At 42.5% G+C, this 288,358-nt stretch overlaps 1 long non-coding RNA gene across 2 annotated transcripts; it reads left to right on the top strand.

Annotated features, from left to right (window-relative positions):
- The first annotated feature begins 34,100 nt into the window (after positions 1-34,100).
- On the top strand, positions 34,101-220,407 carry LOC141985968 (uncharacterized). Of its 2 annotated transcripts, none has more exons than XR_012639079.1 (3): positions 34,101-34,717; positions 41,643-41,790; positions 220,345-220,407. It is a non-coding gene; the product is annotated as an uncharacterized LOC141985968 (long non-coding RNA). The 2 variants fall into 2 exon arrangements; XR_012639080.1 differs by lacking the exon at positions 220,345-220,407 and adding an exon at positions 47,069-47,118.
- Positions 220,408-288,358: the final 67,951 nt, after the last annotated feature.

The raw sequence follows: 288,358 nt of genomic DNA on the forward strand, positions 1-288,358 counted from the left end.
AGGAATGAAGAATGTCTATGTGGTGACTGTAATCTGTTTGGAGGCAAATTGGGTTGTCAAACTGCAGTCTGGAGGAATCCTGCCTTTGGAAATAATATCACTTTCTGAAACTCTGTTTGGGACTAAGCAGCTATTCCTCCATCAGGAAGCCAAGAGCTCTTCTCATCTGAGATTTCATTTTAATTTTCCAACTTCTATTCCGCAGTTTTGCTAATTACTGTTTATCTGCGTGGAATGCTGGTTATATACAGAAGGAGGGATTTAAAAAAATCACTTAGCGTGTAAGCTCTTTGGGGCAGGGTCCCCCTTTTTTGTTCTGTTTGTACAACAGCAGCACAGTGGGGTCCTGGTCTCTGTTTGGGGTCTCTGCGTATTAGCACAATACAAATAATAAATGATATAAAAGTGCCCAGTGTTGGCCTAAGTCTGATCTCATTGAAGTCAATGGTAAAAACAGGTCCCAGTAACTTCAATTGGATTTCAGGGGACTTAATGCCTTGTAGAAGGCACTCAGGGTCAAATTTTTAACTCCCCTTGAGATCAAGAGGAGTCAGATGCCTAAATACCTTCAAAAATATGGCCCTCAGCCCCTTGCAGGTTGAGACCATGATGTTTTTCTCATCTCAGTTTCTTTTGGGTGTTGATTAAAGCTCTGTCTACACGACAGAGCCTAGGCAGGGATAATTCCATCGTGTAGGTGCAGCATGCACCAACAGAAGTTTTTCTGCCAGTGTAGGAACACCACCTCCCTGAATGACGTTACCTATGCCAGTAAAGCTGATGTGTCTACGCTGGGGTTTTTGTTGGCATAGCTATATCACTCAGGCTTATGGCTTTTTCGCACACCTGATTGACATAACTGCACAATTATAAGTTGTTAAATGTAGACCAAGCCTTGGAATATCAGCTTTTCCCCAGATTGTTCTTACTTTCATCACTGCACTTAGTTTCCAAACACTTTACTTAGAAAAAGGAAAACACACCTTTACAGTTAAAGTGGAAAACAATATACTGTACCTGCATTTTTAAATAAAAATATTTGAAGAAAGTTAACAAACCTATTTGCTTTTGCATATTTCCTGAGGAATTATTTACCACATCCCTAAAACAACTTATGCTAATAATATTGTAATAAGCAGCACACTTCAGTCTATGAGTCATTTTTCACACAAGAGGCAATTATGATCCACCCTATTTTATGTTGGGGTATCCTATGTCTTCAGAGACGACAAACGGGGACACACAGGAACACACGGAGACTGGAGTCTTCGGTTATGGCTCGGATTATTGTAGAAGAAGCTCAATGAAACCCTGCGGAAGCATAGCTGTACCACCCGTTCACCTCCCCAACATCTCAAGGAGTGAGCACCGAGATCCTTTTGTGTTTCCCCTTTATTGTAATCATCAGCCCTTCCCCTCCCCAGGTGGGCAATTCTGGTCTCGGCCCAATAATTGCCCTCTAATTTTCCTGCTAAATTCCTCGCCCCTGTTTATGTTTACCCTCGCTCATGACCATTGTTGCCATGTAAGGGGTTATTATTGAGCACTTGGCTGTCTCTGTCAATGAACACCTGCAAGCTTGTGGTTTGGGGGTTTTCCATATGCATCTCTGCCGGCACTTACCACGCAGACTCAATGTAACTCCCCACATTTTAGTTCTCCAGAATATAAATGATGTAATTAGTTTGGAGCCATAAAATATGTTGAGTTCAGAGGTGTAATCCTCTAGCGGCTGGCCACTCTGAAGGGGAGTGTATGAAGAAATAAACACTGATTCGTCATCATTCTTCTTATTATTCAGTTACATTATGGTAGCACCTAGAGGCCAGGTTAGAGCTGAGCTCAGGGCTACACATAGTAAGATAGTTCCTGCCATGAAGAGTTTACAATATAAATACAGAGTCGGGGGGGGAAAGATGAGAGAAGGGAAGGGAAGTATTATCCCCATTTTACAGATGAGCTGAGCCGCAGAGAGGTTAAGGAGCTTAAGGTGACTTGCTGCACCCACAACAGAGCTCAGCATGGGTGTAATAGTCTGCCTGGGTGCAATCATTTGCAGGATCAGGACCTAAGGGTACGTCTTCATAGCCTGCAGCAATGAGCTTCCCAGCCTGGCTTGACAGACTGAGGATTGTGCTACTGCACCAAAAATAGCTGTAGGCTTCAGAAGCCAAGATCCAGCCCAAGCTGCAACTTCAATGTGCTGTCTACACACTTATTTTTGGAATGGTAGTGCAAGCCCAAGTCTGTTGAGCCAGACTGAGAGGCTCGCTGCTATGAACTGTGTAGATATAGCCTATGTGACTTGGTCCTTCAGGGAGTCTATGGCAGAGCCAGGAACCCAGCTCCCCCAGGTTGTATCTCAGTGCCTCGAGCACAGGGCCAGCTGTCTTTTGATCTAAAGTGCAGTGGGGAACTAAATGTTCAGTGCTATTCCTTTGGATGCAGAAACATATAAGAACAAATACCATTTAGGTCCTGATCCCACATGCTTAGCTGCAATCCTTTGGGGTCAACAGGATGATGCATGTGCTTGGGCACATGTGTAAATCATTGTAGGATTGGGGGCTTGGACATCAAAATTAAAAATCTTTCAAATATCTGCCAGTTTTCCCTCTCAATGAACATAGTCTTCTGGAACAAAAAACTGCAGACAAAGAGCATGAATCTGAAATTGCTGGGGATATTACTGTAAAAAGAAAATCAGCAATACAATTGGCAATTTAAGGAACAGAAAGTATCATTGTACATGAGGCTGCTGTTATTGCCAAAAATAGACCTGCAGAATATGGACGTGATTAAGCTGTTTCATTTGAGAGCCTTTTCAGAGTGTTGGGCTCTTCTGATCTTAGACGTGTATGGTGAATCACACTGTGTTTCTTCCACAGTCAGGGGTGTGCACAAAGGAGGGTCTATGAAAGTGGATGCGAATCGATGAAGCTAATCACATCTCAGACCGTTATCTACTCAGCAGGAGACTTATGCAAAACGTCCATTACAAAACTTCAACCCACACAAAACTATCAGGGTTTTGTGACAAACATGAAACTCCTCTCATGTTTGAGAGGTTCAATAATGCTCATATAATGTCTTGAGTGTATGTGTATTTATAATTCTCTGTTGGAGCGAAACAAAACTTGTTCTTCTGCATGGTATAGGGTGTCATAAGGTGGTGTTTGGTGGTTTCAGGCTTTCAGCTAAATTTCACCTTCAGAGTTGCAGTGACTTGGGGGAGCTCCTCAGATGGTGCAGGGCTGTGTTCAAATGGCTATTAATTATTTTGGGGTTTTTTACTCTTCCGTTGTGGGGCCCTAGCCTTCATTTAGTGCCCCAAATGGTGTGTTTGGGGTCCCATTTAGTGCTTTGTAGATGTCATTGATATCCATACCAGAACAGTTGAGGGTTTTTCCAGGGATAGGGGTGCAGTGAGATTCACTGAGATTGGGGGGTCTCTAAGTTTTGGGGGGGTCTCAGTGGGGATACAGGACAGGTGGGGCTGTGAAATTCAGTGGGGTGTGCAGTATCTCTGGAGTTGGGGTTGCAGTGATAGTGGAAATTGGGGGGTCTCTGAGTCTCTGGGACTGTGCTCCGGTTGTGCTCCGGTTGCTGCCTCTGCTTTTCCATCCTCACTGCTCCCACCCCATCTCATCCCTCTCTGCTGGCCCTGCTCAGAGCCTACAAGGTGCTGGGCAACCAGTGTGGGTGGGTCTGTGCCCCCTGTAGCTTCTCCCAGCCCCTAACCTGCTTCTAGGCTGCGCTTCCCCCCTACCTACTCCCCACCTCAAGAACTGATACCTCTACCGCTCCTCGGATTGTTGTAGCTCCTAGCCCTAGGCTCTGCTCTGTTCCCCCTTGGACACAGGCACCAACCACTACCTGTGTACTGAAGGACAGGCCAATGAGTGGATGGTGCAGGGTGGGAGCCCAGGGTGCTGACTGAGGCAGCAGCCTGGGGAGCTATATGGGGCAGCAGCTCTGGAAGAAGTTTTTGATGGCCATAGTGACTCCTCTCAAGCTTCAAAAAAATACTTGAAGGTTTGATGTGGGGGGGAAGGTTGCAGCCTCCTCCACTTTAAGCACTGGATATAGTGCTGAGTTGCAGAGACAATGACCTTATATCTGATTTCTTTCAGAGTTTCGCAGACATATTATTTATCTTTCATCTGCTACCGCAGTCATTCCAAACCTAGCAATTCACTTATGAAGAGCCTCGTGGGTGAACTTTGATGTTCAGCCATGATTTCCAACATGAGTACTTACAAGCACAAGAGCGGCGCTCAACAGTGCAAGCTGCTTCAGGTCTGTAAAAAGGATCAAAAAAGTGCAAGTGGTCCACAGAGCTTCCTGAGGTGTGAAGTCTGACCATGTTCCTCATGAACAATCTGCAGACAGTTCTTCTATTCACACTTCTGTGCCTTCCTTAGCTAGTGAGGATGTTGATTTGGATTTGTCAGGCTTGTTGGGTGCCAGAATCAGAGACAAAGGTTAGTGTTGACTTGTTGGGTCCTAGAGTCTCTGATTCTAGGACAGAAAGTTGGCCATTGGTTGCTAGTGTGATTGTAATGGACATGAATACTGAAAACGGTTCTATTATTGAAAGCATGGGGCAGAATTTTGACTTTGACAAGGCAGATCTGAGTACTTGGCCACAGTTGACGGGTTCTGTTTGTTGTTTTTGATAGAATGCTGTCCCATTGTTAATTTAGACCAAGACTTTTTGCCTAGAAAATGCAAAGAAAACAGTGGTTCTTTGTCAGCTCCTAATGGGGAGTTATGCTAGTGATCTTGGTTGATGTACAATTTGACTCTTGCTTCCTTGTTCTCTTTTGCTTTGTTTGCTTTTTTCCAGCCAAATTCCTCCTCATCTACTGCAAACTGTAAAACTGGGTTCGTGAACTTTTTCCACTTTAGCATGCAAGTATGCCAGTATGAACATTCAAAAGAACATGCAGAGGGATTCACTCACTGGATGGAAATTGCAGAACAATTAGAAAAGGGTCGCACAATTGACAAACGTGCGCATACCTTCTATCAGCCGCGGAAGGACATGAGGCACAATATTGTGCCTTTTCTCTTGGATATGTTGCTGTACTTAGGTGACAGCTTTGAGAGGTTCAGATGAGCAATTAGTCCTCAAAATGGCAGTTTTGGGGTTTACCTGAATTACTTGCAAGGTGCAAGATCATATAGAAATTTTGGTGCTGCAAAGGTGATGTAACTATCCAAAAGAAGTCATTGGTAGGATTGCAAGCAAAGTCTGGCAGGCTATTTTTGACAAGGTTAGAAAAGCTAAATTCTTCGTTCGATTGCACTCCAAACCTCTCCTGAATTGAAGAAGTGTTCTGTTCTTATGGAATTGTTCGAAGATTCATTTCGTGCTTCTGCTAGTTGTTGGGATGTGTTGAAAAAGCATATTAGCATTACCTTAAAATGCTAAAGCATGGCAAGATGGTCACCCAGAGTAGAGGCAATCCATCTACTATGAGATCATGCGGAGGGTATTTTTGACTTTGTATGAAGCCTTGATCTCGTTTAATCTTGTGCCAGAACTTAAGTCAGAAGCTGTTAACTTGCAAACGAACATTTCAGAGTGTTTGTTTCTTGTTTTGGCTGAGATAGTATATCATATCTTATATTTTTTAATTAACATTTTGATTAAAAAACTGCAGAGTCTGGATCTTGACATTCAAATAGCTCATTTACTTGGTGGCCTTTGAGATGCTTTATCAGAACTATGGTCTTCTGTGTTCAGTGAATGTAAGAAAGCTGGTGCTTCACAGGTTGAAACTTTAGGAATATCCATGCAGTTCAAATAGAAATGATCTCAAAGGAGGAAAGTAATGCCAGGGGAACTTAAAAAGGACACAAAGTCATCAGATCCCAAAAACGTTTTTGAATGTGAAGTTTTCAACTGTCTTAGACACAATATTGACACAATTGGATGGTAGGCTGCATAAATATATGATGGAGTCAGAGAAAAGTTTGCTTTTCTTGATGGGTAAGAAACTGGAAAATCTCAGCAGCAAAGGTGTAAAGAGGTACGCTTGAAACTTAGCAAGCAATTACCCTGAGGACTTAAACTCTGTTTTGAGAATGAGATTAAACTCTTCACCAATTCTTATAAACAAATCTTTAAGGATGACTTGGAAACAAAGGTGCCCATTAATCTCCTTAGCTACATTCACAAAGGGTCTTTAGATGCAGGTTTCCCTAAAACAAGCAGCACTTCCTTTTTATTTTTGCTGTCTTCCTGTAATGGTGGCTGCTGATTTAATTTTAGCTTCCTGAAACACCTTTCATTATCACCTTTCATTATGATCAGCTGAGACCACAGTGGAGTCAATGAATGTCAATGAGACTGAAGCCCACACTGAATACCGTTGACTTTTTCTGTAAACTGCAGCTTGGGAGATGAATAAATCAGAGCGCCCTCACAAACAGATTATCGGCCCTTCTCTGACTCAAGTGTGAATGGAAGATAGACACACACTATTTTAAAATAGTGATCCTTGGACCTATACACAACATATGGCATAGGAAAAGGGCATATTAGGGCTATATCATATATTATCCTTCTCCAGAGGTGCAAGGAGCATCCTCCTTTGCACTTCCATGCTGGGGCTGAGCAAAATCACAGCCCATGAAAAACCTAAGAACATCAAAGGGTCAGGAAAGTTAAACAATCTGGCAATTATTTCTATAGTGAACTCAGAAGCAAGGTGGATAGACTGGGATGAGCTAATTAAGGAGATTACTTCAGAGAAGGCTAGGAAGGTCCCTTTCCAAGAGTACTTAGTGGTAAGTGCAGGGGTTTGGTTTTTTTTTGGCTAGGGTGGTGAGGGGGCAGATTTTCAAGCTAGACTCTTTGGCATTGTTTTCAAGCATTGTTTTCAAGCTAGGCACTTGGGCATTGCACTGGCTGGTGTAAATTTTACACCAGCTGAGGATTTGGTCTTTTTATTGGTTTCAGATTAGTGGTAAATGAAGTAAAAAGTTATTGAAAAAACCAAAACCCTACAGATAAATTTGTGAAAGAAATAATACATCTTATGTACAACATATTGCATAAGAACAAGTGTTTCAAAGTAGATGCTGGATTATGCATATGGGGGAGATTTTCATAAAATCCTAAGAGATTTGGGACAGGCAGACAACACGACAGTGTGCTGCTTTCCCGGAGCCAAGGCACGAGAGGTCACTCTGAGATTGGATCGGCTTCTGAAGTCAATGGGCAAGGAGCCATTGGTAATGATTCATATAGGCACTAATGATACTGCATTGCAGGGTATCTCACAGATAATAAATGACTTCAGGGAACTTGGAAGCCTGGGCAGTACGTGACTCCTGCATTTGGGAAGGCTGGGCATGAGCGCCGGAAGCTCCCTAGAGTTGGGGAGGCACCGGCACCCGGACAGTGGCCCCGCCCTCTGCTCCACCCCATGTCCCGCCCTCACTTGGCCCCCTCGCCTGAGGACTCCCGCTGCCTGCTGCTTGCTCCTCTCTGCCCCCTCTCCACCTGTCACGTTAAGCGGTGGGAGCCTGGGGAAAAGGGCAGAGAGGAGTGAGTGGCAGGCAGTAGAAGCCTCATGGGAAGAGGCAGAGTGAGGATATGAAGAGGCGGAGTGAGGGCAAGGCCTTGGGGGGAAGAGGTGGAGTGAGGTGGGAAGAGGAGCCGCATGGGTGGGGCCATGGGGGAAGAGGATGAGCAGGAGTGGGACCTTGGGGTGGAGCATGGGCAGGACCACAGCCTGGGAGCCCTTTAGGTGGCAGCGCTCCAAAAGGAGGTGTGCCGCATCCTGTTTGGGGAGGCTGAGCCTCCCCTAAACTCTTATACCTGCCACCCATGCTCGGAAGCATGCTGAAGAGGAAGAACATCCCAGCGATCTTCGAGATCCTTCATGTCCCAAGAGCACAGAAAGACAGAAGGTTCTAGAAATGAACCACTGGCTAGGTTAGTGGTGTAGGGTGGAGGATATTGTTCTTATGAAACACTGATCCTCCTTTTATAGGGAGAGGGGGCTGCATAGTTTGGATGGCCTCCACCTCAATAGAAAGGGAACCAATATAGTTAGGAGGGCATTAAACTAATAACAAAAGGGGGCATGGGGTAAAAGAGTGAAGCTATGAGAACTCATTTAGTGCAAAGTCGAAATATTGAGAACAAAATTAACCAAAGAACATGAAGAGAAGAAATGTTTGAATTGCCTATACACCTGGGCTAGGAGGCCAGGTAACAAACAAGAGGAAGTGTAATTGCTCATTAATGAGCATCAGTTTGACCTATTTGCTATTTCTGAAATCAGGTGGGATGATTCCTATGACCAGAATGTTAAAACCAATGGTTATAATCTTGTTAGGAAGGATCGAGTGGGCAAACGAGGAGGAGAAGTGGCACTCTGTCAAAAGTGGCATTACGTGATTCTGAGTCATTGATAACGGAAGAAAAAGATCTTGAATTGCTTATGGATCAATATTCTAACAGATAAAGCACAAGATGGGGTATTAGTTGGTGTCTGCTACAGACTATCAAATCACACTAGTGAACGGGATAACTGTCTAATTACACACCTATTTATAATGTGTAGGGGGAAAAGTTATGTGACCATAAAAACTTCAATATGTGTGACACGCTGGCAGTCTCATGCTGCCAGTTCTAAAACATCCTTGGAATTTCTAAATATTAAAGATGAGAATTTTCTAACTCAACATGGGGGAATTCTGTATTAGACCTCATCTTGACAGAGAAAGAGGAATTTATCGCAGAAATAAAAATAAATGATGGCTTAGATATAAGTGATCGTGATTTGATCAGATTTATAATATGCAAACAAAATAAAGTCCAAACCCAAACCAGTAATCTATAAATACACTTGGTGATTTAAAAGGCCAATTTCAAAAAACTGAAAACACTTCTGAATCAAATCATCTGAAGGAAGAATTTAATCAGAAAAATGTGGGTGATAATTGGGAATTGTTTAAGAACACTTTAATAGAAGGCCAAAAAGCCACAATTAAGGAAGAAGGCTATATTGGTTTTAAAAATTGCCTGGTTTAGAGGGGAATGAAGGGAGCTATATATTATATAAAACAAATGGAAGAAAGGGGAAGTTGATAATAATGAATATAAACCAGAAGCTAGGAATTGTAGAAAATTGATACAGCAAGGAAAGGGACACAAGGATAAATCTATGGCCAGCAGAGTTAAGAACAATAAGAAGGAGTTTAAGTATATTAGGAACAAAAAGCATCCTACCAATGGCATTGTTCCATTACTAGATGTAAATGATAGAATTATCAGTAATATTGCAGAAAACATGGACGTGTTGAATGAATATTTCTGTTCTGTGTTTGGGGGAGAAAACAGATGACATAGTCATATCATTACCACTTTTTCCCCTTCCATTAGTAACTCAGGAGGACATTAAACAGCAGATACTAAAGTCAGACATTTTTAAATCTGCAGCTCTCGATAACTTGGATCCAATAGTTTTTAAAAAGAGCTCCAAGGAAGTTCCAGAAGACTGGAAGAAAGCTAATGTTTTGCCAATAGTTAAAAAATCTTAAATGGGATGACCCAGATAACAAAAGGCCTGTCAGTCTGATATCAATCTTGGGCAAGATAATGGATGGACTGATACAGGATTTGATTAAGAAACAATTAAAGGAGGGTAATATAATTAATGCCAGTCAACGTGGGTTTATGAAAAACAGATCTTGTCAAAGTCACTTGATATCTTGATAAAGATAATAGTGTTGCTATAATATACTTCAACTTCTTTAAGGCATTTGACTTGGTACTGTAAGGAATTTTTATTTTAAAAACAGGAATTACATAAAACTAACATGGCACATTAAATGAATTAGAAGCTGGATAACTGATAGGTCTTATAATATAATTGTAAAGGGGGATTGGTTGTTGGCCCAACATTCTTTAACATTTTTTTAATGACCTGAAAGAGACAGGATGGGGGACTCTACCTCGGGAAGCAATGACTCTGAAAAAGATTTGAGGGTCATGCTGGATAATCAGCTGAACATGAGCTCCCAGTGCAATGCTGTGGGTAATGCAATCCTTGTATTAAACAGGGGAATCTTGAGTAGAAGTAGAGATGTTATTTTACCTCTGTGTTTGACACTGGTGTGACCACTGCTAGAATACTGTGCCCAGTTCTGGTGCCCACAAATCAAGAAGGATGTTGATAAATTGGAGAGGATTCAGAAAAGAGCCATGAGAATGACTAAAGGACTGGAAAACATGCTTAATGGTAATATACTCAGAGCTCCATCTATTTTGCTTAATACGAACATTAAAGGGTGACTTGATTAGTCTAATATGTATGGGGAACAAATTTGCTAATGGGCTCTTCTATCTAATGGAAAAAGTATAATACAATCCCATGGATGGAAGTCGAAGCTAGATAAATTCTTACTGGAAATAAAGTATACATTTTTAACAGTGAGGGTAATTAATCACTGGAACAGTTTACCAAGGGTCATGATGGATTCTCCATCACTGTCAATTTTTAAATCAAGATTGGATGTGTTTTTAAAAAGAGATGCTGTAGGAACTTTTTCAGGGAAGTTCTATGGTCTATGTAATAATGGAGGTTCGATGAGGTGATCACAGTGGCCTTGAAATCTACGAATCTGACTTTTAAAAAATCTTCTATACTGTTAAGGTAGACACAGAAAAATTAATGAGAGCATAAACAAATGGTGAAATTCATGCGATACAAGTCATGTGAACTGAAACTAAGAAAGATTGTCAAAAATTCCTGGAAACTTAACCGCCTGAGTGTCATTCAGTTCTACTCAACTGTTTTCCAGCTCAGCTTCTCTAAAATATGTCTGTACTCTGATTCCCCCTTGTGTTAACGACTAACAAAACAGAGCTGAAGAAGCGTGGTAGATGATTTCACAAGATAGATGGTGTTCCAATCTGAGTTGGAGTCAGGTTCTTTGATAGTCAGACAGAAAGAAGACAGTCTTTTTATTACATTTCCTGGAACACAGTGTCATGATAGGGGAAAAGTGATTGGGAAATTCTTAAAAATTACTAGAGAAACAAACTGTTTATGAGTGACCAACAAGGTATTTGGAATGACTTGGCTAAGAGGTCAGCTTTCACTGTAACACAAGCCTTAACCTAAAATAACATCATTTTCTAACTGAGAACCAAATACGTGTACGTGTGTGTGTGTATGTATGTAATAATCTTTTTAAGCAATTAGGGCTCTTCTATGGAACATTCTTTCACTACAGTCCAGTTGTGCAAACTGAATTGCAACTAGTTTTCCCTGGAAAAACATATCAAACATTAATAATGATGTATTTTTATCCAGAGTCTATGTGAGTGAGTGACTATTTATAGATGTTCCACACATCTTCCCAAAACACATGCGCACCACTAAGAATGCCAGACATTTCTGCTGTGATATCATGGCCCATAATTATTTATATATAGTAGTACTTACAAAATTGTCCCAGCATCATCAAAACAGTGCATTTGTAGGATGCCCAAATAAGATACATGTGGGGAATTGTGCCTTAACCCTGTCAGATGAAAAGTAGGTATTATAGACCCAAACCTATTAAGTGTGGAGCACCTCCTAAGACATGCTAAGTGCCTACTACTCCCACTGATATCAATGGAAGTTGCAGGCACTCAGCACCAGGCAGGATTGGGCTCTATATGCATGTTACCACATTGCTCCTGTGTTCACTAATGAATTATTAATTATGAATTATTTTACGTGGCATGTCTACATGAGTACTAAACAGAATACATACACAGCCCTTGAGCTACTCTGGAAATGATATATAGCATCAGCCAAGCTGTGCACACAATTTTAGAGCGTTTGGTCACCAATCAGTCACACTAACTTCTGAACTGATTTCTTAGCTAGATAATCAATGTTTTATAACATTTTTTAAAGAATTTTTTTTTGTTCAGATAATTTTGGGCTGTAACAAAAATCAACAGGAGAAATGACACTCTGTTGTTAGCTCATATCATTGGGTCTTTCTTTGTCAATGGTGAGAATTAAAAAAACAGACCATCAAAGCCTTCACTATCAATTACTTATTTGGGCAGTTGGTGTTATACCATTAGTGATCTGTGAACACCTTGGTGCAGGGAGTAATTGGTGGGAGTTTGTGACGTTCCTCTTTGGTGTTATCTGGACTGGTGATCTGCTAGGCCACTCCAATCCTTGACTCTGGGAGCCAGCCTTACCCTGCTCTGCTGTGAGAACCCCCACTTCTGGGCTGTTCATGCACAGCCTCTGGCATGTAAGCTGCTCCCAACTACTTACAAGCAAATGACACTAGCCAATATCTCTGGTCCCGGACACAACCATAGGAACCTGCGTCTTGCAGTGTCCACTGGACACTGCAAGCGTATACGAGTTCATCAGTTTAACAAATAAATTGATATGTACCAGGCTTGTTATCCCAAGGGGAGACTCTGACACGCTTCAAACCAAACACACTGCTTCAGGTAGAATAAACAAACAAATTTATTAACTATAAAGATAGATTCTAAGTGATTATCAGTCAAAGCATAACAAGTCAGATTTGGTTAAATGAAATACAAGCAAAACACATTCTAAGCTGATCTTAACACTTTCAGTGTCCTTACAAACTTAGATGCTTCTCACCACAGGCTGGCTGGTTGCTTTTCAGCCAGGCTCTCCCCTTTGATCAGCGCTTCAGTCGCTTGGTGGTGGTGGAGTCTGTAGATGTAGGTGGAAGAGAGAGCGAGCGAGCATGACAAATGTGTCTCCCTTTTATCATGTCCTTTCTTCCCCCCCCACTACAGAGTCAGGTGAGCATTACCTCATTGCAGTTCCAAACTGACCAAAGGAATGGGGGTGACTCCCTCAAGAGTCTAACAGATTCTTTTGTTGCTGCCTAGGCCAGCATCTTTTGTTCCTGTGAGGCTGGGCTGGGTTTGTCCCATACCTGCCCAGATGAGGTGTGAACTGCCTCTCTGCTCTTGGAGAGTTTTTATCTGGGGTTGCTTTAAGCCATGAGGATACATTTTCAGCCTCATAACTATACACATGAAAATATAACCTATAACAACAATGCTCAGTACATCATGAACCTTCCGAAGACACCCGATATGACAAACTTTGCATTGGATACCACACAATCATTTTACAAGGATGAACATGGGGATGCTGGGTGTTCCCCCAAGGTACAGAGTGTCACAGAGTTATAGGCATAGTTGGAGTGAAGATATGTGTGATATGTTCTTGAAGGTCCCTAGCACACCTTCCGGCAACATGAACATACTACATACAATAAATATTATGTATCCTGATGAATAGACCTAAACTCCACCTAGGGATACATTCTTAATACACCAAACTACTTGGGTAGGAAAGGTCTTAAGAAATGACCATAGGGAGCTAGGAGTGGGCAATCAAGGAATACCATGTGCTGCAGAGACCAGATACAACAGCAAGTCAACCCCAGATCATTTTCAGTAAAGTTACTTTGCTTAAACATTGATAATGGCTGACATTTATACTAGCAATGTGCCTGAGTTGCCACTTCCAGATCCAAACTCATGGAATAGACTATTAGGGTTGGAAGAGACCTCAGGAGGTCATCTAGTCCAATCCCCTACTCAAAGCAGGATCAACCCCAACTAAATCATCCCAGCCAAGGCTTTGTCAAGCCGGGCCTTAAAAATCTCTAAGGATGGAGATTCCACCACCTCCCTAGGTAACCCAACCCAACACAACTACAGTGAAAACTCCCTCGAAACTGAGGGGTACTGATATACAGGATTTTGGTTCAGGCCCATCTTCAGTTTATATAGGTATAGACTGTGCAGTCCTTACTCACTAGGGCAGGCACTTACTCCACAAATAGTCCCAGCAACACTTAAGCACATTAATGCTCAGCTGGTTGAGTAATGGCTTCACGATTTGCCCCATAGTTATTTTCATCCCTGTGGATCCCAAGTCCCTTTAGAAACAGACTGGAGTCAATGAAGTTGCACAGGTGTAACAAAGAGGAGAATTATGGACCTATGACTTACATAAATTGATGTGCTATGTTTAAGGAATCTTTTCAAAGTTCATATATTTGGGATAGATCAGCCTGAAAAGCTTGCCCAGGAGGAGTGCGGAAAGCTGGGCTGAAGTGGCTGCACCTGTGACTTGAGCTCCCTACCCAACTTGGCTCTATCTCACCCTCGTCTGAATATACCCTCGCTCTCTGCATACTCCTAGTGAGAATTCTCTGGAGATTTGCTCCTTGGAAAATATTTCCTTTTATTATTGACTCAGAGCTGTAGAAGAAGGGGTCCCACAGGTTTTTTTAAAAGAGGGGGGAAACGCCACTGATCCCATTAAAAAGCAGTTAGCAAGTGAATTCAAACACCAGTTACTTACATTGTGTGGGAGCTATATAAATAGCTCGATGGATTATATAGCTTATAGCATCTACTGCTCTGCACTTTTTTCCCAGCACTGAGTCAGCAAAGCAAAGAGGGACTGAGGAAAGAATCCATGCTAGAGTGCTTGAGGCTGCTTTCTTCCTTCAACAGAAACAGAAATGCTCAAGCCACTTCCTTTTCACGCCTCCTCCACCAGCTAGCTTTGCAAGTGTACCCTAAAGAATCTGACAGTCTGAAGTAATTGAAGAATGTTGAACAGCATTTGAGATCACACATCCTAATATGTAAAGTGCTTCCTTTTGTTAAAAGCAAGTAAGACTGTCTTTTGATGAAACTACCGGATGCTATGTCATTCTGCCTTAAATCTGAGCTGAAGAAATCAATTCGCAATGTAAAGCTCGTAACTCTAAGATATATGCTGCAACAAGAGGACTGGCAGAGAGAGAGGGAATTTAGAATGATAGCTACATCAACTACAGTAGACTTAATTAAAAATTTAGCAGTTCAGAATGCCCCAGTTCAGATTTAGAAAACATCTGTGAACTTTATTTTCCACTGATTCAATAATCCATTTTATAAACTGTGTATAACTCACATAATAACTTTGCAATCTTATTAAATATGACAGTTGCTTTATTAAATATGACAGTTGCTAAATAGTTAACACATGACCAGTGAACTGGGACTTGGAGAACATAAGAATGGCCATACTGGATCAAACCAGTGGTTCATCTAGCCCGGTATCCTGTTTTCTGACATTGGGCAATACCAATTGCTACTACTTATCATGATTTAGTGTATACAAAGGAACAGAATAAAAGCCTTTATCTCAACTGCCTGATTCTTTGGAATTTTCTACCAAACATATAGGCTGTACCTGGTGCTGATCTCCCATGTAAGGATCCAACAACAAAAAACAAACCCCATCAAAATATTATGGAGAAAAAATTTCAAATTTTGATCCCTAAAGTTGGGTACCTAAATGCATACTTAGGCATCTCCATAATGGGCCTGCTGCTGAGCATCCATTGCTCTTATTAAAGTAAATGGGAGTTCAACTCTGACTCCCGTGGAAGCAAAGTTAAGCCAAAGTGCAAAAAGCTGGGCAACCCAGAAATGAAGCCTCACAGCTTGACTTCAGCTCATGCAATTGTGCTAGGGAGCTATAGCATACACCTGAGAATAACTCAACATTACTCCACAAAAGAGTTGAAATTGAAGTGCTGACACATTAGATACACTGTAGTGCGCCACATATACCTGCCTAGCCATCTGAGGGCAGTGACTTTATTGAAACGTTAGCCCATAGCTGCAAATTACAAGACTAATAACAGTGCACTGCCTTTGTCAAAAGCAGGAATAAGGGCCTGATCCAATGTTCATTTAAGTTAATGAAAGAACTCAATGGGGACTGGATCAGACCCTAAGTAAGCAGAAGTAAAATAAAGTGCTAATCTAATATTGTTCTTAATCTAATGACAGAAGAGTAGTAGAAGTAAAGATATACCTAGGTAATGTCAACAGGGCTAGTGAACTATCAGAAGATCAGGAATATTGGAGCAAGCTGGGTGACCTAATGTTTTATAGTTTCAGATGTAATCTGAGCATTTCCTTAGTCCTTTATGTCTAGGCAATAGGCATTTTTCATGCTATAATCTATGCTGGGTAGCTGGGCCCCTTTCTAAAGAGTGGTGAAAATGGGTGGAAATTAATATCGTGTAGCAGGCAAAATATTATCAATGACAACCCAGACAAAAACAGGCCAAGATGCTTTCAAGCTTTGATACAAGCTTGAAATTTGGTCCAGGTTTATTGTATACATTCACTAAGGTTCGTAAACATAAAGGTTCATAAAACTGGTTCAATTTTTTATTTTGCATTTTAAAACATTTTTCATTGTTTTTTAAATAAATCCAGGTGAAACACAGCAGTTTTAGCTGGGTTTCACTGAGGCTTTTTTGGCTCATTGACTCCTCAAGAGTTTCAAGCCTGTTCAGATTGAAACCTGGGAGAACTTTAACATGGGTGCTTGTGATGTGTACTCAGTGAGCTTCACATATCTCTAATGCTAATGTCCAGATCAGTTAGGTAACCACCGTGAGGGCTGAGGATTAGAGGCATAACAGAAACAGACAAGACATAAAGGAAAGACAAGGTAAGTGTAGCACAATAAGACTTATTTGGAGAATGTCACAATTGCAGTAGCAATGAGTGGGACTTGCAGCTGAAGATGCTTTCATCTACTCACTTTCCATTCATTATGTGTTTATTATTTCTATTATCATAGTGCAATGCTGACAGACCCCAGCTGTCGATGGGATCGAACCTGGGCCCTCTTGAGCTTAGTGCATGAGCTAAAAGCCAACTGGCTCTCAGCTAAGGCTGTAGAGCAGACGCATTAATCTCAAAGTGGTCTTGGTGTCACTAGAGGGGACAGAGCACCACACTCAGGAGGTATGTGAGTTACAGTCGCACCTGAAGTCCTGGTCCATGAATGGGGGTCCCATTGTGCTAGTGCTGGACAAACACACAGCAAAAAAGTCAGTCTCTGCCCACAAGAGCTTACAATTTAAGTAATTCTAGTCCAAATTTTCATCTTGGAATTTGTTGTTTAGAAATTTCTTTGAGCACGTGCTCTAGTTTTTCTCTTCCTCTGGGATTCTGATTGTGCTTGAAGGGTCTGCTCCAGAGTCCACTGAAGTCAATGGGAGTCTTTGCACTGACTCCAGCATGCCTTGGATCAGATCCAAAATAACAACACAATGCATTGACAATACAGTGTTTCAAACATAGGACTTAAAAGAAAGTTCTAAAAAAAGTCACTGCTGCTCAGATAAAAAGCACAAGCCAGCATTTAAAGCCTCCAGAAAAAAATGTGTGAATATCTAAATATAGTGACACATCACCCATTGTATGCTAGATGGTAGTTAAGTTGTGTTAGTATTTCTGTGCTGAGTCCCTGACAGGCTGCCATGCAGTTTATCTATGAATCACACTAGCTGTCCTATCTGCAGAGCAAGACTAAGAGGTACTTAGTTTCTCAGTTGTCATTAAGGCCTATGCTGGCTGATAATTTTTCACCCTCATAATACTCACCCTTCCCAATAACGAATGTTTTCTTGCTTGTGTAATTTAAACCCTGCCCAGTGTCCAGCCATGAAATGTGAAAGTGATTTCTCCCACCTGTGAAGGTGAGAAAAATGTTTAGATTACCGATGTTCTATTAACCAGCTGGGCCCTGGCTGTTAAAATGACATTTTTGCTTATAGAGCGAAACAACACAGTTTCAGTGAAATGCTACAGTAGTTGTTCTATCACTCAGTGACATAATGTTTCCAAGTCCATGCTTGGCAGCATTTCATAGAGGATTTCTGCTTTTCAGATAATGGAATTTAAAAGGGTTTGAGTCTGAACTTGTCAGGGTGATTCTGAAACAGAAGATCTTGTCCTTTATCTGTTTTAATGAAGGAGAAAACTGAAGCAATACTGTATTAGGCAGATCAGGTTAGCTTGCTTAGAACTTCAGAGTAACTGACCTTGAAGTGACACTCCAGACCCCATCTCATTTATCGCTTTACTTAAACCTGGGCTAGTCTGATGTTTGACTTTTCACTTATAGGCGTATGCATTAAAGCATACACATTCCTCTGAAATTAATAGCTATCATCTGTCATATAAACTGGTGTTTGAAATATACGTCGCTTGAATTCTACCAGAAGGTTTCCTCATCACCAGTTGTCATTCTCAGGAGAACCAGGAAATACTTTGAAAAATTGATGGCTCCTTTTGAATGATGAGAATGTATGACATTGTATGAGAATGTATGTATAATTTCATCAGGTTGTCTCTCACATACCCACTCTTTATACTCCATTAAATACCAAAGAAATGTATTTAAAATAATGCTTAGGTCAGGACACAAACTGGTGAAATAACACCCCCTGGAAATGCCAAGTTAAAGGCTGACACAATTCAACCTGAACTCATATTGTAGTGGGAAGTTCAAATTATCTCCTTCAAATAATAGAAAAATTAGCACCCAATATTCAAATGTTGAATACACTCATAACTTTACATACACATTCTACATAGGTCAGTTTCAAGTGAGAATGAAATAATGTTTGATGTGCATGCATGTTGCCCAGGAAAGGTACATATTTAAAATGATTTCCTTAGGAATGAACTACTGTGTTCTTACATCTTGGTTCCAAGAGAGTCTTGAGACAGAATAGGATGCAGCAAAAATACACCTGCGTAGCTATTATTGGCATGCAAAAGGAGATACATAGTAATCAATATTCAAATTAATGAGAGTTGTGGAAGTTAGGTAACTGGAATTCAGCTTTTGTCTCATTTTTGCCAGTGCTGGAAACAGCAAGGGAGAACTTGAATAGGATTACAAGTGTATCTAAACTTTGTAATGGTTTGCGCAAGTGTTTGTCATAGCAGTTTGCAGGAAATGGCACTAAATATGTTTTATCTGCCACAAAAAAAAAGTTGCAAGCAATCATTTTAATGAACACACACACACACACACACACACATATTAATGTCAATTCTTATGTATTTATTAAATAATTATATATTTTCCCATACATTGCTGGACTAAAGCTGGTGACTCTTTCAATACTAAAAGCATCTCCTGTACATTATTTCAGAACTGCAAGTAAACATGGGAAAACTGCAAGGCACTTTCCTGTTAACTTATAGTAGTTATAGTTTAAATAACCCCATTAATGTGTGGTATTATGAAGTTTATTACATAGAGCCATGATGAGTGTTACGAGCGAGCAAATGGGAGTACTGTAGAATAAATAACACTCCTTTGCTTACAAACATCCCCATAAATTACAATAATAAAGTATATAAAGTGACAACCTGTGAAGAAGCACAGTTCACTTGACTGCACTAAACTTTCCTTCCTAGGCAGTAAAAAAAGCTACAATCAATTTTTTATGTGTAAAGTTAATTTTTCATTATACCAACCAACATAAATGTAATCAAAATGTCAGCAAAGGTTTTGGTTTGATTTAGCCTATTACATAAAAGATGTCACTCATCTCAAAGGCGGTTTCAGACATTCTTAATGTGGTTTTTTTTTTATGTTTTATTGTCTCCAGCTAAGACATCCTGAAAGTTGCCACCTTTGTAAACCTACGGGTTTTTTACTGCAGTTTTATAGGTTTGTTTTGCCAAACAGAGATTTACAGTTAAAACGTCACTGAAACCTGCTTTTATTGGGATGATTAGCTTTTGCAAGAGAGAATCTTTTTCACTTATTTGTACTCTAATAGTATTGCACTCAGGCTTGGGTTATGTTCCTGATCCCACTGCCCTCACTCGGATGACTAGTTAATTAAAGTCAGTGGAATCTGTTGCCTGAACAAGATGAGTGGGATTTGACCCCTAATAAAAATGAAATTCATAGATTCATAGATTCATAGATATTAAGGTCATAAGGGACCATTATGATCATCTAGTCTGCCCTCCTGCACAATGCAGGCCACAGAATCTCACCCACCCACTCCTGCAATAAACCTCTCACCTATGTCTGAGCTATTGAAGTCCTCAAATCATGATTTAAAGACTTCAAGGAGCAGAGAATCCTCCAGCAAGTGACCCGTGCCCCATTCTACAGAGGAAGGCAAAAAACCCGCAGGGCCTCTTCCAATCTGCCCTGGAGGAAAATTCCTTCCTGACCCCAAATATGGCTTCTATATAACATGTGACTAGATTCAAAAGAACTGTGGGTATATGGAGTGTGAGGCCCTGATCCAGCAAAGACTTACATGTGCTTAAAGTTAAGCATGTGCAAAATTTTTGCAGGATTGGGCTGTGATTAGCAATTATTCCTACCTACCTTATGTTCAGTTGTGTCACTTAGTTGTCTCCAGCCTACAGGATTGCAGTTTAAAACATCTTGAATAGACTCTATTGAAACTCAGAACTTTGGTTCTGCAGGAAATTCTGACGTTTTGAAGTTTCCTTTCATTGCAAATTGGAATGAAAGGTCAACACTTTGACACTTCTAACTATGAAATTTCCATAAAAAATTGTTTTGGAAATATCAAATGACCTTATTGAAAAGCATTTTGGGAAGGCTTCCTTTGGACTCTAGTGTTTCAGTCATATTGTATCTGTTTAAATGATAATGTCAAAACAGAGCACCTTATGGGGGGAAAAGCACTTCGATTTCATAGAAACAAAACATTTTGATTTTTTTTTGGTCAAATTTTGATGAAAATGATACATTTCCACAAAATATTTTGATTTTGTTGAATCAGCATTTTCCAAGTAAAAACTATGCTGTTGGAAACTTTTTGACTAGTTCTGAACTTGAGCAAGGTGGTGCAATGGGTTAGGACATTGCTCTTCGCCATTAAAGTTCATGCTGCCACTCACCACTGCCCATGTTAACACACCTGCATTAGTGTGTTGAAAATAGTAGCTTGATGAAGTAACATCCTCTTTTCAAACATTGCTCTGCAGCACTGCTGTAGTATGGAAAACTCCTTCTGATGCCTCTAGAAGAAGATAAAAGGAAACAGGCCTCTACTAAGAACCAGTCTGTGGAAATGGGGAAACTGTTGCTGTTTTTTCTTCTCCGGCTCTAGTGTGGATGGAAGATGGATTCCTTCCTACTGGGAACTCTGTTCTTAATAGGAATGTATATACTAGTGTACTTATTGGCAACTGTATGCTTGTGTGTTCACTTTGCAATATGTAGAGTTGGGGGAAAGGAGTATTCAGGCACAAGTCAATATGTTAGGTATGCTAGTGACGCGGGAAGAGTGGGTAGGTGGAGTGAGGGAGGGGCAAGAACCAGTACTACTTTGTTTTCCACTCCATCTGTGCCTCTTTGGAGAAAGCCAGCTTGTCATTGTAATCTGGCAGTGCTTTTCCTGCACACAATCTTCAAGTTGCCTCCACCATTGCTGTAGGCCCTGGTCTCGTTGTCCCGTGAGTGGAACTAATAAATATGTTGCTGTTAAACTAGAAACAAAGATCATGACCTGCATTAAGAACTCAAAGCATTTTGAAGACGAGATGGCATTGAATGCTAGGTTTCTCATTGCAGATCATTGGTTCTGGCTGTTTTAAAATTCAGCTGAGGTACAAACTAAGAGAAATTTTTTTGATTCTTTTGAGTATTAAATAGTTTGGTTTTTTCGCCACAGGCATTTCTATAGAACTAATCTCCATACTTTCTCAGTAGCTCTGTTCATTTGTTGATCTTTGATAAATTGTCTATCTTAGGGTTTTATACTGCTGGCCGTTGTAATATCTGAGTGCATTCCATGTAAAATTGATAGCATTAGCAAAGTCCCTCGTGGATTTTGTGGAGTCTGGTGCATCTCCTTTTTTGGGTGTAATAACTCTACTTTGTCGGGGGGGGGAGGGTATTAATTTGTCTGAGTGTGATTCTTATGGTGGAATGGCTTTTCTTTTTTTTTGGAGAGTAAGGTTTTGCAGCGTTTCCTTAAGACAGTTAGATTCTGGACTCACCTCATCTCTCAAAATTTTGTTTCACAGCCAAATTATGTAGACTGAGAATGCTTTATCTCTAGCCCTTACACACTTTATCCTGGGCTTTGTGATCTGTGTTGTCCCACAGGAACACAGCCTTCAGTGTTGTTCACATTTTGAAATTCAGTTTTTAATGTTGGGACATGATCAATTAATTGCTTTAAAAATTAGGACCAAAGCCTTCTACTGACATCCCAAACTGACTGGGAGCCTGATTGGCTCATGGCAGCCTAGCCACGAAGAAAGGGGACTGCCACTTTCTGCAGCAGCTAGAGCCTGTGCATGGATTACTGTGGCTAGATCCTTGTCCAGGAGAAAGAGACAAAGGTTCCTAGCAAGAGGTAGATAACAATGTCTTTTTAGATACTGATGTTACCGGATCATCGAAGTTTAATGAGGAGTCAAATAGAACCTAGAGGAGGTCACATCACTTTGAATGGGGACTTTATGCTTGGAAGGTGGAGACATCTTGGCTAATTTCTTCTGTGTTTCCCTTCTTGATCAGCATCATTGTAGGCTTGCCTTGGTTCAGGCTGAGTTGGGGATTGGTCCTGCTTTGAGCAGGGGATTGGACAGGATGACCTCCTGAGGTCCCTTCCAACCCTGATATTCTATGATTCTATGATGAGAGCTAGCCTAAGTGTGTCTGCTTGAGCTCGGAATCCCACCCTCAGCTCCAAATATAGACATAGGGTACGTCTACGCTGCAAAGCAAAAACAAAAACAAACAAACCAAGAAAAACCTGTGGCAGCAAGACTCAGGGAGTGTCTCCACTGCAATCAAACACCTATGCTGGCCCGTGTCAGCTGACTTGGGCACGTGCTACAGGGCTAAAAATAGTACTATAGATGTTCTTGCTTAGGCTGGAGCCTGAGCTCTTAGACCCTCCCCTCTTGCCAGGTTTCAGAGCCTGGGCTCCAGCCCAGGTGGGAACATCTACACTGCTGTTTCAATGTGAGCCCCCTGAACCTGAGTCAGTTAACCTGGACTTTGAGACTTGGTACTGCGATGTTGGTTGTTGAGGGGTTTTTTGTTTGTTGGGTTTTTGTGCAGTGTAGCTGTACCCATAGTCTTAAAGCCTTGCTTTAGCCACTAGACTGCCTTTGACTTTTCTTGTGAGTAAGGAAGCAGCAGTCCATAAGATAAGCATGAAAATATATTATCAAATTGCAGACCACTACAACTTGGATTGATCACACTGACTTCCACTGTCCTGCATAAATGGAGTATATTCTCATAATGCATGAGAATGTGTGCCCATGCATAGCTCAGGGAGCGCAGATGAGATGATGCTCTGTAAAGCTCAGGACCTCTAATCGTTCTGGTATGTGATGCCAAGTGAGTTACTGCCATATTGTTGGCATAGTCTTCTTAGAACTAGTCTACATTAGAAGCGCTACATCCACTCAACTGCACCAGTACAGCTGCACTGCAGTAGCGCATCTGGGGAAGACGCTCTATGCTGACAGGAGGGGTCTCTCCCGTCGACAATGAATCCATCTCTGTGAGAGGCAGTAGCTGTGTCAGCGGGAAAAGCTGTTCCACTGACATAGTACTTATTCATACACCCTAAGTGATGGAAGCTATACCATCACTTAGGGTGTAGGAGTACTGAGGAAAATAAGAATAGGAAGAGAGCAGCCGTGAAGCATGAAAAATTGATGGGATTCCATTCATGAAGTCACAAATGGGCAGAGGGGCAGCCCAAGGCCGGTGCACCATTTAATTCTCCTGGTGGCCCTCAGGGACTAGTCACATTCTCAGTGAGAGTTAAGCAGTGCATAGGAATTGTGGTGGCCTTCTGCACAGGCGTGAATTTTAAAATCAGGGGAGTGAAACAAGTGTGTGAGTAGCATAGAGGAGAAACTGACCTTGTGAGGCAGTTGAAGGGGAAGCTAAGATTAACACAAATAAAGAAACCCAATATTTTTGAAAGGAAATTGATAAGGAATCTCTCCAATAAAAAGCACAGGATATCCTTCTCAGCAAGATCCACAGTGCATTCTAGAAGAAAGGGAGGAGGAAGGTATTTCAAAATCATGCAGAACTAAAAATATTCAAGTTAGGGCTGGTAGTGCACACATTGTTAAGTTTGCCTGACATTTCCCATTATAAGTGGAAGGCTGGGAGTAGTGGGGCAATGAGAGTGGGAGCCACGGGTGTGGGAGACAAGGACTAGAGGCTAGTGTGGGAAGCGGGGAATTGGGAGCCAGTTGGCTGTGTGAGGGCAACACTGAGATTGGTCAAGGAGCTGGGGAGGAGATTAGGAACCAGCTGGGAGTGGGGAGAGGAGAGAGAGATCTGACAAGGTGCGGGGGAGAAGTAGGACTGGTTGGGCAAAGAGACCGGCACAAGGAGCCGGGGAAAGGGATAGGGGAGACTGAGATTCGATGAGGAGCCCTTGGGGGAGACTGGGAGCCAGTAGGATTGAGGAGACAAATATTGGATAAAGACCAGGGAGTGGGGGAACTGGGCTGGCTAGGCAAAAAGGCTGGGACTGGGATGAGAAACCTGGAGACTAGAGATTGGGGCTGGGATGGCAAGAAGAATGGGACAAAATGCATCAAGCTTAGGTGAAACAGGTAGAAGGGTCTGTGCCCACCACAGTACACTCCCCTTCTGAGCCTGGGATGGAATCCAAGATTCCTAAGCCTCACCATTCGTCTGCTATCAGCGAATATCTATGAAATCCACTGGCGAAGTGTATGTCTCATTCAGTTCTAGTGCCAGTCCCCCTAGAGGATGATAACCTATTATTGCTATCAGTTACTCCAAAAGCTCAACTGACAGACATCTGTGCAGTGGATCTAAATGTTCCAGTCCTGCTTGTTTGGGGGCTTATTCCTTCACCCACTTACTTCCCTGGTCCTTCTCACATGAACAGAGAGCAACAATATCCAAGTCCAAAGGTGCAAACAATTTGATGTTTATTGGGATGAACTTCCAGCAAGCATGATTCCAGTTTCCTTCCTTAGTGTCCCCCTTCCCAGCTCTGACACCATGGAGCCTTACCTGTGTCCCTGTTCCCATTCCTGCCCTCAGCAAAACATGATTCCAATTTCCCCACCCCCATTCCCTGTTCCCATTTCCCCCCTTAGCAAAACATGATTCCAATTTCCCCACCCCCATTCCCTGTTCCCATTTCCACCCCTTAGCAAAACATGATTCCCACTCCCCCTCCCACACACACACACTCTTCCTGAATGACTGCAGACTATATAGTAAAACTTGAGTTTTGCTTAGCTATACCGTAACCAATAATTTTACTGAAATTTAACTAACCAATCCTAACATTGTAACATGATTATTTAACCAATTATATCCCACCACCTTAATTAGTTTACACCCAGCAAAAGTAATTATACAGCAGACAGAAACAATCACAGAACCAGACAGAGACCATGCAAATAAACAATAGCAAAGTGGGAACTATAATGACAAAACAATACAGAAGTGAGGATTTCACATCCCAGATAAGTGAGTTCTTGCCAGACAGGATGCTATCAAACTAAGTTTCCTTTTACATTTTCTAGGCACTTCCCTTTCTCTGGAGGTGATAGGCACTATCAGGACAGGATTATGTTCCTAACAGCCCAGTAGCACCTTATTTCAATGAGACTAGTTTCGAATGTGAGCATGTGACCATTCACTTCCCAGCTTATGGCTGCCTCTGCTGCTTAGCCAAAGGCCTTAGCCTAAGAACAGGGCCTCAGACTGTCACAGTAAGAGAAGGCCCTTACACCAGCAGATAGTGATTTTGATTCTTTCGTTTATACCGCTATAACTAGCTAAGTGATAAGAATACACTTAAATTCTTAGAGTATAGGCCTTTACAGACAGGCCTGAATATCTATATCCTAACACTGCTGATGAACCATGTTGGCTTCAATATTATACCACATGATGGGATTTCTGTTTTTTTCATGGCTTTTTTAAATTGGAAATCAAACAAAACTACTTTGGACATTATTAAAGTTGCAAAATCAATTACTCTGAAGTTAGGAAATGCCAGAATTAAGGTTGTCTGTGCAATGTTATGGCTCCCTTGTGTGTATGAATTATGATAGTGTGTAATTACATAATTACATACTATATTTTCTGTAAGATCTCTACCTCATTCAGTCCATGGGATGGTTGTACTCTTGGGATGTATCAGGAATGTAGTGAAGGAGACTGTCAGCTGCAGGACCCTGCCTCATTTGTTGCAGAAGTTGGAAGGTATGTAATAAATGAGGAAGGGGTCTACAGGAAAAGAAAGGAAGGTCTCATGGTTAAGGAAGTTGAATGCTGCCCAGGAAAATGAATTCTATCCCTGTGTCTCTCAGAGTTCCTATGTGATGCTGGGCAAGTCACATAAGCCAAACTTTTCAGAGGTGGTTACTAATGAGGTGTTCCTCATTTCTGGGTGCTCAACTTAAGGGTTTTGGGGACTGATTTGCAGAAGTGTTGACTACTCACAGTTGCAACTGAAGTCAGTGGGAGTTGTGCTATGAACATAGAGTGCTATATAATGCTACCTGCTCTGAAAAATCACGTCCTAGGTGTCTCAAATTGCACACCCAAAATGAATGGATATTTATGACTTAATCTCTCTGTGCCTCTGTTTTCCATAAGTGCAATGAAGGTAAAACCACTGACGTTCTGCTCAGGACACCCAGAACCACAAGCCACTGTGTTACCCCTCTGCCTTAGCAAGAGTGAGAGCTTTGCTGCTGCTAAGCTGTGCCAGCTCGCTGACATACCAGCTTGTCCGCCTGGCCAACAAACTCTTTGAGACTCTGCCAGTCTAAGCCTTGCCTTGCAGGTACAAATCAGTGAACTCCAGTTCCCAAATTCCCTACAGGCATCTCCCTGCAGTGTCCAGTTGCTCTCACTGGACACTCTTAAATGTTAAGTTCGCTGCCTCCAAAGAGACAGAGCACACATCAGCCTGTTAGGTGAGCTGACAACTCACTTTTCACTTTAATACACAGCACTGGGAAAGCTTTGTAATAAAGCAAGTTTATTAACAAAGACCAGAGGTTTAAGTGATACCAACCAATAGAAAAAAGCGACAGGTATGGTTACAAACAAACAAAATAAAATACAACATGCTTTCTAGTGACTGACTAAAACTGAATCTTAGCAAGTCATAATCTTTGCCCAAGCAGTTTTCTTACTCACATCAAGATACCAGCATCTCCAAGCCAGGGGACCCAACGTTCACAGAATCAAAGGGTGCTGTACCCTTTATTCTATAAGTGATGGATAACCAGAGTTCTGTTTGCTCCTCTCATATTACCCATTGTCTGTATGACAACAGTGCGCTGGGGGTAATGAATGCATCAGGTCTGATGAGTTACAGTATGGTGGGTCCTCTGCCAGCTAGCATTGAGGGGCTCCCAGGATCACAACCACCTCCTCACCTCATTGTGAAGATAAAATAATTGTTTGTTTGTGAAGCACTCACATGCTATAGTGAGGCGTGCCATAGAAAAGTCATGAGGAAATTAATAATTCTGTTTTCAGAGCAGGGTTTAACTAGTGTGCCGTACATAAGGCCTGGGGCTAAACCATGAACAACAAGGAGAAAAAGTATTGAACAGTTGCTCAGTAAATAAGCATTTTCCATCCTGTGCACTGAATGAGGCAGGGGTTCTGTGGAAAAAATTGTATGGGATTGTGTAATTATAGACTGTCAATTTATAAGCACTAGGGGGCTGAATTAAGGTTCCAGAGGCAACCTTAATTCTGGCATTTCCTAACTTTTAACTGCTTGACTTTGCAACCATAATTATGTTCTTTTAACATATTTTTTGTGTATAATAATTATTAGTGTGGTGGCTGCCATCTTGGCTGACACACTGGGATTGAACCATGGACTCCCAGAGCTAAAAGCACAAGCTGATACAGTTTGAGCTAAAGCTCTCTAGCTGTGGCTTTAACACTCGTATCTTCTGTGGATTAGACATAGTGGGGGAGCTATAACACAAACTCACCTCTTGGTGATATGAGCATTTTGGCATACATGAATAGGCATGTTACACAGATGGCCCTGATTCTGCAAGCATATAAGTAGTCCCATTACTCACATATAAGTGTTTGTAGAATCATGCCCTATATTTTCACATATGATCCATTTATGAAGTCGTGTACAAGGAAAACATTAATATTTAGGCAACAATGAACTATCCCAAATGCCATCTTCAAGATTGTCTTCAGTTTGAATTTTAAAATTTTATATTTACTTTGTTGGGTCTGTTTAAAAAAAAAAGTGAGCAACATCAAAATTACAGCAGAAAAATATTTTTTTCCCTTTTTTGGGTAGAATGTGAAGTATCTTGATAAAGATACTTCAAATATTAGGAAATTGTATATTATCATTCTTTCCCAAATTACATTCATAGTAGACCATCAAAAGGGAGAGGCTAACGTTTAGAGAAATAAAAGAGAAAAATGGAGAAAGTTTTTCATTTAAAGATTTTTTCAAATGGGTCTAAAACTTTCAGATGGTAAGTGGAGGATTACATTCAGCAAGAGCTTAAAACCCAAGAATATTATTGCCTGAAGGGTCAGGTGTGCCCTACAGTAATATGGGATCTGATTAATAACATTTTCCATTATTTCCAATTTTCAGTGTACCAGAACATTATCCTTTATTAAGAACCCCATTTAGAGAGTTGGTACTGTCATTTTGTGTCTGTGTCTCATTAATTTTCTCTTTAAGGCCTTCCTTTTTATTTTCCCCATAGACATAATATCGTGCTTCGTATCTTTAAAATTTTAGTAGAAATTGAATCCAACTTCTGTACAAAAGAAATAAATTCAGAATGCTCAGATCTGAATGGCCAAAAGGATCATTGCCAGAGGAAATTTAGAAATGTCGGATAATGTTTAATATCAAATTAAGAGGAAAGAAAGGATGGTCTGGTGGCTAAGGCAGTAGACGGAGATCTGGGTTCAATTATTGGCTCTGTCACAGATTTCATTTGTGAATTTAGGTAAATCTCTCTGCTTCAGTTCCCCATCTGTGAAATGGGGATAATAATTCCTTTGTCTGCCTTGTCCATTGGGGTCCCTCAGTAGGGAACAGCTTGCAAAATCAAAGCCTTGGATTGTAAGCGCTTCAGGGCAGGATTGGCTCTTATAGTGTACTTGTACAGTACCTCACGCAAGTGGGCCCTGATTTTGCTTATGGCCTCTGTGCTGCAGTAATACAGATAATAAAGTTATTAGCTTCTTTTAACTGAGATGGGCTTGTAAACCAATCCTGCCTGTTCACTCTGGATTAAGCAACTCACCACTACCTGTTTTAGCATTGCTAAATACCACTGTTGCTGCTGCTGCTAGTAATTTATTTAAACAGCATCCTAAAATTAAAAAAAGCTGGTTTCTGCACCTTGGGGCTTATAATCTACCTAAGACACAGCAAGGGATAAAAACAAAAGGGAGCCATAGGAAGTCAATGCTTGTGACAGAAGAAACCAAATGACAGGCTTTTTTACAATTGTGTTGGCTCCTTGTAGCCTTTGCTCCCACTTCTCCTAACCTTTGAGAGCCTAATCATGCAACCTTTACATTCTCTTAACATTGGATGCAATATATTTAGCCTAATATTTTCAAAGATATGTAGGAGATTTGGTTTTAAATTATCGGGGTTTGTGGCGGGGGAGTGATGAACAAATACCTCCAGTAACTGTGACAATCTCAGCCTGATAGTCTGAGGGAACAATATAATCAAGAAGGTTGAAGTGGTAAAAAACTTAGCACTTGAAAGAAAACCAAAGCTTCTTACTTCAAAACCTGTGGGAATCTACCCTAGAGCTCAGATTGGGATAATTCTTAGAATCCCAGGATATGTCCAAACTGCAGTAAAACACCCGTGGCTGGGCTGCGTCAGCTGACTCAAGTTTGTGGGGCTTGGGCTGCAGGGCTATAAAATTACAGTGTACATGTTTGCGTTCAGATGGGAGCTGTGATGGAGCGAGATCCCAGAGCCTGGACTCCAGCCCGAGGGCCTATACTTCAGTTTCATAGCCCTGCAGCTCGAGCCCCACAAGCCCAAGTCAGCTGATGCAGGCCAGTTGCAGGTATTTGACTGCAATGTAGACATACCCCTGTGGCCTCCCATTCCAGTACAGGTCACGCACGTGGGGGACCTGTTGCCTGAGGAAATGCTGGGGGATAACTTGTTTGTTTTTTTGTTTTTTAAAGGGGAATTTATAGTCCCAAGTAGGGGAGCACTTGAGTATAGATTATGTGGAAGGGGAAAAAGTAAAGTGCATGGTGCATTAGATTAAACAGACAGTAGCAGGCAATCAGCTGGGGGTATCTCTTTTTGAGGGACATGGCACATATTAAGGGAGCACAGGGTAAGTGGCTGTAGTTTGATGGGGAATTTTTTAAATGAGATTTAAGTAAGTTAACACGATCCAGTTGTGCACACTGGGCTTGATCCAAAGTCCACTGAAGCTAGTGGGAAAACTTCCATTGAGTTCAGTGGGCTTTGGATAAGGCCCACTTGTCAGCCTGTGTAGCCAGGTGAACTGTTTTTCCTCCTGTGGTTTGTTACATACTCTTGTTGAATCTTATCTTAAATGAGATTGCAATCTCTTCCAGGCAAGGATCACATCTACCTGTGTTTGTACAGTGTCTGGAATTAACGGGGCCCCTTTCCTGATTAGGTCTTATGGACATTACTGTGGTACAAATAATAAAGAGTCGTAGAGATTAAAGTCAGAAAAGACCATCAGATCTAGTCTGACCTCCTGTGTACCACAGGCCACCAGCACCTCCAAGTCACCTTCACATCACATCCAACAACCAGAATTAGACCAAAGTATTACAGCCCTCAGGAGATTAAACTATTGCATGCCACAGGGAGAGAACAGGAAGGGGTGAGGTGTACCAATGCCCAAGGCCCCACCGATGGCAGAAAATTGGTTAAGTGAGGTATACCCAACAAGTAACCCACACCCCATGGTAAGGAGAGAGGCAGAAAACCCCCCAGGATGAGCTAGGGGCAAATTCCTTTCCTACTCCAGATATGATGATCAGTCAGACTCTGAGCAGGTGAACAAGGTCCCACTAACCAAACACCTGAGGAAGAGAATTCTCAATACCATTGGCCCACCCTATGCAGTGTTCCATCTCCACTTTTGGCCATCTCTGATGCTTCAGAGGAAGAAGACCCAAAAAACCCAACCCAGAATACATTAGGGGAAAAAATCCCCTTCCTGGTCCAGAGGTGTCCGCCTGAAGCATGATACGGTTAGGAACATAAGACACGAACCAGAAGAGACCCCCAGACCAAATCACCACAGGTACTTCTGGTTTCAGAGTAGCAGCCGTGTTAGTCTGTATCTGCAAAAAGAACAGGAGTACTTGTGGCACCTTAGAGACTAAAAAATGTATTAGAGCAGAAGCTTTCGTGGGCTACAGCCCACTTCATCGGATGCATAGAATGGAACATAAAGAAAGAAGATATATATATATACATACAGAGAAGGTGGAAGTTGCCATAGAAACTGTAAGAGGCTAATTAATTAAGATGAGCTATTATCAGCAGCAGAAAAAAACTTTTGTAGTGATAATCAAGATGGCCCATTTAGACAGTTGACAAGAAGGTGTGAGGATACTTAACATGGGGAAATAGATTCAATATGTGTAATGACCCAGCCACTCCCTGTCTCTATTCAAACCCAAGTTAATGGTATCTAGTTTGCATATTAATTCAAGCTCAGCAGTTTCTCATTGGAGTCTGTTTTTGAAGCTTTTCTGTTGCAAAATTGCTACCCTTAAGTCTTTTACTGAGTGGCCAGAGAGGTTGAAGTGTTCTCCTACCGGTTTTTGAATGTTACCCCTCTGATGGTTAGAAATCTTCTAGTTTCCAGTCCTAAATTTATTCATTGCCAGTTTATACCATGTACCAACATTCTTCTTTAACTTAAATAGCTCTCCACCCTCCATAGCACACAAGGTCAAGGAGGAGATTCCAGGCCCAAGGGGTGATGTGACAGAAGTTATGGTGTCTCCACGGGAGCAGGAGACCCAGAGAGGGACACGGGGCATTGATTTTCCTTCATTACAAGATATTACTGTATGTTGAGAATGAAAATGTCAGCCCAGAGCTAAGTGTTAGATTATTTGTCTACAGACAACACAGGAATGAAAAAGAGAGAATGTAAAGAGGACAGCAAAGCAATTAATGTCATCTGATGCCAAGGTTAAAGGCTGTTCGGGTCTGAGCCAATGCCCACTGAAGTCAGTGGAAAGACCCCCATTGACATCAATAGGCTTTGGATCAAACCTTTAATTTCCCTCCATTCTGTGTATTCCTGAATGCAAATAACAAAGAGCAAAACTTACTGTATATGAAAGAACTCACACTTGTGGGAGGCAGAATTTGGGCCCCAGTGCCAGGTGGTCAGCTGGCAGCACGCTGCTCTGTAAAGCTGGCATGGTCGCTGTTCTTTCCTTATCGAAATGTCAATACATTCTCGTTGCCTTTTGAGCGTTTCCTAGGAAAGTACACACTGGTGACTGGGATGGAGTGAGAGTCATGAGTTCCACAGTGCTGAGATATGGCCATTCAGGAAAGGTCCTGAGGAGAAGTCAGGAACACTGGCAAACGTACCCGCTATTTTTCTGTGGTTACCATTGTCATTGGAGAAGACTTTTTTTCAAACCTACGAATGGCAGTTAGGTGCTTAATTCCCACTGGAAGCTGTAGAATCAATGGGAGTTAGGCATTTAACTGCCATCTCCCCCGTTGTCACCATCAGGGACATTCTCTCTCTTCATGCCATCTGTCACTGTTGCTTCTGTACGGGGGTTAGTTAAATGACCCCTATTGTCAGCAGGAGAGTGGTGGGAAACACATGCACATTTCTCATATGCTTTTCCCTTAGTTTGATTTGAGTGTCTCATTTTTCACACTTACAGAAGGAACCAGATCTCTGAGGTGAAATCCTGGCCCCACTGAAGTCAATGGGGGTTTTGCCATTGTCTTTACTCGGGCCTGGATTTCATTGTGGTTTTTAACTCTCTCCCACCATGATTTCTGTCTTGTGGGGTGCACAATTCTGAACAACTCAAAATGTACAAATTTGAAACAGAACAAGGAGACTTGGCTACCAAAACCTCCCACATGGGTTCCTGCCCTGTCCAAACTTGTGTCCTTCATGTAACTGTCAGCTGTACCACAGCCCTTGTCAGTACAACTCTTCTGCGATAATGTTTGCTTAAGCAGAGTTAACAATGATGTGCCATGCCCAACACAAACACATGATAATGTCCTATCTCTGTGTGTAAAGACCAATAGCTACAGAGGAGGGAATATTTTGAAACAAAAATAGAATATCTCAAATGCTGAGGTTATTTCATTTGATTAAGAATTTCCCAAATTGGTCCAAATTCAGGCAGGGGAAAGTGGAAATTATTTGCATGTGCCTAAGCATTGCTTTTGGGATCCAGCGCTGCCAACTATCTGATACCCTTGGCTGCAGATTTCCCTGGAAGGGAGGTTCCCTCATGTGGTGGGGCTCTATGGAAAAGGTTGCCTTTTGTAAGCAATCTCCATGGAGCCAGTGGGTTTATGTGGGTACCCCAGGAGAGCAATGGAGACTGCATTGCATTATATTGGCTTGTTTATACAAAATGCAGAATGAACTATGAATTTAAAGGAAAGAAGTATCCTGCCAAAGAGGCTGGTTGTTTATGTAGAATGAGCTCTCTCATGTAGTAGCCAAAATGTAAGGAGTGCAACAGCAACAGAGAGCATGTTATTGCCCTTCTAGCACTAACTACTAATGGATTGGGATTTAGTAGTTTCAAGGTAAATTTCTATTCACATAGAAGCCAGGGAATGGAATTTATATGAGCAAATAAATGGAAACAAAAATCAAACCTGAGCATACAGATTTGCTTGCTTTTCTGCCATATTTGAATTTCATGTACATGTTTGGTGGCTGATGATCACTTGGATAGAGACAAATTTGTTTTATTTCTTTCCCTGCAGCTTGTTCACTAAAATTCTGTTTTTACTGTAGGAGCCAGCATTGTGCTGCATTCTGACAACAGCACAGAAAAAAAGTACCACATCAGACACATACCAGCTGTCCCTTACAGTCCCTGTTCCCCTGCATCAAAACCTGGCACTTACCCTTTTTTCTTGGGAGATAATTGTAATGTAAAGCCTCTGCTCAATCCAGCAGAATGCGATTGTAAGATTTGTAACATTTCAGTCATTGCTAGTATGATCATTAAGTTCCGTAACCTTTTGCAAACTTTGTAACTTTAGTTATTGGTAGCATAGCCTTTTAAGCTTTGTTACTCTTGCAAGCTTTGTAACCTTTTCAGTTACCACTTGTACAAACCTCCAAGCTTTGCAATACCCCATCACGCAATCAGAGACAGTGTGAACAAGGGAGTGTGTGCGGGAGATAAGGGAGTGTGAGTGTATGTGGGATTGGGCAGAGAGGAACTGCAAGGAGACTAGAGCCCGGAGACAGGAGACAGTAATGTAATCTGCCCTGAGAAGGCAATCATGGGGTGCTGTAAAGAAAAGAAGAACCTGGTATGTGTGAAAGGAACGAGGCCTGGGAATGCTTCTTGGTGACGGATACAGAAGGGAAACTCAGTGCACGTGACAGGAGCCGCCCAGTTCCAGCACAAGGAAGAAGGCATACACACAAGCCCCTTGTTTCTTGACCTGCTCGCCGGCCCAGATCTGTGACCTCAGGTGGACACACCGGATCTACTATGCTTCAGCTTCTCGGCTTCCTCTGCTGTCTCCGGTAACTCTCCCGCTGTGTGAGTGTGTGGGTGCATGAGGGTATGAATGTGTGCATGCATGAATAAGCCCCATCCCTTTTCTGTTTGATTCAATAGCGGCATTTAATAAAAACAATATAAGTGTAACCCTGGGTTAGTTTCTAGGGAAACTGAGGTAACAATAATGTATTTTCAGCAAGACAGTATATTCCAGCTTGATCATATATGTTTAAACTACACACATGGTAAATACAATGGCCAGATCCACCTCTGCATGTAACTCCACTGATTTCCTGGTAGGGTATAGCACTTATCTCCTGTAGGCTTCCTCTACATAATTGAAAAATCCCAGTAAGGTGTCTAACACCTTGGTTCATGCCCACAATGCCCAGAAGCTGTATCATCCTACAAATCTACATGACTGCCTTACACTAAAATCAGGCATGTGTTTGCAAATCCGATGGGCACACACCCTGCAAATGTTAGTGCTATGTCTAAATTCTAGAGTGCCTACTTTTAGGCACGCAAGTCCATAATTAGGCATCTGAATAAGAGACCTAAAATTCAGCCGTGCTGATTACCCACAGCATTGGAAGTTGCAGGTGCTCAGCACCTCTGTCAATAAGGCCATTCATCTGAGTGCCTAGTTATGCATTGAGCTGTACAACTCTAGGCAACAAAGTTTGAAAAGTCTGCCCTTTGTCTTTAAAGCTGACAAATCACCTTTGGAATTTAAACAAATAGATTTTTAAAACAGTGAGTTTTTTGGTTTAAAAATGGAGTTGAAGTGCCTGCACCTTCGCTTTCTTGCCAGCTGCTTTCAGGAAGTGGTTAGGTTATATTCTATAATAGATGTGCGGGGATTTATGTACAGAAATACCATTAGCAATAAAGTGTGCCTGCATGGCTTTCACATTGACCTGAAAGACCTAACTGCTCATTCAGCATTAGAAAGCTATTCAGGCCCAGACTTAAATAGGTTAAGGATCAAAAGAAGAGGAGATGTGCGTCAGTGTGTGGGCTGTGAATGCAACAAGGTTATTAAATGGACACTGGTAGCAGAAGACAAAGTTAGCAATTATCTTTGAGCCATGAGGCCTTTTCCAGGAACAATCTGCACAGAGTAAAAGCTGTTACACTTAAAAGCAGCAGATAGAGCTAAACTTCTGTTCCATGGTTGTCTGCATTTGCTGCAAGATGACTTATCCCCTTCCTTTAGAGCTGGCAACTAAACGATGAGAGAGCGTCCCCCTGTTTTCACAACTACACACACATTGGTCAATTCTATTTAGTAGTGTTTCTTGTTATTTTAAAGCTAACAATATTCATGTAAGGTGTCAGTCTGTCAGATCTGGAGAATGTTTTCCGCACACCAAACTGCAGCAGCATGGACTGTGACAGTGTAAGGTTTCATGCATATCCTTCATGCTATGCTTCAATCCTGACCTGAAAAGACAACCAGCTGAGAGACAGTAGTTTACGCTCTATGCCCTATTCAGTACTTAGTCTCAGTAGAGAGGCTATTCAACAATGGTTCCATTTAGGGCCAATAGTAACATGAATACTTGTTCACTAAGAACTGGACTGAGACCACACATTTCTTTCATATAGGCCAACAGAAATACATGGCAGATGACTGCTGTTTTCAGAAACTACTGACCATTGGGTTTCAAATACTTGCTCTAGAAATGAAAGTATCTGTAAGCTGTAACCAGTCTCCTGTCCTTTGCTTAGCTGGTGATATAAGCTCACCACATTTTCATATTGCACACAGCTTGTTTACACATAGCTACTGAATCTGCACTTGTGGATGGTAAGAACACCTTAGGTATAAAAATAGTTGTGTTATGAAACACCAGTACATGTGCTGTTGCAAAGAAAATGGTTGTTCTGAAAAAGCATTGTAAGTCAAGCCCATATTTAGCTGAAAGCTGAGCCAAGGAAATGGTTTTCAGATCCAGTTCTCACTTAAATTTAGGGTCAAAGCTGAATCAGGGCTCGGGTTTAGGCTTACATTTCATAGAACCCAACTTTTGTGAGACATGTCATGAGATTTGAGATGAAAAGAGTAGATAAATATTATCAGTCTGCAAGCAGCTGACCTTGAAAGATTTGTTTTAAATTGTAGGAAATACTTGAACAGTTGTTCTCAAAATTGCCACCATCTTGGGCTGCAATCCCATACAAGTAGATGTTCCTCTGAGACTTGGCCTGCACCCAAACCAGTACCTGAAAATAGATCCTTTTTAGTCTGTGATCAAATCCAGAAACAAAGCAATATAGGAGAAGGTGCAGATCCTGGGAGTTGAATGCAAACCCCTACTAAATACAAAGAGGTTTCACAGATATTAAAGTTAGATGATTTAGTCTTCTCTGTTTCCTACATAACACAGACCATAAAATTTCTGCATCTAGACCAACAAATTGTGGTTAAACCAGAGCACCTCAGTTTTAGATTTTATGTTCCAGTTTTGCCCCATCACTACAGTTAATACAAGTAGAATTAGAATTTTTCTACAGAAGATTGAAATGAAACTAGATATAGTATCACCTCAGTGTTTTGAACTGAAGAAACAAAACTTTACTGCTGGGCCTTGAAACACCATTTCATAGAGTGATGGCACCAACAAAGTTAGCTTAGAGACATGCAGTACCTGTAATCAGCTGAGTCACGGAAGTACAAGATATTGTTCATTATGGAAAATAGAGTGCATCTGGGCTCCACGGTGTGTGCCTTTCTGTACAGGTAAGCCGTGTGCAGGAAACTTGACCCCAGGGCAGTGGAATGCAGAAAGGTAAACCAAATACTACCTAATCACTGACTGGGGCACTGCTTGATGGTTGTGAGAGGATTGTTTTCACCATTTGGGCTATTAAGCCAGCAATATCCACCTACACTGGCGTCCTAATAGTGGAGACTGGCATGGTGATAAGCATTGCCTGAAGCAAGAGTAATCCAACAGGCTATAATAATGCCTATGCACCATTTAGAGTACTTTTGTGTGTGGGTGGGAGGTGTTACAATTATGCTAAGTAGACAACACATTGATTGCCGTGCCAAATTTCCCAAGTGTGAACAAGGCCATAGATATTTAATACAGGCTTTTTCTGACAAACCATACAAAAGAGCAAACTACTCAATCTTTGTACTAATAAATACAGCTTGAGGTATATAATTAGCAATCTAGAGAAGATGATTGCAAGTGAACTGCCATGAAAAGTTACATTGCTACTATGAATAATGCTGTCATTTTTATTATTTTCATAATACGTGACATTTGTTCATGAAGGTATTTTTGAAAGGGAAGTGCTTTTTATGATAATTATATACATATTTCAATCTGGGAAGTTAGTAAACTCCTTTAGATACTGTACAATATGTGCCAGACCTTCAAAGATGAGCACAATCATTTGTGTATGCAAAATACTGCAGTTGTGTGCAATTTTTTTCACATGTACATAACACCAGTGGCTATGTGCATATGCAAAGATATTATTTATGTGCACAGACTAGGCACATGCAGTTGTGCACATGCAAATATATACATACATCTTTAGAAAAAGTACTCTTCTATATACAGAGGAATTGCTTTACTCATTACTGAAATGAAATCACCTCTGAAATGAAATGCCACAGAAGTTTGTTCTCTGTGAGGATCATGTGGCTGGGCTTTTGGGCCCTGAGGAGCCCAGGTGATACATATCTGTGTGTCTTTGAAGATCATCTGGGCTAAGCCCCAATGTTTGAATGGTTAATCCCTCCCATTAGCAAGGGAGAGGAGCTATACAAGATATACCTGAAAATGGAAGCTCAGCCCAACCTGCAAAACTATCCAGTTTGAATATCTCCAACCATCTGAAGAAGACAGAACTAAATTGGTGGTTGCTCCAGCATAAGTGAGCATGACTTAGAATCATAGAATATCAGGATTGGAAGGGACCTCAGGAGGTCATCTAGTCCAACCCCCTGCTCAAAGCAGGACCAATCCCCAACTAAATCAACCCAGCCAGGGCTTTGTCAAGCCTGACCTTAAAAACTTCTAAGGAAGGAGATTCCACCACCTCCCTAGGTAACGAATTCCAGTGTTTCACCACCCTCCTAGTGAAAAGGTTTTTCCTAATATCTAACCTAAACCTCCCCCACTGCAACTTGAGACCGTTACTCCTTGTTCTGTCATCAGCTACCACTGAGAACAGCCTAGATCCATCCTCTTTGGAACCCCCTTTCAGGTAGTTGAAAGCAGCTATCAAATTCCCCCTCATTCTTCTCTTCCGCAGACTAAACAATCCCAGTTCCCTCAGCCTCTCCTCATAATTCATGTGTTCCAGTCCCCTAATCATTTTTGTTGCCCTCTGCTGGATTCTTTCCAATTTTTCCACATCCTTCTTGTAGTGTGGGGCCCAAAACTGGACACAGTACTCCAGATGAAGCCTCACCAATATCGAATAAAGGGGAATGATCACGTCCCTCGATCTGCTGGCAATGCCCCTACATATACATCCCAAAATGCCATTGGCCGTCTTGGCAACAAGGGGACACTGTTGACTCATATCCAGCTTCTCTTCCACTGTAACCCCTAGGTCCTTTTCTGCAGAACTGCTGCTGAGCCATTCGGTCCCTGGTCTGTAGCGGTGCATGGGATTCTTCTGTCCAAAGTGCAGGACTCTGCATTTGTCCTTGTTGAACCTCATCAGATTTCTTTTGGCCCAATCCTCCAATTTGTCTAGGTCCCTCTGTATCCTACCCCTACCCTCCAGCGTATCTACCTCTCCTCCCAGTTTAGTGTCATCTGCAAACTTGCTGAGGGTGCAAACCACACCATCCTCCAGATCATTTATGAAGATATTGAGCAAAACCGGCCTGAGGACCGACCCTTAGGGCACTCCACTTGATACCAGCTGCCAACTAGACATGGAGCCATTGATCACTACCCATTGAGCCCGACAATCTAGCCAACTTTCTATCCACCTTATAGTCCATTCATCCAGCCCATACTTCTTTAACTTGCTGGCAAGAATACTGTGGGAGACCATGTCAAAAGCTTTACAAAAGTCAAGGAACAACACGTCCACCGCTTTCCCCTCATCCACAGAGCCAGTTGTCTCGTCATAGAAGGCAATTAGATTAGTCAGGCATGACTTGCCCTTGGTGAATCCATGCTGACTGTTCCTGATCACTTTCTTCTCCTCTAAGTGCTTCAGAATTGATTCCTTGAGGACCTGCTCCATGATTTTTCCAGGGACTGAGGTGAGGCTGACTGGCCTGTAGTTCCCAGGATCCTACTTCTTCCCTTTTTTAAAGATGGGCACTACATTAGCCTTTTTCCAGTCGTCCGGGACCTCCCCCGATCACCATGAGTTTTCAAAGATAATGGCCAATGGCTCTGCAATCACATCTGCCAACTCCTTTAGCACTCTTGGATGCAGCACATCCAGCCCCATGGACTTGTGCTCGTCCAGCTTTTCTAAATAGTCCCAAACCACTTCTTTCTCCACAGAGGGCTGGTCACCTCCTCCCCATGCTGTGCTGCCCAGTGCAGTAGTCTGGGAGCTGACCTTGTTCATGAAGACAGAGGCAAAAAAAGCATTGAGTACATTAACTTTTTCCACATCCTCTGTCACTAGGTTGCCTCCCTCATTCAGTAAGGGGCCCACACTTTCCTTGACTTTCTTCTTGTTGCTAACATACCTGAAGAAACTCTTCTTGTTTCTCTTAACATCTCTTGCTAGCTGCAACTCCAGGTATGATTTGGTCTTCCTGATTGCACTCCTGCATGATCGAGCAATATTTTTATACTCTTCCCTGGTCATTTGTCCAATCTTCCACTTCTTGTAAGCTTCTTTTTTGCGTTTAAGATCAACAAGGATTTCACTGTTAAGCCAAGCTGGTCGCCTGCCATATTTACTATTCTTTCTACACATCGGGATGGCATTTGACATTTGTTATGTGCAGACAGAAGTCTCACATAGTAATATATCTTCTTGAGCCTAGATCCACAAAGGTACTTAGGCATTGCAATGCTGAGCATTGTGTTGCCTAACTCTAGATGCCTAGAAAATTACAGGCACAATATTGTGATCCACAAAGACTGCGTTAAGCACATAGGTTCCTTATGCAATGAATGAGGAGAGATAGGAACCTTAGAATGTGATCCACAAAGCCAGCACACTAGACAGGGAGCCATCTATAATGGTGACCAAAGAGGTGTGGTGCTAAGCCCCACCCTGAGGTGGGTGCCTATTTCTGCTTAGAGAGCCACAAACTCGGGGAAGATAGGCATTCATGCAGAGCTTAAAATATAGGAGGCGCTCCCTTAGATCCTTGAGCCTAGTGGTTAGGACACTCACCTGGGGTGTGAAGATCACTGATTCAAAGCCCCCCGACACCTGATGAGGAGAAGGGATTTGAACAGGAATCTGGCACCTCTCAGCTGAGTGCCTCAACCACTAGGCTAAAGGTTATAAAGGAGCACTTCCTCCCTTCCCCTCCCAACAGTAAGTCTGTGTGAACTCTCAGGAGGTGCCAAATCTGGTACGTTTCCTTAGAGGCTGCCTACCTTGTCAGGCCCCACATGTGACTTAGGCAGCTGAATGTCTAGCATCCCTAGTTTGTGAATGGCTCTGGAGCTTAGGTGGGAGATAGGCATCTGGATGTCTAACATGAGGCTGCAGTGTGCATGCTCAGAGGCAGAAACATAGAGGCAGAGGGAACTTTTACTGCAAAAACTTGGGTGCAGTGAGTTTAGGCACCTACAGCATTCAGCAGGAGTTTTTCGGGTTACAGTGGAGCCTAAAACTGGAACTTAGGCATCTCAGCCTGAGACTTAGGCCTGGTCTACACTGGGGAGAGGGGAGGCAAGCTAAGACAGTCTAAGTTACACAACAAAAATAGCATAGCTGAAATCTACGTACTTAGAGCTACTTACCACAGTGTCTTCACTCCAATAGGTCTATTGCTGATGCTCCCGCATTAACTCCACCTACGCTTCTAGCTCCGGTGGAGTGTCGGAGTCGACGGGAGAGCGCTCGGTGGTCTATTTATTGCGTCTTCCCTAGATGCGATAAATAGACCCCTGCTGGATCGATCGCTCTGGAGGTAAGTGTAGATATGCCCTTAGATACCCAAGTCTGGATTTAGGCACCAGAGGAGCTTTGTGGATCCCACCCTTGGTGCTTTCAAAGGACCAGTTTCACAAGGCTGAGTATAAGTATGCTCCAGATCAGCAGGGAGACACAGAAAAATATATCTCATAACTGGAAACTGTTTAAGAAGATTTTACTAGATGCCACAATTGAGAAAGAAGGCTGCACTGATTAAAAAACCAGTGTGGCTTAGAATGAAAACAGCAATAAAAAATAAAATATATAATAAACTGAAAAAAGGGGAAGTAGATACCCATGACTAAAAATTAGAAGCTAGAAATTGTAGAAAATTAATAAAGGAAACCAAAGGACACAAGGAGAAATCTATAGCCAGAAGAGTTAAAGACATTAGGAAGATGGTTTGTTTTGTTTTGTATTGTTTTTTTAAACTATATCGAGGAACAAAAGGAACCCCAAAAAAGGTATAGGTCCATTAATAGATGGAAATGGTAGAATTGTCAACAGAGAAGAAAAAGGGAAAAGTGTTTAATAAATATTTGCTATGTATATGGGGAAAAGCCAGATGATGCAGTCATATCCGATGATGATGAAATACTTTCCATTACAACAATAACTCAGGAGGATGCTAAGCAGCAGCTACTAAAATTAGTCATCTATACATTAGTAGATCTGGATGACTTTTATCTGAGTTTTAAAAGACCTGACTGAGGAACCCTCTGGACTTATTAATGTTGATTTTTTAAAATAAGTTTGGGAGCACTAGGGAGGTTCCGGAGGACTGGAAGAAAGCTAATGTTGTGCCAGTATTTAAAGAGGGTAAACGGGATGACCAGAGAAAGTATAGGCCTGCCAGCCTGACTTTAATCCTGGGAAAAATAATGAAACAGCTAATACGGGACTCTATTAGTAACGAATTAACAGAGGATAGAATAATTAAAATAACATGGGTTTATAGAAAATAGATACCATCAAACTAGGTTGATATCTTTTTTTTTTAATGAGATTACAAGTTTGGTTGATAAAAGTAATATTATTGATGTAATGTACTTAGACTTCTGTAAGGCATTTGACAATATTTTGATTAAGAAATTAGAATAATACAAAATCAACATTGCACATATAAAATGAATTACAATCTGAATAAGTTATAGGGCTCAAACTGTAATTGTAAATAGAGAATCATTACTGAGCGATGTGTTTCTAGTAAGATCCCACAGGGATTGATTCTTGGCCTATGTTTAGTGGGTTTTTTTATCAATGACCTGGAAGAAAACAAAATGATTACTCACAGAGTTTGCAGATGACCCAAAAATTGGGAGAATGCTAAATAATGAAGAGAGCAAGGCATTGATACTGAGCCATCTGGATTGTGTGGTAAGCTGGAAGCAAACAGACAATGTTCATTTCAGGTCATACATCTAGGAACAAAGAATATAGGCCATAATTACAGGATAAGGGATGCTATCCTAGGAAGCAATGACTCTGAAAAGGACTTAGGAGTCATGTGGCATAATCAGCTGAACACAGGCTCTGAGTATAATGCTGTGACCAAAGGGGCCAATGTGATCCTTGGATGCATAAACAGGGAATTGTCAAGTAGATGTAGAAAGATTATATTACCTCTGTATCTGGCACTGGTGTTACCTCAACTGGCATACTGTGTCCAGTTCCAGTGTCTACAATTCAAGAGGGATGTTTATATGTTGAAAAGGGTTCAGAGAAGAGCCACGAGAATGATTAAATGACTGGGAAACATTCCTCATAGTTGTAAACTGAATTGTGCTCTTGAGTCTATCAAAAAGAAGGTTATTAGGTGATTTGATCATAGTCTATATAAGTAACTACATAGGGAACAGAAATTGATAACATAAGGCTCTTCAATTTGTCAGACAAAGATATAACAAGATCCAATTGCTGGAAGTTGAAGCTAGGCACATTCATATTAGAAATTAGGTACAAATTATTAACAGTGTGGGTAATAGACCATTGGAACAATATATCAAACATCATGGTAGAATCTCCATCACTGGCAATTTTTAAATCAAGATTGGATGTTTGTCTAAAAGAGAGATGCTCTAGTTCAGAAATTAATTCAGGGAAGTCCTGTGTCTTGTGTTTAGCAAGATGATCACAGTCGTCCCTTCCAGTCTTAAAATCTATGGAGTTATGTAAACAGTTCGGGAAAAGAAATGAAAGCTGGCTTACCCTGCTGGAGCAAAGAATGAATTCTAGTCATGGTGATTATAATAGTTCAACTGAAAGCTGTCCAGGACACTGAGATTAAAACGCCTCTTTCTGCAGTGGGTTCCAAGGAGTCTTTTTAAGATTGGGAGTGGCCAGGACCTCAGGTTTATGTACAGATTTATTGTTGCTTTGTTTTAATTACAGTTTGTGTTTGAGCTTTTGTGCATTTCCCCCCTTTGATTCTGTGATTACGCATTACTAGGGGGAAAATGGAAAGGTTTTTAATAAAGACTTTTTTTCAAAAAGAAAGTTTTACAAAGGGTCACTTTGTTGTTTCACATCTTACTTCATACTTGTTTCTATGTTAATTAAAATAACAAAGTGTGAGTACCGTTCTGTGTGGCAGAGTAGATGTCAGTCATTATTAGTTTGTGGGCAGGTGTTAATTTTCTGTTAACAGAGGCTTGTGGTTAGAGCAAAGTACTTTGGTGGTGGTGATTTTAATCTTCCTTGTAAGCAAGAGGTGCTTGTTGCTGAGACCTTTGCTCACAAGCTTCACATAAGACAACTACTAATGGGTGATAATGAATATTCTCCCTCAGCTTAAGTGGCAGAACTGCTGCTTTGGGATCTACCAGGCCTCACTTTTGTGCCACTGACTCACTGTGTGCAAGGAAAGGTTCTGATCCTACACTTACTTCAGTTGAACTAGTCATGTGAGTGAAGGCTACTAGAAAGGGTCCAAACTGACCTGTGAATAAACAGTTTGCCCAACCAGGGGATTGGGGGCATTGTGGAAGTGACTTGCCACAATGGGAGGAAAACAAGGCTCAATGCCTTACAAGGGCTCCCCAACATGCCTCTGTGCTAGTCAATATTAGGGTGGGGGTAGGGGTCTAGGACCATGTCCCTGCCTTCGCCAGGTTCCTTTGGGGATGGTGTGCACCTCCCTCAGAGGTCCTAGCAGGGACTGCAATTCTGGCAGGCCCTCGTGCAGTATAAAAGAGGGGAAGGATTTTTGCACCCTACCCCACCCACATGTTTATCTGCACATGAGCCAGACATTCCCTGCCCTTTGGCTGTATTTACTTACCATAACGTTAATGTTACGAGATTGACACTGGTACAAATTCCACACTAAACTCTCAGTGCAGAGATAAAGAAAATCTTGCAAGCAAATAACATTAAACCATCAGATTTATCTCTGCCTCTGAGAAACTCCCATCTACTTTGCTAAGGTAACTTGAATTCTGCTTGGTACTATAACAGATCCATTAGATGACTTGCATTAGATGATTTGTAATTAAAAGCTTCCGTTTAAGTTTAAAAAGTCACTTTCATATTCAAGGGAGATGCACATCTGGGGCCTGAACCTGCTTCCAAATGGGGCGAAACTCCCATTGGTTTTAGCAGTATAGGATTGGGATATTGAAGACTAGTACTGTTCCCTTTCAATCAATGGCAGAACTATTAGAGACTTCAATTGGAGCAAGATCAGACGGTTAGAATTGTGAGGCAGGTGGGAATGTGTGTGTGAGTGTGTATCAAATGGGGGTGTGTGTGTATATCGAATGGTGCAATGGTTTTATATTCTGTTCAGGTTAGCTCTAAAAGTTTTGATGCATCTCTACACCAGTTCTGGACATTGTGGCTGTCAAATATGGGGCTGGAAACCTCACAAGATCTAATTTTTTTTTCTCATGAGGTCTTTGGTATTTGTAGCTTCTATTGAGATGAAAATATATCAAGTCTCTGGGGAGGTATTTTGATACTTCTGTTTCCAGCACCAGTCAGGAGCTGGAAGTACATAGAAATGTGGGAGAAGAAGGAGAAGGAGAAGATGTTGTTGTTGTTGTCGTCCTCAAGCCAGTCCTCCCATTCCTAATGTGGATCTTCAGCGTGAGTTGTGATGTGGCATGCTGGTTACACTATATGTTGAGGATAAAGTACACATCTCAACGTTCGTGCATTGAATCCAGGGCTTCAGCAAAGCCTATGCTGTTTGTACAGCATGCATTGAAAATTCTTGCTTAATGAAGTTTTTGCTTCCGTTGCTATGGTCCCCATCATCATAGTTAATTCATTGCCGGAAAAGAGAAAAGCAGAGAAATTAGAGGCCTGTTGTCATGGCGTAGGTAACACAAAGCTAATGAGAATATGAGACTGACACAAAGGAGGAACAAATATAAAGTTATCACTCTTGGTCTCAGGTTACTTAGTACTTCAGGAAAAACAAGAAAGTTCCTGAGAAAAGGGAAATAAAAGCAATATCCTAAATAATGTACTCTGATAAATGGTGGAAAAATGATGAACATTAACTTAACTCAATTATTTCTATAAACCCTGTGTTTAATAAGTATGTGGAAGTCAGTTTTAACTATTAGGTAACTTATAAGCAGCAATCAGTTATTTGCAACCATACTTTAGAAAGGCTTCGGTTCCTCTCTAGGATCTCAAGTTATGGATTACCAACAAGCCTTCCCCTGTTTAAGATGTTTTGGTTTTACACAAGGCTTTTCACACGCAGGGCCAGTGCAACCACTAGGCGAACTAGGCAGTCGCAAGTAACAGGGCAGGGGTGGCCCACAGGGGAGCCGCTCCCCGCCCCAGCTCACCTTTGCTCTGCCTCCTCCTCTGAGCACACCGCCCCGCTCTGCTTCTCTTCCTCCCAGGCTTGCGTGCCAAACAGCTGATTGGTGCCGCAAGCCTGGGAGGCGGGAGAAGCAGCAGCGTTGGCGGCGTGCTCGGGGAGGGGGCGGAGCAGAGGTGAGCTGGGGAGGGGAGTTGCCGCACGGCTCCCCAAGGGGAGAGGGGGTGGCGGGAAGCCTCGGGGGGTGGGGAGCTGCCATGGGGGGGCGCTTCAGGGCAGAGGGGCGTGGCGGGGAGCTGCTGCAGGGTGGGCGCCTCAGGGCGGAGAGTGGGTGCAAGGTGGCAGTTTTGCCTAGGGCGCAAAACTTCCTTTCACCGGCCCGGTTCACACGGGTAGCTTACAATGCACTCTAAAGCAGTAAGTTAACTATCTTAATAGGAAGGACACATATTAACAGGATCTTCTTATTGTTATTTATTTATTTATTGTATTACAGAAACCACAGCCAAGATTGGGGCTCCATTGTGCTGGGTGTTGTGCAAACACATAATGAGAGAGTCCCTCACAAAGAGTTTACAATCTAGAGACAAAGAGTGGGAAGAGAACCGGAGGCAGAGAGGTGAAGTAAATTATCCAAGGTCACACAGCAAGTCTGTGGGAGAACCAGGAATAGAAACCAGTTCTCCTGGCTCCCTGTTCAGTGCCCTGTCTACTACTTATGGTGAAAAGTGTTGCAGACAATACCAAAGAAACCCTACTCAAGAGAATCTTATTTGGTGACAGCTGTGCATTCCCATTGACTCTCTTCAGTGTACAGTTACGCTGTTATAGAAACTCTTTCCTCATATGCGTTTTTGGTGCTGGCCCTTTAAATATGACAGACATGCAACTGCCACCCAAAAATGGCCATTTAAGCAACGGGCAATTTGCTTCTTTTTCTGGCTGAAATAATCAATACATTTGGCTCAGCTGAATTTTAGTGAGTATTCTTCCTTATTTTTCGTGAGACAATCTCATTTCCACAGCTCATGCATTGGGCTTCAAGTGTTTAAAGTTCCTCTTCCCCTCAGAATTATGTGAGTTTACATGTCTGCACACAGAGGTGCTCAAACACTTTTTATAGTGGAGGTGCTGAGAGCCACTGAACCAAACTGTACACCCTGTATATAATGGAAATCTTTTCAAGCCAAGGGTTGCAGCAGCATCCCTAGCACCCGCAGTTCCAGCACCTATGCACATTAATATTCTATTGATAAAAGCTGTTGTATTCATTATTTTCTCTTTAGAAATGTATATTGATGGCCAATGCTTACAGCACCTGAGCACCTTGCATCAGGTATCCACAAGATTACACAACATGGCAGCTCCTAGACATTCTCAGTATATTATTTGCTGCTGCTGCTGCTTGTTGGAAATGTGATCCCAGCCATATAATGTTCGTGTCTTCAGTTATTATTTTGAGGTGCTACCAGAATTTTCCTGAGGAATGCAAGCCAGAGGGAAAAAATGGTGATTTTTAATAGTTAAATACCAGCAAAAGATTAACAGAATTTAATGGGATAGGGGAAAAAAGGCACTTCTGTAGCCTCAGGGTGTTTCCCCTGCCAAGTATCAAGGGCTTGCTACAAACAATGGAGGTGAGAGAGCTTCTCAAAGAAAAGGTTACAATAATCCTTTAATAATGGAACATGTTAAGCAACCTAAATACAGAGATTGCTTTCAGCTCCCCCTATTATAAATTAATAAGTAACTGCCTAGAAATGTTTCTTGCCTAGAAAAGTCTAGGGTGTCTTACCATATGGATAATGTATATATCATGGGAGTAAATTACTATGTAACAGCCTAAACTTCATGTTTTTACATGGATAAGGCTTTTGCAATCACACATGATAGCTGGAATTTAGTATTAATAGCTGCAGCTGTAAATCCACTGATGCAAAATTGTCAGCAAGCTGTTCAGTCAGCTCTATTGATAGGGATGTAAAAATAAACCGTTTACAGTTGTTATGTAGTGCAAGCTGTTTCAGGCTGGTAAAATGCTGAATTTGCTTTTTTTGAGATCCAGAATATACTGCAAGTCTTGGGAAATACTGACATTTAATGGATGGGTCTTTAATATTCGTATTACTGTCATGAAATATTTGATTACCGTCACTCAAGAAGCTGCATTTGATTCTCTCTTGCTTGCTGTTTGGCTTGCCATCAGTGAACTGCTATTTATATTTGAAAAATATTCCATTTGGTATGTCAGGTGGGATAATACATTTAGCAAGAGCCAAAGCCTATCACAGTGAGACTGTGTCCACACTGGGGGCAGAACCATGGTAACTGTAAATATGTTTGAAGACTGTTATTGCTAACAGCACCAATAAAGCTGTCCCAGAGTTTAAGTACTCAGTGTGGGCAGGGAATTTTATTTTTCCCCCTACAACTGTGTTAGCCAGCCTATGATATGGACTGCTATAACTCTCTACTAGGTGGGCTAGATTATGCCAATATAACTAGAGCTCGGTGAAATTTTTTGGACAAAACATTTTGCTGAAAAATGCAAATTTGGATACACTGAAACATTTATCTAATTAGCATCATTTTGGAGAATTGTTGTAGTTGAATCAAAGAATTTTTTGGGAAATGTCAAAACGAAATGTTTTGATATGTGCGACTAGAGTCACAAGGGGATTTATTCACTATTCACAAAATCAGAGGTCATGCCTCTCCACTCCTTATATCAAAAATCCCATTGGCTAGGGCACTTGTCTGGGATGTGGAAGACCCTGGTTAAAATCCCTACTCTGGAGTAGGCAGTTGACCTGGGTCTCTTCTCTGCCAGTGAACACCCTAACCACCAAGCTAGGAGGGGTGACAGTTGGGTTTTATTCCCTGCTCCAATGAATAATTGTACAAAGTGGAACAGCTTCTAAAGGAGGAGAGATTGAGGGAGAACCCCCCATCCCAGAATATTCTATAGTCTGCTATTAGGGAACTCACACTGGATGAGGAAGATCTAGGTTCAAATTACTGCTCCAAAGCAACGATTTGAACCTGGGTCTCCCACATCCTAGGTGGGTGCCCTGACAACCAAGCTATTGGGTATGGGGGTAGCAGCACAGTAATGGTTGGTTTGGAATCTGAACACTGGAAAATTGTGGTGATCAGTTAGATACGGAATAGATACTGCAAATCTCTTAATGACAAAAGGAAATGCCGAGGTTACAGGGAGAAAACTGGATGATTGAAGCATGCAGATTGATAGCTGGAGAGTGGCCATTGTGGCTGAGGAACTCCATATAATAGCCAGAAATAGTAATTTCTTTGTTCACCACAAGTTGCTGTTCACTTCAGTGCCTGGGAGTAGGAGAGAAATTAAGTATCATGAGAAAATAATGCCCTGGTACAATGAATCATTTAAGGTGATTGTAAAAGACCTCTTGGGCCAGGTTCATTCTTAGTGTAATTCCACTGAAGTCAGTGGAGATAAATCTGGGATCAATCTGGCATACTTTGCTTTCTAGATTGTTTTGGAACTATTTTTTACAAAGAGGTACATGTTATTCACATAGCATGTAATAAGTTTTAATCCATTTAATAGATGCTGCATGGATTTTGATGACTACAGGCTAATTATTTTATTGTGAGAGCTGGGCAAATACTGAGTATTCATTTGCATTTTTAAATGAATTCACTTTGGCCACGCTTACATCCATTTAGGGCTTGCTTTTCTGTGATTGTTCATGCATCCTATTTTAGGGTTTATGCTGCCATCCGACACCATAGTATCTGAGCACCTTCCATGTAAAAATGAAGAGCAATAGCGGAGTCCCCAGCATGCAGAAGTAATTACGGAAATCAGATTTTAGTGTTTGCACACAGTTATGCCTGAAAGGAATGAGGCAGGGACTGGCCCTGTCTCTCTGCTCCACATTTTGCTATTTTCTTGTTTTGCTTTTTGCAAGTTCCTCCATTTCTAGGCCTTCATTTCTTTAGACCTCCTTTTCTCAGTTTCCTATTCTAGCCAATTAGATGAATTGCATTTGTTTTATAGCCTGGAATTGGGTGGGGGGGGGGAAGAGATCTCACCCTGTAGGATATAAGTAACTCAATTATTTAAATGAGTTATTCATACCCTAAAGAAGAAAAATAAAGCCTTGTACCCCATTGTGTTTGTTTGGGGAGTGCTATAGCATTTTTCTGCATGGTTTGTCCTGTTGTCCCTATGATAATTTCTCTTCCCTGCTCCACCCAATATTCTTATCTTCTCTGCATTCCTTACCATCTCACCTCTGCTTACTCTTTCATTCCTTGGTTACTCTTGCTGTTCTTCCTGCTGGCAGACTGCAATGAGAATCGTGGAAGTACCACAAGAATGGAAGGTGTTTGTGATTTTGTTACTTTCAGGATATTTCACTGACAAACTATAATGTTTGGATCTGGCTCCTTTTTAATGGCCCTTATAGTATCTGGGAAGAGAGGGGGACATGGGGAGAGCTTCCTGCTGGTTTTAAAATTGAATGTTCACCCAGCCCTAGTCACTAATAACTTCCTTGCGCTCTTTATTTCGTTAATGAATATAGGGCCTGATTCGGCAAGTGGCCGAGCTTCCCTTTTGATTCTGCTGCAGACAACTAAAAGAGGAACATTCTTCGTGAAATGGAACAAGTCTACCAAGACTGACTCATGCACATCATTCATCTCAATTAGGTTTGATCTAAAATTATCAGTGCTCTATCTTAAGAATTGATTCTTCTTTCTCAATTACGTGGTCCCATAACGTCTTACAATCATGAACTCTCGTGGAAATCATTTAAAATAGGAACAATGAGAATCAACTACTATTAGCAGGACATTTTACAAGAAATTCAAACTGATTGTTCATCTCTTCTTGCTCAACTTTGCTTTTACCCACTTGAAAAATATTCCTGACCAGTCTAAAATGAACACATTTGATTATGAAGCACTCGCAACCTATCGAGAAAAATGAAAGGAATTATTTTGGTCTAATATGAGTGTCTGATCATTACTGACTGGAAATCTCTTTACTAACATAAGGCATTAATACACGTTACCAAAATTAAAAGTTAGAGCTGGGTGAAGAGAGGAAAAATATGTTTGTGAATTCTGAATTGCATTTTGAATCAGTTATTTTCACATCTTTTTTGTTCTCTTTTGCTAGAGAATAGAGTGACCAAAATTTCTCATGAGTCGGAAGTGAATTTCAGGTCTGCAGGGGAGTGCGTTTAATCAAGAAACAGAAGTCAATTAATGAGAAAACAATTGCTTTATTGCAAAAGCAGTTGTAGTTTATAAAGATGAGGCCAGCCAATCAGGGAACAGGAACAATACCATGTAACTTAAGTAATCGGTCATACAGCTCAGACAGTGAATTCTGAATAGCAAATGCCTTTATTTGTGAACGACCTGTATGCTGGAGTTTTTTTTACGAGCCTATTTGTTGAACACTTTTTTGAATAATGAATACTTTGGTAAAAATTGTGAACTTCATGGACAATTAGTAGAAATAGCAGCTAACGTCAAATAAGTTGTTTGACATTACAGATTCAACCAGATTCAACAATATTCTGGTTTTCTAAAGTTGGTTCTAATATTAAAATTATAATTTTTTTACTTTTAACTCTTTCTTGCATGTACTGCATTCAGCAGTGAAGGTAAAAATGTGTAGTAAAGAAATACAAGATATACAATACATTTGATAATTTCAAACATTCTGTCATGTTCTCTCAGACAAAAGCACTTAAGCAAATGCCATTCAATCCATGGTAATAGGAAGAAGTATTCTGAACTTTGTATGTTTCAGTTATTGCTTATGTGCTGCAGCAAACAGTGAATTACTGGGTAGCTCTTGTAAACTCTACAATCTGGGAAATATCTTATTTTCAGATTGCAGATCTATTCATTACCATTTGAATTAAGCATTCAGGAAAGCATTTGTGCCTTCAGTAGGGCTTGGGCACATGCTTAGAGGTGTTGCTGAAGAGGAATGGACCCAAGCACATGCTTAAGTGCTTTCCTAAAGGCCCAAACCAGGTCTCATTAAATTCAGAGGCAAAATTCCTTTAGACGTCAATAGGACCAGTATTTAACCCTTACAGAATTTACATCAGTGTATTCACTTTAAACAGTAGCTGACAACAAACAAAATTTGATCTCCTTTATTCTTGGTATAGTAAAGGTACTCCATAGCATACTGTGATGATGATATTCTATAGCTGGAAACACTAAGAAATATTATGCAAAACAGGGATTTAAGATTAAAATATGAAGTGTTTTTGTCTGAAGATAGCTTTGTTTTAGCCTTTGACATAAATCCACCAACATTCTTTTTCCAAGATGGAATCAAAACCAGATAGCTCCATTTCTAATTTCTTGGTCCACCTGCCATTCTTTTGCCCCAGACTTTTAGAAATTATGGGGCTTGTGATCATAGTTCACGTTTATGCATTTGAGAAGTACATTGGGGAAACTATTGTAGTCCCATTCACACTGCACAGGAATGGAAATCTGGTGACTTGGGTTTTATTCTTGGCTCTGGCATTGATGCACTGTGTGACTTTGGACAAGTTACTTTACCTTGATGTAGATGCATGCATGTAAATGATGTAGATGCATGCTCACCTACGTAAAGTTGTTTGATCATCCTTGGATCTCAAAGCGTTATAAACCTGGAAATACTTAAGGGCCAAATTCCATTTTCATAGGTACACAAGGCTCCAGTTGAATTCAATGGGGTTGCTATGGAATAAGAGTCAGAATAGAATTTATCCTGATATGTATGCTTATAGAATCATAGGGTTAGAAGGGACCTCAAAGATCATTTAGTCTACCCCCCTGCCAAGTTGCAGGATTTATTATGGTTAAACCATCCAAGACAGATTGCTATCCAGCTTCCTTTCGAAAACCTCCAGTTAAGCAGCTTCCACAACCTCCTTAGGCAGTTGGTTCCATTGTCCTACTTCTTCTTGATTTTTCTAATGGAGCACTTTTGTACCAGGAAAGCTTATGTGAATGTATATTTTCAAAAAGAGTAGTTGGTAAAAGGATAGTTTTAAGAATTGCATAATGAAAGTTTGATATCGGAATATACATCCAACTGGATCTCATTTATTTTAATTCTGTAATGTTTTGACAGTGACAGTCATCAAAATAAGGCTCCAATCCTGCAAACACTCATTGAGTTTAACGAGACTACTACTCATTTGCATACAATACTCACAGACAGATATTTGCAGGATTGGGACCTGAAGTTGCATTGTACTTGGTGTAAATAATTTTTTTTTCTTTACAGCAGTGATATCTTTCTCGTGTTGACAGGGAATCTTCAAGAAATCAAGTGCATTGTATCTTTAAATGTACATTAAGGTTACACAAGGTTTTAATCAAGGCTGAAACTAGCCCAATGTTTTTTCTATTTGTACTGATATTTCTAATAGTGTCCAGACCATATGTGGTGATCCTGCAGCTCCCATCCAATTAAGAAAACCATTAATATAAAATGCAAACCGTATAGCAGAATTCTAGGGAATTTGACTGCAGTGTTTAAATAGATGTTTTTCCTTTCTACAGTATTCAGAATGCTAGTAGAGTAGCTGTATTTAGGTTTTTATTTGCTGTAAACTCCCACTCAGACACGTTTCAAGTTTGGGAGGGTGGGGGGAGGAGAGAACCTGGCACGAAAGTTCTGTTTCTTTGAAAACTCTCCAACAGCATGAGTCCAGAGAGGGCTTAATTAAAATGAAGAGAAATATGGAAGGGGAAAAACAAACAAACAAACAAAAAAACCAAAATCACCCCCTTAAATGGCCTGGTTTTGTTCTGGGTTCACAAAATCACCATTTTCAACTGGTCTTCCCAAATCATAAATATTGGCAACTTTCAGGTTTCCATTTTATCCCTCCTGGGCAAATAGCAAGTTCAAAAGCTTTTTGCAGTCTAGCTCTGTTCACCAGTGTTTGGGTTTCTGATACAACTGGTACACCTCTAGCAATAAAAATTACCATGAAATTAAATTTCAAGGGAACTGCATTCAGGCTACACGATTAAACACTGCATAGAATCGGCACCCAGATTCTATGCAGTGTCAGCCAACCAGAGTCAATATTTCTTTAACTTGTATTATACCAAAAGGTCCTGGTCACCAGAATACTCTTCAATACCTATTCTTTTATTTTCTCTTTAGTCCTTTGCCTCCTGGTTTTCATCTGTCATCATCTCTTTAATAGTGGTAACTGGATGGTTGTATTGGCCCAGAGTTAATGCTATCATAATGACCAGGGGATAGAGCAATTAGATAGAATGCCAGGGCTAGTCTGTTAGTTGATAGGCAAGGTGGAGAAGCCATGTAAAATAGATGAATTATACTGAGTTTATCATTCTTAACTGAGGCCTGGTCTACACTGGTGCGGGGGGAATCAATCTAAGTTATGCAACTTCAACTATGTGAATAATGTAGCTGACGTCGACATACTTAGATCTACTCACCATGGTGTCTTCACTGCGGTAAGTTGAAAGCTGACGCTGTCCCATCAACTCTGCCTGTGCCTCGAGCCCTGGTGGAGTACATGAGTCGACAGCAGAGCGAACGGCGGTTGATTTATCGTGTCTAGACTAGATGCAATAAATCGACCCTCACTGGATCGATTGCTGCCCGTCGATCCAGCAGGTAATGTAGACAAGCCCTAAGTAACATGCATGTACTATTAAGTCTTCCTGGATCTGAGTGTCTTCTCATATCAGTGACATGGTGTTATTCCATTGGCTAATAGAGAGTTGCTTTTGATTTACAGTGGTGTAAAAGACAGGAGAATCAGGCACTCTGAATTTGCTCTGTCAGTTGTTCTCTTGTGGTACTGTTGATTAGACATGACAAAACTTACCTGACTACCTACAGGTACTGTACAAACACCCATAAGTAGGGCAAACAGAAAGCTGTGCCCTAGCCATTTCCGCAGACTTCGCTGTTTTAATGGGAAATGAATTTCTGGTGTCTCTATGCCTCTTATTCCACTGCCTTCATGCATAGCACTTTTGGCAGTTCCTCAGTTCAGTGTCTCCCCAATCATAAATAAATTGGGGTAGAAATGTACTATGGAATAGGCACTCAAAATGGGGATGAAATAATACAAAAGCCAAACAAAGGAGCAAGCTAGGACATCCCTGCTTCTCCAATGACCTTTCCTCACTGCGTGAGTTGCTTCCGACTCCTTGCCTTCTTACACCCAGTACCATCCACAGTAAAATCTCCTATGGGAGAAGTTTAAGGCAAATGGATATGAATAAGCCAATAGTGGATCAAAACTACCTCTCCCTCCCAGTCTTCTTTCATGAGGAAACACGATCTCATACCCAGAAGCTGGACTCAGGAACTGGCATTTACAATGGGCATGTGCATATAACTAAGGGAAGGAAGATATAGTATGATAGACCCCTACACATTAACTATTAATACAAATATTTTAGAGACATGGTTGCAAAATTCCCTGATTCCCTGATTCTGGAAGTATAAATCAGTGGACTCTTGCAGTTACTTCTGTGGCTTTTCAGAGGCTCTGCCTGTACATATTACCTTCCTCTTCATTCAAAAACGCTCCTACTGACATGTTTGGTATGGCAAGACCTTCCCTCAGGGAGCTTTTAAATCAATTAATTTCCCCTTTGCAGAGCTTGCCACTCCAGACTTTGGTGAGCACACTTTCCATCCCACTTTGAGAGGAAGGATGATCCATTGGTTAGGGCGCTAACTTAGGAGTTGGGAAACCTGGATCAATTTCCTGCTCTGATACAGGCTTCCTTTGTGACCTAGGTCAAGTTTCCCATGTGTAAAATGGGGATAGTAATACTTCCCTACCCCAAAACATGGAAGGTTGTCAGGTGATTGGATACTGTAGTCGTGCTGGCCATATAAGTGCCTAAGACTTGTAGATTTTCTCCTTTTGTGGCATGAAGTAAAGCTGGCTAATGATAAGTGTTGTTATTTCTGAGTAAATTATTCACTGATGGACAGTGCAAGTTTGAATATTTGATTAATAATATTCAGCCACCTACACTGCTGGTTGATTAGAAATATTTGACTAATGTATTGAATAACTTAGAGAAAAAAGATCAAATAAGCTATTTGCATGTATTATTCAGCCAGCTTCAGTAAACAATTCTAAAATTAATGCATAATTTAAAGAATACAGTGTCTGTGTTAGAGATGAGTTAAAGTCACTAAATTTAAACCCAGCCCAAATGGCAGATACTCCAAAATTCAGGTCTTGGGGGTGGCCAAGCCTGGAGTTTTGGCTTGGGCTGTTATAACTATAGGAGCCACTAAAGTATTCAGATCACATATATGCTTTCAAACAAAAGTACATTAAAAGACTATTAAGGTTGACAAGCAAGGCATTCAAAAGCTAGGAAGTGCCAGAATTAAGGTTTTCTGTGCAGCTTTCTATTCTGCCCTCTTGTTCATGTGGATTAATGATATAATCCTTAATTTACATAATGACATGCTCTTTTTGCCACAAGAACAGAACTAGGATTGTGGCTCAGGGGTACGCAGTTCCCAGTCCTGTGTGCTCAGACCACTAGATTGCCCCCTTGTCTGTGCAGTAGCTTTGTACTATTAGTAATAGAGCAGCAAAATGCCTACAGACAGACAACTACACAGCTCTTCCACCAACAAACACATGAACATAAACTTCTCAAATCAAGTGCATTCAAACTTTGCAAAAGCCCCACTGTTTTGAGTTCTCTTATTTCCCTCTGAGGTTACTTATGGGGCAGATCAGAACCTTCCATTCTGGAAGTGCAGGATTTGAAGCTAAAAATGTGGTTTGTGCTAGGCTTATTTTAAATATTGATGCTAAAAGTTACCCAAGGTTGTTTGAGGTTAATCATAGATTATGTAACTAGGCAGCACTAAGTGACTCGCTGATTGATTTCTCTGCTTCAAAGGAAACCTGCTTTGTCACTGGTGAAAGGACTGATCCATTTTTCCTCTGCTCATTTGTAATGTAACCTGGGAGATTGGTGATTTAGAAAAGTAGAGAGAAATTAGCCCATCAGCCATAAGCAAAATTCATTTCTAATTAAAGACTATGAATACGGGTCACACTTTGCAAGGAGGAAGCGTAAGTCAAGCACCATTCTTCTTGATTTGTTCCAGGTCATTGTTTTTCTCTGTCTGGCTGCAGAACACTAATGGACCATCTTGATAAAAATTCACTTTTGCGTCCATCTGTTATGTTGCACTTTTAATGTCAGTTTTACCTAATGTATCTTGATATTCTCCCCCAGTCCAGCTGCAAGCACAACATTTTATTAGACTGAAATCTCATCCCTTTTGATCCTCTAAATGAGAGAAGAGCCTGCAGATAATTTTCTTTGCAGCACTGGCAGTTTTAAGTTTTAGCATATGTTAGCATAATATATTCATTCAATGCAGTTTTCAAGCGCAGATGCCATTCTGAAACAGTTTTCTAGACACCGCAGTGGGTCCCCATAACCTAAGTTGTTTATACTGGCATTAGTAGGGATATTCTATAGCAAGAAACATCAAAGTCAGTAAGGAAGATCTTTCATGCTTGAAGAAATATTGGTGGCATATGATGGGATCCCCAGGGTATCACCTGGAAGTGGGATACCGCTGTGTCCCCTTAACTCTACACCCTGTGCTGTCTCTCACAATGCTTTGCTAGTGACAAGCAGCAAACCCCTCCAGGCGCTGACATCACTCAGCACAACATGTGGAGCCACACAGTCAGCTAGATCGCATGAATGCTTCCAGAGCCACTTACAAATCAAACCGAGAAAGGCACCAGTAAATCTCTCAAGCCCCCAGCCTTGTAGCCCAGAGGCCTGACCAGTGTAAGTTTATTACCCAGTCCGCTCCTCCCTCAATGTGGAGAGGACATACACAAGCCTTTGTAAACTGAGCTGAGATTTCCCAAGAACTTCAACCATAATACACTGTTTTAGGTAAAATATGAAACAGATTTATTAACTACAGTAAGATAGATTTTAAGTGAGTATAAGTAGTAAGCACAAAAGGTTAGAGATAGTTACCAAAGAAAATAAAAGGTAAGCACACAGGCTAAATCTTAAACCTTATTATACTAGGCAGTATTTAGATCAAGCAGTTTTCTCACTCCACTGGAAGTTACAGTTCTTAATACACAGGGTTCCTCTTTTAAGCCTCGGACCAGTCTCCTCAATTGACGTCTTTGTCTTCCCAGCATTCTTGTTGCTTCCAGCATAGGTGGGGGAGAAGAAAGGCCAAAGCATGATTCCACTGTCCCCTATTTTATATCCTCAGTCCATGTGTCTGGAAGACTCTAGTCCAGGCCTGACTGGTGAGCCTTGCTGAGCCACAGGGTGGCTGGTGTGGTCTTCTGCAATAGAGTCATAGAGTTGAGCAGTCCCATGGTGTGGTGCTTGCACAACTGTCCTTGAATTGTAAATCCCTTGTTTACTCTTCTCCTGCTGGTCAATGGCTGGTGATAAGCCATGTTGTTTTCACAGGAGAACTAGCATTAGAGACTCTCAAACTTACAACATATTTCAGTAACAACCAAAGAGCAAAATCTCATAACTTCATACATACTAATGGTATACATATTTGAACAGAACAATGGGCTTCAGCAGACCATTACCTTTTATATGATATCTTACATGGCATGCTTGTATGAAATATATCATATTTATATGAGACGGTGAATATAAGAGTTTGAGGGTGCTGTTTTGAGGTACAAAGTGCCATATGGGCACATGAAGAGGATACTAAAAATGTTCTCTCTTCCTTTTTTCAAATGAGTGCAGATGGACCTCCACTAGCTTAAGAGTCTTACAGTGCCTCAAAATAAGGACAAGATTTTGACCATACTGACATGTTGTTATTGAAAATAACTAAGTATGTAAAATATATTGGTAACAATGAAGATTTTGATGAGAATGGCCCTTAAATGAGAATGATCCCGAAAAGGTATTTAGGCACCTCACTCCCATTGAAATCAGTGGGCTTTAGGGCATGGATCCACATAGGGACTTAAGCATTGTGACACTGAAAATCACAAGAACAACACTGCGATCCACAAAGCCTGGTTTACGTGCCTTGAAGCAGGCACTGCACCCTGGGCCTCCCAGTGTGTCCCCTAGCCCCCAGACTGTAGACTCATTCTCACACTCTATCTCTCTGGCCTAATGACTCTTTAATTATTTAATCCAAAGTGGAACAGCTTCAACAGGAAAGACTGAGGGAGGCCCACACCAGACTACCCCATAGCTCAGTGGCTGGAGCACTCTCCCCAGAGGTAGGAGATCTCTGTTCAAATCTTCTCCCCACATTGGACAGACGGAGAGAATTGAACTTGTGTCTCCTATGTGCCAGATGAGTGCTGTAACTACCGGTCTGAAAGTTAGAAGGTGGGCAGGGACACCACTGCCAACAGCCACATTTTGATATGTAGGCACCGCCTACAGCATAGGCCCCACAGGTAAGATACGTGGCTGAACACCTATTTCCCCCCAGTTTGTGGATCACTTGCTAGGGCATAGGTGGGAGACAGTTGTCTGATTGCCTAGAATGAGGCAGCAGAGCACATACCCAGATGTAGAAACTTAGGCACCTAGGCAACTTTTAGAGCCGAAATTTAGTCACAGAGTTTAGTAGTCTGCAGGTTGATGCAGGAGTTTTGTGGATCACACTGGAGTCCAAAACTGGGATTTAGGCACCTAGGTGCCAAAGCATCTTTGTGGATCTGGCCCGAGGTGCCTAAATACCTTAGAAGATCTGAGCCCTTCTGTCTACAGAGGAGAAGCGTGGTCTAGGTTTGGGCTTTTTATTGTGGTAGCACCTCAAGGCTCCAGCTGGACCTTAGAGGTCCCCACTATGCTAGGCAATGTACAAATATAATGAAAAGACGGTCCCTGCCCCAAAGAGCTTGCAGTGTAAGGATCAGATGAGAGACAGCAGGTGGATGCAACCAGAAGAGAGAAGCACAAGGTGACAGTAAGATGATTATCAGTGTAATCAGCGGAGGTCACAGCATGCCAGTTGCCTCGCCATTGTCAACTGTTTTATAGGCTTTATGGTATTTGTGTTCTATTCCTGGCTTTGCCACTGTCTTGCTTTGGGCGAGTCACTTAACATTTCCGTGCCTGTTTTAGTATCTCCAAAGTGAGTCATGCTCCTATATAGCTCCCTGGAAAGCTTTGAGGGTTAGTTTATTATCTCTCGACTGTATCTTGAGTTTTTCCATAGCACCCAACACCATCACAGTGGACATTAGTATATATGTAAGTTGCTTTAAGATACTGAGGAGAAAGGTGCTGTGTACTTATGGTTTAGTTTTTGATGTAGTTGGTTGTGTTATTTGTATGAGTTATGCCTTCTCTGCAAAAGTCACCCCAACTCTGTGTGTGGGAGTGGCATTCTTGAAGTGCCATTATTCTGTGGAGAACACACAGGACAGCTGCCCATACCAGGTATGTGTTGCCTCCTGGCATGTACCTTTTTCATCCCATACAGTTCTGCTATACTTAGAGCACATTTCACATAAGGTTGTGTCTTTCTGTGTAGATTTTAAATCTTAGTGGGGCTGATGCATCTTGATCCCCTTACTCGGCAACAGTCCTATTCTTTGCTCAATTTGGTTTTCCCCCTGGAATTAATCATCAGGAATATGGAACTTTGGATAAAATTTTCAAAAGCACCCTGACTTTCAGTGGGCATAAGTGCCTTAGAAATCCAAGTGCTTTGGAAAATGTTACCCTTTGGAACTAGAGGAAGGTGGAGATGACTGAATATCTTATTTCTCCTCTAGACTGACTCTTAGCATCGTGGAAGGAGGAAAGGAAACAGAAGTAGCCACAGCAGCTTGATCAAGCCCACTGAGCACAGAAAGTAAGCACAGGTAGACAGGCTCATGCTCACTGTGCTCAAGCAAGCATGCTTAAAATAGAAGTATGGCTGTTGTGGCCGGGGGGCGTGGCTCCAGCTAGCCACCTGAATCCAAGCCTGCTGCTCCTGCTGCAATGTCTATGTTGCTATTTTAGTCAGTTAGCTCAAACAGACCTAGCACAAGCCTCTCTACCTGGGCTGCAGTGTAGATATACCCTAGATATGGACATCAGAATAGATACTAGTCAGAAAAAGTCTTCATTGCCCTCTAGCTCAGGACACTAAAGATTACACACTGTTGCTACTAGAGTAATAGTGCTATTCCAGACTAATTGAATAATTACCTTCAGCTTCTGTAGTTCGTTTCCTCTAGTTCCAGTTTGAGAAGGTTTTCACTTTCTTTTCCTGTACCACTGGTTATGTGTTGTTTAAAGATTTTGACTATTGTAGCCTGAAGGATTGACAATGAGAGAAACTTCAGTTTCCCCTACCTTTTCCCTCTGCTACCCTGCTCCTGAGCTATGAGAATTTCCTCACCATCCCTTTGTTTTTACCAGCTCATCAATTCCACAGCTAAGTTTTGCCATCAACCTTGGTGTACAAGAATGTTACCTTTGCAGACCTTACTACCTTCTGAATCTCTCTAGAGCAAATATTCCCTTGCGTTCAGTCATGGATAGTATATTTTATATATTACTGGGACTGAGAGTCTGCAGTAGAGTTTAAGACCAATAAAGTAATTGCCAATATTTGTAAAAAGCACCTGTACTGAAAGGCCAGATTTCAGTCTCAAGGGCATGGTGTGTATATTACCAGAGAGTTTGAAAATTCCTCTGTTGTAATTGCACACAAATACCCAGTAGTGGATTTTTCAATTTATGCAACTATACACATTGCACATCTGAGATCAGGATCTGGCCCTGAATTGAAAAGGGATTAGACCAGTCAATTTCAATTTCTCCATAAAAGCTCAGGTTCCTTGTGACGCTAATAGATTCTCTGAGTCGTATCTTTTTAGTTATAAACTGTTGCTAGTGTTCTCAGACATTTCAGAATAAAAATAAATCAGTTTTAAAGCCATTTGTAAAAGGAAATGCACCATCTCTAAAGCACAGCTATCTGTTGTTTCGGTTTCTTTATTAAATGAAGGGTACAACAAAAGGCTGAAAGGAAATCCTTTTACAGAAAGTTGGAAGGTAGCATAATATGCAAAAAAGGTTGCCTTTAAGGTCACTTTTATCAGGTAAGGGCTGACAATCTCTGTTCAGCAAATTAAATGTAAGGCAACTTTTCCGGGCTGTTATGTAACATTCCAATCTTACGTTGTGTGCTTTTTAAAAAGGAGTCCTGTCAGTTTGTTGTTGCAACTTTCATTTTGAGGGGTCTCTATAACACCATAAACCTGTGCTTTGGAGATGCTACGTTTCCTTTTGAAAAATGGCTTTAAAACTGATTTGTTTATGCCAAAATGTACTGGGACACAAGTGATGGTTTATAAATATGAAGGTATGACTCAGCCAATCTATTTGCATCAGAGGAGCCAGAGGTGCTGAATTAATGTTTGTTTAGTGCTTTGGAGATGTAAAGAATGGTGCAAATGATTATTAATTGTTAGTTGCTATTAATAACCACACTCATCTGGGTGGGAAAGAATGTTATGGTTAGACCCAAAGAATCCAGAGGCAACTTAGAAATCTAACAACTGTGTTTCTTGAGAGAATAATTCAAACTTCATAATCAAAAAAGGAAAAGAAGGAGGAAATAGAAAGTGCTAGCCTATTCCCATTTTCCTTGGACACATTGCACCAATTAGCTGGAGAAGGAGTGACATCACAATCAGTGGAATACAGCATGCCGCATTACATTGCTCAATACCTCCATTAGCTGATCATACCCAGGAGGCTGGCCAATGAAACCAAACTACCGAGAGATAGTTGACATTCAAGGGACTGATGATACATAGTGACTTTTACATGTGACACCAGGAAAGAGTTGACTATTTCTCTGTAGTTGTTTGGTTTCATTGGCCAGCCTGATGAGTATGCTCAGCTAATGGAGATATTGAGCAATGTAGTGCGGCATGTGGTAGGGATTTCCACCCTTGGTGATGCTTGAAATCTTCTATAGTTCTATTTTTAACCCCCTGCCATCTGAAACTTTTCAAGTTTCTGTAGTGGTAATTGAAGTTTAGGGATACAATTGATGATCCCCTTGGTAGCTCAGCCATAGGTAGTGTCAACACACATTCCAATTCCTGACAAACATTAAAAAAGACAAATGTGAGAGGATGCAATTTTCAACAGTGTCTAAGTGCTATTGACTTTCAATGGAACATAGGCTCCTAAATCACATAGGCGCTGTTGAAAATGTTACCCTGAATAATTACCAATTACGTTTCTGATTCGGGAAAATATCCCTTCTGGAGAAGGGAACTTACCCACATGCTTATTTCTAATTATGTGCTTAAATTCCGTGTTTACTGAATAGGGATTAGCTTAGATGCTTTCCTGAATCATGGTTTAATATGATCCAAAAATTCAACAGCTCATTTGTTTGACTTTTACTTGCTCTTATTTCAGTGATTATCCTGTTCCATTACATTGATAAGTACCATGTGTTTGAGACACTACTATAAAATTCACAGCCAGGAAGTTTTACTGACATCAGATATAAAGCCCACTTATATTGGTTATATAGTATATCAAATATGGATTTGATGTGTGTCAAATGCCACAAATGTATTAATTTTAATAAATCATGAGACTCATACATCTTTCCAAATTTTTGCCATGTTACTACAGGTCACCAACATATGGGACCTTGTTCACTAAGGCAGACATTCACTTCTAACAATATATTTTCTTTATTTACTGAAAGCCTTTAAAGACTTTTGGCTATACAACACCTACACCACCGCTACCAAGGTGTAAACAACTGACATCACCCCCAACTTTATGCAACCTATCTGGTTGCAAATGTACTTGTTCTATTCTGTCGCCCTTTTGTTAATATTAGTGCAAACCTTATAAGACCTCCTAACTTACCTAAACATTTCTGATGCTGCTTCATAAATAGAGCCTTCTTTTAAAACAGATATCAGCTGGGTACAAAAACAATCCTTGGCAATCCTTGTTTAGAGCTAAGCACGTACTTTGGGATGTACAACAGTATTAATGCCATTAGCACCTTCTTTTGATGATCAACAAGGCCCACATGTGGAAATATATCTGTCTAGTAGTTCACACCATCTGTTGGCGCTAATTCAAGAAAACATCTCAGTTCAGGAAAGCATTTCAGTGGGACTTACACAAGCTAGAAGTTAAGCACATGCATAAATGCTTACATGCCAGATATTTTAGAAGTCTTTAGGCACCTGAAGATGCAGATTGGCCCCCGGTGGGATTTTTCAAAAGCCTGTAGGCATCAGTTTCAATGAAAGTTAGGTATCTGGGCCCTTTTGAAAATCCCACTAGATACCCATCTGTAGCTTTGGGCACTTAAACACCTTTAAAATCTGGCCCTTTCTGAATAGGGAAGGACTTCACCGCATGCTTCTATGTTTTCCTGAATTACGAACTAAGGTTGTTAACCAAATAATTTGCCTTAATTCATTTTTCTTTCTGAACTGATAACACATAAGAGAAAGGAATTGTGGTCTAAGGATTGGGAGCTAACAACTCCTGAATTCTAAGCCCAGCTCTGAAATTGTAGGCTACTATGGCTTTAGGCACACCACTTCATTTCTCTGCCTCAGTACCCACGGCTGTCAAATTGTTGGGTGTCTTTCCACCAACTTCAGTGGGATTTGGATCAGGCCCTTAGTTACAGTGAAATTTTCAAAAACTGAAGTTTTATCGTTGATTTCAATGGGAGCAGAGTTAGGCCAATGCTGAGCACTTTTGAAATCCCACCCTTAATGTCTGAAAAGTGCTTTGAAAATCTACATATATGTAAATACTAATTATTGTTAGAGCATACATCTGCCAAGAAAAAACAAAAAAACCAACCCCCCCCCTCTCCTTAAAGACAAAGGAAGGTGAATAGGTAGTTCAGGATCCAACCATAAGTTTGATATTGAACAGTTCTGTGTGAGATATTACCATTATAGTAGATGATCCACTGTGGTTTCCCAATCCCTACCTTTTTACCATTGTCAGAAAAAAAAAAGTGGGAAAAAATCAGATATTAAGGGGAATTTTATCAGCTTTACTTAGACTTTTGATTTAATAAATCTTCAGTTACTTGGCGCTAATGAGCAGTGGCCTTCAATTAACTTTGGATCAGTCTTGCAGCCAGTGGCTTTCAGATTACCTGAAAAGAGATGTATAATACAAGACATGTTTTCTTTTACTATTAATTGCAGAAAAAGTATATCAGGGTTCTGGTTTAGGGTTTTATTTGTATTCCAATGTCAGTTATGCTTGCTTTGCCAGGATTATTGCTCTTACATTTATATCCTTGTATCATACTGGTATATAATGTCACAGAAATCTATCCATGCCTAATATAATACTGTACTATCCACAAATTGTTTTAGCAGATTTTTAGAAGAAATTGGTTTTTATTGCCTATCATTGTTTGTGTTATTGCAAAAAATTAGAATGTACATTTCTATAAAGGACAGAATTAAACTGCTTTTGGTACATTAGATCAACTGTACAAGTTTTGCAGTTTCATGCTGGGTTGTGACCAAATGATTTTATTCCTGTAAAATGCATGTAACAATATTAAGCTATTTTCAATGGTGACAATAAGAGGTGTTTTCTACTCATGATTGTTATTTAAAAGTCATAAAGTTCTAAAGAAAATTATTTGGGGATGGGGGATATGGCTTGGAAAACAGATCTGCACATGATCACAACTTTATCTTTGTGTGCACAAATGCAGGTTTTGACACATTGCACCTGTAGTGGAGGATTCTAATTCAACAGCTAGTTAATCCCTGAGACATGGCAGGGCTTTTGGTGTTCTGGGAGATCACTTTACCTCAAGTGGAGGGCAGAGATGGTCCTGAACCAAAACCCTGAGTATAAACACACCTTAACTATGGGAAATTTCAGGACTGGACCCAAATTTGGCAACTGACAATAGGCTGAACCAGAACCCCTAGCTCCAGACTCTCACCCTAGTTTTAGAGGAGTTTGGAGCTGAACTTTGTAACTCTGGCCCAGTCTACCAACAGGCCAGCTAAGGTGAGAGGGCCTACTGTATGCTCACACAGACTTCTTCACCCACCCCACGCAACACCTTTTATAACTTCCTCCCAAAACCTGTTTTATGACCTTATTACTGCTGGGTTGGTGGACTCACCTTTCCTTAGACTTTTTTCCCTGAGAGCAGAGCCTCATTTGTTCCCAAGGATGTTCAAAAAGCTAGCTGTGTCCCTCAAAACAGTTCAATCCCAATTATAGTGGAATTTAAATTTAACATTGCTTATTTGAGGAGACAGGAGAGAAATACATTTTAAAAATTTGCTATCCATATCTAAGGGTTGATATTGCTGTCAATCATCACAATATTTGAGTACCTTACACATAATTGCTTGACATTAGACGGTCCCTAGTGGACTTCATGGAGCTATGTTCCTTTGTCAGCTTATTGCACATTAATGATGGGATTTCAAAGGGCCCTAAGGGACTTAGGTGCCCCACTCCCAATGAAATTGAATAGTATTTAGGCACTTACCTCCTTTTAGAGATTCCATCCTCTCTCTTGTGAAGAGGAAAGCTGAGTAACTGCTACTCTGGCTTAGGAAACATAAGTGGTAGTGGTATTCTTGTGTGCTTTTAGCCGTCTTTGTGCATAGCTTCCCCTCCTCTCCCTATGGCTCTCTCTAAAGCAGTGGTTCTCAACCTATTTACCATTGTGGACTGCATATGTAGCTCTCTATGTGTTACGTGGGTCGCATCCACACAATATATATCACCTGTATGGCCCTGAGGCTGTCAAATAGGCTGCAGCTGTGTGCTGATTGGGCCTCAAGAGGCCCGCGGGCCGCAGGTTGAGAACTACTGCTCTAAAGTCTGTGTGGAATATGTAGCTTGAAATTGTTATGCCTTTGTTTTCTGCTGTATCCCATCTTTACTTTTCTGAGCACTCCGCCTGTGCTGAGAGACAGCTGCCATTTTTTTCTCAGAGCTGCTGAAGCTTACTGCATGAAAGAAACACCCACCGCCCCACCATGCTCTTTTAGAGGCTTAGTTTTTGTTTCTTAGTCTTGTTTTCATCAATCTACCATGAAAGTCATTTTCAAATGAAAAGAGATTCCCTGCCTTGTGTGAAAATGTCAGTGGATTCAAAGATTTCAAGGCCAGAAGGGATCATTGTGAGCATCACCTCCTGTATAACACAAGCTGTAAAACTTCCCCCAAAATAATTCCTTTTGAACTAGAGTATATCTTTTAAAAAAATCCAATCTTGATTTAAAAATTGCCAGGGATGGAGAATTCACCGCTGCTCTTAGTAAGTTGTCACAATGATTATTAACGGTCACTGTTACAAATGTACGCCTTATCCCAGTCTGAATTTGTCTAGTTTCAACTTCCAGCCATTGGATCATGTTATATCTTTCTCTCCAAGGTCACATCAGGGACCTGACTGTGTACATCCTTACCGACAATACCACTGTGATGTACTCTGTGAACAGATGGGGGAGCACACTTCAACATGCATTGTCAGGAGGCAGTCAGGTTCTGGCAGTTTTATATCAGGGAAAATGTTACTTTCAGGGCTGATCATTTACTGGATGCATCCAGAATCACCTGGCACATCACCTCAGCAGAAATTTCTCCCTTTATCATGAGTGGTCTTCTGCAGTTCATATTTACGGTTTGGGGCATCCCAACAATCAACCTGTTTGCCATGAGAGTCAACAAAAAATGCCATCAGGTTTGCTCTTGAGGGGGTCTGAGTCTGGGCCCTCTGACCAATGCTTTTCACTTGAGCTGGGAATCAGCACTCCTGTATCATTTTCCTCCAGGTCATTCTCAAGCAGAAACTGTATGGTACCAAGCTCATTCTCATTGCTCCAGAGTGACAGAGACAATGTTTACAACGAGGATGGAGCAGGTTTATGCAATGCTGCCAGCATTGGAGGCTATCCTGGGCCACAGATCTGCGCATTCCTTAGCCACAGGGCCTGTGATTGCTGAGCCTTTCATTTCCCCTTTGTTATTTACTATCACTCCTGCATTGTCTTCAAAATAGAGGAACACCCCGTCTTTTCTTCGGTACGATTTCCGCTGCCGAATTACCACTGCCGGGTGCACCTTCTTCCTGAGCTCAGGCTTGCCCTTCTTGACAGTAGCCATGACAATGTCGCCTACACCAGGAACTGGCAGCCCGTTCAGGTGCCCCTTGCTTCTTTGACCACCTCGTATTACCTGTTCAGCCTCACCTTCCTTTTCACCCTGACCTCCTCACTCAGCAACACGGTCACCTTTTTGCATCCAATGCTCAACTATGTGTATCTCATGGCATGGATGCTGCATGGTTAGATGAGGAAGAGGAATGATGTACAGAAATGATCTGGCAAATTTTGCTTCGCATTAGAAAGCCGTCCACCAGAGCACCCTATGTGGCCAAGTGGAAGCAGTTCTTGATGAGTGTGTTATCCTAGGGAGTTCAACCAAAGATGGCTTGTATCCAGGACATCTTTAAGTATCTATTACACCTTCAGCCTTCTGGTCTTGCACTTATTTCATTGACAGAGCATCTGGTGGCAATTTTAGCCTTTCATCTACCCATATGTGGGAAGTTGGTGTTTTCAAACTCTGTGGCCATGAGGTTCTTGAAAGGAGTCACTTGTCTCCACTCAGTTAAAGAACTGGGTTTTTGGGGGGGACTCTAATACTGTCTTAGTGGCTCTCATGGGACCTCTGTTCAAGTCTTTAACAACTTCTTCTTTCTCCCTTCTGTGTCAGAAAACTGCTTTCCTTGTGCCGATAACATCTGCAAGGAGAGTGAGAGTTGCAGACTTTCATGGCAGATCCTTCTTACACAAAATTTTCCAAGACAAAGTAACCCTGCAGCTGCACCCTAAGTTTGTATCTAAAGTGGTTCAAATGAAACTGAGAAACCAAGTTATACACTACTAGTGTTCTTCCCTAAGCCATATTTAGCCCCAGATGAGCAGCATCTTCATACATTGGATGTCAGGCAATGTTTACCTTTTTACCTGGATAGGACTAAACCTTTCCATTCCTCCTCTCATCTGTTTGTTTCATATGCAGACTGAACGAAGAGGCAAGCCATCTCTTCACAGACTATCTCCAGGTGGATAATTTCCTGTATCATGACAGTATACGAAGTAGCTCAGGCTGTGCCATCTCAAAAGGTGTGAGCTCTGTGACATTATTGACATGAACTGTGACTGTATAGATCATTGTTGCAACCAAGGTCCTGTAGTGGCATCAAATCTTGTACAAAGAAGGTCAAGTAAGGTGTCTATGAAAAGGTTATGATTTGCTGGTTATGATTATGCTATCTGTATGCATGTATCATTTCTGTATTTAAAGTTATAAGTATTGGCTCTATACTGTCTGTATTTCAAACTTGTGCTATGCTTCAAGTGCTATGCTGTATTTCAAACTTGTGCTATGTATTTCAAACTTGTGCTATACCCCAGATAGTTTGGCCCTGGAAACCCTCCATTTTGTCTTCAATCCTGCTTCTTACCTCTGGAGGAACTTTGCTACACTGAAGCTCTGAACAAAGGACTGACTGACTCCATCCAAGCTGTGGATGTCCTTGATTTGAACCTGAGGTTTATTCCATCACTGCTACAAGCCTGAACCAAGAACTTTGCCATTGCTATATGTAATTGATTACTTTGACCAGTTTTAGCTCTCATCTATATTTCTTTCTTTTTATGACTAAACCTTTAGATTTTAGATTCTAAAGAATTGGCAACAGTGTGATTTTTAGGCAAGATCTGACTTGTATATTGACCTGGGTCTGGGGCTTGGTCCTTTGGGATTGGGAGAACCTTTTTCTTTTACTGGGGTATTGGTTTTCATAACCATTCATCCCCATAAGGAGAGGTGCTGGTGGTGATACAAGGGAACTGAAGTGTCTGAGGGAATTGTTTATATGACTTCTGGGTGGCCAGTGGGGTAAAACCAAAGTTCTCTCTGTTTGGCTGGTTTGGTGTGCCTTAATAATAAAGGAACCCCAGCCTTGGGCTGTAACTGTCCTGCTCCAAGCAATTTGTCCTGAATTGATACTCTCAGTAGTGTCCCACCAAAGGCAGCATCATTACAAGCTCATTCCATGAGGACCCACACAACATCGATGATGTTTCTAAGTGACAGTCCTATACTGGACACTTGCAGGGCTGCCACATGGTCCTCTGTTCATGTTTACAAACCATTATGCCATTACTACTGCATCTAGATCAGATACAGACTTTGGGAAGGCAATCCTGCAGTTCTTGTTTAAATAGACTCCAAGCCCCACCTCTTGCAAATACTGCTTGTGAGTCACCTACATGGAATACATGGCTGCATCTACTCGAAGAAGAAATACAGTTACTTACTTGTACTGCAATGGTTTTTCTTCGAGATGTGATGCAGTCATGTATTCTGCAACCCATCCCCTCTGCATCAGAGTCTTTACTCTTGACATTTGGTATGAAGGAACTGAGGGGGTCGGGGCAGGATAGCCAGGGAAGGAGCTAGGGCCACAGGGTGTGAGCACCAACCCTATGGGCACAGCTAGGCAAAGTTATCTGGCTTTGCTGTGCTGGGTACTCACACACCTACATGGAATACATGTCTGCATCACAACTCAAAAAACAACAGTTACAGAGTAGGTAAGTAACTGTTTTTTTCCCTACATTGGTTCTTAGACTGTGATCAGGTCACTCCTTAACCTTCTCTTTATTAAGATAAATACATTCAGTCTATCACTATAAGGAAGGTTTTCTAATCCCTTAATCATTCTTTTGGCTCTTCTCTGAACCATCTCTAATTTATCAACAGCCTTCTTTAACTGTGGACCGCAGAACTGAACACAGTATTCCAGCAGCCATTGCACCAGTGCCAAATACAGAGGTAAAATAATCTTTCTGCTCCTACTTGATGTTCCCCTGTTGATGCATCCAAGGATCACACTATAGCCCTTTTGGCCACATATCACACAGGGAGCTCATGTTCATATGGTTACTCAGCATAGCCCCCAAATCTTTTTCATACTCAGTGCTTCCCAGGAAGTCCCCCATCATGTAAGGATGGCCTATAATGTTTGTTCCTAGATGCATACATTTACATTTAACCATATTAAAACACACATATTGTTTGCTTGCACCCAACTTACCACGTGATCCAGCCTGCTCTGTACCAATGACCTGTCCTCTTCATTATTCACCACTCCCCCAGTCTTTGGGCCATCTGTAATCATTATCTGTAGTGATTTTATGTTCGCTTCCAGGGCATTGATAACAAAGTTAAATAGCATTGGGCCAAGAACCAATCCCTGAGGGACCCCACTAGAAACACACCCGCTTGATGATGATTCCCACTTTACAATCACACTGAGACCAGTTTTAAATCTATTTAACATGTGCCATGGAAAACTTGTATCATTCCAGATTTTGAATCAAAATGTTGCGGACAACCAAGTCAAATGTCTTACAAAAGTCAAAGGTAATAGCGTTGATGTAATATACTTAATACATCAAACTTGTATATCTCATCAAAAAAAATTGGTGTCGTTTGGTAGCATCTCTGAGGTGTTTCTCAAAAGGACCCATCTGCCTTTTTGAGACACAAAATTTGCTCCCTCTGAACTATGTGCACCCCAGAACAACATTTGCTCCTGAGGCTTCTGCTGGTGTTTAAACTATGGCTATCCCTGGGATTTGTGCTGAATCAGCATATCCTCTGTATGGCCTAGCCAGCACTGCCCTCTTTCAGGCTGTGCCAGCCGGCTCCATAAACCCTTGTGGAGCAGGGATAATGGATGCCTCGTCACTGCAGATAAATTTTCTCTTGCCAGTAGTCTGCAGTCCTGTCTCATGTTGGTGAAGGCCATTTAAACAATGCACAACAAAACTACACAACAAATTAGGAGAGGAACTAACCATATTCTGTGGAAGTTGCAGAGGGGCATGTAGATAGGCAAAATATGACTACCTGCATAGAGATTCAGTCCACATAGTAATACCCCCTAATCTTACGCACACACAAAAGTCTCAAGGGATATCAATGAACAAAAGTAGTCAGAACCAGTTTTGTCTTGTCTGAAAGATCAACACAGTTATTCTGGACTAGACAGTATTAAACTTTCTATAAAATAAAATGACAAACAAGTCATTATTTGATTTTATGTCCACCAGGAGCAATAAACACAGTGGTCTCACAGCTCCTTCAGTGGCTTAGTAATTCTAAAAATTTCAGGACTCTAGCATATACGTGGTAAAACATCTGTTCCATGTAGAGGGTTGTATATATTCTTTGGAGTCGTTTTTGTCATCACTGGCTGATAAACTGTTTTGGGGCTCCCATTGTATAGAAATGGCTAAATGCAGAGTTTACTTTTTTGATGTCTGTTTGACCTTTAAATGTGCAAGTACCATGTCTTCAGAAGGAAACTTCTACTTCTCAATTTTTGTTATAGTCTTGTGCAAACCTTTTTATGTTAAAATGTTCAAAGCAGTTTTATGAGACTTTTTTTTTACAATTCCCAGCTATTAGGTGTCAACATACTGTACATCTACTGTATTCATCAGACTTTCAAAAGGATATAACTTTAAAAAGTGTTATTATTTAGATATGCAAAATTTGGAAATGTATCAGAATTTTGATCATGCCACAGTTTGGAGCAGAATTTTGAATCCAGGGTCTTGATTCAAAACATTCAGAATACAGGAATAGTGGGTGGGAAAAATTAGATCTGGATGTGGGATTGGTATGTGAGCTCTGCTAAAGTTTGGGGCTGCTTGGATTTGGGATTGTGGTTTGGACCTTTCTCTAGTGTAAGCTATGTAGTTGCAAATCATAGAAATAATTGTTACTTGATGATTATAGAATCTGAGTATTTGCTGTTTCTGTATGGTGGGAAATGCAGTCATTTAGCCTCACAAATTGAGGTTTGCCAGGAAAGTGTCTCCACCAGACTAATCTAAACCCATTTGTATTCTGGGCCCTTTGCTCTATAGATGAAGCAGTTTACACAGTCAGTCTCCACGCTGTTATAACTGCTCTAATAAAGAAGAATAGTCTGCACAAAGATGCCTAAATGTAGTCTGATCTCTGGGAACACCTCAGCATTTCTATGAAGCAACAATGGGTTTCCCCCACGTTCATCCTTCTGGCCTTTACTGAGGCTGGCTTGTGTTAACAACAAATGGAAAAAAGGAGGGGGAAAGTTGCCTCTTGTTAGTCTAGAAAAGGGCATTTTTAAAAATAAAGGAGGATTGCAGCAAATAATAATTTCATTGTGCACAAGTCTGCATTTTCCCACCAGTTCTCTGTCAGAAAACAATTTAACAATCTGCAGAAGGAAAAAAAATGCCAAAGGGGTTTGCCAGACATATTTGCCTGCACACACTTCAAGATGCTTCCGTGGTAACTACACAGTTTGCATAGCTATAAAGCACAGCACTCCAGTAGGTAGTATACTTCCTTGTGGTTAGCAACTGGGCACTTGTGACATATGTTATGTCACTTGAAACAGATGAATTAAATTTATGTTGCCATTTAGATGTAGTTCACGTCTATCGGAATTGTTTACAGAGGAAAAAGTCTCCTTACCATAAATTTGTAAAGCAATCGATAGCTCCGGGGGTGGAAGCGGGAGGGAATCTATCTTGTTTTCTATTCTATACAGATGATGTGGCAGTGTAATATGCCAGGGGTTGTAGAATCTGAATATATTCATCTTTTCACAGAGTCCCATACTTTCTCCTCCCAGGATATGCATCCTCTTGCACATATTACATTGTGTCATTTATTAACTGCAATTTAGTAGCAAGGGCATTACCCAAATGTGTGGGAGCAACTCTTCAATATGGGATTGACCTGTGACTTCCAGGGATGAAGAGTTAATGAAGTCTACAGTGCAGTGTTGGACATGGGGGCAGCCTCTCTTGCTCTCTAAATTCACAGACTAAAATTAATTAGTTGCCTCTTTCACCTCTGAAAGTCACAGCAATGGCTAATAGGGGTTGAATGAGAGGAGGAGAACATTGCCCCCAGACTCCAAAATGCTTTGTATACAGCTGGTGTCTGTTTATCCTATCTAGTATAAGCAGGATATATTGCAAACATCAAGTTTCAGTATATCTAACACACCACCCTTTTCTGAAAGAAAACTTGAAGTTGTCAGATAACCCCATCTGACACCACTGCAGACAGACAGAGCTGTAATCTGAAGTGTGCAATATTTGATTCTGACTTTGTTCTTATCGAATTCAAGGACAAAACTCCCACTGACTTCACTGCACACAAGACTAGGCCCTTAATCCTGCAGCAAACTTTAGGCTTGATCCCACAGTACTGCAGCCAATGGGAGCTTTGCCATTGACTTCAGCGAGAGCAGGATTGAAACTGTGTTTATTCTTTGTTATATTCTGAGATCTGGATTCACTGGTAGTAGTAGGACTAAGGCTGTAGGCAGATCCTGATAAAAGTCTGCCCTGTTCTGATGGCAGGGGGAAGGGACAGAACTAGCTAGCACTATCCCCGAAATGTACAGCTGTGGTTGGGGTGCAGGAGTGTAACCAAGATGCACTGAATTCAGTGCATCCCCTACAGCAGCTTCTATGAGCAAGGCTCCTGTACAGCGAAGGTCAGTAATTGAAGTTTTTCCCTTAAGGTGGATGCCCCCAGACCCTCCTCTATGTGATTCTGTCCTCACTGACAGAGAGGCTGCAAATTGTATTGCCCCCATCTGGCCCCACAAGGGGTGAATCAAGACTTGACTTATTAAACCCTTACTTTGAAAACAAATCTCTTAGACATGACTGGAACCAAAAGCCACAGATTTCTGATTACTAATTGTTCTGCTTTTTTACTGAGGGTTACACAGCTTTAGTACTGAATACAGAGCACTAGAAAGGAAAGAGGTAAACCAGGACCAAAATGTGATGGAGGGACATTCTTTTTGAAAACCAAACCAAAAATAGTAGTCCCATTTTCAGCTCTGAGTGTAATCTACAGAAACCAATCAACCTTCAGTGCACCTTCTGACAGCTACAAATAAGAGAGATTTCCACACAGCCCACTTTCTTCTGAGCTACGGCAAATATTGAAAACCAAGATAGAAAAAGAAATGTAAGTCTTGTCTGACAATATTTTCATAAACATTTCAGTCAACTGTTAACTATTTCCCATCAGTGTATAGTGTCTTGTTAATTGTTACCACTTTTCTAAATTAAAAGAGAGAAATTACTTCGCATCTACAAAATCCCAGATTAGACAGGTCCTGATTCCACAAGGCACTTAAAAGTCACGCTTAAAATTAAGCATGTGCTTATGCACTTTACTGACTACAGATGGGATTGCACATATTTAAAATTTAAGGCCCAGATTTTAGTATTTAAGGGTTGTGGCACTCAGCATGGAAATGCCTAAGTCTCATTTTTCAGAAGGGATTTAGGCACTAAGGAGCCAAAATCCCATTGGCTGTCAGTGGGATTTTGGCTCCAAAGTGCCTAAATCAATTTTGAAAGTGACACTTAAGCATTGCAATGCTCAGTGCAGTAATGCCTAAATACCTTAAAAAGCTGGGCCTAAATCAATTGAACTCAGCGATTAAATAGGCTTGATTCAGCAAAGCATAAGAAGAGTTCAGCCCTTTGTAGATGTGATAGAAAAGAGATGTTAGAAAAAGGGGGGTTGCTGTTTAAAGGCCAAGTTAAACAATATGTAACTAGAACTAACTTGATTCTTTTACTCCAGTTCAAAGCTTCCATTTGTAGGATGAGGTTGGGCAAATGAGAGTTAGTGTTGGTGTCTCAATTAACTTGACCTTTTCAATGACACCCTCTTCTAATGTGTTTAATTCTTGAGATACCACAGGCCAAATTCTGCTGTCACTTCAAATGAGCTACTATGGATTGACACTGATATAATTTGGCCCTACATCTTTATATGGATGAGCTGTTCTTTTTCTAATGCAGTCAGATGACAACTTCTAACTGAACGCACTGGTAGAAAAGAAAAGGCCCAGCACCATGTACACTCTGATTCCCCTATACTAATGCCTAAGAATAAACCTACAAGTAATAACATGGCCTGTGAAACCTTCTAGCTTGGTGCTTTATTAAAAAGCAGAATCAAAGGTCACTGTTTCATTTATAATACAATTATCTTTCTTTGCAACTCTGAGGAAGGGAGGCATTATTCAAAAGCCTGAAATACAACCCTTTAGTTCATCAGTCCTACTTTACTCTTGCTGCAAGGTAGTCATCATCAGTGAAATTTACCAAGCACTAACAGTGCACCCAGTCTAAAAATGTTGTTTTGAATTCATACACTGTGAGCCCGATCCAGCAGCTCTTATGCTAATGTGGTAGCTAACTTGAGTAAAGGCTGCAAGATCAAGCCAAATATGATTGGAGTCAAGTTTGACCCATGGAATCAATGGAACTGTGTGATCACTCTAGAGGACAGACAAGCATGGTACCTGTGAGAAATTATATCTATTGCCTACTATAACAAATATTCTGTTTCTTAGGGTCTTCTAAATTCAGTATAAATGGAAAATAGGCCATGACTTCACTGAAAATATTGAGCTTCTTTTTAAGGCTACATCTGGACTGTGAGCTAGGGGTATGATTTTCTTGAGTACATGCCTGTGTACATGTACTCATGCTAGCTCTGATCGAGTTAGAGTGAGTATAAAAGCAGTGTAATTGTGATAACATGGAGAGTGGCAATAGTGGCATGGCTGAGCTATGTCCCGCCACCGGTTTCAGGCGGGTTTGTACTTAGCACAGCTCCGCCGTTACGCCACTGCTGATATCACAGCTACACTGCTATTTATAGTCTCACAAGCTAGATGAGAGCTGGTGCAAGTATGTGTTGACTAGCCAGGGAATTACACCTCTAGCTTGTAGTGTGATCATAGCCTAAAATGGGTGACAAAGCAAAGTCTAGCCCTGGACAAGATTATATAAGTTACAGGTGAAGAATAAAGTTGGGATTTTAAAAAGCGTGCAGCATGGGAATAATTCTGCTTCCATTTAAGTCAAAGGTAAAACTCTTACTGACTTCAGTGTAGCAGAGCTAGGTCAACCCCAAGCACCTTTGAAAATCCCTCCCTGTGAATGTACTCAATATTTTATAAGCCAAAATCAGTAAGGTTCAATACCCTTATTTAAATTATACTGAAAAACAAGAGCTGAACTACAATAAGATTGTAACCATAGAACTAAAACAAGTACACGTTCTATTCTATTATTCTGTAACAGCAGTCTTTTCTGCCTCATGCTTGTCTCCCAAACCATTGTTTTAAGAGATCTGCTAATTCCATTTTTTGACTTTCCTTGAGAAAGCACAATTAGTGCATAAGATTTACTAATGGTTATGATTTATTGTTTTATTTATTTGGTTTTAATAAAATAATAGGTGCCTGACTAAAGCTGTAGGTGCCCCTGCCACAGAATGCAGGAACCAACCAAAGCAAAACGATACAGTGTGATATTAAGTGCTGATGATATCCTATAGCAAGAGTAGATCTCCAAGGAAGTAGAATTGGGCCTAAGAGTTCATTTGCAACAACTTTTGCAGAGCTTGCATCGGAAACAAGCATCATGGTATGTAGTCAAAACTGAAGGTTTGTCGCCAGTGGAAAAACTCCCATTGATTTCTTGGAGTGGACCTATTTTTTTAAGATGAGATTTTTCAAAACTGCCTAAGGGATTTGGATATCAAATTCCCGTTGCATTGGGTGCCAAATCCCTAAATCATCTAAAAATCTGAGCCCTAAACTTTATTGGTAATAACCTCTTAGACTGAATGTAACATTTCTCCTTGCTATTATTGGCACTATTAGAGGTCAACGTTTACCAATAGTTATCATACTGTGGTGTCTGACATACAGCAGTTCAACTTTTGTTAGAATATGGACTATATGCAGTATCTCAGGTACCAATTCAGTGACAATCGTTGACTGTTGGCTGTGTATGGGTGACAACCGTAGTTTTGACATTTTCCATTTGGCATTTCCATTTTCACCCTGGTCCTCATCCAGTGCCTACCGAAGGTAATGAGAATGCATCCATTAATTTCAGCAAGCATTGGATCACGCACTTTGTTATTGCACACACAAGTTAACAGGACAATGGATTGTTAATATTTTTATTTGCCCTACATGCCATGGAAGGTGTTTTGCACTGTTCTGGGAATAAAAACAGAGGGAGGTGAGTAGAACCGTCTGCCAAATATTTTATTTTAAATAATCATGACACTCATTGAATAAATTTTGTGACTAATACATTTGTGAATTATTCCACCAGCACTAAGTTGGTGAATAATGGAAAAAATTAATAATTTATCTGAAAGATATCACAAGAATCATACGGTAAATTATTCAGTAAATATGATTCACCGATCTCTGAAGTGGTTTTTTAGTTAACTGGTACGCCCTCTGCTGGAGGAATAGCAACCTCAATAGGAGCAGAAGAAAAATACTTGAGTCATGAATTAAGGATTAATAATTTTAAAATTCTTTGTGTGCAGAACTGTATCATTTTAAAATTGATACTTAAAATCATGGAGACATTTCTCACCAGATTACAACAGTTTCAATCGAGGCCAAATTTTGCACCTAAATACTTGGCAATATCCCCTGAAGTTACAAAATCAAAAAAAGTTTTCTAGTTTAAACACTTTGGGTCAGATTTTCAGGAATGCTCAGAAACAGAAGCTCCCCTTGAGAACAACTGCATTTGAAGTTAATCACATGCTTAAATGTTTTGCTGAAGCATTTGCTGGAGCCTGAGCAGGGTAGAGATGGGCACAATAAAACCTTAACTGCACTTACAGAGCCACTGGATCCTATTATTTGATGACGGGATAGAGAGAGACATCAGTCCTGCATGTTTGTGTAGCACCTAGCACTGTGAGGTCTTGATCCAGATCAGAGCCTTTGTGTACTGCAATACAAATCATACATAAAAATAATACTGCTATTTCATGTCACTACTTTGCCGGCAGGACCAGCCCTAGCTGGAAAACATTTTTGTCCCTGCTGCCCCCTCCCCATCTCCCTGAGCAGCTGAGCCAAAATAATAATTTTAAAAAACCAGGCAATTAGAGGGGTTGGGGGCAGGGCGGGGAGCAAAGTCATAGAGGGGATGGTGCCTCCTGGAAGTTGGCACCCAAGGTGATTGGCCTCCTTGCCGCACCGAGAACCCTGTTTGCAGGCCGCTGATTCTTCTTGCTCAGTAGATAATGTTCATTGTGTTTCACTAGTCCTATAATGTCTAACCACCACTCCACCAGATCTGTGTAGCTTTTCAACCAATCAGTCCATACCAAAGTCTCTCTTAAGGCTATCTAAAGAAGAGAGAGTGATTAGCTAAATCATTTCACTACATTTATACCAAGATGTGAGAAATATACTAGTATAATGCCAGCCTGGTATAAATTCTGGTTTTTTAAACATAGTAAAAATGGTGCTGCAGGAACTTTTTTGCCAAAATAAAATAGCGGGCAAAGGTTTTAGTGGCAAAAAAGCTTTAGGTGTATTACTAATAACAGTATTCTTAATGACAGGTTTCAGAGTAGCAGCCGTGTTAGTCTGTATTCGCAAAAAGAAAAGGAGGACTTGTGGCACCTTAGAGACTAACCAATTTAGTTGAGCATAAGCTTTCGTGAGCTACAGCTCACTTCATCGGATGCATTCTTAATATTAAGATGCAGGGAGCCAGACATTGCTGAGCAGCCCATTTGTGAAATCTGTTTTATCATCCTCCCTAGCCCTGCAGCGCCGGGACGGGGGGGACGGGGGCATGGCCCCAGCCTGAGCTGGGGCCACAGCGCAGGGAGACTGGAGCTGCACAGAGCGGGAAGCGGGGGGGGGCGATCTGGGAGCAGAGTGTGGCCAGGGCCACACCTGGCGGTTTGGGGAGGCACAGCCTTCCCCAGCCTACGATACCTGCCGCCCATAGGAATAAGTGTGTGTAAATACACAATCTTTATCCCCCTTTTAAAATAATCTGTCCCTGAAATCTTTGAAGGCCTCCAAGACTGGAAGAGATCACCATCATTTTGAATATTAGTTTGTGTTATAGCGGCACTTAGAGGCATCAGCTGAGATCGGGAGCTCCACTGTTCTAGGCACTATACAAACAGGTAGTAAGAGCCAGTCCTTGCTACAAAGAGTATGAAAAACGAAATACCATCTTCTGTATTTTATGGACGGGAAAATGAAGCACGGAGACAGCAAATCCATCACATAGAATTTTGGGAAATGAATCCAGATCTACTGGGTCACAGCCTAGTTCCTTAACCCGAAGACCATCCTACTATTCAAGAGAAGAGATTGTGTAGTGGAAGCAGGGTAATGAAAATTCAAGGATATAGGATACTGTATTGTTTTTGTTCTTCATAGCAAAAGATAATCTTTGTCCCAAACTCAAACCAAACTTTTGGGTTAGAAAAGGTTTAGTCAGTCTTTCTTCACACTTGTGAGCGATAAAAGTTTCGGAAACCTCTCAAGAAAGCCTTTTCTACAAGATGTCCAGCCCAGTTCTGCAGACCCCCAGAATTTAGAGAGTTCAAATAAACTTCAGAAAAAGCATTTGTTACAAGAGTGCTCTGTGTCTGGTAGCACTGCCTATTATTAAGGTTGACTGACTCATCCCATAAGCCCCTGTTTTTCAATTGCTTATAACTTTGCCAAAATTTTACTTTCTAGGCCAAGTGTCTGCCCCAGGCTGAATTTTTGGGAAAATTTCTACCAAATGGTTCAGCTGTTTCTGTGAATGAGGCTACGGAAAACATATTGTTCTGTCCACGTTAAAAAATGCTGGTGATCTTTTCTTTGAAGACCTCTAGCATCCACATAGTTTAGAGCAGGCATTTGAAATTTATCATGGATGTGTCTTTTGCTATTTCTGTGAAAATCCACCCAATTTTTGCCAAGTTATAAGCCTTTGACAAATTGCAGTTAGCACATTCTCAGTAAAGACTTCTTAGATTTTAGTAGGTAGATTCCCTCCTCACTGGGCATGCTCCAGCCTGGGGCTCAGCATGACTTTCCCTGAAATTGCAGCTCTGGACTGCTGCAGTTCCAGGCAGGGATCAGGCACTAGAACTGAAAACAGAGAATCTGTCTCTCATGTGTTCTGTGACTCTTCTGCTGGGTCCAGGCCATGGAGGAGGAAACTGTCTGTTTCAAATGCAGAGGGGAAAAGATCCAGACCAGGGCGGGTGCAGTAGTTTGGGACAAGGAGCCTAGAGGAGGAGGAGACTGGGACTGGAGGCTAGCAAAGGTTCAGGGAGAAGGAAACTGGAATTGGGTGAGGAGGAGCTTGTGACTGGCTGTGCAAGAAGGAGACCGTATGACCCCTTCCTCATTTGTTGCAGAAGCTGGAAGGTTTGTAGTGAATGAGGTGGGGATGGCAGGAAGAGAAAGGAGAGTCTCGTGGTTAAGGCAGTTGAATGCTGCCCCGGAGGATTGGATTCTATCCCAGCCTTTGCCACAAAGTTCCTCTGTCATGCCGGGCAAGTCACTGAAAGCAAACTTTTCACAGCTGGCCACTAGTTGTGTATTTCTCATTTTTTGGGTGCTTAGCTTTAGACCCTGGAGTCTGATTTGCTGAGCTCTCACAGCTGCAGCTAAAGTCTTGGGAGCTGTGCTTTGAACAAATAAATTGCTCTATAATGCTAACTACTCTGAAAAATTGCTTCCTAGGTGTCTCAAATTGGGCACCAAAATTACTTGATACTTTTTACTTTAATCTCTGTGCCTCAGTTCCCCACCTATAAAATGGGGATAATACTACCCCTTCACTTCACAGGGGTGTTGTGAAACCAAATGAATGTTTGCGAAGCACTCAGTTACTATAGTGATGAGCACCATACAAAGCCCATGCAGTTATTAAGAATTCTGTCTTCAAAGCAAGGTTTGAATAGCATACAGTAAGTTAGGCATGGGCGATACACTGAGCAATGAGAAGAAAACAAAATATTGAACGACTGCTCGTTAGGTAAGCACTGTCCATCCTGTGCACTGAAAGAGGTAGGGATCCTGTAGCAAAATAGTATGTGTTCGTGTCATACACACAAAAGGGCCAAATTAAAGTTGCACAAGCTGCAGCAACTCTGAGAACAAAGTGGCTACTTTCTTGAGACAGGCAGATGTCTTAGATGTGCAAAGGTGCAGAAAACAAAAACTTTAAGCTACATAAACCACAAGCACCTACTAAAACCCCAGGTCCAAACCCTACCAATCTGGGGGAGATGCGGATTCAGATCTATCAACTTTGCACCTGACCCCTCTTAAGTAATGGTTCAATCAAAATCCACAGATCCAAACATCCCTGAAACTTTGGAGGAGTTTGTATTGTAATCTGAACTTCGCATGTCAGGCCCGTCTCTAACTTCAGATCTTACAATCCTTCCTCAAAGCTCACCTTTTCTGTAATGTCCACAGTTAGTGAGACTATGATAAATAATTAAACCGGTCCTTCTCTGTCACTCTTTTAAACTAAGTTCCTAGGGGCAAGGGATGTCTTTTTCTTTGTTTTGGACAGAGACGAGCACAGTTGAACCAAATAAATAACATAAATATTATACTAGTCTGTGCAGCAGGCACTTTCTATAGAATCTGCACATGAAGTAATCTCTAAATATAAGAAGGAAAAAAAGAACAAACGGACATATGTTGTTTTATTTTAGCCTTTTTGATGCTCTTTTGACATCACACAATGATTGTTATGTATCATTCATGCTGCTATTTACCAAATAAACATCTAAAGCATTTTTAGTTCTAGGATAAACTATATCAATTTCTCTCCCTTCTCCTGTGAGGCTGTTTATATTAAGAGGCCATAAGGCTCAGTTAATCTTTGCAATGGAACTGTTATATTGGTAATAAAATGGGAAATGAGGATGCCACAAACACCGTATCTATACGGGGAGTCTAGAGATGCAAAACAATTTCAGAGAAGTGAAGCCATTAGCAAAAATAACAGATTGCCTATGGCAGCTAACCAGATATATGCACAAAATATTTGCTAGAGCTTTCAGGATCTTTGATAGAATTAACACAAAGAACATCTAGCTCTGTGTTAAAACCCTGTCGCATACATTACTTTAAAAGATATGCAAACAGGCTAAAACTCTGGGCCGGGGGCGGGGAGGGGGGGTGCATAGTCACATCTCATGCAACACAAAAGGTGCAGGCACCAGCAACCCCCAGTAGGCATAAGTGCAGAGCCAGTGCAGGAAGCTGCGACACCTCCTTCCCCACAACACCTGTTACAGGATGCATGTCAGGAGTGGTGGGGCAAGAGAAAGGAATGAGGAGGGGCTGAGAGGAGGATATGCAAAGTGCATTGTGCTCTGGCTATCCCCAGATGGCATATGGGCGTGTGGGGGACCATAAGCAGCTGGCAAAAGTTACAGCAGACTCCAGGCTGCTTTAATCTGCACCATGGTTACATTTGACTCAAGGGCTGCAGTTGACACATCCCTGTTTTAAATAGTTATAACAGACAATATATACAGATAATCTTTAGACTACAGTTTGAAAGTGTGTTCTGTATAGAGTTGGTGTTTGCAGTAAGCACCTTAACCCAGGTTTTTAAAAAAATATAATTAGAAACAAATATTAAAACTACCAAGGTGCATAAATTAAGAAATTCAACTGTTTGCAGTAATTCTACAAACCACATTTACCCTGTATCAAAGCTGAATGCTGCATATGACATTATTTATGCCAGATTATTTCCTTCCAAAGACTACATCTGATGCATCCGATGAAGTGAGCTGTAGCTCACGAAAGCTTACGCTCAAATAAATTTGTTAGTCTCTAAGGTGCCTCAAGTCCTCCTTTTCTTTTTGCGGATACAGACGAACACGGCTGCTACTCTGAAATCTGAAGTTTTGTTTTTTCCTTAACTTATTTGTACATGTATCATAGGATATTTCTAACAATACTTGGAACTTGTCTCTGAGACCCTCAAAGGACTTCAAAACCATCGAGAGACGCCATGGGGTAGGATAGTATTTTGCTGATTTTACTGGTTGGCTATGTAAGACCTAGACCTTGATCTAGCAAAGCCTTTACATACATGGGACTACTCAGGCACTCAAAATGACACACACATGCTTTCGTAGTTTGGGGCCATAGAGAGGCTAAAGTGATGCCAATCACAGAGCAGCCAATGGCACTCAGGTATTTGAGTTTTGCTTGCACAGATACTCATGTAAAACACATTTTAAGATTGAGTGCGCAAATATTCACTAACAATGAAGTTCAGATGGTCTATTTGATTGTAATATTGAGCTGCAATAGTCCTGTGGTACTGCTTGAGCCAAACCAGGCAAAACTGTGCGGAGCTTTTGTGGCAGATGAGCATCCATTAGGGTGGAACCACAAATCTCATTCTGAGATGAGTTATAAAAGACATGTTTTAAAAACTCCCTGCTCCAAATATAGCAGGTTAGTGCATTAATCCAGTGTACCTAAAGCCTATGTGGCTTATCACCATAAAATATGCCTTTGCTGGAGCTTCTGCACAGTGTCAAAATGTGACAGCTCACAAAACCCACAATGCAAGGGTATTAGAGTGTTTTTAAGCCTGTGACTATGGGAGAGAATACATTGCCAATTCAGAATGAATCAGAAAGTCTCTTCTCAATAAACGGCCTCAAAGCTTTGATGATAAACTGATGCAACTTCCTTTGCATATTACATTGCAATTTTTTGTGGGAGGCCTGTTTTCTGGATATACTAAAGTTTGAAGCAAGTAAAAGCAAGGGAATGGAGTGGAGAAAGAGAGGAAATGGAGACCTTGAGTGTAGGTTTACGTGAATGTAATTTTATGTTTTTTTAAAAAATTCAGCCCCCAGGTTGTGAAAGATGGTTATATGATATAGGCAAACCAAAAATATTACATGTTTAATTGCTTTTATTTTGAGGCAATTCCAGTTGGTGCTGGGTGTATAATGCAAAAGAATTGGTCACAATCACTTGTTTAAACTTTTGAATGATTTTTCACTCTGGTGAATCAAGTTTCAGGATCAAAGATTTGTATCATCCAATCAGGAACAGAAATGATATCATGTGACCTATGTATCCAATAAAAACAGCTTGAATTCCAACCATTGAATATCTGAAGTACAACAAGGTAATAGTGTATCTTCTAAGAGCAAATTAGAGGCTGAAATACCTTAATATTTAAATATGTTAATATAAACATTCCATGAAATATTTGCAAGCAATGAACAAATGAATAGAATTTGAGATTTGTTTGCAGACAGAAAAGAGGGCCAAATTCTATGAACAAATTAGAAAATAATTCTCCCCCTAGTTCCAATTCCATAATTTATACTTTTGAAACATCTTTTGATAAGAAATCTTTCTCCAGGTAATCTAACCACTTTACATTATGGGTGGGTTTTTCAAAAACACTTAGGCCTGGTCTACACTGGGGGGAGGAGCGATCTAAGTTACGCAACTTCAGCTATGTGAATAACGTAGCTGAAGTCGACTTACTTAGATCTACTCACCGCAGTGTCTTCATTACATGAGTTGACTGCTGATGCGCCCCTGTCGACTCCGCCTATGCCTCTCACTCTGGTGGAGTACAGGAGTCGACGGGAGAGCGCTTGGGCATCGATTTATCGTGTCTAGACTAGACATGATAAATCGACCCTCTCTGGATCAATCGCTGCCCGCCGACCCAGCGGGTAGTATAGACATACCCTTAGTGTTGACCTAACTCTTCTCCCATTGAAGTTAATGGTAAAAACTCACATAACTTCAATGGGAGGAGAGTTTGCCAATCCCAAGTGCTTTTGAAATCCCCACCCTATCATTTTTAATATGATAAAAAAAAACTATGCCAAAAGAGTTGTGTGTTCTTTAAGGTGCTGTCCCACTTCTTCAATGTATTCTTGATTTCTCCTCTTGTATATGTGCCATTTTCTGATCCCTGGGCCAAATATTGCCCTTGGCTTTGCACAAATGACACTCATTGAGATGAAGTTGAGAATTCTTTATCAGTGATGGTTGGGGCACACAGCCAACAGAAGAAAGTGGTTCAGTATAGTTGTGCCTTTTCCTTTAGAAGTCAAACTCAAGTAGTCGAACACAAGCTGTTGGGCTGAATACAGACAAGGATAACTGTCTGATATTCCATGACCTGTGTTATACAGGAGGTGAGACTAGATGAGCTCATGGTCCCTTCAGGCCTTAAAATCTGTGAATTTATTCACTGTGTCAAACTCTGTTTCTTTTTTCTTTACTGTTTAGGATGTCCTCCCAATTCTTGTGCATAGTTATTTCTTTAAGCTTCTTTATTCTTCTCTGACCATTTTCTTAAGTATTTTTTCAAATTGGTCTGTTTATACCTCTAGCTCGCTCTTTTCTCTCTATCTTTTCTTTCAGCGTCTTGCCTTCATTTTCATTCCAACCATTTTAGCCTGTGTTTATTTGGTTGACTACTCTGCTTAGTTCCTTTTTTTGTTTTGTTTTTGGCTTATTCTTTTTATTACTCAGGCTATATTTTTTTCCTTTGGAGTGTATTCCCTCCTTCCCAATTATCTCTTTTTTTCATGTTGTTTTTCTTTACTCTTGCTTTTCCCTTGGTTCCATTGCTGGTACGTTTGTTTTTCAGTTTGTGCAGCTTCTTTAGGCTATAACTTCTATCCGCTGCCAGTGGTGAGAGGAACAGTATACAATGAACTAGTCCTCAGGGACCACTGTTTCAATGCACAGAAGGTTTATGGAGATCTATTCACACAGCACAGTTTGTTTGCAGTGTGATCAGCACTGGAAGGGAGTTTTTTTCACAATAGAGATGCAGATAGTCAGCAGTGGATAAGAGAAAGTTTGAATGGCATGAGACAATTGGAATATACTTTCTATAAAATGGAGCTCCATTTTGAGCACCGTAACTGAGAACCTAATCCTACTCCTTTTGAACTCGAGGGGAGCTAGCTTGGGCCCATAGAGAGGGACTTTCACATCAGAGCAAACTAGAAAAAAAAACATTTAAAGACATTAACTCGGCTGATTTTTTCCCAGTGTTCTTATAATATTGTTTTATATCTATACAGAGACTAGACCTAAAATTATAGCATACGGACCCATACCACAGTAACTCAAAAAAATTGGCCATGTAAATATTTAGTAGGACAGATCAATTGAAACAAAGTTATGTTTTATCTGTATTTTAACCAGGCCCAGATTAACCAATGTGCGCTCAGTGCGCTTGCACAGGGCCTCCATCTCAGGGGGATCATTGACCACTGGAAAACAAACAGACAAAACTGAGTGGTGCTGTGACCCTGTGCAACAAGTCACAATGTCATGCTCCGAAATTTGGTCTGGCTGCCGCTCCATCACCATGGTCAAATCTGAGCAGCTTGGGACTCTCTGAGGGTGGGGTGGGTGATGGCAAAGAGTGGTGCCAGAAAGCCAGGGCCTGGAAGAACCACCCTAGCTTGGGATGGGCCCCTCCTGGGATGGACACTGGTGAGTGGCCAGTAAGGTCCTGGTGCTGTGGGTGGGGATGAGTTGTTGATGGCTTATAGGCTGTGTGGAGAGGGTTTGAGGGTGAGTGGGGGATATTGGGGGCATTGAGGGGAATGAGTTAGGATAGTTGAGGGAGATATTAGGGGGATGAGGGAAGTGGGGGATGTTGGGGTGAGTGGGGGATGTTGGGGACAGTGAAAGGAATGAGGGGTAAGGGGAATGGGAGATGTTGGGGATGAGTGGGGGATATTGGGGGCATTGAGGAGAATGAGTTGGGGTAGTTGAGGGAGATATTAGGGGGCTGAGGGAAGTGGGGAATGTTGGGGTGAGTGGGGGATGTTGGGGACAGTGAGAGGAATGAGGGAGATGTTGGGGTGAGTGGGGGATATTGGATGCATTGAGGGGAATGAGTTGGGGTAGTTGAGGGAGATATTAGGGGGATGAGGGAAGTGGGGGATTTTGGGGACAGTGAGAGGAATGAGGGATGAGGGGAACGGGAGATGTTGGGGGTGAGTGGGGGATGTTGGAGGCAGTGAGGGGAATGGAGGATGTGGGGGCGAAGAGGGGAATATGGGGGATGTTGTGGCTGAGTGGGGGATGTTGAGGGCTGTGACCGGTGGGACAGAGGTGTTGGAGCTGCACTGAGCAGGACGTATGTCAGGGCTGCTGGGATGTGTGTGGAGTCTGTCAGAATAAGTTGTGGGGGCAGGGCTGGTGGACAGTTGTTGAGGTATATGTCGGGGGAGAGAGGCATTCTGGGGTCTTTGTCGGGTAAAGTATGTGTGGGGCAGAAGTGCTTTAAGGAAGGTGTGTGTGTGTGCGGGGGAGATATTTTCATAGTGCTCTGGGCCTCAACATTCTTTAACCTGGGCCTGATTTTAACAAGGGCCAGCCTGACTGCCCGGGTTCTCCCAGGGACGATAGAAGGCAGAGAGAGAAGAGACTACTGATTTCCATTGCAAAGGCTCCAATTAGGATGGGTGTCAATTTGTAATAGCCACTGTGTTAACACATGAGAAGATATGGTCTCTGCCTTGAAGAGCTAAAGATCCCATGGAGGGAAGTAGGAAGGTGCAAGGCACCCCTTTATTGCCCTGTGCCACCTTCCTGCATCTCAGGTATCAGCACGGAGGGTAGAGGCAGCTGCTGCAGAGCCACTACTCCCCCTCTGTGTGGGGGCAAGGAATGCACCAGCCAGTGCAGCTACACGAGCTTTCCAAGAGATGTAAACTGAGTCAGGTGTAGGGCTGACAGGGTATGTATCTTCCCCTGTGGAAAACAGAGAACATGGAAGGCAAATTGTGACTCTTTGGCTCCCACTCTGCTTCCTGGTCTGTTCCTAGAGCAGCACAGCATGCTTCCTCAAACCTGGGGCTAGTGGCAAAACCATAATGTAGTCCAAACTAATTTGAAACAAGATTCACCACTGAGTGTATCAATAGGAGGAAAGGAAGAGGAGGTTAATGGTGATAAGATCATATCATTACAAAGAGTAGAAGGATGGCTAGTGGTTAAGGCACTAGCATTGGGCGTCAGAGACCTGGGTTCAATTTTCTGTTCTACAACAGTCTCTGTGACCTTGAGCAAGTCACTTAGTCTTCCTGTGACTCAGTTTTCCATCTGTAAACTAAAGATGGCACTTCCCTACCTCACAGGGGTGCCATGAGGATAAACACATTAAAGATTGTGAGGCACTCATGACAATGGCAGCCATATAACTGCCTTGGATAAAATGGTACACAGTATATGGCCAGCTCAGTAGTTCTAAATCACATGGATATTTTTGTTATTTATACATAAATAATATCGGCTGTCCCCAACTAATCCTAACCCTAGCTATCATTGTTTGGCTGATATCTCACAGGTGCAAGAGCAAAGGTGGCTAGCTGAAGAGGGATTTGAAAGTGGGGGGAAAAGTTGTGGCCTTGCAGATTTCTTTCAGAGAAGGAATTCCGTGCATAAAGGGAAACAGAGAGGCTTCCGGCATTTGTTGAAGAAGATTGCAAATGGGCACACAAGGATGGCAATGTTAGTGGAGTGGATGGGGTGATGCAATAAGAGAGAAGAGTAGATAAGTATGGAGGGGGAAGAGTTATGAAGGGCATTGAAGGTGAAGACAAGAACATTGAACTTGATGTGCTAGAGAGAGAGATGCCAGTGGAGGAATTTATGGGGAGAGGGAGGTCAAAGTGACAGGCTAAGAAGATAATCTTGGCAGCTGTGTTTTGAATGGAGTGGAGGAGGGTGAGGTAGGAGTCAGGGAAGCCAGAGAGGAAGAAGTTCAAGTAATAGAGATGGGAGATAAGGCTCTGTGAAAGAATTTCATCTAGTCCATTGCCCTGCCAATGACCTCTTTTTGTGATCCCATAGGAAAGACATAGTCCTGGGTTTATAAGAAAATACGGAAGTCTTTATGCTGTCACAAATAGAGCATTGTGACTCCATTGTGAATTTGGCAATAGCAAGTGGGAGAAGGTGGGTTGTGAGGAAACAAACGCTTCTTTAAATGCAAATTCCTTGGCATAGTTGGAAGCAGAGTAAGAAATACATGAAGGGTAAATGTAAACAGAACGTGAACATTGTAAACAGAAACCTAAACCTGAGGTGGCCCTACCTGGGATCAGCCTGTTAAAACTGCAGTAAGCCAAATATATATCTCAACTGAAATATTCCTGGTGAAAGTATGTCCATGTATTTCATGACCTTTCATAATCATTATAAGCAATCAACAACTGAGATTTCACATATTTTCAAGATATTCACATTACTTTTTGGCTAGAATATCTGACCCATTTCCTGTAGCTCTCTCAGCATAAGACATTTCACCCCTCTCATGTAATCTCAAAATTATATCTGATGGTATTTGGATTTATTTATCATGTGTTGTATTTCAATCTGACAGAGACAGGGGCTGTGAATTAAATATATGTTTTAATGAGACCCAATGGTCAAATATATTGGGCTACACTACTGAATTCAAAATTAAATTACAATTTAAAATATTACAAAGGATTTACTCACCACTTGTTCATATGTATCTACTGCAGAATGATGCTTACTGGTTGTGTGGTAATCAGGGTAATAATTTTACACATTTTTTGGCAATGTCCCAATATTAGACATTTTTGATCAAATGTTTGGGAAAGAGTCTAGTACCATAAGCTACCAGGCAGTCAGAGCGATATTTGCTACATCATTTGTCTTCAGTACCTGTGACTATGCAGTATTCTAAAAAATGGATTGTGGTTGTCTCTGGTGGTGCAAAGAGATTGATCTTTGTAAAGTGGGAAAGCTTCCAAAGACTGATCTGTTGACATGACAGAAATGCTTCCTATGAGCATCTTATTTATAAGATTAAGGAGAAAAGTGAAAAATGTCATGTGCTATGGGAAGAATTTATCTCCTGTTTAAAGAGCACAGAGATGTGCAGGTGAGTGGTATGAGATCCCTGAGGAAGTGTTGTGAAGATAATGTATTATTGCAATCCAGGAGTTTTTTCCCCTTGTATAGAGGTCGTTTGCCCATAGTTTCTTATTCTCACACCTCTTTGCGTGATTGTTTTAAAATCAGTGCAGAGATCTGAAATGAAAACACCTTGTAATAGGATTGGCCTCCATAGCACCCCTTGCAGTCCAGTGTGGCACTACTCATCCTGCCTTAAGATCTCCACCAGTGAGCCACCACCTCTAACAGAGACTGATGTTGTGGAGCCTTGACCCTCCAGCTAAGACCCTTTCCAGTTCCACACTTTCCAGAAAGTCCCCAAATAAGGACAAACAAGGAACTCAAGAGCGTCCTCCAGCAAGTCTTTGGCAGGACCGTGCCCTTCACTTCAGGACCTGACTTCAAGCAAATGGCCATCTAGTCAGTCTCTCTGGACCTGGACTCCCTGTCCTCAGGGAGGCTTGCACAGAGGTCTGCTCCCCTTCCTGATAAGCCCGCAAATGACCTAAGTCATCTTCTTTTAACTCCCTTCACCGTTCTTGACACCTACTACAGGTGTAATCATTAACCCCCTCCTGGCCATAGTGGGGTTTGTAGAGCCTATCACCTCTACATATAACTAGTAATGTGTTGTACATGGCAACAAAGTCTTCCTTTCAGCTGCATGCCTTAGCTGACTCTTCCATTATTTATTTACCTCACAATGAACTGCAACACATGCCCTGATGACCATGAGACTCCTTTATTATTATCCCCCCTTATAAAGCTTCCACCAGGCTTTCTCTGCTGTTTACAGATTGTGCAAAGGGCTTCCAAGGGGGGATAAATAATGGAGACTCATGGCTATAAAGACATGTTGGAGTTCTGAGTTGATTGTGAAGTAATAGTGGCAGAGCCTACTGAGGAACACAGCTGAAAGGATCACTTTGGTACCATGTATGACAATATTGATGGTTTCTTCCTTGAGCCTCATCTCTCCTCCTGCACCATCCACCTTTAAGTGTTTCCATCACTGTGTCTTAAATGGGTAGGTGACCGAATCTTTGTTGTGGTGACTCCAACAGAATCAAACTCATCCCTGCCTCCACCCTTGAATAAATAGCCCTGGGAGGTGTGAATGAGAGTCATTCACAACATTGCTCCTTGCCTTTCTTTGTCAGTATCTGCTGAATAATCTGGATGACAAAATTTTCATGCGATTATAGATTGTTTGCTTTCGCTTTGTTATCATTAGTCATGTTGTGTGATTTGGCCACCTAAGTCACATGATACTGATTCTGCTCTCTGAATAAATAAATTAACATTTTAATGAGGAGAACAACAAATAGGAAATAATGCTGTGAATTTTCAAATGAAGAATCATTTCTGCTAAAATTCATCAGACTTTCAAGATCTGCAAATATTTTCAGGATACCTGGAGAGGATCTGAACATTTACATACAATTAATTATGTCTCCCTGCAGCTAAGTGTTCAAGATCCACCACTGTCTGCAAGGCCCATTGAGGATTCTACTCACTGCAAAGCTTATCACTCACTGTAGGACTTTGCTCCCAGCAAGAATGAAGCCGCTTCTTGATATTAAACAGCTAAGAAAATATTATTTTCAATATGATAACATTTGAAGTGGAGAACTCTGCAGCCACTTGGACTAGGCCTTTGTTTACGGAGACCAGTGGAGTGGATGGAAGTGGGAACATTTGTTTGCCACTGCCAGTGAAATTGAACAGGCTGGATGGGGATTTTGGTGGCACTTACCAGAGAGGTGGAGGTCTGGAGGAGAGCAGGGGCTTTTACAGTTATCCCTGGAGCAGGGAGTAGATGAATAAAGGAGCCAAGATATTTGTTTGCAGTTGCTAAGAGAGAAGAGGGCATCAGAAGTCCTTGTGTGAGTCTGAGTCAAAACCCAGGGGAGGGTGAACTTGAGCATTCTTTTTGGGAAAAGGTAAACTACAGAGGGTGCAATGTTTGTGTTTGTACTTGTGGGGGACTAGTTTTTTGATGGAACAGGTTATTATAGGTAACAATGGGGATGTTGGTGGAAGTGTTACTGAAAAGTAAAGTTGGCACAACGAGACCCTTCTCCATAAAACTGTGTCAAACATATGCTGAAAGGGTTAAGAAGAAAGTGCTTTTGATCCAGTCAAGTAGGACAAGTAGAGTATTAAAAGAGTGGCCCAGAAGTTGGTCCTTGAGAGGTGAAATTGATTTGTTTTGAAAATTTATTTTTCCTGGAGATGTGTCAGGATTTTGCAGAACTAGAAGAACAGAAGTTAGATGAAAATTGAATGTTTCAAGGGGTGTGGATGGAAACTACCATGCTATGAAAAACAAGGGCTCTATGATTTGTTTGTTGTGCAAAGCAACAGTTGCAGTGCCCAGACAATAGAACGTGAAGTGACCCCATGCTATGAAACACAGCCAGTTCATGAAGTGTCAAGCTGAACACTGCAAACAGAAAATTGCTTCTGTTGCTCATGGATTCCTTTTCTTAGTCTGGCCAACACAAACTGTTCAAAAAGGCCACTGATTGCACTGCAATTTCCGCACAGATCCGTTATGAAATTGCTTCTTTGACAGCAGAAAACACTGATATCCTTTATCTTTGTGGATTGTGAAACAATGTGTGTTTGTTGCAAATAAAAAAGTATGCCTTGAATCAATTCAGAAGTGTATATGTTTAGTTTTAGGTGACTGATTACCCAACGAAGAGTAAAAGATTCATGTGATGATATTGCAATAAAGGAGGTAGTAAAGAGATAAATGCAGATTGCATAGTCACAGCTCAAATGTTTATTTTTCTTGTGTAATAATGGGATCTTAAGTGAGCTTACAGGTCACTTCAAATTCAAGGCCCTTTCAAGGATCTGCATATGCTTGAACATGTAGAATCTCTGGGTGTGTATTTGTCTAAACTCACTGGCTTCTCACAGATGGCTTTCCTGAAATAGAGCAAAGTATACTTTGGTATCACTTCTTATCACCATCTTAAGTTATCATGAAAGAAAATTATTTTGATATCTCTCTATCATACCTGAGCCAAATCTTTGAGGTAAAGATTTATGGCAAGTCTCAATGATGTTGCATCACTACAATGAACTTCAGTAAATCATGTAGTTTAAATCAGCTTTGAAGCTGATTAGAATACTCCACTCTAAGATTTGATGGCTCAGAAGAGGGAAGGTCTGTTGCCCTCTGGAAGGGATCATGCCGTTTTTAATTGAGAACAAATGATATGTTGCTTAGCTTGAGGATTGTAAGTGCCTCTGGCAAGCAAGTGGGCCATTCTATCACATCTAAATGACTCAAATCTCTAAGTGACTTGAATCTCCAACGTCAAGATAATAATCAAGTAGTGTCAGAATTTGTTTGCAGGGTAATAGTCTCCCACACAAATCTGAAACTTTTTCATGGAGAGCTCCAGTGGAACTGTCTTTCTCATTTTCAGTCTTGCCAATGAATGCTTAAGAAATGAATGTGAGATCTGTCACTATGCTGAATGGGTCAATAAGCTTCAAGATTAATTTGAGCAACTGTTTAGGGATTTTAAATAGAAAAAAGAATGTACACATTGTTTAGCAATCTGGTGTCTGATAAATGTGGAAAAGCAGGATCAGATGCAAGAAAGAACTGTCTGACTTGCAGCTATTGCTGTGCTGAGGATGGAAGTTCTATTTGACAAAGTATTTTGAGATTTAGCTTCATTACAAATCAGAATAAAAACAGAAAATTGCAAAATTCTGCATGAAGGAAAATTCTGCAAAATTTTACATTTTGGGGTGATCAAAACATTTCATTTTGATATTGACTTTTAAAAACTTTGTATTGGATCTCCCATACTCATCCTGGGTGACTTCAGCTTCTGTGTTGATGATCTATCCACCCTTAGTTGCACGTTTCCTCATCTCACATCTTCATTTGACCTGCATTTCTGGTTTAACTCCCACTTACCAAAAGGGCTATTCACTTAACTTGGCTTTCACCAGCCACTGCTTTCTCACTAATCTCTTTGTTGATGACTTCCCCCTCTCTGAATATTACCTGGTCTTTTTCACATCACTCGTCAGCCCCCACACATTCCTTGTCATTTGAGCCTTCTGTGACTTTCAGTCCATCAGCTCTGATGATTTCTTGTCTGCTCTTGGCCCTCTCCTCCCTGTCCTCTCTTCCCCTTTTTTCCCATTGATGACTCACAAATCTAGCTCTTTAATTACTCCAGTCCTGACTCCTGCTGTTCAAACCAAAATCTGGGTCAGTCTCTCTGACATCGCCTCATGCTCAAGCTCAATGTGGCTAAAGCTGAGCTCTGAATCTTTCCCCCTAGCTCTCCCCTACACCTCCTTTCTCAAACACTGCAGACAGCACCACCCTCATGCCTTCTCACACCTTTCTCTAGGTCCTCGCATTCAGGCTATACATAAAACTTGCAGATTCTTTCTGCATAACATTTTTAAGTTATGCCCTTCCTATCCATCTATACAGCTAAAACGCTCGTCCAGGCTCTCATCCCTGTGTGCAGTTACTGCAATATGTTTTCCTCTAGCCTTGGCAAATGCAGTCTTCCCTGCGCTCATCGATTCAAAATGCTGCTGCAAAGATCATTCTCCCAGCCTGTCACTTCTCACTCAGGGGTGTGAAAAAACACACCCCTGAGCACCGCAAGTTTCAGCGCTGTAAAGTGCCAATGTAGACAATGCACCAGTTCCAGTGTAGACAGCTGGTAGCTACGTCCCTCATGGGGGTGGTTTTTCTAGAGAGCTCTCTCCCAGCGCTATGCCGTGACTACACAAGCCACGTTAAAGTGCTGCCATGCCAGTGAAGACCTAGACAAATTGGAGGATTGGGCCAAAAGAAACCTGATGAGGTTCAATAAGGATAAGTGCAGGGTCCTGCACTTAGGACGGAAGAACCCAATGCACAGCTACAGACTAGGGACCGAATGGCTAGGCAGCAGTTCTGCGGAAAAGGACCTAGGGGTTACAGTGGACGAGAAGCTGGATATGAGTCAGCAGTGTGCCCTTGTTGCCAAGAAGGCCAATGGCATTTTGGGATATATAAGTAGGGGCATAGCGAGCAGATCGAGGGACGTGATCGTTCCCCTCTATTCGACATTGGTGAGGGCTCATCTGGAGTACTGTGTCCAGTTTTGGGCCCCACACCACAAGAAGGATGTGGATAAATTGGAGAGAGTCCAGCCAAGGGCAACAAAAATGATTAGGGGTCTGGAACACATGACTTATGAGGAGAGGCTGAGGGAACTGGGATTGTTTAGTCTGCGGAAGAGGAGAATGAGGGGGGATTTGATAGCTGCTTTCAACTACCTGAGAGGTGGTTCCAAAGAGGATGGTTCCAGACTATTCTCAGTGGTAGAAGATGACAGGACAAGGAGTAATGGTCTCAAGTTGCAGTGGGGGAGGTTTAGGTTAGATATTAGGAAAAACTTTTTCACTAGGAGGGTGGTGAAACACTGGAATGCGTTACCTAGGGAGGTGGTAGAATCTCCTTCCTTAGAAGTTTTTAAGGTCAGGCTTGACAAAGCCCTGGCTGGGATGATTTAATTGGGGATTGGTCCTGCTTTGAGCAGGGGGTTGGACTAGATGACCTCCTGAGGTCCCTTCCAACCCTGATATTCTATGATTCTATGTGCAAGGCCTTAGACAGTGTCAGCCCTCTCTTTGCATTCTTCCACTGGCTCCCCGTGCCTATTGTATCAAACAGAAGCTGCATGCCTTCACTTTCAAAGCCCTTCTTTGCCTATCCTCACTCTACCTATCATATCTCATTCACTACTAAAAAGTTGACTTCTGCCTCCAATTGGCCAGTAATGCCAGCCTCCATCTCCCACTGATTACATTTTCAAACAGGCACCTTTGTGCTTTTTTCCCTGCTAGCCCTTACACTCGGAAGGAGCTTCCTGTAAACATCCACAAAACTAAATCTTTGTACTGCCTTCAAAACCCTCCTTAAAACTCCTTTGCCGTGATGCCTACAAAAAACTCGACAACTGTTAGACCACTGGTGTGCTGAGACCACAGCCTATCAGATTGACCAATATTATCTCATTGCTTTCTTGTGCTCACCCATCTGTCTGTCTGCATCCGTCTGTTGTCTCTTGGCCTTGACTTAGATTGTAAGCTCTCTGGGGTAGGGACTGTTTTTCTTTTCTGCATTTGTACAGTGCCTAGCACAATAGGTTCCTAGTCAGTGAGTGGGATTCCTGGGCACTATACTATTATTGTATTAAAAAATAAAAATACATAAATGAGGCGTAGCCCTCAGATGTCTAAATTGCTCAGTGCTACAGAGGCTGCGCTCCACCTTACTAAATAATACTTTTGGCTGGATTCTGATCTCAGTTACAAATTATAAATCCAGGGTTACTCCTTTGAATTCAGCAGATCTACTCCAGATTTTCCCTTGTGTACAGAATCTGGCCTTTTCTCAGCCACAGAGATAAAGCCGTTTTCTTTCTTGCTATTGATGATATTCTACTTGTTGTTCAAGGTGTTTTGCAGATTTAGAAATGCACATCTTGTATTTCTGCAACTAGGAAATGTTAACTTGGTTAAGAGATACTGCAGAAGGGGGGAAAGCCACAGTAAATATTATCTTTGGGACTACTTGCTAAGTCATATTCTTTGTTGAGCAAGAGCTAGATCAATCCCTCCCATGTATGAGTGCCAGTTTTACGCAAGAAATCTCACAAATATTAGACTATCCATGCAAAAGTCTGGCTCTGTTTGCTACTTCTCTGACCTCCTTGCCCCATGACAGCATAGCTTCCATGGCCTCCCCATTTACCCTGGGCCAAACCCTCTTACTCACTGAGGCTGTGGAATGGAGAGCCCAGGGTCATCATTGATTTCTGAGGGCATACCTGGACTGCAATCACTGAGTGTGACTGCAGTTTGAGTTGATGTACTTGAGCTAGCTTTAATCTCACCAGCTCAGGTCCCAGAACAGTGAAGTTGTGGCAGTCGCCTTGAGCTGCAGTCAGTCTAGACAAACCCTGTGTGTCCTTCTGTGTATTTGCCAGGATGGAATACTCAGTTCTAAATCAGATGATGGAAACTGGCCAGTAATGATGTTTTTTCAATCTCCTGATTTCAGTATATTTTACTGTAAAATTAGCCAGGAAGCAAATCAATGTTCAGTAAACAGGATGGGTAAGGGCCAGATTTTCAAAAGTGTTTAACTCCCATTTTGACACATACATGACACTGACAGATTTTCCAAAAAATACTTAGAATCCAGCAGCTTGCATTTTTCTGAAACTAATCTTATTCTATCTGTGGGTAATCTGGAATAGTTTAATATGTTGTCATATATGATGGACATTGTGGGTCAGATCCTCAGCTGGTGACTTCAGTAGAGCTACTTCAGTTCAGGATCTGGTCCTGATCTTGAAGATTTGATAATCTAAGGTACATGTATGACCCCTATTAGTGCTTATTCTCATAATACCCCTGTGAGATTGGAAAATACTATTAGTTCCATTTGACAGATGGGGAGTGAGGCACATAAATGCTAAACTACAGATTTTTAAAGGCAATTAGCCATTGCTCCAGTCGTTGCAAGATCTAAGTGATTTTGGAGCAAAAATCTCATTTTCAGCAGTGATTTAGTAGTCTGGGGACCAGATTTTCAAAGGTATTTAGGTGCCTACAGAAGTAGATAGGCTCATAGTAGAATTTTCAAAAGCATGTCTAAAACCCATGGAAATCAATAGGTACTAATGCCTAAAATCTGGCCCTTAGACTCCTAAATCTAAATCAATGGGATTTAGGCTAAGTGCCTAAATCGATGTTGAAAATTAGATTTATGATCCAAAGTCACTTAAGCAGTGTGCAACAATGCCTAAATACCTTAAAAAATCTGGGTGAAGTGATCTGCCCAGGGTCATACAGGAAGCCTGTGATACTTGAACTCAGACCTCCTAACTTGTGCCTAGTGTCCTAAACACTGGACTGTCCTATACAGTGAAATCAAGTCAATCAAAGGGTGAAATCTGAGCTGGTAATTTCATTACACATTAGGCTGATGGTTTATTTTAGTACATATCTGCTCTGTAAGTATTGCTATTATTGATTCCTTTGTCATTTTTTTTCTTGGGTGGAGTTCATAAATTAATAGATTCTATCTTCTAGCCACTGGATCATGTTATACTTTTCTCTGCTAGACTGAAGAGTCCATTATTAAATATTTGGTTCCCATGTAGGTACTTACAGACTCTAATCAGGTCACTCATTAACTTTCTGTTTGTTATGCTATAGAGGTTGAGCTCACTATAAGGCAGGTTTTCTAACCCTTTAATCATTCTCAGTGGCTCTTCTCTGAACCCTCTTCAAGTTATCAACATCCTTTTTGAATTGTGGACACGAGAACTGGACACAGTATTTCAGCAGCAGTCACACCAGTTCCAAATACAGAGGAAAAATAACCTATCTACTACCTACTTGAGATTCCCCTGTTGATGCACTTAGGGCTAACGTAGTACTTAAATTGTACCAGAGCAGAGCCACAGCAGGAAATCACCATAAAATAATTGGTCAGCAAAGTATCCCTTTGTTCCAGAAAATCAGTTTCCTTTCAGTTTTCATGCCCATATTGTCCCATAATGTAGGTTGTTTTGATATAGCAAGATGATATTAGTGAAGGAGGATTTTCACAATATAATCCAAGTTTCCCTTTCACGTTCAATCATTTTCAAAGGAAACATTTCACTGTAATGTTGGCAATTAAGAGCTGCCAACACAGGGATAGAACTGACAGATTCCTCCCCCAGTAATGTGCAATCAGGTGTCTCATCAGGTTTATTTGGGAAATTATTATTACTAGTGGTAGTGGTCATATTATACAAGCACTGAGAGGCTACAAATGAGATCAGTGTCCCATTGTGCTAGGGGCTGTACAAATATATAATAAGAGACAGTTCCTCCCCCAGGAGCTTTACAAACTAAAGAGATGAGACAGAAAGGGTGAGGGAGCACAGTAGTGAACTGACTTGCCCAACATCACACAGCAGGTCAATGACAGAGCTAGGAAAAGAAGCCAGGTTATCTGACTCCTAGGGAGATGCCTGGTCTACTGAACCACACACACATACAAGGCATATGGACCATGTGTAGCAGGTAGAATATACCTCTTGTTTCATATTAAATATCACAGTGTGGCAAACCAGGGAATTTAAAGCCTCCACAATCTGCAGGTGATGGGATCCTTGGAGGTGAAAATGTTCTTTTAAATTTCTGCTGCATAAGAAGTCCTGGTGGATCAGATTTTTAAAGGTAAATGAAATTTTTCTCTACCCAAGATGCAGATAGGTGCCTTAGTGGGATTTCCCATAGCACTTAGATGTACATCCCACTAGGTGCCTAGCTGCATCTTTAGGCCCCTAAATACCTTTTAAAATCTGGCTCTGATTGTCTTATTGATTTTTGCAATAAGTTAGACTTGATGCTGAGTGATGCAGAGTACCTGTGACATTTACTGAAGTCCGTGGCAGCTGCAGAGTCTAAGCACCTCTCGGGATCAGCAAGTTCTACGCCATAGTCTTTAGCATTGACTGTGGCCTCAACATTAGTAGGAAGAAATCTGACCCAACTACAATAACTCTGGTGAGTATCAATGAAGTTTGAAGTATCAGGGGGTAGCCGTGTTAGTCTGTATCCTCAAAAACAACGAGGAGTCCGCTGGCACCTTAAAGACTAACAGATTTATTTGAGCATAAGCTTTTGTGGGTAAAAACCTCACTTCTTCAGATGCATGGAGTGAAAGTTACAGATGCAGACATAAATATACTGACACATGAAGAGAAGGGAGTTACCTCACAAGTGGAGAACCAGTGTTGACAGGGCCAATTTGATCAGGGTGGATGTAGTCCACTCCCAACAATAGGTGAGGAGGTGTCAATTCCAGGAGAGGCAAAGCTGCTTCTGTAATGAGCCAGCCACTCCCAGTCCCTATTCAAGTCCAAATTAATGGTGTTAAATTTGCAAATTAATTTTAGTTCTACTGTTTCTCTTTGAAGTCTGTTTCTGATTTTTTTTGTTGTTGAAGTAAAGCTACTTTAAATCTGTTATAGAATGTCCAGGAAGATTGAAGTGTTCTGCCACTGGCTTTTGTGTGTTACCATTCCTGATGTCCGATTTGTGTCCATTTATTCTTTTACATAGGGACTGTCTGGTTTGGCCAGTGTACATGGCAGAGGGGCATTGCTGGCACATGATGGCATACATCACATTAGTAGACATGCAGGTGAATGAGCCTCTGATGGTGTGGCTGATGTGGTTGTGTCCTCTGATGGTGTCACTAGAGTAGATATGGGGACAGAGTAGGCAACAAAGTTTGCTACAGGGATTGGTTCCTGGGTTAGTGTTTCTGTGGTGTGGTGTATAGTTGCTGGTGAGTATTTGCTTCAAGTTGGGGGCTGTCTGTAAGCAAGGACTGGCCTGTCTCCCAAGGTCTGTGAGAGTGAGGGATCGTTTTCCAGGATAGGTTGTAGATCATTGATAATGTGCTGGAGAGGTTTTAGCTGGGGGCTGTATGTGATGGCCAGTAGTGTTCTGTTATTTTCCTTGTGGGGCCTGTCCTGTAGTAGGTGACTTCTGGGTACCCGTCTCGCTCTGTCAGTCTGTTTCCTCACTTCCCCAGGTGAGTATTGTAGTTTTAAGAATGCTTGATAAAGATCTTGTAGATGTTTGTCTCTGTGAGGGAATGAAGTTTGAGTCTCTATGGGTGAAATTCATCCCTGCACAGAATGGCATTGGAATACTTACATCCATAAAATATGACTTAAGTGGGACTTGGGCCTTGAACTGGCCCATTGCACAGGGAGAATTTCAATCAATATAAAGTTTTCTATTATTTCATATTCTGAGCATTTGCGCTGGCTTTGTAAACAGAGAAAGTTAGGCCACATGGTATCAAATTCACTGTGATATTAAGCAGGCAATGGAGTCATGCCAGAAGTAAATATTTCACTAGTAAATAGGGATCACATTTTTCAAACCTGGGTGCCAAAAGTTAAATATGTAAATGAAAGAGGCCTGACTTTCAAAGGTGTTGAGCCCCTACAGCCTGCACTGTCTTCATCTGAAAACTGAAAATTTAATCCTGATTCTGATATAACTCCCACTGAGGAATTAGGCAAGTCTCAGAATCTGCCTAGTTTTCCCCCATCTGTAAAACTAGAAATAGTAACATTTACCTACCCTCATCACAGAGGTGTTGGAAAGCTTATGTATAGTGTACAATGTCAGACTATTGCATAGAGCTTTGAAACCCACAGATGAAAGGCACTATAGGAGTACAAAGAATGATTATTATTTACAGAAGAAAAAAAATAGCATCCCATGACGCCTTTAGTCGTGTATGTGGAAGAGCAGCAACTCCATCTTCTCTCTACATGCTGACATCCTTGGAGTTTTAGATGCAGATAATGGCAGGGGAGGGCCCATAATGGAGCTATGTCTGACTCTGGTGGGGCTAGGTGGGTGCCCAAAATAACTGGCTCTTCTGTTTCCTGGGAAGAAGAGAAAAAGGAAAGGCTACTGAATCTAAGCAAGAGCCAGTATCATTACCTTAACAGCAGCAGTCTTGGCAGCATATTTATACCCTCTTAAAAGGTAGCAGCAGTAGTCTCACTCCTGTTAGGGGGGCATGGCCTGGGTCCATTCTTTAATTGTTAGGATTGGATTAAGCAGTTTTGTAGAAGCACTGCTGCCCACAGCCCCTGATGGCTTTGATGTAAGTGGAACAGGAAGCTGGAGCTCCCCATATGAGCTGATATGCAGAGAAAAGCTGGATCAGTAAAGACAGGATTTCTATTGTTAGAACTTTGTGGGTGTTAAATGAACCTGCTTTGGAGGCATGCCAAGTGAGGAGACACAGGAAAGTCTGATGAGAGATACCAGGCATAGAAGTTAATTGTGTTTGGGGGATGGAGGAGAAACTAAAATTAAACCATTATCAAAGAAAAGCCTTAGACAGTTTGTTTTAAAACAGAGTTAATGGTTGGAGCTTGAAGAAAACCTAATTAAAAGGGAAAAGAAAACAAATCAGGACTGTAGCTGTATATACAGTGACTGTTTTATATATGGATTTTCTGTTGTTCCAAACTCTACTATTGTGACTAAGTAAGCCATTATTGCTTGGTATATTAAAAGTTTGCGTACTAGTTAAGAACACAGCACTTTAAATGGGATTGCATTTCTAAACAGTGTTGTTTATTTTACTAACTGAAATCACTTGTGGAAAATAGCTTTCTCTGTGTTGTGGATCTAATTTAAAGGACCCAAGTGCTTTTAATTGAGTTTAAAAAACAAAGTGTCAATATGGGTAAATCATCCCTGTAAAGTACCAGGCACTGTCTTTTTGGTATGGTTTAATACTTTTGAAAGAAAATTATACCAATGCAACTAAAATGCTTTCTCCTCCCCTCTTTGGAATCCTGCAAATTTCTTTGACCTATATTTTTAGATGCATTTTGCCCCTGTGACTTTGCTTGTATGGGTGAAAATAAATGTGATGCAGTCAAAATCCATTTGCAAATTCTTACGGGTCTAAAGGACATAGATTACATCCACATTGATTGGAAGTTGGGTGGAGGCCCCCTTCAAAATTGACTCCTTTAAGTTTAAAGTTTTAAAAAATGAAAATTTTACCTCCTCAATGAATTTTCGACCTCCATGTTCCATGGTTGAGGAATCCTTATATGCATTCTAAGCAATCTCCGTCGCCATCTCCAACTCAAGGAATATTTTCAACACACCACTGAACAGAGCACTGACCTACAGGAACCCTCCTACCAACACTTCAAGAAGAATTATTCTGCGTGGACACATCCTGATGGTCGAAATGACAGACTGGACTTCTATACTGAGTGCTTCCGCAGACGTGCACAGGCTGAAACTGTGAACAAACAGTATCACTTGTCCCATAACCTCAGCTGTACAGAACACAACAACATCCACAGCCTCAGAAACAACTCTGACATTATAATCAAAAGGGCTGACAAAGGAGGTGCTGCAGTCATCATGAACAGGTTGGATTATGAACAGGAGGCTGCCAGACAACGCTCCAACCCCACATTCTACAGGCCACTATCCTCTGATCTCACTGAGGAGTACCAAAAGAAACTACATCATCTGCTCAAAAAACTCCCTGCTACGGCACGGGAACAAATCTACACAGACACACCCCTAGAGCCCTGACCATGGGTATTTTATCTGCTACCCAAGATCCATAAACCTGGAAACCCTGGACGCCCCATCATCTCAGGCATTGGCACTCTTACAGCAGGATTATCTGGCTATTTGGACTCTCTCCTCAGACCCTGTGCTACCAGCACACTTAGCTATCTTCGAGACACCACTGACTTCCTGAGGAAACTACAGTACATTGGTGATCTTCCTGAAAACACCTTCCTTGCCACCATGGATGTAGAAGCTCTTTACATCTTTCCACATGAGGCTGGACTACAAACTGTCAGGAACAATATCCCTGATGAGGCCACAGCAAACCTGGTGGCTGAGCTTTGTGACTTTGTCCTCACCCACAATCATTTCAGATTTGGGGACAACTTATACCTTCATGTCAGCAGCACTGCTATGGGTACCCGCATGGCCCCACAGTATGCCAACATTTTAATCGCTGATTTAGAACACTTCCTCAGCTCTCGTCCCCTAGCGCCCCCTCCTCTACTTATGCTACATTGATGATGTCTTCATCATATGGACCCACGGGAAGAATTCCACCTGGATTTCAACAATTTCCACCCCACCATCAACCTCAGCCTGGACCACTCCGCACAAGAGATCCACTTCCTGGATACTACAGTGCAAATAAGTGATGGTCACATAAACACCACCCTATACCAGAAACCTACTGACCGCTATACCTACCTACATGCCTCCAGCTTCCATCTAGGACACATCACATGATCCATTGTCTATAGCCGAGCTCTAAGATACAACCGCATTTGCTCCAATCCCTCAGACAGAGACAAACACCTACAAGATTTTTATCAAGCATTCTTAAAACTACAATACTCACCTGGGGAAGTGAAGAAACAGATTGAAAAAGCGAGATGGGTACCCAGAAGTCACCTACTACAAGACAGGCCCAACAAGGAAAATAACAGAACACCACTGGCCATCACATACACCCCCCAGCTAAAACCTCTCTAGCACATCATCAATGATCTACAACCTATCCTGGAAAACCATTCCCCACTCTCACAGGCCTTGGGAGGCAGGCCAATCCTCGCTTACAGACGACCCCCCAACCTGAAGCAAATACTCACCAGCAACTACACACCACACCACGGGAACAAACTCCGTTGCTTTCTATGTCCCCATACCTACTCATAGGACCCAACCACACCAGCCACACTGTCAGAGGCTCATTCACCTGCACATCTACTAATGTGATGTATGCCATCATGTACCAGCTATGCCCCTCTGCCATGTACGTTGGCCAAACTGGACAGTCTCTATGTAAAAGGATAAATGGACACAAATCAGACATCAGGAATGGTAACATACAAAAGCTAGTAGGAGAACACTTCAATCTCCCTGGACACTCAATAACAGATTTAAAAGTAGCCATTCTTCAACAAAAAAACTTCAAAAACAGACTTCAGAGAGAAACTGCTGTGCTACAATTCATTTGCAAACTTAACACCATCAATTTGGGCTTGAATAGGGACTGGGAGTGGTTGGCTCACTACAAAAGCAATTTTCCCTCTCTTGGTATTGACACCGCCTCATCAATTATTGGGAGTGGACCACATCCACCCTGACCTAATTGGCCTTCAACATTGGTTCTCCACTTGTAAGGTAACTCCCTTCTCTTCATGTGCCAATATATATTTATGCCCATTTCTGTAATTTTCACACCATGCATCTGAAGAAGTGGGTTTTTTACCCATGAGAGCTTATGCCCAAATAAATCTGTTAGTCTTTAAGGTGCCATCGGACTCCTTGTTGTTTTTATTCTAAGCAGAGTCTCCTATAACTAGGGAAAGTAGAAGAGCAGGTGGCTCTCTGAAGTCCACTAGAGACCCTGTGAAGCACATCTGATTTATGTGGATTGTGCTTGGATACTATGGTGATGGGTGCTATTCAGAATCCTAAGGCAGGCGGATAGAAAAGTCTGACTGAGGTATTTTTGCCCATGCCCTGGGCATTTGGAGAGCAGACATGTTAGCATAGAGTTAGGTTTATTACCAATGATAAGTAATGAGGCTTTGGACATTCTTTAATGTGCAAAATTCAGATTGTTTGTATGTTTACATGATGTTTACATGATGTTCAATGTAATGGGTGAGAAGACTTATGGGAATTCTGAAAGGTTAAAGTTCAAGCTCCATATCAGACTGGATGATCAGAAGAGTGTGCTGTCTGTAGGGTCACTGATCAGGACTCTTGCAGTAAACAAGGGGTCAGATTCTGCAAAATGTTGAGCTTCTCCTTGCAGATGCTTCACAGTGAATTGAGTGCACACAGCAGCTCACAGAATTGGGCCCATGGATTCTGTTTCAGTTTCTAATCTCTTCCAAATTATCAACAAAAGCTCTGGTGTTGATAGGATTCTGATCTGGTGATCTAAAACAGCACAGAATCTAGGATTTTTCAAAAAATACACCTACAAGTGATTTGAAAAGAACATTTTGGTTTTATGTTTCAGAAAGGGATTGTACCCAATGGAGACTTTCCTGTCTTATTCAGACAGGCAGTTGATGAGGAAGCCATTGTTCTAAAAAGGAGGAGAGCTGAAGACCAAGTTATATTTAGTTTGTTTAGAGTTTATTAGGAAAATTATATTTACGGTAGTTTTCTAAATATCTCTTAACAATGCAAAATATCACATTACACATTTTGTTACTCAGTATCTAGCAATATTTCTGCTTCTCCTATAATAATGTAACCCTTCTGCCAGGTGTTCCTGGCAGCAACGGGGGCTGGGTTCAAAGAGCTAGGGGTGCCTCTTAAAACTAACAAACACCACCAGCTCAAGCCCCCATCCATAATTTCTGGGCTCACTGATTACCTTCCCTGGGCACCCTTAATAAGTAATATTTCCTGAATCACAAGCACTGAGCCTGTGTATGAAACAAAGAAAGCTTTACTGAGGGAAAGGGAAAACACAGCATATATATATATATAAACACCCCTCCCTCAACAGTAACTGTGGCAGGAGTCCATTAACTCAGTTCCCTGCATGTTGGTGGAAATGTCCAACAGGTAAATGTCTCCATACCACAGCACTTTCCACATCCACTTAATTCTATTCATGATTAGGTGTCAATGGTAGAGCGGTCCCAGAGTCCTGAGGTGTCCTTGGGCAGCCCTGTCTCCAGTCCTTTGGCAAGTGCTGCCTGGTCCTGGCCTGAGGCGCCACAACCTGTAATGGAATGCTAAACTGTGTTATATTGTTCAGCCACTAGGAAGCACTGTGGGTAAAATACCTTATTTAAGCTAACCTCAGCCATACCTGGAAGAGCATTAAATGATCTTATGATGAACACTTCTGGTATGTACCTGGCTAAGAAGGAAGCTCTGTTGTCAGTGCATATCTGGTACAGGAACATGACATGGTGTCAGAAGTAAATTAGAGCTAGAGGAGAACAGAAACAGAAGGAACAAAGCAATAAAGGTTGTAGACAGACAGAACTGCAACAAAGGTTGCAGGATTTCATCAACAGATCACTTTTCAGTGCCCCAGAAAATTCAGCTTTGACAAACTTTCACAATGGACAGACTGGAAGCAATATTTTGCAGGATTTTGAATTGCAAACAAGCTCCACAAAGAAACTGGAGATGTACGGTGTCTTCTTTAATTTATGTGATGGGGAAGCAGAAAGAGTATATCTTTATATCCTTTGATTTACTGAAGACAGTCTTTCCCCAAATAACTCTCATAAATCTCTACAACATCATCCCCCATGAATCCACCCCAGATACACAAACAAAGGAACCCAGGCAGACCCATCATATTTGGCATGGCACTGTCACAGAAGGAATATCAGGACTCATAGAAACCATCCTCAAACCATTCACCACACAAAGGGCCAGTTTCCTCCAAGACACTACTGGCTTCCTACAGAAACTCTGCAACATCAACAACCTCCCTTAGAACACCATCCTTGACCCCATTGATGCCAGCTCCCTAAACATCAACATCCCTAACCATTACAGCATCACTGTCTGCCTAAAATACCTACAATATAATGAATAAGACTCAGAAATCCATCCAAACACAATGCCAAATTCATCCATTTCATTTCCCCCCCGCCCCAACTTTGCATTTAACAACAAACACTTTGCCTAAACCATGGGACTAGTCAGGGGTACTAGGATGGCTCCCCAGTATGCCAACTTGTTCATGGGCTACCTTGAGAAAGAATGTCTGGAAAAATGCACAACAAAACCAATGATATGCCTAAGGTACATTGATGATATTTTCATCCTCTGGATAGACAACCTAAACTCTCTCATAGATTTCCACCACAACTTCAAAACCACTACCCATTCATCAAACTATCTCTAGAACACTCCCATACCAACATCATCTTTCTGGACACCACAATCTGCTTCAATAATGGAACCCTACAAAGATGTATATGCAAGAAACTCATGAATAACCACACTTACCTCCACAGATACAGCAACCACCACAGACACAACAAGAAATCTGTTATCTACAGCGAGGCACTCAGATACCACAGAATTTGCTTGGAAAAGAACGTCCAGGATTCATACCTAAACATACTTAAAATCACCTTCACTAAACAGGAACATTCCACCAGAGAAGTAGATCATATCAGGGAATGGACCACCCAAATACCCCAAAAGAACTTACTTCCATATAGGAAAAAAAAACACCCACTGACCATATACCCCTAATTGTCACCTCACTCCACACTGGAACCCATATGGGAGATCATCAAACAATTATAATCCATTTTTGCTGGGAACCACATCCTAAAAAGAAATCTTTCCCAAAGGCCCCTCTCCTGGCCTTCAAACAACCCCAGTCTTGCCAAGCTCATCATGAGAAGCAAGCTCCCCACAGACCAGGACACACCAACTCAAAGTGGCACCAGACCTTGCCAGAACAGCAAATGTGAAACCTAAAGACATATCGCCACTGCTATGATGATCAATACCCATCTACTACACACCTTACTATCTGCTAACACTTAATTGCCCACTTCATTTGAAGTGGTCTCCTGCAGTATGTGAGAAACCCGTATGCTTCACAGTTTGTCCCACCTTGTATTTAGCTCAGATACTCTGGTTACTTTCTCCAGACCTGAGAAAGAGCACTGTGAAACTTGAAAGCTTTTCCCTTCTGCCAACAGAAGTTGGTCCAATAAAAGATATTACTTCACTTACCTTGTGTCTCTCTAAATTAAACAGTCTTATTCTTTTCAATCTCCCCTCATATGGAAATCTTTCTGTACCCCTAATCATTTTTGTTGCCTGTCTCTGGTCCCCTTTAATTTCTACTGCATCTTGAGCTCAGTATATTATTCAAGGCGAATATGTTTATATAATGCTTTAAATACTGGCATTATCTTATTTTCAGTATTGGTTTCCCTTCCATACTTTTTGCATCCTAACATTTTATTTGCTTTTTTGACTGCCACTGCATACTGAGTAGAGTTTTTCATCAAATTATGCACAATGATGCTCTTTCCTGGGAAGTTACAAATTTTGAATCCAACAATGTGTATCAGTAGTTCAAATGATTCCCTTCAGTGTTGTCCGTGACAACCCTTAGTGCTTCATCTGAGAACATTTCAGGGTGTTTCTGTTGATCCCTGCAGCCTCTTGGAGGTAAGCCAATAGTATTTGGTGATCAACAATTATATCAGATGTCACGGAAAGGTCCAGCAGGATGAGTATGGATGTCCTTTCCTCCTTTCCGAAAGAGAGGAAGGCATTCTCCAGAGCAATATGTGCTGTATCTGTAGCATGCCCTAGCTTGAAGCCTATCTAAGAGGGAACCAAAATATTGGCAGCTGAAAGCTGCCACTGAATGGACTTCTCTATTAGCCTACTTGGAAAAGGGAAGCTAAACACTGAGCTGCAGTTTGATAGGTCTTTAACAATGAGCAGCAACTTCTTTAGTACTAGTGGGACTGTTACATGTTTTGGGGTAGGTGCGTGGTAGATTCCCAACATCAGAAGAGGTGCTGATAATCTCTGTTAGTAGGAGTCCCAGGTGGTACAGGAAGGTCAGGCTCAGAGTCACAGGTGGTGGCTTTCATCATGACTTCTTGTGTGAATGTGTCAAATTCCTGGAAGAAGGACATTGGGTTTTGGTCCTTTTCTCAGTGGCCAGTGGGATTTAGACTCCAAAGTGCCGAAATCCCTTTTAAAATGAAATTTAGGCTCCTAAATCAGTTAGGCATTGCCACTCTGACTGCAGTGATCTAAAAAGCTTTAAAAATCTGGGCCTTAGTCTTTCTGTGCCCCGTCAATAAAATGGGAATAATACTTCCCTACCTCACAAGGGTGATGTGCACTCTTTATGCCCTCCCCTGACTGAACATTTTTATATGGATCAAGCACAATCTGGCCCTCAGGCAGGGAACTCCTATTGACTTCTATAGGATTTGAACCTGAGTAGGGAGTGGACTGCAGGATTTGGCCCTAGGAAGATTAAAGCTTGATCTTTAATCCCATGCACTGCTACAGACTAGGGACCGAATGGCTAGACAGCAGTTCTGCAGAAAAGGACCTAGGGGTTACGGTGGACGAGAAGCTGGATACGAGTCAAGAAGGCTAATGGCATTTTCGGCTGTATAAGTAGGGGCATTGCCAGCAGATAGAGGGACGTGATCGTTCCTCTCTATTCGGCATTGGTGAGGCCTCATCTGGAGTATTGTGTCCAGTTTTGGGCCCCACACTACAAGAAGGATGTGGAAAAATTGGGAAGAGTCCAGTGGAGGGCAACAAAAATGATTAGGCGACTGGAACACATGACTTATGAGGAGAGGCTAGGGAAACTGGGATTGCTTAGTCTGCAGAAGAGAAGAAGGAGGGGGGATTTGATAGCTGCTTTCAACTACCTGAAAGGGGGTTCCAAAGAGGATGGATCTAGACTGTTCTCAGTGGTAGCTGATGACAGAACAAGGAGTAATGGTCTCAAGTTGCAGTGGGGGAGGTTTAAGTTGGATATTAGGAAAAACTTTTTCACTAGGAGGGTGGTGAAACACTGGAATGCGTTATCTAGGGAGGTGGTGGAATCTCCTTCCTTAGAGGTTTTCAAGGTCAGGCTTGCCAAAGCCCTTTCTGGGATGATTTAGTTGGGGATTGGTCCTGCTTTGAGCAGGGCATTGGACTAGATGACCTCCTGAGGTCCCTTCCGACCCTGATATTCGAGGATTCTATGATTCTCAATGAAGTCAAGGAAAGCTTTGCCACTGATTTAAATGGGAGCAGGAGCAGGCTGTCTGTGCAGCATAGCTTCATTAGAATACTGAGGTGTGAATCGTCCAAAGAGTTAACACATGTGAGTACTCACTCTGTGTAAGGGCTACAAACCCCCAATGTTTACTTTCATTTCTGTTATTTGATGTGAAAAATTAAGCCACCTAGAATAATGATCTCACAAAGGCTACCTGTGCAGGCAAGGCATGATGGGCTGAGGAAACTCCTTTATATAAGAAAGGAGACAACCCTGTTTCTTTGTAAATTTGAGTAAAGGTAGATACAAAAAGGAGACAGTGTGTCGTGCTCTGGAAAATGGAAATGTTTACAATAGAGCTGGGCATGGAATCTGTAGAGAATGATTTATCTGCCAAATTTTGTTGTTGTGTTCATGAATTATCCATGAACATCTTAGTGTTTTTCTCATTTTATTTGTCCTTCAAAATGATGTTTCATATACATTCAGCAAGTACTTCTTGGTTTGTAGATTGGTTGTGAGTAGTTGGCTTCAAGAATTTGAGATACATTAGCTTTGATCAGCCACCTACTAGAGCTGGTTGGAAAATAGGGGGTGGCGGGAGTTAAGGAGTTTCTTTGGAAAAGTTTTTTTGTGTTGTTGAAAAACTGAAAACCATTTTCATTTTTGCCTGAAGACTGAAACATTTCAGCCAAAAACTGCTCTACCCCCCGCAAAAAAAAATTAAACTAAATTAAAAAACAGGTTTTCTGATGAAAACCCAAATTGTTGAGGAAAACAGAGACTTTCCGTGAAAATTAGCATTTTGTCGAAAACCTAGTTTTCCACTGGAGAAAGTTTTAACAGAAATGTTTCAGCCATGCCATCTCTCTGCTTTGCCAGCTGTTCTCTCTTCACTCTCAAAAAGAAATTTCCTTTCCAAACAGACAAATGCTGATTCTCGTTCTTCTCGCACCTCTCTTACCTGATCCTTATACTTCTCCTTCACTGCTCTGATGGCCCTCCACTAATATTGTCTCTGCCTGGAATGCTTGCACAGTGCTTTGTGCATACACAGAGATCTCTGACTGTCCCTAGATACATACAGAATGAATGCCTGAAGGATTCTGAATGGAGGAAGCAGCATGGAAAGCTGAACAGGAACGTAGAAGCTCAGGCCAGCAGACTAGAGCAGCTGGCACTGGGGTGACAGGATTGTATTATAGGCAGAGGAAACAAAGTTCTAGGGACAGGAATATAGCTGATAGAGGGGAAAGGGAGAAAGGCACGGGGAGAGAGATTCCTTCCACACTGTTGTCTTGATGAAATAGGTTACTCATGGGGACAAAGAACAGCTCTGCAGGCAGGTAGGAATTAGGTTGCACCTGGAACAATATCATTGCTATTATGGTGGGTGGGTGGGAAGAAGGGTAAGAAAAAAAGCTCAATGTTCACTTACGGGGAGTTGCCTGAACTTCTTGGGACCTCGGAGCTTTCTGAAGTTCATTCACCAATTGGATGAGGGCACTGCTGCCATAACTCCCTTTTCTTACAAAGAGTACGTGCTGCGGGCTGCTCTGATCATTTTTATTTTCTCTGCAGGTTCATTTTCCCCCTTGCTCCTGCTTGGCCTCTTTCATTTTCTTTCTTTCCTTTTGTACACCTGAAACTCTTCACCCTCCCATATGAGCCACATAGGTGTTACTGGATTGTTGATGCATTGTGCCAGCAGCCAGATTGTCATATCTCCCCAAAGTGTTTATGAGAACATCCTTCCAATGAGCTTCATTCCCTCATTGTGAAAATACGGTTTCAAATTTGCCCTTGAAATGTGAAACAATCAGTGTTGGCAGCACTTATTCTTTCCTGTCAAATACGTTCCTTATTCTGGAGTCTGTAAACAGCTTAACAGTAACTTCTTGTGACAGCGACAATACAATACAGTAGGGTCTCCTTTGCTTTCTAATTTATTTTGCATTTGTTCAAAGCAAGGGGTAAAGAATGGTACCAGATACCAGTAGCAGCATTTGTCTTAATCATCCCATCACTAATTTCTCCAGTGATCAGTGCAGACAAGCAATAGCGAAGGTAGCTACAATATTCTAATGACTCTGTGAAGGCAACATCCCCTCTGCCTGTTATCCACTCTTGCCACTGACATGCTCTGCTTCCTGCTGCCCAAGGAGTCCTCACTACAGGTGGGTTATTTTAATCAAGGGTGAACAAACATTGCAGTCTTCAGTTCCTGTGATTAAAGTGTACTAGACTCAAGAGAACCCATTCACAGGAGCTGACACTGAACCAACACTTACTGGTTTGCTTGGAGGTTCGTGTTCTACAGAACGTGAGCTAGCAAAAGGACCTCCCCAGGCTCTTCCCTAACAAGTTCCCATCCAAAGTGTTTTAGTGCACACAGAAGATACCAGATTAACAGCCCCAGAGACTGTAATCCTCTATTTATGCTCAGAACGGGTACAGCAATCTTGCAGTGGGGGTGCAATCTTCCCATAGTGCTTTATGTATATGCCTCAAACCTGACCTGGAGGGATTAACTCTAAGGGTGCGAGGGTAGCTCAGTTTCCATGTCCATTTAGTTTTTGACCTCTCTGCCAGCACGTATGATGTTGAGTTTGGATTGCTCAAGTCCATACGGGTGACAATTATTATAGTGGTACGTATTATAAGTATTCTTTATTATTTATCTGACGTTAAATTTAGTGCTCATGCCCAGTGAAATTAATAGCATTAGCTAGAACCAGATATATCAAGAACTGTGCAAGCTCCCCCATGTAGTCTGCCAAGATATCATTGTCCCCACATGCAATTCCACTGCTATCCTATATCTGAGCATCTCTTGAGCAAAGGTTGCCAGCAAATTGTGCCAGATCCTATGCTTGTTCAGTGAAATGGACAAATGAGCAATATGAACACTAACCAGATTTATTGCTTCTGTGTCTGAATAGTACATCTGGGGGATTTTCACCACAATTTTTACAGTCAAGATATTATTTTCTCAAATTTTGCAATAGTACCAAGAGCATAGCGGGTCCAATTCTGCAAACTCTTACTCATGAATGAATTAAGCATTATTCAAGTGAGTAAGACAAGCAGGATCAGGCTCCAAATCTGCTGCTTGTTAGCAGCAAGCAGACATGTAGGAACAATTGTTCTGTTCCATCCTCTTTTAAAAGTTCTTTGGCCCAACATACACGTAGGTAGTTTGTTGGGTTTTGGTGGTGATGGTGGTTGTTTTACTTAACTCAGAGTACAATACAAAACATGTTGACCTAATTCATCACTGCCACAAGCATGTGTTATTCCAGTGAAGACAGTGATGTCTCTTTTGCTTACATCGGGCACTGAATGACTATAAGTCACATACTACAAGACCTGAAGTCCCATGTAATCCATTTGATCAGCTATGACAAATAATGGCACATCATGATGGTTTTTTGTCTCTCATAGGTAGTGCCAGAGGCTTTCATAACAAAGAAAATTTACTTTTAAAAGGGCAAGTAGAGAAATCCAGTAGATGCTTAACTCAATTTGCATTTTAGCTCTGCAGTTTCTCTTGACAGCCCCATCCAGAAGATTCTTCCCCCTCTTCCCCATTATTTATTTTCTTCATAAGGGCACAGTGCTGAACTGACCCTATTGGGATTTGAACCTACACTTTCAGTAACTCTAGACATACCAAATGTTATGCATAAGCCTCTAAATTGATGTTGAGAGAATTGTGGATGGTTAGGTCAGTCTGCTGCTAGTTCTAATGTATTCAGCTGCCATTTGGAACACTTTTCTGGCCTATCTGAGTAAGCCTAAATGTAATTTTCAATAGATTAGACCTTTTTGGACAGCTGCTCTCCCTTATTGACTTGCCTACTGTACCTTCTGTCCTACAGTCTATGGTGGGGAAGTTAAATACAGCAATCTGTGATGTAGCAATACTGAACAATGTGGACCGTTTGGTGGGTCCATTATGTGTTTTTTCTCTATGAATACCTCTTGCTTGTATATGGTGTATAAACTTTTGTGAATGGGTCCATGTGTACAAAAAGTTGGAGCTACTTTTTGTTGCTTATGACATTATTACTAATTACCAGGATCCATAATCTTGCTGGGTTTTATAAAGTGTGCTGAGCATTATTTTCCTTTGTTGGACTGTATTGGTCCCAGGATATTAGAGAGACAGGGTAGGTGAGGTAATATCTTTTATTGGATCAACTTCTGTTGGTGAGAGAGACACGCTTTCCAGCTACACAGAGCTCTTCTTCAGGACAACGAGAGCTATGTGTAGCTTGAAAGCGTGTCTCTCTCACCAGGAGAAGGTGATCCAATAAAAGATATTACCTCACCCACCTTGTCTCTCTCTATTGGATTTTGACATTGATAATGATTATTAGCATTTGACTAAAGAGGTGTCTATTGTCTTTGTTCCCAACACATCCGAGCTGTGACTTTAGTAATTAAAAAAAGTTCTGGCTAATGAAAAGGATCTCGGCATTGTCTTGTTTTCACGTTCACACAAACCTGACTATATACTAGTTTAAAGTTTGTTTGACATCTTAGATCAGCTGAAGGTTGTAAGTGAGATGAAGTCATTCATCTAAGTCAGTAGCTAAAATGAAGCAGAAATGGCTTATTAATTGCAGGCTGCTAAAAGTGTGTAATAGTCTTTTGCCAGTGCAAGGCTGAGCTCAGTAGAAAGTAGATGAAAACTTATATAAGGTTTAAAGTGTGGCCACTTGTCTTTTCATCAACAGTATCTGATAACATGAAGAAATTAATAATTTACAGAGGGCAGGCAGTACTTTTCCATTAGAAGCTGTGTGCAAAGGGAAAAAGAACTGCTGGCACATGCCAGACTGTTCCCTACAAGGTCATTCTGCCTCACTTCGTAAATGTGTTTCTCTTTAACCCTTTTAGAATCATGGAAAAAAAATACACAATTCAGAAATATCTCTCTATTTAGTTCTGTTAAATGCAAAAACCAAACCAAGCCATATCTGAATGCAACATTAAGGTTGCACATTTAAAATAAAAAGTAGGGCTGTCAAGCAATTAAAATAACCGTGATTAATCGCGCAATTAATCACACTGTAAAACAATAATCTAATACCATTTATTTAAATATTTTTAGATGTTTTCTACATTTTTAAATATATTGATTTCAATTACAACACAGGATATAAAGTGTACAGTGCTCATTTTATATTTATTTTTATTACAAATATTTGTAATGTAAAAAACAAGAGAAATAGTATTTTTCAGTTCACCTAATACAAGTACTGTAGTGCAATCTCTTTATCATGAAAGTTAAACTTACAAGTGTAGAATTGTGTACAAAAAACCCTGCATTCAAAAATAAAACAATGTAAAACTTTAGAGCCTATAAATCCAATCAGCCCTACCTCTCGTTCATTCAATCGCTCAGGCAAACAAGTTTGTTTACATTGCAGACGATAATGATGCCCGCTTCTTGTTTGAAAGTGAGAACAGGCATTCGCATAGCGCTATTGTAGCCGGCGATGCAAGATATTTACATGCCAGATGCGCTAAAGATTCATTTGTCCCTTGATGCTTCAACCACCATTCCAGAGTACATGCTGATGTCAGGTTCTGCTCAATAACAATCCAAAGCAGTGCATACTGACGCACAGAATCATAGAACTGGAAGGGACCTCGAGAGGTCATCTAGTCCAGTCCCCTGCACTCAAAGCAGGACTGTTATCTAGACCATCCCTGACAGGTGTTTGTCCAACCTGCTCTTAAAAATCCCAAATGATGGAGATTCCACAACCTCCCTAGGCAACTTATTCCAGTGCTTAACCACTCTGACAGTTAGGAAGTTTTTTTCTTATGTCCAACCTAACCACCCTTGCTGCAATTTAAGCCCATTGCTTCCTGTCCTATCCTCAGAGGTTAAGAAGAACAATTTTTCTCCCTCCTCCTTGTAACAACCTTTTATGTACTTGAAAAGTGTTATCATGTTCCTTTTCAGTCTTCTCTTCTCCAGACTAAACAAACCCATTTTTTTTCAATATTCTGTCATAGCCTTTAATAATTTTTGTCGCTCTTCTCTGGATTTCTTCAATTTGTCCACATCTTTCCTGAAATGTGACACCCAGAATTGGACACAATACTCTAGTTGAGGCCTAATCAGCGTGGACTAGAGCAGAAGAATTACTTCTCATGTCTTGCTTACAATACTCCTGCTAATACATCCCAGAATGATGTTTGCTTTTTTTGCAACAACATTACACTGTTGACTCATATTTAGCTTATGATCCACTATGACCCCCAGATCCCTTTCCGCAGTACTCCTTCCTAGGCAGTCATTTCCCATTTTGTATGTGTGCAACTGATTGTTCCTTCCTAAGTGGAGTACTTTGCATTTGTCCTTATTGAATGTCATCCTATTTACTTCAGACCGTTTCTCCAGTTTGTCCAGATCATTTTGAATTGTAATCGTATCCTCCTAAGCACTTGCAACCCCTCCCAGCTTGGTATTGTACTCAAACTTTATAAGTGTACCCTCAGTGCCATTATCTAAATCATTGATGAAGATATTGAACAGAACCGGACCCAGAACCAATCCCTGCGGGACCCCACTTATTATGCCCTTCCAGCATGACTGTGAACCACTGATAACTACTCTTTGGGAAAAATTTTCGAATCAGTTATGCACCCACCTTATAGTAGCTCCATCTAGGTTATATTTCCCTAGCTTGTTTATGAGAAGGTCATGCGAGACAGTATCAAAAGCCTTACTAAAGTTAAGATATACCACATCTACTGCTTCTCCCCATCCACAAGTCTTGTTACCTTGTCAAAGAAAGCTATCAGGTTGCTTTGACATGATTTGTTCTTGACAAATCCATGCTGACTGTTATTTATCACCCTATTATCTTCTAGGTGTTTGCAAATTGATTGCTTAATTATTTGCTCCATTATCTTTCCGGGTACAGAAGTTAAGATGCAGAATGTTTTCTTGTTTCCTTTTATGTCCCTAGTTAGTCTGATCTTGTTTTGTTCATTTTCATCATCTGAGTCAGATGCCACCAGGAGAAGGTTGATTTTCTTTTTTGATGGTTTGGGTTCTGTAGTTTCCGATCAGAACATTGTTCTTTTAAGACTCCTGAAAGCATGTGCCACACCTCATCCCTCTCAGATTTTGGAAGGCACTTCAGATTCTTAAATCTTGGTTCAAGTGCTGTAGCTATCTTTAGAAATTTCACATTGGTATCTTCTTTGCATTTTGTCAAATTTGCAGTGCAAGTGTTCTTAAAACGAACAACATGTGCTGGGTCATCATCCGAGACTGATATAACATGAAATATATGGCAGAATGTGAGTAAAACAGAGCAGGAGACATACAATTCTCCCCCAAGGAGTTCACTCACAAATTTAATTAACACTTTTTTTTTTAATGAGCGTCATCAGCATGGAAGCATGTCCCCTGGAACGATGGCCAAAGCATGAAGGGACATATGAATCTTTAGTGCATCTGGCATGTAAATATCTTGTGACACTGGTTACAGCAGTGCCATGTGAACACCTGTTCTCACTTTCAGGTGACATTGTAATTAAGAAGTGTGCAGCATTATCTCCAGTAAATGTAAACAAACTTGTTTCTCTTAGCGATTGGCTGAACAAGAAGTAGGACTGAGTGGACCTGTAGGCTCTAAAGTTTTACATTGTTTTGTTTTTGAGTGCAGTTATGTCAAAAAAAACCCTACATTTGTAAGTTGCACTTTCATGATAAAGAGATTGCTCTACAGTACTTGTATGAGTTGAACTGAAAATTACTATTTCTTTTGTTTATCATTTTTACAGTGCAAATATTTGTAATCTAAGATAATATGACAGATGGGGAACATCCTGCAGATGTGGGATAGCTGCATATATACTGAGGGAATTCTGCACCAAAAAATTTAAAATTATGCACACCGTATTTTAAAATTCTGCAAATTTTATTTGTCAGGAAATAAATGTGGCTCCAGCACGGCAGTGGGAAGCACAGGCCACTGGCTGCATTGAGGTGGGAGATCACCCTGAAGCCCCCACCTCCACTTGGCAGTGAGGCTGCACCTGACACAGTGCAAGGGCTGGGCCTACCCCAGAAATACCCTGGAGCCCTGCCCCTCTGCGCCAGGTGCACCAGATGTGGGTGGGCAGGCTCAGCACAGCAGGATCCAAGTGTGGAGGGGCTGAGTGTCGGGGGATCCAAGTGGGGAGTGAGAGGTTTCTGTGTGGGGCAATCTGGGTGCAAAGGACTCAGTGGGAGATCTAGATGCACAGGGACTCAATGGGGGGTTCCAGGTGCAGGGGTAATGGGACTCTGCCGGGGATCCAGGTGAAGGTGGTTGGGGTTCAGGAGGGGGGGTCTGGGTGTGCAGAGATGGGGCTTTTCAGGGGGGTCTGGGTGTGGGGGGCTTAGTGGGGGGGCTCCGGGTGCTGGGGGAGTGGGGCTTGATGGGATGGGGGCCCAGGTGCAGCTGGTTGGGGATTAGTGGAGGTCTGGGTGTGGGGGGCTCGTCAGAGGGGTCCAAGTGTAGAGGGGTAGAGCTTGTCAGGGTGAGGGTTCGATGGGCCTGCTTAACCAGAGAGCCCCAGCTGCTGCTGAGGGGATGCCGCATGCTGGGCTCCCGCTTCTCCCCATGATTCCCCTATCTCCTTTTCTTCTCCATCCCCCTCCCCAACTCTCACATTCCCCTCCCCTGTTCCAGCCCCCTTCCTTCCCCACTGCCTCTTCCTCCTCCCCCTCTCCCTCCCCCCACGGGCACTCATTGTTGCACAGAAAACAGGAAGGCTCCCAGCACACAGAAGGGGAACACGACTGGCACTAGGACCCAGGAGGCAATGTTCAGCTGCATAGTGGGCGGAGCTAAGACACAGCCTCCTTCAGCTGGGCAGCTCTGTGCTTGCAGAATGAGGGAGGGCAGTGGCATGTAACCCCATGTGCCCCCCATGCCTTCCCTCTGTACAGAGGGGGGAAATTCCACCCCCCCCAAAAAAACTGCACCCACGGTCTCCCCCTGGTCCATCCCCGCAGCACAGCTTCCCTTTGCTTCCCTGCCATTTTCTGCAGGGAAACACGCCCAGACCCTGCTGTTTTCTGCAGGGAAACAGGAAATCTGGGGCCAGGGGCTGTTTTCTGTGGGCACACAGTCCTGCAGAATCCCCCCAGGCGTAATATATCCAATAAGTAGTTGCAGACCAACTGGTACCATCTCTCAGCAGAGCATGGTGGAGTAGTTGGTGGCACAGCCACCTCTATAAAATGCCATATATTGGCCCTATGATGAGGTGAATAAAGACCGCTTTAACAGAAGTCTTGCCAGGGCCAAGGAGATTTGGTAACTGTGGTAGGCAGCTCATGTAGGAGAAAGGAAACTGATTTCAAACCCAGGGTGTTGGTCTTCGACAGCCAACCTGAAAAGATTTTGTCCCGTAGATATGCTCATGTGAACTGACATCCATGTCAAGTGTATCTCAGCGGTCTAGGGCATTCCCCACAAGCAATGTACAACAGCCTTACCTGACTGTTGTAACTGGGTAAGGGCCACTAAAGTTAAAGAAGTAAGTGGAGTAAGCTGAGCTACACAAGTTGGAACACGCTGACTGGATATGTTGGTGCGGATATGTCCAGCGAAGACCTGAGAGTTATATTGGTAGGATGGCTCTTGCAATGATCATGGATGTGAGGCGACCAAGGGGAAGACCAAAGACATGGTAGAGGACTGGACATCAGTGCACATTACAAAGATCAGTTTGCACAGCAGCCAGGTATACAATCATGGGTTTTGGAAGAAGGTTATAAAGGTTGCAGAAGAAGAGCTTGAAACCATCTAAACCGTTCAATACTATGCAAATCCTAATACATTCCCACTAAGCATAAAACATATTCAGAAAGCATCTACTGACAGCATGTTACATAGTTTATAATGCACTTCTGCATCAGTAGCTACTATTTATTCGTTTTCATTAGGTACCAGCGTCAAGCTGTCTGGAGTGGCTCATGGCATACATGCCAACCTCAGAGCAAATTGTTAAGATGCAGCACACAAACTCCAAATTGGTTGTGTGTTCTATACTTAGATTTCAGAAAACAAAGTATTAAGTGAGAACTCCAACGGCCTTAACATGGAGTCACAGACAGTCCCCTTGTGTACTCTGGTCTACCTTGCCCCCTAGGCAAGCTTGCCTTTGTGATAGATGGTCCCTTACATCACAAATCACAACAATATTCAGATTACTCCCAGTCTCCAAGGACCAGTCACTTAGCCCAGGTCAGTTGTAGCTCAGATCTCACACCAAAGACAACGCTTATACCCAATCCTAAAATAAACATGTTTTAACTAGGAAAAAGAAATGAAAGTTATTTACAAGGTTAAAGCAGGTAAACATATACACACACAAATCAGTTACAGTCTGAGGTTTCAAAAAGTAAGAGAAGCTGTTGTAATATGCAAGCTCTATATATCCTTTAGGACTAACCCAAGCTAAACAGCTGGGGATCCCTTGCTTATGCTTAGACCTTGTCTACACTACAAAGTTTTGTTAGAAAAAGTTATGATGCTTTAATTAAAGTGCTTTAATTAAAACCACTGTTGCATGTCCGTACTAGCTCCTCGTGTCAGCAGAGTGCATCCACACTAACAGCTCTTGCATTGACATAGAGAGCTGTACACTGTGGTAGCTATCCCACCGTGCAACTGGCCTCAGGCTGCTTTGGGAAGGGTTTGCAATGCCTCATGGGGCAGGTACAGAGTCACATGATGCAGGTTTCTCAATCCCATCATTCCAGGAACAACCTAGTAGATTGTCAGCTGCTTTTTTAACTGAATTGTGGTGGGGGAGGAAGAGGAGAGTGGTGTGTCTGGGACGCGGGAGACAGAAGGCTGACTGACCTATCCTGAGGCATGGGGAGGGGGACTCCCGCCCCCACATCAGCCCCCAGCTCTGCTCGGCACAGCAGGCTCTCCTGAAGCAGCCCGCTCTGCCTACCTCCTATGGTTCATGATTCCCTCCGTTCTCCCACAGCCTCCTCAGCTGCTGGGAGTGGCATCTTGAGCAGCTCTGTGAGCTCTCCAGTGCTGGTTAATGTCAAAGCAGCACAGCAGCACGCCTCTCCCTCCCTTTCCCCACCCCACGCCCTGCTTCCGGCCTGCTGCTGTGTTCCTAGTGCACGCTCAGCTGTCAGATACTTCCCGGAGCTCTAAAAGGGAAGGGGCAGATGCCTGTCGGGCAGCAGAGATCAAAACAGTGAGCAGAGCGGTCACAGCAGGCATTGTGGGATACTGGTGGAAGCCAGTTATGCTAACAAACAAATAGCAGTGTCTACACTGACGCTTTGTCGCTTTAACTTTGCCGCAAAAAGCATTATGCCGCTCATTGAGGTGCTTTTATTTTGTTGGCAAAACAGCAGAGTTTCTCTTTGTAGCTTTGTAGTGTGTACATCTTCCCTGTTTTGTCAGCAAAAGGCAGCTTTTGCCGACAAAACTTTATAGGAAGAACAAGGCCTTAGAATTCTTGCCCTCTCCCTGAGGTCCAAGCTGCATAGGGATAACAGTTTCAATAGAATCATAGAATAGAATATTAGGGTTGGAAGGGACCTCAGGAGATCATCTAGTCTAATCCCCTGCTCAAAGCAGGACCAATCCCCAATTTTTGCCCCACATCCCTAAATGGCCCCTTCAAGGATTGAACTCACAATGGAGGGTTTAGCAGGCCAATGCTCAAACCACTGAGCTATCCCTCCCCAGCAGAGATTTTCATTCCCTTTCCCCAGAGCTGAAGTTGATGGGAAGAATGTTTGTGCACGTCTCTTCTTCATGAGTGTGGGGAGAGCAATCAACAAAATTTTTGTCCACTGATGTTCCACAATGGCTTGTCTGGTGTCTACGGGCGTTCTTTTGTCGGAGAGATGACACCTCTTGTGGTAAAGTAGCATTTCATACTTGGTAATGCTTCTCTCCTGACTGGTGGCAGGGTTTACAGTTGTAGAGCAAATACTTTTTTAGTTATAGAGCAAACATTTCAATATTACCTTATAATACACGGTTCAGAGATTATGAATGAGATTAATGCATGCAGCAATGCACAAGCATTTCATAAAGTCTAAACATATATTTATAAATCTAATACCTATTTTAACAAAACTAATACACAGGTGAGCCAGACTGGTTTCCAGCTGTGCATTTGTCAGTGTTCAGTGAGGCCTAGGGGCTTCAGCTAGCACCTGGTCTGTCAGCATCACAGCCAGAAACATAAAGTTGTTCTGTGTCTTAACGTCTATGGCAGTATCTAGCTCAGTCAAGGACATTACTTTTATAGAGGACAACCTGAATCATCTTCTCTGTGCAAAGGAGATTATACATGATTGCTGCTAATTAAAAACAGATCATTGCATACAGTGGTAACTGCAAAGTTTAAAATATGATTTTAAATGCCAGTATAGCACAGCAATCCTTTTAGAAAATTCTCATGTACGAGGGGCATATGGTGGGTAATACTGGTTAGGAAGCAGTACTATAGGGAATAACTTTTACTAAATAAGCACTGGTATTCACAAAATCCCCACTCTGTCACTGGGCCAGAGAGCGCAAGCATGAAAATGACCCTGTAGCCTAGGGGTTAAAGCACTAACCTATGCTGTGGGAGCACCAGGTTCCACTCCCCCTGCTCCAGTATTATTAATTATTTATCCAAGACTAATTATTTATCCAAATTGGAGCAGTTCCAGCAGGAGAGATTGGGGGAGACCTACATAAGCATGTCATATTGCCCAGTGGTTAGGTTACTCAGCTGAGAGGTGGCACATCCCTGTTCACATCCTTTCTCCTTGTGAGGCAGAGGGGGGATTGAAGTGGGGGTCTCCCACATCCTGGGTAAGTACCCTAACCACTGGGCTGAAAGTTACAAGGAAGGGCCTCCTCTCACTTCTTGCAAGAAATCCCTCATGCACCTGACTCCAGGAGAAGGTTCACAATGGAGGTTCCAAGCAGAGATAGTGCCAAACTACCTGAGAGAGGCAAGGCTTAATTCACACCCCCTCCCTGGCATCTCCCAATGACTAGCTTTTGTGGCTCCCCACCAGTGTTCTGATGTTTGTGACTCTCATTCTTAGGCACCTATCTCTCCCCATGCATTGTATAGGAAGTCAGAGCACCTAACTCAGGCTTTGTGGATTGCATTGTTGTTCCTGAGATTTTCCAGGTGCATAAAGTTAGATGTGGTGATGCTCAGCATAACAATGCCTATGTCCCTTTGTGAATTTAGGCCTACATGACTTCTCCAAGGTCACACTCGGGTGTCAGTGGAATAACTCTCTTGATTTTGAACAAAAAAACCTGTTATGTTTCTTACCCTGCACCATAGCTCTATATTTTGAATTGCCCTTCTATTTTAAGGTACCTGAAACTCCAAAGGATACTTCTGTACTTCCTAACTGAGCCATCATCAAGCAGTATTGAGTGAGCTGCTTTATCATGTCTAGTACTGGGCTGAATAACTTAGGCTGGAGGTGTTGCTCTTGAGTACTTTCAGAAATCACTGTTCAGTCCAATAGATCCCAGGGTAATGGGAAGGTATCCTACATAGCCAGTTGCTTTTAAAGGGGTATTCTTGCATAGAAGGTACTATTATGAGTACATTTTTTACTATTTACAGGTTGCTTGCATTTCTCATATATAATGCTAAACACCTATAAGCCATACAGCAAACTTTTTGCTGTAGACATTGTTTTTAGACATGATAAATGTCCTTCCATCTGTATAACTGAGATGAAATAATAACATACATTAGTTAGGTAGGATAACCCTGCTGTGCTTAATGATAGCCTAATGTCTCCTAATGATGAACTAAAGATATACTTCAGGCCCACAGCTTCTTTTTAAGGTGGATATTAGATGGGTATGAAGCAAAGATCAAGTAATATCTGCCAGTTTGGTACATGTGTGAAATACTAATGTGTTGCATTCATTTACATATTGCTTCCGAAGGGTATTTTCGCTTTTACCACCCACACCAGAGTTTCATCCTCTTGCTGGTGCTAGGCTCAACTCTTGGCTAACATTTCAAGCCTTCTGGGTAGTACTTTATCCAGATCCAATTATAAAGATCCTATACGTTTAGATTTTTCTTCTCTTCAAAGAACATATTTAACTCACAGTGAAAGTAGCTGAATTGCAACTTAAAGGCTGACTGTGCAGGCCCCAACAAAGAAAATGAAATCTTGAAATTGCAGATGTCATCAGAACACTAATTAGTATTTCAGATGCTGCCTCTCCGATATAAACCTTCACTTCAATTGCACAGTGGAAAAAAGATAATCTAACGGCCTGGCCCTGTTGTGGGTGCAGAGGAGAGGGAGGGCATAGGGATAGGTGGATCCTCATTGTCTCAGAGAAAGCATCATGAGACATTCTGCCTTGCGGAAGGAGAATACCTGCCTGGAACTCCCAGACATGCAGAGGTTGCATAACTACGGCTACACACCTCTGTGGGGTTCAGTATGCTCCCCCATCAACTTGTGTAGCCAGCCAGAGCACAGAGGATGGAATCATGGCCATGTCTCCTCACTGCCCCTGTTAGGCCACTATGCACCCTCTGAGGGATGAAGCAGCTTCTGCACTCCACAGAGCACGGGGGTGGAAGTTCTGGCTTGTATAAGTGTAGCATCAGCCATCCAACCTCTGCATGTGTACAAGTTCCTGCAGAGGAGCTTTTCTGCCTTCTTGGGGAAGAAGGGCTCCTGGTGCTGCCCTGGACTAGCATGATTGTCACTGCCCCTTACTGTGATGTGTGTCTAACTGGCACAGTCTAAGGCTGAATGAGGAGGGTACTCAAGGAACAAAATTTCTTTTTTAAACCATGAGTGAACAAAGCAGTGGAAACTGCATGAGAGAGAAAGCTGTGTATGACTCCACCGTGCTGACTCCCCTGCAGATAAGGACTCTTTGTTTGGAAGTGGGAAAAAATTGCTTCTGTCACACACTGCCGTTTCATTCCTCCTCCTCATCACAGGCAAGAGCTGCTCTCATTATTTTTCATTGTCATCATTTATTTTTTTTGGAAAGCTTAACAACACTTTGAAAGGACGATTGCGCTGGGTCTTTTAAAAATGATGACCTCGAGCTTCATGAGACTTGTTCTGAGACTGCCACTTATTGAGTTGGGAGGGGTGAGCATTTAGCACTGGGACTACATTTTCCATCATGAACTGCCTCCTCCCCGTGGGGATCGTAGTGCTGGAATATGGTTAGCCTAAGGACCTGTCCCTAGCTCTGCTCCGAGTTCAGTAGCTTTCCTTACCCTTTTTGGCTATTACCCTTATTCCAGATTGAGAGATCAACTGCCTTTCAGCTCTATAGAATAAAACATAGGCGTACTGAAGCCTTTTTCAGCTGAGGATTTGGGGTCAAATTAACTGCAAAATTATTTTAACAGTTCCACAATTACATCAAAAACCAGGTGATGTGTTTGGGGCATAAAGGTTTTGTTGGCATTTGGGCCGAGTGGCATAACTTCACCACTTCTGAGTAACTTATTCATCTCAAACTCACCTTGATAAAACCTTTAAACCACCCCTCACCAGCATGTATTCCTTATGCTTGTATGTTAGGCAGGCATCTGTGCTGCACCCCCATAAAAGAAGGCTGACATTTGCACATAAAGCCTGTATCACTAATACAACTAATATGGTATTGTATATTATTTTTTGCTAAAAAGATTTTTTTAAATAGTTAGACATTAAAGAATTCTGAAAGAGTCCATTCTAAAATACTCATCACTGGAATGAAGTAAGAGGCTGGCTTACCTGAAAATATTCATTTGTGCTCAAGAAGTATAAACCTTGTTGCCAACCCTCATTATTTTATCATGAGTCTGATGATAGTTGGAGGCGGGTTTTAAAGTACCACTTGCTGGAGTCATGGTATTACATGAGAAGCTAAGCTTTCCTATTAAAAAATTAAAAAAGGAGTTTCTAGCTCTGAGAGTTGCAAAGTAAAGATTGAAAGCATGACCCATGGGGTCAGAAATCCCCAAGGCCCAAATAGATTATAAAAATCTTGATTTTAAAGACTCTCTCATGGTTTGGCAGGGTGGCTAGTTCATAATTTTTGAATATGTGAGGTTGGTGATACTGAGTGAGTGCTGTAAATTTGAGGTTACTCTACATTATGTATCCAAACCAAAGAATAAATCCCTGCCTTTTGCATCCTTAATGGCACCTCCATAATTCAACGGCTCTGGGTCTGATTTGTATTTCTACCAAGACCCCTTTACACCATGCTAACAGTGTAAAAGAATCTGAAAGAGTGGTGTGAAGAGGCCTTAGCGAAAATGAAAATCAGACATGGAGAAGTTAAATTATGGATGTGTAAAGGGACCTCTCGGTAAAGGAGAATCAGGCACTCCGCATTTTGAAGACTGCAAAATACATTTCTGTTAAGGCACAGCAAGGAGGAAATAGAAAAGGAAGAAAGACACTGTTCCAGTGCAGGCACACGAGTCATATCAGCTCTGTTAATTAACCATAAAAATGCAAATTAAGGACTCCTTAGACAGCATTAAATTCTCCTCAGACACAACTCATGTTCACAAAATCCCAGCACATCAATACATGTGAGAATTTTCTTCCCAGTCTATGTGAACATATTTTACCTTCCCAGAAAGGTACAAATTGTGGCCCTACATCTATATATGTCTGAAGAGTGGTTTTTTCTAACTTAGCTTTCTTTGCATGTGCAAATATTTGGGATCAGATATAGACATACAGCGGTCACACACACAGACTATACATATGAGATCAATATTTCATTTTTACAAAATGATTTTTCCACCAGACTGCCACTTCCGTCATCCTCGCTGTCAAATCCCTAATGCAGAAAAGTCATTTTTAAATTAAGAAGTCATTTCTCCCTCCATTTAGATACAGTAATAGGTTTGTAGTTGCTGTGTGTTACAAATGGCATGGTTCAATATGTAACTGGCTAAAGCAATTGGCAAACAAGTGCATCTTGCTTTGCTGTTGTGCTGTGACATTTCCTAGTCTGCTCTGCCCAAGAGCCCTACAACTCTTCTGATCTTAGAATCTGAACTTGTGGTCAACCCCCAGGGGAAACATACTAGGAAAAAATAATGGAAACCTTGGTATTTCATATCTTGGAAAAAAACTACTACAGACAGCAAGGGATATAAACTGAAATTATTGTTTGGTAAGAGAAAATAAGTTTCCTACCAATCACCCTGTAAGATCAAGTGTAAAATCTTTATCTAGAGTTTAAAGTTGAAATTTACCATGGTGGAAGGGAAATTTATAAATTCAGTGAAGATTTAAGAAGGTATCTATGATGGGGTGTCCACCCCACACAGGACTGGAAGGCGTTAAGGGGCCAGGTAGGCCTATTAACTCCACAGGCTGTACCTGGAGGGAGAGCCAGGGGGCAGGGCATTGATTGCAAGCAGGTTCAGCTGGGCAGGAATGGGCAGGGCCTATAAAGCCAGGAAGCTGGCAACAGACAGGGGCTGCTGCTGGGAAAGGACACTTATTCCCTGGGAAGAGGTAGGAGGGAGTGAAGACCCAGAGGAGTGGGGAAGTCCAGGAAGTATGGAAGCGGCTCAAGGACAGCCAGCAAGGTGCAGGGAATGGACCTTGGCTGCTATGTAGAAGGTCCCTGTGCTGGAATCCAGAGTAGAGGGTGACCCTGGGTTCCCCTGCTGGCCACTGCAGGAGTGGCATAGACCAGTGGGGCAGTGAATGGGAAGACTGCTTGGGGTCACTGTGGAAGTGACAGAGAATTGAAGGACTGTCCCCCGGAGGGGTGGGAAGGACGCTGAATGACCTAGCCAGTGGGCTGAGTCATGAAGAGGATGCTGCAGTTCCTGGGATGAGAAAGGAGCTGCAGACTGGAGAGAGACATGGTGTGATGGTGTGTGACCACGGGAAGGGGGGTCAACCTCAAGAGCTAATCCCCTAAGTGACCAGGAGGAGGCACCAGACAAGTGGTGAGTGGAGCACCCGTGACAGCATCTGAGATATTTGTACTGACTGACGTATTTTTGGAGTGGAGAGAAACTCAGAGGGCTAGAATGACTACATGCTCTGGGTGGGGTGAGAGAGGGTGCAAGGAGCTTTCACAGATCTCCCTGCCCATAGTCCAAGCACAATCTCACGTCAGAATGAGAGAACTCTAGGGTTGACAGGAGCACTAGGTTCCTTATAGGGGTAGAGGAGTAAAGAGTGAGGATGGGGCCATATGCTCCCCATCTACACCATTCAAGAGAGGGGGCTGGTACTGTAGTGTATTGGCTTTGGTGTGCTTGAGGGAGTGAGGATGCACTCTAGTAACTGGCCTACAATGCAAATAAGGAGGACTTGTGGCACCTTAGAGACTAACCAATTTATTTGAGCATGAGCTTTCGTGAGCTACAGCTCACTTCATCGGATGCATACTGTGGAAATTGCAGAAGACATTATATACACAGACACCATGAAACAATACCTCCTCCCACCCCACTCTCCTGCTGGTAATAGCTTATCTAAAGTGATCATCAAGTTGGGCCATTTCCAGCACAAATCCAGGTTTTCTCACCCTCCGCCCCCCCAGAGTGAGTTTGTGTGTGTGGTTTTTGGAGGGGGGTGAGGGGGTGAGAGAACCTGGATTTCTGCAGGAAATGGCCCACCTTGATTATCATACACATTGTGAAGACAGTGGTCACTTTTGATGGGCTATTACCAGCAAGAGAGTGAGTTTGTCTGTGGGGGGGGGGGGGGGCGGAGGGTGAGAAAACCTGGATTTGTGCTGGAAATGGCCCAACTTGATGATCACTTTAGATAAGCTATTACCAGCAGGAGAGTGGGGTGGGAGGAGGTATTGTTTCATGGTGTCTGTGTATATAATGTCTTCTGCAATTTCCACAGTATGCATCCCATGAAGTGAGCTGTCGCTCACAAAAGCTCATGCTCAAATAAATTGGTTAATCTCTAAGGTGCCACAAGTCCTCCTTTTCTTTTTGCGAATACAGACTAACACGGCTGTTACTCTGAAACCTGTCATAATGCAAATAAGGGACCTCTGTTACTAAGAGTTTCCCTTCAACTTAAGTAACAAATGCCTGTGGTTTGGTCACAGTGCCTCAAGTGTGTGTGGTTATTCTCATAGCTGTGCTAGTTGTCCTCAAAGATGGATTTAGTACAACACTACACCCTATCAAAGAGCCGATGAGGCAGATTCTGTTATGGGAGATTCATCATTGCCAGCCTGACTCTGCTGTCACTTAAAATGGCATTACACCAGTGTAACTTCAACAGAGTAATTCCTGACATAAAGCAAATCAGAATCATGTCCATTTTGTCTGCCTGAGGCCTCCATATGTGGTATGCAGTGTGTTGTAGCCATGTCAGTCCCTGCAAATTAAAGAGACAAGGTGGTGAGGTGATATCTTTTATTAGACCGGCTTTTGCTGGTGAGAGAGACAAGCTTTTGAGCTTACACCGGCCCTGAAGAAGAGCTCTGAGTAAGATCAAAAGCTTCTCTCTCTCTCACCAACAGAGCTGGGTCCAACAAAAGATATTACCTCACCCGCCTTGTCTTTCAGAGGCCTCTGTACACCTTTCTGCCATGGACTGTGGCTTTAAGCCACAATCTAGCCCAACATTTTCAGGGTTTCGTTTGGATAAGCAATGAAAAGTCTGAATTCCTAGCAACTACCAGAATCATTTATGTCTGGAAATCCCACTTTCCCTTCCCCTCTTTCCCCAGATTTCTAGTACTTCCTTGTTTCTGGCTTTGACGAAAATCTTGCAAGAAAAAAACTCTTCTGAGGTCTGCTGGCACTTCATGTTCTGGTGTTTGGTTAATGCAGAGATTAGTAGTGGGATGAATCCTTAGCAGGCAATAAATCAGCACAGCTCTGACTCCAGTGAAGCTAAGCTGATTTACACCAGCTTTGGATTTGGCCTACAAAATGAAAAATAATGAGGGGGGAAAGGTGAACTGATGCAAAAAGGTTAAATTCAGATTCAGTTAAAGAAATGGGGAATGGGTTGGGAGTTTTTTGATGTGTGGCTTTTCAGTTTCTTTCGGAACGGGCTTACCCATTCCTAATTTCAGTGGGTTGATATGGTGGAAAATGTTACATATTTACCTGCAGAAGCAATACCTTCTGCTAAACTAATCCTACGAGACAGGAAATGACAGGGAAGGGGACTGAAGTCAGAACTTCAGAAATGTGGTCAGTTGTCATAAAATGGGAGTTGGGTTTTTTCTTTAAAAAAAAAAATGAATAATATCACCATTATCTACAGCCAGTGACAAGTGAGAGATGGCAAACACTGAAGCCTCCAGACTTCCATTAATTCCATAACAGGGATGTTTGCAGGCAGCTCTTTCTTACTTGGATACACTTATCTTTGTCATTGCTCAGCAATGATGGACTCATATCTGGAAAGGCAAGTAAGTATTTTATTTTGGCATGTCTCCGTGATTAATTCTACTCCCTGATGTTATGATCATGTCAGATATCATAATAAGAACAATACTTTGCTCTTATATAGCATCTGATCATCTAATGTTCAAAGATTTAGAGACACAATTAGATCAAATTCCCCCCACTTTTAGATTCTCTAAAAACAAGCATTTACAAAGCCCAAGACAAATGTTTTCGTATTTTTTTTTAAAAATTCCAATGGCAAGAGTTATTTTTTAAATCTAAGACCATTCCCTTGCACTAATGTTTGCAATCTAAACAATGCAACATTGTGTTAGTGCATGAGAACCTGAAACTGAAATTAACTAGAAACAAAAGGCAAACTGACAGCTCTTTCAGTTTCACACTGGAGAGAGATGAAGGTATTAATAAATTGTTTAAAAATGAAAATTAAATTAATTTTAAAATTGTAATTTATTACAAAAGATTTTTTCTGTAAATACGATTTCTTTAAGCTCATTTGAAATGAGCACATTAAACCTAATATCATAAAATCATCTGATCAGAATAATCTGATTCTATAGAGTTAGCTCCCCGAATACAAAGCCAGAGCGGGGAAAAAGTAGATTAAACTCAGTCATTAATTCACTGCGTCATCACTCTCAGCAGCCAAACACTATCTGGGTGGTACAAGTTTATTTTGCTTATTTTGTTTGACTCAAAGGACACAAAGTTCAGTAAAAGCTTTGTTATCCAGCATGTTGGAGAAATGGGGGGTGCTGGTTAGTCAGAAATTCGGGTTAACTGAGAGTTATACTTACCAATGGAGGGGAGGTAGTTTGGGTGCGGGAGGGGGCTCAGGGCTGGGGGTTGAGGCATGGGAGGAGGTGTGAGGCGTGGGTTCTGGCAGGGAGTTTGGGTGTAGGAGGGGGCTTAGGGCAGGGAGTTGGGGTACAGGAGGGGTTTCAGGGTGCTGGATCCAGGCGGCTCACCTTGGGTGGCTCCCCACAAGTGGTGACATGTCCCTGCTGCACCTAGGCAGAGGCACGGCCAGGCAGCTCCGCGCGCTGCCTCTGCCCACAGGCGCCGCCCCTGCAGCTCCCATTGGCTGCTGTACCCAGCCAATGGAAGCTACGGAGCCAGTGCTCAGGGCGGGGCAGGGGCAGCACACAGAGGCCTTGAGGCTGTTCTTTTCCCGAGGAGCAACAGGGACATGTCACTGCTTCCTGGGAGCTACAGAGAGCCAGGTAGTGAGCCTGCCGGCTCTGTGCCAACCAGACTTTTAATGGATATCAAAAATGCCGGTTTCTAGAGCTTTCTGGTTGGCAAAGTGCAAACTCAAAGGCACACACCAGCCAATCAGTTTACCTGCAGCACAGAGATTTTGTTTTTAATCAAACAAACAAAAAAAATCAGCTTCATGTTCTTCTTGGAACAGATGCCAAACTTTCTCCCCATGTTCCCTTCAGCCTTTTTTGGTTTTCCCTGACTCCGAAACAGTCAGCTTCTCACCACTGGCAGAGGATGGGGAAAACTGGCACTGTCAAAAAAGGTCATTTGAACTGGTTCAGAGAGCTATGCCCTGCTTTCCTGCAAATGTCTGTCTGTTGTTGCTCACCCAATATGAGATATTAGGTTGTCAAACTAGCTGAATAACTAAACTCTTCTTTCATTTAGCACAATATTAAAGCTATTCCATAACTGGAGTCTGGGGTCCCAGAGCCTGTGTTCCAGCCTGAGCCCAAAGGCTTATATGCTGCAATTTTATAGCCCTACAGCCCGAGCCCCACGAGCCCAAGTTAGCTGACATAGGCCAGCCGTGGGTGTTTACTGCAGAATAGACATACCCTTTGAGTAGGTCACCTTTTGACTGTAGCTCATCACTGTGTTAAATACTATGGTTGTGCATTGTAGCCCAGGAAGGAAAGTTGATTTGTATATAAGGCAGCAGACTGGGATTCAGGAGATTTTGGTTCAGTTCTCAGTTCTGCAACAGACCCATGTAATGCTGGGCAAGTCGCTTAGGTCCAGGGACTCAAGCTGGGCTGTTGCTATCAGACAAAATCAATCCTAGCAGTATGTAATGCTGGCCTCTGTGTATTCAGTACAGAGCACTCTTTCCTACAACTCTGCCTTCTGACTGTATCACTTTCTGCTAATGAAACACCTCTGTAAAGCAGCTCAACTCTTTCTCTGTACTTCAGCCCTCAGCCCATAAAATGGGAATAATACTTGTCTATTTCCCTGGAGGGCAGGGGGATTGTGAGAATAAATCCAAACAATCTGGCAGTCACTTAAATACTACAGTAATGAGGGCTATATACCTACCTAGAAAGATAAGGCTGCCTGTGGACTACTGAAAGTATTATTGCATTTTGTGTGGGGTAAGAACCCAGATATCATGGTGATGGGCATACAAAAATCATAGAATCATAGAATATCAGGGTTGGAAGGGACCTCAGGAGGTCATCTAGTCCAACCCCCTGCTCAAAGCAGGACCAATCCCCAATTACATCATCCCAGCCAGGGCTTTGTCAAGCCTGACCTTAAAAACTTCTAAGGAAGGAGATTCCACCACCTCCCTAGGTAACGCATTCCAGTGTTTCACCATGTTTCCTCCTAATGAAAAAGTTTTTCCTAATATCCAACCTAAATCTCCCCCACTGCAACTTGAGACCATTACTCCTTGTTCTGTCATCTGCTACCACTGAGAACAGTCTAGAGCCATCCTTTTTGGAACCCCCTTTCAGGTAGTTGAAAGCAGCTATCAAATCCCCCTTCATTCTTCTCTTCCATAGACTAAACATCCCCAGTTCCCTCAGCCTCTCCTCATAACTCATGTGTTCCAGTCCCCTAATCATTTTTGTTGCCCTCCGCTGGACTCTTTCCAATTTTTCCACATCCTTCTTGTAGTGTGGGGCCCAAAACTGGACACAGTACTCCAGATGAGGCCTCACCAGTGTCGAATAGAGGGGAACGATCACGTCCCTCGATCTGCTGGCAATGCCCCTACTTATACATCCCAAAATGCCATTGGCCTTCTTGGCAACAACGGCACACTGTTGACTCATATCCAGCTTCTCGTCCACTGTAACCCCTAGGTCCTTTTCTGCAGAACTGCTGCCTAGCCATTCGGTCCCTAGTCTGTAGCGGTGCATTGGATTCTTCCATCCTAAGTGCAGGACTCTGCACTTGTCCTTGTTGAACCTCATCAGATTTCTTTTGGCCCAATCCTCCAATTTGTCTAGGTCCCTCTGTATCCTATCGCTACCCTCCAGCGTATCTACCTCTCCTCCCAGTTTAGTGTCATCTGCAAACTTGCTGAGGGTGCAATCCACACCATCCTCCAGATCATTTATGAAGATATTGAACAAAACCGGCCCCAGGACCGACCCTTGGGGCACTCCATTTGATACCGGCTGCCAACTAGACATTGAGCCATTGATCACTACCCGTTGAGCCCGACAATCTAGCCAGCTTTCTATCCACCTTATAGTCATCATTAACTAAATACGTGCAAAAATTAGAGAAACAAGATGGGTGAGGTAATATATTTTACTGAACCAACTTCTGTTGGTGAGACAAGCTTTTGAGCCACACAGAGCTCTGAGAAACATACTCAGTGTGTCAGAGCTGAATACAAAGGGGAACAGATAGTTTAGGGTAAGTAGTTAACACATATTTCTAGAGACTATTTGAGATCAAGTAGCCCATTAACATCCCTCCAGTCATGGGAGTGGGGGAAAGGCAGCAGAGGTGTGTGGGGGAGGATGGGGGGTTGGGAGTGTTAGGGAGTTCTAGATTGTTGTAAGAAGCCATAAGTCCAGTGTCTCTGTTTGGCCCATTATATTTAGTGTCTAGCAAAGTTATGAATTTAGGCTTCCAGGCTCAGCATTTGAAAGTGTTGTGCAGGTTTCCTGTGAGGATGGGGACTGATAGGTTAGATATAGTGATCGCTTTGTGAAAAGCGTTCACTTCCGGGTGATACGGTGTTTTTGTCTTTTATAACTTTCCTGTGTGAGTTCATTCAAGAGCATAGTGATTGTCTGGTTTCACCCACCACATAGTTATTGTTGGGGCATTTACCACTGGATGAGGTACACCATGTTTTGATAGGCATGTGTAGGACGCATGGATCTTGAAAGGTGTATTGTGGTGGGTATTGATCATTGCAGATGTGGAGATATAGCTGCAGGTTTTTCATCAGTTGTCCTGGTAGGGTCTGGTGCCGCTTTGAGTTGGAGTGCCTGTGGGGAGCTTGCTTCTGATGAGCTTGGCAAGGTTGGGGGGTTGTTTGAAGGCCAGAAGGGGGGTTTCAGGAAAGATTTCTTTCAGTTTGGGGTCCCCATTGAGTATTGGTTGTAGTTGTTACCCCATATGGTAGATGACAAGTAAAGGTGTGTGGTCAGGAGGAGTTTTCTTGCTATATTGAAGCAAGTTCTCTCAGAGTATCTGTTTGGCCCATTCCATGATGTGATCTACTTATCTGGTGGAGTGTCCTTGTTTGGTAAAGGCGGTTAAGAATGTGTTACAGTGTATATCCTGGACTTTCTCCTCAGAGCATAAACAGATTTCTTGGTGTGTTTGAGGACGTAACTTAATCTATGAGGGTAGGTGTGGTGATCCGTGGTTTCTTGTATATAGTTGTCTGTAGCGTTCCAATGTTGAAGCTGATTGTGGTGTCCAGGACATTGATGGTAGTGTGGAAGTATTCCAGAGAGAGTTTGATGGATGAATGGTGATTACTGAAGTTGTGGTAGAGTTTAAGGGAGAGTGTTTAAGTGTCCATGTGATGGGTGCTGGTGCCATGCTTTCTCCTGGAGGTGGTGTTCTCTGGGTTGTAGAGTAGTTGTAGTTGGTTCCACTTTTTGTTTTTGTGTTGAATGGCTATCATCAGGTTTTTTATAGTTTTGGATTTCTTGCATGATTTATGTGGGAGCATGTGATTTCTTGTTTGAGGTCGTCCCTTCTGGAGTATGTAAGTGGTTCCTTGGTTTTTCTGAAGTCTGTCCGCAGAGCTTTTCAGCATATTGGCAGTTTTATGTCACAACAACCCTGTGATGGGGTGGTCACCCCATATCACCCCTAAAGGGGTTAGGGTGGCTCATAAGGGGATAATTAACCTAGTAGGCTGCACCTGGGGGAAGATTTAGGCTTGAGTCAGATTGCCTGGAATGACACCTGGACAGCTGGTCTGGTGAGACTTTGTTACCCCAGAAGGGAAAAAATCTGTATAGTGACCTGGCTGGAGGACCAAGCTGCAAAGAGGAAGACCATGACACAAAGAGGAAGCACTGCGACTCCTAGAGAACAGGAGGGGCTGTGGTGTGAGCCAGAAATGGAAGGGGGCATCAGACAATCAAGAGCTAATCCCCAGATGCAGCCTAAAGTGGATGCCCCATTGATGAGTGTACCCTGAAAACCCTCTCACGTGCCTCTTGAGGGTGTAGGGGATCAGTGCCTTGATGGCAGGTTGTATTTTGTTTGGGATATTTTACTGCTAAAGATTTTAAAAGAAGATGAGCATTTGCACTTCAAATGACCATGAAAGATGAAGGTCAATGGGAAGCTGTGAGCCAGTACCAGACAACTGGTGAGGAACATCCACTGCAAGCATGACTGATGAGCAGCAAGGGTTCTTTCTGAACTAATCTGGCCCATCTTTTCTGTTCTCCCGCTGACAATACTAGCTTCAGGAGTCTTCATCAAGTCTGACTTCAGACAAGGAACATCAGCAGGAAACTGAGCAAATAATTAGCTACTAGAATTTACTGTGAAATCAGGTTGTGTGTAGAGTTGGAAGGGGGGTCTCCTTTTTTCTTTTTGGCATCTCAAGGTAGAAGCTTAGTAATGAGTGTTTTTAATCTGACGCAAACCTCTCTGCTTTCTTCATAGTACCTCTTTTTATTAATCTGAAGGATAAAACTTTTTATGGAAACTTACATGCTTCTGGATTTGGGTTTTGTTTCTTCATTTTGATGAGGGCACACAGCATGGCTAGGCTAATTATTTTCTCCCCACTGTCTCTGTGCAAACCTCATTCTTTATGGGCAGAGCACTGAAGGTCGGGATAATAGGTTTAACTTTGTAATGAGCCATACAAACCGTTCCTCTTAGCCCTGCTCCAGTGGAGAGTCTAGAGGACCAGTCCTGCAAGGCACTAAGCACCCTTAACTCTCATTAAGCTCTTGGGGAATTGAGGGGGATCAGAACTACCTAGGACTGAACCCTCTATGTGGATTTCAATGCTCGACTCCTACAGTCTACCAAGCAGGGCATCTGTAGTGAGGTGGTGTGGCCTCCCTCCGAGCCAGAGGGGGAGGAACTACCCTCCACGCCCAGGTGGGCGGAGCCAGGTCTGCCTCACCCCTCTCACTGGAAGTACGCAACCAGAACAGGAAGTAGAAAGGGCAGGGCCTCCCGCTCAGCTGGGACTGAGAGAGGCAGACAGATCCTGCTCTCTCCTGGCCACTGACCCTGCCTGCCAGGGAGCTTTGCTTCTGCCACGGACCTGCAGGGACTGCCGTGGGCCACTTACCCAGAAGAGCCAGAGGATGCCCCACTGACCCAGGTACACCCCAAGGGGAGGGAGGAGCTGGCCCAGGGATAGTCTGGCTACAGCTCTGCCTGAGGCACAATCAGCCTGTTGTGGCTGGGATCCCTGCTGGCCCAGCGGCAGACCACTCTGCCACTATTAGGGCCCTGGGTCAGGGTCTGGTGGAATAGGGTGGGCCCAGACCCCACCTGCCACCCCACTGCTGGGTTGTCAGCCTCCTCACCAGGCCCATTGGCCTGTGTTCATTGGGCATCCACCAGAAGTAGGACACCCTATCCCTGGTTCTGGTAATATTGCTCAGGGTCTGCAATAAGGGTCCTGAACTGATTGACTGCTGGGTTTGCCCTGTCTCTGCAACCAGAGGCCAGAGCTCATTGACTGCTGGGTTTGTCCTGTCTTTGCAACCAGAAACCAGAGCTAATTGACCCTGGTGTTTGCACTGTCACTGCTTAAAGGGCCCAAGGGCTATAGACTCTTGACTGTTCAGCCTCCGCCTCGGGGTGATGAGGGCATACAGGACCCGGGGAGAACCTGTTTCTGCCTACAGGCTGAAGCTAATTGCCCATCGAGGAATTCAACCCCGTTAGGCCAGTTGGGATACTGATGCCTAAATGCTAATTCCCACCACCAACACTAGGCCGAGGTCCCGACGGCAGGGTGAGGTGGTGTGGCCTCCCTCTAGCCCAGTGGGGGAAGGATGACCACCACCTGACTACAGCATCCCTACAATTAAACATGATTACAAGCCTCCGCTCTTTTGTCCCCACCTCTGCACTCTCATTGGGAGAATGCAGAGTGAAATTGCAGCTAAGTACAAACTTTAGTGTTCTATTTTTAGAATGTGTTTGAAACCACAGCAGGACGGTGATACCAGTGCTAACTGTTGTACTACCTAGTAATCCTACTTCTCTAGAGGATCTAAGTGGGAAGGACAAACCAGTGTTTCTGCTGGTATCCATGGTATTAGTATCTAGGCCTAGAACCAACAGATGAAAATCTGGCCTTGTTGAACTCAATGACAAAACTCCCGCTGATTGCAGTAAGGCCAGGATTTCACCCAATATGTCCAGCCACCACATATCTGCCCATGCATGTTTGCATGAATATGCACCTGAAACTAGGATACCAGCAACAGCACTGCTATAATAGTCACAGTTTACCCCCATAATAGACCATCCCCACTGATGTCAATGGACTGTTTTTGGAGTAAAGTACTATTCAGTGTGAGTAAAGGGTTCCCATTATGGCGCACAGTGATTTCTTACAACTTTGGTTTGGAGGAAGGGATTGGCTGAATTAGGACAAAGGATTCTGTCACTGAGGTCAACTGGGGCAAATCATTCATAGGCTTAGGTGTGGTGTTGGGATGGTGGAGAAAAATGTGTTTGCAATTCAAGTGTTTCTCTTCGTATAGGTTACGATAGATCTCAGTACAAGGTAAACCAATACTTTAACCTCACATTGCCTTTAGCCTAAAACTTGATAATGAGATAAAGTAACATGATAAAATTATTTAAACAGAAGTTCATATACATGATTGTGATAAATTATACCAATAATATTCAAAGGTGCCTTTCAGTTTGTTTTTTTTTCTTTTAATAAAAAATACCATTATTCATTCTTATGTCAGTTTCATATTGTATTTTTCAAAACCCAGAATATGACCCAAAGGAAAAAAATTGTCAACTTCAGCAGAGCTACACTGACTTACACCAGCTGAGGATATGGACCAAAACACTGATTCATGTCAACGTTGACAATTATGGTACTCACAATGATCAACATTTGTTGTCAGGATTCTTTGCACTCACATAATACCATTCACCAGGGGATCTCAAATGAACTACATAAGAACAGCCATACTGAGTCAGACCAGTGGTCCATCATTGTCCTGACTTCTGACAGTGGCTGGTCAATGCCAGGTGCTTCAGAGGGAATGAACAGAACAGGGCAATTATTGCGTGATCCATCCCATCATCCACTCCCAGTTTCTGGCAGTTAGACGCTTCGGACACCCAGAACATGTGGTTGCATCCCTGACCATCTTGGTTCATAGCTATTGATAGGCCTATCCTCCATGAATCTTACCTAATTCTTTTTTTAACCCAGTTATACTTCTGGACTTCACAGCCTCCCCCTGGCAATGAGCTCCACAAGTTGACTGTGCATTGTGTGAAGAAGTACTTCCTTTTGCTTCTTTTTAAACCTGCCTATTAATTTCATTGGGTGACCCCTCGTGTTCTGTGAAGTAAATAACACTTTCTTATTCACTTTCTCCACACCCATCATGATTTTAGAGACCTCTGTCATATACCCCCTTAGCTGTCTCTTTTCTAAGCTGAACAGTCCCAGTCATTTAGTTGCTCATTATATAGAAGTTGTTCCATAACCCTAATCATTTTTACCACCCTTCTCCATTTTTTACCACCCTTCTCCATTTTTTTCCTATTCTAATAGATCTCTTTTGAGATGGGGTGACCAGAACTGCACGCAGTATTCAATGTGTGGCAATGCCAAGGATTTATATAGTGGCATTATGATATTTTTTGTTTTATTTCCTATCATTTTCCTAATGGATCCTAACCTTCTGTTTGCTTTTTTGACTGCTGCTGCACATTGAGCAGATGTTTTCAGAGAATTACCCACAGTGACCTCAAGATCTCTTCCTTGAGTGGTAACAGCTAATTTAGACCCCATCATTTTGTATGTAAGGTTGGGATTATGTTTTCCAATGTGCATTATTTGCACATACCAATATTGAATTTCACCTCCCATTTTGTTGCCCAGTCACCCAGTTTTGTCAGATCCCTTTGTAACTCTTTGTACTTAAGTCCAAACAGACTATCTTGAGCAATTTTCTATCGTCTGCAAACTCTGCCACCTCACTGTTTATCCCCTTTTCCAAATCATTTATCAGTATCTTGAACACCAATACAGATCCTTTGTGGATCCTGCTATCTACCTCTCTCCACTGTGAAAACTGATCGTTTGTTTCTACCCATGCCTGCAGATAGTAGCGGGGCAGAGTGAAGGTAGCCAGCTTCAGGACTGTTATTGAGCATGCTCAGTCCATGTGAGTATGCTCAGTACAAGCCAAGAAGCAAATCTGGGGGGTGAGGGGGGTTGACCTCGCATGTCCCTCCCCCATGTGTTACCTCTGCTCTTAATCCTCCCCTGACTGGTGATTAAAAAGTGCTGGTGGAATGAGCGGATGATTGAGAAAGCACTTAAAGGGGACAGACTGCTGTTTCCTAAAGTGACAGCATAAATAGATCTGCAGCTCAGGATAGAGGGAAGAACAGTCTACACAGCAGGGGAAAATGCCTGAGTCTTCAGCCTGAAGGCATATGTGAGTTTAGGAAGGAACTGAGATGACCAATCGCACAGTCTCTCTGTTATTCTCTATGGAGAGGAGCCAGGGAGTCCACTCCAAAGAGGTCTATCGGTTTGGGGAATGAGGGCAAAGACAAACATTCCTTGCCCCCAGAAACCCCAAAGGTAGCCATTGGGAAGGGGAGCAGGAAATGCAGCCAAGATAAAAATCATCTGATTTTTTTTGAGTGCCCCCACCTCCTTTCTTCCTATAAAGCTGCTACTGAGGCTCACTATCCGGCACATAAATCTCTGTGAGCTGCAATCACCTATTTGTTCCAAAATAACATCCCACATTCCTTAAAAAGACACCAGAACAGGACTTCAGAGGCATGACAGCAGAGATGCTTTTCAGCACAATGGAGTGGCAGGAAGAGCCAAGAGTTTGGAATTGCTACTTTTGGAGCAGAGATATAGAAGAGCATGCAAAGGAGATTAAAAAGGGAGAAAGATATGAGCAGAAACAGATTTAAAGTTACATGACAGACAAGACTACTATTTCAGCAAAAACATCTGAAGGGAGATGATTTATAGTGAATACAGTGCATATGGGGAAGAGGAGCAGCAAGGAAATAGGAAGTAGCAAAGTAAGATTGCACATAAACCAGTTTAGGATGATACTGTATGGCAGGGATTGCACTAGAAAGGTGTTATAACACTGCAGTATAGAAGGCAGGCACGAAGGCAGGATGGGGAAGAGAGGAATGGAAAGACATTCAACAATGTTGTACTGGAAGAAAGTGAGCCAGTTTCGGTAACACAAAATTACCTAACCACATAAGGAGCTGCTGTAAGGTTACTATGAACAATAGTCTTCTAATACAATGAGAGAGCCAAATGCAGACTCCTGGCATGACGTGGGTGTGGATGTCTGCCAAACAGGCACAAATTAGTGCTCTTCTGGCCACCCTTGGCTTATGCACAATGCTACAGGCAAGTTATTCCTGCCAGTAGCAAGTGTAAAGTGTTCAAGAGGGGGTGCATGGGGATGTGCTAAAATGGGTTAACTATGTGACTGACGTCCTAAGACATGTCCCACAAGCCATCCATGGATTTGCTATCAGAGAGTGTACAGAACAGCTTTTCCATGGGTTCTGAGGGAAAGAAAAATCTGGGCAGACAGTTTCTATTCCATGATCCCCTTCTGGCAGGTTTGGCTCAAAAGGGGCAACATACTGTATTGAGCATTAAAGGATCTGTTACTGCTCCCGCTGAAGTCAATGTTAAAACTCCCTTTGACTTCAGTGGGAACATTACCAAGCTCTGAACAAGTGAATGAATGTGGTGAAAAGAAAAAGTCAAAGTCTGAAGAAAGAGAAGCTATCAAAAGGTGTGACCAACACCACTGCCAACTCTCACCTCCTGTTTGGTGGTCCTTTGGTCTCTCCCCTGTCTTCACCTGCTACAGCCTGATGCCAAAATAACTCCCTGGATAGGACACGTTTTTGTCCAGGTATCCTGACCAATACTGAGCGGCAGATAAAGGTTCCACAAACGCTAACATTTAGCATCTCTTCCTGGAGGTTGCAGGTTTCTTGTCTCTTTGGGGAGCTCTGTGTGACATTGTGCACACAACTGCAATTGTAATAAAAACAAGATGTATTAAACCAGAGAGAATGAATTAAACCAAAACAAAACATTTGATTTGCATTTCAAGATTTACACTCCTCACACTGATCTAGATAAGGTATCTCAGTTTAGGGCATGCCTCTTACTGCTCCAAGGTACATCAACATAAAGTCACTGCAGTTAGCATATCAGTTGTTTGCATGCATACTTGGCTCCTTGCATCAGTACTGCACATACTGGGAGTGCTTGTGTCAATGCACAGTGCGATACACCATGGGTAAGTATCCCATTGTGCAACTCACAAACTGTCCAGTACAGTGTTATTTGGGAAGTTTTGGCAATGAATGGTTGGGCAGAAATGAGTTACGCAGGGGCGAGTGGACTGCAGGGTCAAATGCCCATCATCCAACCTTCTCTATAATGCCATCTCTCCCCCATAATTTTCTTGCCTATTTTTAAAATCCCACAAACCCACGCAGGACTTGTCACTGTCCACCAGCTCGGACAGAAGCATGGAGCCTACACACTCTATATTATTGCCATGAGTGTTTGCAAGCACAGAATGCATGATCCTCTGGTATTTACAGAGCCGCAAGAAGAGCTGTAGGGAACATGATGATTTCTTGGAGGGCACATTGCTGTAGGACATAGTGAGAACCAAGTCAAGGGTGTACGTGGTGTTTGCAGAGTAGCTGCAAATGGTAGAGCGCCACTTCTGGGCCCGAGGAACAAGCAATGACTGGTGGGATCATATCGTAATGCAGGCTTGGTGGATTGCTGTGGACGCTTCCCTGACATCAATGTTCACTGGTCAGGGAAGTTGCATGAATCTTGCATCTTTAAGATGAAAGTTCAAGAAAGCTACAAGCAGATTCTTTCTTTCTTGACCGGTGGATAACCGTTGGTGATGTGGAAAGACATCAGACAGTGTTGATTAACAGAGTGCCAGTAGTGATCCGAGGGGACCCAGCCTCCCTCTTACTCCCGTGGCTCATGAAGCCATACATTAGCCACCTCGATAGCACTAAGGAATAAATTCAACTACAGCTCTGCAGGTGCAGAATGATGATTGAAAGTGCTTTTGGTAGAGTGAAGGGACACTGGTACTGTTTACTCACAAGATTGGATCTCAGTGAGAAAAATATCCCAGGGGTTATAGCTGCCTGCTGTGTCCTGCCGAGTATTTGTGAAGCAAAGGGGGGAAAGTTGCCACCAGAGTGGAAGGTGGATTAGCTGTCTGTTGAGTTCATACAGACACAAGGGCTATCAGAAGAACTCACTGTGGAGCTATGCAGCTCGGGGAGGCTTAGAAAGAGCATTCTAACAATGAGCCACAGTAATGCTTTGTGGTGTACTGTGTCCTACCTGGAATTGTGTGGTGCTTGGTGTACGTCTATGAATATAACACTGACAATGAATCAATTGATTTTGTGGTGCTTTCTGTATGTTTGTGATTATTACACTGTGTGTCACAGCTCCTATTAGTTGTGTGTCAGTGTGCAATCACAAGTAAGGGGATGATTTCACTACCACCAGGTATTCTACAGCTTATGTTGGAAACTAGCAAAGATGAATTATTTTCTGAAGAAAATAATTTTATTGAGTAACAATAACACTTCAAAAGAAAAAAAATTCTGTGCAAGTTAAAAGCAAATACATTAAAACCTTAATACATTTATGGAACAAAGCTTAAAGAAGGGGAAGGAACATTTGTGTCCATTTTAGTTACACATACACTGGCCTGAGAGAGCCACAGTTGATGAATGTGAAGCTGTGGTTGTCCTTAATATCCCGCAGTGTGGAGTTGAGGGGTAGAGATGCAGCCCCCCAATGCCACGTGGAACGTGGAGGGAGTGGGGTTAGGGAGGTGAACTACAGAGGGAGGTGAGCCCAGGACTGTTGAAACTATAGGTCTGCAAACATCTGCAGCATCTGCGTTTTGCTGCCAGAGAAGCCACATTGTGTCCTGGTTTATATCCCTCTACTTTTCCCGCTGGGCCTTTCTCCTGTCCACTTTTTCCTTCTCCAGACAGTCTACAGTATTCATCCTCCAGGCCCTCTGTTCGCAGTCTGATGCAGCACTGGCTTGCAGGATCTCACTGAACATGTCCTCCCAAGTCCTTTTCTTTCTCCCCCTTTTCTGGCTCAGGCGTTCCATGCATGTGGAGAGGGAACCCCTCAAGGCCACAATGGCAGCAGCTGCAGATAAAACATACTGATACCATTGTCAGTATAGTCACAAAACAAAGCAACATATTAAGATTCAAAATGCCCCTCCCTTGCTCCCCTGAAATATTAAACAAGAGCTGCTTAGTGACACGTCTGCTTTGGAGTACCTGTGCACAGTTCCACTCTTATGGCCCATCAGGGATGAGGAAATGAGGAGGGAATTGCTCAGTTGCATGAAATACTGGCACCATTTTCCACTGGGTGGGAGATGGTTTTAGCGGATATCTCACTCCTGACAGTAGAAAAGGCACGGAAAGCCCTGCTGCTGCTGGCAAAGCCGCCCAAGCCTGTCTGCTGTGAGCTTGTTTACTGCAATGGTTCCTGTTGAAGTTATGACCAACTGGTGTGGGAAAGTGCCCTACTGCAGAGGAAGAAATAAGGCTGCCAACCCTAGAAACCTTCAGCAATGGATTGCAGAGTACCTCCATGGACGTTTCATCAAGATCTCTCAGAAGGATTCAAGGGACATCTCTGTGTACCTAAACAAACTGCTCCACATGGCCACCCCCTGCTAACTCTAGAGGGGACTGAAAAGGAGATAATGCTACCTATCTTTGTTGTACCTCTACCTTTTCTGCTAAGAGTAATTAATGAAAAATCGATAACTGTGTCCTGCTAAGTTTACACACTTATCTGAGGACCCATCCACTACTTCGGGCTCACCCATGATTGACTGCTGGGACTGACTAGACTGCGGTGGAGTCACAAACAGGTCCTGACTTGTGGCATAGCTGTAACCTCCCCCGGCCTCCCTCCGATCACATATTCCCCCATCCTCCTGCTTTTCCTTCTCCACCACCTTCTCCTCGCTGTTCACGCCTGGGACCTGTGACTCAGGCTCCTTGGCGGCATCCATTGTCATGTGCAGGGCAATGGTGGGGTCTCCACCATATATGGCATTCAGCTCTTTGTAAAAGTGACAGGTCTTCAGCTTGGCACCAGATCGACTGTTGGCCTTCCTGGTCTTCTGATATGCCTCCCACATTTCCTTTGCTTACATGCAGCACTCCTGCTGATCTCTATTATATCCCTTCTCCTGCATCCTCTATGCAATCTGCTTGTAGATGTCTACATTTCCACGGCTGATCCATAGCTGTGATTGCACAGCCTCTTCTCCCCATAGGCCCAAGAGATCCAATATGTCCTGTCTATTCCAGGCCAGAGCACGTCTGCAGTATTGTAGCTGTCATGCAACAAGGGAAAGCTGCTAGGTGTGCTTGCCAAGATGGACAATCAGGAAAAGGCATTTCCAAAATTCATTGGGTTCTGGGGAGGGAGGGGTCATGTCTTTTGGTCTCTGTGACCCTTGGGTAGTGGAGTTCACAATTGTGACCAGAGCGGTCAGTGTCAGGCATTATGGAATAGCTGCTGGAGGACTATTAGTGTCAACACAGGTAATGCAGTGGCTACATTCGTGCTGCGTCAACCTAAGAACAGCCATACTGGGTGTCATAAACATACAGCTAAGAGTAGCATAAAATCCCTCCTTTACCTGTAAGGGGTTAAGAAGCTCAAATAACCTGGTTGGCACCTGACCAAAAGGACCAATAAGAAAAGAAGATACTTTCAAATCTGCTGGGGGCGGGGGGGGATGTTTTGTTGTTCCTCTCGGGACAAAGAGAGAGACCAAGCAGGTAACCCAGCTCCTACTGAAATGATACATCTAAAATTACAGAAATTGTAAGTAATAGCAAGGAACTGCAATAGATTATCTTTTGTTTTAGCTTGTGAATTTTCCCTATGCTAAGAGGGAGGTTTATTCCTGTTTTGTAACTTTGAAGTTGAGCCTAGAGGGGAATCCTCTGTGTTTTAAATCTTTTTATTACCCTGTAAAATTACCTTCCATCCTGATGTTACAGAGGTGATTCTTTTACTTTTTTCTTTATAATAAAGTTCTTCTTTTAAGAACCTGATTGATTTTTAGGGTCCTAAAAACCCAAGGGTCTGGTCTGTGCTCACCTTGTTAACCTATTGGTTGGTATATTATTCTCAAGCCTCCTCAGGAAAGGGGGTGAAGAGGCTGGGGGGATATTTGAGGGGGGGATAGGGCTCCAAGTGGCCCCCTCCCTGAATGTTTGTTTAAATCACTTGGTGGTGGCAGCAATACCGTCCAAGGACGAGGAAAGGAATTTGTGCCTTGGGGAAGTTTTTAACCTAAGCTGGTGCAATATAAGTTTAGGTGGTCTTTCATGTGGGTCCCCACATCTGTACCCCAGAGTTCAGAGTGGGGAGGGAGCCCTGACACTGGGTCAGATCAAAGGTTCATCTACCCAATATCCTGTCTTCCAACAGTGACCAATGCCAGATGCCCCAGAGGGAATGAACAGAACCGTGATCATCCAGTGATCCATCCTGTCGCCCATTCCCAGCTTCTGGCAAACAGAGGCTAGGGACACCATAGCTAGTACCTTGACCATGGCTCAGTGCCAACACTGCTCAGTGGGAGACAAATTTGAGCATAGACACATACACAAGTGGGTCAACACACTGCAGCTACGTCACTTTGTAGTATAGACCAGGCCTTAGTTACCAGATCCTACATGTCTGAAAAGCAAAACCCTGCTCCAATATTGTCATGTCAGAGTCAGCCCCTGCTGCTGTATCCAGAGAAAGATGAGTGATTCGCTCCCTGACTCAGATAATTAAATTTTGCATATGGGTTTAGCTTATATGTCCAGAAAAACCTCTCCTTGATCCAGGGCAGCAACCCCTGCTTTCCAAACCAGTTTTCTCCAGTTACCAACTGACAGGCTCAATACTTTCTCTAAGGCCACGTCTACACTACCCGCCGGATCGGCAGGTAGTGATCGATCTATCGGGGATCGATTTATCGCATCTAGTGTAGAAGTGCTGTCGACTCCGGAACTCCACCAGGGTGAGAGGCGGAAGCAGAGCCGACAGGGGAGCGGCCGCTGTCGATCCCACACCACGAGGACACAAAGTAAGTGATTCTAATTCGATCTAAGATACGTCGACTTCAGCTACGCTATTCTCATAGCTGAAGTTGCGTATCTTAGATCGATCCCCCCCTCAGTGTAGACCAGGCCTAAGAGAAGGGCCATTGAGGATACAAATGCTCTTTAATGATGATTAGCTGGCACCTTTCAGAGGTTTAACAACCTACTTTAGATTCTGCACCTCGCAGACTAAACTGCATATGTGCCCCAGCTAGTTTCTGTATTGTCCTTCAAAACAGGCAGATTGACATTTTCCTCCAAAACTCCCAATCATTTTCTTTTATGAATGACGAATTAGGGACTGAGGTACAGTCTCTGTCACTGAAGGCAAATGCAGGAGGAAGGAAAAGAGCCTGGAGCAAATGAAGAATGTGGCACCAAACCAGAGAAGGAGCAGAGTGTTACAAGACTTCTTTAAATATACACAAGGCACTGTGAAAAGTCAACAATCCAAATCAATAGTTACACCCCGGGATGAATTTGGCCCATTGTCTAATTAAGACATCTGTTGGTAGTTACCACCTCACTATGGCTGTTAATCAACGCTGTGTGATGTCTTTCTACATTAACTTCTCAGGCGATAGGCGTTACTCTTAATAGAAATATTACTTAAATGAGAAGCTAGTTGTAAATGGGAATTTCATGGTGTTAACATGCTAGCATAACCTCTGCACCATTTAAGTACATTTCTATTTTTCTGATGAATCTTAATAGACATTGAGGAACAACATGAATGCTTTGCTAGCTAGGCAACATCCATTTTTTCCCAAGTGACTTAGGGCCTGATTTAAACCTCCACTGAAGTCAATGGGAGTTTTTCACTCACTCCAGTGGTATCACTCCAATGATAGATGCCTTAGAAATATCATTTTATGTTTTATGATAAACATAAAAATTGGCATGCATCCAGAGGGTCATTGGCATCTCTTTCCTGTAGAGATAGAGAGATTTTCTGAACATGAGTATGATACCCTTCTGAATGTTAAAATTGACCATTATACACTCTCTGATTTATCACTTATACTCGGCTTTAGCTATACCATGTTATTCGAGTACCCTAGTAGATTGTGAAATTAAGTAGCCAATAAGGGAGCTAAGGGTCTGAATTTCCACTGCCTTACACCTGCTAGAATCATTTACATCTCTGCAAAGCCAGTGCAAAGCTGGTATAAAACTATCAGTTGGATTTTTTTACACCAACTTTATACCGGTGCAAATGACTTCACACATTGCAAGGCAGCGGAGAAATAGGCCCCAAAGGGGATGTCGGCACAGCCCGCAACAGCAAGCCTCCCAGCCTGGGTCCGCAGACATGGGCGAAAGAGGCTTGCGGTAGCACTCTAAACATACATGTGTGGACAGCGCTTTGAAGTTGTGGCTCAGGCTGGCGCTCGGGCTCAAAAGCCTAGGGAGGCGGGTAGGTGTCCTGTCAAGAGTGTCCAGGCACCTGGATTCTATTCCCAACTCTCTCACTGATCCATTGTGCGCTCTTAGGCAAGTTATTTATCTCTTTTTGCTTCTGTTTACCCATCAGTAAATCAGCATAACATTAACTTACATCAAAGGAATGTTGTGAGGGTTCATTGTAATGATAATCACCCAAGAATTCTGAAGGAACTCAAATATGAAATTGCAGAACTACTCACTGTAGTGTGTAACCTATCACTTAAATCAGCTTCTGTGCCAGATGACTGGAGGATAGCTAATATGATGTCAATTTTTTTAAAAAGGCTCCAGAGGTGATCCTGGCAATTACAGGCTGGTAAGCCTAACTTCAGTGCCAGGCAAATTGGTTGAAACTACAGTAAAGAACAGAATTAGCAGAAACATAAGTGAACATTATTTGTTGGGGAAGAGTCAACATGCCTCACCAACCTATTAGAATTATTCGAGAGTATCAGCAAACTGGTGATCCAGTGGATATACTGTACTTGGACTTTCAGAATGCCTTTGACCAAGTCCCTCTCCAAAGGCTCTTAAGCAAAGAGGGCAGTCATGGGATAAGAGGGAATATTCTGTTACAGATCAGTAACAGGTTAAAAGGCAGGAAACAAAGGGTAGGAATAAGTGGAGTGCACAGGTAACTAGCGGGATGCCCCAATGATCTGTACTGGGACCAGTGGTGTTCAACATATTGATAAATGAACTGGAAAAAGGAGTAAACAGTGAGGTGTCAGAGTTTGCAGATGGTACAAAATTACTCAAGATAGTTAAGTCTAAAGCAGACTACAAAGAGTTACAAAGGGATCTCACAAAACTAGGTGACTGGGCAACAAAATGGGAGATAAAATTCAGTATTGATAACTGCAAAGTAATGCACACTGAAAACATAATCCCAACTATACATACAAAATGATGGGGTCTAATTTAGCTGTTACCACTCAAAGAAGAGATCTTAGAATCATGGTGGATAGTTCTCTGAAAACATCCACTCAATGTTTAGCAGCACTCAAAAAAACGAACAGAACAAGAAAGGGCTGGGTAATAAAACAGAAAATATCATAATGCCGCTATATAAATCCATGGCATGCCCACACCTTGAATACTGCAAGTAGTTCTGGTCATCCCATTTCAAAAAATATCTATTAGAATTGGAAAAAGTACAGAGAAAGGCAACAAAAATGATGAGGGGTCTGGAATAACGTCCATAACAGGAAAGATTAAAATGACTGGGACTGCTCAGCTTAGAAAAGAGACAGCTAAGGGGGGATATGACAGAGGTCTCTAAAATCATGACTGGTGTGGAGAACGTGACTACGGAAGTGTTATTTACCCCTTCATATAACACAAGAACCAGGGTTATCTGATGAAATTAATAGGCAGCAAGTTTAAAACAAATGTAAGGAAGTACTTCAGCACACAATGCACAACCAACCTGTGGCACTTGTTGCCAGGGAATGGTGTGAAAGCCAAAAGTGTAACTGGGTTCAAGAAGAACTAGATAAGTTCATGGAGAATAGGTCCATCAATAGCTATTAGCCAGGATGGTCAGGGATACAACCCCATGCTCTGGGTGTCCCTAAACCTCCAAATGCCAGAAAGTGAGACTGGATGACAGAGGTTGGGCCACTTGATAATTGCCCTGTTCTGTTCATTTCCTCTGCAGCATCTGACCTGGGCCACTGTTAGAAGACAGGATACTGTGCTAGATGGACTATTGTTCTGACCTAGAATGGCCGTTCTTATGAAGAAAACAACTAAACAAGAAAAAAACAAAAATAAGTTCTCCCTGAAAAAGCACAGTGTGTGGCTTCTGTGTCACACTGCATTGACTCTGCTTCACAAAATGGTAGCTGCCTTAACAGACAGGGAGACTCCTCGAAAGTTTAAAAGTCTTGTACAAAGAAAACAAAGTCATAACCATCACTCAGGTACACACTCAACTTGGGTAACAAGAAACTTAGGTATGTCAGCTCAGACGATGTGGAAAACTGGATTTCCTTTGTAAATTTCTGTATTGGTTTGTTACTTTGAGCCGTGGGTGAAAAATCAGGCCACTTATTTAGATGCCTAACTATAGTCACCTATATTTTCGCTTACATAAATATTTACAACGGCATCTTGAGGGGTGCTGAGCACTGCAACTCCCACTGTTATTGTCTCCCATCTACTGAATGTTAGCAAATGTAACCCTTCTGCCAGGTGTTGTAGGCAGCACCAAGGACTGGGTTCAGATAGCTTAAATGAAATCAGATAGCTTAATCTTCAAATGAACACACACCTCCAGCTCGAGCTCCTACCCAGAACTTCTGGAATCATTAAATACCTTTTCTGGGCTCTGTGAATAGGCAATACTGCCCCACTCGCAGGCACTGTGTCTATGAGGAAAACTTTAATGGGGGAAAGGGAATGCGGCATCAACCTGAGAAGACACAGCAATGATATAACAAAATGAATGATGATCAAAACACTCCCCTGCAGTAACTTTGGCAGGAGTCCATTAACTCATTTCTCCGCCTGCTGGTGTGAACATCCAATAGGCAAATATCCCTTCCCCACCCGCTAAGCCCAACTCTGAGTTTGGTGTCAGTGGGTACTGCACTCCCAGGTCCTGCAGTGCACTCAGGGAAGCCTATCTCCAATCCCTTGAGAAGTGCTTCCTGGTCCTGACCCAAGACTCTGCCCTTCCCTAGTGATTCCAGCTTTATTTAGTGGTGGGGTGGAGGGGCTCTGCTGCTATCCTCTGTGTTGCATCCTGTGGAGGAGCCATCTCTGCATCCTCACCCAATGATGAGGCTCACAATTGCACAGCATCGTCAGAGAAGGGGAAGCAACAGAATAGGAAAACCTGGAGCAGAGTCCTTGTTACTAGGGATGCACTTCAGGGCACGGCTCCCCCTTCCTGTCTTGTGAAAACTGGGTCAGTCTTCTCTCTGCTCCTAACCCCCCAACATACATCTCTACCACACCAGCTCTGGGAAGGGGGTGAGGGGACCCTGCTGTAGCTGCCCCTCCCAGGACTGGGATGGGGGCGGGTAGGGTGAAGAACCGCTGTAGCTGCAGGAATAGCAGACATACTGAAGGTGGCAGAACTGATGTGGGGCTGCTAAGGTTCATAATTAATTGCTGGGATGGGGTGGGGTTGGGCAGATGCAGAGCACAGAATGAATTAATTCAAAGTTTTGGGAGGGGCTGGAAGTGCTACATCATCAGACAGCCCTTGAGAGCTCCTGCAGCAGGGGCCAAAATCACCTTACCCACTAAATGTGGAGAGCTGGCGACATTAACTGTCACACACTCCCTGGGGGGCAGGCAAGGGGAGATTGTAAAATCGAAGACCAGAGCAAAAACCACAATGTAAATGCTTTAAAAAAATTGCATGATTTGGGGGCCAATCACATGATATTTGATCTGCTGGAATTGGCATTACTGTGTTCATTCTCCCTCATCCAGCCCCACTTTTCCTTCTTGATGCCTGACTCTGCCTTGCAATCTTAATCCTGTACTTTATGACATACCCCGTAACTGCTGGAATGGCGTGGATGCCTGCACTCTGGTGTCACTGCAGGTTCAAATGTGAGTGGCACACAGCCTCTGAAGGCATAGTCCTTTGTTTAAGTGAACAACTTATTTGGACAACTCTTCCAGGGTGAGCATTTACTCACATGAAGTGACCTGCCACTCAAAGATTTTTGGTAATTAACAAACATAAAAGGTAATGAAAAAATTGTGAAAGGCAAATAAAGTTGGGTTTTAATTTAACAAATGTTCCCCTTTATTTGAAAGTTCTACAATACTATGGTGTGTTTTTTCCTAATCTGATTTGGCCCAGAGTGCACAAATGCAGTAATGCTTTTTCCTGATCCCTGCAGGTGCTCAGCTTTTACCCTGCTGTCTGGGACATGAATGATTACCCTTATCCTTCACTTACTTAGTTTCAAATGCTCCAGCGGTCACAAATTCGTCCTGCAGCCAACACCTAGTGGGCAAGCCAGCAATGAAGAACTCACAGTAGAGGGAATGTGACTGAGAACAAAATGGGTGAGAAGTTACATACATTTAAGGAAGATAGGGTGACCAATATCCTGCTAGAATAAGCTGTGGTTAATGTTTTAACACATTGCTAACTACTGATTGATTACTGTGTCACTATTAGTACGTGTTAATTAAAATCATGGTAGCTAACGTTTTAAAACACAACCAATTTTCCTAGTCTAGACAGGGCACACTGTAAACTACATGGTAGCTGAATGCCAGCATTGTCCTTGCTGCAACAGAAATCTGCCGTTCCACGGTATTTAAGGTATTTCACACTGGGCCAGTAGGCCATTTCTTCCAGGTTCTTTTGTATACAGTATAAACAGGGTTAACCAGAAAGAACTCATACATTCCACTCTGAAAAGGGACTGGAGAAATTGCTGATGCTTGTCTATGGTCCTTTTTTTTCTTTTAAGGTATTGAAAATGTGAACTGTGGCCCAGACAGATTTAAACTTGCCTTGTTAATAAAATGTAAATGCATAAATCAAACAGTTTGTCTGAAGCAATAAGTACTACAAGATGCAGCTCAGACTGGCAATGTAAGAGAAATTACACAAATAGTTGCCCATAGAAAACATGAATAAAATCTGCCTTGAATTATTTATTTTTAGTGCTTTATTTTATCTCCTCTATCTTGGAAGGCTGAAAATTATTCCTGATGAGAGCTTTTGAGTGCCTGAGTCTCAAATTAAAACAACACATTAATGTCTTCCATACAACCCGGTGGTAGCAAGATTAGAGTGGAGTGCTTACAAATATACAGGCTTCACCACTTTTCACTAATGGGACTACTAGTGTGCACCACTTTAATTTACTGCCTTAAAATGTATCCATGAAACACAACGTTCTTGGATGTAAGGCAACTGAATAAAATTTAATATATACAAAAGTGGCGGAAGCAGAACTAATCCTTTCCACGGTACTGGCCCTTGCATCAACTGTATTTATTTTGGAATCTGATGAAAACCATGTCTTGCTGCATTAGCGAGATCTCATAGGGAGGCAAATCAAATGTAGTGTGGGTCATAAGAGATTTCAAATATCCAGATCATCTATAATTGGGTCTTTTTTCCCCTCCTTATTGAAGGAGTTTTCTTTATCAGAGCCTGTGTGTCTTTAAAGCCATTTTCTGAGCCAAGCTTCATGGCTTGGCATTGCGTTCTTCTAGCCAAGGAGAGGAATTGCTTCTGAGCATATCTGGGCTGTTCCTTACCTTGCCAGAGGAGTGTTTGAAGAGTGATGTCAAGCATTAATACATGGCCTGACTGGTTTACAGCCTCTGGTTCAGGCCTCAGTTCTTTCACCAGATCCAGTGCTCCAGGCTCTCTCTCTACTACATTCCCTGCTTTTTTATGGGGAGGATGTTTACCCATCGTCCTGGAAAAGCATAATGCCTGGACTGCAGATGACCCAGTGGGCCAAACACTGTTTGTTGGCCATTTTGCTTTACCAGTCCATACATTCATGCCCCATGCTCCATGTGAACCCTAAGCTGAGGGCGTTTTCTGTTTACTTCTGCCCGTGTTAACTTGTATTTTGCTTTCTTGTTATAAACACCTCCTGAGCAAAAGATCTTGCTGACAGTAACTGTTTTTTTTTCTTCTGCTTACCAAGGAGAAAGAGTGAAATATGAATTAACCAATAAATCTTCCTGCACAATATCTCCAATTTCTTGGGCATATTGTAATACTAAGCATATTTAGGGTCCAATCTGAAGACCAGTCCTTGGCTGGAGTACTTAGGCTTTGTGCTGAGCTGATGGAGGTGCAGAGACTATAAGGACTCCACTGCATGAAGGCTACTAAGTAGCTTCCAGAGGTCTTCACAAAAGTCCCCCACAGGATGGGAAGATAAGAGGGTTAAACCAGCAGCAGATCCTCTAGCCCCCTCCTCAGTCATCAGTGCCAAAGCCACTCATGTCCCCAGGGGCTACCGCACAGGGAGTTCTCCTGGAGCAATCCACACAATGGGTACACACCTCTTGTGCTGCTCTCTCTGCATCCAAGTCTACCCTTGCTCAATAGAACTGCACAAATTCTGCTGAAAGTCCAAGGAACAGCAGACTGGATTTGTCCCTTTTGCCACCTTTCATCTGAGTGAAAGTGCTTTACAATCATTAATTCACTGAGGTTCATGGCATTCCTATGAAGTTAGTAACTCTTATTAACTCCATTGCCCAGATGTGAAAATTGAAGCTTGGTAAAGTAATTACTTGCTCAGCATCACACACTGATTTAATGGCGTTTAGAAAGAGAACTCAAGATTCTTGATTCTCCTTCCCTTGCTCTACACTCCCTCATGTGCATATCAATCTCTTATTTTCCTGAGCAAACCTACTTACAATAAATGTAAATAAAATCCCACTTCCTGTGTCCATTATGTTTAAATAAGTCCCTCCATCCTCCCCCATATGTCCTATAACATCTTAGGTTAGAGCAGAAATAGAGGATCTTGTTCCATCTGTTTTTCTTCTGGATTCCTGCTCAAGATTTCAGTGCCTTGGAGTGACCAGTAGTGTTTAGTGACTTTCTGCTTGTGTCTCGTGAGCACTGAAATAGCTTATCCTCATGCTGACATCTGGAGATCTGGGTCTCTCTTGTCTCATCTCCCTGAAGCCAATGGAGGCAACAGAGGATCCTGTGGTGACAATGGTTTTTCACATCATAAATGCCAAAATCAGAATGAGAAGACCTCATTCTCTCATCAGATGTTAGAAAACTAATCAGAGTCTCTGCATGATACCTTGATAGAGGCTGCCTCTCTGTTACTTAAAATACCGTGTGTATTTGACAGGTCGTCCTAATTTCAGCTTCTCCTAACATGGTAGAAAACAAGAACAATCATTGTGCCTTGTGATGAGGTGTGTCAGCTCTGCACTCGTTCAGCAGGGGTTAATCCCACTCTGTGGGCTAAGGAGGCTCTGTTGGGCATGCTCCAGCTGGAACCTGGATATAAAAGGGAGCAACACAGTTCAGTTGGGGTAGACTGTCAAAGGGAAAAGAGGCTCCTGTGTAGGGACTACTGATACTCCAGGACGCAGAGGCCAGCCAGACTGTAAGACCAATGACCCCCGCCCTCCCCCAACATCACAGAGGGAGGAGAGGCTGTGGGACCCACAAGATGACTAGCTGCATAAGAACAGGTAGAAAGTAACCCAGGGGAACTTAGCGAAGAACCGGTCATATAACTGAGGCTTGGCTCAGCGTGTTTCAGCAGAATCCCCGCTGAGCAAGTGACGGGCAACCCCGCCACTGCCAGGGCCCTGGGTTGGGACCAGGTGGAGTAGCGAGGGGCCAGGTCCCCCTAGCCTGGCTTCCACCTGCCCTGAGGCAGCGACCCGCCTCTCCAGATGTCGCCAAAAGGCCACAGAGCCCTGCGAGGAAGGGCAGCCATATTGACTCTGCCACTGGGCCATGCAGCCCTGTGAGGGAAGGCATCTACATCAACTCTGACCATGGAGCCACACAATCCTGCGAGTGAGAGCAGCCATGTGGACTCTGGTCACATGACCACACTGCCCTGCTGCTCAAGCAAGGGTAGTCTAGTCAACTCTGGCCATTGAGGAATGCATCCGATGAAGTGAGCTGTAGCTCACAAAAGCTTATGCTCAAATAAATTGGTTAGTCTCTAAGGTGCCATAAGTACTCCTTTTCTTTTTGCGAATACAGACTAACACGGCTGCTACTCTGAAACCAGCCCTGATAAGGGAGGCAGCTATATTGACTCTGGCCACTAGACCATGTACCCCTGCAATAGAGGGCAACCACATGGACTCTGGCCGTTCTATTACGTAGCCCTGCTAAGGAGGACAGCCATATTGACTCTGGCTACTTGGCCATGCAGCCCTCTGAGGAAGAGCAGCCATATTGACTCTGGCCCTAGGCCGTACCGCCATGAGACTGAGGGCGGTCAAGGAGATGCAGCCAAGGGGGCTATAATGTCCCCTTGGGGTGTACCAGCCCTGCAACATACCTCTATATAAAAACCATACTCAATTGCTTTCTAGAACTTGTAGAGGGAAATTAGTCAGGCTGCAAGACACAATAATAATAAGTTTTCCTTAAAATAGATCTGATTACATAACAGATTGCTCAATTAAAAATTAAATACACAATAATTTGCAGGCACTAGGGAACTGAGCCTAACAAAAGGGAATGCATTAGCTGCGCCTACTTTTTAAAATCCAGTCTATAAATACTGTACCACCTTCCTATTTGCTTCAAATGTGGGAGGACCAGACTTTGTGAACCTGCTTGTTAAAAATCAGTGCTGAGTTAATTTTGACTGATTGCTTTTAGATATGCTGTAGTCTTAATATTTCTCTAATTGACATAGATTCATAGATTCCTAAGCAAGACAGGACCATTGTGACCAACTAGTCTGACTTCCTGTATTACACAGGCCATAGAACTTCCTCAAAATAATTCACAGAGCATCTCTTTTAGAAAAGCATCCAATCTTGATTTTAAAATAGCCAGTGATAGAGAATCCACCATGCCCCTTGGCAAACTATTCCAATGATTAATTACCCTTATTGTTAAAAAAGTATGCCTCATTTCCAGTCTGACAATTCCAGATCTGCATGTGACCATTGCTATTCAGCTCCCAGGGTATGCTCTCCTGAGTGCATTTTCTGTTTGTGTTGTGAGTTTAGGACCTAATCCTGACAGGAAAGTGATGGGAATTGAAAGGGCCCCCATCCCTCACCAGAGGCTCTCAGCATTTCACAGGACAGGGTAATGTGCTTGTTTGGTAGTGGTTATTCTCAGCGTCCCCCTCTGAAAAATGGCAATAATAATCAGAGGTGAAAGTAAGCCGGTACACCCCGGTACGGCGTACCGGCAAGAGTCGATGCACCGTACTGGGGCAGCCCGCCTTCCCCAGGCAGGGCCGGCTCTAAGCACCAGCAACACAAGCAGGTGCTTGGGGCGGTAGCTTTCTAGAGGCGGCATTCCCGTGCTGGCCATGCCGCCCCTAGAAATATGCCCCCGCCGCCCCAGCTTGCCTCCACTCCGCCTCTGCCTGCTCCCTGAGCGCGCCACCGCAGCTCCGCTTCTCCCCCTTCCTGCCCAGGCTTGCCGCTGTTTGGCGCGGCAAGCCTGGCAGGGAGGGAGGAGAAGCCGAGCGGCGGCGAGCTTGGGGGAACAGGGAGAGGCGGAGTGGAGGTGAGCTGGGGCAGGGAGCAGTTCCTTTACCCCCGACGTTACTTCCTGCGGCTTCCCCCCCCGCGCCCTAGCTCACCTCCGCTCCGCCTGCTCCCCTGAATGCGCTGCCTCTCCCTCACCTGAGAGGGAGCGGGGAGAAGCGGAGCGGCAGCGTGTTCAGGGGAGCAGGCTATCTAGGGCGCGGGGCGGGAGCTGCAGGAAGCAATGTGGGGGGGAATGCTGCACGCCCCGGGGGAGGAGGCGGGGCCGGGGATTTGGGGAAGGGGCGGAGTTGTGGCGGAGCCAGGGGCACGAAAAAATTGCTGGGGTGGCCAAAAATTTTTTTGCTTGGGGCAGCAAAAATCCTAAAGCCAGCCCTGTCCCCAGGGGGCAATTTAAAGGGTCTGGGGCTCCCAGCAGTGGCTGGAGCCCCAGGCCCTTTAAATTGCTTCCAGAGCCCCGCTACTCCATGGCTCTGGGGGCTATTTAAAGGACTGGGGCGCTAGAAGCAGGGAAGCCGCAGGCCCTTTAAATAGCCCCCAGAGCCCTGGGGTAGCGGGGGCTTCAGGGGCTATTTAAAAGGCCGGGGCTCCAGCTGCCTCTGCTGCCCCAGTTCTTTAAATAGCCACTGGAGCCCCGCCACTTCCCCAGGGCTCCGGCGACCAATTAAAGGATGGGGCAGTAGAAGCAGGGGAGCCCTGGGCCCTTTAAATAGCCTCCGGAGCCCCAGGCTGCTGCTGCTACCCTGGGGGGGGGAAGGAGGAGAAGGAGGGGTGGCACTTACCTTACAGAGTGGGCTGGGGCTAGCTCTGACCCCTCAGCCCCACCCCTTCCACCCTAGGCCCCGCCCTTTGGGGGGCCAGAGCTGGCCCCAGCGTACCAGTAAGTCGCTCGACTTACTTTCACCCCTGATAATAATACTTACCAAACATAGATGTCATGAAGCTTAATTAATTAATGTTTACAAAGTGTTTTGAGATGCTCAAATGCCAGGCTGTCACAGGGTGAGTGGCCCCTTCAAGAGGTACAGGGTCTAGCCCCACCTAGGTTTCACTCAGCTTTCCTCTCTACATGGGAAGAATTATCAGACACATGACAGGGAGATTAGGAGGCTAATTTAGGCCAGAGTAGCAATAGAGGAGAAGCCTTTAGAGAGCCAGAGGACATATAGGCAGCTTGTAGAGGAGAATGCCAGTTTGCCAGCACACCCCAAGAAGGAGGGCTGTGGGACTCCTGAACCAAGGAGAAGAAGGGTTAGCATAGGCATAGTCAATAGGCTAATTATGGACCAAATTCAGACCTCCAGACAATTTTTAATAGACCGTGAAATCTTTCTATTTACTTATTGTTATCATAATTGTTATTTTTTATTTTCTCTAGAGTCTTGGTCTTGACTATACCTTGACCAAGAAATCCGGATCTTGACAAAAAAATAATTGACTACCCCTGCATTAGGGAGAGGATGCAATGAGGCAGTGTTCTGAAATCACTTAATAAATAAGACCCTACAAGGGGGAATCTTACTTTAAGTATTCTGGCTTGTGTGTAAATTATTGGAAGAACCATTAGGAAGCTGAAGGCAGACTGCCTGCAGGACCATACCGTGTGACAAGGGGGCATGCTCTGGGACAGCACCCTTCCACACAGTGACTACAGAAGTCCAGAGCATTTCATTGTTTTTTTTAGCTTACTCCATAGCTTAAAGTGGAGAGGCCCTTGAAAACAACTAATAAGGTTACCTTATTGTTCAGTACTGATTAATTATTATTGTTATTATTTGTATTGCTGTAGTGCCTAGGAGCCCCACTCCTGGACCAGGATCTCACTGTGCTAGGTGCTGTACAAACACAGAACAAAAAGACAGTCATGGGAGATCATTCTTAAAACTGGTGATGCCTGTGTTTTGCATCTTATACTGACTATTGTCCAGGAAGTGAGCATCAATGTTTTACTCTTAGTATTAGACTAGTCCCATATTATATATATCTATTGTACTATTATAGTTAGAATAGGTGGGACTTGGAGAACCACCTGTTATTGAGGTTGCTCAATACTTCCCATTATGAGCTAGGGGTGTGTGGAAAAAATAGTATTTTATCAAGTAACTAAAAATTACTAAGTATGCTGAAAAATTAAGCCCCAAATGTCTTAAGCTGGGTATTGATAATTAGTGGCCATCTGACAATTTTGTCCTTAATCTCTCTCTAGCTCAGTCTCCTATCTGTAAAATGCGTAATAATCATACCACTTATTCTACAGGGGTGTTGTGAAAATAAATTCATTCGTGTTTGTGAAGCACTCATGATGAGAGCACCCCAAGGAAATTAATAATTTTATATTTAGTGCATGGTTTAAATGTTGTGTGCTAAATAAGACCCAGGGCCACATATTCCATTTTTGAGAATAAAAAGACATTTGAATGACTGCCCAGTCACTGAAAAAAAAATTGTATCATAATTCATACGCACAAGGGGCTCAGATTCAGACTGCATGGGCAACCTTAATTCTGACATTTCCTAACTTTTGAGTGCTTGACTTTGCAACCTTAATGTTCCTGTAATTTATTTTTGTGTGTAATTAGTATTATTGTGTGTATATTATTATTTATTTGTAATTATTAATATCACACACCTTTTCAGAGTACTGTACAAACATTAACTAATGCATCCTACCTAAGAGGCTCCTTTATTTTCCTTTGGGATAACAAAGATCTGCGGGGCTGGTCCTGCTGAGCATCTGCCAGTGTAATTCTGAGAGGTTGGGAAGCTGAAACTTTTCTACTGATGACTCATGGAAGTTCCTTCATAGAGCTGTAACATCCAATTGAAGCTCAAGACATTTTGAGGCGTGATTCTCATCTCACTCATATTGGTGTAAATCAGGAGTAATCCCATTGAAATGAATGAAATTACACTGGGGGGCAAGAGCAGAATCAGGATATTTTATCTACAGTTTGGATTCATCTGGTGGGTAGGTGTTTTATTTATGGGCTGTTGGAAAGTGAATTATTGGAGGTTTCTGTTCACTGGCTTACAAATTTATTAGGCTATTTTCCTTTTTTATTATATTTTAGTTAAATTTTGTGAGGCTGTCAGAGGAGTTTTAGACACAGGGGGCATATTAATAAAAATATTATTATTCTTTTCCAATTTTAATCAAAATCCAAGATAGAACCTTCTTGTGCTTCCCCCGCATCCCCAAAGCTGTGGCTGCCTTAGCCCTGTTCTTGGCATTTTTGTTCTTGTTCCCTCCCAGCCAAGTCTATCAGTATTTTAAATGTTACTTTGTAATTACCCAGTCCCCAACTTTGTCTTACTTAAACTGTCCTCTGAGGCTACCGTTATATTAAAACTAAATAAATATGTTAGAACATTTTCCATAGTTTTAGTTTTTCTTCTCAACCAGTGGAAATAATGTGTCCTGCTCTTGAAAACAGATGCATAAATTTAGCTGCTGCAGTTTAAAGAGAGTTGGAACCTAGTAAGCCCCTGAGGAGGAGATTGCAGTAATCAAGATGGAAGAAGGCTAGGATAAAGACAGTGTTTTAGCCATGGGACAGAAAAGAGGAATTGGACTTTAGTAAGTTATGGAGGAAGAAGTGGCATGACTTGGTATCATTCTGGATGTCAAAGGAATCAAAGATGATACCCAGGTGAGTGATGAGGAAAATGGAGGGGCCATCCACCATAATGGATAAAGGAAGAAATGCAGAGGACTTGGGAGACAAAATAAGGAGCAAGATTTCAGCCATATTTAGTTTGAGTTGTTGGCAAGTCATGAAGGATGTTAGGACAGAGAGATGGATGCACATGCATCTGAAGAAGTGGGTTTTTTACCGATGAAAGCTTATGCCCAAATAAATCTGTTAGTCTTTAAAGTGCCACAAGACTCCTCGTTGTTTTTGTGGATACAGACTAACATGGCTACCCCTCTGATAAATGGAGATAGGTCAAGTGTGGAAAGGCATGTGAGTCATCAGCTAGAGAGGTAACAGTGGATGAAGAGGTCATTAGAAATCTTGATGAGCACTCTTTCAATGTAGTGGAGGGGTGGAAAGGCAGTTTGGAAGGGATTCAGGAGGGAGTTTAGAGGAGAAAAATTCCTGGTAGTGGCTGTAAGTGGCTTAATCAAAGAGATTAGAAGTGATTTTGAGTGTCTACTTTTCAGTCCCATGCTTTTGTTTTGGTAGTATGTTTTATTTCTCATAAATGTTTTGAGGATTTTTTTTAAATCGGCATTCAAAAACTAAATCCTTGGGGTTTGGGCAAATGACCACAGTTGTTTTATTATACTAATTTGCCACACTTACATTTGATCTCCAACATACAGCAGATCCCTGCCTCCATGGTACATGATAATATATTGTGAATTAACAATATGGCTGCCATTATATTTGCCATATAGCAGCATTTTTTGGTAGTAATGCTATAGTTAAGGATGATGAGGCACTTTTCATATGCAGCTGCATTAGGCAAGGGATAAACTATCTTAAATTAAAACTTTGTTTTGTTTTGTTTTCAAATTTATTTAAAAAATAAACTTTCTGCTTTCTCTAATTCAAGACTATTCCAGAGAACAGGGTAACGTTTGTAACAACAAGAGGTGGTGCTGGCCATTAGTTCTTTCTTAGGGGAAATGTATTTAGAACAATAAAAAAGCTGTGCAGAAATGAATTCTTGTTATACATTCCCCATGTGAGAGCTGAAGGGCACACTGAGTCTATGAAAGCTTTCAAAAGTATAAAGTAGGAAGCAATCTGGAAGGCCAAGGGGGTTGTTGATTGGAATGTGGAACCTTTCACCAGTACATTTCTGATTTCAGTCAAGCTTCAGCTGATAGTAAGCCAAAAGAAATCTGATGAGGTTCAATAAGGATAAGTGCAGGGTCCTGCACTTAGGATGGAAGAATCCAATGCACCGCTACAGACTAGGGACCGAATGGCTAGGCAGCAGTTCTGCGGAAAAGGACCTAGGGGTGACAGTGGACGAGAAGCTGGATATGAGTCAGCAGTGTGCCCTTGTTGCCAAGAAGGCCAATGGCATTTTGGGATGTATAAGTAGGGGCATAGCGAGCAGATCGAGGGACGTGATCGTTCCCCTCTATTCGACACTGGTGAGGCCTCATCTGGAGTACTGTGTCCAGTTTTGGGCCCCACACTACAAGAAGGATGTGGATAAATTGGAGAGAGTCCAGCGAAGGGCAACAAAAATGATTAGGGGTCTAGAGCACATGACTTATGAGGAGAGGCTGAGGGAGCTGGGATTGTTTAGTCTGCAGAAGAGAAGAATGAGGGGGGATTTGATAGCTGCTTTCAACTACCTGAAAGGGGGTTCCAAAGAGGATGGCTCTAGACTGTTCTCAATGGTAGCAGATGACAGAACGAGGAGTAATGGTCTCAAGTTGCAATGGGGGAGGTTTAGATTGGATATTAGGAAAAACTTTTTCACTAAGAGGGTGGTGAAACACTGGAATGCGTTACCTAGGGAGGTGGTAGAATCTCCTTCCTTAGAGGTTTTTAAGGTCAGGCTTGACAAAGCCCTGGCTGGGATGATTTAACTGGGAATTGGTCCTGCTTCGAGCAGGGGGTTGGACTAGATGACCTTCTGGGGTCCCTTCCAACCCTGATATTCTATGATTCTATGATTAAGCAAGAATCATCATTGTATGATGACCATTCATTGACCTATCTAAAATGAGTTGGTGGTTTCAATCAAGTTCCTAGTGGACAGATGCCCATAATCACAGCTGGTAACTTTAAGTCTCAGCAGAGCAACCAAGTACTGAATGGCATGGAGACTGAACTAACCACCCATGCCTAGAGATTGTAAGGTCCCTTCAGAAACGTGAAGCACATTGTTGGGGTATTGCGGGTATGAATGAACCTGTCTTGCTCAGATTACCCATAGGATAGGCACAGTCTCTGGCCTTCTATTAAGAAGTTGCCAATCTGCCACCTTTGAAGTCCTTCATTATTATTTTTCTTTTCCTAAGGCTAAATGTGAAGTGTTAGGTAAAATATCTGCACATTACACAATTTATATAAAATAACTGTAGATCAAGTTTCTTCAGCATCCTTTCTGCCACATTCAGGGCAGCAGCAACCCAGCTTGAGTGCACATTGGGACAGGTTAGTTGGCTCATCAGATATTCTATACTTGCCTTCCAACTTCTCCTTGAAAAATAAAAACAGGGACCCTAATGAGCATTAATTAAGGATGATTTCCCCCCCATCATGTTTTTGTTTGTATTGTTTGTTTTCTGTAAATCCATTGAGGGGGGAAAAATCATATTACTTCTCCTTCCAATATAGCAAACATAATAAAAAATGAACACATGGTAATTAGGTTCCCCATTAAGTATACCAAGCACAGACAATAGCAGTTGTACAGTGCTGATTACAGACAATATCCTAGCCTATTTTTTTATTTTATTTTTTTACTATTCAATCAACACTGCTAAATAGAAACCTCGGTGCTCTATATTATAAGACAGTAACTGGCAGTTATACAAAGATGCCTTACACAATGTCATCTGGCTTCATGCCTGATTCTCATATTACCTTCCTCTCTCGCCTTCAACAGCAATATGCATGGCTGATTAGAGAAAAAATGCTGAAGCTATTTCCTCCTTTCCTTGCTTTTTTTCTCCATCTTCATGCCTTGAGGAGAAAATTGAATCGCATTTGTTAATTTTACCATCAGAGCCTAACCTGAGAATGGGAAGCAATTCTCTTTCAACCCAATGTGCGTTATGTATAAATTCATATATGAACACTGTTCTGTGTTAGATTAATTGATTAGTGTTTGATTTCAATTTGAGGGATATATTGTTTACAATTGTTCTATAGAAGTGCGGTAGTAGCCTCAAAAGGATAAGTCTGGCTTTCCCTTTTCATTCAAAATAGAGATTCAGGGTTTTATACTGCATCCAAGCTATGAGTGAGATCTCTGAAAATAGCATTTCAGGCTGACAATGGAGAGAACTGTATCTCCACAGTCATTGTAGCTAAGCACTTCTGATGTGACTACATTTGCAAAGACTGTAGAAGCCTGTAAATACAGGCCAAGATCCTGATCTTGCCAGGAACTGCTGTTGGAAGAGATTTTGGCCCCCATCCTGCAAAGAGAACTATGAAGGCGTAGACCTAGTCTGTGTGGAGTCCTGCCAAGACCATTAGGGTACTGCATGAGTACAGGGGTCTGCCCACGCAGTTCTTTTTGCAAGATCGGGGCTTCTGTGGGGACCAGGGGCACAGAATCCCACAGCCAGAGTTAGTGTTTCACGGAGGGCCAGCAAAACAAATATTTGCCATTCCCTGCTTTGTTTCTGTGCACCGTATTCATCAGTAGGCACAGAGCCAACCTAAGGATTTGAGGACCCCAAAATTAACTGATTCACATTACATAAAATGTAGGGGAGAAAGGGGCATGGGGCAGGAGTATCTTCAGGTCTCCCTCTGCCCCTTGCTATAGAAGGGTAGCCCAGCTCTTTGTTCCTTTCCACCACAGCAACAACTTTACATCAGTTGATTTTGTTGGGGCCATATACATAAGGGAAAGGGCTAGATGCTAAATGGAAGCTGAGATTCTCTTTTAAATTTCTATTTCTTCAAAATCAGAGAGGACCACAACTTAAAGGCCAGCTCTGCAGATTTCCAGTCACCAGGGCAGACAGGCTGCAGCCCCTGGGCAGAGTAGGAATTGCACCTGGGTGTTGCCCCAAATTTACTTGAACTGTTCCTGAGCACCTCAAGCGATAACTATCCAACTTCTGCCTAATGTAGGAGTTGTGAATAGCAGCAGTTATATGCTGTAATCTAAAGCAACAGCAGCCCCAATTCAGGCAGTATCATGTAGGCATGATGAACTACTTTCAAACATCAGGGAAATCCCTGTCATGTATTTATGATTAAAAAGTTAGTGGAGCAAATTTGTTTTGGCAAAAAAACTTGTTCCCTAGATACATTGCCCACCATGCAAAGTGCACTCAGACAATATCTTCACTGCTGTGGGAGTTATTATAAAAGGGTGAAAAACCACGGTGCTGACAGAAATGAGCACTTCATTTTCTCAGAATTTAATTTATACCCTTCACAAATTATGTGTCTGTCCCTCTAACTTACTTACACTCCAGAGGACGTGACACTGAACAGGGAGACCTTGGGAATATTTCTTGTTTCTGTGAGAAAGTACAATAAATAGGCGTGATTCCTCTATAAAATCAGGCTGCCTGTGGCTATTAAAAGTCAGACACCTGTGTGCAAGCTATATAAAGCGTTGCACATCTCTGATCTTCATGCAGCACTCAACGAAAGCCCCTTGATTTCTTCAAAAAAGACTGGAGGTGAGGTTGGGAGAGTAAGTGTTCATTAGAAAAAGTGAAGGTCACAGCACGGTTATGAAAATGTTTCTTTTTAGAAATCTCCCACCACTTCTTGCAATGACTGTGGTGCTGCATATTGATTCAGTCCAATCCCTATGAGTATTTTCTGAATTTGGAGAATATACAGCCAACTTTTCTGAAGTTGAAGATCTCATAATTCAACCAGTGAATAACTACTAGTATTTTGAAAGAATGGGTCAGAGTTCAAATGTGACTTTACTGTACTAGAAAATATAATAATCTGCATACCTTTGATTATGATTATTTGATTTCTTCTCAGGGAGAAAATACTAGATACTAAGTGTTCTTAGTACCAAGCAGAGAAAGACATAACAAGAACCAATGGCTGGAAGTTCAAGCCAGACAAATTCAAACTAGAAATAATGCACACATTTTTAATAGTACGGGCGATCAGAGGTAAGGCATGCAGGGACATGTGGGGTCACATGCCCTCCCTCCCCCACAGATTTCTGACAGGGTTTATATGCCCTGCCCTGAAACCTATTGTATACTACCAGAACCTTTAAATTGTCTGTCCCCCCCCGCCCCCACCACTGTCATCAGTTATGTGTCATCTCTGACAGGGATTAATCACTGGAACAAACTACGAAGGGGCATGGTGGATTATCCATTTCTTGAAGTCTTCAGATCAAGACTGGATGCCCTTCTGGAAGAAATGCTGTAGCCAAACACAAGTTATTGATCTCAATACAAGGCTATCTGGGTGAACTTCTGTCATGTGATACACAGGAGGTCAGACTAGATGTTCTAATGGTCCTTTCAGGCCTTGAAACCTATCAATCTATGAAGGTCTTGCATATAAGCAGTCACAGAGGCAGGAATCAATGTAACCATATTTCCACAAAAATAATAAAAAGACAAAGATAAAAAGTATGCAGCCATTTAAGAACATAAGAACTCACATACTGGCACAGACCCATGGTCCATCTAGCTCAGTATCCTGTCCCACACAGTGGTCCATATCAGAGTTTCAGGGAGAATGTACAGAACAAGGCAGTTGGAGTGATCCACCTGTGTTTTTCCCTTCTGGCAGTCAGATGTTTAGAGTTCCTCGAGCTTGGGGTTGCATCCCTGACAATCTTGGCTAATAATTATTGATGGACCTATCCTCCATGAAATTATCTAGTTCTTCTTTGAACGCAGTTATACTTTTGGTCTTTACAACATCCAATATTAATGAGTTCCACAGGTTAACTGTACATTGTGCAAAACATTCCTCTTGTTTTTATTAAACCTGCTGCCTAATAACTTCATCAAGTGACCCCTAGCTTTTCCATTCAAGCTGAAGGTGCACCATGGATTTATAAAGTAGCATTATGATATTTCCTGTCTTATTTTCTATCCCTTTCCCAATAGTTCCTAGTTACATCTTTGTAAGTCCATAACAACTCACTGAAGGCCATTTAGCCCATTCATCCCACGTTCTCATAAACAAACTAGGGAAATACAACCTAGATGGAGCTACGATAAGGTGGGTGCATAACTGGTTGGAAAATCATTCCCAGAGAGTAGTTATCAGTCATTTACAGTCATGCTAGAAGGGCATAACGAGTGGCGTCCCGCAGGGATCAGTTCTGGATCCGGTTCTGTTCAATATCTTCATCAATTTTTTGTTTTAGATAATGGCATAGAGAGTATACTTATAAAATTTGTGGACAATACCAAGCTGGAAAGGGTTGAAAGTGCTTTGGAGGATAGGATTAAAATTCACAATGATCTGGACAAACTGGAGAAATGGTCTGAAGTAAATAGGATGACATTCAATAAGGACAAATGCAAAGTACTCCACTTAGGAAGGAACAATCAGTTGCACACATACAAAATGGGAAATGACTGCCTCGGAAGGAGTACTGCGGAAAGGGATCTGAGGGTCATGGTGGATCACAAGCTAAATATGAGTCAACAGTGTAATGCTGTTGTAAAAAAAGCAAACATCATTCTGGGATGTATTAGCAGGAGTATTGTAAGCAAGACACAAGAAGTAATTCTTCCCCTCTACTCCGCGCTGATTAAGCCTCAACTGGAGTATTGTGTCCAGTTCTGGGCGCCACATTTCAGGAAAGATGTGGACAAATTGGAGAAAGTCCAGAGAAGAGCAACAAAAATTATTAAAGGTCTAGAAAACATGACCTATGAGGGAAGATTGAAAAAAAAAGGGTTTATTTAGTCTGGGGAAGAGAAGACTGAGAGGGGACATAACAGTTTTCAAATACATAAAAGGTTGTTACAAGGAGGAGGGAGAAAAATTGTTCTTCTTACCTTCTGAGGATAGGACAAGAAGCAATGGGCTTAAACTGCAGCAAGGGTGGTTTAGGTTGGACATTAGGAAAAACTTCCTAACTGTCAGAGTGGTTAACAACTGGAATAAATTGCCTAGGGAGGTTGTGGAATCTCTGTCATTGGGGATTTTTAAGAGCAGGTTGGACAAACACTTGTCAGGGATGGTCTAGATAATACTTAGTCCTGCCTTGAGTGCCCGGGACTGGACTAAATGACCTCTCAAGGTCCCTTCCAGTTCTATGATTCTCTGATTCTCACACACCTCAGACTCATTACAGGTTCAGGCATTTGCAGAGGATGAGAGAGAACGTTATATAAAAATGTCACTCATATATCAATGGCTCTTCCGAACAGTAGCATAGAGAAGGTCTATAAATGTTATCTTCTAGAAGCACTCATTCCAAATGCCTTGACCTCTAGAGGTAGTCTGGATTAACCCAAATCAAAGGACAGAGGTCTCTGCCTTTCAATTTACAGGGCTCCTGTTACAGGTGTCCACACTGCATATTGTGGCTCAGACTTGCTACAGGTGCTTAGATCGCAGTGCCTATTTCAATCTATTAGTGAAGAGAAGATGGAATTTCATACTAATTCCATCTTTGCTGGATTCCAAACAATTTCTAAATTCATTCTCCTGATTTGATGGTTAATACTTCAGTCTTTCTTCTTTTGTATTGTCTACCATTTCAACAACACTATTTCAGAATAGATCCAGTAGCTATATTTTACTTAGATTTCAGTCAACATTGCATAAATATTTATATATATATTTATTAATAAATATTAGCTTTGAAGATTTCCTGTAGTCATTTAGTGATGTACTATGCTGTGATCTTACATGTTGTATACTACCTTTTGTAGTAACCTGTACACCTTATTTTCAAATAGCTATGTGGTTCAAAGTGGAACATGATGTTGAATTACACCTGATTTGTCTGTTCCTTTAATAAGACATTGCAGTAACAGAGAAAATGTAAATTTTACAGGGGCTATTTGTTGCTTTAAAAATGGACACAGAGAGCTAAAGGCATTCAATATCCATATTATCTGTACAGCATTTGATAAGTGCATTGATACTATCCAAATTGTTACAGGCAATTCTGCATCTCCTTATTTTCAAGCTAAAATAATGTTATAGTTTATAAACTACAGAAAAAAGTAATGAACTCATAATGCTCACAGGGAATTATGGATTTGATGTCTTGGCACAAATCAAGCGCAGTATTTTAAGATCTGTAATAAAATCTGCCATCTTGCCATTTAGTCAGCCATTAAATTAAGGGTCATTTAAGATACCATTAAGACTTTCTTTTTAAAAGAAATAGAGAATATACTTTGAGTATCTGAGTTTAAAGCATTAAAGCACATCAAGCTGCTGTGGATACATTATTATACATTATTATTATACATTATACATTATGACAGCCTGTTTTCACAATTTTGATGTACAAACAGTTAGCACAAGGCTGCTAATGTATCAAGCAGAGATTTAAAAAAAATACCATGAGACAATGCCATGGGGTAACACTGGAAATATTAGTGAAAAGAATTATTAAATACTGGCCAACTTGATAACCCACCCGATGGCCACTGAGCTCTCATAACTCCCAGTGAAACCATGGGAGTATTGGGTGGAGGTAAGGAGTTTTGAGGATTGGATCCAGAGTATACACTTTAGCATCTATAGTAGTTGCCCATAGTGCCAAGTAAATTTTGAGGAAAAGGAAAATGATTCATGATTTCCCAATGCCAAATCCAGGAAATATGAACAGATGCAGTTTAAAAAAAAAAAAAAGAATATGTTTTGATGCTAAAATTGAAGATCTTCATTTAATTATAATATTTTTCTTGCATTGTTAACTTTCAAGTTGTTGCTAAAGATACTAGGTCACAATGAACAACTGATGTACAGTACCTAGGAAGTTAGAGACACTTACGTCTTTCAGCTACAATATAAAACCAATGACCATTCATGGTCATTAAAGATCCAGGGTCATTTTCCACAGGAGTAGCAGTGTTAGGGTGAGCAGTAGCATGGCCAAATTCCAGTTTGGGAAATGACAGTCTGCCTAACTGAAATATCTTCTGGATTTTCAGTTGGAGAAGTTCATTTTCATTTCCTCTCCAACGGTGTTAACAAGTGCAGAAAAACTACCCTGCTCCCTTTCAGAAGTGAGCCCTATACAGAGAGAGCCTGATGCTTTAACTTTGTCATACTTAATAGTGCACATGCAGGGGAGTAACCCCACTGACTATACACATGGGTAGGTGCTACTTGAGGTGAGACACGATTGCAGAAAAGGACCCAGAGTTTGTAGCCAGAGATAATTCTGGATGGAAAGTGACATATACATGCAACATACATATTGTGTATGTATATTTATGCAAGAAGTGCAAAAAGGAGAGCACCATGAGCAATTTGTGCACCAATCCTACAAACAATGGGTTAGAATCTTCGTTGCATCCAGCTTACACTGGATGCAGCAGAGACAGGGGCTATCAGGGTCTGATTACAACTCTCTGATTCTCTACTCAACCCTTGTCCTAGGTTCAAGTTAAAGGAGCAGATGGGCTGCTCTAACCTACATCAACTGGCAAAAGGGACAGCCCTAGCTGAGATAGCTAGAGCCCATTATGGTCTGGCTATTTTTCCTCCCTGTTCCTGCATTTGGGTCTATGGGAAAAGTAACATAAGAGCCAGCTCTTCCAGCTCTATGTCAGCTGGGGATTTCCTCACTCCAGGGTAAGTTTCACAAAGGGAGCATTTGTAACCTGCAGGTGCAGCTCTATCATGGTAGCAATGACAGAAGCTTTAGTGTAGACAGAGGTCAGGTTTTCTTACTTCTTTATCATCTAAACACTACTCTGGTCATGGTTAAATGACACGAATAAGGAATCCTCAAGTCTGCAATGCACTTCCCCTTATTCTGACAGAGCCCTGATTGTAAAAAGAAAAGGAGTACTTGTGGCACCTTAGAGACTAACCAATTTATTTGAGCATGAGCTTTCGTGAGATACACGAAAGGTCATGCTCAAATAAATTGGTTAGTCTCTAAGGTGCCACAAGTACTCCTTTTCTTTTTGCGAATACAGACTAACACGGCTGTTACTCTGAGCCCTGATTGTGTGACCTTCAGCTTAGTCTGTAAAATCTCTCTTCTTCCAGTCTTTCTTTGCGAGGGAGAGGTGAGAAGATGACCGGGTGCTTTTGGAAGAGTTGGAGAAGCTGGAGAAAATTGGGAGGGTTTTAGCTTGGCATTTAGCCCAATTTGTAGGTCATAAGAATTTCTCAGTGTATTTTGTACACATGGCCAAAGCTTTGGATGTAAGCATTTTAAATCAATCAAAATACATAAACTGCTGACTCCCACTGGTGAGCTGCTTATGATCTCAACAGCAGGTAGTACAAAACTGGTTAAAAGTTAATAGGTTTGTTTTCTCATAAATCCCAGATTGATCTATACCTCACCAGGATCCTTGCTCCTTCACAAAGTCAGATCAGTGTTACCAGCTGCCAGTTACAGGGCCAGAGGTTACTTTTCCAGGAAGAGCAAGTAAATCTCCTGAGTCTCAAAGCTGGAAAAGGGATCACCGTAAAGATGGTGAAATGATTCCTTGTAAATAGATTATTGGATGAATTTTGTGCTATATTTCATTAACTTATTTACAAGGGTTTTTTAATTTTTATTATTTGATGAGTTCGATTGTGTTGAGTTCTAATTATTGGTCATAATGGGTTACGAATTGTACATATCCTATTATTTTTGTGAACCCATTTCCCCACCCCTATCCCAACCCATTTGTTTGTATCTCATAGACTTTAAGGTCAGAGGGGACCATCATGATCATCTAGTCTGACCTCCTGCAGAACCTCACCCACCCACTCCTGTAATAGACATCTAACCTTTGGCTGAGTTACTGAAGACCTCTGATCATGATTTAAAGACTTCAAGTTACAGAGAATCCACCATTTACACTAATTTAAATCTGCAAGTGACCTGTGCTGCAGAGGAAGGTGAAAACCCCCCATCCTAGGACTGCATTAGCCTTTTTCATGGCGACATCACATTGGCAGCTCAGTCATCCTGTGATTAACCAATACACCCTGGTCTTTCTCCTCCTCTGTCACTTCCAAGTGATATGCTCCCAGCTTATAGCAAAAATTCTTTTTGTTAGTCCCTAAATGCATGACCTTGCATTTTACACTATTAAATTTCATCCCATTTCTATTAATCCAGGTCATCCAGATCTTCTTGTATGATATTCCAGTCCTCCTTCGTATTGGCAATACCTCCCAACTTTGTGTCATCCGCAAATTTTATTAGCACACTTCTACTTTTTGTGCTAAGGTCAGTGATAAAAATGTTAAATAAGATTGGTCCCAGGACTGATCCCTGAGGAACTCCACTAGTAACCTCCCTGCAACCTGATAGTTCATCTTTCAGTATGACCCGGTGTAATCTCCCCTTTAACCAGTTCCTTATCCATCTCTCAATTCTCATAGTAATCCCCATCTTCTCCAGTTTAACTAATAATTTTCCAAATGGAACTGTATCAAATGCCTTACTGAAATCCTTTGTCTAAAAAAAAAAAATCAGTCATCTTCTCAAAGAAGGAGATCAGATTGGTCTGGCATGATCTACCGTAAGTGTTGTCCACTTATGTTTTGTCTTTTAGACTGTAAGCTTTTGGGGGCATGCAGCGTTATTTACTATGCTTTTACAGTGTATTGTACAAAGAGGTATTCACCTGGCTGGCCCCTAGGCACTACTGCAACATAAATGTATACCATTAATAATATTTACATATGAATCAAATAATATTTGGCAATTCATTTGACAGCTTTTTACCAGTCATTGTATACTTTATTTATTAAGGTTTTTGATTACCCTAGTCACTATTGCAGTGAGACATTAACAAACAAAGGTATTTCCCCTGCTAAAAGCAGCAGTTTGGTAAGTAACCATGTTAATACATAAGCCAGAGGAAATACGGTTGAGAGAACAGAAACCTCTTTAGTGTTGGCAGTGATAGATATGCTTTTGAAAGTGCATTTTCAGCTGGACTAGATAATCCATGCAGTTTGCAGTAGCCCCAGGGCACAATGTTTCATCTAAATTGTGATGCTTACTCAGCACTTACAAGGGAGACTCTGCATGTGGGATTTCAACAGATACTGACCAAGCAAGTAGCTGATTTGGGGGGTCAAACTGGGTTCATGCTGAAATGAAGAAAGCCTGTCATTTTTGCTTTCGGTATGACTGGAGAGTAATAAACTTGACAGAATATCTTTATTCAGTAAACGTTTGCTAGCAGCTGAATGACTGTACACAAACCAGTTTTCTCATATTGATGGAATGTTATCTTGCATTCTTAAATTTTTACTGTGTGCTTAGCAATGGCACAATAGCCGCTAACACCATTGTTCTGCTATTTTGGTCGCCATCACAACTAATCAGAGGGGAAGAATGACCTTGTGATTAAGGAATTGAAGGGGGACTCAAGTGAGCCGGGTCCCATTCCCACTTCTGTCATAGGTGTCCTTGTGTTATCTTGGGCAAGACACTTAGGGTTAGATTGTGATATCCTTACTCATGCTGAATAATACCTTACCTCACAATGTGGTATATCATTGAGTAGTTCCACTGAAATAACTGTAGCCTAATGGTGTTAAAATCAGGCCCTTAGTTTCTATGTGCCTCAATTCTCCATCTATAAAATTAGGGTAATAATAACTGTCTTTGTCTGTCCTCTCATTTAGATTGTAAGCTCTCTGGAGCAGGGGCTGTCTCTTACTATGTGTATGGAATATGACCAGTATTACAGAGCCCAGATAGCTGTTGGGGGTGTCTAGGAACTACTGACATATGATAACTAGTATTAATAGCCTTGTGGCGTTTTCTTATCCTTTGACTTCAGTGGGAGTTTTATCTAAGGAAGAGCCAAGATTAGGCCCTGTCTGGATAACACAATTTGCAGTCATGTACAGCAACTACAGATGGGTCTGAGCTGCAAGGTTTGGAGATATTCAGATCTGGAGACTTGGCTCCATTCTAGTAGCAATGCACATAAGAGATAGAGTGCCATTATTTTGTTTTTGAATAAAAGAGTGCCAGGCATCGTTATTTCTAGGGCCTTACATGGAACCAGGAGTTAATATGCGAACAAGATTGTGCAAATTAGCATGATAAAATGATTATCTCCTTTCTACCTCCACCTACTCACTATGAACATTTACCCATTTGTAAAATCCAACTAAACGTTTAAAGTTCCGACATTTTGGGGAGAAGTTTCTTCACTTATAGTTTCTAGCTAGGGCCATTACCAGAGGTGTCAAAATATTGCAAGAAAACCTGTTCTTGTGAGCATTCTGGCTGCAACCCAGACTGGAAGTACCTGGACGCTCAGGAGAAAGACTGTTCTGCTGAGATTTCGAGCCCAGTTTCACAGACTCAGGAGATTCAGAAGGTTTTACTAAGAGTCCAAGAAGCATCTGAACTCCTGGACCTGATTCTCCTCATACAGGCATGAGTATCTCCCATTGACTTCAGTGAACTACTTGTGTCCTGTGTGGAGATAAATAAAGGCTCTTTTTATCTAAACTGATTATTGATTATCTATACTGAATCTGAACTTTTGAGGCTTGCCCATCACTATTACGAAAAACCTCTTCCTCCCCCACATAGAATATTCTAAGATTTTGGAGAATTATAGGTGCTAATTCATATCTTTTCATCTAGATCTCATCTGCTCTAAAGATCACAATTGTTAACAACATCACAGAACACTTGACCTCACACATATTCTAAAGTTAACATCCTCTGTCCTCGAACTAATAAAACTTGCTCCCTACACTTAATCCATTAAAGTTAAAACAAACAAGCATATTGCAATCACTTTTACTTGCAGAGTAATATTTGTTTGGTTTAAAGATTGGCTATCCTATAGCTCGTTGATTAATAGAAGAAAAAAAATCATAACACTTCAGAAGGGAGTGGGTATGGCATGGACCTTGTATTCTGTAAAGGACTCATATTTTGCTTTGCTTTTAAAGAATAGCCAGTTCTTGCTACATTTTACTGGCTAAAGCACGGAAATTAAACTGATCAGTATTTATAAAGAAATGTCTTTCAGTCACAGTGATACCTGTCTTTGTGTAAATATGCATGTTTGTGTATCCCCTCACTAAACCTGCCACTGAATCCAGTGTCCTTGCCAACTTATCATAAGGCTCTGAGTGTGTATATGTAAACAAGTTGTTTAATAATAACCCCAAAGAGCTTTCTTTTAACCTGAGCACACCCTTCATTGTCCCCTTTCCATGCTATGCCTTTTTGTGATAATTGGGTCTACAATTTTATCCTAACCTGAGTTCAACTGTAAAAAGCGAGTGAAAGTTTATAAAGTATCACAACCTATAACAATAAATGTTGGAAAGAGGCGCAAAAGCAAGACAGAAAGGCTGAATTAGTCCAAACAAAAAGGCCTACTGGTATAACTCAAGGACTCTGTTAAGATCATGCTTGGTAAACCAAAAACGTGGGACTGGAAATTAGTGAACCTCGTGAAATTAGTGAAAATTGCTGTGTTGGATTTTAGGCCTAATTGGTGGACAAACTAATGAGGGAATGGACTATTCCACCCATCACTCCTCAACGAAAGAGACTTTGGGAGATACATTGACTACTACAGCGAGCTTCACCATTACAGCTGCCACCCCACTGTTTCTGGGGACCCCAGTCCTTTGTCATCCTGATCCTGAGAGATATCCTGACCAGACTGAGCCAGAGAGAGGGACCCACATGACACCACCACCTCTGATTGAACCCCAAACACCACCTGGGATGTGACACTTTGTTCCCAGCTCTCTACCTCCAAATGTGTCTTTTTCTTCCCTACCTTATTTTTTCTTTTCCCCCCTGTCTCTCCTTTTTCCTTCTGTCTCATAAGAGTCAAGCCTAGCTGGCCAAGACTGCATAGTTTGCAACACTGCTGTAAGCCTGTGACCAGAAAGAGGCAGCTAAAAGCAATGCCCTAGATAACAAGATTCTGGCACAACTTTCCCAGGTCTTGGAGTGGCTGATCAGACCGTCTGCTGTGCCTGTGTTTTTCAAGCAGTGAGCTTGCAACAACAGAGACAGAAGCTGCATTTTCTACCTTTGCTGTTCTTTTCTCTCCTTTTGTGTGTGTGTGTTTTTGTCTTGTTTTGTCTTCTAGGAAATGGTATTGGACTTTAACAACAACAGCAATAACAACAGCTGGAGCCCATCTCAGCTAAGTTCTTTTCTTTACCGCAAAAAGGACAGTTATTGCCATCTTTGTTACCATCTAAGAGACTGTGAAACAAGGGGGGGTTTCCTTCTAAAGACTCTCCAGCTAAAGCCAAAGGGAACCAGGTATATTGTTAAAATTAAGACATTACTCAATACTTTACATTTCATATGCTTTACCTGCTTTTCCATCTTTTTCTGTATCTTTAATAAAAGCTTAAAAGGATGTTTAATGGTGTGTTTGCCATGGTACTAAGCAGGCTGAAGTCTCTGTATACCAAACCTTGTTTAACACTCTTTAATGTTGGACAGTGACTGGGCTATGTTAACGCCTTTGACTTTTGTGCATATATATATTCCATTTAAATTAATACAACAACCCGCAAGTACATTCAGGACCATATGTTTCAGGTATAATTATATGTAATAGCTTTGTGAGATGTGAGATACTGGTATGTCCAAAAGGCTATGGGAGTGACTTAAAGCTCAACATGCATTATGCTGCATTTCCTAACTGTCATAGTGCAGGCCATCCCGGCATGCCTCCTTGCAGTCAGGTGTAGCATTACAGGTGAGCCCTGCCTTGGTTTCCCCTCACTCAGGGTTTAAACAAGTCCAAACAGGCTAAGCCTTCAGGTATTAAGGAGTGCTCCCCTTTGCAGGGTCTCAGTTATTAACAACAATCAAAACAACAAAAAAAAGAAAACGGTATAATCAAACCTTTACCCCAGCATCTTAGCTGGGAGACAGAGTCTTAGATTATCTGTTCCCTCCTGAGGGCACTGCTTGCTTCTGTTCAGGCCCTTTACCAGCAGGGTTCTCTCCAGGCCTGGATTAAAGAATATTGGGGCCCTGTGCACTATGGAAATTGTCTCCCTCCCCAGCTTTTCCTAAACTAGACAGCAAAGTGCCCCTACCCCACACATATCCCACTCCACACAAACCTCAGAATGCGCCGCCCACCCACACACACAGACCCCTGAATACCTTTCTTCCCCACCCCACCTGATGGAGGGCAGCCAAGCCAAACCTGAATGAGTGGTGTTGTGACTCGGTGCTCAGAGTTGTAGCACTGCTCAAAAAAATTTTCCCACCCCAGTCATCGGGAACCCCCCTAAGATAGGGGCCCTGTGCAAGTGCACCAAGTGCATTTTATTTAATTCAGGACTGGTTCTGCTCAGGTCGTGGCCCCTGGAGCCCAGTCTCTTGCAGCTACCTGGGTAGAATCCTTCTCTGGATTCAGGGGTCCATGGAGATCTGTCAACTGCAGCTCTTTCCCAGGGGCGGGCAGTATGTAGTTCCAGCAGGCTGGACTTCCTGTTACCATTTGGGAGTTCCCTTTGCAGAGACCAGGCACTCCTGGATGCCTGCCTTCTTAGGCTGGGGTGGGGACCCTTTAGCAGTGAGCAGGCTTCCTCCCTCCCACTTCCTGGATCCCAATAGGATCACTCTCCTGTAGCCCTCTGGCCTGGAGGGAAGAAGGAGGGAGAGGGCTGCTCCTGCTGCTGGGGCTGCTAGGCCCTGAAGCTCTCGCTGCTGCTCCGGCTACTCCCATGGCTGGGCCAGACACACACACACCCCAATTCTGAAGCTGTCCCTTTAGGAATCTCTAGGAGCACCTGCCCAGGCTCCCTGCTCTGGTGGGTTCTCTGGAGAGTTTCCTGTCTCCAGAAGTACTCCCTGCTTTGGTAAGCTCACCTGATGAGCTCACCTAGGAGTTCCACTCCTCAGAAGCTTCTTGTCTCCTTGGGAATGCCTTCCTTAACTAAGCCCAGGGAACCTTTTTTTTAGGTTTACTAATTAACCATTCAGCAGCCACCTGGAGCAGTCAATGACCGCCAGCTGGACCTTGAGAAGGCATTAGTGGGCAGTCAGGGACCCGGTTCTGATTTGACGCTAATCCAGAAAAAGTGGATAAGATGTTGCTCTAAATGCAGCAACTTGATGTACAATTTCTTCATCATTTTAAGAACTCCCCTGATTGCGGAACTCTCGCCTGACTGGTGAAGGAGCGGGTGGGGGGGTCTCCTGTTGGTTTCTAGAAGAAGGTCATCTTTAAGGTCATAATGCCTCTCTTGTGTTCTCTGTGGTTGAGCCATGTACAGGGCTTTTAAATTTCTTCAGTGGCTGATAGGCATTCGTGTAGCTGAAGAAGACCAATCTTACATACTATGGTGATGAATGCTCAGGCATTTGCTGAATGTCATTCATAGATCCAGATCACACTGTATGACTGCCCTGTCCTCATCATTATTTACCATTCTGCCAGTCTTAGTCATCCCCAAATGTTACCAGCAATGATTTTAGATTTACTTCTAGAACGTTGAGAAAAACGTAGAATGGCATCAGACACAGTTTCGATCCCTGTGGAACCCCACTGGAAACACCCCCAGGCCATGATGAATTCCCATTGACAACTCCTTTTAGAGTTAGCTACTTGTTAACTGATTTAACATGTACATTATTTATATTATATCATGCTCATTTTGAAATAAGCATGTCATGCTATATGAGTTTAAATGCTTCACAGAAGTCTGTTACATCTACAAAGCTACCTTTATCAAGCAAACTTGTAATCTCATTAAAAAATTGAATCAGGCTTGTTTGAAAAGACTTATTTTCCATCTTTTGATTCTTTAATAATTGAATACTGTATCATAATTTTTCCCAGGATAGATGTCAGGTTTATGGCCTGTAATTTCCCAGGTGATCCTGCTTGCCCTTTTTTAATATTGGCACAACATTAGAACTCTTCTAGTTTTTTGGAATTTCCCTTATATTCCATGATGTGTGAAAAACTAACATCAGCAGGCCAGAGATTCCCTCAGCCAACTCTTTTAGGACTCTTGAGTACAAATGATCTCAGCCTGTTGATTTAAAAATATGTATCCCTAGTAGGTGCTATTTAGCATCATTTTTAATACTAATGGACTACAAATTACTTCAGCAGCATCATGTGATACAAAGATATCATCCTTCTTCTTTCCAAATTCCCAAGTTCCTTAAGGAGGGGGAAATGATGAATGCTTTATTTGACATGTCACTATTGAATAGTGTATGCAGCATGGTTGTAACTGTGTTGGTCCCGGGTTATTAGAGAGACAAGGTGAATGAGGTAATATCTTCTATTGGACTAAACTCTGTTGCTGAGAGACATGTTTTTTCCTTACACAGGGTGGAAGGAGAGCTCTGTGAAAGCTTGTGTCTCTCACCAACAAAAGTTGATCCAATAAAAGATATTACCTCACCCATATTGTCTCTGTGTTATTGAAAACTGTGACTTGTCAACATGTTATTTGTCTCAGTTCCTTGCTTCTTTCTTTAATCGAGACACATTAGCCAAATGCACAGTGTTCTATGACTCTCTGTTTCACACCTCTGTCTGTTCTGAGTGGGGATCTAACATTAATATAAAATAGAGCACTTTTATATCAAGTGTCAGGTGTCCTACAACTGGGAGAGAGAAAATTCCTAGCCACATTAGCTGGATTTTTTTCTTACCTCACGCCTCCTAATCTTCTTCTGCAGCTCCCAAGAGAAAGGTGGTGAGGTCAGAGAGTCTGAGACTTCCTCCCGATAAGGGCAAGTGATGAAAAGCTGAGGAATTATGCAAAAAGGTTAGAAAGTGAGATCCCTGTTTGCAATTAGCTGTCCTCAGTGTGTTTTTCCTATTTCCATTAATTACAATAGGAGATTTGGTAGCTATTATGATTTGGCTACTTTACCTGAACCAACACATCTATGGGTAAAAGTTGGATCAAATTACAAGAGTTTCGGTGTCTTGGTAACTCACTCATCTCTGTTTTGTGGTAGCCTTGGAGGTCTCCATTAGTTGAAATGATAGGGAAAGAATGCCTTTGTTATCATTTTAGAGCAAGAAGCAGTTTTTGCTGTTTTATATATGGAATGAAAGAAAAAGCATGCAGGCAGGAGAAGCGCATTTGAAAGTAAACATCAAGAGATAACTTAGAATAATATGCCCATATACTTCAAACAATCCAAGTTAATGTTTGTCTATTTTTTTTAAATGAGTAATTATTTTCTTCTTCTCTTTGGGTAATCATTATTATCCTAGTACTGTGTATGACAGCTGTACTTGCAAATTGACAACAAAACAGAAGTAAGGTAAAAATAATGAGCTGCTATTGGGATGTAAAGAGACAGAGAAGGAAACAATGAAATTAAGTTTCTAGATTAGAGGAAGTGGCAATGAGAAGATCACCATTTGTTGCTTAGATGTGCAATATTCTTCATGAACATTCACAGTGCTCTTCATCTTTCGATACTATTCCATTCTAATAGTTCCTATAATATGTTTCTCAGGCTGAGGGACAGGATACTGGGCTAGATGGATCTTTGGTCTGACCCAGTATGGCTGTTCTTATATGTTTACAATCAAATGTGGGGGATGGGCGAGCTAAATTTTAAAATACATTTCCCTCTTGTTAACATATCATGACCAAGATTAAGAATTCTACAGAGGCTTAAGAAGGCACAAAGACTAAAAACTTTCAATGAGATAAAACAGATGACAACAAACCAAGAACTATATTGACTGTTTATCAACTGCATGAAGATAGGGAGATACTTTTTATTTTCTCCTGAAAAGGATTTGCTTACTAGAACTTTACAACAGATTTCAGCTTTTGAAAATTTATTTAATCCTCAGAATTATTCTGCAAATAATTATTGGTCTGTAGCTCATCTGTATGCAGCTAGTTGCAAGTATTCCATAGGTGAAAAATAAGCTATTTAGGCTAGATACATAGGTCAGATGGCATGGATCCAACTGGAAGAACAGAGGCCTGGATCCACAAAAGGATTTAGGCATTATAAGGAGGAGGACTTCCCTTATAACCTTTAGCCAGTGGTTAGAGTACTCACCTGAGAGACCACTGGTTCAAGTCTGCCCTCTGCCTGCTGAGGAGAATGGATTTGAACAGGGGAGTTGCCACATTTCAGGAGAGTACCCTAATCACTGGATTATGGAATATGTTAATGTGGAGTTCCTCAATCTCTTCAACTGAAGTTGTGCCACTTTAATTAAATAGTAATCAGGATAGAGAAAGAATGAGAATCACTCTGTGCACTCATCTGAAAGATAGCAGAACCCTGTTCAAATCCCTTCTCCTTAGCAGGCAGAGCGGGGAGTTGCACTGGTTATCTCCACATCCCAGTGAGTACCCTAACCACTGGGCCAAAAGTTATAAATGATGTCCTTCTCCTACTGCCCCTGCTGTTTTGTGTTGAGGCACACAGCCTCTGAGCATACCTACAGTATTGGGCCGTGCACATGAGTTAGGTGGAAGAACACCTATCTTCCCTCTGTTTGTGGATCACTCTGCAGCTTGGACAACAGATAGGCATCTGGACGCCTCGAGCGAGGCAGCAGTGCTCATGCTCACAGGCAGGAATATAGGTGCCAAGGGAACTTTCACTACAAAAGCTTAAGTGCTTTACGTTCCTACAGGGATAGGCAGCAGCTGAGTGGGGGGTTTGTGGATCACAGTGTCAACTAAAAATGGAACTTAGGTGGTTAGGGGTATTTGGGGGTTAGGGTCCTGGTCAGAAGCCTTAGAATCAGATGTCCAATGTGAATGTTTGCAATTTCAGATTCTAAATTCAGTTTATATTCTGCAATTTTGGTGATTGTTTTGACCAGGAAACTCATTTGCTAAGATATTCATAGCAGATGAAATCCTCCCATGTGCAGAAAGCCACCAGCAGAGCTTCGCCTCACTAACACCCAATTTTGGTGGCTGTAATGGGGAGTAGGCCTTGCATTGACCTGTACCCCATGAGTGAATTTAACTCAGAAAGCAATAAAATTATTTAAAAAAATAATTGCATAAGTAAGTTATATGATTTACAGTTTCCAAACAGCTCTTAGCACTCTTGAGCTGTCTTTTGTAAACTCAACCTTTCTGCTATCACAAGTACGTCCTATCTAAATTATCTATGGTATTTGTAAGGCACTCCTCTTCATGATATCTAGGAACCAGACTTCCTATGATGCCTGGTCTTCAAACATTTGAGCTGTTATGTCTCCCAAAATCCACACCGTCCATCATGCTTTTTAATTTTTAATGACAATTGTAGCTGGTCGAGCTAGAGCATATATTTTAGAAAGATTTGATTTAAAGACTTCACGTGATGGAGAATCCACCATGTCTCTAGGTTCTGATGGTAAAATAAAACACTACACTGCACATACCATTTCTCCCCGGGGGAGGGGGAGATGAGAAAAAGAGTGAACCACACATGACTGATGTTAGTTGTGTTTCTTAATGCACTCAGATACTAATGGTGATGAGTGCAATATAAGAACCTATATAGAAACAGAAATTACCCTCACTGTTAACAGTTTGTGCCTTAATTCTAGTCAGAATTTGTCTAAGAAATATACCAACAAGTCTAATTTCTTTCTTTTTCTGAGACAACATACAAACCTACATGGCTGTCTTTGTTTATTTCAAAGGGGCTCTCCCATTGCCCACCTGTTCAAACGTAGCTCTGTGAAACATCAAACGCTTCCACACAATCATGTAAAAGTTCTGAATATATTTTCCATTTTCACCCAATTCCACATTATTTTCCTGAACACTGTATTCAACACCTTTCAGCTCGCGGAACTTAATTACTGTTGCACATCAATCACAATCCTTAGGTCCACTGCGCAAAGTAAGCAGGATTCACTTGTGTATTGCGAAGGTCAGTCCTTTGTTTTGCAGTGGAAAAAAACCCATAGTATATGCGTCAAAAGTACAGATATGGAAATGATTAAAAGGGAGAATTTGGCTGTGTACGCATTCTGAGTGGCCAGTTAGGTCTTTTCAATGATGTTTGAGCCATGTACCAGCCTCCGCTGGAATCGCCTCACACTGGAACACGTACAAAAGCCTTATATTGATTCTAACTGGATAGTGCAAGGGAAATATTGATGGAGGAAGGACAAAGATAAAATAGCATCCTCTGGAAATCAGGGTGAAAAAAGGTGTGAGGAAGTGGTGAGGAGAGTGAAGCTGAAAGAGTTTTTCCACCTATCAGCCACTTGCAACTCACCTCCTACAGTAAAAAGCAGTGGAAACTGTTCAATAGTGTTCACAAAAGAGAGGATGAAATTCACCCCTGTGAATCAAGTAAGCAAAAGGTCTATGTATCACTTAAGTCTCTTAAGCCCTCAAAATAGAAGTGGAAGGAAGATTCAAAACCTCAGGCCTGGTTTATACTACAAAGTTAGTTCGATGTAAGCTGCCTTGCATCAACCCATTTTTGTGTGTGTCTACATTTTACATTAGTTTCCCACAGATTTAAGTGCCCCATTACGCCAACATAGCAATACCAGCTCCCCGAGTGGCATTGAGCCAAGGTTGATATACGGAGGTCAACGCAGCATGGGTGTAGACACCGTGCTACCACCAACAGTTATCTAACAATGCCCGACACTGACCGCTCTGGTCACAATTGTTAACTTCACTACTCAGGGTTCACGCCTACTGGAAGCCTCCCCTTTAAAATCCCCACTCATTTTTGAAATGCTTTTTCTGGTTGTCCAGCTTGGTGAACACACCTTTATCTGCTCTTTGTTGTGCGCAACTGCCCATCTGACCATGCTGGCTACATGCTCCAGACATGCTCCTGCCTAGAGTAGACAGGAGCTTTTGGATCTCCTGGGCCTGTGGGGGGAAGAGGCTGTCCAGGCACAGCTCTGACTCAGCCATAGAAATGTTGACATCTATGAGCAGATTGCTCAGGGGAATCAGGAAAAGGGGTACAACAGAGACCAGCAGCAGTGCCACGTGAAAGCCAAGGAACTGCATCAGGGATATCAGAAGGCCAGGGAGGCCAACAATTGATGTCGTGCCAAGCAGCAGACCTGCTACTTTTACAAACAGCAGCATGTCATATTTGGTGGAGACCCTGCCGCAACCCTGAACACCACCATGGATATCTGCAAGGGGTCGGAGTCACAGGTCCCTGCTGTGAACAGTGAGGAGGAGGAGTATAGGAGGCAGGTGAACAGGGGGTCCAGCTGTGCCGTGAGACAGGACCTGTTTTTGATGCCACCACAGTCCAGCCAGTCCCTTCAGTCAAGCACGAGAGAGCCTCATACAGGGGAAGGAACCTCGGATAGGTGTGAAAATGTATTTTCCATTACAGTTATCATGCCCCCAACTTAGCAGGACAGAGCTATTGACTTTTCATTACATTACTTGTACTCAAAGAGGTAATGGTACAACAAAGAGAGGTAGAGTTGCTATCTCTTTTTCATTCCCATCTAGAGTTAGGCAGGGGGGACCATGAGGAGCAATATGTTTATGTACACAAGGATGTCCCTTGAATCCTTCTGAAAGATCTCAATAAAACTTCCACGGCGGTACTCTCAATCTTCAGCCCAAGGTTTTTAGGGAGGGCTGCCTTATTTCTTCCTCCATGGTAGGACACTTTCCCATGCCAGTCAGCGATAACTTTGGTAGACACCATTGCAGTAAACAGGCTACCAGCATACGGACCTGGGAGACTTCAGGATGCCAGCAGCAGCTGCATTCTCTGTGCCTCTGTTACCCTCAGGAGTGAGATATCAGCTAAAATCACCACCGCCTGTGAGAAATGGTGCCAGTATTCAGTGCCATTGCCCTGTACTTCCATATAGCTTCATGCAACTAAGTGATTCCCTCCTTGCTTCCCTCACCCTGGCGGGTCATACTCACTATGGCTGCAGCAGAGAGTGGCACTGGGAACAAGCAGTCTAAATCAGAAGTGTCAATAAGCTTGTCTTGTTTAACACTTTAGGAGTGCAAGGGAAGGAGGGAGTTCTGAATCTTAAGTTTCGCTTTCCATTCCTACTATACTGACAATGGATCCTCTGTGTGTTTTATCTGTAGCTGCGGCCATTGCCGCAGGGGTTCCCCCTCCACATCAGCAGAATGACTAACCCAGATAAGGAGGAGAAAGAATAGGATGCAGGAGGACATGTTCTGTGAGATCCTGCTGCATTAGATCAGAGGGCCTGGAGGATGAATATTGCAGACTGTATGGAGAAAGAAAGAGCAGACAGGAGAAAGGTGCAGGAAAAAGAGAGGGAGACGCATGAGGACATTATAGGGCTTCTCCGTCAGCAAATTCAAATGCTGTAGACTCTTGTCCACCTCCAAATTCAACAATCATGGGCTTGCATCCCTTTTTTAATCCATGGTGACCTCCAGTATAACGTTGATCTACCGCATCCCGATCATTCCATGTGGCCTCAGGGCTCACACACCCACGGCTACCACTCCACACTAGGGGGAAGCATGGATACCCACAGCTTCACATACACTGACCTGTGAGAGCCACAACTGATGTATGTGTAGCTACAATGGACCTCAGTGTTACTTCCTCATGTGTATATATTATGGTTCCTAAAAAAATTTAATTTAAAAATGTGTTTACTTCCAAATTCTTCAGATTTCAGATTTTTTTTGGAGCCACTTTCATAAGACAATAAAACTCTTTTGTTCTGAAAGTAATTAATCTTTATTAGTTTACAACACATGATATATAATGCCTGCTGGGAGTGAAGGTAGTAGTCTTGTACATTCACAACTCATAGGATCAGTGCCAAACAGTGCAGTTGTCATAAATGTACAGCAAGCACTGCAACATTGATAGGTTCATCAGAAGTCATATATGCACAGATGTGCAGCAAGCACCACACAATTCCAAACTGCCACCCCAGGTTAAACACAGAATGTTGCTGTGGCTCACTAAAAGTGCTCTTTCAAAGTCTCCCTAAGCCCTGTTGCTCCTTGTTAAGCTTGTCTGATAGCCCTCGTGTACAACTGTTCAAACTCAGCAGGCAGTCACTCCACTTTGACCCTGTAGCAAGTTTTCCCCACTTGCTTCACAAATATTATGCAGGACACAACAGGCAGCTACAACCATTGGGATTTTTTTGCACAGAGATCCAGTCTGGTGAGTAAACAACTCCAGTACCCTTTCAATCGACCAAAATCACATTCAACTGTCATTCTGCACCTGCTGAGCCTATAGTTGAATCTTTCCCTTGATACCATCAAGGTGATTGGTGTACGGCTCCATGAACCTGGAAGTAAGGGTTCCCCCAGGATCACTATTTGCATTTCAACATTGCCAATGGTAATCTGCCAGTCAGGAAAGAAAGTTCCTGCTTGTAGTTTTCTGAACAGTCCTGGCTTCTTAAAGATGTGAGCGTCATGCAACTTCCTTGACCAGCCAATGCTGATATCAGTGAAGCATTCCCCATGATCTGCCAGTGTTTACATAACCATGGAAAAATAGTTCTTTCGTTTGCTGTCCTCTGTGGCAAGGTGGTCTGGGGCCAAAATAGAGATATGCATGCCGTTTATTGCTCCATCGTAGTTCAGGAACCCCACTGCTGCAAATCCATCCATTATGTCCTACACATTGCTGAGCATCACACTCCTGCATAGCAGCAGATGATTAATGACCCTGCACCCTTGCTTGACAGTGGATTTTCCCACTCCAGAATGACTTCCCACTGACTGATAGCAGTGCAGTGTTTCAAGTTTCCACAGTGTGATAGTCACTCACTTCTGCCCTGTCAGTGCAGCTCTCATTTTGGTGTCCCTGCTTTGGATGGCTGGGACAAGCTTTGCACACAGATCCAGGAGTGTGACCTTGCACATCTAAAAGTTCTGCAACCACTGCTTATCATCCCAAACCAGCATTACAATGTTATCTCACCAGTCAGTGCTAGTTTCTTGAGCCGAGATGACAGCTCCACTGTCTGCAGCTGCTTTGTGAACGCCACCAATAACCTTGAATTGGTTCTTGCTATGTCCCACAGCAAAGTGACTCCCAGAAAATCATCATGTTCCCTGTGGTTCTTCTTGTGGCTTTGCAAATAATGGAGGATCAGGCATTCGGTGCTTGCAACGCTCATGACAATAGTACATAGCTGTGCAGACTCCATGCTTCTGTCAGAGATGGTGGACATAGACAAGTCCCACATGGGTTTGTGGGAAATTGAAAATACATGCAAAAAGTATGGGATAGAGATATTATGGGATGGAGAATATTATATTTTGGAAAGTTGACCCCTTGCTCCCAGTCACCGCTGCATGACTTGTTTCTGCCCCACCATGCATTGCCAAAACCAGCTAAAAGGCTGTGCTGAACAGTGGTGTGTTGTACACTGGGATACCTACCCCTGGTGCACCGCACTGTGCATCGACACAAGCACTCCTGGTGAGTAATTGCAGTGCTGATACAGGAAGCCAAGTATGCATGCACGCAAGTGATATGCCATCTGTGGCAGTTGTACGCCGACATATCTTGCATTGGCAACACTTTGTAGTGTAAACATAGGCTTAGTTAATTTTTGTCCTTACTGTGTGCTGTCTACTGCCCATAATATATAGCTTCTTCCACTGTGTTTCCTGGGAAATTTGATACTGTTTTTATTTGCAGTGTTGTTGTAGCCATCTTGGTCCCAGGATACGAGAGAGACAAGGACGGTGGGGTAATATCTTTTATTGGACAAACTTCTGTTGGTGGAAGGTACAACACAGAGCTCTTCTTCAAGTCTGGGGAAGGAAGCAGAGTATCTGAGCTAAATACAAATTGGAACAGATTGATAAACAGAAGGGGTAATGCATGTTGGAGGGAGTCACTTGAAAGGAAGTGGGCAACTGAACTGCTTTTATTGTGATTAGAGGAAAGTACCCAGCATAACTTTTTATTGCATCTATGCCACCGTAAGCTGTGATTTTGCCAGACATCTAGTACTTGGACGCACAGGCACTGGCTTCCTCCGGGCCCCGGGGGTGCTCAGACCCCCACTCCAGCCCCAGCCCTGCCCCCACCCGATTCTTTCCCCCAAACTCCCATCCCCGCCTCTTTCCGCCCCCATCCCACCCCTTCTACCAAGCCCCCAGCCCCACCCTGCCTCTTCTCACCCCTACTCCGCCCTGCTTCTTCCCGCCTAGTTCCACCCCCTACCCCGAGCATGCCCCATCCCCACTGCTCCCCCTCCCTCCCAGTGCCTCCTGCACGCCACAAAACAGCTGACTGCAGTGGGAGGGAGGCGCTGGGAGGGAGGGGGGAGATGGCTGCCAGTGGGTGCTGAGCACCCACTAATTTTTTTCCATGGGTGTTCCAGCCCTGGAGCAGCCACGGAGTTGGTGCCTATGCTTGGATGGTAGATTACTGGGGAAACCCTACTGGTGAGACACAGAATGGATATCTTGAACACTTGTGGTCATTTAAGAACCTATAGCATTTTTCAAAAGAGTAGAGAGAGGTATTTGTATTACTATCTTGGACAAATTCTATTGGGCCTCCCTAAATCCATCACATAATTTCAGGTGGATACAATATTCATCCTTTTTACCTAAACTCTTGTATAATGTTGCTGTGTGCTGTGAAACGGTTGTTGCACCTCACCTCAAAGGTGGCTGCATCTCTCCTCTGTTGTACTTCAGTTAGTAAAATGTGTTACATGTTTTGGCACTACCTATGTAATAAGATTTCAGGATTGTCACTCCATCTGTGTGTCACTCTGAAGTCTAGAATGTCTGTTGTGTGAAGCAATGGAAACAGCTACAAGCAGGACTGACAGCTCTTTTTGTTTAGAATATCACCAGGTTCAGCCATCACTGGGATTCATGGTCTGTTATCTCCCTATTTTTCTCAGCCATTTTCTGTTTTTTACACATGAATTACACTCATATGACAGCATGGGCTTTCACCTCATGTAAGTGTACGATCATTATCATTACTATTAGCTAATTAGCTCCTGGTCAGCAAGTCCTGCCAGAAATGTATTTATTTTGTTTAAAGCAGTCTTCAAGAAACAAGATGGTGCTATGCATCAAGATTGGAGTGTAAGGTTTGTGTTCCTAAAGCAGATCAGAAAAGAAAAAGTGACATGGTCTGGGAAATCAGCCCAAGAACTATTTAATTACTAATGGACATTTACCTTGGTTGAACTCCAGCTGAATTCATCCTCCACTCTCTCCCTTCTCCCTCATTTTTTTTAAATCCTGGAAACTAGTATCAACAGGTCCTAGCATACTAATATACCTCATGGTGTGTTCACAGACTAGGCTTTAACTGGTGCATGACTGAATGTTTCAGTTCTGGCTGCGTGTTCTGATATTAACTGTGTTTGTCATGCTACATAAGGGCTATGATCAGCAGCTGGCCTCAGGCAAGGGAAAGTAATCAGTCTTTTGGAGAACTTTTCTAGTGGCTGCCAAGAATTTTCTGCATGAAGAAGCCTATTAACAAGCATCATGTGAGAGAATGTTTACAGAAAGTCAGACCTAGAATAAGGAAAATGTCCCCTCTAAATAGTTTCATGGTTGATTAACTCTATGATATTTCATTGATGGGATTTATAGATAAGGGTTACTAACTAACTACACAAAAGTGTTCTAAAAACACGTTAACATGAACTATAGCTTAGGTTTATACAGAAATTCTCTAACAGACACTGCATTTCAAGGGGCAAAGGAATGTTTTTTGTGTATAATATTTATGAAAAGCAAAATCCCACAGCTCAAAGGGTATATCTGACCCACTGCGCTGCTTAATTTTTGTCTAAACCTCATGACTTAGTGAGTATGGTGATAGCTATAAGAAATCCTTGTTCAGAAATTAACTCATTGAGTTCCGGAACAAAACCTAATAAAAATGCAAGTAATGTAATGAAAATAAACTGAACAATTACCACTCTCATATATGTGATAATTAATAATCCAAAATGAAAGGGCCTTTTTCTTATTTGTCAAACCAGTTTCCAGTAGGTTTGCCAGAGTGGTGAATGATGGGTAACTGTGATAGGTAGGTTTAGCACCCTGGTCACTTAGGTACTTGTGTAACAGTGAAAATTACAGGCTTAACTGCAAGCAATTAACCTGTTCCAGGGCAGATTGTTGACACTTGGAGGCAATGGCTGGACTAATGATGTAATCAGCTCAGTAAGGGGAAGATACACAATTGGCAGGAACAGGAAGTAAATGGGGAGCTCAGAGAGTGAGCTATGTGTGATAGAGGAAATTGGATAGAAGGTTCCTCCTGAGAAATGCCTTTGATATGTTCTGCAATGCTTGAAATCTAAAGAGTAAAGGTGCCCATGGGGAAAAGAAATGGGACAGTGTGTATGTTGTGAATAAGAGACAAAGCAAATGAGCCAGACAGTACAGCACATTGGGTAGCTGCGGGAACACCTCACGATAGTAACACAGAGAATATTTCTTCTAATTCAGTGGTCAGAACTGAAATGTAGAATATAAGATCTTAGTCTGAGAGAGGGATATTTATAAAATATAAATTGTCAAGGATTTTTCTCAAGGCAAGTAGTCCAGTATTAGTTCAGATAGGTTATACAGCGTACTTGCCTCTCAACTTCTAGCAGACTGAGGTGCAGCGCTTTTTTCTGCTTCTTTCCCAGTGCTTGCAAGCTAGTTACAAGTGCAAACTGTAATGTCCAAAACCTACTAATAATTATTTACAAAGCCCAAGATATTCTCTAGCTACAGTGTGAGCTCCTCCCTACTGACTTGTCCATGAACTCATAATGTGGGAGTACAGTCTTCATGCCACATCTCCTGCCATTGTTGCAAAATTGTTGGAATTTCCACATCCTATACAAGCTACACTTACAACTGAAATTTGTACAGATGACAAAACAGTGGTGTAATTGAGTAGGACCTCCAACATGATATGGGTTTGATGGAAGAGATTAGGCCACATGTGTTGTCACATGACACACCTACCCTTAGTACTTTGAAATAGTGGCATTTCCATTTTTTAAAAAAATCTGGTAATCAAATCACTCTGTTACAGCATGGGAACTAAACCAATCTGTAACTGAGATTCTAGCTATAATGGCACTTAGCACTAATTGTAAACAGGGAGAATTTCCTCTTTCTATACTATCTTGTGCTTTTTAGCAGATAAATTCCAGAAGATTTATGTTTTACCTATAGTAAAACATACTTTTTACCTTATGTGTATATAGACGTAGATACTGATGCACATATTCTTCGATTCATATACTATGCATGCATGTTTGTGACAGTGATACTCGAGCAATAAATTTCATAGCCATGTGATAAGCTGCACTTATTGTGCACCTTTGATCACTTTATTTAAGCTTTGCCAGCTAATTGTGTGTCTGAGTCTGCTTCTAACATCCCCAGCCTCATTCAAACAGAAACAATTACGAATAATAAACAAAAACTGCTCAATAAATGTTTTTTCTTCTTTCCACGCAAATATGGAATTTACACTGATCTAATTATCTGGGAGGGTTTTCTTGGTTTTTTTTAAAGAATAATTGGATTATGGGTAAGTGAACTTCATCTGGTAAAGTATTTTACACTGTCTCACAAAATCCTGCTTTCAAAGGTCAAGATCATAGCTCCTCTTACATGATCACACCGTGATGATTGTAGTGGGGAGTTTTCTACTCTCCTGCACCAATTATTTGCTTCCTGGGTAGCAACTCAGTGGAGCAATAGCTTATACAGATCCACTACTCCAACTCCTACATGGGTGGGTGGGCCAGGGTAAGGCATATGTGAAGACTTGGCCCTGTCTCCCTAGGGCCCTTGGTGGTGCGGCTGCTCCAGCCTGTCAGTACATTCTCCCTCACACCCTGGTGCAGGGAGATATAAGAGGTCACAATCTGTTTCCTGGGTTATTCTGGAGCAGCACCAACAGTGTGCCCTATATATGGGGTTTGTGGCAAAGCTGTAATTGAGCTCAAAGTTAATTTAGATCCTTGTGGATGTGATATGTCTCATGAATTGAAACCTGGCTGAAGGAATGTAAACCAATGGTTAGGATAAACAGCAAAACACTGAGTTGTGGGGAAATGTCTAGTCACCTGTGTTAAAGATGCTCTTGTTTAATAGCTACTTCAATGATTAGGGCCCTACCAAATTCACAGCCATGAAAAACGTGTCACAGACTGTGAAATCTGGTCTTTGGTGGGCTTTTACTCTATACTATACAGATTTCACAGGGGAGACCAGCGTTTCTCAAACTGGGGGGTCCTGACCCAAAAGAGAGTTGCAGGGGAGTCACCAGATTATTCTAGGGAGGTCACAATATTGCCACCCTTACTTCTGTGCTGACTTTAGAGCTGGGCGGCCGGAGAGCGGTGGTGGCTGGCCGGGTGCCCAGCTCTGAAGGCAGCGTCCCCCCCAGCAGCAGCACAGAAGTAAGAGTGGAAATACCATACCATGCCATCCTTACTTCTGCGCTGCTGCTCCCAGCCTGCAGCCGCTGCTCTCCACCTGCCCAGCTCTGAAGGCAGCAGCAGCATACAAGTAAGGGTAACAGTACCGCAACCCCACCTACAATAACCTTGCGACCCCCCCGCCCACAGCTCCTTGTAGTTTCAGGACCCCTACAATTACAACACCATGAAATTTCAAATTTAAATAGCTGAAATCATGAAATTTAATATTTGGAAAATCTTATGTCTGTGAAATTGACCAAAATGGACCGTGAATTTGGTAGGGCCCTATTAATGATCTAGAAAAGGAAGTAAACAGCCATAAACTCACTGATGAAAGCAATGCAGACACTTTGTTGAGGATAGAGATATAATACCAAGGGACTTGGAGAGGTGAGAAACACTGGCAGAAATATCAATCCAAGATTCAACTTCGAAAAAAGAAAGATTATTATATCTGTTGCAAAACGATCCAAAGCACAGATATTCAATGGAATGGAGAAACCTGCAAACTGATAATGCCAAAGCGGAGTGATTATAGAAGGCAAGTTAGAAATGAGTCTGCAATGTGATATGACTGCAAAAAGGGCCAATATAACTGCGGGGTTTCATACCTGTAAGCATCACATCAGAAGACAGGGAAATAAAATTCCTGTGTGTAGCCCATGTGGACCAAACCTATAAGACTGCATTCACTTCTGGCATTTTTTAATCTGGGTTCCACATACACAGCCATGATATATGCTTTTGTTCATGTGGTTCCGCAGTTTGCCAGCCATCCCTCAGCCATAGGATGTTTTGTGTCAGTGCTTAGAGATGGTCAAAAAATACCAAGTAGCTTTCCTGGGAAATTTTGAAAAAAAAAAGTTTCAAAATTTACTGTGATTTTTTTTCCACTGGTGGGGAGGTCGGGGGGAGGGAGGGAACCAAGCTGAAAAATGTTTGTTTTTTTAAAATGATTAGCAGTAAAATTTGTTTTTCAGTAGACTGAACTGAGAATTTTTACAGAAACTTAAAAATTGTTACCAAAAAAATAAAGTTGTACTGAGAAAAATATTTTTAATGAAAAACTGGGAAATTTTGACCAAAATAAGTATTTGGCTGAGAAGCAGACTTCTGTAGGAAAAAAGTTTAAAAAAAAAACTTTTTAACCAGCTGTGGCAGTTGTAGACCAGCTTTTTTGTAAGTTTTTTATACTGCTAGACCACAGAGATTTTTTTTTTCTTTCCCCAACTGGCATGTGACACTAATATCACCTAATATCATTATTGTCATTTTGACATGAGTACAAACTGTTTTTTAAAAAAATTACAAAACAAAAATGTGTTTGTATTATATGATTGATTGTCTGCATCTCCCTCAGCCTTCATAGGCTTCTCATCTGATTAGACTGCAAGCTCTTCAAGGCAGAGACCATGTCTACATCTGTTTGTACAGCACCTATAATTAAGTCTGCGAGTTCGTCACAGAGGTCATGGAAGTCACGGATTCCGCAGCAGCTGGTGGTCTCAGGCCACCGCCAGCAGCAGCAGGAGTTTGGGTGTGGGAGGGGGCTCAGGGCTGTGGGTTGGGGCCTAGCTCCATGTGCTACCTCCACCTGCAGGCACCGCCCCCGCAGCTCCCATTGACTGTGGTTCCTGGCCAATGTGAGCTGTGAAGCTGGTGCTTGGGGTGGGGGCAACACACAGTGCTAGGAACTGAGGTAGGGACATGTCACTGCTTCCAAGAAGCTGTGAGGAGCTGGGTAGGGAGCCTGACAGCCCTGACAGCCCCCACCCAGTAACAGCCAGGGTCCCAGGCTTCTCCCCCCAAACCCTTGCAGCACCCCCAAGCCCATCCCTCCCGAGCACCCGTGGCACCCCCTGGGCCACCAACCCGCCGAGGTGCCCCTGCGCTGCCCTCCCCCCCCCAGGCAGTGCCTCCTGAGCCGCTCCACCTGAGTACCCGCGCCAACCCCCTGAGCACCTGCGGAGCCCCTGGGCCACCCCCCCTCAAGCACCTGTGGTCACCCCAGGCCACCCCCCCAGCACCCACTGCGCCCTCCAAGCCACCCCATCCTGAGCACCCATGGTACTCCCTGGGCTGCCCCCCGCCAAGATTTAGTCGGGGTATATAGTACACATCATGGGCAGGTCACTGTCTGTGAATTTTTGTTTACTGGCTGTGACCTGTCCATGACTTTTACTAAAAATACCCGTGACTAAAACATAGCCTTACCTATAGTGATGGAACCTGGATCCTGAATGGGACTGCTGGAAGGGCTTCAGGATATCACACACAGACTCTTTATTAGTGGCTGCTTTTCCAGTACCAAGTTCAGGCTACTGTTTTTCTTGGTCTGAGCAGAGTAGTGCAGATAGAAATAACTACATGTTACTCGCAGATCCAGTCCAGAATCTGGAGTACAGAATTTCACAGCATCACCCCCTCCAATTTCACTAGAAGGGACATTAATTCTCCATTTGAAGTTCCCAAAGAAGATAATCTGCAGCATCAGATGGGCTGATGTAGCCGGAGAGCTTCCTGGCTGTGGTGTGTGCAAGGTCTCATTACTATGGAGGAACTCCCCACTTCTAGTTTGATGCACTGCAGACAGCAGGGTCTGAATGGATCATATGCTGCCTTCCCCATTGTCAGAGGCCATGAGTGCAGAGGAGAGAAAGGGGCTTGGCAGCCAGTCTTGTGTGACAACCCGCATTTTCTCCAATATGTTGCTTCCTGTGTGTTTTTTCTTAAATCCACACCTGCACATGGTGGTGTGCTTACAAGTACAGCTGCTGCTGACAAGTACAACTGACCTAGTGCACTGAAATAGACATTTAAGCAGTGGTTTGTCCACTGCTCCACAAGTCTGCAATTAGGTTGGACCTTCCAGCTGACAAAAGCATGCCCTACTGGGGCCAGGGTGCAGGGCAAAGTGAATCTCTTCCTCCCTCGCACCCTGTAATGGTAGCCACTGACAACTCCCAGAAGCCCTCTTCCTCCAGATGGGGTAAGTCAAGTGGTAATGTAACCTTTGGGTGGGCTTCAGTTTACTTCATTGTCCTTCTCCAGTGCCTAAAAAAAATCCCAACTCCCATTGAAAAGCACCTGGAGACCCAGAATTCAGTCAGTGAGGATTTTCAGCAAGGATTCCACAGGGACAGTCTTTCCACAATCAGTCCAAAAGAACAAAAGGAATGAACTTAATTCTTAAGTACCAGCTTCACAAAATCTTATGCTGAAGTATAATTAATAATAATAACTTAATTTTTACCTCATAACATGGCTATTTTATAAGTCACTTACATGATCTTCACAGTTAAACATACATACAAATAAAGAAAACAAATTAAATCTAAACAGTTCAGTCCCCACAGAAACACAGTGAGAAGAAACTCAAGAGTTCCCAGAAGCTTAGGTTGAGTTCACCTGAGTCTTGGAGTCTTTGATCACCAAATCTACACAGACTGCTGAGTCAAAAGCAACATCTTCCATCCCCTTGCTTGTAGAAATTTCAGTTGGAAGCCAGGTAGATGCTTCCTCCTTCTCTGCTGAAATCACTGAGGCTATGTCTACACGACCATTTATGTCGATATAACTTATGTCGCTCAGGGGTGTGAAAAAACACTCCCCTGAGCATCATAAGTTACACTGACATAAATGTTGGTGGGAGAAACTACCATCGCTAATTGGGGGGGGATTAAGTCGATGGGAGAGCTCTCCCCTGTCAAACGGCTTCACAAGAGATCTTACAGCGGCGCTGCTGCACCGGCACAGCTGTAAGCTCTCTAGTGTAGACATGGCCTCGGTTAGCTAGTCAGCTAACCAATTAACCAACCATTCAGTTAAGTATATAGATTAAAAAAAAAAATCTGTTACAAGAAAAATACACAACTGAGAAGAGCAAAGTAAATGACTCTTTCCCCATTATCACATTTAAAGAAAAGTTGGTGAATCAGACTAGTTGAGACAATTTAGCTAATACAGTTTGGCTAAAATCAAACAACATTCAAAGCATACAATTAAAATAAAAAATTATTTCTCCCTCCCAGTTTCCCCTTTCTAGAATTAACACTGCCAGGGCATCCCTGTTAGAGGGTTAACAATATCACTAACCTGCTGCAAAATGCTTCAGAGTTAGGGAAAATAGCCTGCTTTCTGCTCCTGGGGCTCAGTTTCTCCCAGCCCAAAAGGGAACATGGCCTTCAGCAAAGCAGCTGCCCTGACTGCTTGCCCTCATGGAGTCTGTGTCCAGCTACAGGGAACCACATTGGCCAGTAACCGCACCCAATGGGAGCTGCAGGGGCGGCGCCTGCGGATGGGGCAGGGCGTAGAGCTGCCTGGCCACCCTTTCGTGTAGGAGTCGGAGAGGGGACATGCTGCTGCTTCAGGGAGCTACTTGAGGTAAGCGCCCCCCAGAGCCTGCACCCCTGACCCCCTCCTGTGCCCCAGCCCTGATCCCTCTCCACCTTCCGAACCCCTCAGTCCCAGCCTGGAGCACCCTCCTACACCCCAAACCCCTCATCCCCAGCCCCACCTCAGAGCCTGCACCCCCACCCAGAGCCCTCACCCCCCCTGCAGCCCAACCCCCTGCCCCAGCCCTGATCCCCCTCATGCCCTCCAAACCTGTCAGTCACAGCCCCCAGCCTGCACCCCAAACTTTTCATCTCTGACCCCACCCCAGAGCCTGCACCCCCAGCCAGAGCCCTGACCCCCTTCCACACCCCAATCCTCTGCCCCAACCTGGAACCTCCTCCCATACACTGAATCCCTCATTTCTGGTGCCACCCCAGAACCCACACCCCCAGCCGAGAGCCTGTACCCCCTCCCACATCCCAACCCCCTGCCTCAGCCTGGAGCCCCCTCCCATACTCCGAACCCCTTGGCTCCACCCCCCCAACCCCTTATTTCTGGCCCCACCCCAGAGCCTGCACCCCTAGCCGGAGCCATCACCCCCCCGCCCCGCATCCCAACCCATTGCCTCCGCCCGGAGCCCCCACACACACTGAACTCCTCATTTCTGGCCCCATCCCAGAGCCTGCACCCCTAGCTGCAGCCCTCACCCCGTCTTGCACTCCAACCCCCTGAGCCAGCCCAGTGAAAATAAGTGAGTGAGTGAGGGTGGGGAGAGCGAGTGACAGAGGGAAGGGGATGGAATGAGCGGGGGTGGGGCCTCGGAGAAGAGGTGGGGCATGGGCAGGGCCTTGGAGAAGGGGTGGGGCAGGGGTTGGACAAGGGTGTTCGGTTTTGTGCAAGTAGAAAGTTGGCAACCCTACCCCCGCCCCCGCATAGATCTGTTAAAGAGATATTTCCCTATTAGGCACATGGGTTACAGAGGGAACATTCAATAATTGGGTCTGGCTCTGTGCATTATGGTATTTAGTGTCCTCAATGCTCTAGGCCAGACTCAATTGGGAACTAAAGACTCAGAGCCTCCTAGGGACAACTGAGATTGCACTGGTGCTGCTGCTTTGCCTCCTCAACAACATAAACACATGCCCTGACACCGTTGCTCAGTGATAAGGAAGGCTCTACTCCACCCACACAGTTCTGCTGCATCACTCTTCTCCCCCGCCCCCCAATTTGGTGTCTGGACACTCATGAAGAAAAATGTTAGCAGCATACAACTGTGATCTCCTCCTTCCTGTCCTTCTGTAACACATCCCTATGGTGCCTGACATTACTACTCTACTGCTCCTCCTCCTCCAAACCCTGAAAAGTGGCAGGATTCTTTATCTAAGAATAACTCAGAAATGGGTGATCACCAGACAAATTCTCCTCTCTGAGTGAATATCCTGACCGGAGCAGCAACAGCGTCTAATTGAACAGCCTGTTTCACATCCTCTGGACTGATTTGATAGCCCCCTGAATACTTGCTTGTAAAAGACCAATATTTCCATAAAGCAGATTGCTGTGGCCTGCAACTAGTAGAAGATCCATGTTGCAATGATGAAGCTCTGCTGTTATCAACATTAGGAGTAGCCCCTTCTGTCTGCCTAAGGATGTCTGTTTGGAAGACAAAGTTCTGTATCCTCTGCTGTTATGGCTGTTTCTCTTTGTTATGTTCTGAGTAAAGGCAGTTAGTATATTTTATAAGGGGCACTGCTTACCAAACCAGAGGAACAGAGTTCCCCAAACCTCTCTCCATGGCTGTGGCACTGAAGCAATTAAATGAGCTAGATCCGTATCTGACCTTACCCTTCACAGCTTAGGACCATGGAGACACACACGTACAATTATTTTGTGTCACTGACTGTGATGATGATAGGCAATTACAAGGCAGAAGACACCGTGCAGTATGTATATTTTATCTGAGTTGGAACATGGCTTAACACACTAAGAAGAGAGAGCCTGGCTAAAACTATTTGTCAAAGCCTTGGCAGAGAGACTTCTAAATGAGCCAGAGAAACCTCTGCATACCTTTTTCAGCTAAGCCCACACAAGCACATGTAAGGCATTACTTTGTGTGACCATGATGAGAGAAAATTAAAGGTAAACTCTGTACCCAGCCAATGAATCTTACAGTATCCTAAATTTTCCAGGAACAAGGCTGAAGGCAAAGCCTGAAGTGTCCAGAGGGAAAATGTTTATTTCCAGTTTCTGTTGGAGCTGATGTTAGCAGGAGAAGTGCTATTCACTTCACAGTAAGCAGAAAGGGAGTGTCGAAGTGGGTGGAAGAGTGTGCAGGATGGGGATGCAGGCCTTCTGTGGCCTGGCTAACTTCATAGTCCTACATGATTACACACTTTACAACTTCCTCTACAGCAGCATTTCTCAAACTGGGGTCTGTGGACCCCTGGTACTCCAGGGGGTTTGCGGGCCCTGCTGATCAACTCCTCGCCCTCCCTCCCAGCGCCTCCTACATGCTGAGGGAAAAGCTGTTCAACGGTGTGCAGAAGGTGCTGGGAAGGAGGGGGAGGAGCGGGGACGGGCTGTGCTCAGGAGAGGAGGCAGAATCGTGTCCAGGGCTGCCGACCCCGCTGATCAACTCCTCCTCCTCACTCCCAGTGCCTCCTGCACGCCAGGGAACAGCTGTTCAGTGGCATGCAGGAGGCCTTGGTAGGGAGGGGAAAGGCGGGGATGGAGTGCGCTCGGGGGAGTGGGCAGAAAGAGGCAGGGTTGATTTTAGCTGCTAGTGGAAGAAGAAGAGAAAACTTGGATGCTATAGACCATGAACCCAACCCCAACTCAGGAACAGTGTTTGCTCTACCATTGGAAAGGCAAAACCAGATGAATGAGGTTTTGCCCCAATCAAACCCAAAACACAGCTGTCCTGCCCCGTCTCTAATGTTAGCCCCAACCACATGAAATGTAAAAGTAGAATTGTCATGATTTCCAGTAAAACTGAGAGGAAAGGGGCCAGTTTTAGCTCTAAGTGATACTTTCAGAATTCTCAATACCCTAGCTCCTCCAGGGATTTATTATTTACTTTAAATTAATTACAGTATAGTAATTTAAAAACATTAAACCTATTTACCACATCTTATTAACACCATGCACATTTATGGCACTGTAGAAATGATGATGAGTAAGGCTGCGTATCTGTCACAGAAGACACAGATTCTGTGACTTTCTATGACCTCGGTGACTTCTGCAGAGGCCAGTGTGGCTGGCTCCACGGCTGCCCGAGCAGATCAGGCAGCCCTTGGGCCAGCCACACTGGCAGCTGCTGGGGCAGTCTCGGGCCACCCCTTAGTGGTAACAGCAGTAGTTTGGGTGTGGGAGGGGGGCTTAGGACTGAGGCAGGGGATTGGGGTGCAGGTCGGTGCTTACTTCTGGGGGGCTCCCCAGAAGTAGCTGGCATGTCCCTGCAGCTCCTAGGGGGAGGGGCCAAGGGGCTCCATGCGCTGCCCCTGCCTGTAGGCACCACCCCTGCAGCTCCCATTGGCTGAGGCTCCTGGCCAATTGGAGCTGCAGAGCTGGAGCTCATGGCAGGGGCAGTGCATGGAGCCCCCCTGGCCTTCCCTCCCCCTAGGAGCGGCAGGGACATGCTGGCTGATTCCAGGGAGCTGTGCAGAGCCGGGTAGGGAACCTACCAACCCTCCACCCCCAGTACCAGCAGGGGTCCTGGGCCATATGCCACCGCTGCCCCCCCCAGTATCAGTGGGGGTCCTGGGACATCCCTCCCTCCTTCCCCCCAGCACCAGCACGGGTCCCAGGCTGCGCACTGCTGCCCACCTCCCCCGCTGCACCAGCGGGAGTCCTGGGCCAGCACCATAGCACCTGCCCCAGCCCAAGTTTTAGTTAGAGGTATATAGTACAAATCATGGACAGGTCACGGGCTGTGCATTTTTGTTTACTGCCCATGACCCGTCCATGACTTTTACTAAAAATACCTGTGACTAAAATGTAACCTTAATAATGATCAATAAAAATATGTGCGGAATTTTTTTTAAATGGGCAGTTTTTTAAATGGTTCAACCTACATTTTTAAAAAGTGATCATCCTAGTACTTTTTAAAAAATGATTTAAAATCTTCATTTTTTTAAAGTAGGCTGGAGGGTGGGTATGTGAGAGATCAGAGCACTTTGGATCCTGAAGAAGCATAGTCATTTGCCTCACGTGTCACTAAGCGCTGAGGTGCAAATGGTGTCCCCGTCTTTGCTGCTGAGAAGGCATGCAACTAATGCCGTGCTGTTGTGAAAAGGCAGACATGATTCCAGATGGCTGCCCAGTGTGGGTGGACATCCCTGTAGGACATGGAATTCAGCCTCAGGGGGACCTTCTGCAGAGTCACACACAAGGCACAAGTGGAAGTAGGAGTCACCATGCCTCAATGGGTGACAGTTGAGAATGCCAAATTCAGGACAAACTGCTGAGAAATAGGGCAGAGTCTCCCCAGACTGGTGGCTAGATTATACAAAGCTAGTGACAAAAATGCAGTCTCCTTAGTCATCTCAGCCCTGGGCTCCCCACCCAGGCACTGGACTATATGATGTGTGGTTACTGAAAATAAATGTAATCAAATATAGGGTCCTTCTACTTCCAGGAGATCAGCCACTTAGCCAGGTCTTAGATCTTACCCAATAATCATGCTGCTGCCAATCCTTTAGTAACTAAAACTAAAGGTTTAATAATAAAAGAAAAGAAGAACAGTTATTAGTGGTCAATAGCTCATATACATATCAGTGATTTTTCACTGTTCATAGATCAGGATTAGAGGAGTGATGGAATAAACTGCTGGCTTGTAAAGTCTCTCTGGTAACTTCCAAAAGATTGGAAGGTCCTCAGTCCATAGTTCAAAATGTTCCTTTTAGTTGTAAATCCACAATCCAGAGAATCAAGGCAGGAAAGAGGCAAAATGGAGCTCTCTGCCATATACCTGAAAATTTACTGTCTCAAACAAAGCTCACAGCCCAGGTGCCTGGAAAATTACTGGCCCAAGATGGAGTTTAGGATCACATGAGCATATCACATATCTGGGCGGAACGAGTTTCTTCTATGGCCCATTGTGAGAGTGATGTGTACTTAATTGGCTATCAACACATAGCCGTCTGGCCTTGATGTAAATTTTATCTGGTGCAGGGGTGGGCAAACTTTTTGGCCTGAAGGCCACATCAGGGTTGCGAAACGGTATGGAGGGCCGGGTAGGGAAGGCTGTGCCTCCCCAAACAGCCTGGCCCCACCCCCTATCCACCCCCTCCCACTTCCTGCACCCCTCAGAACTCCTGACCCATCCAATCCTCCCGCTCCTTGTCCCCTGACCGCCCCCTCCCGGGACCCCCTGCCCCCCTGGAACCCCACCCCCATCCAACCCCCCCTGCACCCTGTCCCCAAACTGCCCCATCCACTATTCACACCCCCGCCCCCTGACAGGCCCCCGGGACACCTGACCCATCCATCTCCCCCATCCACTCCTTGTCCCCAACTGCCCCCTCCCAGGACCCCCATCCCTAACTGCCCCCAGGACCCCACCCCCCTATCCAATCCCCCCTGCTCCCTGTCCCCCCATCCTGGGACCCCCTGGGACCCCACCCCTTATCCAACCCCCCCTGCTCCCTGTCTCCTGACCTCCCCCCCAAACCTCCGCCCCATCCAACCGCCCCCTGTCCCCTGACTGCCCCCCAGGACCTCCTGCCCCTTATCCAACCCCCCCTCCCCTACCCCCTTACCGTGATGCTCAGAGCGGTAGGACAGGCTTATTGGAAAGCCTGGGAGGTGGGCGGGCACAAGCCGCGCTGCCCGCGTGGCGCTGTAGCTGTGGGCGAGGGGGGACAGCAGGAGAGGGGCCAGGGTCTAGCCTCTCCAGCCGGAAGTTCAGGGGCTGGGCAGGATGGTCCCGTGGGCCGGATGTGGCCCACGGGCCATAGTTTGCCCCCCTCTGATCTGGTGGGTGTTACCTGGGAATACAACACATGTATAAGATACAAGTCCCTGGCCAATATTCATAACTTCAGTTACAAAGATGTCATGTGCATATAAACAGGATAATCATACTTAGCAAATGATACCTTTTCCACTGACACCTTAGATGACATATTTTGTACAAGCTTTGTTGCAATTATATAACAGTGGTAGCAACAATGATACAAAGGTCATATTCAATCATACAGCATCACAGTAGGGTGTTGGCCAAAAGAGCCAGAGCCAGAAAATCTGCCACTGAGGAGATCCGTCCACGCTCGCTTTCCCCACAACCTCCCATCAACTCCTGCAAGGAACTGTGTAACAAGCAACAGAACCTACTCAAGACATTGGTCTGAAGTAAGCTCTTTGATTCTTTTCCACCAACCTCAACTACTCCCATTAGTGTCTGATCTGGCTAATCAGGGCAAGCACTAGACAGATGATTTGCCCTTAGTCATGTCATTTGTTGTTCTGAACACCATACACACACTGAGTTCCTGTTCTATGGAGAGTGCTTTTAGTTTGGATTGGGTTGGGTTGGGTTGGGTTTTTTATTACACTATATGCTGATTACGTTATGGCAGCAATCTGCCGTATAGGGCCTCTGGGTGAAACTGATCCAATCCAAATTACATTTAAATGGACTTAAATGTATGGTATTTGGCTCCAGTACAAATGAATAAAATTGAAATAATGCTTATCATAAAAGCAACTGATCCCGTCAGCTACTTTAAATACCACAAGGTCCTGCTTGATTCTGATTTAATTTTTCAAATGTCACACTGATGAGATACAGCCAGTGGGCATTTTCTGACAAAAGCTCTACATTTTGTGTAGAAATAAACATTGCAGTGATTAACACTTTCAGTGCCCAATGTATCAGCAAGTTTTGTGCTTGTGTAACTCTCAGCCATTACATCTGTATTTCACTGAAGTTTGTACAGTCAGGTGACGTTATGGTCCAGCACTGGGCAGTTATTTTAAAAGGACACTTTGAAGTTATCTTGATGAGAAGGAAGCATTTACCCCTGTTTTACTAGCCATAAGGGAAAGGCAGTTGGCCTAGATCTCAAGTTTCACAGGCTGTCAAGGTTCCTTCCCCACTCTGAACTCTAGGGTACAGATGTGGGGACCTGCATGAAAACCCCCCTAAGCTTATTTCTACCAGCTTAGGTTAAAACTTCCCCAAGGTACAAATTATTTTACCTTTTGTCCCTGGACCTTATTGCTGCCACCACCAAGCATCTTACAAATATAAGAGGGAAAGAGTCCACTTGGAAACGTCCTTCCCCCCAAAATCCACCCAAGCCCTACACCCTCTTTTCCTGGGGAAGGGTTGATAAAAATCCTCACCAATTTGCATAGGTGAACACAGACCCAAATCCTTGTATCTTAAGAACAATGAAAAAAGCAATCAGGTTCTTAAAAGAAGAATTTTAATTAAAGAAAAAGTAAAAGAATCACCTCTGTAAAATCAGGATGGTAAATACCTTACAGGGTAATCAGATTCAAAACATAGAGAATCCCTCTAGGCAAAACCTTAAGTTACAAAAAGACACAAAAACAGGAATATACATTCCATTCAGCACAACTTATTTTATCAGCCATTTAAACAAAACAGAATCGAACGCATATCTAACTAGATTGCTTATTAACCCTTTACAGGAGTTCTGACCTGCATTCCTGCTCTGGTCCCGGCAAAAGACAACACAGACAGAGAGAACCCTTTGTTTCCCCCGCCCTCCAGTTTTGAAAGTATCTGGTTTCCTTATTGGTCATTTTGGTCAGGTGCCAGCGAGGTTGTCTTAGCTTCTTAACCCTTTTCAGGTGAAAGGGTTTTTCCTCTGGCCAGGAGGGATTTAAAGGTGTTTACCCTTCCCTTTATATTTATGGCACAGGCTGATGAGCAGTCTGGGACATTTGCTTTTCTGACCTACCTTTGAAAGAGTGATAATAATCTTGAGTGTTATGCCCACGTCAGTAGCATTTCTTTTGATGTTAACTCTTGCCGCACCATGACAAGTCTCACAAGATTGTCATGAGTCTCACACTATCTCCAGTATTATGATGTTAGGGGTATTGAACAACAGTTTCTCATGCTGTCCTGATGCTTGAAACTATCTACATAGTTTGCCTTTATTCAAGATGCCTACTTTCTCCTATTACTTCTTATGAGGCTGAAGGTACAATCTACCTTCAGTTAAGATGGGCAACCTTTCCCTTTAGCCTTTGCAGCTGGAAGTGACACTGCTCTTTTTAAAGATGGTTGCCATCTTCCATTGTTTACAATGGAACTGAAACCAGGTTGCCTGTAATGAAGATAACTCCCGCCACCCCCAAACACACACACACACACCCCTGGTCTCTCTGTGGTGGAAACTGTGAGAAGACAGGGAAATATGGAGGAAAGAAGGAACTAAGGGTGATGGGGAAATGCAAGAAGTGAGAGAGTTACTTATGGAGGTGCTATTGGGAGACTGAGAGGATGTCGGCGGACTGTGGAGGCAAGGGGCAGGAAAGGGCCTGATGGGATGCAGAGGAACATGGAGAGATGGAAAGAGACTAATGGGGTACAGGGGAACATGAGGGATTGTAGACAAATGAGGAGTAAGGGAGGCAATATATAGGGGCAGGTGAATGTAGGAGGGCAGGTAGGGAATACAAGGGGTATGTGTGGAACAGGAGACTGCAGGAGCAGGGAGGGAGAATGAGAGTGAGGCAGGAACCTGGGTGGAGGGCAGGGAGTGAGACAGAGAAGAGATAGGGAACAAAGGAGAGTGATGGAGGGGTGGACCAGAAAGTGAAAAAATGACAGCTCTTCTCCCACAGGAGGTTAGGAGTAAACCTGTGCAGAGAACAGAAGTTCAATTTTGTGAAGGATTTCAAGATTTGGCTTTATTCCAAATTGGGACAACTCCCCCAATTTTGAAATTCTCCATGAAGGAAAATTCTGGAGAAAAAATTGTTTTTATCAAAATGTTTTACTTTGATTTTGACTTTTGTTTTATATTATATTATGACATAAAACACTACAAAGTTTTAAAAAATTAAACAAAAAGTCATTTCAAGTTAAAAGCTCAAAATATTTCATTCAAAAGATTTTCCCATGTGGAACTCTATCAAATGCCTTATTGAAATCCAGGTAGATTAGATCTTCTGCATTTCTTTGATCTAAAAAAATTAGTTATCTTTTCAAAGGAGGTCAGGTTGGTCTGGCATGATCTACATTTTGCAAAACCATGTTGTATTTTATCCCAATTACTGTTTACCTCTATGTCCTTAACTATTTTCTCTTTCAACATTTTTTCCAAGACCTTGAAGTCAAACTAACAGGCTTGTGGTTTTCCACATCACTTTTTTCCCCTTTTTTAAAAATAGGAATGATATTAGCAATTCTCCAGTCAGAGGGCACAACCCTGGAGTTTACAGATTCATTTAAAAGCCTTGATATTGGGCTTGCAATTTCACATGCCAGTTCCTTTACTATTCTTGGATGGAGATTATCCAGGCCCACCCAATTTAGTCCCATTAAGATGTCTGAGTTTGACTTCCACTTCGTATGTGGTAATTTCTACTTCCATAGCCTCATTTCTATTAACCACCCTGCCACTGCCCCTAAACTCTTCATTAGACTCATTAAAAACTGAGGCAAAATATTTGTTTAGATGTTGGGCCGTGCCTAGATCTTTAATCTCAACCCCATCTTCAGTGTTTAGTAATCCCACTTTTTCTTCCCTTGTTTTTGTTTTACTTATATGACTGTAGAACCTTTTACTATTAGCTTTAATTCCCTTTGCAAGGTCCAACTCTGCTTGGCTTTTAGCTGTTCTCACTTTATCCCTACACTTGCTGACCTCCAAGGAGTAGCTTTCCTTGCTGATCCCTCCCATTTTCCATTCCTTGTAGGCTTTCTGCTTTCTCTTAATCATCTGTTTGAGATTCTTCCTCATCCTGCTTAGTCTGCAACCCTTCCCCATGATTTTTTTCCCCTTGCTTGGGATGCAGGTTTCAGATAGTTTCTGCAACTTTGATTTAAAGTAATTTCAAGCCTCCTCCACATTCAGATCCTTGAGGTCTTCAGTCCAGTTCACATCCCTAACTAAGTCCCTTAATTTTTCAAAGTTTACCCTTTTGAAATTAAGGACCCTAGTTGAAGATCTATTTTTGTTTATCTTTCCATTTAGTTTAAACTGAATTAGCTCATGATCATTGAAACTAAGATTGTCCCCTACAACCAGTTCTTTCATGAGGTCCTCACTACTCACCAATACCAAATCTAAAATGGCATCACCTCTTGTTGGTTTGATGACTATTTCGTGAAGAAATCTGTCAGCTATCACATCCTGGAAAATCTGGGCTCTATTATTATTACTAGCACTGATCCTCCAAACTATATCTGGGAGGTTAAAGTCTCCCATAATCACACAATTCCCGGTAGTATTTATTTCATTAAAAACATGAAAGAGGTCACTATCTAAATCAGATCCGAGGATCTGTGGCCAAGCACTATCTGAGGGGAACCTCTGGTAGCTTTCTTCCCCAAAGTGATTTTGACCCAAACAAACAAAGCCTTTTCCATTCCATCACTTCTAATTTCTTTACAGTCTATCTTATCATTAATACACAATGCTACTCCATCACCTCTGCCTTTATTTCTGTCTTTCCTGAACAGCACATACCCTTCAATACCTGTACTCCAGTCATGACTGCTATCACACCATGTTACCCCTATAATATCTGGTTTCACTTCCTACACCAATAGTTCTAGTTCCTCCATTTTCTTACCCAGCCTCCTTGCATTGGTGTACAAACATCTTAGTTGTTTCTGCTTGGCTTTGCCCAGATTCCTCCTATAGGGTACAGGCATTCTACTACCAGCATCACCTACCTGATTGTTAGCTTCATTGGTACTGTCACTATCTTTCCTCTTAATATCAATTCCCCTACCCACTGCTGTTCCTTTCTCCACTGCTGTATCCTCTCTTTCTTGATTCTCACCAGCTCAGTGTTAGAATCAGGCAGAGAGATTACATGAGCATCTCCCAGCTGTCTCCTCTGAGTTCCTAGTTTAAAGCTCTTTTAATCAGTTGTGTCAACCTCCATTCCAGAAGTCTATTTCCCTCCCTGCTCAGGTAGAGTCCATCCCATGAGAACAGTCCTCTGTCCATGAATGCCTCCCAGTGGTCAAATGTGTCAAAGCCCTCCTTAGAGAACCACTGACTGAGCCATCTCTTGATCATCATAATCTTGTCTTGACTTCATTCTCCTTCTCTAGGGACAGGTAAAATCCCACTGAAGATCACCTGAGCCTCCAATTCCTTAAGCATCTTCCCCAGCCTGACATAGTCTCCCTTGAGGCATTCCAGTGAGAATCTAGCTATATCATTTGTTCCCACATGAAGGACAATCAGTAGATTCTTTCCTGCTCATATTAGGATCCTCTATGAGTCTATGAACTTACTTGTGCTTTATTTGTCTTTGTCAACATTTGTATCCTTCGTCATGCTAAAAAAGATTATTAAAGTGAATTGACCCTAGGTCAGATGTGGAGTGAGGCAGTTTTCAAATCATTTTCATGGAAAGATTACAAATATTTTATTCTGTGGATTTGAAAAGTGAAAGTAGAAGAGTGAAAAGGTCCTTTAAACTTGCAAACTGAGGGAAGGCAGAATGCAAGTGAATAAAGACACGTCCAAAAAGGGTCAATACACTCTCTCTTTTCTCCCTGAAAAAAATAATATTTTTGTTCACATAAGCTGCATGTTTATGTCACTATTATTTTCTAAAAATGAGGAGTACTTGTGGCACCTTAGAGACTAACACATTTATTTGAGCATAAGCTTTCGTGGGCTAAAACCCATCATGCATCCGATTAAGTGGGTTTTAGCCCACAAAAACTTATGCTCTAATAAATGTGTTAGTCTCTAAGGTGCCACAAGTACTCCTCATTCTTTTTGCGGATACAGACTAACTCGGCTGCCACTCTGAACCCTATTATTTTCTAAGTTCACCTTAGTAAAAACTAACTGATTCTGTCTTGGTGCAATGAGAAATAATTGAGCAGGATAAGGTGAAACTGAATGAACAATGGCCTTTCTTACTATAGAGCCCATTGCTGAGATAGGCAGGAAGAGAACTGGTATGGTATATCTGATTGAGGCAATTTCCTGGATGATAGCTTTTCCCCTAAGATCTAAGGACTAATGGTGTAATAAGCAACTCACAGGAGACCCACTAATTTAAGCCCTAAAATGAAGCCCTCTGTGGTGAGCCAACAGTATATTTCATGCGCAAGTCATGCCACTGAAATGTTTAATGTTCCTCAGGAGAGCAATAGACCAGTGACAAGAAAAGTAAACAAGAGCTGAGGATGAAGATGTCCTTGAACTGAAAGTGCTTTCTTTAAGGATCCCAGAAGAGTGAGCAAGAGAGAGAAAGAGAAATGTGAAGCTTGATTGCTTTAAAGTAGGCAACATTTCTGATGTATTGAAGATAAGTATTTGTACTTTTAGTTCAAATCGCATCTCCATGTATTTGTGAGGACTCTGACTTCAGTTCACAGTGTATAGACGCATGATATGCTCTCATATTTGATGGGGAAAATATGTCCATCAGATATGCTAACAAATAGTTTAATAAAAGACTGTTACTATTGTATATTGTACTAAAAGAAGGGTATTTGAAATGTTTTTCCTACAAAAATACTGACTATGTATTTCATTGCCAATTTTAAATGTGATGGACTGTTAAAGATGGAGTTGAACCCCGCAGTCTGGGTAGTGATGAATGTAGTGGTAAATCAGACCCCTTTGGAAATCAGATAGGATGTCTTAAATTTAAAAGCAAGTTGAAGTCAGAAGAAGCTGCAGGTGCTCAACAACTCTGAAACTCAGGCCCACATTGTCTTGAGTTGGGCAGCCAAAAAATTAAGATAAACATCCCACTAGCTTCTATAGGCCCTGTAAATAAAACTAAATCAATATAGGTCCCGGCTCCCATGCACCATACACACAGGGCTAGTGAAGAAGAATCTTTTACTAGAAATGGCTGGGAGGAAAGGATGCAAATAGATCCCATAGGCACAAAGGGTACAACTATTGAGTCAACTCTTCACCCTGAACGCTTTTGCAGCCCCTACAGCATCATCCCCTCGCTTGGCTGGCTCCCAGCATCTAGGGCACGTCTTTCGCCACAGCACCACTTTGCTAGTTGCTTCTCCTTTAAGCATTCTGGAAGAAATGGCCTTTCTTGGGCTCTCTGAATCCAACTCACGAGCACTCTTGGGTCCCTGCAGACCTCATTATACTTGCTCTCCCTGGTGCTGGGCCATACTACACCTTTATCCCCAGCACTTACTTGGCTGTAGCATTCTCTTGCTTCCCCCACTGTAACTTCTGAGATGATGCTCTAGCCATGGCACAACCATGATACGCTTTCACAAGACCACCTACCTTTAGCCACCACAAGCTTGTCCCCAGCAACTCCTGGCCTTGTAGGATAATATCCCAGTCCTGCCAATCCTCTTTATCCCTTTGGCTCACAACTGTGTCTTACAGCCTGCCTCTCAAGCTATATTCCCTTTGGTCCAGTCTCTTCCAACTCCCAGCTCTTCTACAGCTCCGGAGAGTACTCTTGCTACCCTCAGGGATGTTGGCCTTCTTGGCTGCAAGTCAGGGTCTAAGATGTAGGCCAGAGTCCACTTCCAATTTACTGGATATCTGCTCACCCAGCTCTTTAATAACAAGGAGCTTTCTTTACTTAGCATACCCAATACTGACCTGTCATCAAAACATGGTTCCCAGATCACCTCTAGTTGCTGAGAGGAGGAGGCCAACAAACCCACTGCACAAACACAAGTTTTAAATAGGACTAGTCAGGAATTTTCCATCTGCAAATGTAGTTTATGCAAAATCAACATTTTCCAACAGGGAAATGTGGCCAAAAATTTTAGATTTTTCACCAGGAAACTTACAATGTCCACATCAAAATTATTCAGAATTTCCAGTCTATTAAAAAATTTGAAATTTCATCCTTTTGGGGATGAAAACAAATGTTGAAATACCAGAATTTCCTATGGGATGGAAATTCTGAATTTCACTCAGCTCTAGTTTTAAGGTTGGAACTGGCAATCCTTTCTAAAATTAAGTCATTGATTGCTAGTTCCTGGCAGCTCTATCACAGTCTTTATTTCCCAACTCAGGATGTTTTTTTAAAGAGTGTCAAAAGTAGCCTACACTATTACTTTCAATTACAGTCTAATAATTTACAAAATTACATAGCATCATACCTGCAGCATGTCAGTCAGGCTTCATTATATTGCAGTGAGGTTTGATTTAACACAGTCATTATAGCAGCTGTAAAAGGTTTGTGGGGGGAAGTGTTCCTACAAATGTATCACTTTTGACTATTTTAGACTAATATAATCAGCTACAGAGGAACTATAGCATATAACAGAACACTGAGCCTACGTAAGAGTTAGACTTTGTCACTCCCATTGTTACTTTGCAAAATTAGTGTTTTAGGCCCCAAACCAGTCATGAGATGTGCACAGGCAGCCTCTGAGGGTATGTCTACATTGCAGTTAGACACCCGCAGCTGGCCCATGCCAGCTGACTGAAGCTCGCAGGGCATGAGCTAAGGGGCTGTTTAATTGCAGTGTAGACATTTGTTGAGTCTCAGGCTGCAGCCTGAGCTCTAGGACCCTTCCATCTCGCAGGGGCCTAAAGCCTGGTCTCCAGCCCGAGCCCAAACATCTACACCACAATTAAACAGCCTCTTAACCCGAGCCAATGTGAGCCCGAGTCAGCTGTCATGAATCAGTTGCGGGTTTTAATTGCAGTGTAGATATGCCCTGAATCAGTATAGGACCCTAGTGATGTCAACTGTTCCTTGCACAGGAGCAAGGATCCACCTGCATGCATCTTAACTACGGTTTTCAAAAGTGCTCAGTGTTAGCCTATCTTTCTTCCCACTGAAATGAAAGGGAGTTTTCAATGGGAACAGAATTAAGCCAACACTCAGAACTGTCAAAAAATCCCACCCTTCATTGCAGGAACAGGGCCTTAGGTTGCAAGCCCTTTGGGGCGAGTAGTGTCTTCAGTTTCTGTTTCATGGTGCAGCAAGTGCTGCATGTTAAACAATAAATAATCATTCTGTGTTGCTGAAGGCAGTTTTCAGGACTTTTTTTTCTGAGTCATGTGCCTATGGAGCAAGATGATGCACAGCATATATCCGTGGGGCCATTCAAATTCTCTATCAGACACATGCAATAGGCCAGTGGCATCTAAAAGGTTAACTAAGGAGGATGATAGGGAGAAAGATGATGTGCATGTGGGTGGAATTATAGAAGGAGCAAATATAAGGGGAAAATGAATCATGGTATTGATGTCTGGGAGAAACAACATTATGACTATATGGATTTAATGACTGTTGATATCTAGTTCAGTGACAGGTACTCTTATCCACAGAGACAAAGTACACACTGTGCTTAGAGGAGACCTGGAGGCAATCCTTCAGCCCAAATCCCATGATAGGATAATGTGCTATGGCTCTTTTATGCTGGAGGTGGCATCTTTTCCAGATCCTTTCTGAGTATGTCAGTCGATGATAACAGCATAATTTGCCTTAGAAATGTTAATTCCCCTCCCCTCTTTTCCTTACAAAGAAGAAAAAGCATGAATATTTCCTTTGAGCTGTCCTGAATAAATACTTTAAGAATATTAAAAAGGAGAAGTGGATTAACTGAATTCCAAACCCTGTAGATTACTTTGTTAGTTTAAAAGGAGGAATGTTACAATCTTCAGTGCTCACGCTGTGTAATGGACAGCCATCATCGGCATTAAAAACATGTAATATCTAGCTATAGCTATAGCTCAATATATATATTCTGCTAGAACAAGGTCTGCCTCTTTTCCCCTTTCATGCAGAAAATTTAGCAGGGATCAGGTAAAGCAATTTTGTGACATCATGGTTGTACTACTGGAACTCCCGGGTGTCATTAGCTGTTGCACTTTGTTTCCTCATATTTTATATTCAGAATGCATTAGCATTTGCTTGTTTTGAAGTTCTCCAGGGTATTCTACAACCAAGTTGCCTGGTAGCAGAACAATATGGGTTCCTCAGATATGCAAGTGACTAATTTTCCATCAATCAGAGATGAGGCTTAAATAAATAAAGGTACTTCATGGGGCTGCTGGGCCTAATGATAAGCAATTATATAAAGTCAAATTAAGGCAGTTCTTTGTGTGGGTCCTGTGAAATTGGTTAAGCAAAAAGAATAACTGCACCATTTCAATGATTCATCCTATTGCTCATTTCAGTAGGAGCATTATCTCAGCTAACTGATGCAATTAATATGAAAATGAGGAAATCATTGTTTAAGGAGATGAGGGGAAAGAGGGGGTCTTAATGCGGCAGCAGTGAAGAATAAGAGTCACAGGGATAAAAATGTTCATAGGTCAATGGTAATGTAATGCATTTAGCACACTTTCAAAGCTTAACTTGCATAGTAATACATATCCATTAAATTCTCATTATGATGACCTGTGTCCAACACAATTCAATTTTCCTGAATCTTAATGATAAAAAGTTAATTATGCTAAGGTGAAAACCTTTTGTACTTGGTCTTAAAATAAAACACTGAAAGGGCATTGAGACTATCTTTTAGATATGCCAGGTAGTTTCACTTATGCTTAGTTCAATATTTTACTAAGCATGACAAGATTTGAAGTTTGGCTTCTGTGTGCATTGCATATTTTTAACGTAGTCAGTAGCACTAAATAAGCCTTTTTCTGTACGTTTATGATTTAATGCTAGTAATTTTCCACTTACAGGCTTCAGTTACAGATCACATTGTCCCCGTTTATCTTGATTTTCTTGTTTAGTAACTAGAAAACCCACCCAAACTTGGGGAGTGGGAGGAGGAGCTGTCTTTTCCCTTTAAATGCTCCATATATATTCCAGCTTTTGTTCCGATGATCTGACTTTGTAGCCAATGACTCTTAACTCGGTATATTACAAGCTCTACAACAGCTGTTTCTTGTCATTACCTGATTTCACGTCTCACAGCAGCTACAGGTGGAAGATAAGTGTCTGTGTGCAGCTGAGCCTTATGCCATTTGTGTCCATTTATCCCACATTCTAAGAAAATGGCAATACTTTAACATATTCATCTTATGCACTGTTTGGTAATGTTCTGAGACATTCTTCAGATTAAACAAAGGACGTGGGGATATGCAGTATTCAGGGACTGGTAGATTTATTGTCCCAGAAAACAGATTACAGTCCTTATTGTCGAGCAAAGAAGAGGACGATGGGCCTTAGTCTCATTTACACTGAGGCAACTTTATAGTAGGCAACTTTATAGTGTTTTAAAGTAGGAATATATTACATTTATATCCTCTTTAGGGTCCCTTTACACCAACATTAGAGTAGGGTAAAGGGACTGTAGTGTAAATGAGACCCAGGCCCAGAGGTGTTGCACTACAATGTATTTTTTTATCCTTCAATATGTGCATTTACACTATATCTGTTTCAGCACATTATTGGTGCTGTTCATGGACATGATCCAGCAAGGTACTTAGTGCTTCTTATGAGCTACTGAGCTTTCTTAACTCCTATAAATTCAATGGGAACTAAAGGAAGAACCAAGGTCCAGATTTTTAAAGGTATTTAGGTGCCTCTAGATGCAGATAGGCACCCCATGGAATTGTTAAAGCACCTAACTCCCATTGAAATCAGTGTTTTCCTCCTCGGCACCCATCTGCTTCTTTAAGAGCCTACATACATTTTAAACACTTTACAAGATCAGGCCCTTTGTGAATATTTTGCAAACCATTATTTTATGTTGCAGAAGTAAGGAAACAATGCTGAGAAGTGTTTGAATAGTAATGTTTACCTTTAGTGTCTTCGCTCATGGAAAAGTCTTATAGAATTTAATAGGAATCAAACCAACAGGATTCTATAGAAATTGCTATAAACCCCATTGAATTTAATGGACTGCAAGATCCCTGCCCTATAATTCTATAAGTTGGTGTAAACATTTTATGAAAATGTTGGCATTGTCTCAAATTCTACCAGATTTTTCCATTTTTCTATGTTCTGGGTCTTTAAATGGAGAGATCGATGGAGCGTCCTTGCTACAGAGACAGCTGCTGTTTTGTGTCAAGATGCAGCATGTTACAGAGTTCAGGCACACTATGTGCTCTCCCATGGAGATCTGTCTTTTGTTCTTTGTTTTGTTGTTTTCTTAATGGAGAATAAAGGTAGCTCTGACTGAAAGCACATGGTTGCTCTTTGGGCATGGAAAAACATAGCAAATGGCTACTTAGGACTATAGTGAATAGACCTAGTAGGAGAAAGAAGCTTTATGTCATCTGTCTTACTTAAGAATGGCCTGTTCACCAAAAAAAGCATGGTTGTGTTTGATTTTGTCTATTTAATAAACGTCAGGTAAAGAATCCATAGGCAAAACAGAATGTGGCATTATTTTTAGAAAATGGTGAGTTTAGGTGGGGAGAGGGAAAAGAGCGTGTATTAACAGGGGCAGATTTTAATATGGGCCAATTTTCTCCAATAATAAATTGGGATTCTTTATGGAGGGTGAACTGAGAATCATTTTTAAAATCTTTACGTTGCACTAATGGCAAACAATTTAACAAGAATTGTAACATAAAATCTTCATGTGCAAAGCAACCAAAGGATTGTAGCTGGTATCTTTAATTTTTGCATTTACTGACTTTCATTTTTACTGTGCAACTTTAATGTTGCATTAAGCTTTTCATTGTAATTAATAATTGATGTATTTTGGCACTATCACAATACAATAAGGATCAGAGCCCCATTCTACTGGGCAGCATATAAACTCATAGGGAAATGCAGAGAAGGTTGAGGGGTGACTTGACTGCAGTCTATAAATATCTACTTGGGAAACTAATATGTAAAAATGGTATCTTCAGTCTAGCAGAAAAGGGTATGACACGATCCAATGGCTGGAAGTAGAAGCTAGACAAATTCAGACTGGAAATAAGGTGTACATTTTTGACAGTGAGGGTAATTAACCATTGGAATAATTTACCAAGCGTCTTGATGGATTCTGCCAATTTTTAAATCAAGATTGAATGTTTTTCTAAGAGATAACTGTACAGATGCTCTACAGAGACTCAAGTCTTTTTGCTGCAAAAACAATAATCTGTTTTCTCAAGAGGCTGTAGTGAGGCAGAGTGGCCTCCCTCAGAGGGGGAGGAACCATCCCCCCCCCCAACCCCTGGTGGGTTGGGCAGGGCCAGGTCTGCCCCTTGAGCCAGAAGCAGAGGGACAAAACAGGAAATATAAGAGCTCAGTTGAGAAATAGCCAGGGAAGGAGTCGGACACCTCTGCCTTGCATCTGGCTCCTAAGCGAGGGACCGAGCTGTACCAACAACAGTCTCCGGAGGAATACTGAGAGGAGCTGCCGCCAGGCGAATACCCCAAGAATTGGATACAGACTACTATTGCTTTGCCCCACCCGGAGGGCTTGAGCCTGACTGTGGTGGTCATCTGCCTCAGGCAGGGAGCTGGGCTAAAGACAGTCAATTACCCTGTCCCGAGGCGCTAGGGTCCTAGACTTTTAACGGACTTACCATGCTAATCCCCTGTTGATCAGCACTGAGCTGCTAGGTGGCGTAGTGGCCTCCCTCTGACACTGGCAGGGAGGAACCACTCAAAGCCACTACAGAGGCTTAAAAATATATTCTCTCTCCCCCCCAACACCAAGTCCCCTTGAAACAATGCCAGCTTCAGTGCCCCATTTTTCTGTTTGTCCCACAACTTTCTTTGTGCCTTTTCTCCATGCCACACCTTATGCATAAAACACTCTTCCTGAGCTGGTCCGCAAGGCCACTACCCTTCTTAAGACCCACTTCTACCAGAAGTGCCACAAGAAACTGTTGAACTAAGACATTTATATTTAAGCGAGCAACTACAAATTTGAATTTATTTAAGCCAGCAACAACAAAACCTCCTTCGCCATGCTCCTGTGCACTCGCTTCACTGAGCACCATGTGATCATGTTGATATTACTCCTTTTCTTCCATCCTACCCATTCCCTGCTGTCTTGTTCCATGTGGGCTACTCTAAGGCACAGACTTTAATAATTCCTTACATTTCAGGGCTGATGGACCTTGTAGGCTCCAAGCAAACCCATAGGAAGACCCTGCAGGCTCTGTTTTATGTTACTCTAACAAACAAAATGCAACAGGGGTCACCCAGCCTATAGATTCCTACTGAAATATTCAGCTGTGGAACCATGTTCACACCATGTTTCAAACACCCACAAAATTTAGGAGGCAGATCCACAGTCTTGGGTCAGGCCTATCTCTGTTATAAATGTTGTCAGTGAACTAGAGATGAATGGTCTATATCCATTGCCAATCACCTGAGCTGGCCAACTCCCCTCTAGGAATGTTTATATTCTATCTTTCCCAGGGTCTCAGGTCACTAACATCCACTCCTGAAAATCAAAGCATTTTCAGCTGGAATTTCTTACGGGTATTCTCCATGTCATAAATAGATAAATTGTGCTTCTAATAAAACCAGCCTAATTACTGAAGTCTTAGATAACCAACTTAAACAACTGAATGGCATATATCGGTCCCACAATTCCCATTTACACACATCCCAAATCCTTTCTTTTGACAAAAAACACATCCCCTTGCAGCAGTGAGTCTGCCTGAAATTTAAGTAAACAGCTTACTAGTTTGCTAGCCTGAATTTTGCTGGATATGCATAAAAAGAATGTGAAAGGTTATTTTTGTGCTACAGATCATGTCCATTAAACATATCAACAGAGTGGAGGCTATAGCTATGGAAAACCTTTACTGCTGCTAGAGGCAACGGGTCTTATTCTGATCTCACTGACAGCAGTATTAAATTGGTGTATCTCCCATGGCTCTTATGCAGCTGTTGCTGATTTACATTGATGTAAGTGACATCAAATCAGGCCAAGTATAACCCTGAATTCCAGGAGATCAATGCAATACAGATTTTTACAAGCCTAAATTTCTGTGATAGTAAAAGACATCAATTTACACAAGCGCAGGCTAAGGGTAAACCTTCCCCCCCACCCCCCCCTTACCTTCACAGGTTATGATCAGAGGAGTCGAAATGAGGATTTGGAGTGTGAAGACTAAGGTCAAAGAGGACAGCAAAAGATCAGATGAGAGCCTGGGAGCTGAATGAGGAAATAATCTTAAAGCTGAAAAATGCAGAGTGGCCAGAAGTTTGTCTACTGATTTATGTAGAGACTCAAGAAATCAGAAGATTAATTAAGATATTAATAAATAATGAAGTCAAATTGACATAACAAATCAGAATGTGCACAATATTTCTTTGTATTGTAAATTAAACTTGTTTCAATTTTACTATTTCAAAGTTGCAATATATATTGTACTTCAGATAATATAAGAAATTTATATTCATTGTTGTTTGACAAGGGGCTCACTAAAAGTAGTTTAAAAATAATCTTACTTTATAGACTTGCTCCAGCCTCTCTCTTTCCTCTCTTTGACTATTTCTCTGTCTGGTTCTTCTTTTCTAGCACTGTCCTCCTGACTGTCCGTTCTCAAAAATCTGATCAATTTTGGTGCAAGAGCCTTCTGCCCTGCAATTTCTGCCATTTGACATACGGCCTTTCTGCATTTCTCTGCTTCAGCACTTTTCAAATCTCAGGTTAAAACATGGAGGGCTAGATTCTCAGATGGCATAAATCAATGTAACTGTTTTGGCGTCAGTGGAGCTATGCCAACTGAAAATGCTGCCCATATTTTCTCCATTATTTATGCCTTTTTATTTCTTCCTTCCTCAGCCATTTTTTAAATTTAGTTGTTGTTTAATTCTGTAAAGCTTTGGGGGGGGGCATTCTTTGTATGAAATACACAGTAGAAAGTAAGTTATGATAAAGACCCATGTCATGACAAAGATTATAGTAGATAATGTTCAGAAGTCTACTCCTGTAACATAATCACAACTCCCCTGTGTTGGCAGCAGGAGGTCCAGCTTTCTGAGGAGTGGAATGACATGGGATATATGGGAGAGCAGAAGCCAAAGGAAAGTATTTTTGAGAATTCTGGCTTTCATACACATCTTGGAGCACCCTTTCTGGCCAATCCATAGAGTGGGATTGAGGGCCTGTGCCCCACCATTCTACTTTACAAGTTAATATCCACTATACATGGCAGATCGGGGGGAAGAGGTATCTCAAAACAAGAAAGGGCAATAAACTTGCAATCAGATGCTTGGGTTCTCCCACCAGTGGGGCTAGAGGGAGAGGAGAGGGAGAGAGTTTGACATGAAGTCATCTGAACTCACTGATTATGAGCCTCAAGCACAGTGGGAAAGATTTTCCGATCACCAATTCTGAACTTCCTGAAATAGTCTTATCTCTACTTGCTAGCTCCTGCTTCAACCTGTGCATTGCATTGCATTGCATTGCAGATATTGAAATCATCATTCTATTTTGACACACAAAGATGTTCTAATCAATATTTCTGGAAATGTCATTTGACTTTTCACTTGGACGAAAGGTGACGCTGACATTCTACTTTTCCTGTGTTTCCCTGGAGAACATTTAATCTCTGCAGCCTTGTAGATATTTAAGGAACCATTCACAAGATAACATTGCCTTGTGACAGCCAGCAGGGACTTTCTTCCACAGGCAGCACTTTGCCTATAGGGACCATGGAAAAATCTGGATTCAGAGAGAAAAAGAAGAAAGGAAGAGCACATTTTTACTGTTTGTTAATATCATACATACATAATGATATATTACTATTTCAGCCAGTTGGGAAAAGACTGTTGGAGTCTTGTAAATTGAATGACCACCGTCTGTTAATCTGACAATGAGAGATTATGGCAGTAAAAGGGCATGAAGAAGATTTACATGTTGTTAAACTCAGACCAGCCTCAGGCAGCAGTACTGGGGACTTGGACTGGGGTCCACTCTGTGTGTCTCACTCCTTTGGCAGGTTGAGGGAATGTACTCTGTTGATGGCAGACAGACTCCGGAATCGACCAAGCTGACAAGCATTTACTAATCCAAAGCCTCTGATTGGCTATATCTGAGTAGCATTGGCATTGGCTTTAGAGGACACTGCTTGCTTGCAAAGCGATATGAAGAGAGACAGGGGTTAAATGGCTGAGATCAATGGGACCAAACTGGAGTGGCTTTTGTTGGTCAGGTGTGGGCACAGCAGAAAGAAATATTAATTAAACTCCTCCAGCTGGAAAATAACTATGAACCAGCAAATGAATTTGTGCACTTCATGACTGAATGAGCAAGACTTAATTCTCTAATTATTATCCCATTCTACCCACTGAGATAAATAGCAAGTTAGGAGAGATAATCAGGTACTAAAATATTGTGTCCTTTTGAATTTTGCCCTAATGTAGCAGTCAGTAATTGTTCCAAAATTGCTCTACCTTTGTGAAAGATTTGGGATAATACAATAGTTTTTGTTTTACACTTTTACATGTCAGTAAGAGATGAGGAAAAGCCTATTTAAAAAAAAATCCTATAAACTGATTTTCATTGCTTACTCAAGCAACAGAATAAAAGTAATGCATAACTATTGCACAAGTCTGATTTTACAAGCGATTCTGCATCATATTATTCTCAATAGTCACATTACACTGTCTCCTCTCTTCTAATTTAATATGGATGCTGCTAATACCACCCAGATGTCTCCATGAATTCACAACCTTTAGTTATGTCAACTGCATATTGCGTTAGGATTGATCAAAAAATTCTCTAGTTTAGCATTGAAGCTTTCGTGTACATAGCTACTTTTTCAGCAGAAAAGAGTTTTGATTTATGCAATATGGAAAAAGGAAAGGATAGTAATATGATAACTTTTAAAAAATTCTAACTGCAGTCAGGTCATGCATTACTTATTCCATGCCACTAAAGAAAAAAAAATGTCTAAAAGCCAAACAACATGTCAATCACTTTTTAAAGCACTACAAGATGAAGCTCTTCAGTCATTCAGTATCTGCATCTGATGGGAGAAGAATTGCTATCCATATTGAAAGAAAAAGCACTGGAAAGGCCTTTAGATTGTCAAGGGGGTAGTGAAAACTAATCAGTTACTCCTTTTTATGTTGTCCCATTATTCAGGAAGAGTCATTCAATAACAACGGTCAAACTAATGGCAGGTAAGCTTACCAGACGAAGAGGAAATGAAACTTCATACAGCTTGTAGTCATCCTGTGGAGTTCACTACAGCAGGAGGCCAGAGAGACAAATAAGCTCGTAGAGTTGGATTTTGAAAAGGGTTGCATAATCCTGAGCAACAACAACATTTATAGTTATGATAGATAGCTTCCCAACAGGGGTGTTAGAGTATGACAGTATGCTCAGTATGGATAGAATAAGAGAACTGTACTTTCAGGAAGTGTTTGAGGAGAGAGGACTGTATATGTGGAGGAAGGAGTAAAGCTGGAATGTTGCACTATCATGGTGGTCTCTTCCTGTGCTTGAACACTGAACATCTGCAATGATGAGTCCCATGGTAAAGGTTAACCACGGTGCTCATTGGTCTCCAAGTGGCATTTAAGGGGTTGGTTATGACCTATAAAATCCTAAAGAGCCTGAGACCAGTCTACCTGAAGGATCACTTCTCTCCATGGGCCACACTGCCCTAAGTCAGCAGGGCACCCAGGCTGGATCCCCTCATTCTAAAAGAGGAGGCAGGAGGTGGCTAGCTCCTATGTGTTCTCTGTGAAGGCTCCAAGATTCTGGAACTTGTTTCCCCCACCCCATTCTGAAATCGCCATAATTTGGTGACTTTCTGGGCATGCTGCAAAAGGCACCCATTTGATCAGGGTTTTGGAGCAGGTCTGGGATATGTGCCCTACACAATGAAGGGGTGGAATAAAGTTTCTGTAGGTAGTTTGCTGGCTGAGTTCCTGTTGCAATGATTATTTTAATGCTGCTGGGATTTTACTGTGTTACTAATGCTGTGCTAGGGCACTTAGGCCTCTTTTTAATTATTTTAAATCTAAATAAATAAGTAAATCCTTCAGGGCATAAGCTATTTAGTGCAGAGGTCAGCAGAGACTATTTCTTCCATGAACAACACTGCACAATTGTGCAGGTGAATTTTTTTTAACCCAGCTTTTTCTGAATTATTGGTTATCGGCTCCTGCTAGGGACAAGACTCTGAAGTCTTTTGCTTGGCTTTTACTCAGTCTTTACTCTAGCAAATGTCTACCATAACCAGGAATTTACCTGAATAAAGATAAAAAGAAAGGCTGGGCCTCAGGATTTGCCTTAGAGATATATTGAATTTAGCAGATCAGTGATCTAGTGTGTTAAATTCTATGTCCCTACGATGAACTTTAGAGTCTTGCTGGCTCATAATGAGCCTGATTCTGATTTTGCTTATGACCAGTGTAAAGCAGGAGTAACAACACTGAAATAAATGGAGTTACACCGGTCTAAGACCAGCATGAGAGAAGAATCCACCCCGTAGTTCTCCCTGCTACGCAATGGACATTGTCACGACTGGGATGTGGGCGGTCTGACGTAGTAGTCAGAACAGGAGTCAGGCCAGATCTGATACCAGGTGGTCTGAGTCAGGAGACAGGTTAGAGGGCAAATCAAAGTGTTAGGAGGCAAGCAGGATCAGGTTACGAGGAGATCAGTAGCAGGCAATTAGAAAGCTATCACAGAGGAAGCAGTCCAACATAGGGAGAACCCAGTTGCATGGACAACGTCCTGTTCCTGTGCTGGGTTTATATAGAAGCTGTGAACCAATCAGGACCCCCATCATTCTACCAATTGGATTCCAGGACTGGGGCCCTCTGTTGGAGTTCAGCTCCTATTCTGACCAAAGGTAGCAGGTCACTGCATGGCAGGTTGGAGCTTACTAGCACCAAAGCGGCCTGTGTTCCAGCATTCAAAACCCATGATCCTTGACATCACCTCCTTGCCAAGGGCACCCTCAGGGTGCCATGGGACCAAACTTTTCTGGGTGGTTCCTATGGAATATTTGTACAAGCACGGGGGCATGTACATTTTCCACAGTTTTCCTGATACGCTCCTCAGGACCATTATCATTCCAGTCAACCAGGTACCAGAGCCTTTCACATTTATGTTTAGAGTTCAGGATTTCATAAACCATATATTCACAATGGCCCTGTGCCTGTACTGGTGAAGAAGGTGGCTAAGTCCTGTGAGGGAAAGAGTTTTCTGTGTAGGGTTTCAAAAGTGATACATGAAATACTGGGTGACTCTTCAGAGAGCAGAGTAGTTGTAGAATTCAGGGTAGCAGGTAACAATTCTTGAGTGTTATCTGATTAGGTACTGATTCAATGCACGGTAATCAAACACAGAATCAGAGACTGCCGTCTTTCTTCTTGACAAAAAATACTGGTGCACCAGCCAGTGAGGTTGACTTGCGGATAAACCCTTGGGCCAGATTCTCCTGGGCATACTCTCAAAGCACTGTCAGCTCAGGTTCTGACATGGCATAAATTCATCTGAAGGGTATTTTCGCTCCTGGCTGCAACTCTATTAGGCAGTCATAGTCCCAGTACAGAGGCAGAGGTAGTTTCCATTCTCTTCTTTTCAAAAAGATCAGGGTAGCCTTGATATTTTGAGGGGAGTTCACATGTAGCTTCAAATGGTAATTTCTGCCTGGATAGCCGCTCCCATCTGAGCCTCTCGAGGTTTGGATGCTGGGACAAGAGCCCCTGGTCTCCCACAATGCGGTCTACAAAACTCTAATGGAAGATAGACTTCCTGTGCTTGCCACCAAATGAGCGGATCATGGAATGCCAGCCAGGAGATACCGAGGATTAGGGGAAAGTGTGGCAAATGGATTACACCGAATTGTAACGTTTGTCTGTCCCTGAATCACAGTCTCCATGGGAGCTATTTCCTCTGTTACTTGATGTAAAGGTTTGGACTCACCCCTGCTGCGCCTCCTGCTGGTCGTTGTCGGGAATTAGCTCATCCAGCCACTGGAGCGCCCTCTGCAGGCCAGTGACCAGCCTTACTGCTAGCCCTCATGTCCCTCCCAGGACCCAGTGCCCCTTTCTCTGGGGTGCTGCCCCCCTGGCAGTACCCCCACACTCTCAGGTTCTGGGTGTCCCCACCCAGGGGAGCCCCCACCCTTTAACCCCACCTCGCCTCAGTCTGGGCTACTGCCAATCCCCACTTAGCCCCTTATATCGGGGGCAGACTGCAGTGTATTAGCCACTCATCACCGGCAAGGGGGTTTTGGACCTGCTGCCTCCGCCTACCCATGGCCTGCCCCTCTGCAACCCTGCACCTATCTGGCCTGTAATCAGGCCTGCAGCCTGAGGCTTTCCAGGCCAGAGCTCCCAGCTCCTCTGGCCCTTCCCCAGCCCTGCTCCAATCTAGGTGTCCTGCTCAGCACCTTGCAGCCAGGCCCTTCTCAGTCTACAGGCAGAGGGAGACTGACTGGGCTCCTGGCTCACAGCCTCTTATAGAGGCCAGCTAGGCCTGATTGAGCTGGCCACAGCTGTGGCTGCTCCCTTAGTCGGGCTGGGCTTTTCCCCACAGCCCCAGCCCTCTCCCTGGGCTGGCCTCAGCCCTGTCAGGGCCAGAGCAGGTAACCACCCTGTTACACTTGACAGCTCCTATTCTGACCACAGTTAGCAAGTCAGTGGATGGCAGGTTGGAGCTTACTCGTGCCAAAGAGCCTTGTGTTCCAGAGTTTAAGACCTGTGGTGCCTGACAGAGATACAGTAGAAAATATAAAATTATTTCCCACTTTAGAATGTGAAAAGCAGTAAACATGGGCAGTGCCTCCTGCTGAGACACATACTGATTTTGATTGGACTGATTTCCCCTTCCATAAAGCAATGAGGGAATTAATACAATCCAGCAGTAGTGGAGATGGGTAAGTGCTGGTAAATATATGTACAGGTAATATTACGCACTGTCATCTACATAATTACATGGTGGGATATTTTTAAACACTTCATTAAAATTAAGTCAGGTTAGTTGAGTCATTTGAAGGTATTTGGGCATCTGAGTGCTGATTTGAGCAAACACATATACAGACTTCGGTATCCTGTTAGGTGCCCAAAACTGAAAATTGGTCCTCCTCAGTTGGTAGTTCCGTTGACTTTCATGGCTGTGTATCTGGCTTACAATTGCCAACGGATGCTGTGATAAAAGCCTTTCTTGGTTAATTAGGATTACAACGGATAACTTGAACATGTTATTTTAAATGTAAATTGTTCATTCCAAGTTGTCACACAGGAATTTTAAACTATGCTCCATGGAAAGTTAACACGACAGCCCTAAACGCAATACTGTGCTGTTCAGCTGCACAAAAATAAATGAATATATTAGATAAAAATCAAATTCCTGCCTCAGTAATGATTGAAGTCCCCAAAATTGTTGATGCTGTCAGTCATTTTGAGATAATAGGTTTTAATGATAAAACAGTCGGATGAATATGATATCAGTGTGAAAAGGTTGCTATCACTTCTCTAATTTATTGTTGCAGTGACAGATGTGTATTTCTGTTGTATGAAGAGTAACAGAAATATATAGTTCTTGCTGCTAGGATGAAACATACATTTTGCGGATGAAGGCAGTCATACAAAAAAAACTGGTGTGCTGTTTCTTTAAAACTGAGTCATTATACAGATGGGTCGTTGTCTCTATGAATCACAGTCTACAGGTCTTAGCTGAATCACTTAATCTCTGCAGGCACTGTCCTGTCTAACATCCGAATGGGCACCTTCTCAGAAGCATATGTTGAAATACAAATTCAGTCTCCATCCTATGCATATAATATATATGTAACCCTTCTGCCTGTCAGAGTTGGCAGCAACAAGGGCCGGGTTCAGTATCTAGGGGATCCATTCCAATAACACAATGCAAAACCAGCTCGAGCCCCCACCCAGTGACCTGGGACAAATATATACCACCCCCGCTGGGCGCCTCCAAGAGGCAATACTTCCCCTCTCGCAAGCACATAGTCTGAGTATAGCAAAAAAGCCTTTTAATAACAGAGAGAAACAATGTGGCATTATATTGGGGAAACACCACCAACAGGATTCATAACACAACCCATGAGCAAAACCCACCCCAAGCAAATTGGGGCATGTCCTTTCCCTTTGGTTCTTGAGTCCAGCAACCCAAAATCACCCAAAGTCCCAAAAGTCCAATGACCCAAAAGTCTCTGTCCCTGGTCAGGGCAGCCCCAGAATTTGAAAGTTTATCTGCAGAGCTTTACCTCCCAACCTGGGTGGAGATTGGGGCGGGGGGGGGAAAGAGAGGTAAGGGGCACCTTACATGATCTGAAGCTGACCGCCCCACAGCTCCATAGGCCTTCGCTCCACCAGCCGCCCCATGAACTGCTTCGCTCGGCTCCGCTCCGCGTCCCACAAACTGCTCCACCAGCCAGTCCATGAACTGCTCCGCTCCACGTCCCACAAGCAGCTCCCGCCATCCTATGAACTGCTCCACCAGCCTGTCCACAAGGCACTCCAGCCCTCCCGCAAACTGCTCCACAATATATCTTCAGGCTCCCACACTACTTAACACAACGCTCAGTGATTTCAGCTCTTAGTCAGTTCAGCTCCTTGGTGAATTCAGCTTGTAGTAGGGGAGCCTCAGTGCTAGTGCACCATCAGCCCAAAGTGAGCTCAGCAGCCTGTAACAAGACTCCTAATAGAATCAAAATTAGCTCTGATATTCCACAGTGGAGAGAGGAGGAAGTGCAATTAGCATATAAGGCCCTCACCAGGGGGACCCATACCACCAAGTATTAATACCTGTCCCCAGCTTCTCTCTATTCACAGAGTTTTGGAACCCATGGCCCTTGCCTAGCGAGTGCTACTTAGTTGATGGCGAGTCCCTCCATCATAACAAAAGGCCAAGTACAGTTCCCAGCACAGTTCCCATAATCAGGGTAATAACAATTTATTCTTCCTGCCCCAATAACAGAGACACTGGGGATCCCACAGCAGCCAAAGTGACCATTTGGGCAGCTATGGCCTCATTCTAGGCAGGGTGGGTGTGCCTATGCAAATGAGATCGGCCCCTGAAGTTCTTTTCCACAACTTGCCACACCTCACCACCAGATGTCAGGGTGGAGCTCATCCTGACTCTGCTTACATCTATATATATATATATAGCTAGATTGTGTGCTGTCTGATTTTAGAGACTGTGCAGGAATTTTATTTGTCAGTATCAGTAGACATTAAAGACAGCCTAGCCAGCTTGCTTACACGTCAACCACCATAGATTAGCGATGGAAGAACAAATTCTGACAAAATACAAACTCCCTGAACTTTTGTCTATAAAAATCAAACTTTTGACCAACTTAATTTTTGTTATTTTCCATTTTGTTGGATCATGGGCCAGGAGAGAAAGTGATGAAATAGGAAGAAGCTGCTATAGTGATTCTTGTAGCGGGATAAGATTTAGGAAGTCTCAACAACCTCATGCAGGGAGCCACTACTAAGGAGATTTCCAGCTCAGGTTTCCTGACACAAGAGTTTTGAATAGTTTGGATCCACTTTGGATAAGCCTGTGAACTACTGTGTACTGCTCATCTGAACTGAACATGAACTTTGATCTTTTTTGAGGTTTGTCAGCATAGATCCAGGTACAGCGTGGCCTTAAAATTGCCTTACAAAATTAAGAGTAATATAATGTAGAATACAAAAGTTCACATTAATGTAACATTAAGGTTACAAATATTAATGCCCCCCAAAAAATCAGGAAATGCCCAAGTTGAGGTTAAATGCCATGAACTCTGCTCCTTATGCATGTGGATTACAATACAGGACTTTAATTTCCACTATATTACACCCCTGTTATGCCAATGACCTTCCATTGACATAAACCTAAAAGTACTACTGTGATGAGTCAAGCCCATAATCTGTAATTACAGGATCACATTTTCCCCAACCCCCCATCCCCACCTCAGTATATGGCTACTGCCAGTCACCACCTACACCCTGTTCACTGGGGCAGACTGCAGCGTACAAGCCACTCATCACAGGCAAGGGGGGTTTGGACCTGCAGCCTCTGCCTACCCTTGGGCTGCCCTGTTGCAACCCCAGTACCCTGTCTTAGGCCGTCTGCCAGGCCTGCAGCCTGGGGCTTTTCCAGCCTGGAGCCTCCCAGCTCCTCTGGCCTTCCCCAGCCCTGCTTCACCTCAAGTACCCTGGTATGCTCCCCAGCAGCCAGGCCTGTCTCTCTCCACAGCTAGAGGAGACTCTGTCTGAGCATCTGGGTCACAGCCCTTTTATAAGGGCCAGCTGTGGTCTGTTTGGGGCATAGCCCCAGCTGTGCCTACTTCCCCAATCAGCCTGGGAGCTACCTGCCCCCAGCCACAGCCTTCTCCTGGGCTGTTTTAACATTTCTATGCAACTATTGGGCCATGCTGAATTGTGCTATGGTCTGCTCCCAGCAAATGTCATCTTCAACAGAAACATTTGCACTCAGTTACCTGAGTATTTTCTACCAGCCCAAGATTGTTAAAACAGAAAAATGAATCAAAAGAAAAGGAGTACTTGTGGCACCTTAGAGACTAACAAATTTATTTGAGCGTAAGCTTTCGTGAGCTACAGCTCACTTCAGCATCCGATGAAGCGAGCTGTAGCTCACGAAAGCTTACGCTCAAATAAATCTGTTAGTCTCTAAGGTGCCACAAATACTCCTTTTCTTTTTGCGAATACAGACTAACACGGTTGCTACTCTGAAACCTGAGAAAAATTAATGAAATTGTAATCAAAAGATTATTCAGAAGAACACCACAAAGCAACAAAGTCTGCTACAGCAGAATGAGGAGCTTTAGTCTTAAGTTTTCCATGTTGCAGTTTCAGGGTAACTGCACCTCTGACCCCCTCTCTGTGGTCTACCCATATAATGCCACATTAGGCCTCAGCTCCTTAGCCACCACTTCTTTCTGGGCAGGGACCTATGTCCCTCTGTCTCATGACCAGGGTTTAGGCTGCAACCCTCCCTTTCAATTTACTGTGATTATCCCAGCAGGTCTGACCTTAGTTCAGCACCTGCAGTTTGCGCTTTGTCAAGGGCTTGTTATTAAATCTCAGTGACCAACCAGATTTTCCAAAGCAGAATATGTTTATTTAAGGACAAAAGTCTTATAGAAAAAACATAAAACAATAAGAGATATCAGTAATATTAAACATACCAGAAGTTGCTCATTTTCCACATGGAAGGCATAGTAGGTCAAAGTCCATCCAGTCCTTCAGTGGTGTTTGCCCCACCACCTCCATTCGTCAAAGGCTCATGTCCATTTGTTAGATCAAAAAATGAAGGCCTCTCAGTCAGATTAAGCTTTTATACCAAAAATCTTTCTTTGTTCTCTTAGACTTCTGGGACCTGGTCTGAACCAGTTGATGCAATTCTCCAGAAATAACTACCCAACACACACTGGTTTACTTCCTAAAACTCATTTTGTGCCTTAGCTTTTCTGATTTTGTCCCTACATGCTAGTACTATTCTTTTGTACTCATCCTTAGCAGTTTGTCCTTGTATCCACTTTTTGTAGGATTCCTTCTTGTTTTCAGGTCATTAAAGAGTTCCTGATGCAGCCATATTGGCCTCTTACTATTCGTCCTACCTTTCCTTTGCATTGGGATAGTTTGCTGTTGTGCCTTTAATATTGACTCTTTGAGATACTGCCAGCCCTCCTGAACGACTTTTGCTCCTTGATTTTCTTCTCATGGGACCTTACCTACTAGTTCTCTGAGTTTATTAAAGTCTTTTTTTTTTTTGAAGTCCATTATCCTTATTGTACTGTTCTCTCTCCTTCTTTCCTTAGAATCATCACATTTATCATTTTATTATCACTTTCAAACAAGTTGCCTTCTACTCACAGATTCACAACCAATTCCTCCTTGTTGGTCAGAATCAAGCCTAAAATGGCTGTCTCCCTGGTTACTTCCTTCGCCTTCTGAAAAAAGAAATTGTTGCCACACATTCTAAAAACTTATTGGAGAGCGCATGTTTTGCTGTATTACTTTTCCAGCAGATATCTGTGTAGTTAAAATCCCCCCTTACTACCCGCTCTTGTGATTTGGATATTTCTGTTGTTTGTCCTAGAAATGCATAATTCACTCCTCCTTCTGATTTTGTGGTCTATAGTAGGCCCCAATCATGATGTCACCACTGTTTTTTTCCCCTTTTGTCTTCATCCAGAGACTTGCAGCTGGTCTGCCTCTCACCACAAATGTGTATGTTCTTAATGTATAATGCAACATCTCCTCCCTTTTTTCCCCAGCCTGCCATTCCCGAACAAGCTATATCCCTCTATACCAGTATTCCAGTCATGAGATTTGTCTCACTAAATCTCAGTGATACCAATTAAGTCATAATTTAGATTGTGTACTAAGACTTCCATTTCATCTTGTTCATTCCCCATACTCCTTGAATTTGTGTATAGATATTTAAGATGTTGAGCAGATTCCTCCACTGTATTTCCTCTTGTTTCTTCTGTGACCCTATTGTAATTAACCATTTCCCACCACAACTTCTAGCTCTCTGTCAAGATCACCTTTTCTATACCTACCTGTGGGTTTTTGTCACCTGCCCTCTCTGAACCTAGTTTAAAGTTCTCCTCACTAGGTTGGTGAGTCGGTGCCCCTTCTTTGTCAGGTGCACCCCACCTCTTCCCAGCAGTCCTCCTTCATGGAACAACATCCCAAGATTGAGGAAACCAAAGCTCTCTCATTGATACCATCTGTGCAGCCATGCATTCATCTCCAGACTATGTACGTCCCAGCTAGGCCCTTACCTTCAACAAGGAGGATGAACAAGAACAGACCTTGTGTCCCCAACTCCTTCACCTTCACTCCTAGAGCCCTCTAGTCAGTTCTGATCTGCCTCTAGTCATACCTGGCAGTATCATCAGTGCCCACATAGATGAGCAGCATGGGCTAATGGTCAGAGGGATGGATGACCCTTGGCAATCTTTCCATAACATCTCAGGTGCAGGCTAGAAGCAGGTAGCACACCTCCTGGGACATCAGGTCAGGTAGGCAGATGGATGCCTCCATCCCCCTCAGAAGGGAGTTTCCAACCACCACCACCACCCTACGTCTCTTCCTCTTGGGAGTGGTGGCCATGATCCTCCCAGCACTGGGGGCAGGTGCCTCCTCTTCTTCAGCCATTGGGAGTGGCCAGTGAATGGACTGCAGTTTGCCACTGAGTCGAGCGGTTAGAATTGGAACTGCAGTTTGCCACTGAGACAAGTGGTTGGACTAAGGACTGTCGGTCCCCTGAAAGGAGCGAAAGGACAGACTGGGACACCGCCGGAGGACTGTGTCCAGAAGAGGACAACAAGGTCCGGGGAGTGACACGGGTCCAGGAGGTGGAGACAGATGAGATGACAGGCAAGACACCACCTGAGAAGGGCAAACAGACAACCCCCGAGCTAATTCCCAGGATGGCCAGCAGGAGGTGCTGCGGTGGGGAGTCACGCCATGTGAGTGAGTACCTAAGACAGATAAATAGAAAATGATCTCAGCAGTTTGAGTGTAGCTAGTTAGCAGCAACAGCAGCTAAGGCTGCTTTTGCAATTATTGCTCTTCACAGAACAAGAATCAGGTGAATGGGTATGAGAGGATGACAAATTGTCAGTGGCATATAAACATACAGACACACACAAACAGCATGGATATAAGGGGATGGAAAGCTACACAGCCCAGACAGATAACCCTACCTTAGGATATGCAATTGTATTTGACAAGATAAGCATTTATATATGTTTAGATGGAGAGGAAACAGTGCTATGGGTTCTTCTGGGTTTGACTATAAAAGAGAAAGTAGGTGGATAGGAGGGGAAATTTGGGAGCTCAAAAATACCCATTATTGTTCACTACAATGCCACCATTCTGGTCCTGTGACAGGTTGCCAATATTAGAAATGGCCAGCGTGTCCTATCAAGCCCAGTATATGTGATTACCATCTTGACTTCACTCCTCAGGTAGAGCAATTTCTTATGATTGCTCTTCAACATTAACAAACTTGTTTCCAACTAGACATTCCCAATGAGAATTCTGAGATTTCAAAATTTAGTTTCATCCACAAATGGGACAAAAAGTCAAACTCTCTGAATTTTTTATGTAAGTCTGAAATGTTTCATTTTGATAAAGTAAAAATGTTAATGTTACATATTGAAATTATTGTTTTATGTTTTATGAACTTTTATGTTCATATATTATATTATACATAATTGGCACATTGTATATTATAAACACAAACATTGAAATATTGTTTCAACATTTATATTAAGGGAAACATTTTAAACTTATTAAAACCTTTCAGCCTTATCAAAACAAATTTTTTAGATAATTTCCCATCAAAAATTTTGATAAAATCTAAACAAATTGATTCAGTCAGATCAGGCATTTTCCAAAGAAAGCTGGAAAAAAATCTGACCAGATCTATTTCCAATCCTTGATTGTATATACTCAAAGAAGCTAGCAGAATAAAAAACAAAGTCTGAGGATATTGCACAATGGCTGGTCCCACAGTAACTGGCTTCATGGATCTAATGGACTGCCACATTTCTTACATGATGGCTCTTTTGCATTGGTGTGTGAAGTACAACAAAAATGAAAGCAATGGAAGAGAAAATTCTCTCACCAATGTGGCATGATTGCTGGACTGATATTCAGTCAAATTTGTGCATGCACAATTGCATGCGGACCTGGTGTATGCATAGTCTGAAATGTGTGCACATGTCAAGTGTATATTTGGTTGCATGGTCAGATGGATTACTATCTAGCATTAAATACACGTAAAACCTCAGAGCTTGTTCATACACATGTGGTTCTACAATTTCGTGCATAATTTTGGGCTGCAAACTCAGGCTCCTGTGAACGGAAAGAAGAGGGCAGTGTTGGATGAGTGGAGAGAGCAGGAAAGGGAGTAGAGTTCAATACAATCCATGCAATACCTAGATTAACCCATGAAGTGTTTTAAAAACAAGTGGTAAAATCCTGGCCTTAGTGCAGTCAATAGGAGTTTTGCTGCTGACTTCAGTGGGGCCAAGATTTCAACCCCGGAAGGCAATTTTAAACTGGATTGTGAAGTGAATAAGAAGCCAGTAATTCTTCCACAAGGATGAGGCACATATGACTTTCTGCACATGCTGGAGTCCTGAGAACGTAGAATTGAGGAGGGCACAGAGAAAAAAATTGCAGTGATCAATGCAAAAGAGTATAAAGGTATAAATGAGCCTTTTAGGAGTGGTGGAGATGGGACAGTTGTGACGATGAGCAATACTGAAGTGGTAATAGGTAGATCTGCATACACTGGAGATGTGTCACTAGAAGGAAAATTCAAGGTCAAGGGTGATCCCAAGATTTTGGGCAATAAAGGCAAATGAGAAGTCCAGGGCAGAGTGAGATAGAGATTGAATTGTGTTTTCGGACATCCAACTTAGAGAAACCACTTCTTCAGCTGAAAAAGTTGATTGATGCTTTTACTCATCCAAACCTTACCTGGAAACCAAGTGACAACAAAACAAATTAGCAGCGGACACTTTGTTTTGTGGATTAGTTCCCATGTATTCGGCACCCAAAATATAAACTATTTACATTCATTTTCAACTTTATTTCTTTTTACGCACTCAAACTAATTGAAGGAAAACAAAGCAATGAACAGAGTGGAAGAAAATAGACTAAAATTATTAACAGGCTAACAGCCTGGTTGTTGCCTAAGGGCCAAAAATGATTGATGGGAGACATGACAATCAGCAGACAAATCCTCATTACCATTGTAAATTCTGCTTCCCAAATAAATTAATCTCCTTGATATCACCACTTCATTCACCTTCTGCAGCAGCTACACTACTGCCTTTTGTTTTTGGCTTTGTTTGTTGAGTATGTATCATTAACACTAATCACAAGCTGAGAGGCTGTCACCATGGAATTAAAGATGGTGCTGGAGGAACATCTTGGTAATGGATCAGAGGTAAGGTCGGGGTTCTTACTGGCTAGTCTGGGTGCACAGTGAGAGGAAGCACTGCCCGTGCTGACATTCTTGTACCCCTGGCTGATGCACTCCCCAACACGCAGTCTTTAATGGTGATCTTTACCACAAGAATCATGGGAAACAAATACTGTTGCCTTCATAGAACAAACAAACTTTAAAAGAACATTAAGGCTGTAATGTAAACGTAAAAGTTTAAAAATGCCAGAATTAAGGCTACCCAGGCAAAATGTATTTTCCCTACTTATGTGTGCGCAGTATGACACTGAATTATGTGATCACATGCTATTTTTCCTCATGTAGGTGAGCATATGATTATAGACTGTAGCATAATGCACATGCGCAAAGCCGTAGCATTCAGCTTGCCGGAACAGCCTTAATTTTGTCTTTTCATAACTTTTGATTTCTTCACTTTGCAACCTTATTAATATTCTTTAAATGCAGGATAGGGGGGTTTTGGATTGTAAATAGATTAGCTAGGATAAACCCTGCAGAGGCAATTTCCAATCTGCTGTAAACCCCTTAAAGTCAACAGGCTTCCACCAGACATTAATTTGACCTGCATTTTGTTAAACTGTATAGATTTTCTTTTTACTCTATTCCCATACAGTCTGGGTGGGGACTGATCCAAACTGGCTCTTATTAAAGCCCAGATTCCCTTCATTTTAAATTAAAGAAGTGAGGATGACTATCTAGATGCACGATTAATAAAAATTGCCTTCACTGCAAAACCTATGACTACCGTGTTCAATGTGTCTCTCTTTATTGATAAATTACCATATATTTCCAAGCATGCTATAATTAGATAATAGTCCAGAAGCTGTAAATCTAATTCAATATTTATTGATGTACTTCAGCTCTTTCTCCCATCCTGTGGGACTGCTGAAAAACCAAAGCATTATCTTTCTAATTTGGGAAGACTGCATACAGCATAGTCACAGAGGTCTGTCTGCTTTAAGATACAGTACATTGTTTAATGCATTAACTGTACAGCTCATTCCATTTGTACAAGTTTTATTTCTTTACATTTTTAACCTCCTTCATTTACTTTTCTGTTTAATTGTAACTGTAAGCTCACAAGGCTCTCACTGTGAGATCAGGAGCTAAATGAGAAGTTGCTTTTTTCGTTCCTCAGATATTGCCGGTTTAGCTCATGTTTTTTTTTTTTATCTGAGTTTAGGTTCAGCTCATCTATATACTCGTTGACTTGTTGAACCCACCTATATCATGGAGCCATCTCTGTGCGCAGACTGGCCTTCTGAGGTTATCCAGAGATCCTGAACAAGAAGGCAGCAAACTATCTATCCCAGCTCAAAGGTCTTGATATCCTCCTTTATCTTGGGTCATTCGTGCTCAGTTTATGATAAATGCTGCAGTTTGCTCAAAAATTACATTTAGTGAATTAAAATTCCAGTGCTGGAATCCAGCTATTGCATTCTATATATCACTATGTAAAATTCAAGGGGGGTGGGAGGGGATGAAACAAAAGGCATCAAATCCACTTTTGCTGGGAGGAGTAAAATGATCCAGCTATTCCACAATATACACTAAATTGGGTAAACAGTGACATGCATAATTTTAAAGATTAAATTGAAATTTAACTAATCCCAGATTTATATGTTGCATCTGCCCATGAACCAAGGCATGGGCGGTATTCAGCCCACAAAAAATGTTTCAGCTCATGTGCTCTTAATTCTTCATCCTTTCTGTAAAATCCACTGGCACAGATTTTAATGTCTGGGATGGCTGGGGGGCAGGGAAGAGGGTTTTTGTTTTGTTTTTTGCTTACCTCTATCCTAAACCAAACCTTATGCCCCAAGATGCTTTCCAGTTAATTTAGGAACAGCTGCTTAACTGGTGTAAATTGATGCAGTTCCCATTGACGTCAATGGAGCTACACCAATGGTTATATACCAAGTGAAGAACTGGCTGTTACTCTAGTTCCAATCCTTGATTGTATATACTCAAAGAAGCTAGCAGAATAAAAAACAAAGTCTGAGGATATTGCACAATGGCTGGTCCCACAGTAACTGGCTTCATGGATCTAATGGACTGCCACATTTCTTACATGATGGCTCTTTTGCATTGGTGTGTGAAGTACAACAAAAATGAAAGCAATGGAAGAGAAAATTCTCTCACCAATGTGGCATGATTGCTGGACTGATATTCAGTCAAATTTGTGCATGCACAATTGCATGCGGACCTGGTGTATGCATAGTCTGAAATGTGTGCACATGTCAAGTGTATATTTGGTTGCATGGTCAGATGGATTACTATCTAGCATTAAATACACATAAAACCTCAGAGCTTGTTCATACACATGTGGTTCTACAATTTCGTGCATAATTTTGGGCTGCAAACTCAGGCTCCTGTGAACGGAAAGAAGAGGGCAGTGTTGGATGAGTGGAGAGAGCAGGAAAGGGAGTAGAGTTCAATACAATCCATGCAATACCTAGATTAACCCATGAAGTGTTTTAAAAACAAGTGGTAAAATCCTGGCCTTAGTGCAGTCAATAGGAGTTTTGCTGCTGACTTCAGTGGGGCCAAGATTTCAACCCCGGAAGGCAATTTTAAACTGGATTGTGAAGTGAATAAGAAGCCAGTAATTCTTCCACAAGGATGAGGCACATATGACTTTCTGCACATGCTGGAGTCCTGAGAACGTAGAATTGAGGAGGGCACAGAGAAAAAAATTGCAGTGATCAATGCAAAAGAGTATAAAGGTATAAATGAGCCTTTTAGGAGTGGTGGAGATGGGACAGTTGTGACGATGAGCAATACTGAAGTGGTAATAGGTAGATCTGCATACACTGGAGATGTGTCACTAGAAGGAAAATTCAAGGTCAAGGGTGATCCCAAGATTTTGGGCAATAAAGGCAAATGAGAAGTCCAGGGCAGAGTGAGATAGAGATTGAATTGTGTTTTCGGACATCCAACTTAGAGAAACCACTTCTTCAGCTGAAAAAGTTGATTGATGCTTTTACTCATCCAAACCTTACCTGGAAACCAAGTGACAACAAAACAAATTAGCAGCTGATACTTTGTTTTGTGGATTAGTTCCCATGTATTCAGCACCCAAAATATAAACTATTTACATTCATTTTCAACTTCGTTTCTTTTTACACACTCAAACTAATTGAAGGAAAACAAAGCAATGAACAGAGTGGAAGAAAATAGACTAAAATTATTAACAGGCTAACAGCCTGGTTGTTGCCTAAGGGCCAAACAAAAGTTCCTCCTCTGCCTTGGTGGGTCCTGCGCTTACTGGCAGATTTGCTTACCTCAGAGGCTCACAGCAGCCCTCAGTTTGGCCACTTTTGTGGCTCAAATCTGCCGTTCACTCAGTTAGCCTCATCACTGGCCAGCATGGGGAAAAGGAAGAAGAACAATCCGCACAGTCTCTGCTGATCCACCTAGTGGATCGGGGAACAGGCCAGAGACCTTTCCCTCTGGTGGAACCCACAGTCCAGGTCAACTCCTCCAGTACCAAGTAGGGAGTTGGGGGAATGGAGGGATGGGGGGAACCCAGGCCCGTCCTCTACTCCGGGATCCAGCCCAGGGCCCTGTGGATTGCAGCTGTCTACAGTGGCTACTGTACCAGCTGCGTGACAGCTACAACTCGCTGGGCTCCTCCCAACACCTTTTTAATTCTTACCACAGGACCTTCCTCCTGATGTCTGATAATGCTTGTACTTCTCTTTCTTCCAGTAGTACACCTTCTCACGCTCAGCTTCTTGCACCTCTTGCTCCCAGTTCCTCGCACGCACACCACAAACTGAAGTGAACTCCTTTTTAAACCCAGGTGCCCTGATTAGTCGGCCTGTCTTAATTGATTCTGTCAGCTTCTTGATTGGCTGTAGGTGTTCTAATCAGCCTGTCTGCCTTAATTGTTTCCAGAAAGTTCCTGATTGTTCTGGAACCTTCCCTGTTACCTTACCCAGGGAAAAGGGACCTACGTAACCTGGGGCTAATATATCTGCCTTCTATCACTTTCCTGTAGCCGACGGAGTCTCCTGTGGCTGTGGGGCCTATTTCCAATCCTCCGTCCGTTCACTTATCTGGGCAGAGTTCCTCTGGGTGGCGTCCACTGTCTCCCTTGATGCCTTTGAGGAGCAGTGGGCATGTCTGGGGTTCTCTGCTCCGTGTCCCCGTCCGGTTCTCTTCGTTTGACCCTTTGACCACACTCCTGTCCCTGTTATTTCATTAGTTGTCCCCCGGATTTATTTGGTGTCCAGGTCCTGTGGATCCCCCTCTTAGGCTGGTGGGGGATCACTCTCCTGTAGCCATCTGGCCCAACCCAGTCACACTATGTATATTTCTACTTATGCATTAGGCTCATGTAATGACATGGGGTTTTTCCATAATAAGTTCCAAGAGAAATATCAAAAATATGGTTTGATGGAATTAGGTTCTTAAAAGTTATGATGCATTGATATTTCCTTACAAAGGTAGATTCCAACATTTAATTTCTGAATGTCCAAGTTCCCTCTGATGATTATACAGAACTAGTTTTCATCTCTGATATGAGTGAAGAAACGTGATTTTATTGATGTTTATAAAACCAAATATTTTGCTTCTTTATATGACAGAAAGCATGCCGCAGACTTCAGGATAAAGCTCTGGCTTCCTTGGACAGTGTGGCTAGTGTGACAAAGCTCTGTCCTTGCCTCCGTGGGTCCCGCATTTCCTGGCGGATTTCTCTAGCCTCAGAGGCTCACTGTGACCCTCCACGTAACCCTTCTTTCTCTAGAGACAAGGGTCATAGTCTACTGAGCCGTTTTCATCAGAAGCCAACAAGGGAGGTGAGGAGAAGTTATCCTTCCTTGCACAGTCTCTGTTGTCTCCCAGTCTCAGTGATTAATCAGGGGGCAAAGGGGCAGGGGAGCCCGGACCCACCCTCTACTCCGGGCTCCAGCCCAGGGACCCTAATAGTATCAGCTATGGTAGCTGACCTTTTAGAAACATGACATGTACAATTCCCTGGGCTACTTCCCCCACAGCAGCCCTCACTTCCTCAAGCTCCACTTCACCCTTACCTGAGGGCCTCCTTCCTTGTGCCTGATATGGTGTGTACTACTCAGTCTCTCCAACAGCGCAACTTCCTCCCACAGCTCCTGACATGCACACCCACCTGACTAACTGGGAGGCTTTTAACTAGTTTCAGCCAGCCCCTGATTGGCTTCAGGTGTCCCAATCCACCTAGCCTTCTCCCTGCCTTCTGGAAAGTTCTTAATTGGCCCCAGGTGTCTTAATTGACCTGGAGCAGCTTCCATTTCACTTAACCTGGTACCAGGGATTTGTTTAGCCTGGAGCTAATATATCTATCTCCCACTACTTTTCTATAGCCATCTGGCCTTGCCCCATCACACTAGCTTGCTACTATTTCATTTCTTGTCAATAATTTTTGGTTATTTAATTCACTTGTTATGTATCTTTCCAGGATTCATAGCTTATTATCTGTTTGGATTTCTCATGTTTATGCCACCATCCAGCTTGAGTTCACTGGCTGGTTTATAGTAGGCCTGACAGTCTTCAAGGCCCTGTGATCATCTACCATCAAAGATCTTCGGTTCAGGTTCACTGATACTGTGCTGCCTTGTCGTGGTTTGCTCAGCAGTTTCTGCACAGAAGTACATGGTTCCTTAAGTTATGCAATGTCAGGAGCTGTCAGGGAATGTGATTATTGGTATTAATAGGAAACTGCTGACAAGATGGCCATTGGCAGAAACAATCACCATTGCATACTCAAGAGGAAGGAATTTGTGACTTAACTTGGAAGAGGGAAGAGTAGGTAACAGATGGGAAATAATACTGATACTATGCTTTGTACATTGATACTTCAAGGCTAAGGTGCATTGACGAACACTGGCAATAAAATGGGACTGGAAGTTTTAAATATTGTAGTAGAGTTTATGTTATGGCTCTCTGAGTTTATAGATGCATGGCTATTTCTAGGTAAATATCAATCCTTTGCCAAACTTATGGAAGGTCAAAAACGTCAGTAAGAACACACAAGATTTTATAGGAATGTAATAAATCCACAAGAATCTTTACTCTATCAAACTGATGACACTGGGTCATTTGAAGAAACCAGATGTTTTCATGGATCAGCTGTTATTAAAATGGGCAAATTCTTACGAGCTAAAATATCTCTGCAGTATTTTATTATTATAAAATTATTTTAATATATCACCAGTTATAACATGGTCACTTAGTTACACTAAGATAGTTTGCTGTTAAAAGTGTGTAACCCCTTTGGGGTCTAGAGAGCCTGGCCCCTTTAAATCTTTGTCCTGAGGGGGATAGTGCTGATTGTTCCAGGAAGAGGAAGTGCTGTTTGGGTGGGGAGCATGGAGAGAGGGAGAGCGACAGGGTGTGTGTGTCTGGAGCTCCAGACAGAAGGGCTGCAGCAAGCAGGCCCTCACATAGTGAAGCAGCTGAGAACCTGCCCCATGCCTGGGAGGGACAGAGCAGCCAACTGGAGATGCCCCAGGACCGGAGCCAAGAGGAGCACTGTGCCAGGGAGGAATCTCCCAAGGACAATCTAGAGCTGGACTCACTATCACTGCTGCCCAGAGCTGCATGGGGCCATGAGCACTTTGCCTTGGGAATAAGGAGGGAGGCTGTTAACTAGCTAAGTGGGGAGGTTGTTGCTCTGTGTGGGTTTGCAGAGAGCAGCAGCAGAAGGCATGGGGGGATTTGTTGGGGGCGGTTTACTGGCACAGAGCACGACCAGGAGCACCTAAGACTTACCACTGGACTGGAACTTTGCCCAGGACTCCTGAACTCTGAGTGCAGACACATCTGCCCTTTCAGACTGTGGTACTACTGGGCCTGTAGGCCTTTGTGTTGAATGTAACCCTGTATTACTGCTCCCCTTATATTTCCCCCTGTTTTTCTCCATTCATCCCTTTGTAAATAAATATTTCCCTTTCCTATATTCATTGTATTCTTGGGGGTGGGAGAGGGTTCACTCTGGGGAGGTTGGAACAGGTGTCCCCAGGGTGGAAGGGACTTTCCCAGCTGCATTCCTACACGTGCCTTCTCTTGGCCAGAACTGCCTGCAGAGCAGACTCCATCTTGGCCACAAGGGTGCTAAAGTTACAAGTATTATACACCTTTTCTCAGCTGTCAAAGTCAATTTCACTTCAGAAGAAAGGAGAATCAGCTTATGCAGTTTATACTGAATTTACACAGGTGTAACTCAATTGACTTCAGTGGAGTTAATTCTCATTTACACTGGTGTAAGAATCAGAACCTCTGCCTTTATCCTAACTACCGCAGGAAGAGAGAAATTTTAGGGCATCTACAGGGATGTTTTCTTACATCAAAAGATAAGTTATTTTTCCTTTACAGCTTTTTGGCCCAGACCCTCTCTCCCTCAATACTCATGGAAACGGGCCCTAAGTGAGGAGATCTATTAGGACAGAAACTAGACCCTCTGTCTCCTTTTATTATTTTCATTCTTAGTAGTAGTATGTGTCTTAATCTAATGCCCAAACCCCCTCTGAGTTTGGGTACCCATTATGCTAGGCACAGTGCAAACATATTGTAAACTTTTTGGGGCAGGGGTGGTCTCCTACTATCTAAACTGACAAGACAGAAGAAACGTAGGAGAAGAAAGAGGGATACAGTGAAGTGAAGTGACTTGACCAAAATCAGTGGCACAGCCAAAAAATTTAACCCAGATCTCTTGACTCCCTCTCCAGTGTCTTGTCTATAAGCCCACAGTGCCCACTTGTGCTAAATTAGTCATTATCAATCAATTTATTTGTACAAAGGCATAAAACTGTGCTAGTTTGTAGGCCACTATTACTTATTTCAAGTCTTCCAACTAAATGAGCTATAAACAGTCTTTTTAGCTTTGCTCTTCCTCAGGTAAGAGGAAGTTACCGGCAGTGAGTTATGCGGAGTTAACCTTTTAACACCATCCACTTTATACTTTATAAAGCTGCTGACTTACATTTTTGCCTCTTAAATATTATAATATTTCCCCTCCACTGAAACCTGTGTAAAAGATACATAGGTCAGACATAATGAAAACAATGAGGAGTCTGGTGTATGTCATGCATGTTTTATGTTGAGAAATAAAGCCCCTCGTATATCTTCTGGCAACATTAGGTTCTCAACATTTTAAAACAGTAAAACTTTTATTTATATGAAACTCAGTTTAATAACACACAGCTCTTATAGAGCACATTTCATCAGCAGAGTTCAAAGCCTGTACAAAGAAGGTAAGTATCATCATCTTCAGTTTACAGATGGAGACACTGAAGCAAAAATGACTTATCTGAGATAACCCAGCAGGCCAGTGGCCAAGCCAGGAATAGAGCCCAGGTGTTCCAAATCTTAATCCAGTGCTTTATCCACCAGGCCACCTTAATGCCTTTTCCCCCTCATTCCAATTTCATTTACATCAGTTTTAGACCAGTGCATTTCCATTTACCTCAGTGGAGTCATTCCTGATTTACATCACCATGAGATCAAAATCAGGCCATAGACTTCCCCAGCCTGACTGTGGGTTATTACATGTTCCCCCTGTTTTGTGAATGCCTGATTTGTTAGGTTCAAGCATCTTCTAAGGTCTTTTATGAAATCAAGGTTTTACTGTATGTCATGTTTTGAGTTAACCACCTGCCTTGGCAGTCACAGATTATGTGTATCAGGTAAGACATTAAACCTGTCAAGATGTTGTTTTTAGTATGTCTTTTAGTTAAGACCATATCTAGACATGAATTATTCCTAGCACAGTCTTTCACACCCTGGTTCAGCAAGCAATCCTTCACTACATCCATCATTTCTGTTGCTGTCTTTACCATATGTCTCAGGGGAGTTCCAGTTAATCATTCTTTTGCATTTGATATGCAAATCATTTAAAAACTGACTGATGTCCCAATTTCAAACAGCATTGTTCTAAGAAAGGAGGAAGTTTAAGTAATGAGTTGTTTGATAGGTTAACTTTTTTTAATCTTAATATTTCACAGCTAGAAAAAGCCTAATGATAGTCTCTTGCCCACTTAGTCCAGATATACAGTTGCAAAAATTGGTTTTATATTATCTTAGCAAGAGGCTGCTGTTTATAATATTTCAAACCTTGGGCTGCCCTTGGCTGCCATGGCATTCTTCTGACAAAATGGAACAAATAGAGCCAGCCAACGAGTGAATGTCCCTTTAAACAAATATGTTAGAGAGGCACAATACATGTTGTGCTTGTGGTAGTGAGATTAGCTATTGCAGCTTCTGAGGTCTTGTGACTCCTACAGGCAAGGGGTAACAGTGTATCAAGAGTCAAGACATTCAAGCAAGACATTTTTTATGGTTTATGAACAGTCTGCGGCTGGCTGTGAATTAATCCACAGAACAGTGGTAGCGTGTAGGTTGCTGTTGGCACTATGCTGAAGATGCATATAAGATAATAAACAACGGCTTGTTGACTTTCCGATTCATTTTCTCGCCTCATGAAAAATTACAGATTTTTTCACAGTATTGGGAATTGCCCCACACCAAATGCAGATAAGATCCAATTCCAGAAAACAGAGAACAGCCCGAGTGAAAGCCCTGCACAAAAGCATCAAGGGATTAAGACATGATTTTTTCAGCAATAATTGGCCAGGTGTCCAGGAGCCAGGCATCAGCTGTATTACAGGGCATGTGAAGAGAGAGAGAGGAACAATAGCAGTTGCAGTCCACAGCTTCCCCTCTATCCTGGGTTTTACTTGTGTGTTTTTGTCTCAAGCTGGCTGGATATTACAGGTGACTGAACTACTCCACTGTAGCTGCCCCCACTGACCCACAAAAGAAGCAGGACAGGTGATCAAATGCCTATGGCCATGTATTTACTCAGCACAAGGAGAGTCTTTGTAGCCAACCTGTGCTACAGGATCTGGACATTACTAAGACATTCACACTAATGCTTTGGGGTTGGGCCTGCAAACTGATTTGTCCCATGAGTATGAATGGATGGAGCATCATCCAGTCATGTACTTCAGTCACAAACTCTTGACTGATAACAAAAGCTATTCTGTTACTGATAAAGAATGTTTAGCCATCAAGTGGGCAATTAATGCTCTCTACTTGGACTCCCCCTTCCTCCTTGTTACCAACTACGCACAGCTCTGAAGGCTGTGTGTGGCAAAGAGCAGGAATCTCCATGGCACTCACTGATGTTTGGTTCTGCAGACATTTTCCTTTTGGGTGTGACATCAGGCAGGCAGGGACCAGGCCAGTGCAGGGCTCCTTTGCCCAGCTCCGGGATTTCATCCATACTTCTACAGGCAGGTGTGTAGTTGGGTATATACACACCTATGCCCTGGGCAAAGCCTTCCCTAAAAAAGAACCACAGCTGCCTGGCCTTATTGTAGGACCACAAGGTGTGGTTGGCTGTGAGGGACTTAGTAATGCTCCAATCTCCTACCCAAGGGCAAGAGCCAGGCTCAAAGGAAAGTGAAGGATGCTTCTGGGCTGAGAGCCCTGAAATAATGCTAGCCCTAGTATGGTGCTAGCCTCAGCACTCCTGAACAGGAGGAGGTAAGCCTCGCTCCTGTTCCCCTGCTGAACGTATCCTGATTTGGAGGAGTTCATTTTATATAGCCCTTAAAGGGGCAGCACACTGTTTTGGGCTTTGTTCGTTACTTGTAAGAAACGATCACTGCCTGAAGAGCTTTGTCCAGTTCTACGTTTTATAGCCCAGTCTAACTTTTCTGGGTATCCTCCAATCACTTTGCAAGGGGAATAAGGTTTTAGCTGAAAACACATATGGTGCAGGTAATTTGTGTCAAATGAAGATGCATGATTTAGTCCTTGGCAGGTCTTTGGTCCAAACCCTCTGTTCTTCATTTTTCATGGACTGTGGCATTGAATGAGGTGATGTACTACTGGAAAGAGAACTAAACCCATTAAGACCTGCATGATTTGTTTTTCTGCCATGTTTATCAGTTGGCTCCATTAGACCAAGGCAATAGCTGAGGTACTTTGTAAGCAACTATTGTTTATTCCAACTCCATCGTTTATGGTAAACAGTTAGTTTAGTTGTTACTTTTGTCTGAAAGATCTTTTAGAGGAAGATGGGACAAGTTATGAATTATCACATGTCATATCACAAGATTTTATTTCTCACAATCCTGACATTTGCATGAACATTGCATGAACTTTGCATGAACATTGATCTCTCCATAAATGTATGGTAAAGAAACATTAAGCATAAATTCAGCATAACAAAGTGGCAAAGAGAATGATGAAATCAGGATAAGAAATACAAAGATCATAGGAAAGATCTAAATGTATTTTCTAAACATATCTCTGTTAAATGCCCAGTACATCTCTGCTGCTATAGAAATAATAATAGCTTATGTCATGATTAGAAGCATTTTGTGTCAGCACCAAGAGTTGCGGAAGCTTCCTAAAAGTGGGGGGACCACCAGTGTCCAAACCATGGCCCACCCTCTGTGTTGCCCCTTCCCCCCCAAGGCCCCGCCCCCATGCTACCTCTTCCCTCCAAGCCCCCACCCTCTGCTCACTCTTTTCCCCCCATTCCTCCCCCCACATCGCTCGCCCTTATGACCAGTAAAAAATGATGGGGCCATGACCCCTGGCCCCCACCCTGTTCCGGCGCCCAGGTCAGCATATTCACATTAATGCAATGGTCTCACTAAAAAACACATAATTTACCGTCAGCTGCACTGCAGTATCTGAGATATTGAAGTTATTCCTCATTTTAAGTACAGGGAAATATCTTAAGTATTTAGGCAGAGCAGGTCAGAAAAATATTTTTCCTGAAAAAAAATGCAATTAAAGTGAAATTATGTTTTCATTTAAGTTTTTTGAGTTTTCATTGAAAACCACCATTTTCATTTTTCAGTAACTGGGTTTTCTTTTTTTTTTTTCCAGTGAAAACCACAGACGTTTGACATTAATGAAAAAGCTTCCACAAAAAACCGGCCCGCCAGGGGCTTTTCCTGCACAAGCGGCGGAACAAATTTGGGAACCACTGGTCTAGATGATCATGATAGTCCCTTTTGACCTTAAAGTCTATGAGACTGTCTTTTTGTTCAGTGTTTGTACAGCACTTAGCACAATGGGGTCCATGAATAGGGCTCTTAGGCGCTATGGGTTTACAAATGCCACCGCACCCTCTTATTTCCCTAAATTAAACAACAGCACCTGTGGCACATGTCTATTACCACTTGCTGGTGTAGTCTACTGACTTGCCTCCAACCTCCTGCCCCCTGTGAGAATTAAAGCACTGTCATCCCATGCTTACAAACATTCCTGTCCCATGGATTTTTTTCTGCATTAGAATTGCCAATACCTTATCAGCCAAGCCAAGATGCCAGCAAAAAAATCAACATAATTTTATTTATAAAGGTGAAAGAAAGAAAGAAAGAAAGAAAGGCATTTAAAGTAAAACTAGACAGTTTATTCAGTTTATGAACTGCTGAATTCCCTGCAAAATAAAGGTCTTGTATATGATTTCTTTTCTCTCTTCCATTCCTTCACTACAAAGATGAGAATAATCCATGTTTTACCTAGTGTGAACTGTCTGGGAACTGATTTTTAGAAAATACAAAGAATTTCTTTAATGGACAAAACTCTTTGGTAATCATATTTTACTGTTTAAAAACAAACCCCTGGAACCTCAGCAACAAGCAGCTAGTCTGTTATTCATAAAAGTCTAAATGGAAATTTCAGGCTATTATGGGGTGTGCCTTTGAAATTTAAATAATGTCAAAATTGAGGTTTGAAGAAGAAAATGCAAAAAGCAGTAAAGAGTTCAGAAACTCAATTTTTTCTTCAATCTTGGTAAATGCATTTACATTTTAATTTTCACTGTTTTCAATTTTCATCTATAAAAGGTCATATTTCTGGACTGGAAAGTGCAATAATGTTCTCCAGATAATAATTTTCTTGTAATTCACAGAGATGATCCCAGGGTATATAGATCACAACAATATATATCATAATGTTGAATGCAGTGAACATTATGTTTAAGGCTGCATTGCAATTTCATATGTATGTATATCTAATGAAGCAAAAAAGACTTCATTGAAAGTCCTATAGACTTTTTTGCTGATATAGAACCAGCACTGCTGTAATCTTACGAAGATTCATTCAGAACTAGATGTGTTATGATTTCATTAATTCAATCAGTATATAAATGGTATGTAATATATTCCAATTTTCAAAGTCAATGCCAGTTATCCTGCAGAAATCCCTACTACAGTCTTTTTTTCAGCCCATATGGCTTCATAGATTATGAAATGCATAGAACAAAGCATGTCTTATGTCATTTGTCAAAATGACTTTGCTTTATTAATAGTGCAAAACATACTATAAATCCTTTTATGATTTTGCTACAATCAGTTTTCTTCCTACACTGAAGATGATAAATCGGATTTTTCTATGTACAAAAAATAGGAACAGTACTGGAAGTGCTACAAAGACTACATCTATACTGTCTATCTGTGCCATGCACTGAAAATTTGGATGGATAGCTACAGTCTTTAATCATGTTGGATATTACAAGAAAACGGAAGAAAAAATATTGCAGTAGATCCAACTTGCCAAACAGATAACAGCATCCAAAGTTAACAACTCTTCCACTGGGTACCCAATATACAACATAAGATTGCTGTGCAGAGCTATAAAAACTTACAGAGCCTATTTTGAAAAATGGTACATCAATAAATAAGATTAGTTGAGGAACCAGGGTGTAAGGAAACATATATAAAACTTTTAGGTCAGCAGAGGTCTAGGAGATAAAGCTCTGGAGCAGGGAATCGGGGTGGGGTGGTGAGGAGGGGAACAGAATGGAGAATGTATTCACTACTACACAAAGGAATACAAACAAGCTTCAAGTTGTAACTAGTGTCCTTCAGAGAAAGTGGGTTTTCATCCCAGCAGTGCCAGTTCACAGTCATAAGTAAGTGTTCCTCTGACCATACTAAGAAACCCCAGGGGGCTATTTTAAAGCTTGCTCTCTTTAGAAGTTACATTCTTCTTTCTTGTAGATACTGGGTTGCCTTTTCTCTGCTGCTGGCACTCAGCCCTGCTCAGATTCATCTTGTTTTCCCCAGACACAAACTCCCTGGCTGAGTTTCCAGAAGCTGCACCACTTCTCCCAGCTCTAGTTTGGGACGAAATTATTTGACGTCCTTAACTGGACCCTGTTTGCAGATTTTGTTCTCTCTTATCTCCATTAGAATGGCAGGTCCTGGCTCCCTCCCCACTAGAGTGTATGTTCCAGCTGCCTACCAATCTCGTTAGGCTTCTCAAGTTTTAACTTAGTGCCCTAAAATGCCCCTCCATCAGATATGCTTCTCTGGCTTCTCCTGATGTCCCATTTTAAGTCCCATCACTTTTTTTTTTTTTAAGTTAAAATTATTTTTCTAGCCTAGCTAAAATTTTAGTTACATCCTGTCTTTCTTTATTTGCTAGTTGTAAGTACTGACAGATCAAAAAGTCTAACATTTGGGAAATGTATTTTGTTCTGATCTGGACCGAGTCCAGGTTTTTTTAAAAAATCCTGCAAACAGGAGAATCTGGAAATTTTTCATTTTGGAAACACTGATTCATGGTGTTTCTGAAATGAAAAATATTCCCTGGATCTGGCAGCTGCTCAGTGAAATTGACATGGTTCTTGTCAGTTTCACGGCTACCACCACTGAATAGCAGCAGAAAGTAACACAGCAAGTAAAGCAATTTCATGTCAGTGTCACCAAGCAGAGGCCAGGGTCTGTGGTCTGGGACAGCTGCACCATGTGGATTGCCCCAGGCTGGGGACCCCAGGGCTTCTAGACTCCCAGGCCAGCTCACTCACCAATTCTTGGGGCAGCTGGCCTGCTAGGCTGCAGGAGTCAGGCTGCCAGCTAGCCCAGTAATCTGGAAGTCCTAGGCTTCCCAACCAGGGGCAATGTGCACCATGAGTTGCCTTCGAGCCACAAACTCTGGACGCCCAAACTAGGACTTCCACAGCAGGAGGCCGGGAAGCCCTGAGATTCCCAGCTCAAGTCAAGGTTTTCAGGGCATCCAGCTCCATGATCAGAAGCCTGGATTACCGGGGGTGTTTTGCAGCCCCCCAGGAAACCACACAGGTTTTGTCAGAACCCTGCCTGTGGTTTGATGAAAATTTATTGACCCCAAGATGTTTACATGAGACATTTGGGGTTCAATGAAATCGGCAATTTCCGATGACACAGACTTCCATCCAAAGGTTTCTGACCAGCCCTGATTCATACCTAGTGCTGCATTCAGTATGGAGACTGATTGCCCTGCTTTCTTTGGCCAATCTGTCAGCTTCACAGTTTGGATCTGACACTCTGAAGACGTTCCAGTTGTCACAGTCATCCCTGGGCATTTGTATTGCAGCAGGACGTCAGGGGCACTGTCACAGTTTGTACAGTGGGGGTGCTGAGAGCCATTGAACCAAACAGTCAACCCTGTATGTAAACCCTGTATATGATGGGAACCACTTCAAGCAGTGCCCCAAGCAGAGCGTGGAACGTTGCTCACTACCATTACTGAAGTGTCGCAGTGCCTCTGGTCAGCCATAAGGAAGAGTTCAAGCAATAAACGCTGACTTTCCAACATCATGTTCAGTGTTATAAGTGAGCGTCTGTCTGCTGTAAATCGTTAACAGATAAGATACTAGTCACTTGTGCTCAAGCACGTAGTATAATTCCTGGGTTTTGTAGGACTGATAAAATGTTGGTGCCGTGCACTGCAAATGGCGTGTGGGGTGCAGCTTGTTACAAATACAGCCCCAGACTGCACGTGTAACGCTGCACATCTCACACCCCAACAGCTCCTCCATCAGAACTGCCTGCTGACTCCCTCTCGATCGCGCACTCCAGGGAGCCTTACCTCAGACAGCTTCCTCCCAGCATCCCTGTGCCTTCAGTGAAATTGACAAAGGGAGCTTAGAGAGTGCTGGGTTGCCTGAGGTGGCAAACCAGACCAAAAAAGGAGCTCTGAGATGGGACTCAGCAAACCTGGTGACTGGCAGGAGCCTGGTATACTGCTCCGTTACCAATAAAATAAATCAGCAAGTTTGTTTTTTATACTCAGGGGGTGCTCAGAAGCCCTGTCAGGCCATTGTGCTAGTGCAATGCAAACACATAGGAAGACACTGCCCTTGCCCTGAGGAGCTTACAAGCCAGATGAGGGGGCAAAGTGTGTGGTCATTTCATTTCTTTTCTTGTTCATTCAGATTATGTTTATGGTGGGGAAAATTGCAGGAGGGAATGAGTACATAGGAACTAAGGAGTACAGCAGGGTGGGAAACTGGTTTTGCCATCCCACCAAAATTTTTGACATGTCAAAGTTTTTTACCATCCCTAACTGGGATGGATGAAAAGTCAAATGTCAAAATATCTTGAATCTATTATCTGGGGGGAAAAAAATCAGTTCAGGTCAATCAAAAAAATGCATTTAGAAATTTTTGAAATGTTTTGTTCAGATTTTGACCTTTTCTCTTTTTAAAAACATTTTTCAAAAGTGTAAATTGTTACATTTCAAAACAGTCACTTCATTACAAAAAACTGATACTTTTCATTTAGAAAACATAAAAAATAGGAGAGACAAGATGGGTGAGGTAATATCTTTTATGGGATCAACTTCTGTTGGTGAGAGAGACAATATCCTGGGACGAACACAGCAATGACTACACGGCAAACAAAAATGTTTTGTGACATTTTCTAGTTGGGAAAATTGTCAAACCCAACCCTGTTTGGTAAACAATGTTGGTTTCAATGAATTGGCATTTTTCTTATGAAAAAATATTTCATCGAAAATTTCTCTACCAGCTCGACTAATGAGTGCAAAAGAAGCCAGAAGGGGGCAGAAGAAAAGGGGAGACAGAGAGATTATAGGAGAGGGGGAAAAGGGTAGAGAAAAAAGGAATTACCTTTTGTGTCTCTGACATCCATGACACCAGCCATTAAAGGAAAGACAAAGGAACAAGAATTTCCAGAGTGAGAATTTCAAGATTGCCCTAAGTGATTTAAGAGCACGCATTCTCCCACATTCCATTGAAAATTCCCCCCCCCACCTCACGGTTTTGCTCAAGAGGGATTAACCAGTTCTGCTACTGCCCAGCCACATTATTTCTCCCCTAAAACCAATGATTCTGCTTTTCTCTCGATATGCTGTCAGCTAGGTCACAAGACAGATGCTAGTTTACAATGTGTATATATTTTATAATGTTAACCAAAAAGTAATGTAAATAAAAATAATCTTTAAAATGGATGGGAAGCCTGTTCATTTCTGAAACTGTTTTATGGCTTAATAGATCTCTCTCCTTATTATGCTGAATGTGTATATGTTTATAGGGATATACTGTGTGGGGTAGTTGTTTGCTTTGAGAAACTGGGATTTGCACATTGGACCACCCGAGAAATCAGATTCTTCTAGTGAAACTGAAAAAGTCAGACTTATTCCTTCACAGTCTTATGTCTTTTGTGCTTTTGGAAATAGTCCAGATTGTTACATACGCTCATTCCAACTTACTTGACCTTAATTCTGTACCTGAGGATGTATTGGTTAAGCCAAAATGAATGTACCAGGCATAATAAAAGATATGCCTAGCTGCAGGGAACAGTTTAGTGCAATGACTATTTATGATCCTAGTGGTTTCCCCAAGATGTGCTATATTAGCAATTTGTTATAGCTTTTTCTTCAATTGAATTTTGCAAGCAGTTTTCAATCTGTTGCTAAAATACATTCTCAGATTTGGCTATCTGCTAGGATTTAAATTTTATTTATACTTATTTATTTATTGCTAATTATGCAACACAGAGAAGATGCATCTCCCCCACCACACAACACAAAGAGAGTGAATTTCATTTTTAAAGAACAGCCATACTTAGCTCAGTGGGGCAGCCAAGCCTAGAGTCTGTCTAAGGCAAAACTTGAATTCCATGGATGTTTTGCCTGAATTAAGATTTCAGGACTGGACCCTGAGTTTGCAAGTGCCAGGAAAACGCACTGAATTTTACTACTCCATTGCTCATCTAGGTCCATTTTTTCCCTAACTCTAGCACCTGTATGTAGCTGCCACAGTTACTTCACACTGCATGAGCTAGGGGAGCCAAGAAACACCTCTTTGGAGATATTTGGCGTGCACTTGCCCAAAGCTAAGTTCACTGTTTTAGATAGGATGTAACTGGTAGGTCTGTATACTAGACTGCACAGTGACAGTCCTGTGAATACAGTACTTTACAAGTTAAACCTTCTGTCTGAGCACCAACAGACTCAACACAGCATGGGAAAAGCTCCTTGTAAACATCCACAAACTAACTCCTTATCCTCCTTCAAACCCTCCTTAAAGTGCTCTTTGCTAGAACGCCTACGAAAATCTTGACAAGAGTTAGGCTGCTGGTATACTAAGACCACAGCCTATCGTGCTGACTAATACTACCTCATTGTTTCCTTGTAGTCCCCCCTTTGGTCTGTTTTATCCATCTGTTGTCCCATCTTATATTTAGATTATAACCTCTTTGGGGCAAGGACTGTCTCTTTGTTCTATGTTTGTACAGTGCCTAGCAGAATGCAGGGCCATGACTGGTACTCCTAGATGCTACGATAATACAAATAACAATAATACTGTGCTAGATACATGATGCAATAAAGTCATTAGGAGTTGCGGGAGCTATGCAAGAAAGGGCTTTAGTGTGTATTAAAACCTAGACCATTTAAGCAAGTGGTCAATGTCCCAGTGAGAAGCAAAGAGAGCTCACAAGACTTTTGTAGCCCTGCAATTCACTGTTGAATGAGCATTTCATCTACAGCCTCTTATTTCAGTGAATAACAAAAACAAAACTGCTCACCAAGCGAGCACCAAAGGAGTTGGAACAATACTTTGACACTTAGTTTGGTCAACGTTATTTGGTCTTCACTTGCTAAACAGCATAGTTTTGTCCGTAAATATTATCCTCTTTTCAGAGAGAGGGAAACTGTGGCAGAGAGGCGAAGAGACCACACAAAGAGCAGGCACCAGAATCAGAATTCAGGAATTCCTGGCTGAGACCACTAGTCTGTGACTCTTCTTCTCACATTCCCCGCTATGAATGTATGATTATGTGAAGAGTGCTTCCTCAGTGTCCTTTTCGGTTGCTTAGCCACACTCATCCCCAGGCTTTGACACAAAGAGACAAGAGACAACAACCCATGGCTTTCTGTCACCAACCAGAGAGAATGGTACATCAGAGACTCCATTTTTAAGTGGATGATAAAACTGCTGGTTTTTATGATCTGACAACACCATATTTAAGAACTGGATACTTTTGTGCAGTGTCTGTGTTGGCTCTTGAAGGGATGGCCAATTCCTCTCATTCTGTCTAACGACAGGGAGCCATACGTAGGGCCAGCTCGAAACTGTTTGGTTGGAAAACTGGGGTTTAAACGAAAAGGGTTCACAGAAAGTGTCTTCTTGCAAGAGAAAATGTTGACTGTTGAAAAATAAAAACAAAAATTTTCAGGCCAATTTTTTTTTGGATGAGTCATAATTTTTCATGGAACATTGCAATGAACCTTTCCCCCCTTGTCATTTAAATTTATTACTGTGGTGGAAGTCATTTTCCAACCAGCATTCTCATCATAAGGTTTGTCCCGCAGGAGTGAAGGTGGGAGATGGGTGAAAATCACTGAACCAGCAGTAGGGCTGGGGTGCAGAGTGCCACTAGTCTGGTAAAAACATTGTGCCCAGCACACACCACCTAGCTGGCTGTGAGTTGTTTCATGGGAAATCTTCAGGGTTTCTCTAGCACGCGTCACCATACTATCATTTCTGTGCACACGTTACTGGCCTCGCTCTTCCACACACTCAGGTAAAACTATACCACATGGGGGAAGCAAAATGATTCTGAAATCATTGCAATGGCTGCTATGTGCATACAGCCCAGTCCTGCTCCTTTTTAACTCCATGGCAAGATTATCTTTGACTTCAGCCGGATCTGGCCTATTACTTGCATTCATAGGATTGCACTGAAGCCAGTAAGCCCATTCTCCACTCTCCAGCACAACAACTTGTCTCTTGTTCCCTAGTGTTCATTTCAGTGCAGACACAGAGGTTAACTCACACGGCTGTGCTCATGGCTCTTCGGCATATGCGGAAACCTCTTTTTGCTCAAAGCTGAATGCTGGTGCTCTCCCTCTCTTTCTGCAGTCTACAGGATCAAGCCCTGACTGCTCTCAGCTACAAAATCTGTGACAAATACTTAAAACCAAACCCCACTCTCTGTCGGTAGCTGCCAGACTTGTGGGCTTGTCTCCTTACCCCCGAGCTGAATGTCAGAACAACTGGCGCAGGTTATGTCCTCTGTGCTCATGAGGGCTCTCTCATTTCATACATCATTTATAACTTGCTGCACTGACTCCACAAAGTCGATATCTCTTCATAACATAAAGATGAGAAGGATGGAAAATATAGCTGAAAAATGTGGCAACCTCCTGCGAATTGCATTTACGATCAGTGCTGGTCCCACAAAGCTTCTATGGCAATTTTATGGAAACCTAGCAAATTCAATATAAATAAACTTGCAGTTTAGGAAATTTATGTACGGATGGATTTCAGTGCACTTAGCAAAGAAGCTAAAAATGGGCAAAATGGAAAAATAGATATGCTGTTTTATTTTGTCATTTCAGACCTCTGCCTGTGGAACACTGGGTATAGATTTCATTACTCTGCCCTCTTACAAGCTGTGATAATATTGAAAATCACATATAGTCAAAACCCACTTCTGCAAAGGTCATAACCACTAATCCACATAATCAGACTGAAATATGTTGTCATTCCCTCATTAGAAAACAACAGATTACTATCTGATAGGCTCTCAATGTATTCTGGGTGAAATCCTGATCCTATTGAAGTTAATGGCAAAACACCCATCGATTTCAAGAGGGACAAGATTGCACCCCTCATGTCTGGTTTGTATTGTCTATATCTGTCTAGATGATAAGAATCTGAGGTTAGGGACTGTGGGCCTGATTCAGTTCTCACACCTGTGTAAGTCAGAAATAGCTATGATCCGAGTCAAAGGAGTTACAGTGGAGTAAAACTGGTGTAAGTGAGATGAGAATCATGTCCATTGCTTCTTAGTGTCTTGTACGGTGCAGAACACATTGTTGGCATTTAAATTCCTGGATGCCTGCCCACCAGGAATATAATAGTAGTGAATTTGTTGTTCAAGTTCAGTTCCTGATGGCCAGGTGTCCACACCAAAAAAGCACCATCACAACTACCGCCCTTAACTTTATTTAAAGTTAATAAGAACTAGCATAAGTATCTATATTTCATGGCACTTAGGCAGATGGATTTAATTTCAATGCAGTACACACCCACCAGATAAAAAGGGGAAGTATGCACTCATTCTCGGGTATTATTTCCTTTGGAAGAGCTTAACAAAGATTTAAGAACAAACACTGGCATCCTTCCTGGCAGCACTGAACCTGTTCTCTTCTAATGCAAGTGCAAAACCAAATATTAAGGTTGAGAAATCAAGCGCATGAGTCAGGCATCTCCAAGAGTAAACGGATGAAAACCTTAGACCTGTTGAAGTTAATGGCAAAACTCACCATGACTTAAATGAGGCCAGGATTTCATCCAATGGACCTAACAGAACATTAAAATGGCTACATTATATATCTTGTAAATTTTATGGATTATATTAACCTACAAAATAATTGAGTAATATCTGCATTTAACAAAGGAGTCATCAATAGAAAATACATTTGTGGAATGTATATAAAAGTTAATGTGGCATTCAAAACCTTATTTTTGGTACTTCCAGACATCTTCATTTCTCAACTTTAATGCAATATTAACTTTGCTTTCCCAGTTTTTCTTAACACAAAATAATAATGGAAGTAACTTTATTGCAACTCTTTAGTAAATGTCTCTTTAACAAACAACCTCAATTCAGAAGACATTAAGGCCCAAATCCTGCGGAGAGTTAAGCATTTGGTTTCATTCTAATTTTTCCCAAACCAATTCACCCATTCCAATTTATAACCTCATTACAAATATACTGGTTATAGGTAACACTTGCACACCAATTTTTCTGTTAATTAAGTGATTTTTTTTTTAATTATTAAAGTTTGAAATCTTTCCTGAATTTCTGATGTCTTAAATCAGGTATCTTATTAAACTCAACTACCTTAATTGGGTAAGTTAAAACTGTAATTCTTTAAGGTCCAAGGAAAAACATTATGATCAGATATCTAGACCAGAGTTTGATAAGACTATTTCCATAATAGGGATGAAACCAATAGAGCTCTATAGATGTTACTCTAAATCAGAGGTGGGCAAACTACGGCCTGCGGGACCCTCCTGCCTGGGCCCTGAGCTCCTGGCCCGGGAGGCTAGCCCCCAGCCCCTCCCCTGCTGTTCCCCTTTCCTCGCAGCCCCAGCTCACTGCACCGTGGGTGCAATGCTCTGGGCGGCGGGGCTGCGAGCTCTTTCCGGGTAGCACAGCTGCAGAGCCGCGGCCTGACCCGGTGCTCTGTGCTGCGCCATGGCATGGCTGGCTCCAGCCAGGCGGTGCGGCTGCCTGTCCTGGTGCTCTGGGCAGCACGGCTGTAGCGCCACCAGCCACTGGCGCTCCAGGAAGCACAGTAAGGGGGCAGGGAGTGGGGGGGGGGCAGTGGATAGAGGACAGGGGAGTTCGGGATGTTGTTCAGGGGGCGGGGATGTGGATAAGGGTCGGGGCAGTCAAGTCAAAGGGCAGGGAACAGGGAGATTGAATGGGGGCAGGAGTCTCGGGAGGGCAGTCAGGAATGAGAGGAAGGGTTGGATAGAGCAGCACGGGGCAGTCAGGGGCGGAGGGTCCGGGGGCGGCTAGGGGACAGGGATGGGTGGATGGGGCAGGGATCCCAGGGTGGGGGGCCATCAGGGGACAGGGAACAGGGGGGTTGGATGTGGCAGGAGTCCTGGGTGGGCCGTCAGGGGGCGAGAAGCAGGGAGGGTGCCGGATGGGGGTGGGGGCTGGGCCACGCCTGGCTGTTTGGGGCGGCACAGCCTTCCCTAACCAGCCCTCCATACAATTTTGGAAACCCAATGTGGCCCTCGGGCCAAAAGGTTTGCCTGCCCCTGCTCTAAGTACTATAGCAATTAACAGAATTATCTTCTTTCTATAAATATTGGAGTAGTCTTATAGAATTCTATAACAGGCCTAGAGTTATCTATTAAATTGCATAGGATGGCTAAAAAATCTCGATAAGCTGTTCATTTTTCATGAACTTCTATAGTACTTTTCCTTAAGAGGAGGTCCTTTGCCACCTAAAGTGGAATTATAAGTATAACCTCCTATAGCAATTTCAATAACATCTCTGGTTTTAAAACCACTGATGTGTCCAGTGAATTCATGAAACCATGAATACCCTGTATACTAGATCTCATTTTAGTATCTTAGCAAATACAGACTATTACCATCATTTATGTTCCCATTTCTCTCTCCTGACCTCTTTGCACACCTTTGTCAGCTTCCGGTAGGATGGCACAAGAGAAGTTCTGTTCCCTGTTCTGAAGATATCCCTCCAGTTAACTGGGCAAACACTTAATAAGGTATATCACTATTTCGTGTTCTACCATAGCTTTTTCACAGTGGAAACAGAAGTGACTTTATTAGCAGATCCTGTATGCATTCCCAATATTAGTAGTAGCCAACATTTTACTGGCTAAAGGTAATTTAAAAACAGCCAATTTCCAAAATGGAACAGATGGCTTATTAAAAATGAGCAGTCACTTTGGCACACAATAATTGCATTAACTATTTTCATATTACAGTATTACTGGCTTCATGTAACTCACAAACAATGTTGAAAAATTTCATGGTAAAAAGAGAAAAAAATCTAATTTAATGGGGGTTTTTTTGTCTTGGATTAATTAAAAGATTATATCAATTTGTGCAGATATTTGTATGTAACCTAAACAAATGAACAATGATTAGACTGTTTTTCTGAATGGTAAATTTACCTCATCGTTGCAATAACAGATAAAAGGAATGTCTTCTACTCACTGCACTGCTCAGGCTACAAATTTGGCAAAAATCTCTAAACTACCCACAATCCTTGAGGGCCATTTTACTCCCAAAAAGCTAGGTTGCCACAAGTGGGCGTTCTGTATATGGAATTTAAATATAATTTTAAGTGGATTTTTTTTGTTCTGCTCCATTTATCACAACTTCTCCTCAGCTGAAAACAAACCCAAGAACATCGAAGTTTGAGTCAAACCTTCAAACCTACAGTGTTTGTTTGAGCGGGGGATCAAAATTAGGCAAAACAAGTTTGCCCATCCTTAATCCAGAACTGTCATTGCTTATCTAAACCAAACCTCTGAACCAACAAGACTTCCCACATTCTTTAAAGTTGATGGTTAAAAACAAAACAAGACCCCACCAGTATGAATACATTCATACTGACACCTAAAGAAAATTAACACATTCATATTTAGGCTAACGAGGTGTTGGCAATGAAATAACCATCACCTGACTTCACTCACCTTTCTCACATACAATCTAGCAAACGGGTATTAATTTCTAGAAAAGGTGGTATTTCTAAGTGCCATGTCCACGCCACGAAACCAGCATTTGTGGTGACAAAAATGGTGTTTATGCAAGTTGATTGCACAATGTATACATTCAAATGGAGCTTCCAAAAATGTTAATCAGCAACACATCCTGATAAAGGGACATGGCATACCCTCTGCAAATGAGAAGTACGATGCTCCTCAAATACTTTGCTTAGCCACAAAATAGTTCTCCATGTTGTTCCATACTAAAAATGTGTAGGTCTGTGTTCTCAAGGCTATAATAGGATACGGATACATTGAAGTTGAGAAAGAAACCCCATGATTTTCCACAACTGGGTCTCTGTCTTGATCTTATGAATAATGAATTTGCAGTAATTTCATTTAGAAAGGAGTAGAAAAAAGGTCACTTCAAACATAAGAAATTAAGCAATGTGATTCTATGAGAAATTATGTTGAATGGATTAGTTTCTTCTAACATAAAATCAAAGAGCAGCTAAAAGGAATTATTAATCTTTTCCCCACAGCAGTTTTAAAAAACCAGTGGAAATTGGCATTCAGCGTGTAACAGATATGTTGGTACAGAAGTAATTGAATCACAGAAGAAAAAAAACAAAAAACCCAATATGACTGAAAGAAAAAAACTTGTTTACTGTATCTGTATGTTCCACTTCTTGATTCAATTATTTTCCTTTTTTGGGAGGCTGTTACATGTTAGTAATTAATTGGAACTTCTCCCTACCTCTACAAGCCCCTATAAAGGAAACAGCCCAGGTTCCTTGTTCTGCAGAACTGTCAAAAAATAGTTAAATTGAAATTATTAAAGAAGGCACATGATAACTCAAACATATTAGCAGAGCCATATGGGGAAGCTTGCAGGGTGATATTAGTTCCTACTTCCATGAACGTAGTGGTTTAAATTTAAAATGCCTTAAACAGATAGGGCAGTGACTGGTGGAATTTCCAATACCCATAGACAAACTATGTGCTCCAGCAGATATTCATGTAATACACTGAGTGAGAGTGAGTGTATTTTCTAGTGGTTGGCCTCTGCCGAGATAAGAGCATGCTATTTACCAGCTAACAGAGCTCCTCTGGCAGTTCAAGTGGCAGGGGCTTGTGCTTTTGGGGTTGAAGGTACTGCATTCAAACCTAGATGACAACTGATATATACATATGTAGAAATGGCTTGTTTCTCCAAGTCCTAAAACTCCACATTTGGACTAAATGTCTAATTGCAGTATTCGGCCAGATACTGGAAATGGTTTTCAGACAAAGTTGAATTAGAAACTAAGCCGTGGTTAAGACAAGAGGAAGGTTTTAATGTGTTACTGCATATTTGATTTATTGCATTAGCATGTTAGTGATTAAAAACCAGTAACCAATAATCAGTCCTCCTCGCCTGACAGAATTTATTAGTGATTAGTTGGTCAGATCCTGCAAGTTGGGTTAGGGGGAAGAGTCTAATGCTTCGGTTGTTTGGTAGGAGATCAAAAGAAGGGAGAGAACCAGACCCGGACATGAGTTGACCAACAGAGAAGAGAAGACCTCATCAGTGCTGATGACAGGCACCAGAAAGCAGCCGAGCCTCTTCAGAATCACTTCAATTCCATTCTGGCCATGAAGAAGTCTGAGCCAGGCATCCCTGCAGGTAAAGAGTTTTCCTTTAGCAACTAGCAACAGGGGTGAAATCCTGGCTTCATTGAAATCAATGGCAAATTTTCAATGGGGTCAGGATTTCACCCTTGGTCTTCTTATCTTCTGTGGGCCAGGCTCTAGACAGTAACATTCACACTTAACGCCACTTATATCTGTACTCAGATAAGTGACACTCCAAAAATAATACTGCTCGCTGTGTCTCAGTCAGATCTCTTGCTGTTAATGACAAAAATAAGCTTTTTGCTGCTGGTAGCTTTTAGAAGATATTACAATAGAATTATACACAATGTATTGCTGTTAAGATATAAGATGTTGCAAAGAAAATTATAGATCTATAGCAGCACATGGGGGGCTACTACAAATAAAGGTTTGTCCGATTCCATTTTTTTGTATTCAAAATGTTTATAAGCGCTATTAAAACTCACTTTGGGCTGAAATTTGACTTAAAGGTGTTATATAAATAAACTGTGTCTCAAAGAAAGAATCAGATCCGGTGCACCAGTCATTTTTTTAGCTAGCAATGGAAAAAAATATTCAGTGTTTTAGCCACTCCTCAAACTTCTGCATGAAGATATTTTACATGAAGCTACATGAGAATTAGAAGCAGCTACTTATGTTGATAAAATATAGGGCAGAGCTATTAACATTACAAAAGCAGTTCTTGTGCCTGTAGTAGGTATGTGCAGGAAGAATTTGGCATTGCTATGTTGACCTTTGGAAGAAAATATACAAAATTCAAGGGCATGTTGTATACTGTTATTTATTGTGGATTAAGTAGTGCCTGCAGGCCTCACTGCCGGGGTGGTAAAGCTGGAGGGGGAGCAGCGGTGGGGGAGGCTAATGCCCCTGCATGAGCTCATGCACGCCTGGCAGTGGGGGAATGGAGGGGAAAGCAGGACACAGCAAGAGGAGAAAGCGGGAGTGGCTGCTGTACAGGCTGGGATCAGGGAGTGGGACCGAGGGTGGCCGCCGCAGCACCCAGGATTGGGCTGGAGAGCAGAGAACAGGACCTGGAGGGGCTGGAATAGGCAGGAACCCCTGGGACCCTCCTTCTCAGGCAGGAGCCAGCCCCTACAAAGTCTCAGTTCCTCTACTCACTCCCAATCCTATCCCACTGCCCCCAAATTTGCAGTGGTTACCTACCTCATTGTGCTAGTTACTTTACTGACACAGTGAACGACAATTCCTGCCTGCACAGCTTATGCTCTAAACAATTTCTCCTGATGCAGCTCTTCCACTGTGCATAGATCATTTCTAAAAAGTCATCCAGGCAGGGGGACTTGTCCTGGGTCTCCCTGGTGAGTGCTCAAACCACCAGGCCATACAGTCACTCTCATGCTCGCTGGCTGTCTCTCTTTGGCCCAATGAATCTTTCATTATTTAAATCAGAGTGGAACAGCTTCAACAGGAGAGATTGAGGAAAGCCCACATCAGATTCTCCCATAGCCCAGTGGTTAGGGCACACATCTGAGATATGGTAGATCCCATCTCCCCCTCAGGTGGAGGGGGCCTTAAACCAGTGGTCTCTCACATTGCAGGTGAGTACCCTAACCTTGTTGTTTTGAATAAGCTCCTCTGTGGGGGGCTAGTCCAGTAGGAAAGCTGGGAGCATGCTTGCCAGATGCAGCCCCACAGGTGCGTTAGGCAGCAGAATGCCTATCTTTCCCTGGTTCGTGCATCGTTCTGGGGCTTAGGCGTCCAGAGGCCTGGAGTGGGGCTGCAGTGCACATGCTGAGAGGCAGAAACACAGTTGCCTAGGGAACTTTTAAAGCAAAAATTTAGGCACCGAGCGATTTTAGGCATCTACAGGGTTCAGGGGCAGCTGAATGGGAGTTTTGTGATCCCAGTGGGGCCTGATTCTGGGATTTAGGCACTTAAATTGGCCATTAGGAACCCAAGTCCTTTTGTGACTCTAGCCCTAAGCAGCTGCATAATCTGTAAGCAAGTGCTCTAACAGGGATGCAAGTTGGCCTGCAGGACGCAGACACACACCAGAGTTCTGTAGGGTCCACAGCAGGACTGGCCCCTCTGTTATTTAACCCCATGGAGCATTTGGGGCTAGCATGGATGGCAGATGCTGGATGAAATGAAGAAGTGTTGTACCATGCACTGACAGCATGTACTGTCACAGCTTCAGCGGCACCGTTAGGATTTATGGTGTGCATGGCCAACGAATGCTACGTTCATTGCAGGAGAGTCTTTGCAGTCACATTAGAAGCAGGGCAGTCAGGAACCTGGTGAAGCAGATCATTCTCAACCATAGTCTCGAGTGTAGAATGAAGTGGTAGAAACAGTACATCACGGATATTGTCTTCAGTATCTCTTGCTACCTGTAATAGGTTTTTATATCAGTTTTGCTCATTTTTATAGGTTAGTGGCCCAGGATAGCCATTTTTTGTCTGTAATTCACTGGAAGAAATGCTCGATTGGAGTTATTCTTGATCTAGCCATCAGTAGAACTGAGGGGAGAGGAGATGTGACTGTAGAGGTAGAACTACATTTTTTAGAATCGTTGAAATTAGGAGATTTTAAAGACCGGAGTTTTTTAAACACATGAAACATACAAAGGAATAAAATAAGCTTTTGGATTTATAAGTCAAAAAGTTCTCTCCGGATACTGGGGAAATGACTCCAAAAATTGCACAAAATGGGCATTGGATGGTCCATAAGGTTGCCAGATCCCAGATGGCTTTATAAAATAGCTGCACAATGCCCTTCTCTAAAAATCATATAGAATTTACTAGAGAACGATGTCCTCTCTCTTTTAAAACCACCTTATGGGACTGAACAGAGCTACTCTTGTTCTTGAAAATCCACAGCATGGTTTAAAAATCACAGCCTGATTTCCATACATATCAGACTGAGTGGATTATCGGGGATGGCTTAGCTGAATAGTCCCGTATTCAATATATGGCTGTCTCAAGATCTGAGAAAGTCTCCTTGTCTGTGGAACAAAGCCACCCAATGGAATGGCTGCAGCCTCTGCAGCATTCTGTGCTACATAGGTTCTTATACTGTGATGAGCACCGCTGAGCAGTAGTACCTTAAGGATTGTATTTCTTGATGTATGGTGATAAGATCATTCATGTCATGATTTCCTTTTCAGTTGAGAGTTAACTTTGTGTAAATTAATATCATAAACTACTGTAAAAACACAACTGTTGGGTTTCTAGCCAATATTCATTTTTTTGAAATAAGTGATGGTGTGATGGAAAACGCAAAGAACAGACAAACAAGGGAATTTGTTAGCTTTTACTCCACTCTCTCCTCAAGTTCTGCTCATTTGGCTAATCAGAGATGAGACCTAGTGCTATCATTGGTGAAAAACACTGTTAACGATACTATAAGATACAATTAGGGGGGATGGATAGCTCAGTGGTTTGAGCATTGGCCTGCTAAACTCAGGGTTGTGAGTTCAATCCTTGAGGGGGCCATTTAGGGTTCTGGGGCAAAATTGGGGATTGGTCCTGCTTTGAGCAGGGGGTTGGACTAGATGACCTCCTGAGGTTCCTTCCAACCCTGATATTCTATGAATCTATGAAGACAATATGTCTGTGCAGGGCCAATTTTTAGCCTGTGATAGGAATGACAACCAAATAGACCCCCATTATTACCACAAAAGCAATATAACTGTGCAACCATTTTCTGATTGGTAGCTTTCCACACCAAAACATTATCCCTTCTACCAAGTGTGTGACTAATTTGTGATGGTTAGCGATGCAATTGTCATTGCAACCATAACTCACACATGCACAAATGAGTGAATGACACACCTTGATCCCTAGACCTTATCCAGAATCCCTGGGGCCACACAGCAGCCTCTTTGTTTCCATGCATACTCATGAGCTAGAATGTTCTCATTTATTGGTGAAAGTATTAATGAATCACTTTATTATTTGACCAATGTAATTTTCAGCCTTAATCCAACAGAGGTGCAAGGTAACAGCTCCCACATATTGCCCTGTACAGTCTGTTGTCAGTGCAATTTCTTGATAACATGTGACTGACAGACGATGCTGTGACTGACAAGTAAAAACAAAATTCCATTTCCATGGTGATGCCCTGGTGATTTAAAAGACCGAGAGTGTTATTTTTAGGAGTCTTGCTTATAAGTTACACTATACAATTCCATCCTATAAGTGGTTTCTAAGCTATAATTATGTAATCATGGATTCACTAATATAATCTTTGCCTTGACATCAAGAGACACAGTGCTGTATTGTTTTAAATGAAATATGGAACTGCAACCATACACTCTAGATTTCTATTTGCAGTGTGGGAAGCTACACAATAACGCCAGCATTGAGAAGCAGCACAAATTAGATAGGCAGAACTATTATGAAACTGATGGCTTTCATGTGACTAAGTGTGTCAAAATAGCATAGTCTTGCGTTTTGGCAATGCTAAACAAATTGATATGCTATATATAAAATACAAATATTAGCAGAGTGTCAAAGTCAGGTGATTGTTACCTGTTCTCATGTAGTGACCGTCCAAAAAAAATGAACGTCCTGTTGTTCTACTACAACCAGCCTTCCATCCTATTTGCTTTTAGAAAGCATGTAGCCTGAGAAAATTACAATAGTGTGGATGATATTATCCCACACACGCCTATTGTTGAGCTATAAATGCAGAGCTGTCACATCAAACCAGCAGTTCCCAGGAGTTATACTGCATATTACAACCTCTGCATCACAAAGCTGAACACTGACTGCAGAGATGGCGCAAGATGAAAGCCTACCTAAAGTTCAGCACAGTCTACAATGCTTTCACATGCACCATTTCACTCTTGCAGATAAGTACAAAGAAAGTTTATATACACTGTGCCATGTTAATTTATTTTCCTTTTTGTGTATTTTCCAAAATACAAATAGTTTGAACTTGAAGTCTGCCACGCTATTTTTTTTCTTCAAAGGTCAGTCCACTGAGGCATCTGAGTACATAGAATCATAGAATATCAGGGTGAGAAGGGACCTCAGGAGGTCATCTAGTCCAACCCCCTGCTCAAAGCAGGACCAATCCCCCAACTAAATCATCCCAGCCAGGGCTTTGTCAAGCCTGACCTTAAAAACTTCTAAGGAAGGAGATTCCACCACCTCCCTAGGGAACGCATTCCAGTGTTTCACCACCCTCCTAGTGAAAAAGTTTTTCCTAATATCCAACCTAAACCTCCCCCACTGCAACTTGAGACCATTACTCCTTGTTCTGTCATCAGCTGCCACTGAGAACAGGCTAGAGCCATCCTCTTTGGAACCCCCTTTCAGGTAGTTGAAAGCAGCTATCAAATTCCCCCTCATTCTTCTCTTCCGCAGACTAAACAATCCCAGTTCCCTCAGCCTCTCCTCATAAGTCATGTGTTCCAGTCCCCTAATCATTTTTGTTGCCCTCTGCTGGACATTTTCCAGTTTTTCCACATCCTTCTTGTAGTGTGGGGCCCAAAACTGGACACAGTGCTCCAGATAAGGCCTCACCAATGCCAAATAGAGGGGAACGATCACGTCCCTCGATCTGCTGGCAATGCCCCTACTTATACATCCCAAAATGCCATTGGCCTTCTTGGCAACAAGGGCACACTGTTGACTCAGATCCAGCTTCTCGTCCACTGTAACCCCTAGGTCCTTTTCTGCAGAACTGCTGCCGAGCCATTCGGTCCCTAGTCTGTAGCGGTGCATGAGATTCTTCTGTCCTAAGTGCAGGACTCTGCACTTGTCCTTGTTGAACCGCATCAGATTTCTTTTGGCCCAATCCTCTAATTCGTCTAGGTCCCTCTGTATCCTATCCCTACCTTCCAGCATATCTAACTCTCCTCCCAGTTTAGTGTCATCTGCAATCTTGCTGAGGGTGCAATCCACACCATCCTCCAGATCATTTATGAAGATATTGAACAAAACCGGCCCCAGGACCGACCCCTAGGGCACTCCACTTGACACCGGCTGCCAACTAGACATGGAGCCATTGATCACTACCCGTTGAGCCCGACAATCTAGCCAACTTTCTACCCACCTTATAGTGCATTCATCCAGCCCATACTTCTTTAACTTGCTGACAAGAATACTGTGGGAGACCGTGTCAAAAGCTTTGCTAAAGTCAAGAAACAATACATCCACTGCTTTCCCTTCATCCACAGAATCAGTAATCTCATCATAGAAGGCTATTAGATTAGTCAGGCATGACTTGCCCTTGGTGAATCCATGCTGACTGTTCCTGATCACTTTCCTCTCCTCTAAGTGCTTCAGAATTGATTCCTTGAGGACCTGCTCCATGATTTTTCTGGGGACTGAGGTGAGGCTGACTGGCCTGTAGTTTCCAGGATCCTCCTTCTTCCCTTTTTTAAAGATAGGCACTACATTAGCCTTTTTCCAATCGTCCGGGACTTCCCCCGATCGCCATGAGTTTTCAAAGATAATGGCCAATGGCTCTGCAATCACATCCGCCAGCTCCTTTAGCACTCTCGGATGCAGCGCATCCAGTCCCATGGACTTGTGCTCGTCCAGCTTTTCTAAATAGTCCCGAACCACTTCTCTCTCTCTCCACAGAGGGCTGGTCACCTCCTCCCCATGCTGTGCTGCCCAGTGCAGTAGTCTGGGAGCTGACCTTGTTCGTGAAGACAGAGGCCAAAAAAGCATTGAGTACATTAGCTTTTTCCACATCCTCTGTCACTAGGTTGCCTCCCTCATTCAGTAAGGGGCCCACACTTTCCTTGACTTTCTTCTTGTTGCTAACATACCTGAAGAAACCCTTCTTGTTACTCTTAACATCTCTTGCTAGCTGCAACTCCAGGTGTGATTGGGCCTTCCTGATTTCACTCCTGCATGCCCGAGGAATATTTTTATACTCTTCCCTGGTCATTTGTCCAATCTTCTACTTCTTGTAAGCTTCTTTTTTGTGTTTAAGATCAGCAAGGATTTCACTGTTAAGCCAAGCTGGTCGCCTGCCGTATTTACTATTCTTTCTACACATCGGGATGGTTTGTCCCTGTAACCTCAATAAGGATTCTTTAAAATACAGCCAGCTCTCCTGGACTCCTTTCCCCCTCATGTTATTCTCCCAGGGGATCCTGCCCATCAGATCTCTGAGGTTGTCAAAGTCTGCTTTTCTGAAGTCCAGGGTCCGTATTCTCCTTTCTTCCTTGTGTCAGGATCCTGAACTCGACCATCTCATGGTCACTGCCTCCCAGGTTCCCATCCACTTTTGCTTCCCCTACTAATTCTTCACGGCTTGTGAGCAGCAGGTCAAGAAGAGCTCTGCCCCTACTTGGTTCCTCCAGCACTTGCACCAGTGTCCCCTACACTTTCCAAAAACTTCCTGGATTGTCTGTGCACTCCTGTATTGCTCTCCCAGCAGATATCAGGGTGATTGAAGTCATGCTATATGCTATAGCCGACATCTTAATTCTTGGAACATTTTCCTTACTTGCACCCATGAAAGCCACTAATAATCATCCCAACTCATAGGTCCCATTTTGGAACCTTTCTTCCACGTTAGTGGAGAGAGGCATAATAACTTCTTGTGGACATTATGCCCAGATCCACGGAGGGACTTAGGTGTTGCAACACTGAGCATCACTACGCCTAACTTTTAGGTGCCTAGAAAAAAAAAATCATAGGAACAACACTGATCCACAAAGCTGATTTAGACCCCTTGGCTCCCTATACAATGAATGGGGAGGGACAGGCATTTTAGAATGCAGTCCACAAAGCCAGTATGCTAGGCTGAGAGCCACCTAAGCTAGCCAATGGATGATGGGAGGAGAGAGGTATGTGCTAAGCCCCATGCCCCTCAGAGACAGGCCCCTAAGTGAGGGCTGCAGGGAGGTGCCTATCCCTGCTGACGATCCATAAATGGGAACCCCTCTCCTGGAGTCACATGGCTTAGGCACTGAAGGCATTTCTTGTGGAAATGAGTTAGCTGCCTGCCTTGCTCCATGCCAGATGGCTAGAGGTGGTGGTGGTGGTGACTGCCTTATAATGTCAGTAGTGAGCGCACTTACCTCAAATGTGAGAGACACTGGTTCAATCCTCCCCCGCTGTACTAGAGGGGAAGAAAAGAGGTAGGATCTGGACAAAGATCTCCTTTCTCCCCTTCTGGCAGAGGGGAGAACTGAACCTGTCTCCCACATACCATGTGAGGACTCTAGCGACTGGATAAAAGTTATAACGTGGTGGCCACATTTTGAACGGGACCCAATTTGGTGAGCATGCCTAGTGGATTGGGCCCCACATGCAAATTAGGTGGCCAGTACCTATCTTTCCTGGTTTTGTGAATTGCTCTGTGATATAGACAGAAGATAGGTGTCCAGAGGGAAGCCTAGAGAGGAGGAGCAGTGTACATGCTCAGAAGCAGAAATATAGGCACCTAGGGAACTTTTACCATGAAAAACTTAGGCACCTGGGTTTGGTGGGAGTTTTGAATATTGCAGTTGAGCTTAAAACTCGGACTTAAGCCTCTACATACCTTTGTGGATCCCACCCTGTGTGTATGTATAAGGACATGCAAAAGCAAAAGAAAGTATGTTAGGGAGGCAGGAAAACATACAGAGTTAATGGATTCTCTGTCAGACACTGAACCCTGTTTCATCTGTCTTACTGATGTAATAGTTAAGTAAGATCATTGGCAGAAACCTAAGGGTATGTTTACATGGCAGCTGGAGCATTTCTCCCAGGCCCAGCCTAGGCAGACTGATGTGTGCTAGCTCAGCTTGGGCTAGTATGCTAAAAGGAGCAGCATGGATACTGTGGCTCCAGCAGGGGCTTGGGCTAACCACTTTAGCTTGGACTCACCTGACCCTCTGGATCCGAGCTCAGGTGGCTAGCCCAAGCCCCTGCTGGCACTGCAATGTCCACACTGCTATTTTTAGTGCAGTAGCTTGAGACAAGCTAGCATGAGTCTGTTTGCTTTGGCTGGGAGGCACATGCCCAGCTACAATGTAAACATACCCTTAGCCTCCTTGTTTCCTTAAGGATGTTACAAGGAGAAACTACCTAGAAAAGCTGAAGACCAAGAGTGGTTTCTCAAGCTGTTTCTATTTCGTCACCCATTCCTGCCCTCTTTGCTGAACTGCTCTCCCCCGTGATTCTAAGAAACCGGTGATGCTCAGTGCACTACTTTAGAGAAGAGCACTGCTCAGTAACCTACTCAACTGTAATGCATTTGTAATGAATTTGGAGAAAGTGAACAATGAACACACATGGTTCTTGTAACTTCTCAGTACAGTGTTCATCAAAACCAGAATGGGGAAGCAAATAGCTTAACAACAAAAAATGAGAGCAAGCAATAATTGTTGCTATAAAATGTTTACATTTGGGATGTTTTAAACTTTGTTTTAAAAAAGGCAGGGTGGAGAGAAGCAGCTTTCTGCTGGAAACAGTGCATCACATATGTAAAACTGAAGACAGCCAGGGTAGGCAAGTTTGTATTACAGGAAGTGTCATCTTGGGAAAACCCCAGCTGACAGAAGGAGGTTGTATAGACGGAAGAGTGCTACTGGGGAACTACTAGGTGACTGACTAGCACATATGAGGCTTCTGGTGTTTACGTAGCTTATTAAGCTAACGATCTGCTTGAAAAGCGGAAAAAAAATTAAATTAAAAAAACAGTAAATGACACTGTACTGGAACAGCTGGTAGATGGTCCAGTTACAAACAGCAGCTACTAGTCCATTGATATAAACATACTAAAGCACTCTTCTGCTTATGGTTCAAACTGGACTGCAAGTTCCAGCTGGCACAGCCTGTGTCAATTTACTGCACTGCAAAATGATGTTCCAAAAACACACCATTCGTGGTCACATCATGAACAATTTTCATTTTAGCCAGGCAAAACAGGAGGCAATGCAGAGTATCAGAATTAAAGGGCATCAAAACAAAGCAGAGTATCACAGAGTGGGTTCTCAAAAGTTCCCTACAAGACAGAGGGGAAGTGTGGGGGGGGGGGAGAACTATTCTCTCCCAAGCCTTGTGGATAGGGGGAAGCAGTCGAGGTGGTATATCTTGACTTTAGTAAGGCTTTTGATACTGTCTCGCATGACCTTCTCATAAACAAATTAAGGAAATACAACCTAGATGGAGCTACTATAATGTGGGTGCATAACTAGTTGTAAAATCATTCCCAGAGAGTAGTTATCAGTGATTCACAGTCAGGCTGGAAAGGCATAATGAGTGGGGTCCCACAGGGATCGGTTTTGGGTCCGGTTCTGTTCAATATCTTCATCAATGATTTAGATAATGGCATAGAGATTACACTTATAAAAAGTTTGCAGATGATACCAAGCTGGGAGGGGTTGCAAGTGCTTTGGAGGATAGGATTACAATTCAAAATGATCTGGACAAACTGAAGAAATGGTCTGGAGTAAATAAGATCAATTTCAATAAGGACAAATGCAAAGTACTCCACTTAGGAAGGAACAATCAGTTGCACACATACAAAATGGGAAATGACTGCCTAGGAAGGAGTACTGCGGAAAGGGATCTAGGGGTCATAGTGGATCACAAGCTAAATATGAGTCAACAGTGTAACGCCGTTGCAAAAAAAGCAAACATCATTCTGGGATGTATTAGCAGGAGTATTGTAAGCAAGACATGAGAAGTAATTCTGCTCTACTCTGCGCTGATTAGGCCTCAATTGGAGTATTGTGTCCAGTTCTGGGTGTCACATTTCAGGAAAGATGTGGACATATTGGAGCAAGTCCAGAGAAGAGCAACAAAAATGATTAAAGGTCTAGAAAACAACCTAAGAGGGAAGATTGAAAAAAAAATTGTGTGTTTAGTCTGGAGAAGAGAAGGCTGAGAGGGGACATAACAGTTTTCAAGTACATAAAAGGTTGTTACAAGAAGGAAGGAGAAAAATTGTTAACCTCTGAGGCTAGGACAAGAAGCAATGGACTTAAATTGCAGCAAGGGGGGTTTAGGTTGGGACATTAAGAAAAACTTCTTAACTGTCAGAGTGGTTAAGCACAGGAATAAATTGCCTAGGGAGGTTGTGGAATCTCTATCATTGGGGATTTTTAAGAGCAGGTTGGACAAACACCTGTCAGGGATGGTCTAGATAATATTTGATCCTGCCTTGAATGCAGGGGGCTGGACTAGATGACCTCTTGAGGTCCCTTCCAGTTCTATGATTCTCTCCCCATTCAATTCAATTTTGAAATGTATATTAATACCTCCTCTTTCTGGTGTATAAGTCAGACCCAAATAAAACCCCACCCCTTTCTGCAAGCAGGGCCATCCAGTCTCCTCTTAACTAGTCTATCTTTGGCTACTATTTTCATCTGCCATCTTTTATTCACATCAGCTTGGACCTTTTAATTTAATGAGCCCCAGCTGTTTCTCTTCTCAAGCCACTTACCCCCAGACCCCTGGTATGTCAGGGCAAATAGACTGGTGGGCCTTCGCCTTCTCAGGACATCATGAGGTGCCTAAGTCCCATTTTTAGGTGCCACTGATCAACAAAATTCCTGCTTGGCTGCCACCAAACCATGTAGGCACCTAAATTCCCTTGGCACCCAAGTTTCTGCCTTTGGGCATGTGAACTGCTGCCTCGCTCTAGGTGCCTACATTCCTATCTCCCACTGAAGCCCCAGAGCAATTCACAAACTAGGGAAGAATGGCATTAAGCCACCTGAAGTTGCGTGCAGGGTCCAATCTGGTAGGTGTGCTCAGAGGCTGCCTTCCCAATTGAGCCCCTCAGATGAGTTCACACAAAACAGCTGATGAGGAGAAGCTGCACCTTCCTAATTGCCTGTAGCCTGGCGGTTAGGCCAAGGTTCAAGACCCCACCTCTGCCAGAGAAGAGAGCTGAAGAGGGATCTACTACCTCTGAGGGAGTGCCCTAATCACTAGGCTATGGAATATTCTGATGTGTGTCATCCTCAGTCTCTTGTGTTGAAGTTGCTCCACTTTAAATGAAGAATGAAGTATTAACTGGGTCGGTGAAAGTTAGAATGACTCTATAGCCTAGCAATCAGGGGACTCACCTGAGAGGTAGTGGAACCCTATTCAAATCCCTTGTTCTCATTAGTCAGAGTGGGGACTTGAACTAGGGGTTTCCCACATTCTGGGTGGGTACCTGGACCACAAGCTGATAAGGGAGAGCCTTCTGCCCCCTTCTGGCTGTTGTGTGTGAACTCCCCTGAGGGGCCCCTATTCTATAGGCAGCCTGTGAGCATGACTACTGGACTGAGCCCTGGATGCAACTTTAGGCAGTCGAACACCTACCTTTCCTAATTTGTGAATCACAAGCAGAGATGGGTGCCTCCCTGCAGCCTGGAGTTCAATGCCACATTCGGGAGACAGGGTTTATCACGCACCCCTCTGGTTAGCATCTCTCATTGGCTAGTTTAGGTGGCCTCCTGCCTAGCACACTGGCTTTGTGAACTGTATTCTAAGGTAACTCTATCCCCATTCATTGTATAGGCACCTAACACAGGCTTTGTGGGTTGAAGTATTGTTCCTGCGATTTTCTGGGCCCCTAAAAGTTAGGTGCTGTGATGCTCAGTGTCGCAACACATCAGTCCCTATGTGGACCTGGGCCAAGCTGTTGGGAGCTCTCCTGTGACTCAGGCAGGGAGAACATCCTGTCAAAGAGAAAGATGGCCCTCTTATTAAAAGGCATCACATAGTTATAAATAGACTTAGCGTACTATCCTGTTGCTACGGGTGAGTATCACCCTGCCACCACATTGTCTTTTCTTAACTTTTTATTATGTGTATTTCCAAGGTACACTAGAGTCTGGGTGCCATATTTATAAGTCAAAAAAGAGGATCAGATGAGTCACATAACAGTAAAGAGAATGTTACCATTCCAAGCCCCAATCCTGCAACTGACCACATGACCAGACTTCAGTTAGCTTCACTGGGACTCTGTGTGGGCACAGAGACTGCCAGGAAAGATCTGGTTGCAGGACCTGGACTTTAGGGGGGCAGCGGGGAGGAAGAGTTCAGCCCAAATAAACACATCAGCCATGTAGAAAAGAGTTAGCTTTTTAAATCATCCTGTTAAGCCACAATTAGGGCAGATACTGCACCCAGATTCAGGTCTATGCAGAAGCTATGGGAAGCAGCAGAGATACAGCGAGAAGGCTGAGCAGAGAGGGGCCGAAAGGAACTCCCTGGGACACAGAGCCGGCAGCTAGCTAGCTCGGGTTCTTAAAGGGGAAAGGAATCTGAGCAAGACTGAGATAAAGTTCCCAGGACACCTCAGATTACTTGCTGTGGCAGGGTCTTTCCAAGAGTTTCTATGCCCTTGCCCTATTGGCCAGGGGAGAGGGATGTTCATGTGTATCCAACTGAGGGGGTCATAGGTGAACAGGGAAGGGTTTGATGGGAATGGTAGTTTCCCATTTAGTAGGTTCATCACAGTATGTTTGTTTAAAGGTATAATTCATCTAGGCAAGTTATTTTAATGCTGAGCCAATGCTTGGTCAAAATTTTAAAGCTATCATGGCTTTTGAAACAGTACTTCTGGTGTTTCTGTCTGAAGGCATCCTGATCAAAATGGATATAGTGAAAACGAACTCCAAAAATCACTATTATGAAGAGAAATGTGCTTCATTTCTTGGTAATGAAGTGAGCCCTTATGCTATAGAAAATGTTAATAGCAATTAGATCAACTAGCCACCCCAACTGACTGACAGATTTATGTCAGTGGAGGAAGTGAGGGAGACTAGCTCAAGAGAAAAGCAGTAGTAGGGAATTATATTCTTCATACTTGGGGTATTATCAAATCTAACATCAACCATGTTGAGTACCAGGGTGTCAAAAGCAGGTGAGGTGGGAAACATAACCACTCACCCTAGACAAATGTAGCCAGGTGGCCTACAATGTAGCCATTGCTAAAAAGGCAACAAAGAGCAAACACTGGCCCTGCTCCATGATATGATTCTCTTTGTTGATGATGATAATCATACTTGCCTGGTATTTTTTCCATTCTCTGTCAAAAATTTGACCCTTGACATTTTCCAGACAGCTCTAATAGTTATGTCTTGACAGCAGAGCACTTAAACATACAGTCAAGCGTGTGCTTAAGTGTGTTAGTGTTCTGGGGCCAGGGTTACTATGAAACACTGATGCTCTATTCCCTAGTAGGCTCACAAGAGTGCCTTCTTTAGTACCTAAAATGCATTCAGCTTTTATTTAATTTACAAATTAGCTACTATGAGAACCACAGTGAGTTTGTCTAACATTTTTACTCTCCACACTTTAAAAAAAAAATAAAAAAAATACACAGTTGCTTGCTTGAAAATGATCAGACATAGGGGTGATCCACAAAGGCCAGGTCTGGAGCCGTGGCTGGTCTTAAGTCTCCCCAGAGTTCAAGGGAGATTGAGGTGGGCCTGAACCAATGTTTAATTACACATTTCATACAAATTTTAGATTAATGTGTTAAAAAAAAAAACCTAAGCAGAGACTTCAGCATTTCGATCATGATGAGCTGTGTGCAATATTTCATGTATTCTGCATGTTCCAGTTGTCTGGAATTTAAATGTAGTGGGGATAAAAGCAGTAGAGTTCTAAAAAGATTACACTAGCAGCATACAGAATTTAACAGAGAAGGATTCTCTTCCTAAAATTTTTTGTACCATTCTGTCAAATTCTATAGCTGGGATATCAATTCTACAGGATGGCCAAAAACCTATAGAAAATGTATGTATTACTTTCTAAAGGGTTTTTCCCATAAGGGCATGATTATTTTTGTTAGAGTAGATGTACCTGAGGAAACTACAGCTGGTTCACATGCCATCACGTCAGCAGGGCAAGCTAAAGAGTGTGCCACAACCTTCACTCGTTCCCTGTTTGCTACTAGATCAGTTTCACTGTGTTAATATGCATTTATGAAACCTTTAGTAGAATAGGACCATCTATCCAAAACAGACTCTCCTTCCAGGAATCGCCATAACAGCTGCAAGCATCTGGCACATTGGCTCAGATTCTCAGCTGGCATAAATCAGGGCAACTTCAGTAGAGTTACACTGACTTATACTAGGAGAAATCCTCAGTGTATTTAAAATACTTCCTGTGTAGACTTGTTGAGAAGTCTGTATCACAGTTTCCCTCAACAGGGCAAAGGCTCTTGAAAACCCTCCAAAGGAGACCACTTTCTTCAGGTCATGATGGAAGATCTACCTCTTTAGTTTAGCATCTGCGATTTTAAAACCACAAACCCTACAAATCCCATTCTAAAACAATAGGATGGAGGTCTGACTGTCTGTTTTTATTTTAAATAATCCTTGTGCTTAAACCACAATTGAAATAGCTGCTTTAGAGATGCAGTATTCATTAGATTAAAATATATCCAAAGGTTTTTGTTTAATCTGGGATTGGGCAAGTGAGGAATGCAAGTTTGCCAATGGTACTGTTGGGTCAATGCTGGCTATAACAGTTAGCAAACACAAGACTTTGTAAATTTGGACTACCCAGCCATAAACATCAGTAAGCTTTAATGTCACTTACAAGCCTTATCAAAAGTTGTTGAATTGCAAAATTGCTCTCTTGCCACAGGATATAATCAGATAACAAGAACATTCAGTGCTGTGTGTATGTTCCAGGAACTATAGAGGTTGCACAATATGATCACCTCCTACACACACGACAGCTCTCCTATTGGGAAAAAGCCAACAAAAAAAAAAAACAAAAGAAGATTTTAAGCCTCGCTTTTCTTGTCACTTGGAGACACATGCTTTTTAAAGAGATCATCAGGTATTTGACAGCTTCCCTAAAACAGCTTTACAATTTTAACATTAGTATATGGGATAAAGAAAGATTAAATATTATGCTGCGTGCATTCTTAACAGTTTAATCAGTTTATTATTCAGCCATTTAATAAAGATAGTGCCCCAATAATGAGAAAAAAAACAACACTGGCCACCTCCTCCTGCCACTGCCAAGAATACCAGTGTGATGGGTTCCCCCTGGGGTGCCACTGAGCCTGCCTGACCCAACAGCCTGGGCAACCTTTCACATTGTGGCGCTGTGATAAGTTGCCAAGCTCTCCAAGCTTGCTCTGTTACCAGTATACACACAGATAGGGACACACCCAGCTGCAGCTTCACACACAGATGCGGAGATCAGCTTTGCATGGGAAGGCTCAGCTAAGGTACCTCCCAGTTGCTAAGGCACGCACTACCCTCAGGAGGGTAAACCCAAAATTATACCATCTTGTGCTGCACAGGGAACTGTACAGTGTAAGCTCATAAAATTCACCCCCTCCCTCAGTGTGGAGAGAGATATGCAACAGCTTTCTGCCCCAAGTTATAATTTCCACCCACTGGTTTTAGACAAAACCAAAACAAGTTTATTAACTACAAAAGATAGATTTTAAGTGATTATAAGTGATTGCAAACAGATCGCCTTAGTAAATAAACAAAACTGCAAACTGAGTTTAACACACTAGATAGGTAGGGTATGAATTAGCAAATTCTCACCTTGAGTGATAAACAGGCTGGCAGATTCTTAAGGCACACGCTGCCTTGGCTTTCCCAGGTTCATACACAGGCTAAAAATCCCTCTAGCCTGGGACCATCACTTCCCAAAATTCAGTCTTTGTCCATTAGGTGTTTCCAGGTATTGTTGTAGGAAGACTAAGGTCCCATCATGATGTCATTGTCCCCTTTTTATATCTTCTTCCCATTTGCTGGGAAGCTCTTTTGCTGTGACCTGGGTCAAACAGTTCCCATTATGTAGTGCTATCTCTGAGAGACTTCTGTTGTACACAGTTTCTGGGGTAATTCTTGTGTGCATTTCCTCAATAAGACATTAACATTGTTTGGCCTTTTTACTGTTGTACCTGAAAGGCTGGTTGTGGGTGTTTTCAACCTCACAACATGTTTCAATAACATATACATAGCCACATTTCATAACTTCATACAATGGTAGCACATACAATCCAATGAGATATTAATGTCTAGTAGATCAAGACTTTTAGAATACCACCTCACAAGGCATACTTTGCACAAAACATATCCTAATTACAGGACAGTGGTGAATATTGGGGTGCCAGGGTGTCACAACCAGTACTGTTGATTCATCTACATACATTAGTACACTTGACCACTTGTGTAAGTTCAGATTCCTTCTCTTTCCAACTACAGTTAGACAAATGTCTATACATGTAGCTGGGACCTGGTGAAATTTGAAAGATTAAGTACTTAAAGTGTTGGTTTCTTTCTTCTGAGTTTTGCAGTTTTATTAGCATTCCACCACCTATTACTACTACAAGTGCTGTACTTCTCCAGTTGTAAGGTCACAAAGGTTATTTAATCTAAACTGTGAGTGTAATGCTCCCTGTCTGGGGCAGCAATGCAGGTGTGGAAAATATTCAGGAAAATCTAGGAGAGTCATCTTGCAGTTTCCTCAACATGCTCCACAAAGAGGGTAGCAAGCCACAAGGCAACTAGCTCTACAACTCTCACCCCAGAACCATGATGCCCCACCATAAAGTTCTCAAACTGAGGAGCTTCTAAAAGAAGCTACCATCTCCGGCGCCAGTGAGAAACATTCTCCAGAAACAGTATTGCTAGTCCCTACTCTCTGTATGTTTGGGGCATTCCTAGTCCATTTTACCTCCCTCTGCCCCAAGTAGCAGAGAGGAACCATGGCCTATTTATTGCAGGTGTGTGAATTTAGTTTGAATTCACAACATCCAGCAAAATCCTAATGGAACTTGACAGACCTGAAATAAAAGCACTGCAGCGAGATGCTTGGATCTGGTCTATTAGCTGACTAGAATGCCTACGTGAAACAGAGGCTGGAAAAAGAAAAGCAGCATAAATGGAAGTGGTGCAATTTTTTAGATTATCCATTGACAAGTATTTCTGGTATACAGAACAAGTCCAAAAAGGAACTGAAAGTGTGTATCAGAGAAGGGATTTGACCCTGGATTGTTCTGCTTTGTAGTATTGGCCAATCTTTTCAATTGGATAAAAGGATTTTAGTCTTGTGGTTATTACAGTGTGTCTGCAGGTGAACTGGAAATAGAATGAGAAATGGGTTTAAGAGATATTAATTCAACTGAATTTGTGATGCCAGATCTGCTGAACTCTCAGAAGTTTGGATTTTGTAAACAAACACCATCAGGGCTGTTAGTTCAAGCAAATTCGGACTGCCAGCTACTCCAGGCACTCAGTCCTAATGATGTCATCATTTCCAAAGGAAGGGGAGGGATTTGGTGCTCTCAGCATGCGACTGGGAGCTGGTAACTCTTGAATTTCATTTCTAACACTGACTCTGAGGCTTTGGACAAGTCTCAACCCCTGCCTCAGTTTCTCCATCTGTAAAATGAGATACTAGCTCACAGAATTTGAGGGTTAATGAATGAAAGTGGATAGCACTATGTAAGTCCTACACTAGTAAACCTGTTGGGGCAGGGATTTTCATTTACAGTGTCCGGTGTAATGGGGCCCTGACCAGATTAAGGCCTCTGGTCATTCCTGCAATATAAATATTAAATAAATTATGTTTTCTAAGTGCTGCCACGGAAAAGCAATGCTCCTAGACATGAGTGCATACTATTTTCAATTCAACAACCATTCCTACTTTATCTGTCTTCGCAGCAGTCATCGCCGTGTTATCTGAACACCTGGAATTATTACCTTGGGGAGAATATGCAAATAAGATGGCAGTCACAACACAGTTCAGAAGATTCAAGGGTAGTTCAATGCCCATTCTGTTTGCAGTCTTCCAAATGTCCCTATTGTTAAAAAGGTACCACATTATTTTTTCTAAAACTGTGTGAGTCATCTTTAGTGTGGGAATCTTAAGATGCCAGCCTCCTGTAAACTCAAATTCTGTTCTAAAATGGTCCATGGATGAGGCACTCAGATATCATAATGATGAGCACTGTATAAATACCTACAGTGGTAGACAGATGAGGATGGTCATATAGGAACCTTAGATGAGGAGAGGAAGAATCAGGGTTTTTTCTTTGCTAAACAATGAAGTACATAATGATATTTTTAAGATCAACAGCATTCTGCTAAGCTGAAATTCTATTTGAAAATGTAATGGCTTGCCTTTTTCCTTTATACCCCATCCTAACTGTGATGGCTCCAGAAGACCAGAACTATTTTTTTTAAACTGAGGAAACAGAATGTTTATATTCCCTTTTCAGCCAGCAACCATACTGAACCCATCCAGGTTGGTTTGTTCAGGTGGACTAAGCCATCAATGTAATTGCTTAACTTAGCTGTAACTTCATTTCCTAATCATCCTCATCAAATTTCCTCAAGCTTTCTGAATAGACTGTATTTAATAGCAGATTCCAGGTATTAATACTCTAGAGCAAATGGCAGTAGAGCAGTAATATCAGTTTCTTGCCGCTGCTATTAGCAAGCAATATGGTAAAATATTTTAGTTTGCTACGTTCTTCAAATTACAGATACAGGATGATTAAAAGCAAAATATCATGCAGTGGAAGGGCCTAGGCATTTGCCCCATTGTGTCCTATTTCACCCATGATTTCAAGGAGGAGGGTGGAAGGAAAGAAATCAAATCTCCCACTGAGTTTATGCAAACAAATCAGTATTACTTCAGCTGCATTTTAGGCCATGCTTTGGCCTATACGTCTGGTATGCAAACAAAGTCCAAACAGGGATACAGAATGTGCACGATATTCCGTAGATGGAACTGCTTGGCAGAATTGCCACTATGCAGCAGATAGCTCAAGGTCTTCCTCAAGGTCAATCTTTCCATAAGGACTGAATGTAAGATGGTTTGGACCCAATATATTGGGGAAAAAATTCAGGCATGGAAATACCCTCATTTTTTCTTGACCTGTAATGCCTACTGTCAGATTATTTGAACAAGATTCACTTAAAATGTTCATAAATGGTTTTGATTAGGCCTTGGTTCAAGAATATAAGTTTAAGGTTTGAATATCAATGCATTACTCTATACCATAGACTTGAAACTGAAAAAATAGAGATACATAATTTAGTGTACACAATTCAGTTTATAACTGATTTTTTGGGGGGGGGGAGGGGGCGGTATATGAGTTTCTTTCTACCTGTGATGGTGAGTCTGGTGGGGACAGAGGCAGTGCAGTAGTTTGAGAATAGCAAACAAAAAATAATCTGCTTTTAAAATTATGGTGGTGACTGAATAAGCATCTAAACACTATGAAAAGAGATCTGGTATGAAATCTCAGTGAGCTCCCTGTTAGGATATGTACTGCATAGTAGAAACGTCCATTTGGATAAAAGAATAGCTAGTGTTTTCCACCTACAAATTTTTGTGAAGTACAGATGAAAAGTAAAACACTCCCATCTGCTGACAAAATGGAAAATAGCAATCAAAATCAAAAATCAAAAAAAGCTCTTGCAGTGAGATTCTGGCCCCCTTGCAATCAATGGGAGTTTTGCCATTGACTTCTCAAGTCAGGATTTCACACTTGCTCTTAATTTGTAGATGAAGCAAGCTGAACTAAGGTCTCTTAATAATTTTTTCAAAACCATACACATCTCTTTGCGGTAGAAAACAGCGGACAGAGATAAAATAGATGCAGCTAAAGATAGATTTTGGCAACAAATTCTTGATAATTTTTATATGAAAGCATGTTTCCTTTAATTTAAACACATAAGAAAACAAAAGTAGAAAGAATGCTGGAAGTGGTTGCTACACTGTACACTGTAGCTGTATTCATCATATAGTGCAAAAAAGTTGTCTTAGGGCAATCTGTTGCTTCTCTGCTCCTGATGTTGCCATTTCCAGCAGCACAAGAGTGCATCAATATCCTGTACTGTTGATTCCCAGACATGCTGAGATGGAGGAAGGAGGGAGCCTTGATGTACCAGCCGTATTTATATATTCTCTTGTTTTAAACAAGAGGAATAAAGTGGATAGAGGGGAGGGGTGTCAGATAATTAGTGTAACACCAAGGCAGTCTCTGTGGCAATAGGATCTTTTTAAGCAGAGTGTATTATTATTTATATGACAATAGTAGATAGGAACGTGGATCAGATACTTATTGTGTTTGAACAGTGCCTAGTACATCACCAAAGAGACAGGTCCTGCTCCAAGGAGCTTATCTAGTGCCTGTAACTCATCACCCACTAAACTAACCATGGTGATGTTTGCTTCGTCATTTCCTTTTCCGAGCAAGCTACACACAAATCCCATGCTAACCATTCCATATGTTGTTGGTAAATGGAGCCCTGAAGACTCTGGGACAGATTCACTGAAGCTGGGAACTATAAATTACACATAGTTGTACCAACATAGCTCTTGGCCTTCTTGGGGGAATTCAGCCGGTAAAGATCAGGTGGTAGAACACCCAAGAAAGAGCTCAGAGGCACTAACAGAGATGGAACATACTTAACTCTGCTGGCCACTCCACATTAGGAGATCCATGTACCCTTCTGGTTGCAAGGGAGTATGCAGTCACGTCCCACAACTACATACTCCTCCTCTGGCATGCTTCTTGGGCTCCCGGCCAGGATTTATGCCTGCTGAAGTGAAGACTTCAGTAGGAACTGCAAAGAGTATTAGCATTTAATTTGAAAGCTAAGTTATACAAACATGTCATGTGGATAAATCTCTGTTATGCATCCTAGACATACATATCATCATGGAAACTAAGTGTTGGTCATCATCCCAGACTAGTAACATGATTTGGGAGAATTAAGCTATATTAGTACAAAGTTTACATTAGAGTGCTCATCTAAGACTACATATCATATTAATTGTCTGCACACACAAATGCAATAATTAAAAATGCTATGTCTGAATCCTGTGGTTGTAGTTACTCTGTATCTAACAAAAGCAAAAGTTGTGTATGGAGACGTGCAGGGGTGTTAATATTTCATTAGTGAGAATTGAGAGAGATTATTGCACAGTTCTAACTGTTCAAATATTTTAAAGTTTTTTAAGAAGCCAAAAAGAGACCAGTGGAAGTTTAACTGAGAACAAAGGGAGAATTTCATGTTGGATAGTTCCATTGTAAGTCAGTTGCTCTAGGCTAGAGCAACACGCTGCAAAGGGGAGACAAACTCCACTAAAATTTGCATTATATTTTCTTTGAAAATGTGAATGAAAACTTGACTTATTTGCTCCACCATGGTATGGTGCCTGAAAGTGAAATTGCAGTTTGAGACTAGTAAAAGACTGTATAACAAACAAACAAACAAACAAACTGAAATTGCTAGCAAGAGCACAGTCAAGGCGTGGTCTCCAGAGAGCTGCTTCTGGAGAATGGAATCCTGGAATAAGATTGGATGAATGTACAAAATCCATTTTAGCATCCATAATTTAAGGATCTTTTGTTTGCCTGCCAGTATTTGATTAAATAATTACTTTAAAAAAAAAAAATCCACAAGCTAAAAAGATACAAGTGATTTTTTTTTAATTCTCTAAATGACCTTGGATCTTTTTGCAATTCTGATTTCACATAGAAATATATTTTATTAGTGAAAGTTCGTTCTGATCCTAGCATAACAACACACCTCAAATAGCAGCATTATTACCAGGAATTGAATTTCAGTGAACTTTACGTGTGAGTACTCTTTTCTACATGTAGCTAAATTTAGGGTCCACCAGGAAAGGATGGCATTTTTTAAGGTATAAAGAGGCACAGTGTTTGTGAGATGTTAGATCAGAAAAATCTAAGTCTTCACCCTCATGCACCACAAACAGAGTTTGAGGATAGTCTTGTAGAAGAAACAGCTGGGGCGGGGGCATTTAACCTGAATGAGCTAATATCTGAGAAGCCATCAATAATACACATCCCAGAAGCATCTGGAAATATTTTCACTTAACCCTGAAGGTTTGGATGACTTGTCTAATAGGATTATTTTAATCTGACAACCCCTCCCCAGTCAAAGTGAGAAATTTGGTATATGGTCAATTCTCTTCCCAAGCGTATGCAGGACTAATTCCTGCTCTATTTACATGCTGCACAACACCGCTAAAATTAATGGAATTGCACAAGGTACAAATCGGGCAGAAGCTAGCTCTAAATGTGTTTGTGAAATCAGCCATTCCTGAGAAGCCTTTGATAAATGTTGACTTTTATTGAGTTTGGAAAGTTCATGTATCTTTCTATTGCCTTTGTTCTCTGCTTGAGTTATTTTATTGCAGGCTTGTGTAGAAAGCTTTGCTGTACAGGATTTTAGTTTATGGGGTGTTTGTGTGCATGGTATATGTGATGCTCTTGTCCTGTTCAGGCTCTTCTCTTTATGCTAGAAGTTATTAAACTGTACCACTAGGTTACTACAAATTTTGGCTGAAACCAGCAAGTGCATGTAACCCTTCTCCCAGGTGGAGTCAGCAGCAACAAGGGCTGGGCTCAGTATCTAGGGGTTCCTCTTAAAAATACAAAAACAGAACCAGCTCTAGCTCCCACTCAGTAATCTGGGAAAATTAACCACCACCCTCGGCATCTGTAAGAGGTAATATTTCCCCACTCGCAAGCACTGAGTCTGGATACAGCAAAGAAAACTTAACAAAAAGGGGAAAAGAATCCAGCATTTATGTGGGAAAACACCACAACCATGATCTGAAAGCATATGACCCTGAGCAAACACCCACCCCAGAGTATGTTGGACAGTGTCCTTTGCCCCAATTTCTTATCTTGCAGTGTGAAAGTCCAACAAAACAAATGTTCCTTTAACACACCACCTCTTTCTCCCTCCACTGAGAGAATTAGGGTAGGTTGTCCATTTAGAAAATACAATCAGGGAAGTATTTCAGTTACTTTCCTTACTGGGCTTCTCATTGGAACTCCAGCTCATCTCTCCTGCTATTGCTGATGTCCAGTGATGTGTTCTATATAGATGTCCCTTGACCATCTGATGGCATCCAACACCATGAGTTGCCACATCAGCCAAGATTAGCGTTGACAGAGTCCACATTCTCTCAACACTCGTTCATTACTGGGGTCCCATGTGCACAAAGCTCTGATGATCAGCATGTGTATCTGAACCTAGTAACCCCTAGCTCTCAAGGTTTCAGCCAGAGGGGCATATTTCTTCACTTTTCAAGCTAGGGCATCGTGGAAGGCCAAGGTCCTGTTCTCGAAGGGCACTGTGACATCCACCATGATGATCTTCTTCTGGTCCTCGTTGGTGATGATGATGTCTGGTTGCAGCTGGCTGTCGGTCCCGGGGATGGTGGAGTTCATGGCAACCTTCCCTATGGGTGGTGGGATGGCTCTGACCAGGTGATCTTGGATGGCATTGATTTGTAATCCAACACCAGCTGAAATTGATTGTGGCAAAGCAGCTCCATCATGCTGTGCACCTACATAGAATAGGTGTATTTATGCAAATACTGTCTGTTCCTGAAGTCTTCCCCCCACCCCCAGCTCATCATTAGATGTCAGAAGACAGCTCATTCAGAAAGACATTATTAAAATTACAACAAAAAAAAAAAAGAAAGAAGAAGAAGAAGTTCTTGTCCTCTCCCCTGTCCCCACATCACCCAAAAGCTTTAAATTCTGTAGCAGTGATGGTTTTAATATCAAGTCAGTTTGATAGTTGCCCAGTATTTAAGGCTGGAAAACCCTGCAGAGTTTAGATCATGCGAGCCACAAACTACATCAAAAAGCGCTGTTCTTTTCCTTGAGATGAACAGACAGTGAGACAATCCTGCAGGTTTGCAGGGAGGTTGGGACTTCTCTTTCCCCCAACACTGAAGAAACTCCCTCCTCCTCAGAACATCCCTATAATCATCCACCCTCATGGTCCCCTCCCGCCCTCATCAATAAAGGAAGTGTAATTGTTGCACCAGCACCACCCCCCACCGTCTCACTACCTAAATACTTATATTGCCATTTGCCTACATATTTAAAAGTTTTAACATCTTCTTTGAACCTCAGCCTGTCAGAGAAATAGCTGGATTCATTTATAGGATTAGCTAGGTGTGTGAGTGAGCGTGCTGCATAAGAAGATGGAGGAAAGCTAAATAAAGAACTGAGTTTTACATTCACTTCTGAAAGCTGTGATGGGGGTGATCATCTTATTGTGTGAGGATGAGCACGCCAGACTTCTGCTCTAGCTGCTGAGACAGTTTTGTCCTCCAATGGGGGAGGCTTGAGGGCATTTTATTTGTTTACAGGGGATGCAGCAGTTGTATGAAGTCATGGCTGTAGAGGGAGATAGTCCTAGATACATGAGAAATCACCTTGTCCTAATCCCAGAGAAGGCCTTGGGCGTCAGAACGAAGACCTCAAGTTGGCCTTTGAATTCACTGGAAAGCCAGTATGGATCAGAGCACTGAAATGACACCTTCAGAGACCGGGGCTGCAACACAGCTTTTCCAGGATTTGTGGCTTCATTCTTGGACATAAACCACAATCACTAAGTCTGCCTATTGCAAATCCATGGAGGTCACCATGACCAGATATGGGGCTAATAGACTAGGGCTAAAGCCTGCCACCATTCAGAGGGAGAGGAGTGTTTTTTTACTGCTACAACCATTTGGTAATCCAGTAGCACTGAGCAGCCAGAGGAGCCTCAAGTTGGCAAACCCAATTTAAGCTAAGGACAGAGTCTCTAGTTAGTCTGTATTTGCAAAAAGAAAAGGAGTACTTGTGGCACCTTAGAGACTAACCAATTTATCTGAGCATAAGCTTTTGTGAGCTACAGCTCATTTCATCGGATGCAGTGAGCTGTAGCTCACGAAAGCTTATGCTCAAATAAATTGGTTAGTCTCTAAGGTGCCACAAGTACTCCTTTTCTTTTTTCTAAATAGTAGATGTTCGAGAGTAAGACAGTCCTTAGAAAGTCTTTACTCTTGCTGTGAGCATCAGCTCAGTCTTGCCTGGTTCAGCTTTAGCCCGCTGCTCATTCCAACTCGGACCTGAGAAAGCAGGGAGCAGGTGCTGGTTCCATTTACCGTAAGAGATGGAGATCTGGGTGCTGACTGCATTCTGCTGGTACTTCAGCTTGTGTTGTCTCACATAGATGAACAACATGGGAGAAAGGATTGGATAGCTGACTCGGTGAAATCTTGGAAGGTGGAAGAAAAGATTCGCATAAG

This window comes from Natator depressus, chromosome 4 (assembly GCF_965152275.1).
Source record: "Natator depressus isolate rNatDep1 chromosome 4, rNatDep2.hap1, whole genome shotgun sequence".
Taxonomy (NCBI): Eukaryota; Metazoa; Chordata; order Testudines; family Cheloniidae; genus Natator; species Natator depressus.